The following is a 288,358-nucleotide window of genomic DNA, read 5'->3' on the forward strand; positions in this document are numbered from 1 at the left end:
GTGGTTCAGTGGCAGTTCCGATCGGAGCCCCAGCAGTGTAATTGCGGGGCTCCGATCGGTTACCATGGTAGCCAGGCCGCTCATGAAGCCCTGGCTGATATAGTAAGCTCCCTACTGCCGTGTGCACAAAGCCCAGGGCAGCAGGGAGAGTGTGAGGTCCTATTCACCCTATTAGAGCTCTATAAGGGTGAATAGGACAGGGGTTCCAGCCCCTAAGGGGGCTAATAGTAAGTAAAAAACAAAAAACACAAACACTAAAATATTAAGTTCAAATCCCCCCCTTTCCCAATTTTACATTTAAAATATATAAACAATAAATAAATAAACATATTACATAGCGCTGCGTCCGAAAAGTCCAAACTATTAAATTATGAGAAAACATCTATGCGGTGAGCGCTGTAACAGAAATAAATAAAAAACATAATAGGATAGGACTGTTCTATTATGGGCCGAACGTTTCATAAAATGCGGAATGCACGCGGCTTTTTTGGGTGTTTTTTTTCTGCGTGGTATTGAGTATCGCAATACTTTTTTATGGTGTCGAAAGCGAATCAAAATTTTGGTATCGAAACAACCCTACGCCGATCTGATCGGCGTAGCGTTGTCACAATACCAAAATTTTGATTCGGTTTCGATTTGGCGACTAAAATTTTTATTTGGCTCCTAAATTTTTCAGTTCAGGAGCCAATGGCTACTAGGTACTTTTTTTAGTCTGGAGCACTGAGACCCCCCATTAGACCTCCAAACCCCCATATCAAACCTCTAGACCTTAATATTAGACCTTAGACCAGACCCCAATATCAGACCTCAGACCAGACCTCCAGAGCCCCATTACACCTAAGACCCCCATATAAGACTCCCGCTAGACATCCAGACCCCCAATCAGAACCCCATTACACCTTCAGACTCCCAATCAGACCCCTATTAGACCTCTAGTCAGACCTCTATACCCCCCATTAGACCTCTCCAGACTCCCAGTCATACCTCCAGCCCCCCAGCCAGACCTCCAGACCCCCCCATTAGACCTAAGATCAGATGGCAAAATAACTTACCTCTCCTGCTGCCACTCTCCTTGTCCTGGCTCTCTTCTCAGGGCTTGCGCTGCAGTCACCTGACCTCCTGCAGCGTCAGGTCAGAGTGCGCTCTGTAAGTCCCGATGCTGCAGGCAGCCAGGACACAGCAGCGCAGGCCCTGAGAAGAGCAAGCAGGAGGAGGGGTAAGTACAACGCTCACAGTGCTTCACCCCCCCTAGCTTAGGAGCTCGGTCGCAACTGCGACCCCTATAGTTACTCCAGTGAGAGGTTGTATTTGCATTTCTGGGAGTTAGAAAAGTTAAATGTTCTTATAAATAGAGGTTGTATTTGTACTGCCAAGAGTTGGGCCACGTTCACATTTCCATTTTTCACTGACGTGTGCTGTCCGCATTTACCACAGACAGCACTTGTACCCATTTATTTTAATAGGTTTGGTCACACATGTGTATTTTCTTTACTGCCCGTGGGTCAGTGAAAGTCACAGAGGCATACACTACTTTGGTCTGTGATGCGGACCAAACACTCCCATTATAGACTATCCGTGTCAGGTCCGTTTTTCACTGACCTCTGATCGGAGATGTTTTTGAAATTAATTTTCAGCTGAACAGTGGACCAAACAGGCATCCATCACAGACATCTTCAAGGATGAACCACAGACATCAAACGGACATGGAAATGTGAGCAAAGTCTTAGAAAAGTTGAATTCTTATAAAGAGAGGTTGTATCTGTCCACTGTTTCTCAGCAGACTATTTATTTCTTAGAGTCCATTCACACGCACGCAAAATGGGTCCGCATCTGTTTCTCAATTTTTCGTCCGCCATTTATTTTCAATGGGGCCGCAAAAGATGCGGACAGCACACACTTCCGTTCCGCAGCCTCGCAAAAAAAATAGAACATCTCCTATTCTTGTCCGCAGCCACGTTTGCGGACGTGTGAATAGACCCTTAGGCTGAGTTGTCGTCAGGCAATATTTGAGTACTGCAATATTGTTTTTGACATAGAGTACGTCTATTTTCAGTCATACTGGCTTCCGTATGTACTGTATTTTCCAGCATATAAGACTACTTTTTAACACATGAAAATCTTCTCAAAAGTTGGGGGTCGTCTTACGTGTGGTTGCCGCTGGCAACATGATGTTTGTTGGCAGTGTAGCAGCCTGAGCTGGTTGCTAGGCGGCTCGCTGTCAAGGCATGCGGTTGCATCTGCAACGTGTCTTTGTATGTGTTCACTTTCTATGTTTGGTGTGCACGGGATGTAGTTGTGTGTGCATTTCCCCTTTAAGTGACACTTTCCTTGTCTGGTGTTGGAAGGGTTAACTCCTTTCCTAGTATGTATGTGTGGGTGTGGCTGCTTGGGCTATTTAGCTCCTGCTGGAAGCCTGTAGCTGAGGGGTACTCCAGCCATGCTTTATGCTGGAGTCATCCTCCTGGTCTCATATGCCATCTATCCAGTGAGGGCCACCCTTGTGGTCATAAAAATATATGTTCTAATGTTAAGAAGATGTTTTTATGCTCTCTATGTTGTTTGCAGCTATTGGTGTCGTGGGATACCTGTGTGAGTTGTGTGTGTGCTGTGTCCTTAATGTTTGTGTGGACATCAGTACTTGTGCACGGGTTCCAGTCAGCAAGTCTGTGGCAGGTAGGTGTAATACTGGTTTAACTCACCTGCCATATCTATATGCTGTATATGATTCCCCTCTCCTTGCTCCTTGGCCAGTGGAGACTCCTGTTCGTCCGTGTCTAGGAGGAACAGGTCGTCTTACCCTGCTCCTAGTCCAGAGATTTCCTGAGGGCTAGTAGGGACCCTACGTTCCAGAGTATGAGCCCTCCTACCATCTGGGTTGGCTCACACGGTTAGGAGTCAGGGTCAGAATTAGGGACGCGCTAGGAGGTGACCTCCTCCCTGATCCTGTCGTCCTAGCCTAGCAGCTACCCTTATCCTATTGACATCGTTCGGTTGAGAGTTTCCTCCATTCTCAGCCATGACATTTTCCTTCTCCAGCTTTAGGGACAGGCGCCCACTAGCTGAGCCACCGTGCGCTGCATCCCGACCAGCCGCTCCTGAAGCAGCCCCCTCTCCCTGCTCTCATTGGTTTTCTCATGCCGGCAGTATCACATTGCGTACTACCGCTCAGATCGTCTTGAAGACAGGGAGGGCTGGGCAGGCAGGAAGAGCTGACCCACCAAATCCAAGCAGGCTTTGTATATAGTGTGCACAGAAAATACCGGTACATCGCTTGCCGTAATTGGCTGGTTGTTGTATACTGGGTTGGATTGGCAATTCTGAGGGAAGGCAGGGGGAAGCAGGAGCATCTGCACTTCAGACAATTCTAATGTTGGAACAGCGGATCTCTAATGAAGTTTGGTGTGCATCTTATCTGTGGTGAAAAAACAGTCTATCTGGGGAGCAGATACATGTGGTGGTGAATACAGTACAGCACCAGTATCTGTACCGTTTCATACAGCACAGCACAAGTATCTGTACCGGTTCATACAGTACAGCACCAGTATCTGTACATACAGTACAGCACCAGTATCTGTACCGGTTCATACAGTACAGCACCAATATCTGTACCGGTTCATACAGTACAGCCCCAGTATCTGTACCGGTTCATACAGTACAGCAACAGTATCTGTACATACAGTACAGCACCAATATCTGTACCGGTTCATACAGTACAGCACCAGTATCTGTACCGGTTCATACAGTACAGCACCAGTATCTGTACCGGTTCATACAGTACAGCACCAGTATCTGGACCGGTTCATACAGTACAGCACCAGTATCTGTACATACAGTACAGCCCCAGTATCTGTACCGGTTCATACAGTACAGCACCAATATCTGTACCGGTTCATACAGTACAGCACCAGTATCTGTATCGGTTCATACAGTACAGCACCAGTATCTGGACCGGTTCATACAGTACAGCACCAGTATCTGGACCGGTTCATACAGTACAGCACCAGTATCTGGACCGGTTCATACAGTACAGCACCAGTATCTGGACCGGTTCATACAGTACAGCACCAGTATCTGGACCGGTTCATACAGTATAGCACCGGTACATACTGTACAGTATACAAATGGCTAACAGTCAAGACCCCATCATGGCTCTACCAGCAAGAAGAAAGAAATATGAAAGCCAGTTTCAAACTTAAAGGGTTTATACCACCAGAAATACTGTTATGTAGCTGACTAATATTAGCGATGCGCTAATGTCAGCACTACATAACAGTATGTTTTTGACATTTCTCCCTGCAGCCGTTTTGGTTAAATAAGCACATTTATAATATGCTAAAGAGCCCCTAGGTGCTATGTGGGTGTAAAATCAGCACCTAGAGGCTCCGTCTACTCACCCTTTATCCCGCCCAGGTCCCCTGTTGTGCTCGTCCCGCTCCTCTTGATTGATGTGACGGTTCGCAGCATCACTGACAAAATCCCGCGCCTGCGCCGTTCACTTCTGTACTCGGCGCAGTGAGTGAATGATGCGCCTGCGCAGACTACGTCACAGTGAGGAAGCCAGCAACAGGAGAGTGGCCTTCACTCACTTGCACCGAAGACAGAAGTTAACGGCGCAGGTGCAGGATTTCGTCAACGCTACTGCGAACCGTCATATCAATCAAGGGGAGCGGGGCGGGCAGAACAGGGGACCTGGGCGGGATAAAGGGTGAGTAGACGGAGCCTCTAGGTGCTGATTTTACACCCACATAGCACCTAGAGGCTCATTAGCATATTATAAAAGTGATTATTTTACCAAAACGGCTAAGGGAGAAATGTAAAATACATACTGTTATGTAGTGCTGACATTAGCGCATCGCTAACGTCATTCAGCTACATAACAGTATTTCTGGTGGTAGAAACCCTTAAAGTTGTAAACTTTGCCATGGAACATAATAACTGTGCTGCTGCAAGACAATATGGAGTAACAGAAAAGATGGTTCGGGACTGGAAAGCAAATGAAAAAGCATTAAAGAGTATGCCAAGGGGTAAGTGTGCATTAAGAAGAGGCACCCCACATTGGACAGAACTCGAAAAACATGTAGCAGACATGGTGAATGAGCATTACCAAAACGGTGTAGGGACACGAAATAAAATAAGTTTGTTTGCACTCCAGTGGGCCATATCTAACCCAGATCACAGCAGCAGATGGCGAGTATAGCCCAAACCCTATATTTTAACAGAAAAAGTTGGGGGTCGTCTTATATGCCGGAAAATACTAACTGTATATAGTCTCTTAGAAGTTTCACTTATGTAACTTTACCATGAGAGGAGCAGTAATAAATCACATGTAGTGTATGCAGTGCTCTATACCGACAAACAGAACCTAATAGGCATGAGAAAATGAAAGGGCAGACAAAAGAAGTGCTTCAGATCTTATCTCTTCTGTAACACGCTTACATCAGCACACACCAGTCACGCGGCACCGCCATCTACCTGCTTCTACCATGTTTCATACTAAGCAACTACTTCACATAAAGACATAAGTATGATATCTTATATACAGAACATGGGATATTCTGATGTCAATGAAGCTTAAAGGGGTTGTCCATCCTTTTTTAGGTGATTATTATTTATTATTAAAGCATATATGATAAGGACTCATCCACGCGAACGTGTGCCGCCTGTGCCCGCGTTGCGGCCCGCAGTCTGGAAGATACAGTGCGGAGGAATGGAAGCACTATGGAGTCCTTCCCTGTATATCGGTCCGTGCCTCCACACCAGAACATGCTCTATTTTTTTTACGGTGCGGATGGATCGCGGACCCGTTAAGGTTGAATGGATCTGCATCCGTCAGCGCTGGCCACACAGATTGAGGGCTGCAATATACGGTCCCCAATGCCCAGCACGGGCAGCACACGTTGTGTGAATGAGCCCCAGGGGGTATACATACAGGATACAAAACAACTGAACATGAACAAGACTGGTCACAAACTGGTACAGAAGGAGAGAGGACCCTCAGGATTGGCGGGGGTCTGTAGTAGCAAACCGCTGATTGGCGAGGGTGCGGGTGCTTTCCGCATCCATATGTCCGTTACGCCAAATGCAGACCACGGACCCATTGAAGTCAACGTGGATTGTATCTGTATTTTGAGGATCCACGGTTTGCATGGTTGCATGTGGGGGCCTAAACCCCTCCGCCGTCTGCTCCAATACCCCCAAATTTGGTGCAAACTGTAAGTGGCAAGTAGAGATAAGTGAAGTTTTTAATTTGGCTGCTTGACGCCTGAATTTGTCACGAAGTGCATTTCTTTGTAAATATTGGGTGCAATGACAGGGAGCGATGATTGTGTACCCCTTAGATGCCGCGTTCATGGCCTCTGACAGCAATAACACAGTGTAAAATTAAATAAATAAATTACATCATACTAAGGGTACTTTCACACTAGCGTTATTCTTTTCCGGCATAGAGTTCCGTCCTAGGGGCTCAATACCGGAAAAGAACTGATGAGTTTTATCCTAATGCATTCTGAATGGAGACAATCCGTTCAGGATGCATCAGTTCAGTCCCTCTGCAGTTTTCTCTCTGGCCATAAATCCTGAAAACTTGAAATGTATTAATGCTGGATCCGGTACTAAATGTTTCGGAAAATCCCGATCTGCACATAGCTTTATAGGGAACCTGTTACATGGATTTTGTGTATAGAGCTGAGGACATGGACTGCTAGATCGCCGCTAGCACATCCGCAATACCCAGTCCTCATAGCTCTGTGTGCTTTTATTGTGTAAATAAACCGATTTGATACATATGCAAATTAACCTGAGATGAGTCCTGTATGTGAGATGAGTCAGGGACAGGACTCATCTCAGGTTAATTTGCATATGTATCATATCATTTTTTTTACACAATAAAAGCACACAGAGCTATGGGGACTGGGTATTGCGGATGTGCTAGCGGCGATCTAGCAGCCCATGTCCTCAGCTCTATACACAAAATCCCGGTGACAGGTTCCCTTTAATGACTCATGCACACGACCGTTGTTGTGTTCTGCAAAATGGGGTTCCGTGATCAGTTTTTTTTTCCGTGTGTCTTCCTTTATTTTTGGAGGACCACCAGACATGAAGGAAAGTAAAAAAAAGACTAAGTCAAGTTTGCCATGCAAATGATAGGAAAAAAACGGATGCGGATGACAATCTTGTGTGCCTCCGCGTTTTTTCACGGTTTCATTGACTTGAATGGGTCCGCGAACCGTTTTCCGTAAAAAAAATAGGACAGGTTATTTTTTTTGACGGACTGGAACCACGGACGTGGATGACAAACGGTGCATTAGCCGAGTTTTCAACTGACCTATTGAAAGTCAATGGTCCGCAGAAAATCACAAAAAACTGAACAACGGACATAAAATGAAACAACGGCTGTGTGCATGAGGCCTAAAAATGAGAAAAAATTATAATACTGGATCCGTTTTTCCCAATGACAACCAGAAATATGTATTGCAATGCATTTGTCAGACGGATCCGCATCCGGATCCGTCTCACAAATGCATCCGTTTGCGTCCGGATTGCTGGAACTGCCTGCCGGAACCCTCTGTCGCGAGTGTGAAAGTACCCTTACCTCATCCATTTGCTTGCGAAAAGCCGTCTGCTGCCATCTTGATTGAAAAGCTCTTGACCCGTGGTGACGGGATTTTGCGTGTGAGATCTTCAATCAAGAAGGCGGAAGCCTGCCCGTTACAATCAGATCAAATGGATGAGGTAAGTATGATTATTTTTACCCCCATTTATGGCAAATTGATTAACATGGCGAATCAAATTTCCCCTGAAATTCGGAATGAATGGCTCAGTCAGTCCCTTCAGCTGCGGTGTCGGAGAAGTCCCCGGTGAGTGCGACACCCGGGGTGGGCGGGGCCTGCAGAGTGGGCGGGGCCTGCAGTCCAGCCCAGGCAGGGAGGTGAGCGCCGAGCACACTGACACACACCATGGAGCTGACGAGCCGCGCTCACTGCTAGTGACTAGAAGACATGGTGTCTGCTCGCCCCGCCGATTCATTGGGCAGACATTGAGCCTTCCCGTCTCGCTTCCTCGTCTGCCTCGGGCCCTCCTCTCTGGGAGAGATGGCTGCGGACGGAGCGCGATCCAGGTTTGGGAATCTGGGCCACAGTGGAAGGGGAAGCAACAGCAGCAGCCCGTCTTCTAGCCCCAAGCTCGGGGGTGGCAGGAGCAGGACGCCCCCTCAGCAGCAGAAGCAGAGCCCCTCGTCACCTGGCAGCAAGCACCAGCCACTGAGGCAAGCTCCAGCCGCTTCTCCTGGGCACAGCTTCAAGAAAGTCACTCTCACCAAGCCCACCTTCTGCCACCACTGCACGGACTTCATCTGGGGGCTGGGCGGCTATCAGTGTGAAGGTAAGGCCATGCCATGGGCTTAGTGGTTCAGTCAGGGCTGCCAGGTGAGCACTGAGGAGAGAAGGGCATGCTGGCACACACATGGCATCTTCTGTGACTAGCACTGCATTGGGGAGGCCTGTGCCAGATCCAATCACTGCTCTGGCAGAAAACCAGTAAATGGTTGGCACAGAGTGCCCGACTACATAGGTCAATGCTATAGTTGCGGTGTAACAGACTCTGCTTTGCTATGTCCGACCAGTTCAGCACTGCTACATCTGTCAGTGCCATGGCTCGGATAAAGCAGTCCCTTTTATTGTCGCCTGCGCAAAATGTTGCGCCAAATGCTGGTACTCGCTCCAGAACTCAATGGACCTCGTTAACCGGTATTCTGTTCCTGTTCTGGCGCCTGGTGTGTCCCTCTGTCATTCCTCCTAGAAATGTCCAAACAAACTGACAGCTGGATGTCGCCATTCCTGTTGTCAAGGGTGTTGTCCTTCCGGCCTGGCAATGTCAGACACGGCACTTTGACAGGAACCCAATTGTTAACTTAGTCATACGGTTCTAGGAGGAATAACGGAGGAACAACACAGTAGGAAATAGGCTCCAGAATGATTATGTTAGGGGAAATCCAGGTGAGACAGGCATGTTAGATGAGCTCGCCGGTCCCCTGAGCCACATGAAATTAGGGGCGTGGGGGAGGACATAGCTTAAAGGGACACCTCTGTTTTGTTGTCATGGCTGAATTCTGACATAATGTGGTGTTAGGATATTTCCCAGCCACACTGATACCTTTGTGTGGTGACAATCTCTGTGGAACTAGGCTACGAGTGACCCACCTTATCACAGTGTCCTGCCTTGGCTGGCAGGGCACCGGTGTCTGTCCTATGCCCGGAGCCGCTCCAGATGCTTTCTCTGACTAATCACATGTGGCCGGATCTATTCCTGATGTCACAGGGGAAGGGTTCCTGAGCCCCCCATTCTCGCTGCGTGTGGTGGCATCACAGCTCTGTCTACTAATTCAACCCTTAATGAGTTTACGTAGTCAGAAGTGAGGAAGACGGGAGTAGATACCGGCTCGCGTATCCCAGGTTTTAGGATGAGGCCTGGCAGCTGGTCCGTTATGAACTCCACTGAAAGTCAATGGAAGACGGGTCCGATTTCTATTGTGTGTCTATTGCTCCGCATCCCAGGACGGAAAGCAAACCGCAGCATGCAGCGGTTTGCTCTCCGGTATGAGAACAGAATGGAATGCATTTTGGAGAATTCCGTTCTGTTCAGTTACGTTTTGTCCCCATTGACAATGAATGGGGACAAAACAGAAGTGTTTTTTTTTCCGGTATTGAGACCCTATGACGGATCTCAATACCGGAAAATATTAACGCTAGTGTGAAAGTAGCCTTACTTACTGATTAACTTTTATTAACTCATTCCTGGGAGGGACAGCAATACCACCACTGAGTTTGTACGTTATAAATTTTGTGACATTCATTTTTCGGGATAAATAACACAATAACTTTATTCTCTGGGTCACTACGATTATAGCAACTACACTATATATACGGTAGGTTTTTTAATGTTTTTGCATCACCGCATCCCAAGGCCCATAACTTTTTTCTTTTTCTCTTATTGAGCTGGGTGAGGACTTTTTTTTCTAGGACGATTTGTGCGTTTCATTGGTATCATTTTGGGGTATGAAATACTTTTTGATTGCTTTTTTTTTTTGTTGGCAAATAAGCAAAAACAGGCTTTTTTTTTTTTTTATACCCCATTCACTGTATGGGATAATTTACATGATGTAGTGTGGGTTGTTACAGATGCAACAATACCAAATACTTGGAGGGGACTCTAGTTAAACAAATTTTTATTTTTATTTTTCAATAGAAAAGGCTTTATTTTTTAACTTGGATATTTTTAATGCAATAAAACTTTTTTTACTTTAAACTATTTACTTTTCCCTTTGCATTGCTTATACATGCATTGTATTGTCCTTCAGTAGGCCATAGGCTGCTATGCCAAGACATCAGCACCCTGCAGTTTTCATTCATGGGGTGCCAGTGGGAGACAGAAAGTCAGTTTCCTCTGTAGCCATTTATATTCCGCGGTCACTATTGACTGCTCCATCTAAGGAGCTAAATGACTCAGATTGGCGCTTCTGCCAGCAGTTACAGCAGGAGACTGGCTTTCACGTGAGTGCTGAGCCCCCATTTTCCGCTGCACTTAGACTGGGCTGCCGTAAAAAGGTGATGGCCAAGCCTAAGGCCCCATTACACTGGCCGAACCTCAGTAAAATAATCGTTAACAAGCCTTAGTAGGAACTCTCATTAGCGATTACCTGATGAACAAGGGTTTCATGCAGACTCTAAGTCATTGTATGCTGGCAGCAGATCATGCCGTATTAACACACTTTGCTGTCAGCAAACAATAGTTCTGTATGGGGATGGCAGTAGTGATCACTCCTGCCCATACTGTGGAGGAGATCACTGCTTGAATAGCAACAATCTCCTCCACTGAGGAGCAGTGATTCCTGGGAAGGAGCGCTTCCCTCCCGACAATCATCTGCTAAATCTAGCAGTGTAAAAGGGCCTTGATGGCCCGTTAGTGACCGCTGTAGAAAGGCTTATTGGTGATCACTAAGGGGTTAATCAATGGCTAGAGACAATAAAACGCCACCAAACAAACTAAAATGCCAGTAGCAAAAAACGCTTGTGTGTCTTGCATTTCATATTTCCCCATAGGCTTTCAGCTAACTGCCGATAATAATAAGCTCATTATAACGTCACAAAGCGCCACTAATAACCCGTGTGTGAACGCTCCCTTACCTGCGGATACATGGCCTGTGACAGCGCCGATCAGTGATGCAGTTGTTTGCTCCTCCATTATTGTTGGTAGCACATCCCCTGCTGCTGAAGGAACAGCTATCATTTTTATGTCGTCCTAAAAAACGCGGTGAACGACAAGTGGCTGGACGTGTGTACGCTGGGCAATGGTCAGGAACCAACATTTGCTCAATCTCCGCCCCATGTAAGGCCTCGGTCACATCTCTGTCAAGCAGAACAGATATAGTTCACCGGCTGATCCGCTGTAATGAGGTCTGGCGGTGATCCGGCCACTTTCCGGGTTTCGGACAGAAAAAAAAAACATTGCATGCAACGGGTTTTTATCTGGCCAACAGCATTTGTGCTGGATCACGCAGCGGATCTGCTTGATGGACATGACAATGAGGTCCTTGAAGGGGTATTCCGTTAGGTGATAGTTATAGCTATCAGATTAGTGGTGTCCTACTGCTGGGACCCACACCGATCACGAGAAATCTGTACCAAACCACATAAAACTGGCATATAGACCCTCACTACTTATTGCAGTTTTGATGCGCTTTTTCTACAGTTTTATGCTTTTTCTTTGCTGTGGATTTTCTGTTTTAACACCGCCATTGAGGTCTATGGGGAAACCCACCGTACTTAAGGTGTGGAATCGCAGAATTAATTGGCATGCTGCGGATTTCCAAATCGGGCACACAGTGTGGCAGATGTCATCCACCATGCTGGTACTGTGTTACGCCGTGGTTTTTCCATGCGCACTCTGCAGCGTGTGCAGGGGAACATGCAGGAGATCCTTCTGTGGATATTCTTTCAGAAAATTCAGAGCATTTCCGTCCGATCTGCGCCAAGTTCACAAGAAATGGGGCACTGATGCGGGTGATATTTGTGGCTGAGGGTGCCTGGCATTGGCTTAGATTGAGCAGGTTGTGTGCCCTTTATAAATGGAGTGTGACAAATATAGCCACGATAACATGCAAAGTGCTACCTGTGCACCATTCTGTTACACAGGAGCATGCAGAGGCAGGCAGGGTGGTCGCCTCTTCCTGTTGCTAGGCAACCGCCTGAGCTCATTAGTGTGGTGGATGTCCTGATCATTCCCATCTTAGAGAAATGGGACTACACGGTGACTTTGGCTACAGGCAATATCACTCTCTGAATAAAAGTCTCATGTGTATGTCAATGCATAGGAGCGCTGTGTTCTGTTTTGTCCCTTCTGCCTGGATGCACATTAGGCTCTGGATGCACATAAATGTATTTTTCTTCCGTTTTCATTCTTTTTTACAGGTCCATATGCGGAACCATTCATTTCAATGGGGCTTGAAAAAAAAACAAAAAAAAAAAAAAACAGAAAAGCATTCTGTTTCTATAGGTCTGTTCCGCAAAAAAAATAGAACATGCACTATTATTATGCGTTTTGCAGTTGCGAACAAGGACAGGAAATGTTACAACGGATCCGGCAAAAAAATGGATGCAACACGGACGTCACACTAATATCATCTGCAAAATATATACAATAGTGTGCATGAACCCTTAGGGCTTGTTCACACGACCGTTGTGGTTCCGTGGCCGTATTGCAGCCCGCATACAGCTGGTCTGCAATACAAGGGCACTGGCCCGTGTGCACGCCGCATTATGGTTGCGGACCCATTCACTTGACTGGGTCCACAATCGTGGAGATGCGGAATGGAAGCACAGATCGGAACCACGCGGAAGAACTACGGCGCGCTTCCGTGGTGTTTCTGTGCGTGCCTCCACACAGCAAAAAAATAGAACTTGCTCTATTTTTTTTGCGCTGCGGACAGATCACAGACGCATTCAAGTTGAATGGGTCTCGATCCATTCCGGCCGCCGCCTGGACATTGCCCGTGCATTGAGGGCCGCAATTGCGGTCCCCAATGAATGGAACCACAGCGGCCGTGTGAATCAGCCCTCATCCTAATAGACAGCCTGTCAGTGGTACAGTGATGTGCTATAATACATTGGTATATAAGGTATTATAAAATCCTTGCCTCCTAATGAGAGTAAAAAAAAAAAAATGAATAAAGTCAACAAATAAAATTAATAAAGTTTATCAAAATGTTTTCCATAGAAAGGAAAATGGTAAAAAAAAAAAAAAACAAACACATACGCACAGGTTATCGCATGTACTTTATACTGCCCGGTGAACAACATAAAAAAGCAAAAAATCCGCAATTTTCTTTTTTCTATTCTAGTCTCCTTTACCCCCCTCCCCCCAAAAAATAAATAAATAAATGGTACCAATGAAAATTACATCTTGCCCTGCAAAAACCAAGCCTAATACAGCTACAACTATGGAAAAACGAGTTCTGGCTCTTGGAATGCAGCGACACATGGAGACGTACTATTATTCTGCAAAAGTAGTAAAAAACACATAAAGCTGTACATATTTGGTATCCAAATATGAAATGAATGGGTCAGGATTCAGTCCAGATGTGATCTGCTCACTACAGGCATCACATCTGGATGGAAACCTCGCTCATGTGAAATTCGCCCGAGGGGCACTCCCCCTGACACCAGTGTAAGTTATCTCTGCACAGGGACAGTATTTTATAATCCATTTAGATTGCAGATTGGGGTCCCTTTAACGGCGATTGCCAGGTAGCCCTCTTCCCGGTTGCACATTGTAGTAAGAAGTGCTGTATACAAGCACGCTCCCTCCCAGGGAGGAGGATAATCTTTCAGTTACGGGACCTGAGCGATGCTGTTCCCTGCCGTCTGCTGAGGACCGGCTCGGCTAATTGGCAGCCTCATTCAGCTCCACTTGTTGTCTACCACAGGATAAATACTTTCTAATAGGCCGCGTGCTTTAAACATAACCCTGTATGGGCAGGCTGTGTACATGCTCTCTTTGAGCACAATGGTCATGGTTTGGAAGCTCGCCAAGGCTGGATTTGGCCTACAATGGAGGATTGGGGCTTTGTAGTAAAAGCTACTTCCATCAAGGTTTGTTGCAGTAATGCTGCCAGACTGTTCTCCTGTCACTGACCGTGTGTAATGAGCTACTGGTAATGACCACAGTTTGGCGAAATTGTAAATGCGAGTCTGTATTTTATACTAGTGAGCAGAGGCCGCCGGCCAGGTACATAACGATCTGATGCTCTCAGTATTAATTAATGCTAGGAGCATCAGGTACTTAGGCTAGGGCTACACGGCGACATGTGTTGAGCGGCATATAGGGGGCAACTACACTGCAACGTGTAGCGCGGCATATAGGGTACGACTACACTGCAACATGTGTCGTGCGAACATATTTTGTAATGGTAGTGAATGGTGTCACACTGACATGCGACATGCTGCGACACGACAGTCGCAAAAATAATCCATTCTGGATGGATTGTTTGCAACTGTTGTGTCGCAGTTGCAGCATGTCGCAGTGCGACACCATTGACTACTATTATAAAAATTGTTGCGCGACTTTTGTGCAACAAGAAATCGCATGACAACTGTCACCGTGTAGCCCTAGCCTTATTCCCCTGCTTTGCAGCCACAGTTTGCGTCCTCAATAAGCTGATAGCCAGTATATTATGCCGCACTGTGGTATTTGGTGCTGCTTGGGCAGTATTTTGTGCTGCACTGTGGTATTTTGTGCTGCACTATGTTATTTAGTTCTGCTGGGGTGGTATTTTGTGCTGCACTGTGGTATCTAGTTCTGCTGGGCAGTATTTTGTGCTGCACTGTGGTATGTGGGTCTGCTGGGGCAGTATTTTGTGCTGCACTGTGGTATGTAGTTCTGCTGGGGCAGTATTTTGTGCTGCACTGTGGTATGTAGTTCTGCTGGGGCAGTATTTTGTGCTGCACTGTGGTATTTGGGTCTGCTGGGCAGTATTTTGTGCTGCACTGTGGTATGTAGTTCTGCTGGGGCAGTATTTTGTGCTGCACTGTGGTATGTAGTTCTGCTGGGGCAGTATTTTGTGCTGCACTGTGGTATGTAGTTCTGCTGGGGCAGTATTTTGTGCTGCACTGTGGTATTTGGGTCTGCTGGGGCAGTATTTTGTGCTGCACTGTGGTATGTAGTTCTGCTGGGGCAGTATTTTGTGCTGCACTGTGGTATGTAGTTCTGCTGGGGCAGTATTTTGTGCTGCACTGTGGTATCTAGTTCTGCTGGGGCAGTATTTTGTGCTGCACTGTGGTATGTAGTTCTGCTGGGGCAGTATTTTGTGCTGCACTGTGGTATGTAGTTCTGCTGGGGCAGTATTTTGTGCTGCACTGTGGTATGTAGTTCTGCTGGGGCAGTATTTTGTGCTGCACTGTGGTATTTGGGTCTGCTGGGGCAGTATTTTGTGCTGCACTGTGGTATTTGGGTCTGCTGGGGCAGTATTTTGTGCTGCACTGTGGTATGTAGTTCTGCTGGGGCAGTATTTTGTGCTGCACTGTGGTATGTAGTTCTGCTGGGGCAGTATTTTGTGCTGCACTGTGGTATGTAGTTCTGCTGGGGCAGTATTTTGTGCTGCACTGTGGTATGTAGTTCTGCTGGGGCAGTATTTTGTGCTGCACTGTGGTATTTGGGTCTGCTGGGGCAGTATTTTGTGCTGCACTGTGGTATTTGGGTCAGCTGGGGCAGTATTTTGTGCTGCACTGTGGTATGTAGTTCTGCTGGGGCAGTATTTTGTGCTGCACTGTGGTATTTGGGTCTGCTGGGGCAGTATTTTGTGCTGCACTGTGGTATGTAGTTCTGCTGGGGCAGTATTTTGTGCTGCACTGTGGTATGTAGTTCTGCTGGGGCAGTATTTTGTGCTGCACTGTGGTATTTGGGTCTGCTGGGGCAGTATTTTGTGCTGCACTGTGGTATGTGGGTCAGCTGGGGCAGTATTTTGTGCTGCACTGTGGTATTTGGTGCTGCTTGGGCAGTATTTTGTGCTGCACTGTGGTATTTGGTGCTGCTTGGGCAGTATTTTGTGCTGCACTGTGGTATTGCTGGCATTGCCTACTTATGTTGTCCCGTCTTCTGTCAAACTCACCTACAACATGGGGCCACTTGTAGGTGTTTTTCCCCAGGGCCACTTTAGGTTCCCAGCCTGCCCCTGGTAGTGAGACCGGCCATGGAGAGGAATACATCAGCATAGCCATAGAGATAATATCGGTGTGCCCTGTAATCATCTGATAATAATCTACAGCGAATAATGCCCTTCCTTTTTGTCATCCTGGTGCCTAGTGGCATGCTTTTTAGTAGAACCAAGTGGTGCTGGTTTTAAATGTTTTTATGCTTTGTTAGTTTTTTGTCATGCTTTTTATTGACTAACCCACAGACTGGGGCCATGATAGGTCCAAATGGGAAGTTAGTCATGTAGTACCCTTACCAGAATCGAATAGAGAATTGCTTAAACCAGCTATTGCAAAACGATCACTCCCAGCATGCCCTAATAACTGGAGGGCCGCAGATTGGGCATCCCTTGCTTAAACTATTGTCCCACTTGCCATATTTAGCTGTGGGTCGGAGGAATAAAATAAAGAACAGTGGGAATTTGTGACAACCTGTAGTCTGGTTTCAGGCCCTCGGGGTGTATTGTGGTATCAATGACCAGGTTTTATGACCTGAGACTAGGTAGGCTTGAGAACTTCCCCTAAGGCGTCTTTCACACGAACGATAGGGACGGCGTCAGGATCTGTTCAGGAAAAAACTCATTCCGTTTTTTTCAGCAGTTGCGTTCAGTGTTTGCATTTTTTCCATCAGGACTGTATCTGGAAAAACTAAAAAATAACCATCTACATCTCCTAGCCACCATCAGTGAAAAACACATTGCGTCGGATCTCTTCTGTTTTTTCACACAAGCCCCATTCACTTCTACGGAGCCAGAGCTGCATGAAAAACGCACAATATAGAAGACGCTGTGATTCAGTCGATTGATATGCGTTCACAACACGCATCACATCCGGACAGTTAACTCGCTCGTGTGAAAGAAACCTAATGGAACGTGGTGCCCTGGAGGAAAACATCAAACGTGTCAGACCTATGGACATTTTTAAAGAGGTTATCCCATGAGTCATTCTCATACCAAAGGTCCTAGAAGGCTGTTAATAGCCCAGTTTGTCTAGCATAGCAAATACATGTTTCATCATTTCTTTGCTTTTGTGCATATTCTGTGCTGCTAGGGACAAGCTCTGGTCAGTTAGTCTCCTTCCCCCTCTGGCAGCTGACAATATGTTCCTTTCTTACTACCACTTCAGAAGGAGTCTTCTCAGTTACATTGCCATGCTGTTGCAGAGGCAGGGCAGAAAACTATTGCTACTGAAAGGTCTGTCTGGCCATCAGCACTTGGCTTCTTAACCGTTGCTATACATTGCCTTTTTATGTAGGTTAATGTCACACTTCTACACTGGATGACTTTTTTTAAAAAGAGGGCATGCATGGCCCATCTCGAGCATTGATGGCATATCGCTAGGATATGCCGCCAAGGTCTGATAGGTGCTCATCCCACCTCTGACCCAAACATATCTCTAGAATGGAGCCTGCAAAGTGAAGGAGAGCGGACCACGCATGCGCAGCCAGCCTCCATTCATTCCTATGGGAGTGCCGAAAATAGCCAAGCGGTGCGCTCAGCTGTTTTCCAAAGTCCCATAGTAATGAATGGGAAGCACACCATGCATGCGCGGCCACTGCTCTATTCACTTCATCGGGGGAAACAAATAGCCGAGCCAGTGCTTGGCTATTTTCTGCAGTCCCATGAAAACGAATGGAGCGTGGTCCGCTCTCCTTCACTTTGCGGGCTCCATAGATTTGTGGCATATCCTAGCTATATGCCACCAATGCTTGACATAGGCTAACCGCTTCAAATCCAACATGGAGGTAAACTTTCTTACATAAGGTGGAATCTCTGTGTAAAATAAGAATAAACTAGCCCTGTAGGCACTCGCTCAGTGTATTGGTAATTTACATTTGTGCGTTTACGTGAAACGGCAATGTGAACAAGAAATTCATCCAGAATGGGGAAGATAATGCAAACCGCACTGCGTCCCATTCGGCTGTAATTACATCTGCTCACCGCTGTGATGTCAATTGCTAGCAGGGAAGGCGGCGCTCATACTAGTGGGGGCACCACCACCGTGTGTGACCGTTAGGCTGATCGTATGGTGGAATGGGTGCTAGTTTTCTGCCATATGGAAAGGGAACAATATCTCAAAAAAAGTTCCACCTTTGACTCATTGTTACACAGAATATTATGCCTAAAATATTGGGGATTATCTAGATATTTTTGGCAACTGCGAGTCAAACCCATGTTTTCTTTTTGGTCAGCCATGTGCTTTTATTGTGTAAAAAAAACGATTTGATGCATAGTGCAAATTAACCTGAGATGAGTCCTATCCCTGACAATAAAAGCACACAGAGCTATGGGGACTGGGTATTGCAGATGTGCTAGCGGCCATCTAGCAACCCATGTCCTCAGCTCTAAATCCCGGTGACAGGTTCCCTTTAAGTGATTCTAAAAACCTGACTGTAACTAGGGAAATTCAACCTCCATTGTCAATTACATTTGGGTAAGGGCTCATGCACACGACCATTGTTGTTGTTTTGTGGCCCGCAAATTGCGGATCAGCAAAACACGGATACCGCTTGTATGCGCGCGGCATTTTGCATAACGGAATGGCTGGCCCCTAATAGAACAGTCCTTTCCTGGTCCATAATGAGGACAATTATAGGACATATGGACATGGAAAGCACTAACACATGAGCCCTGAGGCTTAGTTCAGATCACCGTTCAGGTTTCTGTTCTTCTGATCTGTCAGAAGAACAGAAAAAATAACATAATGGATCCCTTTTTTTTTTTTTTGAGCATCAATTATGATCAGTTTGTGTCACTTCCATCCGAGAGCAGTTATTTTTGACAGGAAAAAAAGTCCTGCATGCAACTGATCTCTGACGGAACTGATACAAACTGATCAGAACTGATGCTCAAAATAATAGTTTAGTTTTTTTTCTTTATTTTTCTGTTCCTCTGACTGTTCAGTACAGAAAGCTGAAAGAAGAACGGAAAGGATGGGATTCGGCATATAACGGAGCCTATGGACTCGGTGTGCAAAAAATATAGTCTGTGGGGTCTGTAGGCTCCATTTAGCCAAATCCGTCCTTTCCGTTCTACACCTATAACGGAACAGAAAGGCGAACGCTGATGTGGAAGCACTAAAGCCTAATTCACACGTCAGTGTTTGGTCAGTGATTTCCATCAGTGAATGTGAGCCAAAACCAGGATTAGAGCCTCCACAGTCATAAGGTATAAGGGAAAGATCTTCTGTGTTTAGAGCCGCACCTGGTTTTGAGTCAAAATCACTGATGGAAATCACTGACCAAACACTGATGTGTCAATGAGGCTTAAGGCTGAGTAGGCTTCACTACTGTTGTTGGCTCACAATAACTAAAGTGTGAACTAGACCTAAACAGTGGCGTGCACCTGGCCTAATCTGGTTGAGCTAGTACAGGGGTCAGCAACCTTCTGCACTCCAGCTGTTTTTGAAACTACAATTCCCAGCATGCTCCTTTTTTTTTTTCTTCTTTTTTTTTTTTGGGAGTTCTGAGAAGAGCAGAGGAAGTGTGCTAGCTGGGAGTTGTAGTTTCCCAACAGCTGGAGCGCCGGAGGTTGCAGGGGCCAGGTAGGGCTGAACAGCATTTCCTTCAATTAGTGAAATCCTCATTTACTTGGGTTATTGTTGTCTAACATTAATATTGGTTGATGATCTGAAATATTCAAGTTTGACAAATATGCAAAGAAAAAGAGCAATAATAAGGAAAGGACAGATCCTTTTTCACAGCTCCGCACATTATCCAGTGAAGCAGGCCCAGGAAGCTGGAGGCTTACCTAGGCCTATACAGTTGTACAGAGCAGTAATACTGCCATCCCCATGTACAGATGAGGAGCAGGATTGCTGGCCTGTCCCTGGTGAACTGCCACTTCCATCTGTTCTCATTTGTTGATACAATCGCCAAAAGTAGTGTGAACAAAGAGCTGCTGGACAGTGTAGTCCACCGGGGTAACGTACAGCTCTCAAGTGTATTCTGTTACTATGGCTATATCCTAGGGACAGCTGAATCACTTCCAAAGTTTTCAGTGAATAACAACCCACCCGGCAGTCTGTGAGAAAAAAGCCATCTCCTGCCTTGTAGGGGCCCTCTGCATTACTTGTGTACCACCCGGATCCATTATATGGTTGTGAGTGTAGTCCTCGGGCAGACGGCTGTAACATCTGGCTTTAACAGGTCTCACGACCCAAACTAAGAGCATGATACTTTTAGGCTACATTCACCTCTGCGCTTTTGCTGTCCAGTTTTCAGATCTGGCATGGGATCTCTAAACCACAGCAAGACGTATCCGTTCAGAACGGATCTGGTGGTATTATATAGAAAATGAAGAAACCGGTACTAAAACCCTTGCTGGTATGGCCAATCTGACGCCAACGGGATAGAGGTTAAGACCGGCACGTAATACGGCGATTTTCATAAATGTTCCTAAGAGTGACATGAGTTATCCAAGAGGAGCTGTCACCACTCCTGATAATTCTAGAGAATCTATTCTTGGCACTCTATATTGCCCAGTTCCTCTATTATTCCCAGTAAAAGTTCTGAAGGACTTGTCAGCAATCTGCAATAAAGGTCCACCTGGGTGTTACCTGTTGGGGATGTGTCCCTGCAGAGTCAGTGCTGCCAGTGTCAGACAGCGCTCACCCCAACTGGTAACGCCGATTTGTAGCTCCAGCATTGTAACATCGCGGGGAATGCAAGTAGTTACTAAGGGCTCTTTCACACCTGCGTTCTTTTCTTCCGGCATAGAGTTCCGTCGTCGGGGCTCTATGCCGGAAGAATCCTGATCAGTTTTATCCTAATGCATTCTGAATGGAGTGAAATCCGTTCAGGATGCATCAGGATGTCTTCAGTTCCGGACCGGAACGTTTTTTGGCCGGAGAAAATACCACAGCATGCTGCGCTTTTTGCTCCAGCCAAAAATCCTGAAGACTTGCCGCAAGGCCGGATCCGGAATGAATGCCCATTGAAAGGCATTGATCCGGATCCGGCCTTAAGCTAAACGTCGTTTCGGCGCATTGCCGTATCCGACGTTTAGCTTTTTCTGAATGGTTACCATGGCTGCCGGGACGCTAAAGTCCTGGCAGCCATGGTAAAGTGTAGTGGGGAGCGGGGAGCAGCATAATTACCATCCGTGCGGCTCCCGGGGCGTTCCAGAGTGACGTCAGGGCGCCCCACGCGCATGGATGACGTGATCACATGGCACGTCATCCATGCGCATGGGGCGCTCTGACGTCATTCTGGAGCGCCCCGGGAGCCGCACGGACGGTAAGTATACCGCTCCCCACTACTACTATGGCAACCAGGACTTTAATAGCGTCCTGGGTGCCATAGTAACACTGAAAGCATTTTGAAGACGGATCCGTCTTCAAATGCTTTCAGTACACTTGCGTTTTTCCGGATCCGGCGTGTAATTCCGGCAACTGGAGTACACGCCGGATCCGGACAACGCTAGTGTGAAAGAGGCCTACAACGGACATGTCAGGCATGGTGACAAAAAATGTTCTAGATGTTTGTTGTGATGGTGGCAAGGAGATGGTTCCTTTAATTATGAGTAGAACACTAAGAGATGTTTGTGGCTTTCTGCAGACGATACTCTACACGTGTCATTCATTACAAGCTGAGCATTTGTGAGGCCGAATGATTTCATAATGCTGACTGCTGGCTGGTCGTCGGCTTGTGGAGACACCTACCTGAGCAGTAAGCAGCGTGGAACCTGTGTAGTGTGAACCTGGCCCTCCTGTAACATATCTCTTCACTGTTTCTTATGCTCTTATCAAGAGTTTCCGTTTTTTTGTTTCCACCATATGGATGCTATGAAGATGGAACTTAAAGGGGTTGTCTCATCATAGACAATGGGGGCATATCGCTAAGATATGCCCCCATTGTCTTATAGGTGCGGGTCCCACCGCTGGGACCTGCACCTATATCTGGAATGGAGCCCTGCAAGGTGGTGGCTCGAGGACTCTGGTCCAGCCACCACCAAGCCGGGTCCCCAAAGAAGTGAATGGGAGCGCACCACACATGACCGGCCACCACTCACATTCATTTCTTTGGGGCCAACAGTAATAGCCGAGCCAGCGCTAAGCTATTTTTGCCGGCCCCATAGAAAATTAACGGAGGGCCGCTGCGTATGCGCAGTGTGCCCTCCTTCACTTTCGGGGCTCTGTTCTCTATATAGGTGCGGGTCCCAGCTATAGGTCCCACACCTATAAGACAATGGGAGCATATCCTAGCAATATGCCCCCATTGCCCATGATGAGACAATAAAGCATATTTTACTTTATTATACTTACTACAGCCACAGATAATATTGGGTTTTTGGTGCTTTTAGCATTGCGCAGCATTTTCTTTAAAGGGAACCTGTCACCTCAAAAATTCATCTACACCCGCCAGCAGTACCTCATAGAAGCGCGCATCCTGTTAATATTCATATGTTTCATCCTGTTGTCCGATGCTGCATACGTTAAAAAAACTCAGTTTTATTCTCCATCAGCGATATAGTGCCGGCCAGCTTGAAGTCAAGGTAACCACGCCCCCTAACTGTCCCCTCTTGCCTGATAGTGACAGCCTGCAGTGCGGCCGCGATTCTCCAAGTCTCACGCATGCGCATTGCGCCGCTAAAACCCGGCTAACAGCGGCAGCAGGTGATTGAATAGCTCATTATTACAGAGCACGAGACTTGGGGAATCGTGGCCGCTGGGGGATGTAGATGCATTTTTGAGGTGACAGGTTCCCTTTAAATCTTATTGTTGCTTAGTACAAGTCTGTGTAAGGGCTAATGCACAGGGCCATATGTATTTTGGCGTTTGCAAAAAACGGATCAGCAAAAAATACAGATGACATCCGTGTGCATTTCATATTTTGTGGAACGGAACAGCTGGCCCTTCATAGAACTGTACTATCTTTGTCCATAATGCGGACAATAATAGGACATGTTCTATTTATTTGCGGAACTGACATACGGAAACGGAATGCACAAGGAGTAACTTCTGTTTTTTTGTTGTTTTTTTGTGGATCAATTGAAGTGAATGGTTCTGCAAAGGAAAACTGAGCGAAAATTCATTTGTGTGCCTGAGTTCCCACTTCAGTTATTTCAGTCAGTTATTGGGAGCAAGCACGACCACCACTGATGGATTGCAGGGTGGTCATAACCATGGAAACAAGCAGTGTATAATGTGATGGAAAAATGAATCCAGTCAGCAAAGGAGGCAATATGGATAATAACAACACATTAGTAAGTGCCTTATGTTAACATCCTCTACACCATAAATGCCACTTACTGAAGTGAGACAACCCCTTTAAAGGGGACCCGTCATCGCCTTTATACTGCCCATACTAACGGCAGAATAAAGTAGAGACAGGTGAGCTGATTTCAGAGGTCTGTCATTTATAAGTTAGAAATAAGTGGTTGCCGAGAACCAACATCACAATCATTGCAGACTGGGCCTGGAAAAGAGTCCGGCCACCTGAGAAGAGTCCTGGTTATTCATGATCTCCTGCCCACCTGCTGATGACTGACAGGCTTCTACCGAGTTTTCTCCCTTTCTCTCTAGGAGAGAACTGCTAATCATCAGCAGATGGGCAGGGGAGCAGGAGATTATGGATAACCAGGACTCGTCTCAGGTAGATGTGACTCTTTTTCAGGCCTGAGCTGCAATGATTATGTTGCTGGTTCTCGGCAGCCACTTACTTTTAGCTGATGGGTGACACACCGCTGACATCGGCATGTCTGTCACTAATGTATGCTGCCCTCAGTGAGGTCAGCAGAAAGTTGATGACAGGTTCCCTTTTAAAGGAACTATAAATAAAATAAATACATACATTGGCAAACACTAAGCTTTAAAAAAAACTACTCACAAAATGACTGAGCTAGATGCAGACCCACCATTTAGCATTATCTGATGTAAATTTGAGATTTCTCAATATCCAGAAGCCAATAGATCACTTTAAGCCACTTAGTGGTACAGTAGGGTTAAACCAAAGCCACAATATCATTCATGCTTTTCTTTACTTGATTCCACTCCACCAAATCTATTTACTGTGGCCTAAGGGTTATAAATGGAAGTGATTCTGCTTCCCGTCAGAACAGAGAAATTCTAGCTACTAGCAGCTTAAAAACCTTCTCTCATTATGAGAACTTCATTCATTTATGTATCTTCATGTTACAAGAACAATTTGGTGAATCGGATGAAATCCTTCAACACGTTCAAAACCTCAATGGACACAAGATATTCATTGGCTTCTATGGGAGAGTTTTCTAGACATGCACTGTGACTTGTGCAGGGAGGGGAGTAGATAAGCTGTGAGCACTACCTATTGTAAATATTGGATCCTGTTTTATCTATTCACTTCTCTTTCATTGTAATGCTGCCTGTGATGATAAAGAAATAACTGCTGAGAGGAAATTTTTACAGACCAGGGACTGTCAGCCTATTAGACTGCAGTTTTGTTTTAATATAGGTAGAGACAGACCATTAAATCTTAAATAATAAGTGTAACATATAAACTTGAATTAAACAGTAGTTTAAATTGTACTTCCTTTTATAAGTACTCTAAAAGGGTTTTCAAAGATTTCCATATTTCCTTAGGATAGGTATCAGACCAGCAGGGGTCCGACACCCAGGACTCCAGCTGATTAGCCTCCTCACAGCGTACCAGGCACAGTGCTGTCTATTCCATAGCGACTGTGCTCGGCATTGTGGCTCAGGACTGGGCTGCACCTAGGAATGAGACTGATAAATGATAAATGTAACGAAGAGGCTCTAAACGGCTGATCGACTGAGGTCCCGAGTGTCCGATTCCCACTAATCTGATGTTTATGACCTATCCTGAGGATAGGCCATCAGCATCAGAATCTTGGAAAACCCTTTTCAAGGCGACCATGCCTCCCTTTAGTAATAATCCCCGTTTTAGCCCCTGCTGCATGTCGGCAATAACTTGAGGGAAATTGATGAACACAGCCAACACCTTAGCAGAGTCTGAAGTGTTGTTTTTGCTGACAAAATACTGGAACCCCAACAGAACCCTATGAAAGTCAATGGGTAGACTGATGAGGACAGTGATTTGGTTGCAGTGGTAATGTGCTGTATCCCCCGTGGGGGGGATAAGGATCGGATTCTACGTAAAAAAGAGCTTAAATGGATCTTTGAGATGAGAGCACTCCAGCCATTTGGAATGAATGTAGACTTCTCTGTGACAAATGTGTAATTGCTCCGAGTGACCTTTGAACTGGTTCTCTGTATAGTGTTTTTTAATTGTACTTTGTTTTTTATTAATTCACATTTACACAAGTTTCCAACCCACACTGGATCATGGCACACTGATAGACTATGGGGCTCGCTCCTGCCTGCACCCCTGCTGTGAATGTGGGTGTCTCCCGCTGCACGTCACTGATGTGGGCGGTGTTGGATCCTGGATGCGTCTCTGGCAACAAGGGGCTGGCTTGACGATAGAGAGGCGGGGCCATGACGTCACCTAGGCCGGGTTTCGGCTGGAGACATGGAGGTTGGGAGACTCTGCCCGCACCCCTCCGGACGGTCCCCGATTGTGCCAGATGATGTAGTGTGGTTGGCGGTGAGTTGTGACTACCGCACCGCTTGATTTAGGATCCGACCGCTGACGCTGATGACGTGGGGATGTGAGGTGATCCCTCTCATCATGTGGAGGTGGGCGGACCGGCTCATAGGCGTCCCTGGCAACGGCGCACATGATATGGGACGTTTGAGATGACGCGATGATCGTCAGGGTGGAGTCGCTCGCGATCAGGTGATTTTGGGTTAGTCAGGTAGTGACGTAACTCCTCCTTCCCTGACATGCGCGCTGGCGGCCTAGGGACGCCGAGGAACACGTGTTCCCTGAAGGTATGTGGGGCAATGGATCTCATACCTATGGAGGGTGTATACTGAGACACTATGTAGGAGCACTGGAGGGCACATCTTTGATGACATCAGCACCTTATTCACTGTGTTATTGGCCACCCCTGTGTGAGTGGGTGTGTTTTAATGTATTTAAACAGGTACTTTTAGATTTCACATTGTGTTTGATAAAGGCTGTGGATCAGCCGAAACGTCACGACCTGTTGCACGCTTGTTCACTTGGCGGTTCCCATTAAAGGGTTTTTATACCGGACATGCTGTCTCCATCTTCTTTCCTGGGACCTGTATCCAGGCAAGTCAGCGCTGCTGTTTCTTGTACCGGAGCAGTGCCACAGAGAAATCATTGCTTACTGGTATCACCCTGTCTGTAGCATCCAGGTCTATAAATTCATCATATTAGTTATCGTCCATGCAGGTTTTGGTCAGCTCAGCTCCCCAAAAAGGTATTAAAAAGTGATCAAAAAGCCATAATGTTACCAATAATAGTACAGCTCATCCTTCAAAAAACAAAAACAAAAAAAAGCCCTCTCGCAGCAAAATTCATAATCCAAAGCCTGACAGCGCTCCTTCCCTTCTGAACCTGCTGTGTCCCCAAACAGCAACTTATGACAACACATGGGATATTACCGTACTTGAGAGAAATTGCGTAACAATTTGTGTGGTGGTTATTCTCCCATTAAGGGGTCATGCACATGAGTGTATTTTTTTGTCCGCTTCCGATTCCCATTTTTTGCATTTCAGTGGGGCAGCAAAAGATGCGGACAGCACACCTGTGTGCTGTGCGCATCCATATGTCCATTCCACTACCCCCCAAAATAATAGAACATATACTCTTCTTGTCCGTTTTGCGACCAAGGATAGGATAGCTCTATAGAGGGCCGGACGTTCCGTTCTGTAAAATGTGGAGCACACACGGTCAGTATTCGTGTTTTGCGTATCGCAAAAATGGGAACGGCCTAACTCTTATTAAAATAAAACATCTGAACCAAGACTACATATTCTTATCAGAGCCCAATACTAATAAATTCTATGAAACTTCTTTTGGGTCAGAATGGGGTGTAGTTTCCAAAAGGAGGTCTTCTGAGTGTTTTTTTGTTTTTACACCTCAAGGCTTCTACAAACCCGAAATGTTGCCTATAAAAACACTCTAAAAATGGAGGTCCTAAAATCCACAAGGTGCACATTCGGTGACCTCTATTTAAGTAGCCCACTGGGACCACAAAGGGGTTATTTGTAAAAACTGCTGAGCCAGGTTAATCTGCAAAAAAATCTGCCAAACAAATAAAATTCTTACATTTCACCTCCATTTTACATTTACTCCTGTCAAATACCTAAACTTCCTAAATGCCGTTTGAATACTTTCAGGGGTGCAGTTTTTAAAATGGGGGGGATTTATAGAAGGTTTCTAATATATAGACTCTTGAAAGCCACTTCCTTAAAGTGTAGGTTTTGGAATTTATTTTTAACACGTGAGTGTGCATGATTTCATAATTTTCTAATTCTAGTATGTACATATGTGTCGTCTGATCATTAGACATGTAGGCGCGTTATTAAATAGGTGGTAAATAGAACACTGAATTTCGGACGACTTGATAGAGTATATGTGATTGCACATGTCTTTTCTGTTTGGTGGCTTGCAGCTGTCTCATTCGTGGAGATCTCAAACACAAATATCTTCTTGTACCTTCGCTACATTTGTCTTAGGGCCCTTGGGCGAGGGTTGGGACACATGTCAGGGATGTGTCTTCGCAATAACGCTTGTTCTCAATAATTCACCGCTACTGATTACCCAACGTTCATCAGGTGATCACATCTTTTATGCGGCACCTAAAATTGTTGCTTATCGGCAGCACATCGGCCTGCGGAAAAATAGATGTGCTGCCCATAAACAATGAAACTGTATAGGGACAAACAAATGTAGTAGCGATCTTTCATCCCCGTACAGAGGGACAATTGTGACAACTACATCGCCCTAAATCTTGGGTTATGCTAAAAGACCCTTAAGATGGGGCAACACAGCGACTTGTGTCGCACCACTTGGCTGCAACTTGCTGTCTCGCGACTATTGAACTGTAAGGCCCCTTTCACACGGGCGAGTTTTCCGTGCGGGTGCGATGCGTGCGGTGAACGCATTGCACCCGCACTGAATCCTGACCCATTCATTTCTATGGGACTGTGCACACGAGCAGTGATTTTCACGCATCACTTATGCGTTGCGTGAAAATCGCAGCATGCTCCTCTTTGTGCGTTTTTCACGTAACGCAGGCCCTATAGAAATGAATGGGGTTGCGTGAAAATCGCATGCATCCGCAAGCAAGTGCGGATGCGGTGCGATTTTCACGCATGGGTTCTAGGTGACAGGCTATTCACTGTATTATTTTCCCTTATAACATGGTTATAAGGGAAAATAATAGCATTCTGAATACAGAATGCATAGTATAATAGTGCTGGAAGGGTTAAAAATAATAAAAAAGTTAACTCACCTTCTCCTCTTGTTCGCGTAGAGGCCGGTCTGTTCTTTAGCTGTGGGCTGAAGGACCTTTGATGACGTCAGATCACATGCTCCATCACCATGGTGATGGACCATGTGATTGGAGCATGTGATCTGACATCACCTCAGGTCATTCAGTCCACAGCTAAAGAACAGACCGGGATCTACGCTAACAAGAGGAGAAGGTGAGTTAACTTTTTTATTATTTTTAACCCCTCCAGCACTATTATACTAAGCATTCTGTATTCAGAATGCTATTATTTTCCCTTATAACCATGTTATAAGGGAAAATAATACAATCTTCAGAACATCAATCCCAAGCCCGAACTTCTGTGAAGAAGTTCGGGTCTGGGTACCAAACATGCGCGATTTTTCTCACGCCAGTGCAAAACGCATGACAATGTTTTGCACTCGCGCGGAAAAATCGCGCATTTTCCCGCAACGCACCCGCCTCTTATCCGGGCAAAAAACATGACGCCCGTGTGAAAGAGGCCTAAGGGCTGTTTTAATCACTGTGATTTCGTAGTAAAGAGGTCACAGAGAGGCACGGAGCGTTATCAGTCATGTTAATGCTCCGTGCTTCTGCTGTCCGCATCGGGTCTTGGCACTCTTTCACGGAGTGGATGTCACGCACGGCATCCGCTCGTGTGAAACAGCCCTAAGGGTTTATGCGCACGGCCAGGATTCATGTGCGGAGAATTCGCACTGAAATCCGCAGGTGTTCGCAGGCAAATCTGTGCGGTCAAGAAAATGAAGAAAATCCGGTCAGGAAAAATAAACTTTAAAATCCGCACCGCAGGTCAAAATCCGCATGGAAAAAATCTGCATAGTGTGCATTGAGAATTTTCAAATTCTCATAGAATACAGTGTACCTGACCTACGGTGTGGATTTTCCGTGCGGAAAATCTGCACACAATCCTGATCGTGTACATTTAGCCTAATGGTTCTGTCAACTCGCAAACAAGTCGTGTGTCACACATGACTTACATTAAAGTCAGTGGAGTAAAAGTCATTTGTGACTTGCTTCCTTCAACACAAAATCCATTAGGTCTAGATTTTTTGCGGCTGCCATATTTCAGCATCTCGCATGTCACATTGCAACACCATTGACAATCATTCGATTCAGTGTTGTGCTTCACATGCCTAAGGGCTGTTTCACACGAGCGAGTCCATTGCGGGAATCACGCTTCGTGTGTGTGTGTGATCCTCCGCTCTGGACTTGCAGGAGCGCACGCTATTATCATGATGTATAATGCTGTGTGCCGTTGCTTGACCTTATTTCTACAGAATCATACTGACAGCTTTATGTCACTAGGATTCTGTGGAAAAAAGGCCATGCAGAGGCACATAGCATTATACATCATGGAGTGTGATTCCGCAATGGACTCGCTCGTGTGAAACAGCCCTAAGGCTACTTTAGCATTTTTTGCGGATCCGTCATGGATCTGCAAAAGCCCTTACATTACAATAATATAAACGCATGCATCCGTCATGAATGGATCCGGTTGTATTATGTCTTCCATAGCCATGACTGATCTGTCTTGAACACTTATGAAAGTCAATGGGTGACAGATCCGTTTTCTATTGTGTCAGAGAAAACTGATCCGTCCCCATTGACTGACATTGTGTGCCAGGACGGATCCGTTTGGCTAAGTTTCGTCAAGTGGACAGCAAAACGCTGCAGGCAGCGTTTTGGTGTCCTTCAGAGCAAAATGGAGACGGAACGGAGGCAAACTGATGCATTCTGAGCGGATCATTTTCCATTCAGAATGCATTAGGGCAAAACTGATCCGTTTTGTTCCGCTTGTGAGAGCCCTGAACGGATCTCGCAAATGGAAAGCCAAAGCGCTAGTGTGGAAGTAGCCTAAGAGAGTCATATTTGGTGAAAGACTCCCTTTAAATGTCTGAAATGAGTATTACAGACCACTCAGATCAGGTTCTCCATTACTTTCCCCAAATTACTATGGTGCCTTTTCATATTGCAGTCCCTCGCCGATTTGCTCCAAAAAAACCACTTTTATACCATATGGTAATTAGCTTCTGAAGGTGCCCAGGGGCGACGTTCATGCGGCCGTTGCCCAGGCCCCTCTGCGCTTTGCTTTTAAAACCCCTCCTCTTTTACCCCTCTGGACCGCCCTTGTTTAATCTGATTATCTCCTCCTCTCCATCTGAAATCCCGTGCCTCCACTGGCTGGATCGGGTTGCGCAGGCTGGCACATGCGCATTGAAAGTCCCTGTTCCTCTGCCCATAATGGGCAATGCAGTGCGCCCGCGTCGGGATTGTGTGGAGTGGTGAGGGTGCTGGATTTCAAACGGAGAGGAGGAGGTAATCGGATTAAACAAGGGCGGGCCAGAGGGGTAAAAGAGGAGGGGCCTGGGCACTGGCCGCATGAAAGCCGCCCCTGGGCACCTTCAGAAGCTAATTACCATATGGTATAAAAGTGTTTTTTGGAGCTAATCGGCGGTGGACTGCAATATGAAAGGTACCGTAGTAATCTGGGGAAAGTAATGGAGAACCTGATCTGAGTGGTCTGTAATGGTCATATTTCGTGCAAGACTCCCTTTAAAGGGGTTTTCCGGGATTTTTATATTGGAGACCTGTTCTCAGGATAGGTCACCAATATGAAATCTGAGGCCACGGTGCACCTTGAGCACTTAGGCCTCTTCCTAGGCCATATTACGTCACATAGCTCACTTGAATGAGACGAGCACAGCTGCTATGCGCGGTGTTTGGTAAGTTAGGAGGAGGCCGTGGCACCCACTGGGGAGTGTCACGGCTTCCTCAAACTGCTGATTTGCTTGAGGTGTCGGGAGTCGGATCCTTGCCGATCTCATTAATGACCTATACTGGGGATAGGCCATCAATATAGAAAACCCCTTTATCCATTTTGACTGGCACTGTCTTCTATAGAGTAGATATACTACACAATTAAAGCTAAGCTTGTATGAAAAACACGTGAGTAAATAATTATATTCCTAAACCGTGACACACTCGTTGCCATGTATAAATAGTATAGGGCATTTCAACATCCTGAGAGTCACGCATGTTCTTATTTGTAATGAGTCACTCCACGTAAAAATAACTTAACAAATCTTTGCTTGAACTGATTACTTGCACGGATTCTCTCCCCATGAATCATGAGAAATAAATTGCCTGTGTCAGGCTGCTCTGCGTTAGTCAAAATCGTGTGTGCCAGTAATGCTAGCAATGGAAGTGGAAATTACGCTCTACTGCCTGGTGATGAAATTGTACTCTACTGATAAGGCGGATCTGAATACTTTCCCTGCGTAATACAGTAATTAGTGGTTGTCAATAGAGATGTGAATTTCCGCTTATGAAATTCGTTCACACTTTGTTTGGTGGTAAAAGGTGAATTGCGTTTTGGATTCCGTTACCAGGGACTATAACGCAATCCTATCACGGAATGCCTTGTTAGAGGCATTCTGTTATTCGTTCCGTCATAATAGTGAAAGTCTATGGGCTGCAAAACAGATCCGTCCCGTTTCCGTTATACACACAAATTTCCATGCAAAAACGAGATTTTCTTTTTTTCCAAAAATTATGTAAAAGAGGTAAAACAAAAAAAAACGGTATAAAATCTCTGTAATCGTACCGACCAGCAGAATAACGTTGTTTTTCCCTCTCGATGTACGCTGACAAAACCCAAAAATGCAGTAAAAGAATTGCTGCTGTTTCTTTATCCTGCTTCCCAAAAAGCAAAATTACAAAAATAAAAAAAAGAGCCTTAACACAGCCCCGTCTAGAGAAAAAGGTACGGTTCTCAGAAAGTGGTTGTACTGGTACCCCAGAGGCTGTTCAGTACCAACATGGTGCCGTATACCAGTCTTTCAAAATCTCTGCAGCAAAAACCAAAAGGTGGTCTTTCCCTGTTGAACCGTGCAGCATACCCAACAGCAGTTAGCATCCACATTTATGGCAGTTCAGTACCTAGTAGAATCCACCTAATAATTTAACCACTTCCTGACCGCCCATTGACTATAAACGTCCTGGGCGGTCCGGTTTATCTCTGATCGGACGTTTCTGAACGTCCTTTCAGAGATGGCAGCTGCACACTAATCCTGCAGCTGCCAAATTGGGGGCCTACTGTCAGTGACAGTAGGGCACCCCTTAGAGAAGGCAGGGACCATTCCTGTGTGTCCCTGCCTTCTAGATCGCTGTATACACAGTGCTTCCTGTTCCGGTCCGGTGGTCATGTGACCGCCGGGGCCTGGAGAGTGCAGGAGCTGTCGGGTCTTCCACAGACCTCAATTAGGGTTTGACCGATTATTGGTTTTACCGATATTATCGGCCAATATTCAGGATTATCAATCTTATCGGCATCTATTTTGCCGATAACTAATCGGTAACAAGGATCGCGCTGCTGTCAGCGCGATCCGTGTTCCCTCAGCAGCACAGGGGAGTGAATAGGACAAGGGTTCAAGCCCCTAAGGGGGCTAAAAGTTAGTAATAAAAAAAAACGCACAGAATATTGGTATAAATTATTGGTTATCGGCCTGAAAGTTCACAGATTATCGGTATCTGTATTAGCTCTAAAAAATGTATGCTCATTTGCATATGAATTAAACTTAGTTTTTCCTGCTGGTGCAAGACTAAAGAAAAGAACAAGGGTACTGTTACAATCCTGTATAGGTGTGCTACAGAGCCATGTAAGCACTGTATATGGCCGTATGGAGGTGACAGACTCCCTTTAATACTGAGGGGGGCGGGGGAGGGTACACTGCGCCACCAATGTTTTTAATACTGGGGGGGTGGGTGCACTGCGCCACCAATGATTAACCTTTAATACAGATGCAGGAGGCGGGTGCTGGCCTCTGACAGGGCGCTGCGATCAGCGGCAGTAAACCCCTCAGGTGCCGGCTATGTGATTCTGCCTCCGGCACCCGCTTCCTGTATCTGTATTAAGGGTTAATTTTCATTGCTGGCACAGTGGCCAGGCCAGGTACATGCTATGCTGGCTTCTTGACTCTGGGTCTCGGGCTGATGGTGGTGAGGACACAAAACACTCAGGAGGAGGAGGCTGCCGCTGCCGTTCGCCGGCTCACAAGCTCAGTTGGCGCAGCAGTTTATTACCTCCCCCATCCCTCCTCCTGCTTTAATTAGCCGCACATTCATTGGTGGCAGTGGTGCGGGCAGCTTCAGAGCCCGTTCACTTCATTGGGCTCAGCGGCGGCCGCGTCATAGGAAAGAGGGATTCCCTCCCTACCTCCTTCTCCACTGTCTGGCCGGAGAGAACATAGCGCGTGTCGAGCACCATGTTCTCTCATAAGAGGAGATGCTAGACTGCACAGTAGCGCAGCCTAGTATCGAAAAAATTAACATCCCAGTACCGACTCGATACTGCCATAAAAGTATCAATTGGGTATTGACATTTTGATACCCGAAACAACCCTAGACCGACCACCCCCCCCCCCCCCCCCTTCCCTCTCCGGATTTGACGATCCTTTCTAAACAGACTGTAACCTTGTACATTAACTGCCCAGTCATAGCTATCATCCAGCCATGTCTCAGTTATTCCCACTATGTCATAGTTCTCCTCACACATCACTAATTCCAGCTCCCCAGTTTTATTAGTCAGGCTTCTGGCATTAGTATACATACAATTTAAGAGGTTTATGTATATTTTTTACCCTACACCTTTCCTTCTGAACATGTCCTTTCTAGTTAGTTTTCTGGAGGAGGATCCTCAGCAGGATGCTTTTTTCTGTGTAGGTCTTGTTGGCTAATCATTTGCATTGTTCCTAACAAGTGACTATTCTCCTTAGCATATGTAATCTTATTTCTGATCCAAGCCTCTCCTGCTATTTACAGAGTACAGGTAGGAAACAAGTCCGCTCCTGATGTGCAACCCCCACTCTAGTCAAGATCATTCTCTCAGCCACTCTGTCAATTTCCTACAGTGTCTCTGTATATAATGTCATTGTATAACACTGTTGAGGGGGCCCAGATAATCATTTAGTCCTCATCATGGGTAGGCCCCAAAGCAGCCGCTTCCCCTATAGCTACGCCCTTGACCTTTCCTAAAGTGGAACAAGAGGAAATGGGCAATGCAACAGATTTTCTGAATGAGGAGAGCAGAGACTCTGTGAATATGTGATTATTATTTTTTTGGGCCAAGCTGGTATGAGCTCTGCTTCTATCTGTTCTAAACATATTACACAGGACATGACATACATGCCACATACCACAAACTGCCACATTTCTCCTTTCTGTTGGATAACCGTGACCGGCTACAGTGTTCAATGTACTACTCATTATGATGATGATGATGATGATGATATTATAAAAAAAAAAAACATTTTAACCGCCTCCGGACCGCCTAACGCAGATGTGCGGTCCGGAGGCGGCATCGCTGCGCAGACTGACGCATATACGCGTCATCTCGCGAGACGCGAGATGACGCGCTATGCCGGCCCGCGCATGGCGCATTTCGGGCTGGCATTTCGTCGAGGAGTAATTCGTCATCAGCTTGCCAGCCAATGATCGCGGCTGGCAAGCTGATGATTTTTAAAAAAATCTAATCAGAGTGCCAGATAGCAGATCATATTTGTAAGAGTGGGGCTGGTGCTGTCGGATTACGTGGTGAGGCATACACCAGCAGCCCAGCCCTCCCTGGACCTAGTACCAGCACTGCCGTACAACCTGGTGAAGTAGCGAGCACCAGAAGGGCAGTTGAAGCTGGTACGGTGGCACGAGCAGTAGTGACCCCGTCGCAGCCACCGCAAAGACGTGCCCGTAGAGCCCCTAGAATCCCAGAGGTGCTGGCAAACCCTGATTGGCAGTCCCCAACTTCAGCCGCACCTGTAGTTTTCCCTTTCACTGCCCAGTCTGGAGTTCGGGTTGAGACGGCTCAGATCGGTTCGGCCCTGGGATTTTTTGAGCTGTTCTTGACTGCGGAGCTCTTAGACATAGTTGTGGCCGAAACAAACAGGTATGCCACACAATTTATAACCGCCAACCCGGGAGGCTATTATGCCCAGCCTTTCCGGTGGAAACCAGTCCAAGTTTCCGAAATTAAAACTTTTCTGGGCCTCCTCCTCAACATGGGCCTGACAAAAAAGCATGAATTGCGGTCATATTGGTCCACGAACCCGATTCATCACATGCCCATGTTCTCTGCTGCTATGTCCAGGACACGATTTGAGACCATCCTGCGTTTCCTGCACTTTAGTGATAACAGCACCTCCCGTCCCAGGGGCCACCCTGCTTTTGACCGGCTCCACAAAATTCGGCCCCTCATAGACCATTTCAACCTGAAATTTGCAGATTTGTATACCCCAGAGCAAAACATCTGCGTAGACGAGTCCCTGATACATTTTACCGGGCGCCTTGGCTTCAAACAATACATCCCAAGCAGGCGCGCCCGGTATGGGGTCAAATTGTATAAGCTCTGTGAAAGGGCCACAGGCTATACCCACAAATTTCGGATCTATGAGGGAAAAGATCAGACCCTGGAGCAGGTCGGTTGCCCTGACTACCTGGGGAGCAGTGGGAAGACAGTTTGGGACTTGGTGTCACCCTTATTCGGCAAGGGGTACCATCTTTATGTGGACAATTTTTACACAAGTGTGGCCCTCTTTAGGCATTTGTTTCTAGAACGGATTGGCGCCTGTGGTACCACGCGAACTAGTCGCGCGGGCTTCCCCCAACGGCTCGTTAGCACCCGTCTTGCAAGGGGGCAGAGGGCCGCACTGTGTAACGAAGAACTGCTCGCGGTGAAATGGAGAGACAAGCGTGACGTTTACATGCTCTCCTCCATTCACGCAGACACGACAATACAAATTGAGCGAGCAACCCGTGTCATTGAAAAGCCCCTCTCAGTCCACGACTATAACCTTCACATGGGAGGGGTGGACTTCAATGACCAGATGTTGTCTCCGTATTTAGTTTCCCGCAGAACCAGACGCTGGTATAAGAAGGTGTCTGTATATTTAATTCAATTGGCTTTGTATAATAGTTTTGTTCTCTACAGTATGGCTGGGAGAACTGGATCCTTCCTCAAATTTCAGGAAGAGATCATCGAGAACCTCCTGTACCCAGGAGGTTCCGTGGCCCCATCCACCAGTGTAGTTAGCCATCTACACGAGCGACATTTCCCCAATGTCATTCCTGGTACCTCAACCCAACCGTCACCCCGAAAAAGATGTTGTGTCTGTAGCAGGAGTGGAATAAGGCGTGACACCCGCTATTTCTGTCCTGTCTGTCCTGTCTGTCCTGTCTGTCCTGACCACCCTGCCCTATGCTTTGGAGAGTGTTTCCGGAAGTACCACTCACAGGTACACTATTAGCATAGGGATCATCTCACCAGGACAGGCACACAGGGCTATTAGGGCCCATTCACTCAATGCTGCTGCAAACGTCTCCTTTCACATGGGACAAAGTGCATAACGCACTTCGCCACATCTTTGGGCGATTTGCGCTTTGCACATTGACCCATGGGGAAGGAGAGGTTTGTTCTATAAAGGTAAAAAGAAAAAAAAAAAAAAAAAGCACCAGTAAGCAAAAAGGTTAATGTTCAGTTAAAAAAGTTAGTTTATATATTCTGTTCCAAAGTTAATAAAATTATTGCGTTGCGGCCTGGTTTTTTCTTTTTGTCTTTTTACCTTCCAGGTGGACCAACCGATCTACTAGCTGCAGCACTGATGTGCATTCTGACAGAAGCATTGCGCTGCTGTCAGATTACACGCAAGTCGGTGTATGCGGCGCTGCAAGACGGGATTTTCTCCTCTGCAGTGACAGATACGTTTGCCGAGGCATACGAGCTGAGGAGGAGGCGGCGTTCCTATGCTTTGGCAAACACTTTGTATGTAAAAAAAAAAAATCCCGGCAATGATTTATTCATCCACATCGATTGATGCGAATGGAGAAATCTGGTTTGCCAGGGCATACGAGCTAAGTGGGTATGGATGTTGGGCGGAGCTCCTATGTCCTGGCAGACGCCTTTCCCCTCTTTTTTTTTTTTTTTTGGCAGAGATTTTTTCATCCACATTGATCGATGCGAATGAAGAAATCTGTGCCGTTCATTTTTTTTCTTTCAGCCCAGAGGCTGAACGGAAAAAAAAATCTCATTACCTGTATGCTCAATATAAGGAGAATAGCAGAAACTCCTAATGCTGGCCATACATGTAATGATTGCGGAGACCCTCAAATGCCAGGGCAGTACAAACACCCCACAACTGACCCCATTTTGGAAAGAAGACACCCCAAGGTATTTGCTGAGGGGCATATTGAGTCCATGAAAGATTTAAATTTTTGTCCTAAGTTAGCGGAAAGTGAGACTTTGTGAGAAAAACCCCCCAAAAAAATCAATTTCCGCTAACTTATGCCAAAAAAAAAAATTTCTATAAACTCGCCAGGCCCCTCATTGAATACCTTGGGGTGTCTTCTTTCCAAAATGGGGTCACATGTGGGGTATTTATACTGCCCTGGCTTTTTAGGGGCCCTAAAGCGTGAGAAGAAGTCTGGGATCCAAATGTCTAAAAATGCCCTCCTAAAAGGTATTTGGGCACCTTTGCGCATCTAGGCTGCAAAAAAGTGTGACACATCTGGTATCGCAGTACTCAGGAGAAGTTGGGGAATGTGTTTTGGGGTGTCATTTTACATATACCCATGCTGGGTGAGAGAAATATCTTGGTCAAATGCCAACTTTGTATAAAAAAATTGGAAAAGTTGTCTTTTGCCAAGATATTTCTCTCACCCAGCATGGGTATATGTAAAATGACACCCCAAAACACATTCCCCAACTTCTCCTGAGTACGGCGATACCAGATGTGTGACACTTTTTTGATGCCAAGGTGGGCAAAGGGGCACACATTCCAAAGTGCACCTTTCGGATTTCACCGGTCATTTTTTACAGATTTTAATTGCAAACTACTTCTCACACATTTGGGCCCCTAAATTGCCAGGGCAGTATAACTACTCCACAAGTGACCCCATTTTGGAAAGAAGACACCCCAAGGTATTCCGTGAGGGGCATGGCGAGTTCCTAGAATGTTTTATTTTTTGTCGCAAGTTAGTGGAATATGAGACTTTGTAAGGAAAAAAAATATATATGAAAAAATCATCATTTTCCGCTAACTTGTGACAAAAAATAAAAAATTCTAGGAACTCGCCATGCCCCTCACGGAATACCTTGGGGTGTCTTCTTTCCAAAATGGGGTCACTTGTGGCGTAGTTATACTGCCCTGGCAATTTAGGGGCCCAAATGTGTGAGAAGTACCTTGCAATCAAAATGTGTAAAAAATGGCCTGCGAAATCTGAAAGGTGCACTTTGGAATATGGGTCCCTTTGCCCACCTTGGCAGCAAAAAAGTGTCACACATCTGGTATCGCCGTACTCAGGAGAAGTTGGGGAATGTGTTTTGGGGTGTCATTTTACATATACCCATGCTGGGTGAGAGAAATATCTTGGTCAAATGCCAACTTTGTATAAAAAAATTGGAAAAGTTGTCTTTTGCCAAGATATTTCTCTCACCCAGCATGGGTATATGTAAAATGACACCCCAAAACACATTCCCCAACTTCTCCTGAGTACGGCGATACCAGATGTGTGACACTTTTTTGATGCCAAGGTGGGCAAAGGGGCACACATTCCAAAGTGCACCTTTCGGATTTCACCGGTCATTTTTTACAGATTTTAATTGCAAACTACTTCTCACACATTTGGGCCCCTAAATTGCCAGGGCAGTATAACTACTCCACAAGTGACCCCATTTTGGAAAGAAGACACCCCAAGGTATTCCGTGAGGGGCATGGCGAGTTCCTAGAATGTTTTATTTTTTGTCGCAAGTTAGTGGAATATGAGACTTTGTAAGGAAAAAAAATATATATGAAAAAATCATCATTTTCCGCTAACTTGTGACAAAAAATAAAAAATTCTAGGAACTCGCCATGCCCCTCACGGAATACCTTGGGGTGTCTTCTTTCCAAAATGGGGTCACTTGTGGCGTAGTTATACTGCCCTGGCAATTTAGGGGCCCAAATGTGTGAGAAGTACCTTGCAATCAAAATGTGTAAAAAATGGCCTGCGAAATCTGAAAGGTGCACTTTGGAATATGGGTCCCTTTGCCCACCTTGGCAGCAAAAAAGTGTCACACATCTGGTATCGCCGTACTCAGGAGAAGTTGGGGAATGTGTTTTGGGGTGTCATTTTACATATACCCATGCTGGGTGAGAAAAATATCTTGGTCAAATGCCAACTTTGTATAAAAAAATGGGAAAAGTTGTCTTTTGCCAAGATATTTCTCTCACCCAGCATGGGTATATGTAAAATGACACCCCAAAACACATTCCCCAACTTCTCCTGAGTACGGCGATACCAGATGTGTGACACTTTTTTGCAGCCTAGGTGGGCAAAGGGACCCACATTCCAAAGTGCACCTTTCGGATTTCACCGGTCATTTTTTACAGATTTTGATTGCAAAGTACTTCTCACACATATGGGCCCCTCAATTGCCAGGGCAGTATAACTACGCCACAAGTGACCCCATTTTAGAAAGAAGACGCCCCAAGGTATTCTGTGAGGGGCATGGCGAGTTCCTAGTATTTTTTTATTTTTTGTCGCAAGTTAGTGGAATATGAGACTTTGTAAGAAAAAAATAATCATCATTTTCCGCTAACTTGTGACAAAAAATAAGTTCTATGAACTCACTATACCCATCAGCGAATACCTTAGGGTGTCTACTTTCCGAAATGGGGTCATTTGTGGGGGTTTTCTACTGTTTGGGCATTGTAGAACCTCAGGAATCATGACAGGTGCTCAGAAAGTCAGAGCTGCTTCAAAAAGCGGAAATTCACATTTTTGTACCATAGTTTGTAAACGCTATAACTTTTACCCAAACCATTTTTTTTTCCCCAAACATTTTTTTTTTATCAAAGACATGTAGAACTATAAATTTAGCGAAACATTTATATATGGATGTCGTTTTTTTTTTTGCAAAATTTTACAGCTGAAAGTGAAAAATGTAATTTTTTTGCAAAAAAGTTGTTAAATTTCGATTAATAACAAAAAAAGTTAAAATGTCAGCAGCAATGAAATACCACCAAATGAAAGCTCCATTAGTGAGAAGAAAAGGAGGTAAAATTCATTTGGGTGGTAAGTTGCATGACCGAGCGATAAACGGTGAAAGTAGTGTAGTGCAGAAGTGTAAAAAGTGGCCTGGTCATGAAGGGGGTTTTAGCTAGCGGGGTTGAAGTGGTTAATGCCCTTAAAATTAAAATTGAGTCCACCTACTAATATACATTGTTTAGCATAGGTGCTACATGTCGTGCTTTGAGAGCTGCTCCCACCACACTTCTGGTCTGCTTGACAAAGACCCCTGGGTGGTTTGAAACGTTGCATGTGTGCTGTGTCTGTGACTAAGATCCCATGCAAACTACTGTATTTTCGGTCCACATCCAGTCTGCATTTTTTGCAGATTGGATGCGGACCCATTCATTTCAATGAGGCATCAAAAGAAGTGGACAGCATGCTGTGTGCTGTCCGCATACATTTGTCCATTCCGCCTGCCAGTAAAAAAGATGGAGCATGTCCTTTCTTGTCTGTTTTGCGGACGTGGATAGGACATTTCTACAGGAGTTTAAAAAGAATGGCGGCATGCACACGGCAGCGGCAGCACCAGCACCCCGACCCCTCCCCTGTCGTGGTCACCTGACTGTTGACATGCTTGAAGGGGATTGGCTGACTGATTTCAGTAGCTAAGCCTGCACCCTTCTCTGTGTACCTGGCAGTTGTGACAGAGTTGAGGGCTGGCTTAGCACATCACTAGAGTATGCCTAAATGTATTGTCAGTGTAAATGATTTTAATATACGGTATATCACTTTTATTTATTATACTTTTATTATAATTATATATTTTTTTTCTTTACAGTTTGCAATTTTATGTCTCATGAAAAATGCCTAAAGCACGTGAAGACTGTCTGCAGTTGCTTGGCTCCAAGTCTAGTAAGGGTAAGTAGTGATAATAAAATTAAGGATGGCTTTAATGCTGCGTAGAAAATATGCAGCATGAAATATTTCTTCCGGAAAACTGTCTTCCTGCTTGTATATTTTGAGCAGGTACTTACATTGTAGCTCCACGTTTTATTAAAAGCTCCATCAGGTATAGTATGTGAATGAGTACAGGCCTCCAGTGCTGCCTTCTTGATCAGAAGCTAGTTTGATTTTCAAAGGCTGCTTAATCCGTAGCTACAAGGCAATTGCTGTACAAGGTTAAAGTGATGTTAAACTATTCTGGCATATCAGGCAGCCCTGCAGGCTGCAGGGAGTCCTACATGTCTGTCCTGGGCTGCAGTGGACCCGACCTTTTATATCTGCTAATTCATGTGGAAATGAAGGATTTGCAGGACAGCATCACCAAAGAGTAATGGGTCACCTTGAGCTAAGATGATGATAAATCGGCAGTGTCAGGAGTGCCTGGAGACCGCTTTGGACCTCTTTGATGGTTGCTCCTGTCCCTTTGTTTCTCCCACTTTTTTTTGGGAGTGACCTACCATTTCTGTTCAAAGTTATTTTGGTCACGGAAGGTACAGTAAGGTCTCTACTTTTGTTTTTGGATTGCTGTTATATCAGGTCCCCTGTTTGTGTGGTTGATGGGGCAATCAGCCTAGTTTTGTGCACAGATTATTGTGTGTCTTGCACACTCCTATACTCCTACCTTATAGAAAAAAAATGCCCCCTGAGTGTTGCAGTTTGTGTATTTTTATGCAAGATGTGTTATTTCCTCGACTATTTAGTGGGACTATAATGCACACGGTGGCATTGATATCTGCACAATGTAGGCTAAAAGCACACCGTGGTCATTCTTTGCATTTGGCAGGTGTGCCTGAAATGAACCTGCCTATAGAGGTGTGCTTGACCCTCAAAAAGTAAAAAAATAAAAATAAAATATTGGGTTGTATTGCTTGTTAAGAAACCCAATTAAGGCTGCCTGCATACGTTGCAGAATATGCTCAGTTTTTTCTGTGCGGATTCTGACGTGGGAAAAACAGCAGCTTAGAACAATACCAGCAAAACTTATGAGATTACGCAAATCTCATGTACACTTTACAGAGTTTTTTATGTTTGGAAATTGACCTGCCATGTGGATTTCAAAATCTGCAACATGTTAATTATGCTTGTGGTTTTAGCTGCGGATTTCGCCCTTTTCAATGGAAGGTAAGATCTGCTGCAAAACCGCATCTAAAGGTTCATGTACACGGCCATAGCCATTTTTGCAGTCGGCAAAAAACGGACATCGGACGTGTGCGTTACTCGGTTTGCAGAATGGAACGCCCGGCCCGCTATAGAATTGTCCTATCCTTGTCCGTAATACAGACAAGAATAGGATGGACATACGGATGCGGACAGCACACGGAGTGCTGCCTTCATCTTTTGCGGCCCTGATGAAGTGCATGGGTCCTCATCCGATCCGCAAAAAATCAATGATTGTGTGCATGAGCCCTAATCTGCACCGAAATTAGAAATTGTGGATTTTGATGCGGATATGTTACAGAAATGTACATAAATCACAGAAATTCATACAGATCTTATGTGCGTTCACGCGCACTCGTGTGCTGGTGGCCTAAAATCGGTACTTGTCTTGCAGTAAGCGACTATGCCATGGCATAATAGATTTCATGTCACTGTATTTTATTAACTACAGTCATGGCCGTAAATGTTGCCACCCCTGAAATTTTCAAGAAAATGAAGTATTTTTCACAGAAAAGTAGTGCAGTAACAGATGTTTTGCTATACACATGTTTATTGCCTTTGTGTGTATTGGAACAAAACCAAAAAAGGGGGGGGGGGGGGGAAGGAAATTGGACATAATGTGGACAAAATTATTAGTACCCTTTCAAAATTGTGGATAAAGAAGATTGTTTCAAGCATGTGATTCTCCTTTAGACTCACCTGGGGCAAGTTACAGGTGTGGGCAATATAAAAATCACACACAAAAGCAGATAAAAAGGAGAGAAGTTCACTTAGTCTTTGCATTGTGTGTCTGTGTGCGCCACACTAAGCATGGACAACAGAAAGACGAGAAGAGAACTGTCTGAGGACTTGAGAACCAAAATTGTGAAGAAATATCAACAATCTTTAAGGTTGCAAGTCCATCTCCAGAGATCTAGATTTGCCTTTGTCCACAGTGTGCAACATTATCAAGAAGTTTGCAACCCATGGCACTGTAGCTAATCTCCCTGGGCGTGGACGGAAGAGAAAAATGTATGAAAGGTGTCAACGCAGGATAGACCGGATGGTGGATAAGCAGCCCCAAACAAGTTCCAAAGACATTCAAGCTGTCCTGCAGGCTCAGGGAGCATCAGTGTCAGCGCAAACTATCAGTTGACATTTAAATGAAATGAAACGCTATGGCAGGAGACCCAGGAGGAGCCCACTGCTGACACAGAGACATAAAAAAGCAAGACTACATTTTGCAAAAATGAACTTGAGTAAGCCAAAATCCTTCTGGGAAAACATCTTGTGGACAGATGAGACCAAGATAGAGCTTTTCAGCCTCTGGTCAGACTCCCCAAGCTCCTTCAGCCTCTGGTCAGACTCCCCAAGCTCCTTCAGCCTCTGGTCAGACTCCCCAAGCTCCTTCAGCCTCTGGTCAGACTCCCCAAGCTCCTTCAGCCTCTGGTCAGCTCTCCATCGAACCCCCCCCCCCCCCCCCCCATCAGACCTTAATTCAGACATTAATAATTTTGCTTTCTGTGGACGGTTCTGTGTTACCACTTGGAACCGAACCCGAGTTTGTTATAAAGGTTTTTTTACAGTAATAATTAATTCACAAAGTTATTACACAGTCTCACGAGACAAAGTTTTATGCAAATCGACTTCGGATGAAGCATCCGAAGTCGATTCGCTCATCTCTAGCTGTAAAGTATGAAAAAAATCTGGAAAAGTTCAAGGGGTTTGAATACCTTTTCAAGGCACTGTAAATATCCTGTAATAACGAATAGAGCAGTCCTTACCTTGCAGATCCAGTGCCGCCAATCTGGTTCCTGGCTGCGTCAATGACAGTCACTGTCCTCGGCGGTGCACCTAAGAGGCCAGTGATTGGCTGCAGCGAGGATCACATGTTGTTGCTATGACGTCACCTCTGTAGTTGGGTAAACAGAAAAGGTTATGGTTTGAATGCTGTTAAGGAGAACGATAGTGCATTGTCCCTGCTTGATGTCACACAGGTGAAAGGCTCTTTACAGTGCCATTTTCAGTGTTTCAGGGTACCAGTGTGATTATCGCATGACCATGACAGATTGAGTACCATTCAATAACTGTTTTCATAAAGGGTATTGATTTCTTGGTATTCTTGCATCTTACTGCCATACGCAGTGTAGTTCAGAAGAGCTAGTTGTGCCGGATCATTTGTGGAAAATAGAAAACTGACAGCTCAACGTCATCAACCACTTCCCTTTTGTGGCACACTTGTGCTTTTTTTCATGAAGATTGTCTAAATGTTAATCCCTGAGTACTATATGCTAGGGCTAAATGCTTTATAATGTGGTATGGCACAAAAATAGCCACAAGCGGTATCCTATTAAGCAGAATCTATCACCAGTGACCTCCCTATCCAACTTCTTGTGGTTCACTGGACTAAAAACACTGAGGCTCCGTTCCCGAATCATGATACATTTTCTTAATGTGTAAATTAATCCTTTGGTACAGTGAGGGCGTCACCATTGCTCCTGTTGCACCCAGGCTGCGCTCCTTTCTATTAGGGTCCATTCACACGTCCGCAAGTGTTTAACGCTCCACATTTTGCAGACCGCACATGGCTGGCACTTTAAATAGAAATGCCTTTTCTTGTCGCGGACAAGAATAGGACGTGTTATATTTTTTGCGGAACGGAGGTGCGGATGCGGACAGCACACTGTGTGCTGTCCATATCTTTTGTGGCCCCATTGAAAATGAATGGGTCCGGATCCAGTCCGCAACATTGCGGAATGGATGCGGACCCATTTTGCGGACATGTGAATGGACCCTAATTTAATTCTGTTACTTTTTGCTGTATTTTGGCTGCCAACTACTACCTGTGTGGTAGCTTATTGTGTACTCCTAGCTTTTTCAAAATGTAATGGTGGATTTTAACCTAGTCTTGACCCAGTCTTTAATGTTGGCTCAGGCACAGGACAGAGTGCCTGTGCGGCAGGGATTAAATGGGATTGCCATGGGCAATGCATTGGAAAGGTCTTTTGGTTGGATGCTACAGTGGTCACTCACAACAAAGGGGAGGGCTGAGCACGAAGCACTGTAGCCTGTGGGCCTGTCCTCGGTGCAGCTTTGGTGCATCTGCGGGACGGACGGCTGCACAAATCTAAATTCATTTTAACATCGCTCCTTGGATTAAAAGCTGTGCCTTGTCTCCAGTTCCCTGCTCCTACCCATATCTGTGAGAATTTTTGCATAGACAAAACTGCTGACAGACTACCTTTTAAAGGGGTTATCCTGGAAAAGATGATGACCTATCCTCACTCTATTGAGCGCAGCCCGCTCTTGGCAGCTTTCCAAGCACGGCAACATCCATTGTATAACGACTGTGCTTGGTATTGTAGCTCGGCCTCATTCACTATGGGACTGAGCTACTACTGGGCCATGTGTCCGTTGTACAATTATGTCACTGGCCTATGAAGAGGCTGCAGCACTCAAGGCCTCTTCTAACAGATGATCGGCGGTGGGTCCCGGGTGTTGCACCCCCGCAGATCTGATACTGATGACCTATTCTGAGGATAAGTCATCAATATCTTTTTCCAGATAACCCCTTTAAAGGGGTTGTCTCACTTCAGCCAGTGTCGTTTATCATGTAGAGAAAGTTAATACAAGGCACTTACTAATGTATTATGATTCTCCATATTGCCGCCTTTGCTGGCTGGATTCATTTTTCTATTGCATTATACACTGCTCATATCCATGACCACCCTGCAATCCTTCAGTGGACACTATAGGAAAAAGTGTGAGCCTCTCTGGTGGCTGGCACCATAGGCTGGTGCTTTTTCTTATAGTGTACAAGCACAGCCATGCTGATGGATTGCAGGGTGGTCATAACCATGGAAACGAGCAGTGTATAATGTGATGGAAAAATTAAATCGGCCAGCAAAGGAAACAATATGGATAATCACAATACATTAGTAAGTGGCTTGTATTCACTTTCTCCACGTGATACATGCCATCTGCTGCCGTACAGTGTCTCTGTGAGACATTGGGGGACATTCATCCATTCATCAACTCCAGAAAATTGTTGTCAAAAAGTCTCACATTTTGGGACATATCAGGCCTAGCTTTTTTATTATAATCTACGGCAGAAAACGGGCATAGATTGTACCTTACTAGTGTAGATTTCAGGTCTGGCACATGTACCTGCAGAAATGTGGCAAATTTATTAAAGGGGGTCTGTCAGATCATTTACACCAATATAACGTACAGCATTGCCCCACAGAAGACTTATCCCTAACGGGGTACACACGGGTATGTTAGGGATGTGTCTGCAATCTTCTGTGCGGCAATGCTGTAAGTTATATTGGTGAAAATGAGGTGACAGACCCAGGCAGCCCCTCTGAGTGGCGCATCTGAGCATTTCATGCCCCGATGATCTCCTTTCCCCTGCTCTGAATCACGCGCAGGGCAAGGTCTTTTTCTGGAGATCCGGTGACGTACCGGGCTCTCCATGGGTAAAGATAGGCGGAGGCTTCTGCCTAGCAGTGAGCCCGATGACATCACCGGCACTAATGTTTTACAGGCTAGGGCAGCACTAAAGCCCGTCCGTTAGAGCCGGTGACGTCACCAAGAACATGGCTAGGCGGAAGCCTTCACTTAACATTCCCATAGTGAGACCCGGTAAGTCAGTGGATCTGCTAAAAAAGGGTCCTGGTCCGGACAACCCCTTTAATAATTGTGACACAAAGAGGTTTTCTGGGATTTTAATGATGGTTGCTTCGGTGCGGAGCTACACATCTGTCCATTGTGTAGTGGAAAGAACTGGTAATTGCAGCCCTGCGCCCATTAATGTCAGTGGGAACAGTGTGCGGTTACTAACTCTATCCACTCCATAATGGGCAGCTGACCAGCAGGGGTGCGGGGTGTAAGACCACTGTTGATCAGATACTGATGGCCATCAATATTAAAATCTTTGAAACTCCCTTTTAAGACTAGCTTTTAAAACTTGCCTTAAAGGGTTATTCCTATCAGTGTCAGATGGGTGCAGGTCCCACCTCTGTGACCTGCTCCTATGTGTAAAACTGGCCCCCCTGAAGGGAAGGAGAATGCACCGCATAAGCGCGGCCACCCTCAATTCACCGCTATTGGAGTTCCGAAAATAGCCAAACGTACTCGCTAAGCAATTTACAGAACTCCTTAAGAAGATAATGGAGAACTTGCCGCACATTCACGGAGATAGGAGCAGGTCCCACCACCCACTCCTGCCATTTCTTTTCATGACCTATTATCAGTATAGGTCATCAATATCTGATTGGGGAGGGGTATCCCTGCCACCAATCCGCTGTTTGAAGTGGAGGCGGCACTCCCTGTGAGTGCTGCTTCCTGTTCATTATGCTGCCTGTCGTTACAGGAGTGCAGTGTAATGACAAGTACTCACCCCGTTGTAATTACTGCGCCACCACTACAGACGAGACGACGCATAGTGCAATGAGCAGAAAAGCAGCGCTCGCATGGAGCTGATCGGCAGGGGTGCCAAGTGTCGGATCCCCGCCGATCAGATATTGATGACCTATCCTGACGCCATCAATATAAATGGCAGGACAACCCCTTTAATGGCATATCCTAGCAATTTGTCATCAATGTCTGAGATAGGCCAACCCTTTACTAAATCTATTCTCCTATAGAAGCAATCCAATGCCTCTGTAATTCAGCACACAGTGGAATATGCCAAGTTCATTTTCCTAGCCGATTTTGTATGAATCCTGTGCCTTTGTTTGAACAGGGCATACCCCTGTATGGCTGTATTATGGCGCTGTAGCGGTGTATGGGCAGAGCATTACAGTTCTGTAATAAATGATCAGCCGCGGCTTATAATTACAAGGCTTCAGTCATTCTCCTCCATTTGTGTAAATGATCTCTGCGGCTTGCTTCTGTTTCTATTGGAATGGCACAATGTTGGCAGGCGCTCATAGAAGTATATTTGCCTACCTTATATAGTTAACTTCTTACAACAGGTAGACTGAATCTGGTCAACACCTCATGTTCTTTAGCTAGAGATGCACATGTCATATGTTTGTTCTGGATCTTAGCACAAGGCAGATGACCAACCTGAACGTAGTCCAAACCACAGCTTACAGGAGTACGCTGCCAAGGGTAATTCACATATTGCCGAAAAGTCAAAACTTATGGACAGGATGGCATTTATTCCGCCATTAGTGTAGTGCTAGCTCTGACAATATACCGTAATATTTATTCCAGAACTAGATTAATGCAATCTATGTTGAAGATACCTTTTATGATGCTGACCAAGAGAAAAAAAAACCTCTTTCTTTTTCCAGGTTCCAGTTTCACATTGTTTCCGACCTCCAGGACATTACAAAAAGAAGTTCTGCACAGTTTGTCGAAAACTTCTAGATGACAGTCTGGCTTTAAGATGCGAGGGTAAGTCCTGGCTCATTCATTTATTGCCTAAAAGTAAGAAACATGATCTCTATAAAACCGGGCAAAAATCTAAAACTTATGTTTTTACAAGCAAAAAACAGAACTGCACTGCTCTAGGTGTCGCCTCCCTTGGTCCCCACATCCACTTTCTCTTCCAGTCTCCTGAGACAATCATCTGTCTCTCAGCATTTTCATCTTGCTCATTCCACTCCAGCCAATTCCATTTCACCACATTTCCTTATTAAAGGAAATCTGTCAGCTCTGAAACACCCCCAAACTAGAGTAAGCAGTGTATAATATAAGTGGTGCCGAGTCCGGTTCTGTCAAACGGGCAGAAAAATGCATTGAGAAGTCTCCTCCTTGAGTCCTCTTCATTATGTGCATGAGGAGTCCTCTCAATGCATTTTGCCTGCTGGTTTGTCAGAGCACAGCATTGAAATGCAAGTGACTATGAAGATAAAAATGACATTACCGGGCTCAGAGTCACTTACATTATGCACCAGTTTGGGGGGTGTTCTGAAGAGGACAGATTCCCTTTAAGGCAGAGCTCAGCAGTGCAGAGAAGTGGTGAAGGACCTGTAACGACCTATGGGATGCCACAGTGTGGGCAGAGCTCATGTGCTGTTTGTGAGAGGTTAGGGTTTCCCTCAATAAGTTGTAAAATACTAGGAGTAGTAAGTAGTTCTTAAACTCACTCTGATAGCCCATAATAACATCCTAGAAATGCTGACGGTTCTGTCCTCTTATTTTACTTTCCATGTTATGGTCACTGATGCCCTATAATACCAGTCTGGGAACAGTGTGAGTTGTAGTTCTCTCCTCTTATTTCCTTCTCAATGTAATGTAATCAAATCTATTTTGTACTATTACTAACTACTAATAGATCCCTTCAAAAAAATGGTCGTTTTCTCCCCTGCCACCGGTCATTCGCTCCAATTCACCTTTGTCTCGGCACTCATTGTTACTGTGGCGGTCTGTTAGGTTCAAAGCAGGTCTTCAATCTAAGCATACGCCGCTTTTTCACCTGTTTGGCAACCCAGCATTCCCACCGGGACTCCACACTGGGGCTTTTCATTGGTGGATCTCTAATAAGTTTACTTCTCTTCATAGATTCTTGATCAGGGGCAAACTTATATCACTATCTGACTTTAAAGGAAAATATACCCTCCCGGATAATGAGTCTTATAACGCTAATCAAATCTTTTCTTTTCTCCACTCCCTGAAGATTAATAATTTGACCTTGGATTTTACTCCCTTTGAGAGATTCACTACTTTTTCTTTGTATAAATGGGGGTTACTAGACAAAAACACAGAAATATAGTGGCAAATCTGGGGGAGCTGCTCAACCCCTAACACTGTAGCGTGTTTTTCATTGGGGGAGCAGCCCCACCGCATGTGGACCGCAGCAAACGACTATCCCCAGCAAAAAAATTTTTGCATACGGTGGAGGATGTCGGCGCGGTCCACATGCACCACAAAGGCATCCTACACAAAACGGAGCATTGTGCGGATGAAAATATAATCATAAATCACAGAAAAAATGCACCAAACGGATATGCCACTGACTATACTGGCTAGTCATAAATGCAGATATTAAAAGCTGAGACTTTTGCCAATATATTCCTGTCAGGAAGATATCGGAGCCCAACATGCACCACGTTACGGTTCTCAGCATGGCAAGGGGTCCTACCACTACGCTACCTATGGTGTGAACAAGGTCTGAAGGTGATGTAATCCAGCTCACAGCCAAGCTTCCACACAACCGCATAGCAGGACAACTAGTGCAATGTGAATAAAGCCAGACTGTAAGCCACACCCACATCAGACCATGTGATGGAGGTTACCAGGTGCAAAGGAGAGTGTTTGAATGCCAGGTAAAGGTACAAACACTACATATAAAACAAGCTTGGCTGTGAGCTGGATTACATCACCTTCAGACCTGAGAACCGTGACGTGGTGCATGTTGGGCTCCGATATCTTCCTGACAGGAATATATTGGCAAAAGTCTCGGCTTTTAATATCTGCATTTATGACTAGCCAGTATAGTCAGTGGCATATCCGTTTGGTGCATTTCTTCTGTGATTTAAATGGGGGTTACTGTCAAGGATTTATGGGATACTTAACACCACACCAGATGGGGTCAAGCTACCATATATGGCGAAGTGGGAGAGGGACATTCAAGAGGATTTCTCTATAACTAGATGACATCAGTGTTCCCAGACCTTGACTAAGACCTCGTGGCAAATTATCTTGGTGGAGACCTCAATTAAGGTTCTCCACAGGGCATACTTAGTACCCTATAGATTACATCGTATTTACCCAGAAGTCTCTCCCTTATGCTTCAGGGGATGTGGGGTGGACGGTACGGTCTATCACATCTGGTGGTGATGTCCATTGGTACAGCAATTCTGGAGCAGGATTTGTAATCTGATCTCCTCTGTGCTGGACTGTGCCTACCCACTGTCACCTGCCCTGTGTCTTCTTGGAGACAAACCTTTGTGGCTAACATTCTCCAAGTTTAAATTATCCCAGCACATGCTATTAGCTGCCAGGATCCATATTGCCTATAATTGGAGATCGGCAAAGCTAAGCTTTCAGGCAGTGGTTGATAGAATCAACCAAATTTTGCTCTATGAGAGACTTACAGCTATTCGCCAGGACACGTACGAGTCATTTGAAAGGCTCTGGAAACTTTGGATGTCCTCCTCCTACTCGGTGAATCCACAAATCTGTATGACATTGTAGGTGCTGGGGACCTTATGAGACCTTATTTAGATACATGGAGTTGTGGGCTCTCTACTGCACAAGAAGCACTGAAAACACCTAGATTGCTAACCTTGTCTTCTCTATGTGATCTCCTTTTGATAGTTTTCTTTGTATATTTTCCTTTTTTTTTTCTTTGTTTTGTTTTTTGCTTTGTTGCTTTTGAATATGGTGATATCATTGCCAAATGTACAAGCTGCATCATGTAAAGTATGCTGTCTGTATACTCTGTATATGCTGCTTTATATCTACGACTTTTATTCTTTTGAATAAAGAAACCCTTTTGAAACAAAAAAATAGTCATTCTCACTGGTTGGACAAAAGTTATTCTCACTAAACCCAGCCCCCTCATCCAACACTTGGCTTCAGCCTCATTCACACGTCAGTGTTTGGTCAGTGATTTCCATCAGTGATTGTGAGGAAAAACAAGGATTGGAGCCTCCACAGACATAACGTATAAGGGAAAGGTCTGCACCCTTTCTGTGTTTAGAGCTGTCTATGGTTTTGGCTCACAATCACTGCTGGAAATCACTGACCGAACACTGATGTGTGAATGAGGCCTCATGCACACGACAGTATTTTTTCACAGTCCGCAAAACGGGGTTCCGTTGTTCAGTGATCCGCGTCCGTTTTTTCTTCCGTGATTTTTGGAGGATCAGTTAAAAAAAAAAAAAAAAAGTCATTTTGGTGTCCGCCTGGCCGTGCGGAGCCAAACGGATCCGTCCTGACTTACAATGCAAGTCAATGGGGACGGATCCGTTTGACGTTGACACAATATGGTGCAATTGCAAACGGATCCGTCCCCCATTGACTTTCAAGGTAAAGTCAGGAGTCCCTATCGGAGTTTTCTCCAATCCGATTGTATATTTTAACTTGAAGTGTCCCCATCACCATGGGAAGGCCTCTATGTTAAAATATACCATCGGATTTGAGTTACACCGTGAAAACTCAGATCCGACAGTCTATTCTAACACAGAGGCGTTCCCATAGTGATGGGGACACTTTAAGTTAGAATATACTAAAACTGTGTACATGACTGCTGCCTGGCAGCACCCGATCTCTTACAGGGGGCTGTGATCCGCACCATTAACCCCTCAGGTGCCGCACCAGGCAGACCCCCCCCCCTCCCTCCCCAGTTTTAAATTCATTGGTGGCCAGTGCGGCCCCCCTCCCTCCCCAGTTTTAAATTCATTGGTGGCCAGTGCGGCCTCCCCTCCCTCCCCAGTATTAAATTCATTGGTGGCCAGTGCGGCCTCCCCTCTCCCCCTAATTAAAATCATTGGTGGCAGCAGAGAGTTCCGATCGGAGTCCCAGTTTAATCGCTGGTGCTCCGATCGGTTACCATGGAAACCAGGAGCTACTGCAGTCCTGGCTGCCATGGTTACTTAGCAATTTTAGAAGCATTATACTTACCTGCGCTGTCTGTGACCGGCCGGGCGCTCCTCCTACTGGTAAGTGAAAGGTCTGTGCTAAGTAACCATGGCAGCCAGGACTGCAGTAGCGTCCTGGTTGCCGTGGTAACCGATCGGAGCACCGCGATTAAACTGGGACTCCGATCGGAACTCTCCGCTGCCACCAATGATGGGGGGTGATTTTAATTAGGGGGGGGGGGAGAGGGGAGGCCGCACTGGCCACCAATGAATTTAATACAGGGGGAGAGAGGGAGGGAGGGAGGGAGGGATGGGGGGCCGCACTGGCCACCAATGAATTTAATGCAGGGGGAGGGAGGGGGGGCCGCACTGGCCACCAATGAATTTAATGCAGGGGGAGGGAGGGGGGGCCGCACTGGCCACCAATGAATTTAATACAGGGGGAGGGAGGGAGGGGGGGGGGCGCACTGGCCACCAATGAATTTAATACAAGGGAGGGAGGGGGGTCTGCCCCCTGCTGCCCGGCAGCACCCGATCTCTTACAGGGGGCTATGATAAGCACAATTAACCCGTCAGGTGCGGCACCTGAGGGGTTAATTGTGGGGATCACAGCCCCCTGTAAGAGATCGGGTGCTGCCGGGCAGCAGGGTGCAGTTATGTCCACAGTTCTTAGTATATTCTAACTTGAAGCGTCCCCATCACCATGGGAACACCTCTGTGTTAGAATATACTGTCGGACGTGAAAACTCAGATCTGAAAAGCTGTTATGCAGACGGATCTTCCGATCCGTCTGTGCGAAAGTAGCCTACGGATCACGAACGTGGATGAGAATCTTGTGTGCCTCCGTGTTTTTTCACGGACCCATTGACTTGAATGGGTCCGCGAACCGTTGTCCGTCAAAAATAGGACAGGTCATATTTTTTTGACGGACAGGAAACACTGATCACGGACGCGGGTGACAAACGGCATTTTCCGAGTTTTCAACTGACCCATTGAAAGTCAATGGGTCCGCAGAAAATCACAGAAAACGGACACGGATACACACAACGGTCGTATGAGGCCTGAGGCATACATGCACGCATGAGAGGTGAGAAGGAGGGGTAGTAGACATGGCTGCAGCCTGACAGAACAATGCACTGCTTTCCTAGTTTATTTTTCACAGTCTGCAATTGTGATATCTAACAAAATAAGAGCAAATAGAAACTCATTAGGAGATTATATTAGGTTTTGTTTATCAGTTTTTTTTTTTTTGGGATTGTGTATTTAGTTCTGTTATTTAGGGAATACACACAAATTGGAGAATGCAAAATCCATGTAGAATTTAGAACTCAAAAGTCACCACAATTACAAACATAAGCATTTCAGACAAGTCCTTTATCAAACTGAGACAAAGTTGAGGACCGGAACTAGTGGGCATCATAGGGACCTGCACCAACCCAAGACAACACCCCTGATGCAAGAGTGCTGCTGCTGAATAATATCATTTGACCACCTCATCACAGCTGTCCGAGTTCTTTGTATTAACTGAATACTTCAGTATGCCATAGAAACTTCTGACAAAAAGATCCAAAACACTCAACCAGCAAACTATGATAACCAGAATTTGTGTCGGTCTCGAAACCTTTGGCCACGACTGTATATCTGGAAACTGGTTGTTCCCTGCTAAAGTCACTTTTTATTGTCTAGTGGGGTTTTCCCGCATTTGGGAGTTTTTGGCATGCATATTTTTTGCATAAAGAGTATGTATAGCCTGCATTTTTTCTTGTTAATTTGACCTTTTGCTGACGCAGTGATTTTCCGTTTTTGTTTTTCGTTCCCTGTCTTCCCAGAGCCAAAATTTTTTTTTTTTCTGTTCACATAGTCGTATGAGGGTTGTTTTTTTGCGGGACGAGTTTTACTTTCTAATGCCACCATTTAATATTGCATCCAATTTAGTAGGAAGCAGGAAAAAAAAATCCAAATAGGGTGGAATTTTAAGTTTTTTGAATTCTTTTTATTTTTCTATTTTTCAAAACCTTTTTGTTACATCCCCAATTGGACCCCAACTTGCAATTACCAGATTGCAATTTGTATAGAATAATTGAATGAACTTGCTACCTATCAGACATTTATGCATAACCTGTGTGTCCAGGGGGGAAAACCCTTTAAAGCAAAGTACTGACACATCCTTGATCCGTTTTTTTTATTTTCTACTTTTGTTTTTGTAGTTTTTATTTTAATATTTTCTTAACCTAATTACTGGACAGACATCTTGCCTGATCTGTTCCTCTTTTCTCTGAATAGCAGTTAAAAAAAAATTGCTTTACTGCGACCGCTTACACATAGGTGTCTGAAGAGGAACCAGAACACTTGGCTATGACTCTCAAGTAACTGAAAGTGAACTTTTATGTACAGATCAGTTAAAGGGAATGTGTTGTCAGTTTTTATGTTTAACATATTGTTTTACAATTTGTGATTAATTTTTTGTTTTAATTTCCTGTTACTATCTATATTTAAAAAAAACACCTAAAACCATGCAGTTTTCACACTGGCTACTAGGCCTAATAGGACTTCCTCTTCTGTACAGTTAACATATCGGCATTCCTCTCATCATCAAAGACAGGGTTACAGTGACAGATATGACTTCTGTATAGCTAATACAGGATCCACCATTCACAATAGGGGATAGCACAGCTTAGGCTACTTTCACACTCGTGTTTTGGGCGGCTCCGTCATGGATCTGCAAAAAACAGATCCGTTACAATAATACAACTGCATGCATTTGTCGATCCGTTTGTATTATCTGTAACATAGCCAAGATGGCAGTGTTTTGGTGTCCGCCCCCAGAGCGGAATGGCGACTGAACGGAGGCAAACTGATGCATTCTGAGCGGATCCTTTTCCATTCAGAATGCATTAGGGCAAAACTGATCCGTTTTGGACCGCTTGTGAGAGCCCTGAACGGATCTCAGAAACGGAAACCAAAACGCCAGTGTGAAAGTAGCCTTATCTTCTACCTCCTGACCTCTGCACAGATCACAAAGCATGGCTAGAAAACTCTCCCATAATAGTCAACAAGTCAGCTCCTGTTCATTTTATTTACGGCCCATTTGGCTACTGTCAAAGAATAGGAAGTCCTGACATATTTTAGGCCAATCTGAAAACAGCAATATTGTTAAAAAAAAATATGGGGACATAGAAAATGAAAAACAAAAATATTATTGTTGTGAAAGAAACAAGAGGCTTGTTTCTTTCCTATAGGTTTCAAATAAAAATGAAATGGCTGTTCATTGACAGTTTGTAGAATTATAAATATGCAATGGAAAAAAAAAAAAGAGAGCGAGGCTACAAGAAATAAAATAAAAATTCTACAATTCTATGGTAATATATTCGATACTATGTTATTGGGTCTGTTTTTCACCTTTGGCAGATTTATATGCATTAACATCTGCATCTTCCGCTATTGATTTCTTTCTACTAATGACGCTCTGTGTCCTATTTTATCCCAGACCCCGACATGGTAACGATCGCCCAGCCTTGACTAATATTTATGTCTATACTGCTTATGTGACCCTTTGCTACTGCATCAAGAAATGCACTATATCCCGTATACTGATCTAAATGTATATTATGCCATTTCCCTCACAACAGCAATGATCATAAAATAGTGCACCCATGCAAATAGCAATATACTGTATGAATGTAATGCAGGGATCCTCCTACAATTAATTTCCATATAAATGTGTATTATATTCTTGCTATAATATTTTGCTATGGAAATACATTTTGGGGAAATGGCAATGTGTAGTCTTATTTATGATCCTGAAGATTCATGTAAGCGTAATGTTGGGTTACGCACAATACCTTTTGATTACACATTGTAATATGGTACTGTATACAGCAAGATGGCAACTTTTTTAAAACTAGTAAGATGACAATAATTGTCAGCAGTTAGTGCCGCCTTTCATTTTAAATATTGGAGTGGAATCAAGTGAAGGAGTCCTTTAACTCATTGCCAACCGCTGTTTGGCTATATATGTCTGGAAGGTTAACATTTATCTCTGCACAGACGTTTTAAAACATCTGTGCAGAGACCATAGCTGCACACTGTGCTGCTGCAGGAGCAAGGAGCCTGGTGACAGGATGGCTCTCCATAGAGAAGGCAAGGACCGTTTTTCCACTATCTCTGCCTTCCCCATCTACCTATACTCAGCGCTCAATGACCGTTCTGCATGGAGAACAGGAAGCGGCAATGTCACTTCCTGTTCCGGTCCCAGCGGTTGTGAGATTGCCATGGAGCCAGGAGTCTGTGCAAGCTGCTGGGTCTCAGCAGACCCAGATCTGCTCAACACTAAGGTTTTACAGTGAAGTACAACCTCCCTGGTGGCTGTATTCCCTCTATAACTGAGGTTACTACATCAGCCCCAGTTACAGGAGAAATCTGCAATAAAAAATGTAATCTCTTCCAAAAGGCCTCGAATTGCCTAAAAAGTGTAAAATAAAAAAAATTAAACACAACAAGTTAAATTTAGCCGTATGTGACCTTGAATTTTGCAGGAAAAGTTGTAGTTTTCATGTGAACCATTTTTTTTTTGTGGAGGTAAAAAACAAAAATAACCTACGCCTATTTCAGTACTGCTCTAGCCCAGTTTGTTATACTGGTTCATTTTTTAAAGTAATTTAAAACGAGCATTTAATGTGCTAATGAGAGAACATTTCTTTAGTTACTGACTTAATCCTTTTCCATTTGTCTGAAATATATTATATATATTCCGCTCTAGTGATGGTCACTATTACTGCAGCATTTAGCGGGTATTGCTAGAGAAGCATTCAGCACCTTTTACACTAGAGATAGGATATGGAAAGGAGAGGGACAGTGTAAAACGGGAACTTTATTAAAGTTTGTGTGTGTGCGATATACAAATGATTGGTGTGATGCTGTTAAACATCTGGGCCATAGTGTCAATGAACGGCACAGAGGGATGATTAGAACAACTGCTCATCTTTAGACTACTTTTCTGGCAAAAAAAAAGAACCCCCCCCCCCCATATGTTTGTCAGAAAAGAGGTATGCTGATCATTCTCTCTGATTGATGGGGAGAGGGGGATAGATAACAAGTCCATGTTACTGTTTTGCTGATGAGAGCAAGACTTTAGGCTTGGATGCTCTTTAAAGAGAGACTCTACTAAAACTACAGGTACACTTCAAAGAAAAGTTTTATAATATGATTTTATTAAATATAATAAGTACCGTAGTATATACATATAGTGATATAATGTCCTTCTTTTGCACTTATCTATATACGAAGGACAAAGAACATAATACACAATATCAACACTTCAGCTGGAGTCCTGACTACATCCAGAATGAAGGTACTTGCATCATCTGACAGTGACACATCAGCTGGGAAGCCCTTTTCAGCTAAAGCAGTCAGTCTCAATTGGGGGAAACACTGATTAGGTCCCTATGCAAGGCGTCCACCCCATAGGATGAGCTTCTGGCCGCTTATCTGAAGGGGTACAGCTTTTTACTGTTTAAACAAAAAGCTCCATTTCCTAGTAGAATGTAGCAAGTGCATGCTCTCTACAATTGTCAGTGTACAATTGTTCATCTACTATCACCCCGGTCCTTGGAGCGGCCAGTTCCCAGGTCCACAGTGGGTCAGAATCCTGAAACAACCTTGAAAATATATTCACACTAAGTATAGCTCTCTTCCACAAACAATTCTAAAAAATCTTCAGTTCATTCACAGGCCACAGTGGCTCTAACAGAAACAAAATGAAGTTTAATATGAACAGATACAAAATAGATTCCAAGTGTTCAGAAACTACATCTTTCTTCTGTCCTCCTTGCTGAGATTACAGCCAGCTGAAGGGGAGCAGGGCTACTTTAATTCTTCACATCTCGGGCTAGGTTGCTTGGTCTGGTTTGAAAGCCAGTGATCTAAGCTTTAAAACATCACGAAGATCACAGTGCTTGGTGAAATACAGCCTTTAGAAATTAGGTTGAGAGTAAAAGCTATAGGTATATACAGCTCTCACTGGGACCTATTTCTAAGGGCTGTAACTCACGATAAATGGCTGCTAGTGCCACAATGTTGGTCTCGTTTAAAAGATTACATTATCTTCCTTTAAAAGACTAGTCTCAATTACAGTGTAAGAAATAGTCCTCAGACGTCCCCTACCTCAAAACAGTATTGTCCTTTCCTCCTAAATGAGCATTGTTCAGGATGATCAGTGAGGTTTGTTAAAGAGCCTCTGAATGTACAAAAAAAAAAAATACTTGCACTGCTGATCCTGTTACCTTACTGTTCATGTTGAGTTCTATTCTGTCTCATATCTGAGTCAAGAGAAAAAAAAAAACGTGTTTGTGGAGTTCCTGTCCTCATTTTGTCCCCTGTTGAAGTAGAGGGTGAAGGCCTGGTTTCAGCAGCTTGCAGAACATGTTGCAGACCTTTTCCCCTGCATTCCTTCTTGGATTAATTGTGGACCCATTCATTTCTCCGGGCCCCCAATTCCGTTCCCGAAAAAAATAGAACATGTCCTATTCTTGTCCGCAATTGCGGACAAGAACAGGCATATTCTATTAGTGCCGGCGTTGTCCGTGTTTCTGCAAAACATATGCTACGGACGTGTGAATGGACCCCAAGTTGAACATGCATGCTTAAATGTCATGCCCACAACCATGATCTCCTAACGGACAGACACTGTTAGACTGGTAAACATATCTGTAACTGAATCCATAGAAGAACTAAGTGTAGAACTGTGAATAAGTCGCTTTCAGAGTTGTTATATTGGTGTTTCTGATATAACTAACCGTTATACATTTTCCTTGTTTTCTAGTTTGTGAACTCCACGTGCACACAGACTGCGTATTATTTACATGCAGTAACTGCCGGCAGTGTCACCATGATGGCCAACATGACCATGTAAGTTTGCAAAGACATGGGCTTCAGTCTAACCGTATTGCTGTCACTTGGGATGGTGATTCTATTTTAATAGTATTAGTGTTGGTATTGTTATCCGGGTTTTAATATGCACCTGTACAAAAACAGGTAACATGATCGTTTCACATTATGTTTGGGTCATATGCTCAATTTGAATTGGGCAAGTCTGTTGCCGACCATATGCACCAGGGGATTATGTCTGTACAGCTTATGCTACTTTCACACTGGCGTTTCTTGGTCCGCTTGTGAGATCCGTTCAGGGCTCTCGCAAGCGGCCCAGAACGGATCAGTTAAGCCCCAATGCATTCTGAATGGATAAGGATCCGCTCAGAATGCATCAGTTTGGCTGTGTTCGGTCTCTGTTGCGTTTGTTAGACAGTCACTAAAATGCAGCTTGCATCGTTTTGGTGACCGTCTGACTATGCGGCGCCAAACGGATCCGTCTTGACTTACAATGTAAGTCAATGGGAACAGATCCGTTTTTCACTGACACAATATGGTGCAATTAAAAACGGATACAAGCGTTTGCATTATCGGTGCAGATCCATCTTTGCAGATACAAGACGGATCCGCACAAAACGCGAGTGTGAAAGTAGCCTTAGGGTACTTTCACACTAGCGTTTCAGTTTTTCGGTATTAAGTTCCGTCATAGGGGCTCAATACTGGAAAAAAAACGCTTCAGTTTTGTTCCCATTCATTGTCAATGGGGACAAAACTGAACTGAACATTATGGAATGCTCCAAAATGCATTCCGTTCCGTTTAGTTGCGTTCCCATACCGGAGAGCAAACCGCAACATGTTGTAGTTTGCTTTCCATCCTGGGATGTGGAGCAAGATGGATCTGGCATGACCCCCAATGCAAGTCAATGGGGACGGATCCGTTTTCTCTGCCACAATAGAAAACTGATCCGTCCTCCGCTGACTTTCAGTGGAGTTTGACGGATCCGTCTTGGCAATGTTAAAGATAATACAACCGGATCTGTTCATAACGGATGCAGATGGTTGTATTATCAGTAACGGAAGCGTTTTTGCTGAGCCCTGCCGGATCCAGTAAAAATGCTGGTGTGAAAGTAGCCTTAGATATCTGTTTGCTCGTTGCACCAACAGCTATCCCTCCAACCACGGAACGGGGAGAGAGGAGAACACCCCTGTCAGACACCTCTAAGAACAGCGGCCCGGTTCTGCTTTCTCCTGACAGTGCCATTGAGGGAAAGTTGGGACATCCCCATACACATCCACCGCCATGTGCGTGGCCAGCTTTACCCCCACCCCCTCATCACTTGCATAAGTATACATCTTGTGCTTTATGTTCTGTGGTCTCTTTTTGCCTGTGGGTATTATAAAGCACAGTAGAGCTGGTTGTCAGTGTCTCTTTGTGTGCCTGCATGTAGTAGCTTATTCGCTTTCGTCATCAGTGCGTATGAATATGTCTTTTAAGGCTTGGAAATTTTTAGAGAACAGAATGCCAGCAGTTAACCACAGTCATGTGCTATAGGTGGAACCAGCTGCTGCATATTCAATAACACAATGAAACAAGAACAGTCACTATTGTGCTGTTTTACGTGTTTGTACTATCTGATCAGAATAATTAAGGAATCTGCAGCACTCTTCAGCTATAGAAATCCAGTATTTATCAAGCAGGCACTAGGGGCAATGCATACAGAGTGTTTATCTGTGTATAGTGTTACTATCCTGTTTAATCTGTTCCATTAGTAGAGTGTCATCTATCATTCAAATCCCACCCTGTACTGATCTGTTCCAGTCTATACAGCAAAGCTGACAAGTGAGCTATAGAGAAGTGGAAGTGTCAGACTATTATTCATTGGTTTTAGCTAGGAATAAGCGAATCGAATTCGGAGGAAAGATCCAAAGTCGATTCGCATAAAACTTTGTTTCAATACTATACGGAGCGAGCGCTCTGTACAGTATTAGACTGTATTGGCTCTGATGAGACAAAGTTATTACTTTGCAAAGTCTTGCCAGACTTCGCATAATAACTTCAGAAATTGATTTATACTGTAAGAAACAATTTCCCGAACTGTGGTTCGGTTCCAAGGTACCACTTGGAATCGATCCCGAGTTCAGGAAATGAACGAATCTATGATCCGAACGTCGATTCTCAAAGAGACACGTCGATTCGCTCAAGCCTAATTGAATCTATGATCCGAACGTCGATTCTCAAAGAGACACGTCGATTCGCTCAAGCCTAATTGGGACTTTAAAACAATTGTAAAGAAATATATACCCTGTGTGTGTGTATATAGATAGATATAAATTTTAAGTAAAAACACATTTATTTTGCCTTATTCTGTCCTTTTTATTATTGGCAAAAACTGGAAGAATAAAATAAGTCACATATAATTGAATGACCACAAGGGTGACTTTAATTATTCCACACAGTGAATACCGTAAAAGTTTTTTTTATAAACAATGACAAAGTAAAGTTTTTACACAGCTTTTATGGAAAATTGCAATCTACAGTTAAATAATAAAACAAAAAAAACTGTATACATTTTTTGTAATCATATTATCAGAATAAATTTATAATACAATTTTCCGACTCGTCGTGAACCCAATAAAAATAAAAACACTGACAGAATTGCCATTACTTGGCCACTTGCTTACCAGACTGTGGAATAAAAAGTGATCAAAAAGCCATATGTACCCAAAATTGCACCAATACAAACCACTTAGCCTGAAGAGAACAAGTTCCCATACAGCTACCTCAGTGGGAAAATAAGTGATGCAAAATACAACAGATTTTTTTTTTAAAGTCATTTTACGATGGAAGAGTAATAAAACATAACAAAAACAATATAAATTGTATCTACATCATGAATAAAATTGTAATTTATACCACTTTGTGAATCCCAAAAATAAAATAAAATAAACATTAAAAGAACTGCAGTGTTTGAACCCCCCCAAAAGAAAAAGAAAAGAAATGGTACCAATAAAAACAGCCCACCCAAAAATACAAGACCTCACAGCTCAGGCAACGAAAAATAAAAGTTGTTTCCTTCTGAACCCTGCCCCATGTCTTCACTGATATTTCCTGGAGATGTTAAGTTCTCACAGTGTACTCTCTCCTTGTACCAGTCAGTTAATAAATTCATTACGGACAAGGATAGGTCTGTTCTATAATTAGAAGCCAGCTGTTCCGTTCACATGGATGTCATCTGTATTTTCTGCGGACCGCAAACAACATACAGTTGTGTGCATGAGGCCTTAGTCTGCAATGCCTCTTAATAGCCATGCTGTTTCAAAAGCTCCAGTAACGTCTGCTGTCAAATAGAAGTCCTTTTAGTGAGATGGAGCGTCCTGCGGCTCTTTATCAGTTGGGAAACTGAAAGATTCAGCCTACAGCTTTCTTGGCATCGTTGGACATGGAAGTGTTTAAAACATCTGGAGAACCACAGGTTTCCGACTGCACAATATTTGTTGCTGGCAGGACTAAATATGGCTGTTACTTGTTGTAGTGGCGCCTCTCTCACAACTCCCACCTTATGTATATAGTGTTGGTGAGAAGACTCTTGGTTAACATAGTCTTACTTGTTGGCCCCCACAGTAGCAGAAATCTCTCTACTACGTGTAAAAGAAGACCCGGGACTGAGCTACTGGGCATATATGACCTCCAGCACTAGGTGGGTGCTCGGAGCGGGAATCAAAAGAACACCAGGGGGCACTATAACAAATATGTAACAGCAATATTTAGACATAGGAGCATTTCCTTTCGACATTTAGGAACCACAACTGATCATGAGAACTGGAGTCTTACTGTGTGAATGGAGTGATAGTACTGCTCTATTCACTATGGGACAGATTGAGTAAACTGACCAGGTATCTCTAGAAGTGAATGGAGAAGTGGTCACGTGTATGAGCACCTCCGTCTCATTCACAAAGGGCACATTTGGGATCCCTGTTGTCACTTTCGGTGAGGGGTTCCAGCAGTCAGACCTCCAGAGAAAAACAAAGACCCTTGGATTTATCCATTAGTTTTTTTGCACAGTCATCTAACAGGCGACTTGAACACTGAGTATTGTTACTAAAACTGATAAGAAGAAGTCCCAGTAGAACCAGTTTGGATGACCATCTTGTAATTAACATGCCTGAGTGTGGCTATAGTAGCATCCCTGGAGGGGTGACCTCTGATGTAAGAAGTATAGAGAATGTGGATGTATTAGTCTATTAAGTGCATGTGACCAGCCATGCTATTCAATGTGCTAGCAGGTGTATTTAGATAAGGAGTTTGGAATTTATCTGAAATTAAAATGGGGAGGTTCACGTTTAATTTTATGATCTGATCCGTCAAAAGAACGAAAAAAAAAACAATCTTGTAAGTAAAAAAAAAAAAAAAAACGCATGCAGGCCTTTCTTTTTTTTTCTGAAAAAAAAACGGACCTCAGATGGAAATGGCTCAAACGGACGACAAATATAAAATGGGTTCCATTAAAAAAAGGGTTCCTGTGCATAACTTTTTATTTTTTTGTTGGTTCTGACAGATCAGAAGAATGGAAAATAAAATGTAGATCTGAACTCTTCCTTAGTTGGGTTTATATTCTCCGGCTGCCTGATGCTGGTAAAGTCAAGATTTTACCTTCACAGGCAGCCATTTCCGTGTCATTTTTTGCGAACCGTATGCAGAACCATTCATTTCAATGGGTCCGCAAAAAAAAAATGAAGTTACTCCGTGTGCATTCCGTTTCCGTATGTCCATTTTGCAAAAAAAATAGAACATCTTCTATTATTGTCTGCATTACGGACACGGATAGGACTGTTCTATTAGGGGCCAGCTGTTCCGTTCCACAAAATACAGAATGCACAAGGGCATCATCTGTATTTTTTGTGGATCGCTAAATACATACAGTCGTGTGCATGAGCCCTAAAAGACAGCCTGTGACTGTTACAGTGACAGGCTATAATGCATTGGTGTACAAGGTAACAGAAACAATTATTTTTATTTAGTTTTACAAAACCGGGGTAAGCTAGGCTCTGGCAAAGGGCTGCATGGCACAGGAGGTGGCACTGACATAGGTGTAGGGTATTTTTCATGGCTTTCTGGTTATTTGCTTCTACATAACAGCTCATTTTTAGTTACATTTAAAATGTAAAAAATAAATCCCAAAAGATAATGTTGAAATTGCTGTCTTTTCATCTTCGTCCCTAAAATTGCACCCCATAATGATTCCTAAAAAAACCCACAACTCTTTCTGCAAAATTCAATGTCTCATACAGCTAAGCTGAAAAAACAACAACCTTGAACTAGCATATGGCTACAATGATGGACAAATGGATATGTTATGGCTGTTAAAGTGCGCTTCTACATGGGAAAACAATGCAGAATGCAATGATGCTAAAAACACCTGTAAGTCTCAATACTAAAATAGGCTTAGTTGTTAAGGGGGTTAATAGATCTTGATATTGATGGCCTATCCTTAGGATAGGTCATCAATATCTGATCAGTGGGGACCAGCACCCTGCACCCCCACCAATCACCAGTTTGAAGAGGAGCTCCAGTGAGTGATATGGCCTAGTGATGTCATGTTCATTGGTCACATGGCCTGTGCACAGTTCAGTTCTATTCACGGTTTACCGGGGTCTGGCCACCACCAAGCGCTGCTCCCATACAATTGAATGGAAGTGCACTGTGCATGCGTGGCCATAGCTCCCTTTCATTTCTATGGGGCCGACTGAAATAGCCGAGCCAGCGTTCGGCTGCCGCATAGAAATGCATGCGCAGTGCGCATTCCACTACTTTTCCCACCCCATTCTCGCTGTAGGTGTGGGTCCCAGAGGTGGGACCCTCACCTGTCAGACAATGGGGACATATCCTATCGATATGCCCCCATTGTCTGTGATTGCAACCCCCCTTTTAAGACTTCCTATGCCCAATGGCAGTCTCTACAAGGAAAACTACCCCTAAGAAGACCAGAAGACTCCAGTAGAAGATATGCTGTGCAGCAAATGTGTAGACTTGCTGTTCACAGCAGCTAAAGAAGAAAGGTTGCCCCCTGACAGTATGCAAACAATGAGAAGAAAGCTCTGGCAACATGTCTTCGGGCAAATTATGCAATGTTGTTGGGCGCTTCTAAGAGTGCATAGCATACAATGTAAATGACACACATTATTTGCATCCATATTTGGTTGCAGGCATCTCTTGAATTGAGGTTTGTGAACCTGGTTTTCTTTCCTTTTCTAGGACACATATCATCATCACTGGCAAGAGGGAAATTTTTCTTCAAATGCTCGTTGTGAAGTCTGCAAGAAAACCTGTGGTTCCTCTGAAGTACTTTCAGGCATGAGGTGTGAATGGTGTGGCATTCAGGTAGGATTTTTACAGTAGACATTAGCCTGGTTGAGGACTAACGAAGGACAGAATCTTCTGTATTTAATAAAGGATTTTGACCAAGATCTCCTTTTTTTCAAACTGATTTCAATGTAATTATAGTTTATATTTTAATCCCTTCTCAACAGCCTAACATTTAGTGGATATAAAAAGTCTACACACCCCTGTTAAAATGTCAGGTTTCTGTGATGTAAAAAAAGGAGACAAAGATAAATCGTTCAGAACTTTTTCCACCTTTAATGTGACCTATAAGGCCTCTTTCACACGAGCGTCATGTTTTTGGCCCGGATAAGATGCGGGTGCGTTGCGGGAAAATGTGCGATTTTTCGGCGCGAGTGCAAAACATTGTAATGCGTTTTGCACGCGCGTCAGAAAAATCGGCATGTTTGGTACCCAGACCCGAACCCGGACTTCTTCACAGAAGTTTGGGTTAGGTGTTGTGTAGATTTTATTATTTTCCCTTAACATGGTTAATACAGAATGCGTAGTACAATAGGGCTGGAGAGGTTAAAAAATAATAATTTAACTCGCCTTAATCAACTTTTTTGCGCCGCCGGCTTCTCTTCTGTCTTCATCTTTGCTGTGCAGTAGGAATAGGACCTTTTGATGACGTCACTGCGCTCATCACATGGTCCATTACATGATCCATCACCACGGTGATGGATCATGTGACGGACCATGTGATAAGCGCAGTGACGTCACCACAGGTTCTTTTCCTGTGCACAGCGAAGACAGAAGAGAAGCCGGGCTACACGAACAAGTGGATTAAGGTATGTTAAATTATTATTTTTTTTAACCCCTCCAGCCCTATTGTACTATGGATTCTGTATTAAGAATGCTATTGTTTCCCCTTATAACCATGTTATAAGGGAAAATAATGATCGGGTCCCTATCTCGATTGTCTCCTAGCAACCGTGCGTGAAAATCGCACTTGCTTGCGGATGCTTGCGATTTTCACGCAGCCCCATTCACTTCTATGGGGCCTGCGTTGTGTGAAAAAACGCACAAAATAGAGCATGCTGCGATTTTCGCGCAAAGGCACAAGTGATGCGCGAAAATCACGGCTCATGTGCACAGCCCCATAGAAATTAATGGATCCGGATTCGGTGTGGGTGCAATGCGTTCACCTCACGCATTGCACTCGCGCGGAAATCTCTCCTACTTGAAAGGGGCCTAAACTGTACAACTCAATTGAAAAATAAACTGAAATCTTTTAGGTGGAGGGAAGAAAAAAACTAGAATAATGTAGTTGCATAAGTGTGCATACCTTCTTATAACTGGGGATGTAGCTGTGTTCAGAATTAAGCAATCACATTTAAAATCATGTAAAATAGGAGTTGGCGTACACCTGCCATCATTTAAAGTGCCTCTGATTAACCCCAATAAAAGTTCAGCTGCTCTAGTTGGTCTTTCCTGAAATTTTCTTAGTCACATCCCACAGCAAAAGCCATGGTCTACAGAGAGCTTCCAAAGTATCAGCGGGATCTCGTTGTTAGAAGGGTACAATAGAATTTCCAAGGCATTAGATATACCATGGAACACAGTGAAGACAGTCATCATCAAGTGGAGAAAATATGGCACAACAGTGACATTACCAAGAACTGGATGTCCCTGACATTTTACCAGGGGTGTGTAGACTTTTTATATTCATTGTATATATACGTTGGTGGTCTGGTATTTAGAGATGTACTTAAACAGCAGACACCCGGGGCTAATGTATGTGATCGACATTATCACATTTAGATGCCTTGGTCAAATGTGACCACGGCGTCTGGGAGCCCAGTCCTCCAGAATTATCAGAAGCAGGACTCCATAGGAACATAGCTTAATCCTCATAGACACCAATGCTAATGTGTTGATTGCTTGTTCAAGTTCCCTTGGGGAACTATAAAAGAAAATAAAAACGTTTCCATTAAAGAAAGAGAAACCTACTGTGGTCACTGAAATAACTTGAACCTGATAACTAGAGAGGAGCGAATTTCATATTTTGAAATTTGTTCACACTTCGTTTGGTGGTAAAAGCAGAATTGTGTTATGGATTCCATTACCACGGACCATAACGCAATTCTATGACGGAGTGCATAATGGAATGCCTTTAGAGGCATTCCGTTATTCATTCCGTCATAATAGAAGTCTATGGGCTGCAAAACGGATCCGTCCTATTTCTGTTATGCAGGGGAGTCCTCTCCTGCATTCCGTCATAGAATGGCATTATGGTCTGTGGTAACGGAATCAATAACGCAATTCTGCTTTTACCACCAAACGAATCGTAAACTAATTTCATAACATAAAATTCGCTCATCTCTACTGATAACAATAATAAATAGAAATTTACTGAAAGTCAGCTAATGAAAATCATTGCTTTTGAATTGTGGGTCAACAGAATAATTTAAAAAAACAAACTAATGAAACTGGCCTGGACAAAAATGATGGTACTCTTAGGCTGTATTCACACGTCCGCAATGTGTTTTGCGGAGACACAGATCCGCAAAACACGGAAAGCGGCAATGTGCTTTCCGCATTTTGCGGACCGCACATTGCCGACATAATAGAATATGCCTGTTCTTGTCCGCAATTGCGGACAAGAATAGGACATGTTCTATTTTTTTTTTTGCGGAAACGGAAGTACGGATGCGGAAGTGCGGATCCGCAAATGTGGATGCGGACAGCACATTCCGTCCCCATAGAGAATGAATGGGTCCGCACCCTTTCCGCAAAATTGCGGAAAGGATGCAGACCCATTTTGCGGACGTGTGAATGGAGCCTTAACTTAATATTTTGTGTAAGGCCTACTGCACCTGCCCATAGTTTTGAGGCACATCTGATATACATTTTTTGCGGATTGGATGCGTCCCTGTTCATTTCAATGGGGCCGCAAAAGATGCGGACAGCACACCATATGATATCCGTACTTCTATTCTTGTTCCTGTTTGTGGACAGGTTTGGGCATTTCTAAATGAGGGCAGGACTTGGTGAAATCTGGAACTCACACGAGCAGTATCCGCGATTTGCGGAGAAAAAAAACCACCTAGGCTGTGAGCTGTGCGCTGCGATTGGCCAGCGCTACAGCCTGGGAGAAGGAGACGCCCAGGAGAACAAGAGCAGTCTCCTCCTACTATAACCAAGTGACCGAACATACCGGAGGACATAGCAGGAGAACGGAGCGGCGCCCAGGGATAATACTAAGTGCAGTAAGATCCCTGGGCGCCACTGTACAGATCATGACACTTAGTTCACAATGTTTTTCCAGATGAAAGGTCCTCTTTATAGGGGTTATCCAATACTATAATACTGTCCCCTATATGCCGGGCCCCTCACCATCGCTGCTGCTTCTCCCTGTGCGAGGATGAAAACAGCAGCCAATGGCGGACGGGGACGAGCCTCCCTAGCATCGCGGGTGACACTAGGGAGGATCGTCCCCTTCTTCGCCTACCATTGGTACTTCCCCCGACACCGGATGTTTTCATCTGCGCACGGGGAGAAGCTGTAGTGTCAGTGCGGAGACCAGTAGCGGCGCGGGGTAAGTATATTCACTGTGAGGGGCCCGGCATATGGGGGACATTTTTATAGTATTGGATAACCCCTTTAATTTCTGTGGAAGTTATTCTGGTTTCTTTGGTTTCCATTCGTATTATCTGTCTCTTCAATTTTCCCCTCCAGAGAGGTTGGCTACAGTCCCTTGGACCTTAAAGAGGACCTTTCACCAGAATTAAACTTCTAAAGTAACTATACAGGCGTGTAGAGCAGCGCCCAGGGATTGCCTCCGGTATCTTTACAGTTAGGCTCCACCCAGGGAAACCTGCCGTCGGCTCATTCTCCCATGCTGTAGCGCTGGCCAATCACAGCGCTCAGCTCATAGCCTGAGAGAGAAAAAAGCCTCTCAGGCTATGAGCTGAGCGCTGTGATTGGCCAGCGCTACAGCATGGGAGAATGAGCCGACGGCAGGTTCCCCTGGGTGGAGCCTAACTGTAAAGATACCGGAGGCAATAACGGGAGAACGGAGCGGCGCCCAGGTGTAACAGTAAGAGCAGGGGGGTCCCTGGGCGCCGCTCTACATGCCTGTATAGTTACTTTAGAAGTTTAATTCTGGTGAAAGGTCCTCTTTAAACTTCTGAATAATATGTGCAACTGTAGTAAAAGGAACATCAAGCTTATAGCCTTTCCATTTTACATGTTTGTCTATAATTTTCTTTCTAATCTCTTGAGGCAACTCTCTCCTTAGCTTTCTTTGGTCCATGTTCAGTGTGCTGCCCACCGTGATGCCAAACAGCACAGTGACTACATTTCACCCTACTGTATAAATACTGTGGTCAAATTATTTTAAATCTTTTCTAGGGGGTTCCATCATTTTTGTCCAGGCCAGTTTCATTATTTTTTTTTTATTATTCTGTGGAACCACATTCAAAAGCAATGTCTAATTTTCATTAGCTGATTTTTATTTATTATTACTTTTGTTAGTTTCAAGTTTTCTCATTGACCATTGTGGGTTTTTCTTTCTTTAATGGAACAATTCGTCCACGTGTGTATGTTCGAAGAATTTTTTGTGATGTTATATAAAAAAAAATTGTGACAAGATCTAGTTTTAAAAAAACCCGTCTAAATTCCTGCAGTTTTCGTACTGACCACTAGGCACCACTTCTTGGTATGTATAGATCAGTTTAGTGCAGTTATCTACTTATCATTACAGGCAGGATTAGAATGAGATATTGCCTATATATTTAGATGACACTATTAGATCCACCATTCACAGTCCGCCTCGGGCTGGTCCACAGGGGAACTCCTGCACAAGTGGCACATGGCACAGTACACTGACTGCACTACCTACAGATATTCAGTATACAGCATCTCAACCAGAGTGATCATATAAGAAGCTGGGTAAATTATTTAACCAGTGGCGTAACTAGAAATTACTGGGCCCCACAGCATATTTATGAATGGGGCCCCCCTCCCCCAGTAATTTTTTTACAACCCCTTCCTTTCATGCCGCCACCATTCCTGTGGCTAGTACAGATCGCTCTCTCAGACCAGGACTGGCAGCTGTTCCATCTATTTTGTACACTGTCTATACTGTCACTGTATATAATTTCATTGTGTAATACTGTTGAGGGGGCCCTGACAAAATCTTTTAGTCCTCCTCCTCCTGGATGGGCCCCTTCGGGGTCAGGGCCCCAAAGCAACCGCTTCCCCTGCTTCCCCTATAGTTACGCCCCTGTATTTAACAAACTTATTCTTATAGATGCATCGGGTGCTAAGATGGCTTGTGGGCACACAGACAAGGGGGGAAATTTATCAAACTGGTGTAAAGGAAAAGTGGCTAAGTTGCCCATAGCAATTAATCAGATTCCACCTTTCATTTTCCAAAAGAGCTGTCAAAAATGAAAGGTGAAATCTGGTTGCTATGGGCGACTAAACCAGTTTTCATAAACCTACCCCAAGTTCTCCACGATAGAACAATGATGCATAGGCTATGCAGCCGGCTACTACTGAAAAAGCATGTGTGTTGGTGCAGCGTTAGGATTTTGCGAATGGGTTCCCATTATTCATAGAAATATAGAATGTGTTAGCAGATAAGAACCATTTGGCCCATGTAGTCTGCCCAATATATTAAATACTATGAATAGCCCCTGGCCCTATCTTATATGAAGGATGGCCTTATGCCTATCCCATGCATGCTTAAACTCCTCCACTGTATTTGCAGCTACCACTTCTGCAGGAAGGCTATTCCATGCATCCACTACTCTCTCAGTAAAGTAATACTTCCTGATATTACTTTTAAACCTTTGCCCCTCTAATTTAAAACTATGTCCTCTTCATTTTACTGGTGGATCCTAGTCACCCCAGTCATACACTGTTTACAATAGGTGATATCATAGCTTATCTACTCCCTTCACAGGTTACAGAGCATTTCTTTAAAACTCTCCCACAGGAGTCAGTGAGATCTATGGCTGCTGTAACACGTATCTCAAATTCTGTTAAGAACAGCTCAAGGCAGCATGACTGCCCTCATAATCATGTTCTGAAAATAGAATAAAAAACCACTATAGGAAAATAAAAACAGATTAGGAAAAAGGATGTGTGTCACTATCTGGTTTTAACTGGCAGAAAAATATTTTGATGACAGATTCCCTTTTAAACTGCGGGAAGAGACTCTCCACGACAAAATTGTGGGGCTCCGAGCTGTTGCCAGGCAGGCCTTGGGTCTGCTATGTACGTATTCCTACTACCAGCTGCAACAGAAAAGTGTTATAAAGAAGAAATACTGCAGGGTACAGTACCATCAAACACTGGCGGGTTTAACCTCCCTGGCGGCACAATATTTTCTTTAATTTTGTACCCGGAGCGGTACAAACTTCCGGAGCTGCGGCCGGAAGTTCGCGCTGCGCTCCTGAAATGCGGATGCGGTCAGCACACTGTGTGCTGTCCGCATCCATCCCTGCGCCGTTCAAATTAACTCATGGCGGTCCCTGGTGTGGCTCGGGGTTACCGCTGCTTGCAGTTTAATGTGACCCCGAGCCACACTCGGCATTACCGCTAAGGAGGTTAAATGTAAAAATTCATGTATCCTATAAAAGGAAATGAACATAATTGGCGTCACCACATCTGGAAACATGCGAGCTACTAGTTATTTATCCCACAAGGTGAACACTGCAAAGAATTTTTTTTTTTCCAAAGCCAGAATTTCTGGTTTTTTGGGGGGCTAAAATAATAAACAAAAAAAACTATCAGTCATATGCATCCCAAAATGGCACAGAGAAAATATAAGGCTGATATACTGATGACGTGAATATATAGTTACTGTGTTTTTGTTTTATACATGTTAATATATATATATATATTTATTATGTGTAATGTTTTCACTCAAATTCTTTTCAGTATTCCTAATTTTTTCCACTTTATTTTCAGACACATGCTGCTTGTTATGTGATACTGAACCAAGAATGTACATTCGGAAGACTCCGAAATATGGTTCTTCCTCCAAACTGTGTTGTTTTACAGTCCCGCAATTTCAGCAAGATGCAGTGCTTTAGGATATCGGAGAGTCTCCAAGCTGAACATGGTTTGTATTGTCCCATTAGACTTTACGGCTACTTCAATGATATATTTGATATTCATTTTACTTATTCATAATTCAGCCTTTTTTCAACTATCTGAATGTGTATAGCAGCTCACCATTTCATCTGGTGAGAATATGCTCTCAGTGCTCAGGAGCTGAAAAGGGAATTTGAAGAATATATAATGACTTATATATACATGTCTTTCTCAGTGCGGCTGGGGCTTTTAGCTGCCACTCTGCGACCCTCAGCACTGGCTCCCATTGAGATGTATGGGAGGCAGAAAGGAGGTGGCCGCTGGAGGGTTTTCAGCATAATTTAAGCATCATTCACACGTCTGTGTCCGTGCTCAAATCATTGAGCCAGGTGGTCAGTGATGCATCCGTGAAGCTGTCTGTGAAGGATCTGTGTTGGGTCTGTGTGTCCATTTTTTGCTGTCCGTGTTGCATCCGTGTTTCACTGACACTGAACAGCTGAAAAATAATTTTCAAAGCATTTCTTTCTAATGATCCGTAAAACGCGATCGACAAAATAGAGCATGCATCCGTGCTAAAAACACTGACCCATGGACCATGCTAAAACACTGATGTCTGAATACACACATTCGTGGAGAACACGTACAGCAAACGTCCATGAAACCCTGAGGCTTTAGGCTGAGAGGATAAGGTGTTCACATCTGTGTCATTCCTCCTGTTTATATTGGAAGCCACACGGCTATACCAAAACCCAACTGCACTTGATGGACCCCATGTGCTTATATGGAGTCCAGAAGGATTCTATCATGGTTTACATAATTTTGACACAAAGAATAATTCTGTGGGTCTAGCTGTTCATGGGTCGTATATGATGGAACTGCCAACAGAGGTTCCAGTGAACGGGCCCTAAAGTCATCCGAACCCACCAGTCAGCTGAGGAGCACAACTGTCCCCTAACAGAAGATCTCAGTTGGTCGCCTTGTATTTCTTTGCCTGATACTTTGTTTCCCGAGTAGATGCGCCACTGTCAGAAGTGTCTGACAATTTGTTACATATTCATAAGCCCCCATTCACCTGGTGGACACAAAAACAGTGTTCTTGTGACCAACGTGGATCTGTTATGTGGTGTCCCATAGTTGACTATGCAGTACCACTTGCCACTCTTCTCCTCTGCCACTACCAGCACTTCTTGGCTGCTTCTCTGTTTAGTGCTCTCCTTGCCTGGGCTCTCGGTTTAGTGGACGTCCATCCAGTGTTTGGTTGCTATGGGCAACAAAGACAGTTTTTCATAAATATCCTCCTTAGGCTGGGTTTACATGCTGCAGTTAATGGTCACATGGTTTAGTGGGAAAAACATAAATATTACTTAATATACAGTGTGCACATTGGCCACCATGGGTGGGGTCTTGGCAGTGTGCAGCAGCTGCAGTGTGTAAACCTAGCTTTGTGATTGTATCACTAGTCTCTTTCACACCTGCGTTGGGAGCGGATCCGTCTGGTATCTGCACAGACGGGTCTGCACCTATAATGCAAACGCTTTTGTTCATGATAATGCAAACTGATCCGTTTTGACTTGCATTGAAAGTCAATGGGAGGTGGATCCGTTTTCAATTGCACCATATGAAAACGGATCTGTATTTATTGTAAGTCAGGATGGATCCATTTGGCTCCGCATCGTCAAGCAGCGTTTTGGTGTCCGCCTCCAGAGCGGAACGGAGGCAAACTGATGCATTCTGAGCGGATCCTTATCCATTCAGAATGCATTAGGGCAAAACTGATCTGTTTTGGACCGCTTGTGAGAGCCCTGAACGGATCCCACAAACGGACCCAGAAACGCCAGTGTGAAAGTAGCCTTAGATATTAATGTATTCTTGTTTTTAAGCCCCCCTCTTCAAATTCGATTTACCTGCATTGTGCTCTACCTGCCCTACAGCTTCTAAACATTTTCTATAAATAGATGAGACTTGAATAATTCCAATGTATGTTGTCTAGGATTAAATACTAGCAACAATGAATGTGCACTTGAGCTATAGTTTTTTTTCTTCAACTCAATGGTAAAATATAGGTTTTTGGCACATACATTTAAAGTGGTTTCATGAGATTTTTATACTGATAGGTCATGATGATGGAGTCCAACACCCCCGCCGATCAGCAGTTTGAGAAGGCAGTGGTGCTTGCAGTAGCGCCACGGCCTTTCCTCTGCTTTTCCTAGGCCGAGTGATTCACGTGGCTTAGGAGCAGCTCAGCCCATTCAAGTGAAATACCGCGCACAGACGCTATACAATGTATGGCGCTGTGCTTGGTAAGCTGCGAGAAGGCTGCAGCGCTCACGGGTGGCGGACCCCCACCGGTGAAAAGATCATCAGTTAAAAATCCTGGAAAACCCTTTTAAGGCTGCTTTCACATCAGCACTATCTATTTCCGTTCTTCTGCTGTTCCGGATTCGGCACATAACTAACAGGAACAGAGCTTAACAGATCCCATTGGCTATAATGGGGTTCATTAGGTTTCCTTTCGGGAGAACATTCTACTGTCAGAGGAGAGTTGGAAGGCCCTCATACACATTAGATGTTATGCCTATGCACCTGACAAACCTCTAATGTGTATGGCCAACTTATCTCTGTTTTTCTTTATTTTTTATCTTTTATACGCGGTTAGCGAGTGCTTGTATATCGATACTTACATAACTACATTTACTTTAAGCAATAGACAAAAAAAAAAACAGATGTAGAAGACATAGTTGGAAAAAGGTAAATCTTCTAGAAAGCATTAAAATATTTATTCTTATTTTGACAGATGACGACAATGAAACAGATGGAACAACACAAGGATCCACAAAGGAAAGTACTGCATCCACGGATTCAAGTATGTATTAACTGTAAATTGATTTTATTTTTAAAGACGACTTGTGACCTCTCCTGTCTGTTTTAATAGCTACATGCATTCCTCATGCATAATTTCATATTTTTTTTATTATTCATTCATAATTTTTGTATCTTTCACTACTGTTAAATCATGTGACTTTTAGTTTTATGTGGATGATTTGTGCTGTCTGGTGTGATCAGCTAATCTCCCTGAAGGCCTCAGGATTGTCTCTAAGGGTACTTTCACACTAGCGTTGTTCGGATCAGGCAGGCAGTTTTGGCACCAGAACTGCCTGCCGGAACCAGCAAACCGTATGCAAATGTAAATCTGTTAGACAGATATACCAGATCCGTATCATCATGGATCTGGTTTTAAATTTTTTCAAAGATCAAAAGCAAAAATAGCTCCTCCTGTGTGCCTGCGCAGACCCAGAAAACCGGATCCGGCAACGCAGCAATTTCCGGAACACTTGGTACCGGATCCGGCATTAATACATCTCTATGGAAATTTAATGCCGGATCCGGTAAGAGCGGTAGTGTGTCGAGATTTTGTTCGGGAAAAAATACTGCAGTATGCAGTCCGGTCAAATACTGTTCAAGGGACGGAACGGAAGACATCCTGATGCGTACTGAACGGGTTGCTTTCCATTCAGAATGCATTAGGACAAAACTGATGCGTTTTTTTTTTTCCAGTATTGAGACTCTTTACCAGATAAAAGAATAGCACTAAAACAAACTAGGAAAAGCCTATGCTTGACAGGTCAGGCTCCGGTTAAGGGAGTTGTCCCAGTGTTGACATATCACTAGGATATGTCACCTACTGTAATTTATTGGGTGTCCGAAATCTAGGACCCTTACTAATCCTCAGAAAGGGAAGCAGCACTGGTTAAATTATGTGACTCTTTCATATTTAGCAGAGTTCTTTTACAGCTATATGGAAGGAAAATGAGGCTTCTACCCCTTCTTTCTTGATATCTGTGGGGGTCACAGAGATCGGGACCCCAAGTGATCATCTGTGTGGCACATCCTAACATATGCCTTAATAGTAAAAAAGAGCTTTTCCTCCTCAAAGAATTCTAAATGTACAGTCGTGGCCAAAAGTTTTGAGAATTACATAAATATTGAAAATTGGAAAAGTTGCTGCTTAAGTTTTTATAATAGCAATTTGCATATACTCCAGAATGTTATGAAGAGTGATCAGATGAATTGCATAGTCCTTCTTTGCCATGAAAATTAACTTAATCCCAAAAAAACCTTTCCACTGCATTTCATTGCTGTCATTAAAGGACCTGCTGAGATCATTTCAGTAATCGTCTTGTTAACTCGGGTGAGAATGTTGACGAGCACAAGGCTGGAGATCATTATGTCAGGCTGATTGGGTTAAAATGGTAGACTTGACCTGTTAAAAGGAGGGTGATGCTTGAAATCATTGTTCTTCCATTGTTAACCATGGTGACCTGCAAAGAAACGCGTGCAGCCATCATTGCGTTGCATAGAAATGGCTTCACAGGCAAGGATATTGTGGCTACTAAGATTGCACCTCAATCAACAATTTATAGGATCATCAAGAGGTTCAATTCTTGTTAAGAAGGCTTCAGGGCCTCCAAGAAAGTCCAGCAAGCGCCAGGATCGTCTCCTAAAGAGGATTCAGCTGCGGGATCGGAGTGCCACCAGTGCAGAGCTTGCTCAGGGATGGCAGCAGGCAGGTGTGAGCGCATCTGCACGCACAGTGAGGCTGAAGACTTTTGGAAGATGGCCTGGTGTCAAGAAGGGCAGCAAAGAAGCCACTTCTCTCCCAAAAAAACATCAGGGACAGATTGATCTTCTGCAGAAAATATGGTGAATGGACTTCTGAGGACTGGGGCAAAGTCATATTCTCAGATGAAGCCTCTTTCCGATTGTTTGGGGCATCAGGAAAAAGGCTTGTCCGGAGAAGAAAAGGTGAGCGCTACCATCAGTCCTGTGTCATGCCATCAGTAAAGCATCCTGAGATCATTCATGTATGGGGTTGCTTCTCATCCAAGGGAGTGGGCTCACTCACAATTTTGCCCAAAAACACAGCCATGAACAAAGAATGGTACTAAAACACCCTCCAACAGCAACTTCTTCCAACAATCCAACAACAGTTTGGTGAAGAACAATGCATTTTCCAGCACGATGGAGCACCGTTCCGTAAGGCAAAAGTGATAACTAAGTGGCTCGTGGACCAAAACGACATTTTGGGCCCATGGCCTGGAAACTCCCCAGATCTTAATCCCATTGAGAACTTGTGGTCAATCCTCAAGAGGCGGGTGGACAAACAAAAACCCACTAATTCTTACAAACTCCAAGAAGTGATTATGAAAGAATGGGTTGCTATCAGTCAGGAATTGGCCCAGAAGTTGATTGAGAGCATGCTCAGTCGAATTGCAGAGGTCCTGAAAAAGGGCCAACACTGCAAATACTGACTCTTTGCATAAATGTCATGTAATGGTCGATAAAAGCCTTTGAAACGTATGAAGTGCCTGTAATTATATTTCACTACATCACAAACAACTGAAACAAAGATCCAAAAGCAGTTTTAGGCAGCAAACTTTGTGAAAACTAATATTTGTGTCATTCTCAAAACTTTTGGCCACGACTGTACTGTTCTGGCTTAGGCTACTTTCAGACTAGCGTTTTTGCTGGATCCGGCAGGGTTCAGCAAAAACGCCTCCATTACTGATAATACAACAGTCTGCACCCGTTATGAACGGGTCCGGTTGTATTATCTTTAACATAGCAAAAACGGATCAGTCATTAGCTCCATTGAAAGTCAATGGGGGACGGATCTATTTTCTATTGTGGCATCCGCATCCCAGGACGGAGAGCAAAATACATGTTGCGGTTTGCTCTCCGGTCTGGGAACACAACTAAATGGCATTTTGGAGCATTCCATTCTGTTCAGTTCAGTTTTGTCCTGATTGACATTGAATAGGGACAAAACTGAAGCATTTTTATCTGGTATTGAGCCCCTATGACGGAACTCAATACCGGAAAACTTAAACGCTAGTGTGAAAGTACTCTTGTATAGCATGTAAACAGCTCTTCTATCAACACCGGCATGCTGATTAACTAACCAGCTGCTGGAAGATGCAGGGCAGATTGTGCAGTCAGCACAGGACCATTGGTCACATTAATCTGTGTCAATAAAGCAGGAGGACAGAGCATTTGTATATGCATATTACTGATGGTAATTTCTAGAAATATATAGGATCCAGCAGGGAGGGAAAAATAATTAACCCCAGCCATCTTCACAGTCAGTAGTGCTCTGTACTGTCTAAATGAGCGTTGCTAAGCCATGTAACATAGTAACCTAGTACATAAGGCCGAAAAAAGACATTTGTCCATCCAGTTCGTCCTGTCATCCTGGAAGTTGATCCAGAGGAAGGCAAAAAAAAAAAACCTGTGAGGTAGAAGTCAATTTTCCTTACTCTAAGGGAATAAAAAATTCCTTCTCGACTCCAATCAGGCAATCAGAATAAATCCCTGGATCAACGATCCCTCTCTAGTAGCTATATCCTGTAATATTATTACACTCCAGAAATACATCCAGGCCCCTCTTGAATTCCTATATTGTACTCACCATCACCACCTCCTCAGGCAGAGAGTTCCATAGTCTCACTGCTCTTACCGTAAAGAATCCTCTTCTATGTTTGTGTACAAACCTTCTTTCCTCTAGACGCAGAGGATGTCCCCTCGTCACAGTCCTGGGGATAAATAGATGATGGGATAGATCTCTGTACTGTCCCCTGATATATTTATACATAGTAATTAGATCTCTTCTCAGTTGTCTTTTTTTCTAAAGTGAATAACCCTAATTTTGACAATCTTTCAGGGTAGTAGTTGTAGTTGCCCCATTCCAGTTATTACTTTAGTTGCCCTCCTCTGGACCTTCTCCAGCTCTGCTATGTCTGCCTTGTTCACAGGAGCCCAGAACTGTACACGGTACTCCATGTGTGGTCTGACTAGTGATTTGTAAAGTGGTAGGACTATGTTCTTATCTACAGAGCGCTGCTAAGGATTATTTCAGGGCAAGTTTTCTCATATAAATGAACAGGTTCAGGGGTTGTGCTATGATGGACAATGGGGGGCATATCGCTAGGATATGCCCCCATTGCCTTAGTGCGGGTCTCTACAAGTGAAGGAGGGCGCAATGCGCATGTGCAGCCACCCTCCAATTTATTTTCTATGGGGCCAGCGAAAAAAGCCGAGCGCTGGCTCGGCTATTTCCGTCGGCCCTATAGAAATTAATGGGAGCGGGGGCCGCTTGGTACGCTCCCACTCGCTTCTATGGGGAGCCGGCTTAGTGGTGGCCGGACCGGAGTCCTCCAGCCACCACCTTGCGGGGCTCCGTTCTCGATATAGGTGTGGGACCCGCACCTATAAGACATGGAGGAATATCGTAGCGATATGCCCCCATTGTCCATGATGAGACAACCTCTTTAATGGCAGTTACACTTTTTACAAGTTTTATTTGAACATATCGAACTGCGATAACTGGCCTGACTACCAGAGGAGCAAAATGTCCAAACACCTCTGGCAGTGAAAGGGTTAAAGGGGTTGTCCCACAAAATATATTCTACATGTTCCCAATCAGCACCTGGATCTGAATACTTTTGTAATTGCATGCAACTGTATAGCGCCACCTGCTGTTTTTTTTTTTTTCTTTATTTCTCTGGCCACCTCAGTAACATTGCTGGATGACAATGCTCAGTTGCACCCTTCAACTGCCACCAACTGTTAGATGCTTCAAGGCAGAGCTAAAGCAAGAAGTGGGTTGGAAGGGAAAGACTTCAACTTCTCCTTCTTGTTGGATCCACTTTTGGCTTTTGCTCATAAAAGTATCAGAAAAATTGGCACAAAAATTGTGAGAACCCACCCTTACAGGAAGAGAGCTGGTGCAGAAAGGACACTCCCTTTTGAGCTGCCAGTCTGAAATAAGTTTGAATGAGGAGATCTCTGGATCCCTGTCCAGTACATGAGGTTGCCATGTACAATTCAATGTCAGATTTTTTTTTTTTTTTCATTAATCATGGGATAATTAGCTGACTGGTCTTATTGCACAAAGTACGTGACAGGTCTTGTCTAATATAAGAAGGGCAGGATTTCCCACAGTTCCAATAAAACCAAAATGTTAACCCTCAAAAAACAAAACCTAGTTACAATCACAATCGTCCCGTGCCTATAAATGTACATAAGAAGTGGAAGGAAACTCTAATTTGGAAATAGGCACAGGAAAGGCTCTCGCTAAGATGTGTAGTAGACCTTGGATTAGTTTCCTAGAACACTCCACCTTCTTTGTGTGTGCCCGGAAATCCTTTTAAGCATAGTAAATGTTCTTGCAAAGAACAGTTTCCATTTATAGCTGTAAAGAAGATGCCGGTGCTTTAGATATAGCCGATCTATAGATCACTGCCGCTCCAGCATTTCATGCTCTGAAATGGTTTCAGTTCAGAATGCTAATGGTGGCAAAAGCGGGTTCCTGGATAAACTCCACAATTGTGTAGAAAATTGGATTCTAATGGTGTATTCTCCCCTTTCTACCTGATCTACTATGCTTTTCTGTTCATCCGGAGTGTTTTAGTGCATTTGGCTCTGGATCATTTCCCCCACCAGGTTTATTAGTTAGTTTTTATTTTATTTGTGCAGTGGAGATGCCGGGCTTCTTACATCAATTATTAATGGATGCTAAGTGCCGATTTGAAACGCAGAAGCTTCAGCTGGCAAATGTCTGCTGTCTATGTTCTAAATATTAAACACTGAAGATTTGTCCTTATGCGGGCCACATGCCATCTTTGAGGTTAACCGCCAGATTTCCGTTTAATTAGATGGCTGCACAAATCTCTCCATCCAGGCTTTTCAGCTCCGTACCAAATCTGTTAATGGCGTTTCTTTAGCAAGTAATGCAGTGTTATTCATATCATCTAGGACTACTGAATTGTGGCTTATTCAAGCGAGCATTGTAAAACTCGTCCACTAAACATGGATGACATTCCAGCTGCGGGGAACCGGCATTGTCCCCGACAGTGTTCCGTTTCTCCATTTTCCTGTCTGTATGTCATTTGTTTTTCTCGTCTATCCAAAAGCCCTGCTTTCTCTTCTTTCAGCGTCTCAATTTGTGAAAAAAAACACACCACACACAACCTTTGTACGTGTGCTGTCCTTTTTATTTATTTTTATTTTTTACGGACCAGTTGACCCTAGCATGAAAATCAAAGTGAAATAGTGCTGTGATTTTCTCGGCGTGCACTGATGTTCTGTGTGGAAAGAATCACATGGGAATTGGCCCATTGGGGGTCAGTCTTCAGTCCAAGTGCTGTCTGTTCTGTGCTTGGACAGCACATGGACATGAACATTGCTCGTGTGAATAGGCCCTAAGGTTAGCCAAAGATATTACATCTTATGAGGGGCATTTACTAAAGTGTTTATGCCACCGTTGTGGCATAAAAAAAGTCATAAACTTTTGTTGGGTGTCCTCAATTTCATGTATGTGGTGACTGGCAGAACAGTCCCTTACATTTGCCATCAGGGGAAATTGAAGTCCTAATCTTTTCCCCAAGGCTTGCCAAAGGTAGTTAAATTTTTACACAGTTTTCACAGCGCTTTTTTTGCAAGTTGGAGAATTTCAATGTACAATAATTTTTTCTCACTGTCTCAGGATTGTTTCCTCCCATCCTTATCCATAATCAGTTTTGTAGAGAGCTGTTCAAGAAGTCCTTGAACTGAGCTCCTCCACAGTTTTTCCTATGGTCTAGAAAAAGATCTGTGCAAGTGGTGTGGACTTTGTATGAGTAATAGACTAAAGGCCCTTTACAACAGGAATGATGGAGGGATTACTACTCCAGGAACGTTATTTCCTGATAATTGTCCCAGTCATTGGCACCTTTACACTTGCTGACACAACAGGCAATTATCAGGAATGGACCTATTGTTCCCAATAATTGCCTGCTCGTTATAGATGAAAGCTGAATTTCCATGCAGCCATAACTTCTGCTATATGGGGACATTAGATTGATATTGGTTAAACCTTCCCATTTTAGTGGAAATGTCTGACCATCTTTTTTGTGTGGGGGACCTTCCAACCCTCATCTGACGGCAGATGTCAGGAGAGAGAAGGTTCCTGCAGTTTTCAACACGCCTTGTCCATTTATTCTAGGGAAGATAAGCAGCAGGTTGTTCCTGTCTTCAGAACACATGCATGCAGTATGTATGGGAAGTTTGGGAGACATAGGGGTGATTTATTAAGTCCTACACTGGCGGTGGGTCCGCCGAAGTTATGAAGAGGCGCTGGCCCCTACATAACTTCGACAATCTAAATGTAAGACTGCTTCCTTGCTGGCTTACATTTAGACAATTTTCTTCACCTAAAACAGGCGAGGAAAATGATCAATGTGATGAGCCTGCCAGCCGTTCCCCACCCACTTTTTTAGACCTGGCATGACCTAATATATTGGTGTATTTCTGGATAGTAAATGACCCCTATAGTGGCTAGCTTAAAGGGGTATTCCGGTAAGTATAAGTTATCCTGTGAATAGGGGGTAACTATCAGATCGGTAGGGGTCCCACCTTTGGGACCCCCACTGATCATGAGAACAGGGGCCCTGTACCCCCTGCAGGCCCCTTGCTGCTCCCCTAAAATGACTGGAGCGGCTGGTCGCACATGTGTGCGGCCACGCCATTTATTTCTATGGGAGTTTCGGAGATAGCCGAGCGCTGTACTGTTCTCCTGGGGGATAACTTGTACCAACCGGGATACCCCTTTAACTGTATAACGCACAAAGGACAGACCTGGTGCGGGGGGCAAAGACATCTATGGATTTGTATTATCAACCTAGGTTACTGCTGTGTGGTGCCTCCATGAGTCATGTTGTTCTCACCTAGAAGTAAAGCTGGGTACACAGACCCCATATCGTGGCCCATGGAGTCCCTGTGTGTTTGTAATGCAGTCCTGTAGGATATGCGATATTGTCCAATACAGCCCTTATCGTTGTAGACATGCCACAGAATTTCCTCTCTATTATAGGCCAGTTTCATATGAGCGTATTCATAATGTCATCAATACAATTTAGTACAGCGGTGGTCAGACTGGATTTCACAGCCTTATAAATCGGTGTAATGCGGAGAGTTGGTGTGACGGGAGCAGTGTTCAGGCAGGACATGGAGTGTGTGTCAGGGACTGAATACACTTGTGTGAAACCCACCATATAGTTTATGCATCCTTAAAAATAATGGGTACTAGAGGTATAGGAGAAAATGCTTTCTGTGTGTAGCTTTGCCTATATTTCACTGTCTCATATGAGCTGCTTTATGTATCAGAAATGCTACATGGCTTTTGATGTCTTCTTTTTTTAGGCAAACAGTGTTTGAAGATTTATGATGGTCATGATGCAGTAAAGCGGAGTCAGCCCAGGATAATCTCTGTTCCAAGAATTGCAAAAAGTGAAGAAGCAGTGGTAAACGTCATTTTCATTATTAGCCATTTATCCTGCAAGTGCTAAAGAATATCTGTCACCAAACCCTTTGTTTTTGCACATGTTGGCTTGATAAAATAATCTGCAATATTCTATAACTCACACTGTGATCATCCTGAATTTCATCTATGTACATTATTCAGTATAGCGATGTATGGGGGGAAAAGGGAGCACAACCTTTTAGAATGTGAATTTAGTAGCCTTTTTTTATTTGATGTGTCGTGTGACGTCTTTATTCGAAGCCATTGCTGAAGCTCCAGTCTTTAAAGGGGTTTTCTAGGATTATCGTGTTGATGACCCATCCTCAGGATAGGTCATCAATATGAGTTCGGCAGGGGTCTGACACATCACACCCCACTGATTAGTTTTATGAATAGGCTGCGGCGCTCTGAGCACTTTGTGACATCACATTTATTGGTCACATAAACTAGGTGCAGCTCTATCCCATTGAAGTGAATCGGCTGAGCTGTGATACCAAGCACAGCCACTAATAAATGGATGGCGCTGAGCTTGGTAAACTCAGAGGAGGCCTCCTCAAACAGTTGATCAGCAGGGGTCCTAGGAATCCTAAGGATAGGTCATAAACATGATAATCCCAGCTGAACGCTCTGGTGGTGGCGGCTTATATCTTAGTAGAACAAAAGGATTGAACTAAAAAAAATTGTTCATCTGAGTAGGTGAATTGAATATGGGGAGTCAATTTTCCCCATAGACATTGGTGTATTGTTGGCCAGACCTGCCGTTCTCGGTGTGTTTGGCCAACAATGCACTAATGAATATGGGGCTTTAAGCCTGTATTACACAGCCCGATGTCTCAGACCATTGTCGGGAGGGAAGCATTCCCTCCTGGCAATAGCCTGCTCGCTAGTGGAGGACACTGCTGATATTACACGCAGCAATCTCCTTTCGCAGCATGGGGAGGAGGGATCGCTTTGCCATTGCTCGTCCCCATGCTGTATAGTGGTTTGCTGGCGGTAGATTGTTGTTCAACACCACGATCTGCCGCCTGCAAACTATAATTTTTTTAACATGTCAAAAGATCAACAAGCTCGTTCTTCGGGCATTTGGTGACAGTATTACACTGCAAGATGATCGCTAACAAGCGTTCATACAATACAATACAGGCTTTAGTCATTCAAAGATAGAATATCTCCTTACACTCATTCTCTTCTACATCGTGGGCCACAAAAAACAGAAACAGGTTTTCCTTGTGTAGTTTGTATAGGCTAATGCTTATCTGGCCTTATTCATCAAAACTGTCATAGTAAAACTGGCTTTTGTTCCCATAGCAGTCAGAGCTCAGCAAGAATTGATTGAGGCCCAGTCAAGTGGAAATCTCTGTAGAGGGCAGTAGTGTAGTCCAACATTTTGTATATGGTTCAACACATAATTGTGGCTCATTCATAAATTTTCGGACCTTCCCTTTCCAGCAAAAAGCAGTATGTATGGTTGTGTGCGGAAGTATTTGTGGCTGATGGCAAAAAAATAAAAAAATGTGGACAACCACGTTCAGTCACCTGTCATTGTTGTAGACATCCAGGAGAGGGTTTGTGAAGCCCAAAAGTTATGCTAGCAGGCACACACCATGTGTACAATTAATTCACCCACTGTCCAGAATATGGAACGTGTGGTGTGGAAGAAGGTCCTGAACATAATACAGGCACAACCTCCAGCATCTCCTGTCTGTTGTCCTGCACAAACCACACAAGAGAAACAGGCCTCTGGTTTGGTTGCTCACTCAGTATGTTGTAATAGAACATTCATTATTATAACTCAGCTACGAAACTGTGACCGATGCCCTTTACGTACTTTCATTAAACAGCTTGTAAGATTTTAATGGAATCCAAAGCTTATGTTTTTGTCCTCATGTTACAGGAGGCCTCCTTAAGGGTGTATTACATTCCTGATGATCCACAGGATTATGAACTTCAGACATTGACTCAGCAGACATTGGACTCAGATGACATCATTAACAGGAATGGAGCTATGGATGATGGCAAAGGGAGTTCTGTGTTCAAAGAGGCCACACCTGAAGCTTGGATAATCAGGGCAAAGCCAAAGGAGCGAGAAGTCATTAAAGTTTATCTTGGCTGGATGAAGTAAGTTGTGTTACTGACTCTTGTGTTGGCAGTGACTAAGTTTTAGCTAAAGTAGCAGCAAAAAGCTTTGGTTTAACTGAGTAAGATGGTGTCTGAGATACCAAATGTGATTTATTTTAATTTTTTTTCTTAGTACCGTAGCTTTAAGAGGTTGGCCAATAACATACATTGGTGGCATATCGTTAGTAGATGGGACCTCCACCTATCTCTAGAACGGAGCTTGCAAAGGGAAGGAGAGAGGACTGCACATGTGCAGATGCCCTCGCAGATGCCATCCATTAATTTCTTTGGGACTGAGGCCCGGCTAATTCTGTCAGTCCCTTAGAAGCAAATAGAGCAGTGACCATATTTGCGTGGGTTGCTTCCCATTCATTTTTATGGGACTTACAAAAATAGCCGTGGGTGCAGCTTAGCTGTTTTTGTCATTCCCATAGAAATGAACAGCGGGTGGCTGCGCATGTGTCGTCCGCTGGCCTTCAATCTGTGGCCTCCATTCTAGAGACGTTGGTGGCATAACCTAGCGATATGCCACCAATGTGTAAGATGGTTCAAACCTTATCCGAGAGTGTAAACTGCCCCCTTCCTCCCGCCGCTGCAACTTCTCCCCGTCCACGGATGAAAATATCTGGTGTCGGTGGGGGGCAGCCAATGGCAGACAGGGATAAGCCTCCCTAGCGTCACCCGCGATGCTAGGGATGCTCGTCCCTTACCCGCCTGCCATTGGCTGCACCCCCATCCGCGCACGGGGAGAAGCTGCAGCGGCGGTGCGTGGAGCCAGGTTAGTATATTTAGTGTGAGGGGCCCGGCATATTGGGGGGGGCAATTAATACTCTCGGATAACCCCTTTTAAGGCCTCTTTCACACGGGCGTCATGTTTTTTGCCCGGATAAGAGGCGGGTGCGTTGCGGGAAAATGCGCGATTTTTCCGCGCGAGTGCAAAACATTGTCATGCGTTTTGCACTCGCGTGAGAAAAATCGCGCATGTTTGGTACCCAAACCCGAACTTCTTCACAGAAGTTTGGGCTTGGGATTGATGTTCTGAAGATTGTATTATTTTCCCTTATAACATGGTTATAAGGGAAAATAATAGCATTCTGACTACAGAATGCATAGTATAATAGTGCTGGAAGGGTTAAAAAAATAAAAAAGTTAACGCACCTTATCCTCTTGTTCGCGTAGTTCGTTCCCGGTCTGTTCTTTGCTAGCTGTGGGCTTGGGCTGAATGACCTGTGGTGACGTCAGATCACATGCTCCAATCACATGGTCCATCACCATGGTGATGGAGCATGTGATCTGACGTCATCACAGGTCCTTTAGCCCAAGCCCACAGCTAGCAAAGAACAGACCGGGAACGAACTACGCGAACAAGAGGATAAGGTGAGTTAACTTTTTTATTTTTTTAACCCTTCCAGCACTATTATACTATGCATTCTGTAGTCAGAATGCTATTATTTTCCCTTATAACCATGTTATAAGGGAGAATAATACAGTGAATAGACTGTCACCTAGAACCCATGCGTGAAAATCGCACCGCATCCGCACTTGCTTGCGGATGCTTTCGATTTTTCACGCAACCCCATTCACTTCTATGGGGCCTGCGTTGCGTGGATTATCGCACCGCAACGCACAAAGAGGAGCAGGCTGCGATTTTCACGCAACGCATAAGTGATGCGTGAAAATCACCGCTCATGTGAACAGCCCCATAGAAATGAATGGGTCAGGATTCAGTGCGGGTGCAATGCGTTCAACTCACGCATCGCACCCGCGCGGAATACTCGCTCGTGTGAAAGGGGCCTAAGGCTGGTCTTCCCTGTTCAGGTTTTCTGATGCAGTTTTTTAAGCTAAAACCAGGTGGGGATTGTACGTGGCGAGTGAGTATAAAGGACAGATACTAACTACCTTTTTAATCCACTCCTGGTTTTGGCTCCAAAAACGACATCAGAAAGATTGAAAACTTGGAAACCTAGCCGTTAGCTGCTTGGCCATAATTTAAAATGTATATGTACATTATTTCTAGTTCATGTGTCCTCTTATGAAATAAGGAGCCATGGCCCTCATCCGCTTGTATTCTTTATCCTCTCTATAGCTATGCCCTTGACTTTGTATTTTCAAGACTGAAGGCTGTTTTACAGTACATTGATCTACTACTTAACTGTTTGTTCTCTCTGCGGCAGTAACTATTACTTCATTATTTCAGACCTTCTGCTTCTTCTTCCTGTGCCGTTCACCGTTCTAATGTTAATATGTAAGGATATTAGGTATGGTTGAACGTGGTGTTTTTTTTCCCTTCAAAACAGGAAGCAGTATGACATTTGTCATCACATAAATTGACCATCTCAAGGAGGATGTGGTGACTGTGGAAAGCTGTATTTTTGTGGTTTCTGCACTATGTTGTCAATTCTTATGCTCTTGTTATTCCTCTGCATTATTACTGAATGTACTTCATATCTCTGCTCTATTTTGCAGTTACCTAGCTTATGGCACTGAATTATGGTTTGGGCCATTGTTTTTCTTGCCATTGTCCGTCCCATATATATCTTTCAAGTAAACACATAGGCGGAGGTTTATTAACTTTTTTTTATCCCACAATAGTGGCATAAAAAAGAAACAGATTATAGCACAAGGCCATATTTATGGCATAATTAGCGAGCCAGGAGCTGTGCCAAATTTATTAAGAGGCCCCGTCAGTTTTTATCTTCAAGTGAACAAATGCAAAGTTCACTGTGTACAGGTGTGATACTTTTATAGGTTACAGTGTATTATACTGTCAGTACTATACTGACTGGCACTATCAGGCCACGACAGAGAGGCCATTTTAGTTTCCCATCACTGTGTGTGTTGGAACATTTCCTTGAACCTCTTTATGAAACCACAACCATGGTACGTGGAGTGGTTTTGGTGAATATTGCTGCAGCTCTCTACCTTATGAGTATGTCTGTGAATAAGCCCTAAGCTCACCTTCAAAGGTAGGAATATAATGAGAAAGGTGACCTTGAACAGGCTATTCCGAGACTTAGATTTGACCACCTATCCTCCAGAAAAGACATCTGTTGACTAAGCTCATTGTTGGGTGTCACACTGTTGGGACCACCACCATTCAGCTGTGTTCTGTGAGGGAACACAGCAGTTATTTTTTTAGTTTCCACGCAGCACCACCATAGTGGAAATAAAACATTACTGTATACACATTAACATCCATGAGCTGTCTGTGTAATGCAATGTCTAGATGTTCTTCCAGAACCAGAGACACGCTTTGTAATTGCCTGCTGCTCTGGCCAATAGATGATCCTGAATGGAGGAATTGGATTTGTTAAACCATACTGCTCCTCGATGCAGTTCAGTATAATTAGTACAAGTGACCTCTTCACTGATTCATTCTAAGGCCTTTTTACACTTTTTGGAAGCATTCTAGACTGCAGCATGCACGCTCAGTGATCAGTTTTTCTCCCATTGACTGCTACAAATAGTGGTGCATTTCTAGGGCTTTGTGTAAGCTATTCATTGCTTTCTCCATGAAATGCTTCCATATTGCTTGCTTGCCTTCTCTTATGTGTGACATTTTTTTATTCCTAGAGTGGGTGTGGCTTTTATATCCATTCCGGTGAATCGGGAGAACACCGTGCAAAGCATCATTCAAGAAGTTCTGCTACAGCTTGGTCATCTGGTAATCTACTCCTTTTTATCATAGTGCCCATACACAGTGTTTCTCCCTTATCCCTTCAGCTTTGTCATGCTTTAAAACACAAAACGACTTGTCAACTTACCAGAACGAATAAATCATAATCTCTACAAAGCAATCTACAGTCATAGAAATTACTCTCTAATCTGTATAGATAGGATGAAAATGTGAGTCTTATAGTCCAAGAAAATGCTATTTGGTTAGATGTAGCCTCAGTGAACATTTTTTAAAGGGCTTATACCATGAATAATGTACAAAATGAAAATCGTACATAGTCTATTACATGACGACCTCTTTCTAACATTGTTCACCTGCTCGACATCGCAGCGATGAGCAGGTGTAATTACAAGCTGTACCATTCATTTCAGTGGGACGGCTCCTTCCTATTCAAGTGTATAGGAACGAGCCATCCCATAGAAATGAATGGGATGGCTTGTAATTACACCTGCTCGCCATCGACAGCGCAGCAACAAACAAGAGAAAGCCATGCTGGCATGTAGCATGGCCCTCTCTTCAACCAGCTGATCGGCGGGGGTGCCGGGTGTTGGACCCCCTGATCTGATATTGATGACCTATCTTGAGGATAGGTCATCAATATTAAAATCCCGGAAAAGTCATTTAAATAACGCAGTAGCTATAATTTTTTAATTGCATGCAAATACAAAAGTGTTCAGATCCAGATGCTGGTTTGAAAAATGTTTTTTTTTTTTTTTTTTTTTTTTTTTTTTGTGGTACAACCCCTTTAAGGACCATATGAATGGTATATGCCGTAAATTGTTGTTTTTTGGGTTAACCAACAGCTGGACCCCTCTCTGATCCTGAGAACTTGTGTTGTCATGTTCCCCATTTGCACAGACAAGAGGCATTTATTCTGTTTCCAGGATCGTAGTGAGTTCCTGATGTCAAACACCCACTGAACCAATATTTGTGCCTTATCTTGTGGATATGTCTGCCTGTAGCCCCATTTTAAAACAAATTGGCTATTCCAATGGTGATGTAAATGTGTTATATTAACTAATATGCATTCTGGTACAGTATTTTGTGTTTAATAGTTGTATTGCATGGAGATCACTTCATAGAGATATTTACTTAATCTGTACGTGGAGAAATGTCTTAATGGATGCCATTTCTTATTTTCCAGAAGGAAAATCAAGAGAATTTCAGATTAGTGGAAGTACTTATGGGCAGCAAACAAGGTAAGAATCTAAACTCTAGAGGGGTGGTGTGGCAGATCCTCTTTTGGCTCAGAGTGGCATATAAAAACAAAATAAACCCTGATCACCTTTGTCGCTATCTTACCACTACTGTTTCAACACTTAAAAAAAAATATATATATAGCACTGCAAATCACTGTGATGGGCAGCAATACATAACTAAGCTTAAGCAAGTTTTAGGTAAAAAAAAAATCTATATTTTCTCATTTCCCTGGTTCTCTTCTGGCCCTTTGTTTACCTGCAATACCAACAATCTCTGCCCCTCCCCCTGCTCTGCAAAGGGAATGAGTACAGGTGCTGCCCTGAGTGACTTGTCTGCCTGCTGGGAGACTCAGCAGTATGTTGTATTTGTAGGACTACAAGTCCCAGCTGTACAATGACGACAGTGCTGATACACACAGGATCTTCCCCCTACCTGTTCTTGTGTAATGCTCTGCAGAACTCCTCTGTCAGCTCTTGTACCCAGCATTGGTCTCCTCGTTGCCTGCAGCTACTCAGTAAAGCCTTCAGCCCTGAGTCTGTGCAGCTGAAGGGGTTAATGTTTTTCCTCAAGAATCCAGGGAGAGAGCAATAAGCAGCAGCCGGCAGTGCAGGGGGCCGTGGCCAGCACAGTGACATCTCGTGTACAGGCACATATCTGCTCTCTCAGGCTTGTGCAAGAAACCTCATCAGAGCAGGGGGAGAAGCTGACATCACAGGTCATGTGACCCTCAGTGAAATCTGATAAAGGAGCAACTGCAGATAAAGTAAGTGAATTGTAAAGTCCTTTCATTTGCCTAGTTAGAACAAAAAAATAACTCCGACAACCCCTTAAGTTTCCTGCTGGACTCTGCATCTCACTGCTTATCAGTGCACAGAAATGCTCATTTATCCCCCAGCCAGTCACCGGCCGAGTTGGTAACTCTGCTTAGCCAGTGAGGTGGGTTGTGTCCGTTTCAGCCGTGGACCCTGAGGAGAAGACTGAAGTGGTTAATTACTACTTCTGACTTGTCCTTTCCTAGGTGCATAGCGCTCAATGAGTGACAAATAGTGATTATAGGAAACGGCTACGACACTTCCTCTACTAGACCCGGCAATCATGTGCTCGCCAAGTGTCTCGGGCATAGGAGAGCAAGGGTTTTAGCATGGTCTGAAAATATGGCGATACAAAGAAAAGTTTTTTATTTATTTTTTTGTTTGTTTTTTTACAATAGAAGTCTATGGTGAATGATGCCATAAAGTGTGTATGTTAAACGGATGGGAAAAACGTGATGTCAACCCTGCCTAATTTTGTTGTTCAGTGGAATTAAGGCTACTTTCACACTAGCGTTCATAGGTCCTTCAAACGGAGCTCACGAGCGGACCCGAACGCCTCCGTCCAGCCCTGATGCAGTCTGAATAGAGCGGATCCGCTCAGACTGCATCAGTCTGGCGGCGTTCAGCCTCCGCTCCGCTCGCCTCCGCACGGACAGGCGGACAGCTGAACGCTGCTTGCAGCGTTCAGCTGTCCGCCTGGCCGTGCGGAGGCGAGCGGATCCGTTCAGACTTACAATGTAAGTCAATGGGAACGGATCCGCTTGAAGATGTCACCATATGGCTCAATCTTCAAGCGGATCCGTCACCCATTGACTTTACATTGAAAGTCTGAACGGATCCGCTCAGGCTACTTTCACACTTAGAATTTTTTCTAAGTTATTAATGCAGACGGATCCGTACTGAACGGAGCCTCCGTCTGCATTAATATGATCGGATCCGTTCAGAACGGATCCGATCGACCGCTAGTGTGAAAGTAGCCTTAGGCGATGCCAAATTTATATGGTTTTTATTATGTTTGACTAGTTAAAAGAAAAAAAAAAAACTTTGAAAAAAAGTATTTTTTTACCATTGTAAAAAAAAAAGTATCTTTTTTTTTGTTACTGGACTCTGCAGTATTCGAGAACGTGGTGTGCGGCATTTTTGTGTCCTTTTGTATTTTAATGTATATGTCAAACGGAGACACAAAGCGTTAGGTGAACCCACCCTCAGCCTTAGAATTTTTTTTTGTGAAACACATATTGAATTCAGTGGTGCTTTTAAAAGATTCTACCTGTCCCCCAAAAATTAGCCCACATAAGGTTATGTGAATGGAAAAGAATAAACCTTATGGGTCTGGGAATGCTAGGAGGAAAAACAAAAATGAAAATTGTCCGGGTCCTTAAGGGGTTAACACTGTTCTGGAGCCAATCTTACTGCCTTTCTTCTGGCAACACTGTAAATCCAATAAACTAAGCTGTCTGTTGTGTTTTTTTTTAGCAGAGTAACAGTATTTTATCACTTTGTTTCCTTAGTGCAAAGACTGGTTCTGCCAGGTGAAGAGTTAATTCTTGACCGACTTAACGATGTACGGAAGGTTAGTTGTCATTTTCTGATAATGCTGACAGTGGCTACAAAACACCGCAATGGAATACAGCAATACATAATGCAATAGTAGTGAATTACCGTATTTTTCCCCCTATAAGATGCACCTGCTCATAAGCTAAACCTAGGTTTTAGAAGAGGACAATAAGAAAAAAATTATTTTTGATCAGACTTTCTAATGTTAACCAGACCTAAGCTTAGAGCCCCAATCAAACCCCCAATGTTAATCAGATCCCCAGTATTAAAGGGGTTGTCCGGGATCAAAATTATTTTAAAAAACATGTTCTCTCATAATATATAGCAGATTCAAGGCCCCCCATGATGTTTTTATGTATTTTTACCACTTCTCCAGGGCACCGACGTTCCCCCAATGATTGTTTACATGTATGTTAGGTGTGCAGTAACTTCCTGCCGCACTGCCTTGTGGGTCTTAGCGCAGCTCAGCATCGCATTGTTTGAGCTGTTCATCAAATTACTAACAACTCCTCCGTGCATCCGCCCCTCTCATTGACATTCCGCCTCCTGCCGCACATATCCCTCCCCCTTCTTAGTTACGCCCCTAACCCCGCCTGATCTTACGCCTGCATGCTCAGTCCCTCCCTTCTAACATGCACTCAATGTGCTCTACATAATTGGCTTTTGTGCAAGTGACATCACTGGACCAGACTTAGTGCTGTGTGCTGTGTGTTGCCGCCTAGTTACCGCCCTCCGTGCGCTCTGTATAATGAGTGTGGCTGGCGGTGACATCACCGGGCTTCTTACGAAGCAGAAGAAGAGGCTTCGCTCTCCAGACAAAGGGGCCCGGTATGTCACTTACTTTGAAAAAATATTCACTTCCGGCTCCGATTTTTCAGATGTGAAAAAGGGGCATCACAAAATGCATAGAAAGGTAGGACACGCATGTATGGACTGTTTAGGACAACCCTTTTAATAAGACCCCCAATCGGACCTCACCTCAAACCCCCATTGTTAATAAGACCCTCAATTAGAACTGAGATCAGTCCTCCACTGTTAATAAGACCGCAATCAGACCACCAATGTTTATAAGACCCCATTCAGACCTCAGCTCAGACCCCTAATGAGACGTCGGATTAGACCCCCATTCAGACCTTAGATCAGACTCCCATGTTAATCAGACCTCAGAGCAGACAAAAAAAAAAGTCAACTTACCTCTCCGGTTTCGGAAACCACCATTGCACCTGAGACACACCTCTCTTCCTGGTCTTCATGCCGCACTGTGCTGTGACCGACGTTGTTACGGAGCGCGCCCATGTCCTTGCGGTATGCACAGGTTACAGCACAGCATGCGAAGCACTGCAGGAGAAGATGAGGAAATGGTAAGTACAGAGCCTGTACGGGGAGCGCTGCATTCACTGCTCCCTGCTCCTCCTGTACTAATGAGCACGTCCATAATTAAGGTGTTGATTAGTACCCGCCCCATGAGACGCACTGACATTTTCCCTACTATTATTATTATTTTATTTTTTGGGCGTCTTATAGGACGAAAAATACGGTATCTCATTCAGAAGCAACACATTTATGCTACTAACAGTCTGGACAGTTTGTGTGACTCCTCTTTTGTTTTGTATGTTAGACCTCTATCCGGCAAATGAAACAAACCAGATTTTACTTAGAAGAAAACACAAAGCCGGATATTAAAGTGGAACTCTTGCTCAGTGGCTTGCCAGTGTTACTTTCTAATGATGAATATACCAATATCTTAAAGGAAAGCCTGGAAATAAAGGGTGAGCAGAATTGCTTATTGAATGAAACGTAACACTTCCTTAGTCTTCAGTTTGGGTTTAGAGATTATTGATCTCCCTCGAAGGAAGATGTCTCTAAAGAGCTTAGTTTGTGAAATGAAGTCATCGGATATTCTAACATGGTACTTTCTAAGGCCCATTAAAGTAACCGGAGATAAACTGAGATTGTGCAGTGCTGACATAAGACAATTGCTTGGACTGTACAATTAGGAGGAAATCTAGTGTAATTTTTTTTATTTGACTTTTTTATTCAAATTTTGAAGACCATTTAAGACATGATTAATAATATTTAAAGTCTACAATTTTACAGTGCAATTTCTCTTCTTTACAGAAAATGTGGTTACTGTCCTTCCAGTTTATGCGCCCCAAGGTAATATCTAGTTGTTAATGTGGTAATTCCCGGCTGTAAGTTCTACATGATAAAATATTTATTTACTTCTATGCAGATATTTTTGGCGGAATGTGTAATACGCTTGGACATGTTCTTATTTTAGGGTAACAAATGTGGGGTGTTGGCTAAAACGAAAAGTCGGACTCTGGAGGGGTCTGTACAGCGTTTGCAGAAGTGTTGACTCCTATGGTATATTTTTTCTAGGTGCTGTTGTATTGCAGATTTCCTGTTTTTCTGAAGCAGAGCGAATATTTATGCTAGTAAAAGACACTACTGTTAACGATAAGCAGCTTACAGCTACTATAATTCCCCATATCCTGGTAAGTTTCTCGACTTTAGAGAAGCCAAAGGTTGTTTATTGTAAGTTGCGTTATTTCCAAAAATGTGAACAATATAAGGGTGCATTCACACAACCGTATGTATTTAGCAGTCTGCAAAATGTGGATCCGTTGACTTCAATGGGTCCTAGGTCCAAGAATGGAACATGTTCTATGGAAGACGACAATATTCGAATTTTCCGGATCTCCTTTATGTGGCTGCAAAATACATACAGTCTTATGAATGTAACCTTACTGTAGACTAAAGACCTAGCTTGTGCTTACCTTTATGATTTAGGATTTATATAAATCACTTTTATGATGAAACTGTGTAAACCTGGATCTAGCCCTAAATATGTCTTCCACTATAAAATTGCTATGCAGTAGATCTGTAAATATTATGTTTTTGTTAAATGTTGCTTCTGGTGATGGCAGCAGAATAATTACAGTAATGCAGTGATGTTGTGATAAGAAGTGCAGTGGAAAAGAAAATTGTTGAGGCAATGATTGTCGGTGCCATAGTTACTTTGATAAGGAGGCATGCTGTGATGAGTGAGCCACTATTGACTTCATAGGCTAGTTTTAGACGAGCGTGTTCATTCCAGGAAACGCGCTCTGTCCGGCCTGAACGCTGCTCTTGTAAAATGTCGTCACTGCATTATAATGCTGTGGGTTCCTGTCTGACCTCCGCTGTAATGAAGTGTGCCTGTCAGTGTTTCATAATCAATGTGCCCGCTCCTGTACTACGTTTTTTATGTATGTTATGTACAGTATAAAGGTTCAATTTAAAGGGCTTTTCTGGGGAATCAATAAATAAAAAAATACAATTGTATAAAAAAATACCAAGGGAAACATGTTCACCTTCTGTAATGGAACTCACTGACACATCATACTGGAATGGCAGGATCGGTGAGGGTGAGTAATTTTTTTTATTTTTTTTTTTAAACCTTTGTTAACCCACCTCCTCCAGACGATAATTCCCAATTTTTTTTTTTTTTTATCCTGTTGTGCTTCTGAAAGAAACCTGTCAATTATCGTCCAAAGGGGAAGGCGAGCCGCATCAGTGCTGACTGCTAACACAGCAGTGACAGACCATTGAGATCAGCAGGCACTCAGTGAGGGCAGCGCAGTACAGCTGACAGGTTCTCTTTAATAAAAAAAAATCCAAAGAAAAAATTACAGCTATTACCATGTGTGTTTTTTTTTTTTTTTTTTTTTTTTTTTTCCCTGCACGTGAATGTGCTTTTTAATTCCTTTCTCATTCAATGTAAATTACTAACATGGGTGTACTGTATATATTTCAGATTGGATTTCTTATTTACAAAGGGCTTCTGTACTGGGTTTCACATGACCGCTTTCACTTTGTGTTTTTCTAATCCACTCCCTTGCTGTTTTACATTTGACCTTCAAAGACGTTTTATGATATCTTAGTTACTTTAAATAAGATAAAGTTATCACAAAGGGTAAGCAGTAAAGTAAAAAAACAAAGGGCCACTAAATCCTGAACAACAAGAAAAGAGGCATAATCTGCTAATAATTGTCTATAGCTCTATCTGCATGGACATCTACGAGCTCCTACAAAAATCAGTTTTAGCAGATTTCTTGCTTCTTCTCTTCAGCTGGGGACTGGTTCTGTGCACCAGCATGACCTCACAGTCAAAACCAGGCGTTCAGGGAAAGAAGCTGGGCTTAATCCCCATTCACTTCAATGTATGCCCAGAGCACTATGAAAGAGGGGGAAATTACAAAACTTAGCTTCTTACAAAACCTCATCCTTTGTGTTTGGATCTATACTATACAGTAGCAAGACACTGGCACTACAGAAAGTGTTACCCAGCTTCTTCAGGTGCTTCAGTTTCAAATTTGCCTATATAGGCAGGAGATTTCTCACTGTCTGCAAATCTGACATACTTTATGGTGGGGAACGTGTCTTGGGTTACAAGTAACCCATCTTTCCCAGGACCCTAAAAGGCAAATCAGTCTAGCTATGACACTGTTTAGGAATGAGGAGGGGGATTTCTCTTTTGTAGATTTAGTATTCCGCAGTCTCTGTTATAGCTCTTCATGATGGTAACTAGGGATGAGCGAACTCGAACTGTATAGTTCGGGTTCGTACCGAATTTTGGGGTGTCCGTGACACGGACCCGAACCCGGACATTTTCGTAAAAGTTCGGGTTCGGTGTTCGTCGCTTTCTTGGCGCTTTTGTGACGCTTTCTTGGCGCTTTTTGAAAGGCTGCAAAGCAGCCAATCAACAAGCGTCATACTACTTGCCCCAAGAGGCCATCACAGCCATGCCTACTATTGGCATGGCTGTGATTGGCCAGAGCACCATGTGACCCAGCCTCTATTTAAGCTGGAGTCACATAGCGCCGCCCGTCACTCTGCTCTGATTAGCGTAGGGAGAGGTTGCGGCTGCGACAGTAGGGCGAGATTAGGCAGATTAACTCCTCCAAAGGACTTGATTAACTGATCGATCTGCAGCTGTGGATCATTGAGCTGCTGATCCTCAATTGCTCACTGTTTTTAGGCTGCCCAGACCGTTTGTCAGTCACATTTTTCTGGGGTGATCGGCGGCCATTTTGTGTCTTGTGGTGCGCCAGCACAAGCTGCGACCAAGTGCATTTAACCCTCAATGGTGTGGTTGTTTTTTGGCTAAAGCCTACATCAGGGTGAAGCTGTCACACCAAGTGCATTTAACCAGCAATAGTCTGTTCATTTTTTGGCCATATACAAAATCAGGGGCAAGCTGCGCCTGTCACCAAGTGCATTTAACCCTCAATGGTGTGGTTGTTTTTTGGCTAAAGCCTACATCAGGGTGAAGCTGTCACACCAAGTGCATTTAACCAGCAATAGTCTGTTCATTTTTTGGCCATATACAAAATCGGGGGCAAGCTGCGCCTGTCACCAAGTGCATTTAACCCTCAATGGTGTGGTTGTTTTCTGGCTAAAGCCTACATCAGGGTGAAGCTGTCACACCAAGTGCATTTAACCAGCAATAGTCTGTTTATTTTTTGGCCATATACTACATCAGGGGCAAGCTGCGCCCGTCACCAAGTGCATTTAACCCTCAGTAGTGTGGTTGGTCAAGCTGTGACACCAAGTGCATTTAACCAGCAATAGTCTGTTCATTTTTTGGCCATATACTACATCAGGGGCAAGCTGCGCCCGTCACCAAGTGCATTTAACCAGCAATAGTGTGGTTATTTTTTGGCCATATCCCAGTCTAATTCTGTCACTAAATCCATACCGGTCACCCAGCGCCTAAATACTAGGCCTCAAATTTATATCCCGCTAAATCTCTCGTTACCGCTGTCCTGTTGTAGCTGGGAAAGTTATTTAGTGTCCGTCAAAGCACATTTTTTGTTCTGGGTTGAAGTACAATTCCCAATTTAGCAATTTCATAATTTAGTGGTTTCTGCTATATCAGAGCTATTTGAAATCTATCCCTAAAAGGGTATATAATATTCAAGGTGCACATTGGGTCATTCAGAATAACTTCACACACACCCGCTACTGTGTATTTTCAAGTCTAATTCTGTCACTAAACCCATACCTGTCACCCAGCGCCTAAATACTAGGCCTCAAATTTATATCCTGCTAAATCTCTCGTTACCGCTGTCCTGTTGTAGCTGGGAAAGTTATTTAGTGTCCGTCAAAGCACATTTTTTGTTCTGGGTTGAAATACAATTCCCAATTTAGCAATTTCATAATTTAGTGGTTTCTGCTATATCAGAGCTATTTGAAATCTATCCCTAAAAGGGTAGATCATATTGAAGGTGCACATAGGGTCATTCAGAATAACTTCACACACACCCGCTACTGTGTATTTCCAAGTCTAATTCTGTCACTAAACCCATACCTGTCACCCAGCGCCTAAATACTAGGCCTCAAATTTATATCCCGCTAAATCTCTCGTTACCGCTGTCCTGTTGTAGCTGGGAAAGTTATTTAGTGTCCGTCAAAGCACATTTTTTGTTCTGGGTTGAAGTACAATTCCCAATTTAGCAATTTCATAATTTAGTGGTTTCTGCTATATCAGAGCTATTTGAAATCTATCCCTAAAAGGGTATATAATATTCAAGGTGCACATTGGGTCATTCAGAATAACTTCACACACACCCGCTACTGTGTATTTCCAAGTCTAATTCTGTCACTAAACCCATACCTGTCACCCAGCGCCTAAATACTAGGCCTCAAATTTATATCCTGCTAAATCTCTCGTTACCGCTGTACTGTTGTTGCTTGGAAAGATATTTAGTGTCCGTCAAAGCACATTTTTTGTTCTGGGTTGAAGTACAATTCCCAATTTAGCAATTTCATAATTTAGTGGTTTCTGCTATATCAGAGCTATTTGAAATCTATCCCTAAAAGGGTATATAATATTCAAGGTGCACATTGGGTCATTCAGAATAACTTCACACACACCCGCTACTGTGTATTTTCAAGTCTAATTCTGTCACTAAACCCATACCTGTCACCCAGCGCCTAAATACTAGGCCTCAAATTTATATCCTGCTAAATCTCTCGTTACCGCTGTACTGTTGTTGCTGGGCAAGATATTTAGTGTCCGTCAAAGCACATTTTTTGTTCTGGGTTGAAATACAATTCCCAATTTAGCAATTTCATAATTTAGTGGTTTCTGCTATATCAGAGCTATTTGAAATCTATCCCTAAAAGGGTATATAATATTCAAGGTGCACATTGGGTCATTCAGAATAACTTCACACACACCCGCTACTGTGTATTTTCAAGTCTAATTCTGTCACTAAACCCATACCTGTCACCCAGCGCCTAAATACTAGGCCTCAAATTTATATCCTGCTAAATCTCTCGTTACCGCTGTACTGTTGTTGCTGGGCAAGATATTTAGTGTCCGTCAAAGCACATTTTTTGTTCTGGGTTGAAATACAATTCCCAATTTAGCAATTTCATAATTTAGTGGTTCCTGCTATATCAGAGCTATTTGAAATCTATCCCTAAAAGGGTATATAATATTCAAGGTGCACATTGGGTCATTCAGAATAACTTCACACACACACGCTTCTGTGCATTTCCAAGTCTAATTCTGTCACTAAATCCATACCGGTCACCCAGCGCCTAAATACTAGGCCTCAAATTTATATCCCGCTGAATTTGAATACAATACATTGGGCCAAATAATATATTTGTTGTTGTGGTGAACCATAACAATGAGAAAAACATCTAGTAAGGGACGCGGACGTGGACATGGTCGTGGTGGTGTTAGTGGACCCTCTGGTGCTGGGAGAGGACGTGGCCGTTCTGCCACATCCACACGTCCTAGTGTACCAACTACCTCAGGTCCCAGTAGCCGCCAGAATTTACAGCGATATATGGTGGGGCCCAATGCCGTTCTAAGGATGGTAAGGCCTGAGCAGGTACAGGCATTAGTCAATTGGGTGGCCGACAGTGGATCCAGCACGTTCACATTATCTCCCACCCAGTCTTCTGCAGAAAGCGCACAGATGGCGCCTGAAAACCAACCCCATCAGTCTGTCACATCACCCCCATGCATACCAGGGAAACTGTCTCAGCCTCAAGTTATGCAGCAGTCTCTTATGCTGTTTGAAGACTCCGCTGGCAGGGTTTCCCAAGGGCATCCACCTAGCCCTTCCCCAGCGGTGAAAGACATAGAATGCACTGACGCACAACCACTTATGTTTCCTGATGATGAGGACATGGGAATACCACCTCAGCATGTCTCTGATGATGACGAAACACAGGTGCCAACTGCTGCGTCTTTCTGCAGTGTGCAGACTGAACAGGAGGTCAGGGATCAAGACTGGGTGGAAGACGATGCAGGGGACGATGAGGTCCTAGACCCCACATGGAATGAAGGTCGTGCCACTGACTTTCACAGTTCGGAGGAAGAGGCAGTGGTGAGACCGAGCCAACAGCGTAGCAAAAGAGGGAGCAGTGGGCAAAAGCAGAACACCCGCCGCCAAGAGACTCCGCCTGCTACTGACCGCCGCCATCTGGGACCGAGCACCCCAAAGGCAGCTTCAAGGAGTTCCCTGGCATGGCACTTCTTCAAACAATGTGCTGACGACAAGACCCGAGTGGTTTGCACGCTGTGCCATCAGAGCCTGAAGCGAGGCATTAACGTTCTGAACCTGAGCACAACCTGCATGACCAGGCACCTGCATGCAAAGCATGAACTGCAGTGGAGTAAACACCTTAAAACCAAGGAAGTCACTCAGGCTCCCCCTGCTACCTCTTCTGCTGCTGCCGCCTCGGCCTATTCTGCTGCTGCCGCCTCGGCCTCTTCCTCCGCCTCTGGAGGAACGTTGGCACCTGCCGCCCAGCAAACAGGGGATGTACCACCAACACCACCACCACCACCTCCGTCACCAAGCGTCTCAACCATGTCACACGCCAGCGTTCAGCTCTCCATCTCACAAACATTTGATAGAAAGCGTAAATTCCCACCTAGCCACCCTCGATCCCTGGCCCTGGCCCTGAATGCCAGCATTTCTAAACTACTGGCCTATGAAATGCTGTCATTTAGGCTGGTGGACACAGACAGCTTCAAACAGCTCATGTCGCTTGCTGTCCCACAGTATGTTGTTCCCAGCCGGCACTACTTCTCCAAGAGAGCCGTGCCTTCCCTGCACAACCAAGTATCCGATAAAATCAAGTGTGCACTGCGCAACGCCATCTGTAGCAAGGTCCACCTAACCACAGATACGTGGACCAGTAAGCACGGCCAGGGACGCTATATCTCCCTAACTGCACACTGGGTAAATGTAGTGGCAGCTGGGCCCCAGGCGGAGAGCTGTTTGGCGCACGTCCTTCCGCCGCCAAGGATCGCAGGGCAACATTCTTTGCCTCCTGTTGCCACCTCCTCCTTCTCGGCTTCCTCCTCCTCTTCTTCCACCTGCTCATCCAGTCAGCCACACACCTTCACCACCAACTTCAGCACAGCCCGGGGTAAACGTCAGCAGGCCATTCTGAAACTCATATGTTTGGGGGACAGGCCCCACACCGCACAGGAGTTGTGGCGGGGTATTGAACAACAGACCGACGAGTGGTTGCTGCCGGTGAGCCTCAAGCCCGGCCTGGTGGTGTGTGATAATGGGCGAAATCTCGTTGCAGCTCTGGGACTAGCCAATTTGACGCACATCCCTTGCTTGGCGCATGTGCTGAATTTGGTGGTGCAGAAGTTCATTCACAACTACCCCGACATGTCAGAGCTGCTGCATAAAGTGCGGGCCGTCTGTTCGCGCTTCCGGCGTTCACATCCTGCCGCTGCTCGCCTGTCTGCGCTACAGCGTAACTTCGGCCTTCCCGCTCACCGCCTCATATGCGACGTGCCCACCAGGTGGAACTCCACCTTGCACATGCTGGACAGACTGTGCGAGCAGCAGCAGGCCATAGTGGAGTTTCAGCTGCAGCACGCACGGGTCAGTCGCACTACAGAACAGCACCACTTCACCACCAATGACTGGGCCTCCATGCGAGACCTGTGTGCCCTGTTGCGCTGTTTCGAGTACTCCACCAACATGGCCAGTGGCGATGACACCGTTATCAGCGTTACAATACCACTTCTATGTCTCCTTGAGAAAACACTTAGGGCGATGATGGAAGAGGAGGTGGCCCAGGAGGAGGAGGAGGAGGAGGAGGAAGAGGGGTCATTTTTAGCACTTTCAGGCCAGTCTCTTCGAAGTGACTCAGAGGGAGGTTTTTGGCAACAGCAGAGGCCAGGTACAAATGTGGCCAGCCAGGGCCCACTACTGGAGGACGAGGAGGACGAGGAGGAGGTGGAGGTGGAGGAGGATGAGGATGAAGCATGGTCACAGCGGGGTGGCACCCAACGCAGCTCGGGTCCATCACTGGTGCGTGGCTGGGGGGAAAGGCAGGACGATGACGATACGCCTCCCACAGAGGACAGCTTGTCCTTACCCCTGGGCAGCCTGGCACACATGAGCGACTACATGCTGCAGTGCCTGCGCAACGACAGCAGAGTTGCCCACATTTTAACCTGTGCGGACTACTGGGTTGCCACCCCGCTGGATCCACGCTACAAAGACAATGTGCCCACCTTACTTCCTGCACTGGAGCGTGATAGGAAGATGCGCGAGTACAAGCGCACGTTGGTAGACGCGCTACTGAGAGCATTCCCAAATGTCACAGGGGAACAAGTGGAAGCCCAAGGCCAAGGCAGAGGAGGAGCAAGAGGTCGCCAAGGCAGCTGTGTCACGGCCAGCTCCTCTGAGGGCAGGGTTAGCATGGCAGAGATGTGGAAAACTTTTGTCAACACGCCACAGCTAACTGCACCACCACCTGATACGCAACGTGTTAGCAGGAGGCAACATTTCACTAACATGGTGGAACAGTACGTGTGCACACCCCTCCACGTACTGACTGATGGTTCGGCCCCATTCAACTTCTGGGTCTCTAAATTGTCCACGTGGCCAGAGCTAGCCTTTTATGCCTTGGAGGTGCTGGCCTGCCCGGCGGCCAGCGTTTTGTCTGAACGTGTATTCAGGACGGCAGGGGGTGTCATTACAGACAAACGCAGCCGCCTGTCTACAGCCAATGTGGACAAGCTGACGTTCATAAAAATGAACCAGGCATGGATCTCACAGGACCTGTCCGTCCCTTGTCCAGATTAGACCTTAACTACCTCCCCTTAACCATATATTATTGTACTCCAGGGCACTCCCTCATTCAATCCTATTTTTATTTTCATTTTACCATTATATTGCGAGGCTACCCAAATTTGAATGAACCTCTCCTCTGTCTGGGTGCCGGGGCCTAAATATATGCCAATGGACTGTTCCAATGTTGGGTGACATGAAGCCAGATTCTCTGTTACGGGACCTCTCTCCTCTGCCTGGGTGCTGGGCCTAAATATATGCCAATGGACTGTTGCACTGGTGGCTGACGTGAAGCCTGATTGTCTGTTACGGGACCTCTCTCCTCTGCCTGGGTGCTTGGCCTAAATTTATGACAATGGACTGTTGCAGTGGTGGCTGACGTGAAGCCTGATTCTCTGCTATGACATGCAGACTGATTCTCTGCTGACATGAAGCCAGATTGTCTGTTACGGGACCTCTCTCCTCTGCCTGGGTGCCGGGGCCTAAATATCTGAGAATGGACTGTTCCAGTGGTGGGTGACGGGAAGCCAGATTCTCTGCTATGGAACCTCTCTCCAATTGATTTTGGTTAATTTTTATTTATTTAATTTTTATTTTAATTAATTTCCCTATCCACATTTGTTTGCAGGGGATTTACCTACATGTTGCTGCCTTTTGCAGCCCTCTAGCCCTTTCCTGGGCTGTTTTACAGCCGTTTTAGTGCCGAAAAGTTCGGGTCCCCATTGACTTCAATGGGGTTCGGGTTCGGGACGAAGTTCGGATCGGGTTCGGATCCCGAACCCGAACATTTCCGGGATGTTCGGCCGAACTTCTCGAACCCGAACATCCAGGTGTTCGCTCAACTCTAATGGTAACCCATCTTTCTCAGGACCCTGAAAAGCAAGCCTGCCTAGCTATGGCACTATTTAGGAGTGGGGAGGGGGATTTGTTGTGGTAGATTTAGCATTCTGCAGTCTCTTTTAGCCCTGCTATAGCACTATTTGGGAGTTAGGAGAAGGATCTGTTTAGGTATTTAGCAGGCCCTATTACATGTCCTTATAATTTGTTACTCAGCTTTCCTGGGACCCTGAATGACACAAGTGTATGGTAGGCTTTGCATGATTGTGTAAATCTAACCATACACTTGAGTTGCTCCCCACTCTGTGACAAAAAAAGTCACTTGGTTCAGCATGAATATTTGGTGTGGGGAGGGGAATAAGCCAGTTCCAGACCCCCTGGCAGCAGACTATCCCTTAGTCTAAGTTCATACAGCAAAATCCAATGCAGAATAATCTGTAGCAGATACTAGCTTAAAATTCGGATTGTTTTTGGTGGCAGATTTCTACCATGAAGGCCCTTTACACGGGTCAAGAATGGAAAAGATTATCTTTAATAATGCATTCATAGTAACGCTCGTCGGCAATGATCTGGCGGTGTAAATGTACCACCAATTACCCGATGAAGGAGCAAAGCGCTCGTTCATCAGGTAATTGGATCATTAGTGCAGCACACAAATCCTTGTTTTCCGGTGGTAGATTGTGCTGTGTACACATAATCTGCTGCCAGAAAACAATGAGACAGTATGGGGAAGAGCGATGGCATTAGCGATCGCTCCTCCCCATACTCTGGAGGAGATAGCTGCATGTAAATACGATCAGCAGATTATTGGGAGGAAACTCTTCCTTCCTGACAATCTTCTTGTACATTGTCCCATGTGAAGGGACCTATAATTTGATGGTGAATTTAAAGGGGTATCAACTGGCCTGGGCGGGGCTAAGCTCCATTCAAAGGGACGGAGCTTAGCCGTGCCCAGGCCAGTTATACTAGTCGTGACGTCACTGGACCTGCGGTAAACAGCGAGAAGGCCGCGGCGCTGCTGGAGCGCCGCTGCCTTCTCAAACAGCTGATCGGCGGGGGTGTCGGACCACCGCCGATCAGATGCTGATGATCTGTCCAGAGAATAGATCAAAGTGCAGAACCCCTTTAAAGGAATATTTTTTAGCAGAGTAATTGTTCTCTTTTATGTAGTCACTGCTATTTAATAATGTCCATCTATATTAGGTATATTTATGTGAACAAGTTGCTCAAGTTTATTTCTAGTAGAATTCTGTATTTTTATCTGTAGCAGAATGAATATAATGGCAACGTGACTGAAGCATGATTTTATTTAATTTTTTTTTTCAATCTCTCTTTTCATTTCTTTAAATTGAAAAAAAATGTGTGCATAAAAATCTAATATTGACTCAAGCCATGGAACCAAACTTTTGCCGCACCTTGTAAGGAGTTTATCTTAACATCAGCGTATTATTTCATAAAGAGCACGTTACAGTGATATACTCTAGAATGAGCCACAACATAGCCAGTGTTTGGCAAGGTTTGGGACCTTCTAATGGAATATGATTTGGCTTTACCTGGTGACCAAAATTATTACATTCAATCTAAGGTACAAGATTTCTTGATAGTAGATCTAAAGCAAATTGAACCATACAGGTACCATTACATATTGGGTAGTCTGAGTATGGCAATACATCTTGATCCCTGCAATGAGTATTGTTGTGGTGTTTAGTAGTTTGTAGAATTTCTTAACATTTGCTTAGATACAGTTCATGATGCTTGGTGCCCAAACCATACAGCTGACGTGTGCTGCCATACTCATCTCATTCTCCAGTAGCTGCTTATTTCGGGAAAGGAGGGTGCTGTTTGGAAGGCCTTCTGATTTTTTTTTTTCTGTAGTGCACACAGAATTAGTGACCATTAAGATTCTGACACAACGAATGGCTCCGAGCACTACTAAATATTGTAGAGTTCCTCTTTTTACTCATTTCCTTTCAGTTGTGGTTACAGTGCTATAAAATAGTAGGAAATATTTAAGATCTTTTATCAGTTATCATCCATAACATACGCATACTCACATCATTATTAAGTTTTATACAGTAATATTTGTTTTAATTAATTTTAGAATAACCTACCCAGTATGTATGGTAGTATGGTGAAGCCCATTTTATTCCTAATTAATTGCAGTATTGTTAAACAGTCATTGTCAAACCTTATCACGCAATTTAGGAAATCCTGCTTACCTGGTATGGCCATATATATTGATGATCTATCAGGATAGGTCATCAATATCTGATCAGCAGGGGTCTGGCACCCGGCACCCCCTCCGATCAGCTGTTTGAAGAGGAGGTGGCGCTGCATGCGAGCACTTCTTTCTGGTAGTTACACTACGTGTTGTCTCCTCTGTAGCGGTGGCATCGTTTAATTACAAGTACTCGCTCTATTCAAGTGAATGTAGTGAGTACTTGTATTACACTGCACCTCCGAGATGAAATGCAGTGTAATAAATAGAAAGCAGCTCTAGCATGGAGAGCCACTTCTTCAAACAGCTGACCGTGGGGTCCCAGGTGTTGACCCCCAATCTGATATCGATGACCTATCCTGAGGATAGATTATATATATATATATATATATATATATATATATATATATATATATATATATATATAGCTATATAGCTATATATAGCTATAGCCGAACAACCCCTTTACCTGGCTATGTGGTTTCCCTGTAGTTTAGATGTAGTAGAACGCTAGTAAACTAGTTATGTGTCACATATGAACTTTTATATATCTTTCTTTTCTGACATTCAATGGTTTATTGCCTTGTACAGCAGGACTGTGCAGAAGGTAAGATCATTTGGTTGTAATCCATCACTAAACCCATGTCTTCGCGGATAGCTTGTATCTTAATAACTGATCTTTTAGTATGTTTTTTATTTAATTTATTTTTATAATTTTTTTTCCAGCATGAAAAATTACCTCAGAGTACTTGCCCTCTTCTGGTATTTGTCAATCCTAAGAGTGGAGGTCTCAAGGGCCGTGATCTTCTGTACAGTTTTCGGAAACTCTTGAATCCGCACCAAGTTTTTGAGCTAACAAATGGAGGTCCCCTGCCTGGGTACGTTGAGGTTTTAGATTTTATATTCAAGGTAAAATTGACAACAAATGCATAGTACAAATAAATAAAAAGAACCACAAGGCGCTCCATAGTGTAAGACTGTAATGTAAGATATTATAATTAAGATGAGAAGCTGCTTATCAGTTGGTACCCCAGGTCATGTAGTGGTCATCTTGGAAAGATCCAGAATGAACGCTGCCCCCGTCCTCCTGTTCCCACTGGGATCCCCACGTGCAGTGATGTAAGCAAAAGAAAATGCAGGATTGACAGGGCCATTGTTCTTTAAGAGTTAAAAAATTATTATTTATGGGTAAAGGAACTTGTGTGATGCCTTTTGAAGAGGGTCCCCCTTCTTCCTTAGACACCTTATAAATAAATGGCTTTTCACAAATGTTATTATACAGTTATGTCCAGCTAGTCTTGTTGCCAAGTTCACTCTGTAGCTCACTGCATGGCATGTATGTTTCACCATACAGTAATCAGATGCCTAGCGGGTGATGGGATTAATGTCAGTGTGCATACACTCTAATAGCCCTAGGGCAACAAATATCTAATTTTCACACCTGCTACAAATGTAGTAATAAAGCTTAAAAGGGTTTTCCGAAATTCTAATACTGACGACCTATCCTCAGGATCAACACCTGGAAGGCGCCGGCACTCCTTTGTGCGACACTGCCTTCTCGCAGCTTACCAAGCACAGAACTGTCAACACTGGCCTAGCAAAAGCTGCAAGAAGGCCGGGGCGCTCACAGGAGTGCCATTGCCTTCTCAAACAGCAGATCGATGGGGGTCCCGGGAGTAGAACCCCCCACCCATCAGATACTGATGACCTATCCAGAGGGTAGATCATTAGTATTAAAATCTCGGAAAGCCCCTTTAACATAGCTCCATGTACCCCTAAGCATTGTTGGACTGGGATTCCTTGGTTCCACCAGAGGATATAATTCTTAAAGGGGTTGTCCCATTGGGGGCATATTGCCAAGATATGCCCCTAATGTCTGATAGGTGCAGGTCCCACCTCTGGGACCCGCACCTATACTTAGAAGGAAGTATGGAAAGTCACAGGAGGCGCACAGCCGCCCTCCATTTATTCCATTGGGAGCGCCGAAAATAGCAATGTGGCACGCTCAGCTGTTTTTTGAAGTCCCATTAAAATGAATGGGAAGTGCACTGAGCATGCATGGCTCCATTCACTTCTATGACGGAAATAGCCAAGCCAGTGCAAGTGCGGTGGCCACGCATGCATGATGCGCCCTCTGGGAATTTGCGGGCTCCCTTCTAAGTATAGGTGTGGCTTCCAGAATGGGACCCACACCTATCAGACGTTGGGAGTATATCCTATCCTAGCGTCCAACTTTTAAAAGGCAGCTAAATGTTATTTTTTTTTCTCCTGGAACGTTCGTGCCCTTTGTGGTGTCAGAGCCTAAGCTGACCAGAGAATCCTCTGGTACTCTGGTGGCCCTGTCCATAAGGACGTCATGTAGCGATAAAACATGTAGTTGGGGGGGCTTTGCTTTGTTAAATTTTAAAGTACAGTACTATAGCCTGTGTTGAACAATTTCACAGCCATTAGAATAGAATACAGTGTAAAAGATTCAAATAATGTGTAAAACATTCAAGTAATGGCATATACTGCAGTCTGGCTATGGGGCTACAGTTACTAGCTCATTAGATTAGCTATACAAGCACGATAATACTTATTAGCATTGGCTCAAATATTTCAATATTTTAAACATACTGTACATTGTTTAGGTTGGGGTCAGTTGATTTTTACGCTTAGTGAATTAATAAATGTTCTGTTTTATTAAAATATTATATGAATGTATGTTTAGGCCCAGTATAAAAGTTGTTATTCCATTTCATCATGTTACGACTTCTGATGTTCTGTAAATTGGGGTAACCTACAGTAGGGGGAGTTGCTAATTTTTATTTCTAGACGTTGAAAGAGGACCTTTCATGGTTTTGCATTAATGGATATAATACCTTTACTTTACTGATGCTGCCACCCTGCTTGATTATTATTTTTTTTTTTTTTTTAAATATCGCTCCTGCGTCCCGCTGTGCCCCCCCCCCCCACCCCCCCTCCCGCTGTTTTGGTGCTCAGTATGCTAATACTGAGCATTGGTACAGGGAGGAGGAGACGCCAGGGTTTCTTAATGGCCGTCTCCATCTCCCTGGCTGTGATAGGTCCAAACACAGCGGACAGTGTCACAGCCAGGGAGAAGGAGACCCTGGCGTCTATACCGATGCTTAGTATTAGCATACTGAGCGTGAAAAGTGCAGGGGGAGGTGCAGGAGCAATAATTTAAAAAAATCAGGCAGGGTGGCAGCACCCTTTAAGTAAAGGTATTTATCTCCATTAATACAAAACCATGAAAAGTCCTGTTTTTGCCCTACTTCATGCAGTAGTGTCCAAAACCTTGCTGTAAATTTTGTTTAGAAAAGATATTTCAGCAAGTCCCGACACTTTTTACTAGAAAATCTTTTGTTCCAAGTGTCAAGAATTTGTAGTTTCTGTTTTCTCAAAAGCAGGTCAGAGTTTCACACTTGAATAGTGGAAAGAACATGATGCAGGTAGCGTAGATGACAGACACGGCAATGTGTGTTTGTGTTCTTGTAACTATGGGAATAGGCAAGTTGTTAGTCTAGGACAGGATTCTAATTTTCCACTTGTCTCAGATGGGATGAAGGGTGTGAAGAAAAGCTACACACAAGTGCACAGACATTAATTTATTATTTTATACAGATTGTATATACATGGATCCCCAAGGCTTTTAACATAATCAAGTAGCTATAAAAGAGAAAAAGGCTTAGTTATAATGGAACATAGAAATGGTCTGAAGCCGATAATAAACTGAATACCCTTTAAGCTTGGTGAAAGGGACTCTTGGTTTAAAAAAAACACAACATTTTCAGATACCCATTTAGGACATTTGGCATCCTTCTGAAGGACCTGTCACTTTTTTGCATTATAGATGGCTCTTAATGTCAAATGGCAACATGTAATACTAAAGTTCCCCTGTGGAGGCGCTGCAGGGAAATTAAACAATTGCTGTCAAGTTCTCCTGCAAGTTATAGCTGATCTTTTGGGTCTCCATAGTAGAACAGTTTGTGAACAGCTTATTCTCAGGAGACCTCTTTAAAGGGGTTCTCCGGGAATGAAGAAAATTAAAATGCTTTAAGGGTTTCTGTCATGAGAATAATCATTATGTAGCTGACGCACATCGCTAATGTCAGCAATACATAACAGTATGATTTACAACTCCCTGCCTGCTGCTGTTCTCTCAAAATAAAGACTTTTATAATATGCTAATAAGCCTCTAGGTGCTAGTGGGGTCGTTGCTGCAGCACCTAGAGGCTCTGTCTTCTCACCCTTTGGCGCGCCCATGTACAGTTGATTGACGTCTGAGTTCTCCTCAGTGTCCCGTAAATCCCGCGCCGTCCCGTTTAGTATTCAGCGCAGTGAGTGAAGGACACACTCCCGCTGCCGGCTTCCTCACTGCGCCGTCCCGTTTACTTTTTCGGATTTACGGGACACGGAGGAGAACTCGGACGTCAATCAACTGTACATGGGGCGTGCCAAAGGGTGAGAAGACAGAGCCTCTAGGTGCTGCGGCAACACCCCACTAGCACCTAGAGGCTCATTAGCATATTATAAAAGTCTTTATTTTGAGAGAACGGCGGCAGGTAGTGAGTTATAAATCGTACTACTGACATTAGCACATCGCTAATGTCAGTCAGCTACATAACGATTTTTCTCATGGCAGAATCCCTTTAAATATTACTTCATTATAAATATATTACCAAATATCTTACATTAGTTATAATGGCTCTTTAGTCTGTGGAGCAATCATCAGGAAAAACAAAATGGCCACTGTCCTATTAGTACACACAAAACCTGTCCTAATCACCCATCAGGACAAGTTACTTCTCAAAGCAGAGCTAAAGAGCTGCCTCATCTCTGCTCTGCTTGTCGGGAATTATGATCATGAAGACAGTTCAACATGGTCATCAGCTGAATCTCTGTAGGAATGGAGTTCATGAGCTGATGTGGCTAATGATCAGCAGCACTTGTATCCTGTCTCCATTACCACAGTCTGTCCTGTCCCTCCTCTCTGTACTTCATGTCTCCTCATGAACTCCATTCCTACAGAGATTCAGCTGATGACCATATTAACCCCTTAGTGACCACCCATACGTGTTTTAACGGCGGTCACTAAGGGACCTTAGTGCAGCGGGGAGCACGGACTCGGCTCTCGCATGAGAGTCGGGGCCCTGCTCTAACAGCCCTGACCGGCAGAAGTGCCGATCCGGGCTGTTTAGCCCTTTACATGCCGGGTGCAATGGTGCCCGCTGCATGTAAAGTGGACTCCCTCTGTCTCCCATCAGCACCCCGAAAATGCGATCGCTGGGTGCTGATGTGTTCGGAAGCTTACCTCGCTTCTGATCAGGGCCTCGAGCCTGTCTTCAGTTCTCTCTAGCAGGCTGTGCCTCTCTGGTGCAGCCTGCTGGTCAATCTTTGAATAGCATTGCTATTGAAATGCATTTTAGAGAGAATGCATTACATTTTAAAAGCAATCAAAATACTGTATTTTATAGTCCCCTTGTGGGACTTTTAAGTAGTAAAAAAAAAATACACATTTATTAAATAAAAAAATTCCATAAAATAAAAAAAGTTTTTTTTTTCCATTGAAAATACGCTTTTCAATGAAAAAAATTGCAAAAAGAAAATATCCCCCATATGTTTGGTATTGCTGTGTCCTTAACGACCCGGACTACATAAATATTACATAAATTATCCCCTATGGTAACGCCGTAAAAAATAAATAATAAAAAAAAAGACAGCATTTCTAATTTATTCTTAGTTTCCACCGAAAAAAACATAATAACAAGCCATCAAAAAGCGGCATTTACTCCAAAATGATACCAATGAAAAATACAAGTTGTCCCTCAAAAATCAAGCCCTCACTCAACTCCATATAAAAAGAAAAAAAAAAGTTATAGGTCTTGTGAAGTGGCAATGCAAAATCATTTTTTTTGTTAATAAAAGGGGCTTTATTGGAAAAAAAAAGTAGTAAAACTTAAAAAAATTATAAGTATTTAGTATCACTGTAATCATACTGACCCAGAGAATAAACATACTATGTTATTTTTACCGAAAAATGAACGCCGTAAAATTGCAGTGGCAGTATTGCTATTTTTCCCCATCTCCCTCCCGGAAAGAGTTAATAAAAGTTAATCAGAAAGTTGTGTGTACCCCCAAAATGGTGCCATTGAAAACTACAACTTGTCCCGTAAAAAACAAGCTCTCATAAAGCTATATAGACGAAAAAATAAAAAAGTTATAGCTCTTGGAACGAGACCATGAAAAAAGGAAGAAAAACGCTTGGTCATAAAGGCCCAAACAGGCTTGGTCACTAAGGGGTTAAACATTATTCATGATCACAATCCCTGACAAGCAGAGCAGAGAGGAGGATGAGGCAGTTCTTTATCCCAGTGTTGTGAAGTCACTTGTTTTGCTGTATGATTAGGACAGGTTTTGTGTGCACTAAAAGGACGGTGGCCATTTTGTTTCTCCTAATCATTGCTCCCTAGACAAAACGAGCCATTATAAATAATGAAAGGTATTTGGGAATATATATTTAATAAAGTAATATTTATGTAATTTCATTTTCTTAATTCCTGGATAACCCCTTTTAATGCAATTTCACATACATGTATGTCGCTGTGTGCTGGTACTTGGCACACAGCGCTGCAAGTATACCACATGAGTGTGGCACAGGCTGAGGAGATGAGCCCTTTCAATCAGGCTTCTACTGCAACAGCAGAGATCAGAGCTATCTCCGATCCTGGTAATTTAACCTTGTAGATGCTGCCATCAATACAGACAGAATGCGATATGTGATCACAGGGTCTCAATGATAGCAATGGCATCCAGCGGCCTAACAACGGCCTTCAGGGTTGCCATGTATGGAAGTCGATTAGACCAGGGCCAGGGTATAATAGGAGGACTGTCGGTGTAATACTGATGGGGAAAATACATTACCATTCAAAAATGTTTACCAGTGTCAGCAGAAACATAAATATATGGCAACACAATACACATAATTTTTTTTTAAAGTGATTTTATAGTGTAAAAGTAATAAAACTTAAAAAAAGATATAACTTTGGTATTGTCATAATATACACTGCCTGTCCGAAAAAAAAAACTATGCAAAGTAGGAATCACAGCAGCATATCCAGTGCGTCTTTTATTGGAAGCCTTGAGTGCAAACACAGACAAAATACGACGTTTTTCACCAAGGCTACTGCGTAGCCGAAACTTCGTATTTTGTCTGTGTGTGCACTCAAGGCTTCCAATAAAAGACGCACTGGATATGCTGCTGTAATTCCTACTTTGCATGGTTGTTCCTGGACTACTAGGATCTGTGGTCCCTCCGCGGCTGTTGCATTCCGGTTTTGGTCTAAAGGTCCGTTTGTGCTGCTCTTTCACCTTTTGTTTTGCTGTCCCAAAAAAAAGCCATCACCTGGATTTAACAAAGCAAATAGTTATGAGCCTCCTATTGGATAATTACTACATGGGTGATTATCTCTCAGCTGGCAATAAGTTATTTAACCCCAACTGGTGCAATGAGTTGCTTCTCATTTCTTTAACAACTATGTCGAAAGACGCCTCTCGTGGTCGTGGAAAAGATGTTTGAGAAGGGTCAAATCATTGGCTTGCATCAAGCAGAGAAAACATCTAAGGAGATTGCATAAACTACTAAAATTGGGTTAAGAACTGTCCAACGCATTATTAAAAACTGGAAGGATAGTGGGGACCCATCGTATTTGAGGAAGAAATGTGGCAGGAAAAAAATCCTGAATGATTTTGATCGTCAATCACTTAAACGGTCTGAGTCCAGATTTACCCTGTTCCAGAGTGATGGCCACATCAGGGTAAGAAGAGAGGCAGATGAAGGGATGCACCCATCATGCCTAGTGCCTACTGTACAAGTCTGTGGGGGCAGTGCTATGATCTGGGGTTGCTGAAGTTGGTCAGGTCTAGGTTCAGCAAAAGTATGTGTTCCAAGAATGAGGTCAGCTGACTACCTGAACATACTGAATGACCAGGTTATTCCATCAATGGATTTTTTCTTCCCTGATGGCATGGGCATATTCCAAGATGACAATGACAGAATTCATCGGGCTCAAATTGTGTAGGAGTGGTTCAGGGAGCATGAGACATCATTTTCACACATGGATTGGCCACCACAGAGTCCAGACCTTAACCCCATTGAGAATCTTTGGGATGTGCTGGAGAAGGCTTTGCGGAGCAGTCAGACTCTACCATCATCAATGCAAGATCTTGGTGAAGAATTAATGCAACACTGGATGGAAATAAATCTTGTGACATTGCAGAAGCTTATCGAAACAATGCCACAGCGAATGCCTGCTGTAATTAAAGCGAAGGGCTTTTTTTGGGTGGCAACTTTTTGAACAGGCAGTGTATATAAATCAGATTGTTATTTACGCCACATGGTGAACCCCCATTAAAAAAAAATAATAATACTGACAGAATTGCTATTATCTGGCCACTTTGTCCTCCTGTAACACTTAAATGCCGCGGTTGCTACTGACAGCAGGATCTAAGGGCTTAAATGGCCATGATAGGCATTATCTCTGGGCAGTTGGAGCAGGAGCCTGGCTGTGTGTAATAGATGGCTTCCATTGCAGATGGCATGGGAACAGTGACTTTGCCCGCTCCATTCCGGTGATATAACTGCACTTCCATTTGTGGAAATATATCAGAATAATGATTGGAGCAAGAGGTTAGGCTGGGCTCACAGGGAGCCACTAAAATGTTGATATTTCCAACCCTGTAAATAATGAGCCCTGTGATTTATTTTTTTATTTATTTTTGTTACTATTTGTAATGTATTAATATTAACCGCCTCCGGACCGCCTAACGCAGATGTGCGGTCCGGAGGCGGCAGCCCTGCGCACAACGACGCATATACGCGTCATCTCGCGAGGGCCGGGATTTCCTGTGAACGCGCACACACAGGCGCGCGCGCTCACAGGAAAAGAAGGTAAGCGAGTGGATCTCCAGCCTGCCAGCTGCGATCGTTCGCTGGCAGGCTGGAGTTCAGAATTTTTTAACCCCTAACAGGTATATTAGACGCTGTTTTGATAACAGCGTCTAATATACCTGCTACCTGGTCCTCTGGTGGTCCCTTTTGTTAGGATCGACCACCAGAGGACACAGGTAGGTCAGTAAAGTCGCACACTACACTACACCCCCCCCCCCCCGTCACTTATTAACCCCTTATAAACCCATGATCACCCCCATATAAACTCCTGATCACCCCCCTGTCATTGATCACCTCCCTGTCATTGATCACCCCCCTGTCAGGCTCCGTTCAGACGTCCGTATGATTTTTACGGATCCACGGATACATGGATCGGATCCGCAAAACACATGCGGGAGTCTGAATGGAGCCTTACAGGGGGGTGATCAATGACAGGCGGGTGATCACCCATATACACTCCCTGATCACCCCCCTGTCATTGATCACCCCCCTGTAAGGCTCCATTCAGACGTCCGCATGTGTTTTGCGGATCCGATCCATGGATCCGTAAAAATCATACGGATGTCTGAATGGAGCCTTACAGGGGGGGGTGATCAATGACAGGGGGGTGATCAGGGAGTCTATATGGGTGATCACCCCCCCTGTCATTGATCACCCCCCTGTCATTGATCACCCCCCCCCCCCTGTAAGGCTATATTCAGACATTTTTTTGGCCCAAGTTAGCGGAAATATATATATTTTTTTGTTTATTTTTTCTTACAAAGTCTCATATTCCACTAACTTGTGTCAAAAAATAAAATCTCACATGAACTCACCATACCCCTCACGGAATCCAAATGCGTAAACATTTTTAGACATTTATATCCCAGACTTCTTCTCACGCTTTAGTATAAATACCCCACATGTGACCCCATTTCGGAAAGAAGACACCCCAAGGTATTCCGTGAGGGGCATATTGAGTCCATGAAAGATTGAAATTTTTGTCCTAAGTTAGCGGAAAGTGAGACTTTGTGAGAAAAAAACAAAAAAAAAAAATCAATTTCCGCTAACTTATGCAAAAAAAAAAAAATTTCTATGAACTCGCCATGCCCCTCATTGAATACCTTGGGGTGTCTTCTTTCCAAAGTAGGGTCACATGTGGGGTATTTATACTGCCCTGGCTTTTTAGGGGCCCGAAAGTGTGAGAAGAAGTCTGGGATCCAAATGTCTAAAAATGCCCTCCTAGAAGGAATTTGGGCACCTTTGCGCATCTAGGCTGCAAAAAAGTGTCACACATCTGGTATCGCCGTACTCAGGAGAAGTTGGGGAATGTGTTTTGGGGTGTCATTTTACATATACCCATGCTGGGTGAGAAAAAAATCTTGGTCAAATGCCAACTTTGTATAAAAAAATGGGAAAAGTTGTCTTTTGCCAAGATATTTCTCTCACCCAGCATGGGTATATGTAAAATAACACCCCAAAACACATTCCCCAACTTCTCCTGAGTACGGCGATACCAGATGTGTGACACTTTTTTGCAGCCAATGTGGGCAAAGGGGCACATATTCCAAAGTGCACCTTTCGGATTTCGCAGGCCATTTTTTACACATTTTGAAAGTTCTTCTCACACATTTGGGCCCCTAAATTGCCAGGGCAGTATAACTACCCCACAAGTGACCCCATTTTGGAAAGAAGACACCCCAAGGTATTCCGTGAGGGGCCTGGCGAGTTCCTAGAATTTTTTATTTTTTGTCGCAAGTTAGTGGAACTTTGTGACAAAAAATAAAAAGTTCTATGAACTCACTATGCCCATCAGCGAATACCTTAGGGTGTCTACTTTCCGAAATGGGGTCATTTGTGGGGGTTTTCTACTGTTTGGGCATTGTAGAACCTCAGGAATCATGACAGGTGCTCAGAAAGTCAGAGCTGCTTCAAAATGCGGAAATTCACATTTTTGTACCATAGTTTGTAAACGCTATAACTTTTACCCAAACCATTTTTTTTTTGCCCAAACATTTTTTTTTTATCAAAGACATGTAGAACATTAAATTTAGCGAAAAATTTATATATGGATGTCGTTTTTTTTTGCAAAATTTTACAGCTGAAAGTGAAAAATGTCATTTTTTTGCAAAAAAATCGTTACATTTCGATTAATAACAAAAAAAGTAAAAATGTCAGCAGCAATAAAATACCACCAAATGAAAGCTCCATTAGTGAGAAGAAAAGGAGGTAAAATTCAATTTGGGTGGTAAGTTGCATGACCGAGCGATAAACGGTGAAAGTAGTGTAGTGCAGAAGTGTAAAAAGTGGCCTGGTCATGAAGGGGGTTTTAGCTAGCGGGGCTGAAGTGGTTAAACGGCAGGGATAGAATCTGTGATATAACATTCCTCTGTAGGCAGATCATGCATAAAACTGTTTAAGTGGATATAAGCTATTAGATTACTATAGGTCTGACCTGTAGGCATATAAATAAAAGAAACGTGATTGTAGTAGAGACCTAAAACTGTCTTTAGACCCGGTTGTGATAATTTGCACAGCATTGCTCAGGTTCCTAAAAACAATCCTCGGATAAATCACTTTAACAATGTATTTAATTCCATGACTGAACAGCGTTATTGTAAAAGGTATACTGGTACATCCTTCCCATGTGAATTACTGATTTCACTTAATAAATCACTAACTGTAAGCAACAGTGCCACCTATTGTTCTTCAGGTGAAATGCTACCCAGGCTTTTATGACTTGCGTTTCCGTTTTAAAGATTGCAGCATTTGAATTCCTTGGATTTAGTATCAGATGTTCATGAATTGATCCACACTTACTAAGATCCTTGTACCAGAATTCTGCTGTAATTTCGCCTTCTCTTTGGCACAGATGTGCATGTATACTAACACTGGAGTTACAAATGTCAGTCCTAGTACAAATTCTGTTGGTAGAGAATGCCCAAAAAGTTTTAAGAGTTATTTGGCGCATTTCCAGGCAGTAAAGTAATGCCATACCAATAGGTTAGCCATCACTTTCAGTCCTTTAATCCAGATCAGTAAGGGTCCTGGCAGTCAGGTTCCCACCGACCAGATCACCACGAGTTAGAATGTGATATGACATTCATGTCTGTAATCAGATTAACCCTTTAAGTTGGTAATAGCTTTAAAGTTACTATAGTTGGTGACTGCAATGGACGCTACATCCATTGGGAATTGTGCAGACACATTGCAATACTCTTTGTAGAAAAGAAGTGATGCCATAGGACAGCACTACTATGATTCAAGGCATTGCACATTTGTGTAACTATAAAATATTCAAGATTAATCTCAATACACAGCATCATTCTTTTGTATGTACTAATGCTATACCTGTGCCTTCCTTTGTAGATTTCATGCATTCTCTCAAGTTCCCTATTTCCGAGTGCTTGTATGTGGTGGTGATGGTACAGTGGGTTGGGTACTTGGCGCCCTTGAGGAGATTCGACACAAGTTGGTTTGTACAGAACCATCTATAGCTGTCCTGCCTCTTGGAACAGGTAGGTTTTTCCCAGACTTTATGTATTGTGTAAATTGGCCTTGATTATAACTGTTAATATTGTCCCATAGTATGATCAAACTTCATGTCTACTCTATGTATGTGTGTAAATTTATTTTACCTCCTCTCATTATTAAAATAAATCATTTTGATTTGTATTCGGAGTTAGTGGGTTTTACTTTACGTGTTTTATTTAACTGTACGTATGCAGACACTGCAAATTTATGGTAAAGTAGGGTTCTTGAAAACCTTAATCCCCAGCATGACTTTTATGTTGGGAAATTGTAGCATTTTTTTTTCTCTTTTTACCATAGTTTCACACCAGTTCCAATGCAGATATTGGTTTGATAAGATCTGCTTGTAAAATACCAGTCATGTTTGAATTCTTTGATTATATTTTCATGCTTGTGCAATGTATCCGGCTGTGCATTGTGGTTTCCATTATAAAAATAAACTATAGAGGAAATGAGAACAAAGCATTGGATTGAAACAGTATGAACAGCTCCTTTATGTATTTGTCGAAAAATTTTAAAGGTGCAATTTTATTATTATCCCAGGAAATGATCTGGGGAGAGTACTTCGATGGGGGGCTGGCTATAGTGGAGAGGATCCATATTCAGTCCTCATATCTGTGGATGAAGCTGAAAATGTCCTAATGGACCGTTGGACCATACTTCTAGATGCACAGGAGGTTGTTGATTCATTGGAAAATGGTATATCCGACCCTGAACCACCAAAGGTATGATTATTGTTCTTTCTATTAAAGGGGTTTTCCAAGAGTAAAATATTGAGCGCCTGTCCTGGGGATAGGTCATTAATATCTTCTTGGTGGGTCACCGACACCCGGCACAACCATTGATCAGCTCTGGTTAGTCCTGCGACCTTTTCACAGCTTACCAAGTACAGCGTTGTAAAGCTTGGTATTGCAGCCCAGGAGCACAGCAACCTCTTCAAGCAGCAGATCAGCGGGGTGCCAGGAGATATTGGTGACCTGTCCTGACGATAAAATATTCTTCTCCCATGGTAATCCTCTTTTAATGGAGATGTTTTGTGCTAGCCATCACGCTAGCCGAGTTATAATGCATTAATGTCCTCTCTGGGATGCTGTGCATTAGGCCAGAATTTGGCTAGTCTCTTCTAACTTTGTTGATGGGATCAACTATTTCATTCCTGCTAGCCCCCCTTCTTTCAGGATATTTAACTCTATCCTGCCTTTATCATAGTTTTTGGGGAGATGTAGAGAACATGCAGATTTAGGTGTTGATGGAGTAGTGACCCTACCAGGCTAAGGGTACTTTCACACTTGCGTTTTTTTTTCCGCCATAGAGTTCCGTCACAGGGTCTCTATACCGGAAAAGAACTGATCAGGCATATCCCCATGCATTCTGAGTGGAGAGTAATCCGTCCAGGATGCATCAGGATGTCTTCAGTTCAGTCGTTTTGACTGATCAGGCAAAAGATAAAACCGCAGCATGCTACAGTTTTCTCTCCGGCGAAAAAAACTGAAGACTTGCCTGAACGCCGGATCCAGCATTTTTTCCCATAGGAATGTATTAGCGCCGGATCCGGCATTCAGAATACCGGAATGCCGGATCCGTCGTTCTGTCATGCGCAGATCGGTAAAAATGAGAAAAATTTACAAGACGGATCCGTCGCGGATCCGTCCTTGCAATGCATTTGTGAGACGGATCCGCATCCGGATCTGTCTCACAAATGCTTTCAGTCAGCGGCAGATCGGCGGATCCGGCGGCCAGTTCCGACGACGGAACTGCCTGCCGGATCACACTGCCGCAAGTGTGAAAGTAGCCTAATATTTGCTTTCAGAATTGATAATCATTGCTTATTAAGAGTACCTCTGCCTTGAATTTGTTTTTAAAAAAGGACATGTCTTAATTTCAGTTTGCCTTTAAATTGTTTTTTCTGCTACCAATATTTTTGTTTTGGCAGATTGTGCAGATGAACAACTATTGTGGGATTGGGATTGATGCAGAATTAAGCTTAGATTTCCATCATGCCCGTGAAATTGAACCTGGTAAATTCAGTAGCAGGTAATTTCTTTACTGTGGATTTGTAGCTGAATATCAGGAAAGATTCTGTGCTTGGCTTTTAACCTGTACATGGTATCTCTCTTCAAGGTTCCACAACAAAGGCGTGTATGTTAAAGCTGGTTTGCAGAAATTAAGTCATAATCGAAATCTGCATAGAGATATAAAACTTAAGGTTGACCAGCAAGAAGTGGAGCTTCCAAATATCGAAGGACTTATCTTTCTAAATATCCCCAGGTAGATAATGTGATAAGCCATTTCCACATATCTGTAAACAGTAGTGTCTTGTGTATGTTTCTCACTTCACCGCTATATTTATATTTTACTGCACATTCGGGAACAGTTCTAACCAAAGTAGTTGAAAATAAAAGTGTGACAACTTTCCATAGCAGTCAGTCTCTTGGGAAGATGTAAGCGGCGTCCTCAGGTCTTCCAGTTTTTCTTTTGCCATAGTTTTGACAAATATTTAAAAGCACAGTATGTAATTCCGGTTTAAACGTTCCACAAAAAATGTTGGTTGAATGCAGTTACAAAAGTCTCTCATGTCCACTTCTTTTATATAATAATTGTGGAAAAGATGTAATCCATTATCATCTACCTCTCCCTTGCTGCTGGTAACAGAAGTGCTGTGGCACATGAATATCACCATTTCTGCACTATAAGAGTTATTTAGTATATTTATAAGTAGCAGACTAAACATTTCCTGGCATCAGGCTATCAAACATTAAGGCATGGAAACGTGCTATGGAGCAAAGAATGGCTGTCATGTCAGGAGTGCGGATGGGTCCTGTCACCAGAAAATGCAATGCAATCAGCATGTCATAGACCAAAAGCAGCTGAGCAGATCGATAGATAGTTTTTGTGGGAAAAGATTCAGTAAAACTCATAATTTATACATTTGCTTTTTCCACTTGCTGTGAAGAGCTATCGGTACAGGCGGAGGGGTTATCAGTGACTGACGGCTATCTCTGTGTGCATACTCATAACACAATGCTATCAATCACTGATAACACCTCCCCCTGTACCAATAGCTGTTCACAGGAAGTGGAAAATGGAAAGGCATATATAAGGGTCCATTCACACGTCCGTTGTTTCTTTCCTGATCTGTTCCGTATTTTGCGGAACAGATCTGGACCCATTCATTTTCAATGGGTCCTGAAAAAAATTGGACAGCACAATGTCAGATTTTTTTTCAGGACCCATTGAAAATGAATGGGTCCAGATCTGTTCCGCAAAAAACGGAACAGATCAGGAAAGAAACAACTGACGTGTGAATGGCCCCTTAATCTGCTCAGCTCTTCCTGCTCTATAACATGCTGCTTTCAGATTGCATAGCATTTTGTGGAGACAGGTCCTCTTTAATACTATCAAATGAATAACTGCCTTATAACTCAATACATTAACTAGCTAAAAGGGACTCGAGCATTTTCCAAGTCCCAGGTTGGTGACATTTTGGCACCCCTATTGATCAGCTGTCTGTGAAGGTTCTCATTTATCCAGGTCATGGTATATCTGTAAGGAATAAATCAAGGCAACTGGACTTACTGTTTATCAGCTGTTTCCTGCAGCCTCTGACGCTGGACCAGAAGCACAGCTCCACTCAAAGGGTAGTGGCTGAGCTAGATTACTGGATCTCAGCTCCCATTCACTGCGATAACCTTTCGTGGCCGGTACACTTTGAACAGAACTGGGCTTACAGCTCAGATTCTGGTGCTAGTTCTGGTGCCAGAGGCTGCAGGAAACCGCTGATCGGTTAGGATGCCGAGTGTCTGACCACCACCGAGCTGATACTGATGACCTATCTTGTATCTGGAGCCTGGAAATCCACTTTAAGTAGAAATATCTGTTCAAGGAAGGCGTTACCCATTTTCTTATTTCATTATATGATCAGCCAAATATAAATTTTCTTATCAAGACCTCAGTGTGCTTGAGTGGCAGCAGGCGGATGTGTTTTAACAAAAAACAAACCTCTCACCTTTTGATACTCTCTCCATTCCAGCACTGCTATGGACCAGAAGTGATGAGGTCCCATGTTGGTCACATGATTGCTGCAGCAGTCTTTGGCATCAGCAGCTGCATTTGCAAGAATGGCATGCCGCTGCTGAGCCTTTCCAGTTTAGGTGTGAACAAAATGAATGCCCTTTTACCCATCTCCAGCCCATACTACCTATGTTCTGTAAATAGCTGAATTCCTCTATCATTCAGAGGAAAATGCAATACAAAAAAAAGCCCCATCATAATCTAGGTTTCAAGTTAGCCCACTCTCCCCCCCCCCCCCCCCCCAAGTGCTAGGATATTTAACCTTAGGAACCCACAAAATTTAATATTTGGGGGGACACTATAAAATCTCATAACAAGAGACACACATGGGCACACACTCAACCAGGATTGTAGTTCTGACCAACTTCATGTTGTGTCTCTACAGCCGGGTCTTTTGCTAATCTAAGAAGTAAAGGCTCTTTCACACCTGCGTTCTTTTCTTCCGGCATAGAGTTCCGTCGTCTGGGCTCTATGCCGGAAGAATCCTGATCAGGATTATCCCAATGCATTCTGAATGGAGAGAAATCCGTTCAGGATGTCTTCAGTTCCGGACCGGAACGCTTTTTGGCCGGAGAAAATACCGCAGCATGCTGCGCTTTTTGCTCCGGCCAAAAATCCTGAAGACTTGCCGCAAGGCCGGATCCGGAATGAATGCCCACTTGAAAGGCATTGATCCGGATCCGTCCTTAAGCTAAATGTCGTTTCGGCGCATTGCCGGATCCGACGTTTAGCTTTTTCTGAATGGTTACCATGGCTGCCGGGGCGCTAAAGTCCTGGCAGACATGGTAAAGTGTAGTGTGGAGCAGCATACTTACCGTCCGTGCGGCTCACGGGGCGCTCCAGAGTGACGTCAGGGCGCCCCAAGCGCATGGATCACGTGATCGCATGGCACGTCATCCATGCGCATGGGGCACTCTGACGTCATTCTGGAGCAACCCGGGAGCCGCACGGACTGTAAGTATACCGCTCCCCACTACTACTATGGCAACCAGGACTTTAAGGCCCCTTTCACATGGGCGAGTTTTCCGTGCGGGTGCGATGCGTGCGGTGAACATATTGCACCCGCACTGAATCCTGACCCATTAATTTCTATGGGGCTGTACACATGAGCGGTGATTTTCACGCATCACTTGTGCGTTGAGTGAAAATCGCAGCATGCTCTATATTGTGCGATTTTCACGCGACGCAGGCCCCATAGAAGGACCTGTGGTGACGTCAAATCACATGCTCCATCACCACGGTGATGGACCATGTGATTGGAGCATGTGATCTGACGTCACCACAGGTCATTTAGCCCACAGCTCATTCAAGAAGTAAAGAGACCGGGAACTGCGCGATCAAGAGGAGAAGGTGAGTTAACTTTTTTTTATTTATTTCTGTTAACCCCTCCAGCCCTATTGTACTATGCATTCTGTATTCAGAATGCTATTATTTTCCCTTATAACCATGTTATAAGGGAAAATAATACAATCTTCAGAACATCAATCCCAAGCCCGAACTTCTGTGAAGAAGTTAGGGTTTGGGTACCAAACATGCGCGATTTTTCTCACGCGAGTGCAAAACGCATTACAATGTTTTGCACTCGCGCGGAAAAAACGCGCATTTTCCTGCAACGCACCCGCCTCTTATCCGGGCAAAAAAACTGACGCCCGTGTGAAAGTGGCCTAATAGCGTCCTGGCTGCCATAGTAACACTGAAAGCATTTTGAAGACGGATCAGTCTTCAAATGCTTTCAGTTCACTTGCGTTTTTCCGGATCCGCCGCGTAATTTCGGCAAGTGGAGTACACGCCGGATCCGGACAACGCAAGTGTAAAAGAGGCCTAAGAGGTCTGTTATTTTTATGTTATCCCTTTTTCATTTCTATAACTGTTGCCTTATGTCTGTGTCATTGTTATTTCAGCATTTTTGTAACTTTTTTTTTTAAGCACTTCACCATTGTATATTAAATCTTTATTAATTAGTTTGTCTCCACTGACCTAACCACCCACCACCTTGTAGAGAAAATGCATTGCTTATTGTTTTAACCTTTTGATTACCAGTGTGCTAGAAGTTAACCCGTCTTAGGCCTCTTTCACACGGGCGTGTGCGCCCCATTGCCGTATTGCAGACACGCGTGCCGTTCCGTGGGCATTCCGCATCACGGATGCAGACCCATTTACTTGAATGGGTCCACAAATCCGGAGATGCGGAATGGTGCAGAACGGAAGCACTACGGAGTGCTTCTGTGGGGTTTCATCCCGTACTTCCGTTCCGCAAAAAGATAGAACATGTCCTATCTTTTTGCGGAACGGCCGGATCGCGGACCCATTCAAGTAAATGGGTCCGCGATCTGCTGCGGCTGCCCCACGGACTGTGCTCTTGCATTGCGGCCCGCATTTTGCTGGCCGCAGCACGACCACGGGGCACCCACGCCCGTGTGAAAGAGGCCTTACACTTAGAGCAGTGTCTGGCGTAGCATACCGCATCTTTTCAGCCATAAACAGATGTAGGCAGCACTATGTGTGATACGTGGATTAGTTTAGCCTAATACAAAAGGTTCATATAAAAGGAGTGTGGAAAGCACATCAACCTTACAGCCACATCTAAGTCAAGTGTGCAGCAAGTGGTGATAGTAACGCACAGTGATTCATATCAAACGCCAATGCAGCTATCTAATTTCTAGCAATTTGATTACTGCAACAGAGTAGATAATTTGCCATAAAATAATAAAAGTTTAAATACCAGTTTTACAGAAGCAATGTCAAATCTGAATGTATTCTGTTAATTTGTTCTTGCGTTGTTTTTTTTTGTCAGTTGGGGTTCCGGAGCTGATTTGTGGGGCTCTGATAATGATAATCGATATGGGAAGCCAAGAATTGATGATGGACTGCTTGAAGTTGTTGGGGTAACTGGAGTGGTTCACATGGTAAGTCTGTCAACATTTATACTTTTTCTATAAAACAGTGTTGTGACAAAGTATTTGCCCATTTCCAATGTCTGTTTTTCATCCAACTACATTTAATATCAGATAATGATAATCCAAGTAAATGTGAATGCTGATTTAAATGATGATTTCATTTATTAAAGGGCTTCTGTCACCCCACTAAAGTAATTTTTTTTATTTTTGGGGCTAGTTAAATTACTTATACTGCGATATATGAAAATGTAATAGTGTTACTTACTTTCCTTCAGCAGTTTCTGATAAAAACGAACTTTTATAATATGTAAATTAGGTCTCTACCAGCAAGTAGGGCGTCTACTTGCTGGTAGCCGCCGCAAAAAAACGCCCCCCTGTTGATTGACAGGGCCAGCCGCGATCTCCTCCTCCGTCCGGCCCTGTCAGCATTTCAAAAATTGCGCGCCTGTGTTCATTCGGCGCAGGCGCTCTGAGATGAGGAGGCTCGCCTCCTCAGCACTCCCTCAGTGCGCCTGCGCCGATGACGTCGTCTTTTTCGGTGATGTAATCGGCGCAGGCGCACTGAGGGAGTTCTGAGGAGGCGAGCCTCCTCATCTCAGAGCGCCTGCGCCGAATGAGCACAGGCGCGCGATTTTTGAAATGCTGACAGGGCCGGTCGGAGGAGGAGATCGCGGCTGGCCCTGTCGATCAACACGACGAGGGGCGTTTTTTTGAGGCGGCTACCAGCTAGTAGACACCCTACTTGCTGGTAGAGACCTAATTTACATATTATAAAAGTTTGTTTATCAGAAACTGCTGAAGGAAAGTAACTAACACTATTATATTTTCATATATCGCAGTATAAGGAATTTAACTGGCCCCCCAAAAAAAAGACTTTAGTGGGGTGACAAAAGCCCTTTAAAGAAAAACTGCTTTTCAGCCCTACTTGTCCTCCCCAGTTAATAGATCAACCAGTTACCCAAATTCAATTGACATTGATGTTCAATTTTTACTAGTCCCAGCCAGACATGCTGACTGCCAGTACTGTGGAATCTAAACATCACTTTAATACATGAGTACCAAATGCATATGATACATCACTTAAAGGCTATGTACACCTTCGGAGAATTTTTTTTTATTATTGCATTGTACTCATTTAGCGCAAAAAAAATTTTTTTTTCAACTGTCTTTATTAAAAATGATGAGCCCCTTTTCCTGTACAGCCTTGAGATTCTCTAGTAGCATGCTCTGTATTTTTACTTCGTTCCTCAGGAAGCCAAGCTGACGGTCCCTGATCTCTGACCTTATAAACACTTGTTATGGTTTAATTCTTATCTTGGTCATAAGAATGTGGCTTAGATAAGTGTTTATGACCTTTTTAGTAGTATAGAGATGAGGGTTATTAGATGACCAGCACACAGTGAAAGTGAACGTATGATTCACACAGCTAGATAGTTAACCCTTTGTGACAGAAGAGCTGAATATTTTTAATAAAGACCAATTGAAAAAATGATTTTTAGCCCAAAATTATGATAAAAAATTGTCTGAAGGTGTAAATAGCCTTTAAATTCATGGTGATGTGAAGAAGATAGAAGGTGTGAAAAAGCAGCACAAGATAATTCAAATATAGATATAAAACAGTCATTGAAATCTACCAGTCTGGAAAGGATTACAAAGCCATTACTAAAGGTTCCTTTACAGTGCTCGATAGCTATTATCTGCAGGTATACAGGTATTGTTAGTTACCCGATTAACAAGCGAAATGGGTAATAGGATCGTTGGTGCGGTCACCTAAGTCATTGTTTGCCGGCAGCAGATCGTGCCGTCTAAACAGCACTGTGCTGCAGGCAAACAATGATTCTGTATGGAGACTAGTGATAGCATTGATGATCACTCCTCCCCATACTGTGTCCACTGATGAGCAGACCTTTGTCAGGAAGGAACGCTTCCTTGGGGCCAATCGTCTGCTCCATTAAGCAGTGTAAAGGGGCCCTTAAAGGAGTTATCACTTCAGCAAATATCATTTATCATGTAGAGAAAGTTTATATAAGCCACTTACTAATGTATTGTTATTGTCCATTGTAAAAGGGGATATTAATTATTGATATTTTGTGTTAATCTCAATAATTAATATTCATAAATGGGCATAAGTCGTCTAGTGATGACTCCGCCTATTTATACTTTAAATGAAACAAACTCTCTAATTAGCTAATTGTCGAACTAACTAGCTACCTCTGTTGCCTTTACACTACACTGAACTACGTGCGTTTTTCTACTACTACTACGGTGGCGACCATAAAAGACTATACACTCTACTATGAACAATAAAGTATATTTATTAACACAATAGCAAGTATAAAGTCTAATAATACGATATAATATATATATATATATATATATATATATATATATATATTATATTTATAAAAAAAAAAATATATATATATATATATATATATATATATATATATATACACACACCACAGCACAGTAATAGCACTACACTACACACAGTACAATATTCCACCCAAAAATCTTCCTAAGCATTAGTCCGAATGCACATGGATGTGGAACACGGACGTGAGCGGTCCGTGGTATCCCGCAGTAATACACTTGTATAGATAATACGAGTGTATTACTGTAGTGCAGCGGCAGCATGAAGCGAACGGCGTTATAGCAACCAATGACGCCGTGCGCTCCTGCTGTCAGCAGGATGCCAGGCCGGGATACCACGGACCGCTCATGTCCATGTTCCACGGCCGTGTGCATTCGGGCTTACACTCACTTACATATACAGTCAGGTCCATAAATATTGGGACATCGACAGAATTCTAACATTTTTGGCTCTATGCACCACCACAATGGATTTGAAATGAAAATAACAAGATGTGCTTTAACTGCAGACAGTTTGCATATGTGCCTCCCACTTGTTAAGGGGACAAAAGTAATGGGACAATTATCAGAGAGCAAAAACATTAGGCGTGGCCAAAACAACAGTTTGGAACATTTTTAAAAAGAAGGAACGCAGCTGTAAGCTCAGCAACACAGGAAGACCACGGAAAACAACTGTGGTGGATGACCGAAGAATTCTTTCCCTGGGTAAGAAAACACCCTTCACAACAGTTGGCCAGATCAAGAACACTCTCCAGGAGGTAGGTGTATGTGTTTCAAAGTCAACAATCAAGAGAAGACTTCACCAAAGTGAATACAGAGGGTTCACCACAAAATGTAAACCATTGGCGAGCCTCAAAAACAGGAAGGCCAGATTAGAGTTTGCCAAACGACATCTAAAAAAGCCTTCACAGTTCTGGAATAACATCCTATGGACAGACGAGATCAAGATCAACTTGTACCAGAGTGATGAGAAGAGTATGGAGAAGGAAAGGAACTGCTCATGATCCTAAGCATACCACCTCATTAGTGAAGCATGGTGGTGGTAGTGTCATGGCGTGGACATGTATGGCTGCCAATGGAACTGGTTCTCTTGTATTTATTGATGATGTGACTGCTGACAAAAGCAGCAGGATGAATTCTGAAGTGTTTCGGGCAATATTATCTGCTCCTATTCAGCCAAATGCTTCAGAACTCATTGGACGGCGCTTCACAGTGCAGATGGACAATGACCCAAAGCATATTGCATAAGCAACCAAAGAGTTTAAGGGAAAAAAGTGGAATGTTATGCAATCGCTAAGTCAATCACCTGACCTGAATCCGATTGAGCATGCATTTCACTTGCTGAAGACAAAACTGAAGGGAAAATGCCCCAAGAACAAGCAGGAACTTAAGACTGTTTCAGTAGAGACCTGGCAGAGCATCACTAGGGATGAAACCCAGCGGGGGTATTTGCAGGGCTTGAGGTACAGAGATGAGAGGGTTCAGGGAAGGGGTAACTGATTGGTTGGTTTAGAGGGGTAAAGGGTTACTCAGCCATCTCCAGGGTCAACCTCCTTCCATGGAGCTGCATCTCTCTCTTGAGCTCCGCCTGCGCTCTCCTTCAGTTTCCCACTCTTTTCCCCCCAGCGCAGTGCTGCCTTCGCTTATGGGGGGATGTCTTTGGGGCAGGTCGGGTCCTTATTTTGTTCTGAGTGCTGCCTGCACTGTCCTGGGAGCTGTGGGCCGCTCTCCTCCCTTGAGCGCTGCCTGCGCTCTCTTCCTCTGAGCTGGCCGCGCTCTCCTACTGGGGCTGTATGGGGATAACTCCCGAGCGCAGTGCCGCCGGACTATTTAAATCCGCCGGCGCTCTATTCTGAGCAGCCCGCAGGCAAGGACATGTGGGCTGGCGTGGCAATATGACATCACCGCACCAGCCCGCGCGTCCCTGCCGTGCGCATCTTCTGTGACCGCGCATCTCCAGAGGCTAAGTGCACATACCTCTGGAGATGTTATCAAAAGGCAGGGAATCCTTATTAATCCCCTGTCTTTTGAAGTAGCCGCACCATAATTGTCCAGCTATCTTGGCGGCATCGCCCTTCTGCAGGCGCACTGGTATGCGCCTGCAGGGGGATGAGGCTGGGGAGGGGGCACCCGTGACTGGGGTCATGATTTGGCTATATTATAAATATATATATCTATATAGATGCTTGGGGCACATCCATATACATATATATACCCAATATAAACCTGAGGCATATTATATAATACAAATATATCCCCACATATACTGGCCAAACGGGGCCAACATATATATGTATATATTAAAGGACATATATTTGCATACTACTCCTTCCCTCTACATCCATATTGCTTCCTTTGCTGGCTGGATTAATTTTTCCATCACATTATACACTGCTTGTTTCCGTGGTTATGACCACCCTGTAATCAATCAGTTGTTGTCGTGCTTGCACACTATAGAAAAAAGCACCAGAGATGCCGGTGCTTTTTCCTATAGTGTGCTAGCAAAACCACCACTGGTGATTTGCAAGGTGGTCGTATCCATGGAAATTAGCAATTTATAATGCAATGGAAAAATTAATCCACCCAGCAAAGAAATTAATATTGATAATAACAATACATTAGTAAATGGCTTGTATTAGTTTTCTCTACATGATAAATGCTGTTTGTTGAAGTGACCCAACCCCTTTAAGGCTGTAGGACTCCAGTGAACCACAGTGAAAGCCATTATGTGGACAATCCAAGAACACACAGATAGACCTGGAGTTCAGTAAACTGAAATTATGGAAGAAGTTTATTGCTACACAGGAGTCCTGTGAAAAATTCCAGTTTCCTTTCAGTGTATTAAAAAGGCCATGAGCAGAATACACAGTATAAAAGGTTATACGTTTCGAAAGAATACCTGTAACAAAGTAGAACTAATTTGTAGCTTATCTGTACAGAATCTGCAGCAATAATAAGCTTGCTGTAGATTCATTAAAGGGATTTTTCACCTTTTTTTTTAATAAATCCTCAGGATAGGTCAGACGCATCACCTCCACCGATAACCTGTTTGTAGCATCCATCCTTGCTGGAGCCATAAGTGGTCAGAGCTAAAAGCAAAAGGTTCCATCAACTATGTCAGGGGTGGTCAACATCCGGCACTCCAGCTGTTGTAAAGCTACAACTCCCAGAATGCATACTCAGAACTCTTGTAGAAATGAATAGGTAGTAGTTTTACAACAGCTGGAGTGCGAAAGGTTGCTGAACCCTGCACTATGTAGTGTCCTGACTTACGTGCTGCAGTTCGGCTCCAGTTCAGTTCACTAGGACCCTAACGATCTGGTATTGATGACATATCTGAAGTATAGCGAGTTTCTTCCACAGATCTGCGTTTGGCTGCTTCTCAGTCTTCAATGGCATTGTGTACATGGATTCTAGACCTAGGTTCTACAGACTAGCAGTACATTATTAGTCTGAGTTGAGTGGTGGGGTCAGAAGACAGAGGTGAGAAAGGTGAGAGGACAGTTCAGAATGGACATGTTTCTCAAGTAACTTTGAGGCAAATGGAAGAAGTAATATGGGGCGATAACTGGACAAAGCAGATGGGTCAAGTGAAGGCTTTTGGAGGATGGGTATAATGGTAGCATGTTTAAAACCAGAGGGGAAGACACCAGAGGTTAGTGATAAGTTGAAGAGATGAGTTAGGGCTGGGATAAACACTGTGGTGAGATTAGGGATGAGGTGGGATGGGATTGGGTCAAGTGCACAGGTGGTGAGATATGTGATCTGGAGAGTAGAGTGGACAGTTTTTCTTCTGTAATAGTGGAGAAGCAGGTTTTGTGAGAAGAGGACTGAGCAGTTGTGTAGAGGGTCTGTGTGGACTGTGCACTGAAGCGTTCTCTAATGTTGTCTATCTTTTGTTTGAAGTATGTGTCAAAGTCCTCAGCGGAGGGTAGAGGCGCTGGGGGACGGAGAAGGGAGTTAAGTGTTAAAAAGTTGTTTAGGGCTGTGGGACAGGGAAGATATGAGAGATCAGAAGTAGGCTTGTTTTGTATCAGCGAGTGAGGATTTTAAAATTAAAAGGAATTACTTGTATGCGGTAAGTGATCCTTACATGGGATTTTATTCCATTGCCGTTCTGCAGCCCTGGAAGCTTGTCTGAGTTTTTGGGTCAGGTTGGTGTGCCAGGGTTGTCTGTTGATTTTTCGGGTTTTATTGTGTGTGTGACGGGAAACTGAGTCTAGAGCTGTACTTATTGTGGTGTTATGCAGGATGGTGGCAGTATCTGGGTCTTGGAGGGAACAAATGGTAGAGAGTGGGAGAAGAGAGTCAGAAAGCAAGTGAAAGTTGAGATGTTTAAGGTTCCTGCGGGGGTGTGTTAGTGTGTGGACTTGGGGAGCAGCAGAAGAGAAGGTGAGTAGGTTGTGGTCGGATAGGGGTAGAGGCAAATTAGAAAGGTTAGATTGGGAAAAGATAAGATCGAGTGTGACCATCTCTGTGGGTGGTAGCGGAAGACCACTGCGAGAGGCTGAAGGAGGAAGAGAGTGATAGGAGTTTAGAGGCGGCTGAGTGACAGGTGTCAGTAGGGATGTTGAAGTCACCCATGATGATAGTGGGGATGTCGGCAGAAAGAAAGCGTAGGAGCTAGGTGTTAAAGTGGTCAAGAAAGATGGTGGCTGGGCCTGGGGGGGGGGGGGCGGTAAATGACAGCTACTTGGAGGTTGGAGGGAGAGTAGATGCGAACAGTGTGTACTTCAAATTAAGTGAACGTAATGGAGGGTGGCAGTGGAGTTGGGCTGTAGGAGCAGGTGTCTGATAGGAGAAGACCAACTCCTCCACCATGTTTGCAGTCGGGGCAGTGCGTGTTAGTGAAATGAAATCCACTATAAAAGAGTGTAGCAGGGGAGGAGGTGTCAGCCATCGTGAAGTAGTATACTTTACATTATAAAGGGAAGTGACTTACATAATATTAGCAATATATTTTTTTCTTTGTGGGCCAGGGCCAAGTTCAAGGAGGACTTCGTTCAGGTATTCGAATTGCTCAGGGCTCCTACTTCCGAGTGACACTTTTAAGACCTATTCCAGTCCAAGTAGATGGTGAGCCCTGGATCCAGCCACCAGGACAAATAATTATTTCTGCTGCTGGACCAAAGGTAAGACCAAAAAAATAAAAAATCAGTCACCTAGTTGTGATACTTTTCCAGTGAACTAATTGTTTTATAACTGGGAGGCACGTTATTTTGTCCAAAATCACATTGTCCAGTTATATTCATTGAAGGGGCTTCAGTAAAATACTGGGACATTTTATAACGAAATACGCTAGGAAAACAGTGTAATGTTCATCCCCAAAATGGGTTGGTTACTTTCAAGTCACTCTCTGAAGTACTGATTTATTTGTCACTGCTCCTGAAAAAAGCCTTATGGAGGATTGCAGGATCTATATTTGTGGATTACACAGGTCAGATTAAATATTTTTTTGCCTTTTAAAAAAAAAAAGCAAGTCTGCCATAGTTTTGGGGGATGTGTTTACTCTGTTTACCATGTGGTATAAATATAAATTACATGTTAACTTTTATTCTGTGGGTCTTTATAATCCCAGTGATATCATATTCCTATACCTTTTTTTTTTTGACTATTAGATGAACTTTTTAGCAAGAAAAATTTTGCTAAAAAGTGCCTTCAGCTTGTAGGCTGCAGCCATGGTGGTCCAGCAGTGCCAGACGTTCTTGACTGCTTCCTTAACTCCTTCCTTACATCCGCCGTATATGTACGGCAGATGTCTGGTCTTTAAAGATGGATCTGAGCGCCATAGCCGCCGGGTGCCTGCTGTTTCATACAGCAGACACCCACTGTTAATTTCCACAATTGGCGGTATAAAAAATAAAAACTTAGACCATACAGTAAATGACGCCATGGAAAAAAAAAAAAAACGGCTAATTCACAGTTTTTTTTCATCGGTTATTAAAAAGTCATACACACCCCAAAATGGTGGTATCAAATATTACAGATTGTTCCGCAAAAAATGAGCCCTCATACATCTCCAAAGACTTAAAGGGAACCTGTCAAGTTTTATGGTGTCCTAACTATGGGCAACATAAATAAGTGACTGATTCGCTTACCAAAATGCTGGGTCACTTTCTTTAATTGACCCAGTCAATCTGCCAACATCTTGTATTGAAAAGCTCTCCCCGCCTACCTGCTGCTGAGTGACAGTTTTTTTCCATATGAATCAGCAGCAGGTGGGCAGGGGAGTGGTTACAGCTCTGAATTATATATACGCCGGACTCAATGACCTCACGCCGGACTCCAATCAGCTCATTAGCATGTGGCATCTTTGTGTGTATATTATGAGGTAACCATCTGTCACACCAGTAAGTGAATACATCTAAGGTACTTTTTAGTAGTTAATGATTGTGTATAATTTGTTAGATTATAATCAAATATCCACATGACAGGTTCCCTTTAACTATAAAAAAAAAGTTATGGGGGTCAGATTATTATTTTTTAAGTTTATTTTTACTTTCAGTATTAAAACGCAAGACAAACTATGCATATTGGTATCGCCGTAATAGTTCTGGCCTGGAGAATGCAGTGCATAAGTCGGTTTTACCGCATAATGAATGCCCATAAAACTGTGGCAGAATAGTTTATATTTTTTTATACAAATTTCACCTATTTGGAATTTTTTTCCCCCCGCTTCCCACCACATTGTATGCAATATTAAATGGTGGTATTTACCACTCTACAACTTAAAACCAAACTCGTTTTTTTTGTTCCAAGGTACCAGTCAGAACTGAAGCCAAATTTGGTTTCACGTTTTAAAGTGGTTTTTCACTTTAAAAATCAACTACCGAAGTTATTTAACAAAGCCATGTGTGACTTCACGAATAACTAATTGAGGCTCAACCGAGCCTATACATTTTAATGCTGTATGGAGACTGATCTACATACAGTATTAATCTGAAGTTTTGAACAAAGAGACTTTGGATGTAACATCCAAAGCTCGCTTTGCTTATCACTACTCGTATGCATTATGTAAGAAGTATTACCATTGCTGAAGACCTTTATCTATGTTGTAATTGATTTGGACTTCCTGCAAACATCAGTTATGGAACAGAAGAGACTTGCTTAAAATCTCTCATGACCAATATATAACTGGGACTCGTCTCAGAAACCTGTTTACACCAACGCCTTAAATTTTACCCCATGCCGTATCAAAAGTGAACAAAAATTAGAAATGACTTAACCCTGTTCTGAATAAGTAGGACTGTCTAGTATGCATCCCGATCTGCACTGATTGGACAACATCAGAGTAGTGAAGAAGACTCCTACTTGGTGGCCACCCCCTTGGCTAATGACAGGCACATTTACATAATGCATGCTGGATTTATTGAGTACCATATCTCTGGTATGGGAGAGGTCTGCAACAAAAAAATAAAAATAACTGCAATCTTCAAGGCAGCAGAGCCAAATCGGGCAGGTACTGCTTTTTACATATTGGACCACTCCTCTTTGTAGATACGTTATATGAATTAAGGTACCTAAGAGTTCAGCTTATGACCTTTTTGTATGTCTATTGTGTTTTTAGGTTCATATGCTAAAGAAATCAAAGCAGAAGCAAAAGAAAACCTCACCAAGTTCCAAAGAATCTAAAGGAGACCCTGTTACAGTCTCTAACGACAACGGCAGCTAAGAATACGAGTCCACACTGGAACTTCTCAGTAAAACACTGTAATGCACACTTGAGGCAGAAGAGGACTGAAGTCCCGTAAATGCCTTCTGCGGGATCGTGACACAGAATTCTTCTTCCATAGTATACGTTCCACCATGTAATACAGCCGCTGCAGCTCCCAGTGACCATTTTAGTAAATCAGGGTTGTAGGCTTGTATACCTATTGTAGATATTATTCCACCTTTTATAATGACTTAACAAGTAGCTTCTGCATGCTACAACATGGCTGTCAGGGTGATTATTTGTGGCTTAGACACTGTGCACCGGGTGATTATTTACCACTGTGGTTATGCCTGATTGTATCAAGGATAAATTCTTGTAGGTTCTCTGTGATTTCAGTGTCCAAACACTTAAAGCAAGAACTAACTAGGAAGACCTCTAAACAGACCATTGTACTAGTAACTCACCTTAGTAAAAGGCTTGCGGACAAACAGGAAAATCCCATACGTGTTCTGTACTGTATTTAAGGCACTATTTTTAGAAGATGTATTTTTATTCAGTAGTAATATTAATATAATGAGCAGATTTTTTCGAGAGATTTCAGTTTCATTCCTCCCCATAAAAAGGTGTTCATTTAGGTGAAATTACGCTATGCAAGGGAAACATGACAGTATATATTGCCATGGACTATACTTTAAAGGAAAGCGGCGGAGGTTTACGTTCCCGTGATATTTATGTGGCATGAGATTGACAGAAGTATTAATATTCCTTGTGATTTACACCTAGTATACGAGCACCAGATAACTGTTCAGCTCTATAGCATTCTAACCATGGACCGTTAAGTAAATTATACTTAACAGATTGTTTTCTATTCCTTGTCATTTAAACCCAGTCGGTCTGTTTGTTGTGGCCGTGTGTCATGTAATTGTGCTGGTAACAATTTAATGCATAGTGTATGCAACATGCGTACTAACATCCAAGTGCTGTCATACTAAATCCCCAATAAGTGGGAGTTCTCTATTCGTTTGTGGTAATTTGGCAGTGAATATTTTACTAGCTATTGTGCGTTTACTACATTTGCAGAGGTGAAGAGTATGGATGTTTTAGATGGTTTTCTATATGTGTATATATGTGTAAAAATGCATGGAAAAATGTTTTCAGTTTGTGTAGACATTTGCTGCTACAGTACTTTGTACAGAAAATGCTGCAGCAACATCATTTAGTTTTATCCCTTTACCACCAGGAGGGGAATAGGGCCAAAGTTCCTACGTGGGCCTTTTAACCACATCTCCACTGTTGGGGGCCGTAAACCGGAAGTCGGCACTGTGCAATCGGAAACATTGCTTTGGAAAAAGCATATTAAAAATGTATGTTAATTGACTTTTCTATCTGTGTATTGGCAAGTAAGACGAAGGATAGTCCTATATTGTAACTGTGCAACACAGTGAAATGAGTCCAGTGTTTGAAGCCTGTAGCGGTGCAGTAGTGATCTTTTTTGTGTGTTCTCATCCCAACAGGCATTGCTTAACAGCGGACACAATGACCAATCTCTTTTTGAGTATATGCTCATCAAACATAACTGACAGAAAACATCATAAAATGACAATTTATTGTGGCATGCTCATATGTGGGATTCATTAATATATTACTTCTCTAACTTTATAAACTGATCGTGCCACATTTTCTGCCACAGTTGGCTGCCTTATTAAAAAGTGTTTCAAATTCCTTTTCATGTACCTTTAGTAAATAGCCCAAGTATGGGTTATTACTAAATCAGAATGATGGCTTATAAAATTCTGCTTAAAGGGGGTTTCCACTCATTTACCACCGAACAGCTTTTTAGCAGTAGCTCTGGAAGTTGGCAGGAGAACTACACAGCTCTGTCCGTTGTGCAGTGGATGGTACAGGTTACTGCAATGCTGCTCCCATTCACTTCAATGGCTGGAGCTACTGCAGAACAGCTGATTGATAGCGGGTAGGCTGTCACACCCCACTGATCAGCACAGGCCATCCCTATCTGAAGTCTAATGTTCTAGCAAATTTATCTAAATATTAAGAGGCTAAGATGAATAATACCAATGCAGGACTTCTGTAGTTATCTGGTCTCGAGTCCCTCTGCACAGCTGGAAGATGCACCATAGTTATGTAGAGGTGCAGGCCGTGCGACAGACTTATATCTATACCAGCTCCCTTGCTGGTGTAGATTTAAGCCATTTTGTACTCCAAAAACTGGTCCACAGCACGCCCCATTTTTACGCCTCTTTGGAAAAGTAGCGCGAGCAGAGAAATGTCGCAGATTTTGCTGCAAAATGCCAATGCGAGAAAATCTGTGACTTATATACGCCACAATAATATGTATATGATGGTCCACCAATGTGTGTAAAATTCTCGTTCTAACTCTTGTGTTAACTAATTTTATTACAAAGTGGCCAGAGAAATTCTAATGTAAATATGGGAAATGTAAGTATTTAATATTGCCAAGTCTAGGAAAATATAGTTTTTATTAAGAGAAAATATGTATCCCATTTACACTGTGGAATAACTAATCTGAGGTTTTTTGTTGTACATTTTAAGAACCTTTAATTGACATTAGCAGTCATTTGAAATGACTTGCCTTTGATGCAAGGTTTGTACTAAATATAATACAACATTAAGGGCATCTGTCTGCCCAGTCTTCAGTAGATTATCCCAAAGTAAAAATATGGTTATGTTTGCCAAATAACATACTCTCACCAAAGATAACCAGGTAACCTGATGGTAACGGAGATGCTAGTGCCTGGTATACATTTACAGAGTAACCAGTAACTGATGTGTTACAATACAAGATAGAGGTACGTGATGTAACAAAAGTTGTGTTTTATTTCCTCACAAAGTACAAACCTTTTCTAGGGGCCTGAACTGTTGGCAGCAAAAGTGCCAGTCAGCAGCTGCCTGTTCACACAGCCTTGCCTCCGTGTGTAGCTGATTATGCTGGTGTTCAACTGCCACATACAATAATGCCACCAGGACTTTCACTACTAGGAGCACTGAAATAATACACCAGACACCCAGTTTGTGTCCAGCGTATTCATGAGGCGAGGGCTCTCTTGTCCCTCTGGGCAATGCTTGACAGGCTGCTGGTGTATGCACATATATACAGCTGCCTGTCAGTCACTGTCATGCCAGTTTTGCTCATTGACGTTAATGGGGGCAAGTGTAGAAAGGATGGACTTAAGGCTGTCAGGTGCCCTGAGGAAATTTATTAAGCCAAGTCTTGTAGAATTCTGCAGCAGAATATGCGGTGTGCAAAGTCTAAGTGCTGAGGCTATGGGGTACAGGAATTTTTTATTTCGCTATACCATACACTCTTCCCCTGTATATTCAGTGCTGTTAAACAGTAAAACATGTTAAGTCCTAGGAGGTTATTTTTTTTTTTTTACATTAAAATTTATTTATTTTTTTATTATACCAGGAGATTGTTTATCCCTTATTGGTTACAATTATAGATGAGCGAATTTTCGCTTCTGAAATTCGTTCACACTTCGTTTGGTGGTAAAAGGTGAATTGCGTTATGGATTCCGTTACCACGGACCATAATGCAATTTCATGACAGAATGCATAACGGAATGCCTTTAGAGGCATTCTGTTATTCATTCCGTCATAACATGAAGTCTATGGGCTGCAAAACGGATCTGTCCCCTTTCCGTTATGCAGGAGAGGACTGCCCTGCATAACGGAAAACGGGACGGATCCGTTATGCAGCCCATAGACTTCTATTACGACGGAAGGAATAACGGAATGCCTCTACAGGCGTTCCGTCATGGAATTGCGTTATGGTCCGTGGTAACGGAATCCTTAAATGCAATTCACCTTTTGCCACCAAACGAAGTGTTAACGAATTTCTAAATATAACATGTTAAAATTTTTCTACCTGCAAAATCTAGAGATTTTTATTTTTGAGGAATATTTGAAGTGATCATTGTAATATCTGAATAGGATAAAATTATCTTTACGGCAAAAACAAGCAAGCGGTAGAGACGTTGTGCTGAGAATATAGGATATCGTGAGTGTGATTTAAATTTTGTGTTGTATGATAAACTCTATAGAAAAAAAACTATACTATAGTCATAGAAAATCCATTTTTTTTGGTTTTAATCTTTTAATGTTGGCATAGCCTAAGGTCACAGTTAATATTCTCGGCTGCCGAATTATCATTTCCCATTTTAAAAAGCCTGAAAATTAAAACAAAACCTGTATTAATTTTACACTATATTTTGACTACTCTCACTATTCCATTGTGCCTTTCCATACCAAATTGCAGATCAGAACAGTTGTAGACTGATATTGCTTTAAAGACCAATAACTGTTTAATTTTTCTTAATCTTTATATTGTTGTAATTCACACAGAGTTTTCCACAGCTACTTGCAGGGACTGCAGCTAGAATTAAATATTTCTCACATCTGGAATGACTTTGTGACTTTTTACATCGTGATCTTCCTGAAATATTTCTGTATCAAAATGATTAGCATTAGGTGGATCTAACCTCATTCCAGCACAGTTATGTGACCTCAGCTTCACTGCTGAGCAACCACAAACATGACTGTCCATGCCACCAATTAACAGGTGTAAAAATCCCTCCCTATAGACCCAATCTGAGATATATAAATAAAAAATGAATCTGCCCCAAAGTACAATCTATATAATAGTGAAATCGTATTGATTGTAAATCAAGAAACCTTTCTTTAAAATCCTCCATGACCACATCATGTAAATTAAAGGGCTGATGAATCGCTTGGTGTCCTCTTCAAAAATAGATATGGTGCTATTAATCCCATCCTCAATATCATTAATTAATAAATAAATTTAATAATAGAGGACCCAGCACTGAACCTTGGGGTACACCACTTATAACCCAGGACCATTCTGAATAGGAATTATTGACCACAACTCTCTGGACACGGTCCTTCAGCCAGTTTTCAATCCAATTACAAACTACCGTATTTTTAGCTCTATAAGACACACCGGCCCATAAAACACACTTATGTTTTACAGGAGGACAATAAAAAAAAAATATTTTTATAATTTAGCCAATTGAGTATATTACTGGATGTACTAACAGCCCCAGCACCACAGATATCCGCTCCTTTCTCTTCTTTTGTATATACAGAGCTAAAAAAAACATTTAGTAACTCTATTTAGTAACCCCCCCCCCCCCCTTTACCATTATCTAGTAGACCTACCTGCTCAGAACCCTTTTTTTTTTGGATTCATAGATTTAAATATTTTTTGGGATTTGTTTTGCTCTCTTTTGCTACCTGCTGTTCATTTTGCAGTTTTACCAATTTTATCTCCTATTTACAGATTTTATTAAGCCTTTTGTAAACTTCAAAGGCTACAGCTGACCCCTCAGATCTGTATTTTTTAAATGCCCTTGTTTGTCATTTATTGCCCTTTTCACAGTAGCTGTAAGACATGGGTTTAATTTTAGCATTTTATACCTGTTACCTACAGGAATACTTTTGTTGTGTAATTAATCAATCTGGATTTAAAGCTCTTCCATTTTTTTTCTCCGTATTATTATGTGATAGTATCTGCTCCCAGTCTATGCCATGAAATGCTGCATTCAACCTGGGGAAATTGGCCTTTTGTAAAATTCAGTGTTTTTGCTTTCCCTGACAGTTTGCGTTTTATAGTTCAGGAGGATTAGAATTATATTGTGACAGGCAGTCTACTGAGCTTGTCTGTGGCCTTGTCTAACAGTTATACAGTCATGGCAGGCATTTGTTAGGCCCTCAGTTGCCATGGCAATGCACCAACACCATGCAATTGTATTTACAAGGGGCCAATGTTGAGAGGGAATCCTTCCCTGTCCCTATTGATTATGACATCTAAGGACTTAAATGGCTGGGATCGGAGATGTCTCCAAGCCAGCCTTACAGTCAGTGCTGGGTTCCTGTTGTGATCCTGGAGCACTTTATCAGCGCATCCTGTGTGAGGTCTCCTAACTCCCCTCTGCCTGCACCCAGATTAATGGGACTGACAGCAGGGACCGAACATACTACACACCTTGCATAGAGCTCAGTACAAATAAATTTGATCATGCAGTTTAAAAAACGGGCGAATTAATAAAAAAATCTGATTAATTGTCCTTGTGCCTACAGCCCTTTACTTTACATGATGAGTTTGATGCCTCTACACGGTCCGGAAGTAATCAGTTCCCTGGCACAGAAAACCTGTAAACGCAGCTCTTTTATGGAGTGCTTGTGTTTATGAATGTAGAAGCCATGGTTCCACATTTGGGCAATTTCTAGCAAACCCTGTGACGCCAGTGATGATGTCTCAGGCATTGCTTGTGCAAAGGGGCCTTGGAAGCATACATAGAAGATGTGATTGCGTCTTCTCTGCATGTATATATACAGATCACTGGTAACAGTCATTTATGGGTTGTTACCTTTAGATAACTTATCAGTAATCTGTATGTGGGGACGGCAGGGAACATATAGTTATTGCATTCCCTGCTAATCTGTGCCTCCATCAGTCATCACCAAATTTGACCAGTTCTACTTTTATGTCTTTACTGAAAAATGTCTGCACTTGGCTGATTTAGTCCACATCCGATACTCCTTTTTTTGCTGATCGCACATGGGCCTATTTATTTTTATGGGTCCACTCCCCCCCTAAAAAAAAATGGACTGCACACTGTATTACAATGGATCCGCAAAAAAGAATGGATGTAATACAGACGTCATTGTGTTTTGTGAACCTCAAAATACATGCGGTCATATGAAAACACCCTAAAACTAAGGGAGCGAGATCCAAGTACAACTAAAGTATATAAACATCATATGTTACACAATGTACATAGATGAATCATTTTTAGGGCAAACATTGAACAAACTACATTAAAATAGAACAGGAAAGGAAAAACTTCAGGAGGAATTTAGGAAAGTTCTACCTAAATTTCCATGTGTAGAAAAGTCTCAAATGTTTGCACCAATGTTTGTCTCCATCTCCACAAAAAAAATTAGGCAGGCCACAGGCAGACCTTCGTTGCCAAACACAACCAGCAATAATTGCGCCAGAAGATCCTTTCTGGTGTAATTTCATTTTCTGCCGTACTTCCCAAAGATGGGTGCAAAATGATTATGCATGCTCCGGTTAATAACTTTCTAAATCCCCTTCTTTATGTTATTCCTTTTTCTATTTGTCCCCTAAGTGAGTCATTTATTTCCAGGCAGGATGGAAGTGCACAACTAACTGCACCCTTGTCCATCCATATCTGGTTAGGAATTGAGGGACATGGACATCTAGTAACTACAAGAGATCAGGTGGGTTAACAAGAGGTGTAAACAGCACAGTTCCCATATATGTAGTCAGAAATATTCAGAAAAATGTCTGCTGTCATTCCTGTATGTGACACATCTCCAGTGCTAAGAATGAATCTTGGTGATTGTTTTATTAGTAGCTGACATTGACTGCAGTGGCCCTTTGGTTGTGTTGCACTTAGTTTGCCAACTGAATTGCCAGACAAAAAACACTGCAGACACTCTAGTTTTTATAATAGTGATTTTCATTTAGTTTTCATTGGCTCACTTGATTCTGTCTATATATCCTGTATCTGTTTAGGGTGTTGCATTTGTGGCTGCTCAGTAAGACACTTAAAGCAATATTGTTTATGACCAACACTGACTGCTGTAGAAGCTGGCGTAAGTTCTGTACTATAAAGCTGCCCTTTCCAACCCACTGTGCCATTTTATTACATTTAAGACATTTAAGAATAATGCTGCCTTTATTTTTCTTTATATCTTTTATTTTTATGTGTAGCAAATGTGCACATTACATGTTTACCTGTGGTTTAAGCTTGAAGATCTGTTTCTCTTGGTGTTCCCAGTGTCTGTTTTGTCTCATCTTATTTGTTGGTGAACTATAGAATTTTTGATTGTTTCTGAAATGTAAAGTTTTGTATTTAAAAAGCATTAAGCTTTAGTAGGATTCTAACATAAAGACTGTATTTTTGCAAGACTGTTTATATCTGTGTATGTTTTCTTGTTTTAATTTGCACTGATTTCAGTCTTGTATTGAGTTGTATATGAGGATATCAGAGATCTATAATAAATTTATGTGATAAATACAATTAGTTGACTGTGTTTAAATGCTGTTTTGTTGAAAAAATATATGTATATGACTGTTTTAAATCCAGTTGACTAATTATTGAAAAAATCAAAATCTTGCATATTTTGCTGCAAAAATAATATAAAATGTGTTACAGTACATTCTGTCTTATCCGTTTTATTGTATATTTTTTTAAATAAAAAAAGCTTTGTGTTGCCCAATTCTGACACTTATGTCTTCAATTTTATTTTTTGCCTGCTAAGTCTGTCGCCGCCACAAATCACTTTAAGAGGACGAATATATTAGAGTTAATTCGGCTTTCCATGGAAGTCAGGGTTGAAAAAGATCCTAAAACTTTCATTTTGGGATATGTATCCGATTTAGGCCTCATGCACACGGCCGTGTTTCGCGGCCGAGAGCGGACCGTGGAAACCCGGCCGAGATTCCTCCTGACAGCATAAGCGCACGGCGTCATTGGTTGCTATGACGCCGTGCGCTCCCCGCTGCCGCCACAGTACAGTAATACACTGGTATAGATCAAACCAGTGTATTACTGTATTGCGGCGACAGCAGGGAGCGCACGGCGTCATAGCAACCAATGACGCCGTGCGCTCCTGCTCTCAGAAGGAATCCAGCCCGTGGTTCCACAGACCGCTCACGGCCGTGAAACATGGCCGTGTGCATTTGGCCTTAATGACAGATAAATACAGGAAGATAGCGGTGGGAAGGTTACTGTATGCGGCCAGGAAGCTTATTGCCTTACATTGGATGCAGTTGATCCCTCCATCCAGGGAAGAATTTATAGCCGAGAGTACGTGATATGCTGATATGTGAAAAAACTGTTTTTCTCAAAAGAGGCTGTCCCCAGAAATTTGATAAATTGTGGAGTCATTGGCTTCGGTCTCATTGCCAACTTTATAATTGACTTAAAAGATGGCTGTCACTTCAGAGGAGGGTGGGAGGTCGGGAGGGTTATTAAGGTTTGTTGCTTTTTCCTGTATAACTAAAAGTGGTACTTCTTGTAACAAACATACCAAAATGACATATTGGTTGTAAAGCCTTTTTGTCTTATTTCTGCAATAAAAACAATCTGATTAATAAAACAAAATAGCTTTCAGAGTAAGCATACCACCATGTAGGATAGGTGCCTCAACACATAATCATACCATTCATGTGAAAAATATGGTCCTTTAATCTTGAGAAATGTTTATTTTTATTTTCATGCAAATAAGGTTTTTGTGCACCATGGGCATGTTCGGTGCAGTTGGCTTTCCCTGTGTCATCACTACATGTAAGGTCCCTTTCACACCAGCGTTTTTGCTGGATCCGTCATGGATCAGCAAAAATGCTTCCGTCATGATAATACAACAGTCTGCATCCGTTATGAACGGATCCGATTGTATTATCTTTAACATAGCAAGGACGGATCAGTCATGAACTCCACTGAAAGTCAATGGGGTACGGATCGGTTTCTATTGTGTCCGAGAAAACGGATCTGTCCCTATTGACTTACATTGTGAGTCATGACGGATCCGCCTTGCGCCGTATCACGTCGCGGACAGAAAACCGCTGCTTGCAGCGTTATTTTGTCCGCAATGGGAACGCAACCGAACGGAATGCATTCTGGTGCACTCCGTTTCGTCCAGTTTTGTCCCCATGGACAAAGAATGAGGACAAAACAGAAGCGTTTCCCCCTATGACGGATCTCAGTAGCGGAGAGGGAAATCGCAAATGTGAAAGTATCCTAATATGTTCATTCAGCACTCAAAAATATAAAACCATATTACCTTTATTTCACGTGGATTACAATTACACCTCTTGTCATGTCGCAAGAGAAAGTCAATGCGTTTCGGTCAGAGCAAGACCTTATATCATGTAATGAGTAAAGTCTTGTTCTGACCAAAACACAATTAACTTTCTGGGATCACGTCCCAGAGGGATTCCAATAGAATTTGTGCCCACTTTTCTCCACGTATGGTTAAACATGAGACCCATGTTCCATCTACAGATGAGTTCTTTCTGAATCTTGTTGCCTCCTGACAAAACTGCTGACTCAGCAAAATGTGTGTTGAGGTAACAGCCGTTGGTCCATATAACAGCCAGCATGTCCAAGCATGAGAAGATCTGATAAGCATTGAATCGAATATATATAGAGATATTGTAGTCATATGTTTGACAGTTTGTTTGCTCTGCAGTACTGTGCTAACACTAGAACTTTATATTTGTCTAACTGCTTAGTACTCCTCTGACACTATAATTGATGCATTTGGATTGCTGTGTAAACAGCTAGAGAGATTAAGAGATATATACTGTTTCCCATACATTAGGGTTTAAGTGTAACTGTTATTTTAGGTAAGTGTTCAGAATCAAATGCCATGTAGGTATACAGGAACATGAATAATTACACTATTCCTGATCATTATATGATTTGTATCAGACATTTTTAGCAGGTTTTCCTGGTTTTCTGCAATTCTATTTTTTCTTAGCTAGTGGACAGTGACTAGCTGAAATCAGCCCATCTGTAGCACTACCCCATAAGCAGCAGCACTAATGCAGGACATTATACATCAATACTCAGCAGTTTAGATGTGAAACCAGCAGTTACGTTTTTTTTTAAGTTTTTTTTTAATTTGCAAAACACAAGAAAAAAAATATACATACATAAGAACTATATAGACCACATAACATATCTCATAATTCATCAAGTTACTAATAGAATAAACCCATCAACACATTTTCCTATTACCTTAATACAAAATCATATTACTATTTTCTTTTTCTCCCTCCCTTCCCTCCCTTTGCGATGTGTCTCGGATGAAAGAAGGATCTTGGGGAATAATTCCTTAAAACCTCCAGCTGGACCAAACCTCACTCCATTTTTCCACACTACTCCTTTGCCTATAGATGATACTTTCCTATCTTTTCACCTTATTAACTAAGTTTAACCATAAATTAAACTTTTATGTTATTTCGTGAAAACCACTCTCGTGTAATCAGCAGTCTAGCCAGGAACAATATTTGCGTCGGGAGTATTTTTTTATTCTTAGGACATTTCACTTTGGAAAAATCACTTAAAATCCAACTCTGTGGCATGAAACTCCCAGGGATCCACAAAGCCAGAATCCTGACAGAATTGCGCCAAAGTGGACCCCTGATTAGATACGGGGGTATAAGTGTCTCCCTCCCTAGAGATCCTATCAACGTTTATGTTCATGACAATTATAGTCCCCATTCACCACCGTAAGACATTCTGGCCACTTCTCCTTAAAGGTCAACTAACTACTAACTAAGTACATAGAAAGAACAAGGAGGAGGGATGTAAATAAAGGCCAAGATGCATCTTCTTCCAAAAAGTTTCCTATAAAGAAAAACATATCTCCCCTGGTTATCAATAGTGAATGCCTCAAAGACAAAATCAATCCTTTTATGGATAAGAACCGTAACTAATATGGAGTAACTAGTAAATGTTAAAATTAAATGTCTGCGAGGTCCATCCTCTACAGAATAGAGAGGCGGCCTCTTTAGTAAAGTGGGTCTCCACTAGATAAACAACTGCTGGTAGATGTCTCTGAACTAAATCAAAAACAGCTTTTCTTTTCAGTTTGTCCCCATACATTCCAGGTTAATACTCTTACTGACAGTAAATCAACTAAAGAGATCTGAGAATAAAGAGACCCTCATAACCCCTGCCTCCTCTCATCATCCTTTGAGACACATCCCCACCCACCCCCTCACCCTCTTCATTGATCCGCAGCTAACCCGCAACAGACCTCTACTCCTAGACCACCCCTCCCCCTCTCTACTGCTTCCGCCACCACCATAGCAAAATACATATAAACTGCCTAATTAAAATATTATTTCGGTCCAATCAGCAACTAGGGCAGGAGTATCAAAAAAGTACGCTGCATCATTAAATATGTTTCGCAGTTTGGCTCGGTACAAAAAGGAATATTTAATCTTTTCCCTGTAAACGTTTTTTAACTGCCAAGAAGTTGGATCTCTGTGGAAAAATCGGGAAAAAAGGACAGTTTATTTCCATTGTATAGAATGGGAGGACACTCCCTGGCCCTTTTTAAAATCATATTCCTATCGCTTGAAGCCAGTATCTTAGCCAGGAGTGCCCGCGGCTGCCTCCCAGGCGTTTACCCCCTGGAACCCGATGGGCCCTCTCCACTAGGAACAGTGTAGAGAATTGTTCCTTTCCAAACTTATTGAGAATCAAAGAATGTATCATTCCAGCAGGATTCTTTTCCTCTGCACCCTCAGGTAGCCCCAGGATCCTGATGTTGCATCGTCTCGACCTATCCTCGAGGTCGACCAATTTATTATGTAGCGTATTATAATCCTTCCTCATGGTAAGGATTTCAGTCCACAGACCTTTCTAGATCATTGACTCTATCTCGTATTTGAGTCCTATTTCCCTCCTATTTTGTATTTGGTTTATTTATTTTTTTCTCATTTCCTTTCTTTTTCCCCCCTTTTTTCTTTTTCCCTTTCTCCTTTTTTTTTATTTTCTTTCTTTTTTTTTTCCCTTTTCTTTCTTTTTTTTTCCCTTTTCTTTCTTTTTTTTCCCTTTTTCTTTTTCCCTATTATTTAAAGAAAATAAAAATCAATAACAAAGACTCAGTCCCAGTTGTGTTCAGTCTTTTTTTCTTTTTTACTCAGTCCTTTCCTTTTTCCTTAGAGACTGATTCCACTGCCAATAGTGTCACTGAGCTCATTGGGCCAGATTTATCATTACTCTAACAGCTCACTCCACTTTCACATATGTCTAAAGTTCATTTTAGCCAAGTCAGATTTATGATCGGCCCTTTAAGACTGTAATAAATGTGGTTTGACGGTAGCAGTTTATCCGTCAGTAAGCAGCTTTACGAAAAGTCGCACATCTTTACGAAAAAGTCGCATGTTCTATTAAAAAGTCTCATAAGATACGCATGGTCCTCACTGGAGTGAAATTGTGCATTTTTTTGCGACTTTTTAAATGGTCCCAATAGTAAATCTGTCTAGAGATTCATTTACATAAGAAAACGCGCCCACTTTCAGAAAACTGGCGAGCATAGTGCAGAGCAGAAAAAGTCGCAAATTTGTCCGCAGTTTTAGCGTTTGCGCATTTTTTTGCGACTTTTTCACGCCATTATTCTGACTTGAGCTAATGATAAATCTGGCCCATTGCCTTTAGTATCACCAGTCTCCTTAAATATAAATCCCTCAAATCAATCCATGTATCAGGCAGATACCAGGCAAGAACAAAACAGACAGCTGGCCCAAAGAGGGCAGATCTCACCACTACGGAGTCGTCCCTGGGGGAGTCCCTCAGCGGCAGAGGATGGAGGATTCATCCTCAGGGGGAATATTTTCCCAGAGGATGTCGATGGAAGGGTACAACAATCAGATGTTTCTTTGGTAGGGGGTTGATCCAGCGAGGTGAGATCCACAACAGCCAGACATCCAGAGTCCCGAAATCCATGAGAAGAAAAGGGCCAAATCCAGAAGGCAGGAGAACAGAAGCCAGCAAATCTAGTGTAAAGTGACATATGTCTGCCACTTCTCCTACGCTATCCGCCACACGTGGTCTCACAGCTTTCGGGGGTCAGCACGGATCGAGGTAGAGGCAGGGTGAGAGAGAGGAAAGTGGGGCGTGACGCAAATCACATCATCACCAAAACCAGCAGTTAATTCAAACGGTAAATCACTTACAAACCAGCAGCAGTCTCTATGTCTGTCTCCCCCTCTTCTCTCCTCTCCCCTCCTCTTGGGTCTCCAGACTTCTATGTAACCTAATACTTCAGTGAGCAACATCCCATCTTGACTCATTTGAGCAGTGACTATTCATTAAAAATGAAACTACTCTTTAACACATGAAATATTGAACCGATTACATATATATTTGATATTAGCTCAGGCGGTACTATTTTAGCAATTGAACATTTTCATATGATGTGATTTGGTGCTTTCTTAGCTGTGTAAATGTAACCATATAACTGCATGGTATATTTAAACTGTCTAATAGTACTTTGTTAACAGTGAGTCTTTATACATGCTGTATTAAACATTAATATGTTAAGAGGGTTCAAGTCTTTCAGAATCGGATGGATAATTTTCAAATATATCCCTGTATAAAAATTCCCATTTACACCATTTAATAAAACACTAGAATAGACATCTATAAACTACCTCTAATTTGATTTAGAGGCAATCATTTTTTAAATGGAACCCATTACACAAATCTCAGACTTGGCCAGATCAATCACAGATTTCTTTTCCAAAGAAACTGCAACCTGCCAAAAAGTCCATTATATAACGGGGTTTGAGGTCGAAGTCCACATTCAAACTCTGTGGATGTAAGGTTCCCATGGAATAAATCCAGAATACCTGCGTTTGGTTGAGCTGTGCCTCCTTTGCCACTTTCTTTTTACAAGTTCTACCCTTTGGAATTTCAGACCTTCCAGCAAACAGCCATGATTATGTTTAAAGTGCAAGGCTCCACTGAATTTCCAGTCCAGTAGTGATATTATAAATATATTTTTTTGATTCGTGTTTTTAATTTTCACAGGGTGTATCAAATGTACTGAAAGCCAGATGTGTTTCCATTCACGCAGAATTTTTTATTTAGAATTTTAGATTTAATCTTTTCTGCTCCCACTATAGTAATCATGAGTATCTGATTGGTGGGGGTCCAACACCCCAGACTCCACTGATCAGCTGTTTGAGAAGGCTGAGTAACAACACATTTATGTGTCACGTGGCCTAGGAGCAGTTCAGCCCCATTGAGTGCAATATAAAGCACAGCCGCTATACAATGCATGGCGCTGTGCTTGGTAAGCAGCAAGAAGACCGCAGCGCTCACAAGAGTGCTAGTGCTTTCTCAAACAGCTGATCCTGGATGTTGGACCCCCACCGATCAGATACTCATGACCTATCCAGACAGAGGATAGCTCATCAGTATAAAAATCCTGGAAAACGGCTTTAACCCCCTTAACGCAGAATGCTGTTCATGTATGGCGGGGGATGCATTGCCAGAATGCATTCCGCCGTACATGCATGGCGGGATGATTGAGCGGGCACCGGAGCGATGCGCGCCCGATCACTGCAGTCCCTGATAACCCCTTCTATGCCGCGGTCCGCGTTGACTGCAACACAGAAGTGGTTTGCGGCGGGTGAAGCAACGCATCGAGTCCCTGCGCTGTGGCGGGGACCCGATGCGTGACAAGGAAGCCCAATGCCGTGCAGAGGCTGCCAAATGCCCTACACGGCATCGGGACCTGCCTTCTACGGGTGCTGAGGAGATCCAGCCTCAGGCTGGATCTCCTAGGCAACCGGTTTGTGTACTACTCACTGTAGTACATTAACAGGCAATGCATTACCATACAGATGTATTGTAATGCATTGCAGAGAGGATCAGACCCCCAACAGTTGAAGTCCCAGAGTGGGACAGAAATAAAGTTTAAAAAAAAAAAGTGTTATGAATAAAAAAAAAAAAAAGTTTCAAGTAAAAGAAAAACGCCTGATTTTATAATAAAAAAAAAGAAAATACGCACATATTAGGTATCGTCACGTCCGTAATGACCGGCTCTATAAATATATTACATGATCCATCCCGTCTAATAGACACCATAAAAAATATAACCTGTGTAAAACAAAAAAACTAATAAAAATCACCTTACATCACTAAAAGTGCAATACCAAAAATAGTAGCAATCTAACCGTCACCTCATCCCGCAAAAAATAAGGACAAAGGACAATCGCCCAAAAAAATAACAAAAAAAAAACAAAACTATGGCTCTCAGACTATGGAGACACTAAAATTGTTTCAAAAATGCTTTTATTGTGTTAAATGTAAAAAAAAAAAAAAAAGTATACAAATTAGATATCACCTCGTCCGTAAAAACCTGCTCTATAAAAATATCACATGATTTATAGTCATATGCACCCCAAAATTGTACCAATCAAACCGTCATCTCATCCCGCAAAAAAATGATACCCTACCAATGAGGAAACTAGGAAAACTTCTGGGCAGAAGCCACTGCCTAGTAGTGTGTTATTGTAAACAAAAAAGCCCTTGCCCTGCGCGATACAGCACAGGGCAAGGGAGAGCATCTTTTCTGAAGTGACAAGAAGAAGGGTGGGGCTTCCCGATAGATTTACAAAAACGTGTGCCAGAAACTGGCGTCAGCTATGACAAGTCTACGCCAGCTCCTGGATGGTGTAGACCTGATCCTCTGGTGCAGAGTGTGTCAGAGATGCAACTAATTTATTAAGAAGCATTCGAGGAATCAAGCCTGGTGTAAGGGAATATTAGTCTTGATAAATGTCCTCCAATGGGTCATGTTTACTGCACAGTGAATGCCGTAAAAACGAAACCTGTAAAACAATTGCTTATTTCCAGTTCCACCCCATTAATACGTTTTTTTTCAAGCTTCTCAATAAATTGTATGAAATATTAAATGGTGCCAAAAGAAAGTACAACTTGTCCCAAAAAAAAGGCCTCATACAGCTATGTATGTGATCAAAAAAGTAATAAAGTTACAGCCCTTGGAAGGGAGGGAGGGAAAAAATAGTTTACAATGCCAAGGGGTTAAAGTAGCAAACCCCTATAAAGGGGTTGTCCCAAGAAAAAGTACTGTTTCTAGCTAAATCAGGCTCATTATTATAAAAAATCTTTTTAACAGTAATTTTTTCATTATATTTCATAAGTAAAAAATTTAAACCTACATTTCTGAGATAATACAAATGTGAAATAATGTAATAAAGGTTTACGTCAGTTTAAAGACTTATTCTGTGTGCAATTTGTGTTAATGTACTCCTGTAAATATAAATGGAGGGTAAAGTGGTTCTGGGGATACCGAAGGGGAGTTGGGTGATTCATTTCTTCCAGAAAGAATATAAATTAGAATAAATGGAGCATTTGTAGTCCAAATGCACTATTCTTAAAGAGGATCTGTCACCAAAAAATGCAATACACTAATATAACATGAGAAGCTGAGCAGATTGATATATATTTTTTGTGGGAAAGAATTTAGTAAAACTTATTTTATGGCAGACGGGAGGCTCGTATCATTGCATTAACCTTCTTTAATGCTCAAATAGCAATAAATAACATACATATATAATTGGATACTTTTAGAAGAATTTTTTTTATGTATATATCATATTCTGCATAGCAACAGATATTCAAATGAGGAGCTGAGGTATTCAATCTCATCTTGATCCTTAGTCTATATAAACTGCTGCGCGGTGTAGCTCCTCCTCTTTCTTTATTGCTCATCAGAAGACCGATAAGTACAATACTGTGTCCTCTCATATATGTATAATTATACTCTCTCTATATATATATATATATATATATATATATATATATATTTCTTCTCGTTCCTACTTATCTCTGTATTTCCAGCGCTCTCCGGTCACTGCTCAGCTTCACAAGGCATACCGGCAGCGCATTTTTCTACGTCTTGGGTCCCCCCCAAAATCTTGCGACATTTTGACTGCAACGCAGTTATAATACTGCGATTCGCGGGCGTTCTCTCCTGTCAGACTCCAAGCATATTGACAGGACAAACATTACTATCTAACCCTATCCTATCCTGCCACCTAGAGCACCCAAATAGTAATACTACTACTATAACTACTATTTAGTGTTAATTACAACATAAGGGTTGAATTTTAACTCTTATTAGATTAGGGTCTTAATTATTTACCTCATAAAAAATATTCATATATACTTATAGATATAATTCACCTCATTAATATATATAAATAACACTATATATACCTCTTCAGAACATGTCTGATGAGGGTGTGGAAACAAGGATGGAGCAGGAAATACATACACCTGCCTTTGGAATTTCAGCTTTTACTATTAGAGTTAGTTGACAAGTCTATAAAACAGGCCCTTGGATCGGCTATATCATCGCTTAACGATAATATCAATAAATCCGTGGCCATGGCGATGTCAAAAGCTAAACAGGTCTCTGAACCCAACATCCATCCTTTGATGCCTTCCGACCATTTTTGGTCAGCAGACGATCCGACCACACACAGACCCGGGAAGTCCACCCGGAAGCGTCAAATTACAGACAATGATGACTCTCCTACTAAATATATGGCAGGAGAAAGTATAAATATTTCTAAGACCCCGTCTCACCACGGTGGTCCAAACAAACAATCTCTCCCCTCACGTTCTAGACTCTCGGCTCCAGAGGAAGAATGTCTTAAGCCGGCACATACATCTTCTAGACGCAATAAGCCGGATTCATATGTTGATTACTCTAGCCAGGAATCATCCACAGCGTCTAATTCCTCAGATACGGAATATGCTTATGATAGCGAGGAGGCTAATTATGTTTGGATGATGAATCCCCTATACCAGAAAATTCTTGTTCAGTTATATTAGATACTCAGGGTTTACCCTTTTGTACACCAAGCCAAATAAAACACCCCAGATCAGGGGATTGGGCTCTGCTACCCCAAGTAGCAAAGTATGTTGCATGCCTAGTAAATAAACCTCTGGATAAGGTTGATCGCAACAAACTTAGGGAGGAGTGCCCTCGTCCGACTTTACCTTCTAAAGCAGCCGTTATGCCAGATATTGATCCGGCCCTCTCTAAGTATTTATTGAAAACAGGAAAACGCCCAAAAAAAGGGGATAGATAGATCTTTCAAATCTATCCAAGATAAATTATTGGATTTATTAGGTCCACTGACCAAAATAATGAATATGGCAGAACAATCTACATCTACTGGTGAACTAAATAACACAGAAGTGTTACGTGGCTGGGCACAGAGAGCTATGTGTATTCTAGGGAATACCAATGCAGCAATATGCTCTGAAAGGCGTATGTCTGTATTGATGCACCAAGATCCACAGCTAGTCCACCTGGCACATAATGACCTTCAAGTGACAGATCCTTCAAGTTTTATTTGGAGATTCTTTTTTTTAAAGATCTCAAATATGTAGGGCTTTTTAATTCCCTTGACAAGGCCTCGTGTTTTTAGAAAGGCCGGCAGAGGAAAGGCCCGCTTTTCCGGCCGGATTCAAGTCCCCCATTCATACAATAAAGGCCCCAACGTGCCTCGAGAGGGTTCAATACCAACCAACACCCTACCAGCCTCCCCCATTCTTCCCGCCCAGAGGAAGACCTTGGAGAGCACGTGGTAACAGAGGATTTCTCAGATCTCGCCCTCCCACATGTAAGCCTCAAGGTTTCTCATCTATCTATGATACCACTAGGGGGCAGGATCCAATATTTTTACCACGTCTGGTCCAAGATAACATCCAACCAGTGGGTACTCAATACTGTAATGGGATATCAACTGTATTTCATTACAAATCCAATTCAGATACATCTGCCTCACCAGATACATTTTTCCAAAATAGACGAACAACTGGTTCAAACAGAAATAGAGGAATTATTTCAAAAACAAGCAATAATTCCTGTCCCATACCGAACACCAGGTTTTATAAGCAACATATTCCTGGTCAAGAAAAAAACATAAGGGTCACAGACCGGTGATAAATTTACAAAATCTCAACAATTTCCTTACATTTCAACACTTCAAGATGGAAGGTATCCATCTTCTACGGGACCTTCTACTTCACAACGACTGGTCAGTGAAGATAGACTTAAAAGAGGCATATCTTACTGTCCCCATTCACCCTTCTTTTCCAGTTTCTATGGAAGGACCAAAAATGGCAATTTACTTGCCTCCCTTTCGACCTTTCTTCGGCCCCATGGTGCTTCACCAAATTGATGAAGCCTGTGGTGGCACTTCTCAGAAGTCGAGGGGTTAGACTGATCATATATCTGGACGATATATTGATCATAGCCTCTTCCCTCTAACTCATTCACCGACACCTACATTGGACCATAACTCTGCTTACAGATTTGGGTCTCCTTATAAACCACAAGAAATCTGCTCTGATTCCTTCAAAAGAACTGGAATTCTTAGGATTCCTTATAAATACTGTTAGACCTATTAAGCCTTCCAGCTCGGAAGTTGCATACGATTCGCAAAGAAATTCATGCTATACTGTCCAAAGAACTAATATCTTTAAGAAAGCTTGCTCGCATTGTAGGGTTACTTTCTGCCTCAATCCAAGCAATTTTCCCTGCACCTCTCCACTAAAGAGCTCTCCAGAGACTAAAATCTCAACATCTCAGAGAAGGCCTGAATTATTTAGATCAGATTCCCTTCTCTGCAGATGCCAAGGAAGAATTAACTTGGTAGCTCCATCATGTTCAAGAATAGAACGGGAAAGCAATTTTCGCTTCCAATCTAGACTTAGTCTTCTCGGCTGGGGCGCTCGTTGCGGCCCATTATCCACAGGAGGGAGATGGTCAGAAACCGAATCTTCACTCCATATCAATTGTCTAGAGCTTTTAGTCAGCTCTCTCGGCTCTTTCGCCAACTGTTGTGTTTTTCTCAGATTGGACAACATATTGGCAGTTCAATACATCAACCGTCTGGGGAGTCCCAAATCCAAAATGTTAGCGGATATTGCCAGAGACTTTTGGCATTTCTGTTTGGACAAGAACATTGTCCTGAGAGCGAAATATATTCAAGGAATTTCCAATTCAGTGGCGTATTGGAATTCCCGTTATCTATCCAACTCCAGCGATTGGAGATTAAATCCACTGATTTTCAAAGAGATAGATGCTCTTCAGGGTCCTCTCCAAATAGATCTATTTGCGTCCCGACTCCAGATCCTGCATTTCTTCAGTTGGCATCCGGATCCGGACACTCTGTGGGTGGATGATTTCGTCAATCATCGCCTCAAGGAATTCTATATGCTTTCCCTCCTTTTTTTCTCATACCGAGAGTTCTTCTTCAGGTCCTACACCAGGAGGCTACAGTGGCTCTCATTACCCCATGGTGGACCACTCAATTATGGTTTCTTCAATTACTGGGAATGACAATAGACATTCCGAAGATCCTTCTATCTCACCAATCCACTCTTACAGACCCATTGGGGAATTATCACCCTCTCCTTCTGTCGGGTCTTTTTCCTCTAGTGGTTTGGTTGATATCCGGCCAACATCTAATTCAGAACTTTCACAATCTGCTAAAGATCTCCTCACAGAAGCTTGGGCTCCAGATCTGCCTGGAAAATGTGGGTTTATTGGTGCTCACAACGGCATCTGGATCCCATATCTGCCGCTTTATCACACATTTTAAATTTCCTTTCTGAGTCTTTTGAATCCGGCAAGGCTCATCGAACGATAAACGTTTATCGTTCAGCCATCTCTTCTACCCACTTATCCATTGATTTTATCCCTGTGGGTAAACACCCATTAATATGCCGTCTCATGAAGGGTATTCGTCTCAAAAGACCTCCTTTACCCAGATATCCGACTACATGGGATGTGTCTGTTTTACTTAACTTTATTTAATCTTGGCATGATAATAACTATCTTTCTTTTAAACTGACTGTCCTTTTATGTCTTGTATCGTTTAAACGAATGTCCGACATTCGGGCATTAGATATATCACATAGACAATACTCACCGCAAGGAGTTTTTTTTTTTTCAATTTCTCGCAGTACCAAAACTGGTCTTCACTCAATTTTTTAACCAGATTTCCCCTTCAACCAAAATTATGTGTAGTCAGATGTCTGAAGGCTTACGAACTAATGACTAAACCTTACCTTATTCTTCTTGTCAACTACTGATTTCCTTTTGCTACCCGTATTTGCCAGTATCCTCAGCCACTGTGGCCAGATGAGTTAAACAAACCATGTCACTAGCTGGCATTGACATTTCTATATTTAGCGCCCACACTATTCGGAGCGCAATGACAACTAAAGCAGCCCAATCAGGAGGTTCTTTAACCAAAATACTTAAGACAGAAGACTAGTCGTATGACACTACTTTTCAATCTTTTCTATTATAGACCTCAACCTCACATTTCTGTCGGTGATATAATAATATTTAACTTGTCTTATATATTGTCTTGTAGCTTTAAAATTGCAATGATACAAGCCTCCCGTCTGCCATAAAATTTGTGATTTTCCTTATGACGGAAAATATTGATTTTATAAAGACGGGAGGCGAGTATCATCCCTCCCAATTACCCCACCCTACACTTATTTTTTATATCATTACAGGATACTAAAGATTTACATTTCAAAGGAGATTCCTGTTTATTTCCTATGGTCGACCAATCATCTTCTCTCATTTCATGGTTTCCAGTTCCCAAAGTTCCCCTCAATTGGATTATTATCTCCAAGTTTTTTTGTGTTCTTTCTGATTCGCTTGTCGAAAGAGGAGGAGCTACACCGCGCAGCAGTTCATATAGACTAAGGATCAAGATGTGATTGGATACCTCAGCTCCTCATTTGAATATCTGTTGCTATGCAGAATATGATATATACACAATTTTTATTCTCCTAAAGTATCTTATTATATATGTACTGTATATATTGTTATTTGAGGATTAAAGAAGTTTAATGCAATGATACTCGCCTCCCGTCTTTATAAAATCAATATTTTCCGTCATAACAGACTAGGAAAATCACTAATTTTTACATTTACAGTTGCAAGAAAAAGTATGTGAACCCTTTGGAATAATATGGATTTCTGCACAAATTGGTCATAAAATGTGATCTGATCTTCATCCAAGTCACAACAATAGACCATCACAGTCTGCTTAAACTAATAACACACAAAGAATTAAATGTTACCATGTTTTTATTGACCACACCATGTAAACATTCACAGTGCAGGTGGAAAAAGTATGTGAACCCTTGGATTTAATAACTGGTTGAACCTCCTTTGCCAGCAATAACTTTAACCAAACATTTCCTTTAGTTGCAGATCAGACATGCACAACGGTCAGGAGTAATTCTTGACCATTCCTCTTTACAGAACTGTTTCAGTTCAGCAATATTCTTGGGATGTCTGGTGTGAATCGCTTTCTTGAGGTCATGCCACAGCATCTCAATTGGGTTGAGGTCAGGACTCTGACTAAGCCACTCAAGAAGGTGTATTTTCTTCTGTTTAGGCCATTCTGTTGTTGATTTACTTCTATGCTTTGGGTCGTTTTCCTGTTGCAACACCCATCTTATGTTGAGCTTCAGCTGGTGGACAGATGGCCTTAAGTTCTCCTGCAAAATGTCTTGGGAATTCATTTTTCCTTTGGTGATAGCAATCCGTCCAGGCCCTGACACAGCGAAGCAGCCCCAAACGATGATGCCCCCACCACACTTCACAGTTGGGATGAGGATTTGATGTTGGTGTGCTGTGCCTTTTTTTCACCACACATAGTGTTGTGTGTTTCTTCCAAACAACTCAACTTTGGTTTCATCTGTCCACAGAATATTTTGCCAGTACTGCTGTGGAACATCCAGGTGCTCTTGTGCAAACTGTAAATGTGCAGCAATTTTTTTTTTTGGGAGAGCAGTGGCTTCCTCTGTGGTATCCTCCCATGAAATTCATTCTTGTTTAGTGTTTTACGAATCGTAGATTCGCTCACAGGGATGTTAGCATATGCCAGAGACTTTTGTAAGTCTTTAGCTGACACTCTAGGATTCTTCTTCACCTCATTGAGCAGTCTGAGCTGTGCTCTTGCAGTCATCTTTACAGGACGGCCACTCCTAGGGAGAGTAGCAGCAGTGCTGAACTTTCTCCATTTATAGACAATTTGTCTTACCGTGAACTGATGAACAGCAAGGCTTTTGGAGATACTTTTATAACCCTTTCCAGCTTTATGCAAGTCAACAATTCTTAATCGTAGGTCTTCTGAGAGCTCTTTTCTGCGAGGCATCATTCGCATCAGGCAATGCTTCTTGTGAAAAGCAAATCCAGAACTGCTGTGTTTTCTATAGGACAGGGCAGCTGTAACCAACACCTCCAATCTCATCTCATTGATTGGACTCCAGTTGGCTGACACCTCACTCCAATTAGCTCTTGGAGATGTCATTAGTCTAGGGCAGGGATCAGCAACCTTCGGCACTCCAGCTGTGGTGAAACTACGACTCCCAGCATGCACACTTGCTTAGCTATTTTCAGAACTCCCATAAAAGTGAATGGAGTATGCTGGGAGTCGTAGTTTCAACACATCTGGAGTGCCGAAGGTTGCTGACTGCTGGTCTAGGGGTTCACATACTTTTTCCACCTGCACTGTGAATGTTTGCATCGTGTGTTCAATAAAAACATGGTAATATTAAATTATTTGTGTGTTATTAGTTTAAGCAGACTGTAATGGTCTATTCCCTTACGTCCTCAACAGCAGCACAGATGGGGTTAACTGCCCCTGTGGACTGGTAGGACCGGCGGAATTTTAATGAGCCCAAGAACCAATAAACGATCTTCAGCTCCCTGAAAGGGAGGAGATCACCCCCCAGCCCACCGTGTTTTTTTCTGTCCTCTGGACAGGTGGACTGGCGTGTCGCTCCCTCTCTGGGAGCTGAAGATTGCTTAAGGGTTCCTTTTTCCCTCCTTAAAGCTTAGCTCGCTTTCTATGGATCTCAGTGCCTTTATTTTAGGCCTGATCATGGCGATTTCGGTCTGGGGTACCGTTGGGGAGGGGGGCGTCCCCTCCCCTCTTCTTTCATCATCTGTAGACGGTCCTCCGTTCCTCCGATACCGCATGTGTGCGGCGCTATGGGCGCCGCCATTTTCCGGAAGTGACGCGCCCTAGGTGCGCTACGTCACTTCCGGTTTTCCGAAGCGATGCGGTGATGTATAAAACTCACCTTTCTTTAAACTGGCTCCCTAGAATGACATCCTGGACTTAGGAATTAGTCTGGGGAGACAATTTTTCGTTTAGGTAGAGCCAGTATAGGCTCTGGTTTTTCTGAGTGCTTGCTTTGGCAGCACATATACAAAAAAAAAAAAAAGGGAGTGGTGCTGATCTCGTTTCAGGAACCCGCCCATTGGGCGGGGTTTCCTCCTTTTAAGCGCCCAGAGCCCATCAGTCAGTGCTCTGGTTGCGTTGCTTTCACAAGTTAGCTCCAGAGCTCTCCTGTGCTTTGTGATATTCCTGCAGTATTGCTTTGCTTGGGTTTTGTACTTCCTCTTCTTTCAGCTCTATTTCTTCTAGTGCTGGTGGGCCCCCTTAAGGTCTGGTTTTCTCCACCTCCTGATGTTGTAGGTGTTATGACCTGTTTTGTTTCTTCCATTACAGACTATGGCTTCCCCTAAGGAGGATCAGCGGAAGGCTGGGGCCAAGAGGAAGCATTAGTGGCATGTTACGAATGTAACACACCCCTAGTTGACAGCTGTCCTTACTCCAGATGTGAGAGTTGTCGCACGGCATCCACGGAACCCACGATGCAGGAGATGTTCCAATGGACCAAGACATACGTGGATGATTCCATCAAGGGAGTAGTTCAGCTACTTAATGAGAGGCTACCAGGTCCCTCTCAGACTCCCATGGAGGTGGTTGCACCGGTCGAAAGACCTACCCCCTGTTCAGTGGGGTCTTCTTCTTCTGAGGAAGAAGAATCTACTTCTTGCTTTTTTCCTCCAGAAAAGACGCAGAAGTTACTCAAGTCCATCAGGTCGGGTGACCAGGATGTTGACATGGGGGAGTCCTCCGATCCCGCCGGTCGGACACAGCGTGTCTTTAGAGCGGATGAGACCCTCCTCTCTGTGATGCGCACAGAGTGGAAAAAGCCTGAGAAGGGTCCAGTGCTTACCAGAAAATTCAAACTCATGTACCCGATGGCTAAACCCTTGGTGGAATCGTGGGGTTCCGTTCCCAAGGTGGACATGGCTATAGCCAAGTTGTCCCGGCGCACTCTAGTCCCTGCAGACGATGGGTCTAGCCTGCAGGACCCTCTAGACCGGAGGGCAGAGTGCACCCTTAGGAGGGGTTACGCGGCGGCCGCTGCCTCCGCATCTACTTCCATTGCGGCCACTGAGGTAGCCACCTATCTACGCTCTAGGCTTAATCAAATCCAGACGGATGTGGACCAGAGCGTATCAAGAGACGACATCCTGGCAGCCTTCAAGTCAGCCAACCTGGCTATGGACTTTTTAGTTGATTCCTCCCAGATGCAGCTAAAGCTGGCCGCCAAAACTATGGCCCTAGTTTCAGCTGCCCGCAGACCACTCTGGCTGAAACCGTGGATCGCGGATAACGCATCCAAGTTTAACCTTTGTGGGCTCCCCTTCGAACCAGATAGGTTATTCGGGTCCGAATTGGACAAAATAATGGAGGGGCTCTCTGATAAAAAAGGGAAGAGCCTCCCCCAGCAGCCCTTTCGGGGACGCCCCAGACAGGAAAATAAGGGCGGAGGTCGTTCTGGGCAGCAGTCTAGGCGCAGAGATTGGGGGGGGGGCCGTCTCGTAAATATCCGAGACGCCCCCGCAAACCCACCAGGGAGGCAAAACCCTCCTGACTATGGGCCTCCTCGAGGCTCTTGGATAAGCCCTGCTGCCCCTGCAGTGTCTCCTCTAGATTTTCCCGTACCCCTCCCCCAGATTCCCGTGGGGGGCCGTCTTACCCACTTCAAAGACTCTTGGAGCCGGTTGATTGCAGACCCCTGGGTCCAGGACATAGTTTCCGCCGGGTACCGGGTAGATCTTATCTCTCTCCCCCCAGAGAGATTCATCGCCACACGAAGCTTTGGGTCTGCCAAACAGGTGGTCCTAGAATCTTACATTCAGGACTATATTTCCAAGGGAGCCCTGGAGGAGGTACCGGCAGGGGAGAGGGGCCTAGGGATTTATTAACCAGTGTTCCTGGTTCCCAAGAAGACAGGAGATCTCCGGATGATCATCGATTTGAGATTCCTCAATCGATTTATAAGGAAAACAAGGTTTTGCATGGAAACCATAAGGTCAGTCAGCCATATCCTCAATCTTGGGGACGTCATGGCTACTCTGGACCTCAAGGATGCGTACCTTCACATTCCGATCCATTCCGCTTCCCGGAAACTCCTCGGGATCGCGGTCCAGATCTCAGGGGTTTGCAGGCACTTTCAGTTCACCGTGCTTCCCTTCGGAATCTCTTCTGCCCCCCTCATCTTCACCAAGGTGGTGGTTTCGGTGGTGGCAGCTTTGAGACTCCAAGGTCTGACTATTATTCCTTATCTGGACGATTGGCTTTTCATAGCCTCTTCAGTTCCGATCCTTACCCACCATCTTCAGGTCGCAGTCTCCTTTCTCTTCCGCCTAGGCTGGATTATCAACTGGCAGAAGTCGAATGTGAGCCCATCGACTTCAATCCATTACTTAGGATTCGTGGTCGACTCTGTGGAGATGTCCCTCCGGTTGACTTCAGAAAGGAGAGCGCGGATTCAGGACCTGGCAAAGGTCCTTTATGTCCCTCGTCGAGTCTCTATCCGGACTCTCATGAAGATGCTGGGGCTCATGTCAGCGGCTGCGGTCCCTTGGGCGTTATGGCACCTACGTCCTCTTCAGTCGGAGGTCTTACACCTATGGAACGGCAGCCCTGCGGGGCTAGATTCCCTGTGCTCCCTGTCCGGTCAAACCCGAAATTCCCTCAGATGGTGGTTTCAGCTACCAGCAGGGAAATCTATGACCCAACCAGCTTGGGTCATATTGACTACAGACGCATCCCTTGTAGGCTGGGGCGCTCACCTGGACGGATCCCCAATTCAGGGATCTTGGTCTCCTCTGGAGCGGCATCTTTCCTCCAATCTTCGCGAGATGCGAGCTATCCGGCTAGCCCTCCTTCACTTTGCGCCTCAGATCCGGGGCAAAGCAGTGAAAGTCCAGTCAGACAATATGACTGCAGTCCTCTATATAAACAAACAGGGGGCACAAGATCATTGCCCCTTCTGTCAGAGATCGGGGTAATTCTTCGGTGGGCAGAGCGATTAAGTCGAGGATTACCGACCATGGAGTGGTCTCTGCATCCGGAGATCTTCAGGCAGCTAGTTCACAGATGGGGTATGCCAGAAGTGGATCTCATGGCAACCAGGTTCAACGCCAAGGTGATGAGGTTCTGTTCCCTCTACAGGGAAGACAACCCCCTGGCGATAGATGCTCTGTCAATACCGTGGAGGTTCAGGCTGGCTTACATCTTCCCTCCCTTTTCCATGATACCGAGGGTATTGATGAAAATCCATCAGGATCAGGCCTCGGTAATAGCCATCATACCGTTTTGGCCCAGAAGATCCTGGTTTACCCAGCTCATTCAGATGAGTCGGGGACAATACTGGAGACTCCCCCCGGAGCAGACCCTGGTGTCGTGGGACACTCACCTCTGCCCAGATCTGCACAGGTTCAACCTGACAGCCTGGAGGTTGATCAGTCCCTTCCCAATATAGAAGGGCTTTCCGAGTCGGTCCTGAGGACTTTGTCGCATTCCCGAGCAGAGTCTACAAAGAAGGCCTACTCCAGGATCATGAGAATCTTCGAGGCATGGTGTGATTCCAGACAGGTGGCGTCTGCAGATCCGCCCCTTCCTGCGATACTTCAATTTCTTCAGGATGGATTAGATAGAGGCCTATCTCCAGCTACCTTGAAGGTACAGGTTTATGCCATCTCGGCCTGTCTCAACAGGCCACATTCTCGGGACCCACTCATCAAACGCTTCCTGAAGGGAGCTGAAAGACTAAAGCCTACTATACTGAAACCTATCCCCCAGTGGGATCTTTCAGTAGTGCTCAGGGGGCTAGCATCTCCCCCCCTTCGAGCCCTTGGAGGAGGTAAATTTTAAATTTTTGACTTTAAAGATGGTCTTTCTTCTGGCTATAGCTTCAGCCAAAAGAGTTTCTGAATTGCAGGCTTTCTCCGCAAATCACCCGTACATTATTTTTCTACAGGATAGAGTACTCCTGAAGTTTTTACCTTACTTCAGGCCTAAGGTGCCTACTTTCGAGAACATCAATCAGGTAATATCTTTACCAGTTTTGTTTACAGCCTCCTCCTCTGATACTCCAGCTAGAGACCCGCTGGACATTTCAAGATGCCTCCAGATCTATGTGGATAGATCTAGTGAGTTCAGGATAGATGAGAATCTTCTTATCCTGTTTGCCGGTAAGTCTAAAGGCCGTAAAGCGTCTAAAGCCACCATTAGTCGCTGGATCAAGGAGGCCATTATGGAAGCTTTCGTCTCCCAATCCTTAGATCCTCCCGAGTTTGTGAGGGCCCATTCTACTAGGGCGGTCTCCACCTCATTTGCGGAGAGAAGACTCCTCCCCTTAGAGTTGATCTGTAGGGCGGCCTCCTGGAGCTCTGAGTCAACCTTCATCTCCCATTATAGGATAGATGCTAGGATGGCAGAGTTTTCGGCTTTTGGGCAGACTGTTCTTAGTTCTGCCAGGCATGAGGACCATCCCTAGGGGATTCTTCTTGCTATCTCCCCATTTGTGCTGCTGTTGAGGACGTAAGGGAATCGTTAATTTCTAACGATAATTTGTTTTCCCTTAGTCCTAACAGCAGCACACAAATATCCCACCCTAAATACATTATGCTTGTTAAAAACACGGTGGGCTGGGGGGTGATCTCCTCCCTTTCAGGGAGCTGAAGATCGTTTATTGGTTCTTGGGCTCATTAAAATTCCGCCGGTCCTACCAGTCCACAGGGGCAGTTAACCCCATCTGTGCTGCTGTTAGGACTAAGGGAAAACAAATTATCGTTAGAAATTAACGATTGTTGTGACTTAGCTGAAGATCAGATCATATTTTATGACCAATTTGTGCAGAAATCCATCATTCCAAAGGGTTCACATACTTTTTCTTGCAACTGTATATCTGCAGCCCTGTGAACACCCATTGGTACAGGAGGGAGGAGTTACCAGTGACTGACAGCTATCTCTACGCACAGATACACATAATGCTATCAATTACTAAGACTGCTGTCAGATTGCATTGCATTCTTGGTGACAGATCCACTTTAATGCAATGAGGATAGATATCTTTGCGGAAGAACATAGGACTGAAGTGGATTAAGGTAAAGGAAAAATGATGATAAAAGAAAAACTAAAAAGGGAATTGCTGGACATGCCGACTTACAAAACAGTTGTTGTTTTTTTTAAGCAATATGCAATGTATTAGTGTATATAATCATGTTATTTACAGTCATGGCCGTAAATGTTGGCACCCCTGAAATTTTTCAAGAAAATGAAATATTTCTCACAGAAAAGTATTGCAGTAACATATGTTTTGCTATATACATGTTTATTCCCTTTGTGTGTATTAGAACAAAACCAAAAAAGGGAGGAAAAAAAATAATTCACACCAAATTCCAAAAATAGGCTGGACAAAATTATTGGCACCCTTTCAAAATTGTGGATAAATAAGATTGTTTCAAGCATGTGATGCTCCTTTAATCCCTTAAGGACCGGGCTCATTTTCACCTTAAGGACCCTGCCATTTTTCACCTTAACCCCTTAGGGACACAGCCTTTTTACACCTTAGGACCAGGCCATTTTTTGAAAATCTGACCAGTGTCACTTTAAGTGATGATAACTTTAAAACGCTTTGACTTATCCAGGCCATTCTGAGATTGTTTTTTCGTCACATATTGTACTTCATGACACTGGTAAAATAAAGTTAAAAAAAATATTTTTTTTTGCATAAAAAATGTCAAATTTACCAAAAATTGGGAAAAATTAGCAAATTTCAAAGTTTCAGTTTCTCTACTTCTGTAATACATAGTAATACCCTTAAAAATTGTGATGACTTTACATTCCCCATATGTCTACTTCATGTTTGAATTATTTTGGGAATGATATTTTATTTTTTGGGGATGTTACAAGGCTTAGAAGTTTAGAAGCAAATCTTGAAATTTTTCAGAAATTTACAAAAACCCAATTTTTAGGGACCACTACAGCTCTGAAGTCACTTTGCGAGGCTTACATAATAGAAACCACCCAAAAATGACCCCATTCTATAAACTACACCCCTCAAGGTATTCAAAACTGATTTTACAAACTTTGTTAACCCTTTAGGTGTTGCACAAGAGTTATTGGCAAATGGGGATGAAATTTGAGAATTTCATTTTATTGCCTAATTTTCCATTTTAACCAATTTTTTCCACTAACAAAGCAAGGGTTAACAGCCAAACAAGACTGTATCTTTATTGCCCTGACTCTGCCGTTTACAGAAACACCCCATATGTGGCCGTAAACTACTGTACGGCCACACAGCGGGGCGTAGAGTGAAAGGTGCGCCGTTTGGTTTTTGGAAGGCAGGTTTTGCTGGACTGGTTTTTTTGACACCATGTCCCATTTGAAGCCCCCTGATGCACCCCTAGAGTAGAAACTCCATAAAAGTGACCCCATCTAAGAAACTACACCCCTCAAGGTATTCAAAACTGATTTTACAAACTTTGTTAACCCTTTAGGTGTTGCACAAGAGTTATTGGCAAATGGGGATGAAATTTGAGAATTTCATTTTTTTGCCTAATTTTCCATTTTAACCCATTTTTTCCACTAACAAAGCAAGGGTTAACAGCCAAACAAGACTGTATCTTTATTGCCCTGACTCTGCCGTTTACAGAAACACGCCATATGTGGCCGTAAACTACTGTACGGCCACACAGCGGGGCGTAGAGTGAAAGGTGCGCCGTTTGGTTTTTGGAAGGCATGTTTTGCTGGACAGTTTTTTTGACACCATGTCCCATTTGAAGCCCCCTGATGCACCCCTAGAGTAGAAACTCCATAAAAGTGACCCCATCTAAGAAACTACACCCCTCAAGGTATACAAAACTGATTTTACAAACTTTGTTAACCCTTTAGGTGTTGCACAAGATTTAATGGAAAATAGAGATACAATTTCAAAATTTCACTTTTTTGGCAGATTTTCCTTTTTAATATTTTTTTTCCAGTTACAAAGCAAGGGTTAACAGCCAAACAAAACTCGTTATTTATGGCCCTGATTCTGTAGTTTACAGAAACACCCCATATGTGGTCGTAAACCGCTGTACGGTCACACGGCAGGGCGCAGAAGGAAAGGAATGCCATACGGTTTTTGGAAGGCAGATTTTGCTGGACTGGTTTTTTTGACACCATGTCCCATTTGAAGCCCCCTGATGCACCCCTAGAGTAGAAACTCCAAAAAAGTGACCCCATTTTAGAAACTACGGGATAGGGTGGCAGTTTTGTTGGTACAAGTTTAGGGTACATATGATTTTTGGTTGCTCTATATTACACTTTTTGTGCGGCAAGGTAACAAGAAATTGCTTTTTTGGCACCGTTTTTTTTTTTGTTATTTACACCATTCATCTGACAGGTTAGATCATGACGTAATTTTAAAGAGCAGGTTGTCACGGACGCGGTGATACCCAATATGTATACAATTTTTTTTATTTATGTACGTTTTACACAATAATTTCATTTTTAAAACAAAAAAAATGTTTTAGTGTCTCCATAGTCTAAGAGCCATAGTTTTTTAAATTTTTGGGCGATTATCTTACGTAGGGTCTCATTTTTTGTGGGATGAGATGACGGTTTGATTGGCACTATTTTGGGGTGCACATGACTTTTTGATTGCTTGCTATTACACTTTTTGTGACGGAAGATGACAAAAAATGGCTTTTTTTACACCGTTTTTATTTTAATTTTTTTACGGTGGTCATCTGAGGGGTTAGTTCATGTGATATTTTTATAGAGCCGGTCAATACGGACGCGGCGATACCTAATATGTATACTTTTTTCTTTATTTATGTAAGTTTTACACAATGATTTCATTTTTGAAACAAAAGAAATCATGTTTTAGTGTTTCCATAGTCTAAGAGCCATAATTTTTTCAGTTTTTGGGCGATTATCTTGGGTAGGGTATGATTTTTGCGGGATGAGATAACGGTTTGATTGTTACAATTTTGGCGTAGATGCGACTTTTTTGATCACTTTTATTACCTTTTTTGGGAAGTAAGGTGGGCAAAATTCCAATTTCATCATAGTTTTTAATTTTTTATTTTTATGGCGTTCACCGTTCGGGTAAAGTAACATTACCGTTTTATAGATCAGGTCGTTACGGACGCGGCGATACCAAACATGTGTAGGGAATTTTATTTTTTTCATTTTTAATCAGTGATAAATGTGTTTTTTGATTTTTACTTTATTTTTCACTTTTTTCACTTTTTTTTTTGACCCAGACCCACTTGGTTCTTGAAGATCCAGTGGGTCTGATGTCTGCATAATACAGTACAGTATATATTGTACTGTACTGTATTTTACTTACACTTTGTCTGAACAGATCTATGCTTTCAGCACAGATCTGTTCAGCACCATGGACAGCAGGACGCCTGAGAATGCGTCCTGTTGCCATGGGAACCTTCCCCGTCTGCTCAGTAGTGGCCAGAACTGCGCAGACGGGGAAGGGTAAGGACGGGGCTTGGGGGGCTGCCTGGAAGCTCTCTCCCTCTCCATTCGGGGGACTGCAAAGGCACAGCAGCCCCCCGATCGGAGAGGGAGGGAGCTCCCTCTTACTGTTAACCTTTTCCATACAGCGGTCCGTACGGACCGCTGTATGGAAAGGGTTAAACGGCTGACATCGCATCACCGATGTCAGCCGTTTATACCAGGGTGCCAGCAATGTGCTGGCACCCTGGTATAACCCACTAGACGCCAACGATTACGCAATGGGAGGCGGGCGGGGGATCGCAATCCCGCCTACCGCACCGCCCGCCTCCCGCACCGCCCGCAACCCTCCCCCTGCACCTCCCACCGTGCTCGAATAACTCAGGGGTGCAGGGGGGAGGGATACATTTATATTTTACGAATGCAAACGTTTCTGATCCCCGCGGTCAGGGACCGCGGGGATCAGAAACTGCAGAAATCGCAGCAAACCGCAGGTCTGAATTGACCTGCGGTTTGCCGCGATCGCCGACATGGGGGGGTCACGGGACCCCCCCGCGCATTTAGCCTAGGTGCCTGCTCAATGATTTGAGCAGGCACCGGGTTCCGATCACTGCCAGCCGCACGGCAGTGATCGAAAATGCACAGGGCGTACATGTACGCCCTGTGTCCTTAAGTACCAGGGCACAAGGGCGTACCTGTACGCCCTGTGTCCTTAAGGGGTTAAGGGGCTTCTGTCACCCCACTAAACTGTTTTTTTTTTTTTTTTTTTTTTTTTTTTGTGTGTAGTTATAATCCTTATACTGCGATTTATCCATACATAATGTGATTAATCAATTTGGTTCAGTAGATTTTGCTAAAAACATACTTTTATAATATGTAAATTACCTGTCTACCAGCAAGTAGGGCGGCTACTTGCTGGTAGCAGCCGCATCCTCCTATCATAATGACGCCCCCTCTGCATGTCTTCAATTGGCGCAGGCACACTGAGAAGCGGACGCTCGTTCGGCCGCTCCATCCTCAATGCGCCTGCGCCGGGTGTAGATGTGACGTTATCGGCGCATTGAGGATGGAGCGTCAGCCTCTCAGTAAGCCTACGCCGATTGAAGACAGGTACGGCGCAGGCGCCAGATTTTTAATGCAAACAGGGCCAGCAGAGAACAATCCCGTTACCTGGCCCTGTCAATCAACATGCGGAGGGGGCGTCATTATGATACTATATAGCAGGTTATTACGGACGCAGCGATACCGAATATGTGTAGTGCATTTTTTTTTACATTTTTTTCCTTTTTTTTTGACCCAGACCCACTTGGTTCTTGAAGATCCAGTGGGTCTGATGTCTGTATAGTACAATACAGTACACTATATAGTGTACTGTACTGTATTTTCACTTTACACTTAGTCTGATCAGACTTCTGCCTTTAGCAGGTCTGATTAGACTTCTGCATTTAGCAGAAGTCTGATCAGACTTAGCCTTACCATGGCAGGCCGGAAGTCTGTGAAGGAGTCTGGTTGCCATGGTAACCATCGCTCGCTGCCACAACTGTGATCCCGTTAAGAATCGGGGCCTGAAACGGCACAGCAGCCCCCGATGGGATAGGGAGGGAGCTGCCTCCCTGTTAACCCCTTCCATACTGCGGTCCCTATGGACCGCGGCATGAAAAGGGTTAAGCGGCTGACATCTGTGAGCACAGATGTCAGCCGTTTTAAGCAATGTGCTGACACTCTGCTAACCGCTCGGCAGATAACAATGAGGGCTGCGGGGGGGGTTAAAATGAAAAGTTAGCTCATTTTAAAATTTCCGAAAGCACTGCAAACTGCAGGTCTGAATTGACCTGCGGTTTGCAGTGATCGCCGATACGGGAGGGGGGTCACAGGACCCCCTCAGCATTATCACAGAATGCCAGCTGAATGATTTCAGCAGGCACTCTGTTCCGATCACCGCCCGCCACACGGCGGTGATCGGAAATACACAGGGCGCACCTGTACGCCCTGTGTCCTTAAGGACTCGGACATCAGAGCGTACAGGTATGCCCTGTGTCCGCAAGAGGTTAAACTCACCTGGGGCAAGTAACAGGTGTGGGCAATATAAAAATCACACATGAAAGCAGATAAAAAGGAGAGAACTTCACTTAGTCTTTGCATTGTGTGTCTGTGTGCGCCACACTAAGCATGGACAACAGAAAGAGGAGAAGAGAACTGTCTGAGGACTTGAGAACCAAAATTGAAAAAATATCAACAATTTCAAGGTTACAAGTCCATCTCCAAAGATCTATACTTGCCTTTGTCCACAGTGCGCAACATTATCAAGAAGTTACCCATGGCACTGTAGCTAATCTCCCTGGGCGTGGACGGAAGACAAAAATTGATGAAAGGTGTCAACGCAGGATAGACCGGATGGTGAATAAGCAGCCCCAACCAAGTTCCAAAGATATTCAAGCTGTCCTGCAGGGTCAGGGAGCATCATTGTCAGCGCAAACTATCCGTCGACATTTAAAGGGAACCTGTCATCAACTTTATGCTGACCTCACTGAGGGCAGCATAAAATAGTGACAGAACTGCTGATCTCAGTGGTGTGTCACTCATTAGCTAAAAGTAAGTGGTTGCCAAGAACCAGCATCATAATCATTGCAGCCCAGGCCTTGAAAAGAGTCAAATCTACTTGAGAAGAGTCATGGTTATTCATAATTTTCTGCACTCTCACCCATCTGCTGATGATTGGAAGTTCTCTCCTAGAGAGAAAGAGGTGGGCAGGGAGAGCAGGAATTCATGAATAACCATGACTCTTCTCAGGTGGCAGTGACTCTTTTCCAGGCCCAATCTGCGATGATTGTGATGTTGGTTCTCGGCAACCACTTACTTTTAACTTTTAAATGACAGACCGCTGAAATAAACTCACCGGTATCTACTTCATGCTGCTGTTAGTATAGCAAGCATAAAGTTGATGACAGGTTCCCTTTAAATGAAATGAAACGCTATGGCAGGAGACCAAGGAGGACCCCACTGCTGACACAGAGACATAAAAAAGCAAGACTACATTTTGCAAAAATGAACTTGAGTAAGCCAAAATCCTTCAGGGAAAATGTCTCCTTGACCGATGAGACCAAGATAGAGCTATTTGGTAAAGCACATCATTTTACTGTTTACCGAAAACGGAATGAGGCCTACAAAGAAAAGAACACAGTACCTACAGTGAAATATGGTGGAGGTTCATTGATGTTTTGCTGCCTCTGGCACTGGGTGCCTTAAATGTGTGCAAGGCATCATGAAATGTGAGGATTACCAACAGAGCCCAGTGTCAGAAAGCTGGGTTTGCGTCAGAGATGTTGGGTCTTCCAGCCGAACAATGACCCCAAACATACATCAAAAAGCACCCAGAAATGGATGGCAACAAAGAGCTGGAGAGTTCTGAAGTGGCCAGCAATGAGTCCAGATCTAAATCCCATTGAACACCTGTGGAGAGATCTTAAAATTGCTGTTGGGTAAAGGCGCCCTTCCAATAAGAGAAACCTGGAAGAGTGGTCCAAAATTCCGGTTGAGAGGTGTCAGAAACTTATTGATGGTTAGTTTTTTTCCAAAGGGTGTGCAACCAAATATTAAGTTAAGGGTGCCAATAATTTTGGCCAGCCCATTCTTGGAGTTTGGTGTGACATTATGTCCAATTAGCTTTTTTTCCTCCCTTTTTTGGTTTTGTTCCAATACACACAAAGGGAATAAACATGTGTATAGCAAAACATGTGTTACTGCAATACTTTTCTGTGAGAAATACTTCATTGTCTTGAATTTTTTTTAGGGGTGCCAACATTTACGGCCATGACTGTATATTCAGCACTTATAGCCCAAATTTTAGAATAGCATCACCTGCTGTTTCTATTGAACAGCCTTTCTGTGTCCACCTGAGTACAGTAGCAGCCAGCATCTCCCACCAGGGATCCCGCCACATACCGGAAGGAGCAAAACTGAACGTGTGTGTCCACTTTAGCACATTTACTGAGTGGACACAAAAAGGCATTTCAGTAGGTCGGACTACACGAACATGCATTTTTTTTAATGAGTGTAAACAAATATGTTTATAATAATGGTCTGGATTTTCAGAAAATGACCTGTCAAAATCACATTTTTATGTTTAACGTATTTTTAAAGAATTTCTGGTGGTTCTTTTTAATTTTCCATGTCACTATCTATATTTAAGGAAAAACCATAAAATCCTGCAGTTTGCGCACTGGCCACCAAGCCTAATGATAGGCACCACTTCTTGATCTACTTTACTGTAGTCACCTGCTTATCTATACACAGAGGTGATATAATTACAGAGCTGGTCTATTCTTTCTGGGTACAATGACCTCTGCACAGGTCACAGAGCATGCCTAGAAAACACTCCCATAAAAGTCAATTAAGGTCCCCTCCTGACGATTGTGTCTGTGGTCCATGTGGTACCATAAAGTAATTTTCTTAAGGCCTCTTTAACATGGGCGTCCTGGATTTGCTCCAGATGCGTTGCGTGTGTATTGCGGGAGAATCGCACGAGTAGGCACGCAATTGCGTTCCGTTGTTCAGTTTTTTCCGTGCGAGTGCAAAAAACTGAATGTTGTACCCAGACCCGAACCCGGACTTTTTCACTGAAGTTCGGGTTTGAATTAGGTGTTCTGTTAATTTTCCCTTATAACATGGTTATAAAAAAAATGCTAATGCAAAGGACCTTTGATGAGCGTGGTGACGTCAGCGCAGGTCCTGCTGAATGAAGATAGAAGATTACGTCATCAAAGGTCCTTTTGCAGGTCTTGAAAGATGAAGCAAGAAGACGATGCCAGCTGGGCAAAAAACAGGATGAGGTGACTTATTTTTCTTTATTTTTTAACCCCTCAATCCACATTTTAGTAAGCATTCTGTATTAAGAATGCTATTATTTTCCTTTATAACCATGTTATATGAGACAACAATACAGTAAATTGACTTTTATCAATTTACTAACATCATCTCCTAGCAACCATGCGTGAAAATCGTATTGCATCCGCACTTGCTTGCAAATGCTATGCGATTTTCACGCATCCCCATTCATTTCTATGGGGCCTGCGTTGCGTGAAAAACGCAGAATATAGAACATGCCGCGATTTCACGCAACGCACAAGTTATGTGTGAAAATCACTGCTCATCTGAACAGCCCCATTGAAGAGAATGGGTCCGGATTCAGTGCGGGTGCAAGGCGTTCACCTCACGCATTGCACCCACACGGAATTCTCGCCCGTGTGAAAGGGGCCTAATGCTTTCTAAATGCTGTTAAAGGGGTTTTAATATTGATGACCTATACTCAGGATAGGTCATCAATATCAGATCAGCACCCCCGCCGATCAGCTGTATGAAAAGAAGACACGCTTTGTGTGCATGTGCCGTCTCCTGTCTTTCTTCCTACTTGCCGTTGCTATGTTGACAGTGAGCAGGATGAGAGACAGAAGACGGCACGCGCCTTCTCTTTATACAGCTGATAGTCAGGCCGCCTCTGACCTATCCTTTTTTGGAGGAAGATGATCAAAAGAATACAGTAATTTTTACTTTTTATTTTTTATATGTTTACAGCATTCACTGTGTAGGATAATTGTAAGGTCATTTTATAGTGTGGGTCATTACAAATGCAGTGATACCAGTAAGGGTGCAGTCACAACTGCTTTGGAAGCTACATTTGGGGCTTCCTTCAGTTCGCCAAAAATCTCCAGCATGCATTTTTTTTTTGGGGTCCCTAAAAGTTTTTGCAAAGAATGTGCATTTAAAAAAAAAATTATGTTTTCCATTACACTTTATTGACATTTTTATTTCAACATTTATTAGTTCCACAAGAGAACTTGCTTGCTTATATAATACACTGATCTACTTATGCTGTGCATTATACCCTTCATTAGTATACCGGCAACTTATTAGGGTCTCCCTTAGGAGCACCAGTTACACCATCAAAGAATGTGTGCCAGGTTTCTAAAGCAATGCTGTAAAAAAGTTGCATTAGCAGGTTTAAGCCCCCTTAGTGACAACTGTAAAATGGGGTACAGCACAATTTGGTTTTAATATTGTTTTGTCCACAGGATGTACCGTAATTTGCAATGGAAAAAGGGCCCATTCGAATAATGAATTTTGCCCTTGCAAAATCTACCACGCAAACTGATGCGATTTTTGACTCTGAATTCTGTAGACCTGCTCTCAGTTTAGCCCCATTGAATGGAGCTAAACTGCAAGCGGACAAAGGGAGTGGCTTCAGGCAGAGTCTGACATAACGTCTAGGGATGAGCGAATTGTGCTTTAGATCCAAGATTCGAAGTCGATTTGTTCCCCAGCTTCGTTGTAATGCCATATGGAGAGCTGTTTACATATAGCATTAAAATGTATGCACTGCACGGAGGTAAAATTTGTTAAAGTGTAACTGTCATGTTTTCATAAAAAAAAAATCTATTTAAGCATATGTTACTGCTACTGTGGCATTATACATAAATAAATCTTTAGTTTCTTCACTTACCACTGTTTTCCTTGAGTTTTTACCTTAGTTACCGCTGTTTTAACCCCTGCAATATGAGGATCTTCTCAAGATGGCTCCTCTGCCAGTTCTCTGAGGCCAAAACTGCCTTCCCTCACTTCACATACACACCTGCTGTAGCCAGCAGCTTCCTGCCAGCCAATCAGATTGGATTACTGAGAGACACGCCTTCTCATTCTGAAGCCTAATGCAGGCATGCAGTGTGAAGGACCGCCCCTCTGTCTTCTGTTTACACTGAGCTGGAGACAGACAAGCCCTAGCAACAGTCTTTTAAGGGACCAGTGGAAAGGGACAGGTTACATTAAAGGGGTTGTCTCACTTCAGCAAGTGGCATTCATCATGTAGAGAACTTTAATACAAGGCACTTACTAATGTATTGTTGTTCTCCATATTGCTTCCTCTGCTGGCTGGATTCATTTTTCTATCACATTATACACTACTTGTTTCCATGGTTTTTATTAACTTCCTCTACATAATAAATGCCACTTGCTAAAGTGAGACAACCCCTTTAATGAAAGCTGTTATTATACGGTAATTACAGATCTTAACAGACTAACGCAGGCATACATTCCTAGCTGTAATAAACTAGCAAATAAAAAAAATATGACAATTACACTTTAACCACTTCAGCCCCGCTAGCTGAAACCCCCTTCATGACCAGAGCACTTTTTACACTTCGGCACTACACTACTTTCACCGTTTATCGCTCGGTCATGCAACTTACCACCCAAAATGAATTTTACCTCCTTTTCTTCTCACTAATAGAGCTTTCATTTGGTGGTATTTTATTGCTGCTGACATTTTTACTTTTTTTGTTATTAATCGAAATGTAACGATTTTTTTGCAAAAAAATGACATTTTTCACTTTCAGCTGTAAAATTTTGCAAAAAAAACGACATCCATATATAAATTTTTCGCTAAATTTATAGTTCTACATGTCTTTGATAAAAAAAAATGTTTGGGCAAAAAAAAAATGGTTTGGGTAAAAGTTATAGCGTTTACAAACTATGGTACAAAAATGTGAATTTCCGCTTTTTGAAGCAGCTCTGACTTTCTGAGCACCTGTCATGTTTCCTGAGGTTCTACAATGCCCAGACAGTAGAAAAACCCCACAAATGACCCCATTTCGGAAAGTAGACACCCTAAGGTATTCGCTGATGGGCATAGTGAGTTCATAGAACTTTTTATTTTTTGTCACAAGTTAGCGGAAAATGATGATTTTTTTTCTTTTATTTTTTTCTTACAAAGTCTCATATTCCACTAACTTGCGACAAAAAATAAAAAATTCTAGGAACTCGCCATGCCCCTCACGGAATACCTTGGGGTGTCTTCTTTCCAAAATGGGGTCACTTGTGGGGTAGTTATACTGCCCTGGCAATTTAGGAGCCCAAATGTGTGAGAAGAACTTTGCAATCAAAATGTGTAAAAAATGACCGGTGAAATCCGAAAGGTGCACTTTGGAATATGTGCCCCTTTGCCCACCTTGGCTGCAAAAAAGTGTGACACATCTGGTATCGCCGTACTCAGGAGAAGTTGGGGAATGTGTTTTGGGGTGTCATTTTACATATACCCATGCTGGGTGAGAGAAATATCTTGGCAAAAGACAACTTTTCCAATCTTTTTATACAAAGTTGGCATTTGACCAAGATATTTTTCTCACCCAGCATGGGTATATGTAAAATGACACCCCAAAACACATTCCCCAACTTCTCCTGAGTACGGCGATACCAGATGTGTGACACTTTTTTGCAGCCAAGGTGGGCAAAGGGGCACATATTCCAAAGTGCACCTTTTCGGATTTCGCAGGCCATTTTTTACACATTTTGATTGCAAGGTACTTCTCACACATTTGGGCCCCTAAATTGCCAGGGCAGTATAACTACGCCACAAGTGACCCCATTTTGGAAAGAAGACACCCCAAGGTATTCCGTGAGGGGCACAGCGAGTTCCTAGAATTTTTTATTTTTTGTCGCAAGTTAGTGGAATATGAGACTTTGTAAGGAAAAAAGAAAAAAAAAGAAAAATCATCATTTTCCGCTAACTTGTGACAAAAAATAAAAAATTCTAGGAACTCGCCGTGCCCCTCACGGAATACCTTGGGGTGTCTTCTTTCCAAAATGGGGTCACTTGTGGCGTAGTTATACTGCCCTGGCAATTTAGGGGCCCAAATGTGTGAGAAGTACCTTGCAATCAAAATCTGTAAAAAATGGCCGGTGAAATCCTAAAGGTGCTCTTTGGAATGTGTGCCCCTTTGCCCACCTTGGCTGCAAAAAAGTGTCACACATCTGGTATCGCCGTACTCCGGAGAAGTTGGGGAATGTGTTTTGGGGTGTCATTTTACATATAACCATGCTGGGTGAGAGAAATATCTTGGCAAAAGACAACTTTTCCCATTTTTTTATACAAAGTTGGCATTTGACCAAGATATTTTTCTCACCCAGCATGGGTATATGTAAAATGACACCCCAAAACACATTCCCCAACTTCTCCTGAGTACGGCGATACCAGATGTGTGACACTTTTTTGCAGCCTAGATGCGCAAAGGTGCCCAAATTCCTTTTAGGAGGGCATTTTTAGACATTTGGATCACAGACTTCTTGTCACACTTTCGGGCCCCTAAAAAGCCAGGGCAGTATAAATACCCCACATGTGACCCCACTTTGGAAAGAAGACACCCCGAGGTATTCAATGAGGGGCCTGGCGAGTTCATAGAAATTATTATTTTTTTGCATAAGTTAGTGGATATTGATTTTTTTTGTTTTTTTCTAACAAAGTCTCACTTTCCGCTAACTTAGGACAAAAATTTCAATCTTTCATGGACTCAATATGCCCCTCACAGAATACCTTGGGGTGTCTTCTTTCCGAAATGGGGTCACATGTGGGGTAATTATACTGCCCTGGCTTTTTAGGGGCCCTAAAGCGTGAGAAGAAGTCTGGAATATAAATGTCTAAAAATGTTTACACATTTGGATTCCGTGAGGGGTATGGTGAGTTCATGTGAGATTTTATTTTTTGACACAAGTTAGTGGAATATGAGACTTAGTAAGAAAAAACAAAAACAAAAACAAACAAAAAATTTCCGCTAACTTGGGCCAAAAAAATGTCTGAATGGAGCCTTACAGGGGGGGTGATCAATGACAGGGGGGTGATCACCCATATAGACTCCCGGATCACCCCCCTGTCATTGATCACCCCCCTGGTAAGGCTCCATTCAGACGTCCGTATGATTTTTACGGATCCATGGATCGGATCCGCAAAACACATGCTGACGTCTGAATGGAGCCTTACAGGGGGGTGATCAATGACAGGGGGGTGATCACCCATATAGACTCCCTGATCACCCCCCTGTCATTGATCACCCCCCTGTAAGGCTCCATTCAGACGTCCGTATGATTTTTACGGATACATGGATCGGATCCGCAAAACACATGCGGACGTCTGAATGGAGCCTTACAGGGGGGTTATCAATGACAGGGGGTGATCAGGGTGATCACCCCCCTGTTACTGATCACCCCCCCTGTAAGGCTCCATTCAGACGTCCGTATGATTTTTACGGATCCATGGATACATGGATCGGATCCGCAAAACACATGCGGACGTCTGAATGGAGCCTTACAGGGGGGTGATCAATGACAGGCGGGTGATCACCCATATACACTCCCTGATCACCCCCTGTCATTGATCACCCCCCTGTAAGGCTCCATTCAGACGTCCGCATGTGTTTTGCGGATCCGATCCATGTATCCATGGATCCGTAAAAATCATACGGACGTCTGAATGGAGCCTTACAGGGGGGTGATCAATGACAGGGGGTGATCAGGGAGTGTATATGGGTGATCACCCGCCTGTCATTGATCACCCCCCTGTAAGGCTCCATTCAGACGTCCGCATGTGTTTTTGCGGATCCGATCCATGTATCCGTGGATCCGTAAAAATCATACGGACGTCTGAACGGAGCCTGACAGGGGGGTGATCAATGACAGGGGGGTGATCAGGGAGTTTACATGGGGTGATCATGGGTTTATAAGGGGTTAATAAGTGACGGGGGGGGGGGGGGTGTAGTGTAGTGTAGTGTAGTGTAGTGTTTGGTGCGACTGTACTGAGCTACCTGTGTCCTTTGGTGGTCGATCCTAACAAAAGGGACCACCAGAGGACCAGGTAGCAGGTATATTAGACGCTGTTATCAAAACAGCGTCTAATATACCTGTTAGGGGTTAAAAAAATCAGATCTCCAGCCTGCCAGCGAGCGATCGCCGCTGGCAGGCTGGAGATCCACTCGCTTACCTTCCGTTCCTGTGAGCGCGCGCGCGCGTTCACAGGAAATCCCGGCCCTCGCGAGATGACGCGTATATGCGTCGTCGTGCGCAGGGCTGCCGCCTCCGGACCGCACATCTGCGTTAGGCGGTCCGGAGGCGGTTAAAGGGAACCTGTCACCAGTTTTATGGTGTCCTAACTAAGGGCAACATAAATAAGTGACTGATTCGCTTAGCAAAATGCTGGGTCACTTTCTTTAATTGACCCAGTCAATCGGCCAACATCTTGTATTGAAAAGCTCCAGCTGATAATGATGAGTCATGAATATTCATGAGCTCCTGACTCTCCCCGCCCACCTGCTGCTGAATGACAGTTTGTTTCCATAGGAATCAGCAGCAGGTGGGCAGGGGAGTGGCTATAGTCTCAGGAGACTTCAGTGAAGAATTTTCGGCATTGGATTCTACACCTTTAAAAACATTTTAAAACAACTGAAGCAGACTTTGGATTGGTGTTTTAAAATGCGTCCGCGCAGCCCATACATTTTAATGGTCTCCGTACAGCATTAAAACAATTCATTAAGCACAATTCACTCACCCCTAATCACATCAATAAGGGACATGTCTCTTCTTGGTTCAGTCATGGCTTTACCCCCAATGGAATCTAGGGTTGCACCGGGTATCGAACTTTCAATACCCAATCAATACTTTTGTACCCGGATCGATCAGAAACCGGGATTTAATTTTTTTCCGATACTAGGCTGCGCTACTGAAATATTTTAATCATTGGTGGCGGAGTGACCTCCCCCCACCCCAGTATTATAGTCATTGTTGATGAAGTGGACTCCCCCCCCCCCCCCCCCCAGTATTATCTTCATTGGTGGTGCAGTGGCCACAGGGTCCCATCCAACTGCCTCCCCCCCTCAATATTCTCATTGGTGGCAGTGGCAGCCCCAGCTGTGAAATGGCGGGGTTCCGATCGGTTACCATGGCATCCATGGCTGCTATAGTAAGCTCCCTGCTACTGTGTGCACAGGGAAGCAGGGATAGTGTAAAATCCTATTCACCCTAATAGAGCTCTATTAGGGTGAATAGGACTAGGAGTCTAGCCCCCTAATGGGGCTAATAGTTATTAAAAAGTAAAAAATGACCCCCTTTCCCAATTTTACATATAAAATATATAAACTAAAAAAAAAAACATATTAGGTATCCTCACATCCCAAAAAAGTTTGAACTATTTAAATATAAAAAAATATCTCCTTTGCGGTGAACGCCGTAACAGAAAAAATAAATAAAAAACATGCAATTCGCCCTTTTTTTTTGTCACCTTGTCCCCCCAAAAAATAGGATAGGGCTGTTCTGTTATGGGCCGGATGTTCCATAAAGGCTTTTTTGTTGTTTAATCTTTTTCTCCTAGAATTGACTATCCTAATACTTTTTTATGGTAACAAAATTGAATCAAAAATTTGGTATCGTGACAACCCTACTGGAAAAGATGCTGTGTGAGTGGGCCCTAAAACTGTAACTGAACAATCTGGCAGCATAGGACATACAAATAAATAATAGAGGCAAGACGATATTGACGCCATCTCCTTCTGATCCTAGTTTTTATTAAGACATCATTACATCTGAATATTTTCATGTGTCAGTCCTCTTTCCTTTTTTTATTACTAATTCATCCAGTAAGCTGTTTTCAATGTTTAACTCTTCACCATTTTTTCAGTGTCAAGTTCAACTGTTAGCAATTGTGTTCTCAAAATGTTGGTTTTGATAGGAACAGTTCACACATTGAAGGTTTGTTGCCGGTTGTTAAAGGGGTTGTCTCACTTCAGCAAATAGCATGTATTATGTAGAGAAAGTTAATACAAGCCACTTACTAATGTGTTGTTATTATCCATATTGCCTCCTTTGCTGGCTGGATTCATTTTTCCATCACCTTACACATTGCTCGTTTCCATGGTTACAGACCACCCTGCAATCCAGAAGAGGTGGCGATTCTTGCACAGCATAGGAAAAGGGCCTCTCTGGTGGCCAGGAACCTGTGTAGGGCGGTGCCTTTCCCTACAGTGTGCAAGCACGGCCACCACTGCTGGATGGCAGGGTGGTTATAATCCCTGGAAACGAGCAATGTGTGAAAAAATGAATCCAGCCAGCAAAGGAGGCAAGTAAGTAAGTGTCTTGTATTAACTTTCTCCACATGATGAATGCCATTTGCTGAAGTGAGACAACTCCTTTAATGCAGTATGTGCATGGAATTCTACAAACCCTATTCAAATAAGGGGAACAGATACACAGATTGCTGCAGCAAGTTGCCACATGTGAACATAATATTACCCTATGTACATTGCAAAATCGTTCAAATATTCCTAATACAGTTCCAGTTGATGCTGGAAAAACAGGTCACACAACATGATGCAGACATTATAACCAACTGAAATCTGGGGAGTGGAGGGGACAAATGATCACCTGAATTAAAACCCACATGTTCTAAACATCAGACACTGACTGGCATTATTTTCCAGTTGGGGTACATAAAACTTGTGTCTGATGCCAATTGCACACAGTGGGGGAGATTTATTACCCCTCTATGCCAGGGATGCTCAACCTGCGGCCCTCCAGCTGTTGTAAAACTACAACTCCCACCATGCCTTGCTGTAAGTTAATAAATGCAACCTGTTCAGGCATGCTGGGAGTTGTAGTTTTGTAACAGCTGGAGGGCCGCAGGTTGAGCATGCCTGCTCTATGCCATGGATTTGGATTTAAAAAGTCACTTTTTAAATGCTATGTTTAGTTGCAACTAGCATTTTTACACTGCCCTCGCCAGTTTCTGGAAAGCGTGCGTGGTGAGGGTACTGTGTGGGCGGGGCAATCAGCTCAGGCACAATTATAATTTATGCCAGAAACTGGTGTAAATGATGACTGAACTATATGCTAAATCAATGCAAAAAATCCGCAGCACTCGCCAATGTAGAAAATCCAATGGTGGTTTTATTAAAAAAAACAGCAAGGTGATGCAACGTTTCAACCTTCCTTGGTCTTTTTCAAGCAATACAATGAATTAACCAACATGTGCCTTATATAGTGTCCAATGGGTGGGATTAACCCTCCCCCAAGTGAGGTGATGCATCCTTATTTTTATATATATATATATATATATACACACACACACACACACACACACACACACACACACACACACACACACACACACACACACACACACACACACACACACACACACACACACACACACACAAATCACTTCCGATCCAGCTCAATATATAATCAAAGTTTCCAGTGAATTATACAATCTTATAAATTTATATTACCTCTTATGTTGTGATGGCGTCCCCGGGGTATTCTACCATGGCCGCAAAGTTTCTAGAGTGCGCCGAACTCGGCGTCCCCATCCGTCATCCGCCAATGAGGAAAATTCCTCAAGTGACGTCAGCTGTTGTCTATGCCATGGAGGCAGACTACGCTCCACGGCACTACAGCACACAGATCACATTGCTTATCGATGATGCAAGGGTTACCACGGAGACGCAGACGTCCACAAAACAAAGTCATGGATCATCCACGCTGCATGGCTCCCTGCTTCATCAACTCTATAGTGGCTCCAGGATAGGTCCCAGTAGGTGGCGGTCCAATCGACTAGGTCATCGCACCTCCGATATTTTAAGTGGGGTAGTTTTCAGTACCCTCTCATAGGTTGCGGGTTCAAATCCCCATGTGCCCTAAATATTGTATATGGTTCCTCCAGGGTGATCACTGTTTTTCTTCAGTCATACACCCCTATGAGGATACCACATACCCAAGCATGCTGTCCCCTCAAATGGTGGCTCCGTCACCTCTGTGCCATCAGATGGGACAGATATCCCAAATAGGGGTTCACGGTCGTTAAGGGCGTCACACGGACTGATCATTAAACAATGACAGCAGCCCCTGTGACACACCACGTCCATTCACACACTAACATTTCTTTTTAGAGGTAAAAGACCAAAGAATGGGGCTCAACCCCTACTAGCCATACCTGGACACCACGGTTATTAGACGCTAGGCTATATGATCATGGAAGCATCAAAGAGCAAGTTGCGGATCATGGAGAGCCCCGGTGAAGTCATCCCTACAAAGAGACAATTCAATATGATAAGGATTAGTGTTTAGTGAACACCTATAAAATTTAAATCATCACAACAATCACTTTGTTGGGCACAAAACTTAGTTACACAAAATAATAAATGACTCGTCTATACTGAAGAGGAAGAGACTTTATTTGGACCCCTTATAGAAAGACCCCCAAATTGAAGTCCCTATTGAGTCCCCTAGGTTCACGTGTATCAAGCCGTTTTTATGATCCGTATTTATGAATGTATAAGATGACGACATATATATGAATAAGGATGCATCACCTCACTTGGGGGAGGGTTAATCCCACCCATTGGACACTATATAAGGCACATGTTGGTTAATTCATTGTATTGCTTTAAAAAGACCAAGCAAGGTCGAAACGTTGCATCACCTTGCTGTTTTTTGAATAAAACCACCATTGGATTTTCTACATTGGCGAGTGCTGCAGATTTTTTGCATTGATTTGACGTTGGGACCATTAGCCAAGATCCTCATCTGCTTGCACCACCATTACCTGTAAGGTATTTTTTATGGCTTTCCCTATTTTTGGGCTCAGTAGTGCTGCCAAACCTCTGCATATATTGAACTATATGCTAGCTATGAGATGGAGTAGTTTTCAGTCTGGCACATGGACTTTCCGACATGCTGTTGCACACGTTGATCTTGATAAATCAGAGCTAATATTCTTTTCCCCCTACAAGAACTATTTCCTAAAATGTAGTTGCCTAAAATAAGTAGCTGACCCACGTAAAGGTACTTTCAGTTTTTTACTGGCATTTTATTTTTTATTTTATTTTTGCAATTTTATTTTTTAGGTAAAAACGTCAGCTCCAGATGTTAGCTGAAGGTCTATAGGAAACCTTCTCTATAGGTAAAACTGCCATGAAGAAAATGTTAGTGGTAAGACACAAAAATGTGACACAAAACACAAGTGGCAAGAATACCACTTACACTTATTTTGGCATATTTTATTTTATTTATTTCTTTGCTGTAAAAGACATCAATTACAAATTTATGTGCAAAAGGACCCTTAACGCGTACCTGAGTTTGCCTTAGGGCTGTGCTTCTTTGTACAATCATAACTGAGAAAGAACAGTTAGATTTGGGCTTCCCTAATGTTTTTGTCAGCCATATTATTTCCTGTTTCAGCTGCACAGCTAGATCCATTTCACTCAGATGCAGGGGGTGTATCCCTTATCTTGAAGACTGCAAGCACTGTACTGCTATGATGTCCTTTCCATTACTTCCCACTGTGTTTGTTTTCTTCTAGGGAGCTCAGAAAACTGAAAAGGAGGGTTAAATCACACTTACAGAAAAGCGGGATGTTCCTGTGATGTTCAGAAGCAGTTGTTTATCAGGCTCACGATCTCAGCTAGTTTTTACACTCCCCTACTTCCTTTCAGCCGTTTTCTGAGTCTGTTACCAGGGATGAATCTTGCCTAAAAACAGGCAGTGGACTGCACCTTAGGTGATTGTGATACCCCTAGTAGCCATACTGTAACTTTACAGAATTTTTTTACGTGGATGCAGGCATGTACTTTAAAATAATAAATTTTGAAATTTGCTACTTACAGCATTATGAAATGAAATTGTGTAGAAGTACATTGACTCTAAAACCCAATAAACTCAGTACCAAGATCCACTAAAGTGTCAACAGTCAGGACCTAACCAATCTCTCGGTTTGCACGCATTAGCTTTGCAGTCTATATAAAAACATCTAGCAGGTTATGCTTGGTCAAGTTAACCTTCGTGTTTTTCTTTTTCAGCCGCTACTTCTGCTTTCAATCTTTTATAATCCGTATGAAAAAAGATGATAAATATACAGGCTCCAATGCTGCAAATCCCGGCCATCACCAAAGTTGCAACTGTTAAAAAAAAAAAAAAAAAAAACACGCCATTAATAACCAAGCCAATGTTTGATGGAAATAAAATATATGTGGCTGTTAATGTTATGGGGGTGATGTGGATGTCACTTTAGGGGGGCGCTGTGGAGGTCACTGTTATGGGGGGTGATGTGAATGTCACAGTTATCGGGATCAGTATGAGTTAGGCCTCTTTCACACGGGCGTTGCGTATGAGGGCCGGATAGGATGTGGGTGCGTTGCGCCAAAATCATGCGATTTTGCCTGTGAGTAGGGTAAGTTTTGTATGCGGTTGCGTTATTCCTTTTTTTCAGCGCGAGTGCAATGTATTTCGCACGTGCGGCAGAAAAAACTGAATGTGGTACCCAGACCCAAACCCGGACTTCTTCACAGAAGTTCGGGTTTGGGTTAGATATTCGGTAGATTTTAATATTTTCCCTTATAACATGACATCACCAAAGGTCCTTTTCCTCCTAGGTCATCAAAAAAGAAGAAAGAAGACAAGCCGGGCTGCGCGAACAAGTGGATGAGGTGAGTTAAAAAAATTTTAACCCCTCCATCCCTAATTTACTTAGTATTCTGTATTAAGAATGCTATTATTTTCCCTTATAACCATGTTATAAGGGAAAATAATAATGACCGGGTCCCCATCCCAATGTTCACCTAAAAAACCATGTGTGAAAATCGCACCACATCCGCACTTGCTTGCGGATGCTTGCGATTTTCAAGCAGCCCCATTCACTTCTATGGGGCCTGCGTTGTGTGAAAAACGCACAATATAGAGCATGCTGCGATTTTCACGCAACGCACAAGTGATCCGTGAAAAATCACGGCTCATCTGCACAGCCCTATAGAAATGAATGGGTCCCGATTCAGTGCAGGTGCAATGTGTTCACCTCACGCATTGCACCCGCGCGGAAAACTCGCCCGTGTGAAAGGGGCCTTATAGGGCTTATGCAAATGATGATCGGCCCAGGAATCACAGTCCATATGTCGGCCACATTTTCTAGGCCGACCGAGGCTTCCCTGACCTGCACTGACTGTATGACAGTAATGCATGATACTGATACAACCATGTGTATCTAACTGGGGGGAAGCACGTTACTGTACTCACCTCATCATGTGTACATACCCCCCGATCAGATAGAGACTGCTATATTATAAATTACTGTGATGCAGTCAGTTCGGGTCAGGAAAGTGTGGTCGGCCTGGGAGATGCGGCCTGCACACGGACAATGTTTTCCCGGATGATCATGGTTATATCACACGTGATAGGCCAAGATAAACACTGCAGCACGTAGGACTAAAAAATATAGGATTAGGCCTCAAGCACACGACCGTATTCGTTTGGCAGTCTACTGGTTGCACATCTACTAAATTAGGATACTGTCTATGTGCGACACGCATTTTCTTGCTGAGCCATTAACTTCTATGTGTTTGAGGCCTGCATTTTGAGGACCAGAATAGGACATGTTCTATGTTTTTCATAACTGACATACAGATGTGGAAAGTACACGGATAACATCCATGTGTTTTCCACATCATCTGTATGCCACTTCTACAAGAGATCATGTCCTATTCTGGTCCTCAAAATGCAGACCTGGAACCCATAAAAGTCAATGGGTCTGAAAAAAAAATCTGCAAAACGGATTTGGTTCTGTGTACAAGGTCAGCAGGCAGTAATATACAAGATTGGATTAGATGCACAGCTCAGCAGGCAGTATCGCACACAGCAGGCTGTGTATCAGGATTGGGGTCCATTCAGACGGCCATAGTGCTTTGTGGATCCGCAAAACACGGATACCGGCCATGTGCGGACCGCACATGGCCACAACCATAATAGAAAATGCCTATTCTTGTCCGGCAATTGCGGAACGGGTGAGGATCAATTCATACGGCCGTGTGAATGAGCCCTTAGATGCACATGATTTGATGTGTTTGCCGATTCAAGCTGTCTGGAGATGGTGAGGGAAGAGCCTTTGGACTGTCAGTAATGTAATTCAGCCCCTGAATGAGAAATAGACTAGCAGGATTCATGTAAGGATGTAGCGGGAGTAACTCCTGCAGACTGAACAGTGGGGGCGGGGTCAGCCTGTGACTCCTCACTCTGCCGTGCAGCCAGGCTTTATCAATAAAGTTACCTATTCAAGAAAACAGGAAACTAGGAAAGTAAACAGATCTGCCAGGATACTCTGAAACCCAGACAGGGGAAAGGAAGCACAGTACATAAAAAACTGGTATTGGGGGCATATGTATGCATGGTGAGGGGTGTTAGGAGCACATAGAATTTGGATTTTGGAAACGTACAACCTCTTAAGTTTGAGGTATGCTCCTCATGTCAGGTCCGGGTAGCACTAACATACATAACATGGCTGCAGATGGAGATGTATGTGATCAACCCGTCATCGTGGATCTTCTATTGATAAACAGTGTGCCCGAGCACTGACCAGGCCATTATTAGCTAATTTATACTGGTTTGTACTGTTTATGTGAAAAACATGGGCATCGGCCATGTGCATCCCGCATTGCGGTGCAGACCCACTGACTAATGTTTACGGCATACAGGCAAGGACCCGGAAGCCCTTATGAAATTTTAAATATTCTTTGGCCAATTCACTCTGTCCTGCAGGAATAGTATTAATATCATTGGGGATTGTGTCTCTACTAGGGCTGCAACGATTAATCAAAGTTATCTATAACGGGATTCATTGTCGACGAATCCAGTTATCGAATAATCGGCCGATTCGTTGCTATGCGGGCAGGGGCGGGAGCGGGCAGTCAGGTGCTATGCCTGCGAGTCCTTAACCGGCAGTAACTTTTACTTGAACTTTAAATCAGCGGATCTTTATTACCTTACAATGAAGCTCCGGTAACAGGCAGAGCCGGCGGTGGCGTAACGTCATTCACTCACGTGACGCGCCTGCGTCATTCATAAAGTGGGCGGAGCAGGCCCGTCACGTGAGTAAGTGACGTTACGCTGCTGCCCGCTCTGCCTGTTACTGGCACTTCATTGTATTTGCAAGGTAATAAAGATCATAGCGCTGATTTAAAGTTCAAGTAAAGTTACTGCCAGATAGTAGCACATACAGACTAAGGCCGAATGCACACGGCCGTGAGCGGTCCATGGAACCGCGGCCTGGATTCCTGCTGAGAGCAGGAGCGCACGGCGTCATAGGTTGCTATGACGCCGTGCGCTCCCTGCTGCCGCCACAGTACAGTAATACACTTAAAACAGCAAACAGCTACTCTGACAGGTACCTAGCGGAACAACTGAAGGGAAATTTAGGTCAACCGTTAGTATCTAAGGGGCAATGCATATGAAGCCCTGGAGGATTAGAGGGCCACTGGGAATAACTGAATACTTACTCTGCCCATATTTAGTGAATTCTATATTCTATGTAAACAATCTTGCTTTCTTAACCAATGTCTACTGGATTTTGATAGTATGCCAATATTTATGCCATATAGTAAGCCTTGAATATTAGCCTTCCACCGATTTGTTCTGTCCTATGTTTTGTTATTCTTGTATGTGCTTTTTGCTGACGGTCTGCATAGCCAACTCATATGTTATTGTAAAAAATAAAATAAAATCAATTAACAGTAGATATGTACTTTTTTCTATGTGACATAGAAAGCAGGAAGCTACATACCTGACCAGTCGTATATTTCAATCTGGTTCATACCACATGAGGATAGTGAAGAAGCAGCATAAGGTTTGGTAAGTGACTGGAATAACACCATGAATATTAATCCTTGGATCTGACTAGAGATTAAAAAAAAGAACATTTACATGTAAAAGGGGTTGGATTATTCATAAAACACACTTTTCAACAGCTTCTAATCTATTTTAGTGTGAACTTACCCCATCACACCACAGAAGGCCCCTAGGTCGACATTGGTGGGCTATATAAATTCCTACAATTCTGTCACTGAGTACCCTACGGTGCGGTGGTAACAAGAGTCACATATGTCCCTGGACAGACCCTCTGAACATTTACTGTTTAGCACAAGTGCAGAATCGGATCTGTCCATGGACAGCAGCAACAGCTGTGACGTGAATTGTAGGAGTTTATGCAGCCCACAGCTGGGGACCCAGTGACCTTCTGCTATGCTGTGTGGGTAAATTATGATGTGACATACAGATGTATGTTACAAAAATAAAAGATTAGGACTATTGGGGAAAAAAAAAAATTCATTTTCTTTAATATGTCACATATTTCAATTGATGCATGTTTAAATGGCCTGTTTGTTTTAGACAATCCCTACTTGACTTTTCCGTTGACAATTAGCAGACCACAAATTGTCTTCTTGCTGGGACCCCCAGCGTCAGCTGTTATATGTAGGGAAACCTGGCAGTAAGGCCCCTTTCAGACAAGTGAGTGTCACGCTCTTGACTCGCAATGCAGCTCCTGTCCTGAACTCCCAGCACTGCAAGGGTCACATAGCAGTATACAGATTTATGATGCTATGTAAGGCCGAATGCACACGGCCGTGTTCCGTGGTATGCTGCGCTAGATTCCCGTTTAGAGCAGGAGCGCACGGGTCATTGGTTGCTATGACGCCGTGCGCTTCATGTCACCGCTGCACTACAGTAATACACTATATGACGCTGTGCACTCCTGCTCTGAACAGGAATCCAACTCGACATACCACGGACCGCTCTTGGCCGCGGAACACGGCCGTGTGCATTCGGCCTAACCCTTACAGTTCTGGAATGTATTGGATAACACTGACAGCATTATGTCAGTGTTATCCAATACATTCCAGACCACTAAGGGATATATAGCATCATAAACTAATATAATGCTATGCGACCCCGGCAGTGCTGGATGTTCAGTACAGATGCTGCGCTGCGAGTTCAGAGCTTGACACTCGCTCTTCTGAAAGGGGACAAAGTGTTCAATTTCACTCTTGTGCTGGGACAGGAGAAATGAGGCATTACATGTGTTCATTCAAATCAATAGATTGTCAGTTTAATGCAGGAAAGGTCCTCCAAAACATGATAAACATGAATTTTGCTATTTGAACTTAACCCCTTCAGTACCGAGCCACTTTTCACCTTAACCACTTCACATCCGGGCCATTTCCCCCTTCCTGACAGAGCCTAATTTTGCAAATCTAACATGTGTCACACGTTATGTGGTAATAACTTTGGAACGTCTTTACTTATCCAAGCCATTGTGAGATTGTTTTCTCGTGACACATTGTACTTCATGACAGTGGTAAATTTGAGTCGATATATTTCAACTTTATTTATAAAATAATCCCAAATTTACCAAAAGATTTGAAAAATTAGCAATTTTCAAAATTTTTATTACTCTGCTTTCAAAACAGAAAGTGATACCTCATAAATTTTTTTTTTTTTTTTTTAGGACGTTAGAAGGCTTAGAATTGTAGAAGCAATTCTTAAAATGTTTAAGACAATTTCCAAAACCCACTTTTTAAGGACCAGTTCAGGTCTGAAGTCACGTTGTGGAGCTTACATAGTGGAAACCCCCCATAAATGACCCCATTGGAGAAACTACACCCCTTAAGTTACTCAAAACTGATTTTACAAACATTGTTAACCCTTTAGGTGTTCCACAAGAATTAAAGGAAAATGGAAATAACATTTCTAAATTTCACATTTTTGGCAGATTTTCCATTTTAATCCATTTTTTCTTTAACACATCGAGGGTTAACAGCCAAACAAAACTCAATATTTATTACCCTGATTCTGTGGTTTACAGAAACACCCCGAATGTGGTCATAAAACTGATGTAAGGACATACAGCAGGGCGCAGAAGAAAATAAGCGCCGTATGGTTTTTGGAAGGCAGATTTACCTGAACTGGTTTTTAGATGCCATGTCCCATTTGAAGCCACCCTTATGCAGCCTTACAGTAGAAACTCCCAAAAAGTGAACCCATTTTGGAAACTATGGGATAAGGTGCCAGTTTTATTGGAAATATTTTGGGGTACATATAATTTTTTAATTGCTCTATATTACGTATTTTGTGAGGCAAGGTAACCAAAAAAATGGCTGTTTTGGCACTGTTTTTATTTTTTACAACATTTATCTGACAGAGTAGATCATATGCTATTTTTATAGACCAAGTAGTTACGGACGCAAGGATATCAAATATGTCTACTTTCTTTGTTTGCTTGTTTCAGTTTTACAAAATAAAGCATTTTTGAAAAAAAATGTTTTTGTGTCTCCATTTTCTGAACGCCATTTCTTATTTTTTTTTCTTCTGCCAATCGTCTGGTGCAGGGACTTTTTTTTGCAGGAAGAGTTTATGTTTTTATTGGTACCATTTTTGGGTACATATGATTTTTTGATCATTCATTATTTCACTTTATGGGGCAAGGTGACCAAAAAATTGGTTGTTTTAGCACAGTTTTTATTTATTTATTTTTAAAGCATTCAGCTGAGGGGTTAGGTCATGTGGTATTTTTATAGAGCAGATCGTTACGGACGTGGAAATACCTAATATGTATACTTTTTCTTATTTATTTAAGTTTTACAGAATAATAGCATTTTTGAAACCAAAAAATCATGTTTTAGTGTCTCTGTAGTCTGAGAGCCATAGCTTTTTTATTTTTTGACCAATTGTCTTAGTTAAGCCTTTTTGACTGCTTGGTGTTGCAATTTATGTGATGTTAGGTGACAAAAAAATAGCATTTTTTTTTACGGTGTTCACCTGAGGGGTTAGGGCATGTGATATTTTTATAGAGCTGGTTGTTACAGACGTGGCGATACCTAATATGTATATATTTTTTTATTTATTTCACTTTAACACAACAATAGCATTGAAACAAAAAAATGATGTTTTAATGTCTCCATGTTCTGAGAGCTATATTTTTTTATTTTTTGAGCAATTGTATTATGTAGGGGATCATTTTTTTTTGGGATAAGGTGACTGTTTTATTGGTACCATTTTGTGGGACATATGCCTTTTTCATCATTCGGAGTTGCCCTTTTTGTGATGTAAGGTGACAAAAATATTTTTTTTTTTACATTTTTTTTATGGTGTTTATCGGACACGGTGGATCATGTGATATATTTATAGAGCTGGTCATAACGGACGCGGCAATACCAAATATATCTATTTATTTATTTTTTTCTTCTATTTATCCATTGGATCTGACAATAACCGGCGAAATTGAAATTATAAAAGCTCGATACTATCTGCTGTATAAAGAAAGCGCTTTCAAGGAAAAGGAACCGCAGCTCCTCTGGACACAGCCCGGCAATATACGGGTAATACTAGGGAGCCTGTGAAATCCAACCATCTGTGCTGTGAGAGACACGTGGAACACCTACTACAATTAAATAAATCTACTGTGAACCTGCGGCAAGACAGAGACAGATTTCTCACTTGCAGCCGGACCTGTACAACTGCCAGACCGGACCGCACAATATCTCTATTCAGCAGTAAGGCACCATTGAAATCTGCTGCCAAGAGGTAAGCTTACCCTGAACGCACGCCACGTGGGACGCCACGGAGTGAACACCAGGACTGAGCGTGAGTAACAAACTAATACAGCTGAACTTGTGATATTTACTGCTGCTAAAAACTCTACCGCATGTGTACCGCATTGATGGTGTTGAACTAAATATCTTGTGGATTGTAACATTCAAACAAGGTCTACTTCGAGAAACCATGTGGATTGTAACATTCAAATACAAAGTCTACTTCCAGGATATCTGCAACATTCTAACAAAAAGTTTAATCTCTAGGAAAACGGCAATTAGTGAGACTCAGGTCCTATTATTACTGCTGAGCCCCTTGAGATCAAGGGGCAGTATATGATTGACTACTGTGACTGTATACCTTAATAATTTGAGCACCGTACCATTTTATATTTAACACGATTTATTTGCACATATATCTCAGCATTAGAATCAGCTAGATTGTTCTATTATATAATATTTTTCTATCACTGTTTGTACTAGCACCGTTATATCAACACTCTGCATTGGGTCTGTTTTAGGTCTCATGCACACGACCGTTGTGTGCATCCGTGGCCGTTGTGCCGTTTTCCGTTTTTTTTTTTTGCGGACCCATTGACTTTCAATGGGTCAGTGGAAAAATCGGAAAATGCACCGTTTTGCAGCCGAGGCCGTGATCCGTGTATCCTGTCCGTCAAAAAAATATGACCTGTCCTATTTTTTTGACGGACAACGGTTCACGGACCCATTCAAGTCAATGGGTCCGTGAAAGAACACGGATGCACACAAGATTGGCATCCGTGTCCATGATCCGTGGCCGTAGGTTGCTTTCATACAGACGGATCCGAAGATCCGTCTGCATAAAAGCTTTTTCTGATCTAAGTTTTCACTTCGTGAAAACTCATATCCGACAGTATATTCTAACACAGAAGCGTTCCCATGGTGATGGGGACGCTTCTAGTTAGAATACACTACAAACTTTGTACAAGACTGCCCCCTGCTGTCTGGCAGCACCCGATCTCTTACAGGGGGATATGATAGCACAATTAACCCCTTCAGGTGCGGCACCTAAAGGGGTTAATTGTACTATCATATTCCCCTGTAAGAGATCAGGGCTGCCAGGCAGCAGGGGGCAGACCCCCCCCCCCTCCCCAGTTTGAATATCGTTGGTGGCACAGTGTGCGCCTCCCATCGGGCCCCCCCTTCCTCCCTCTAATGTTAGAAATCGTTGGTGGCACAGTGTGCGCCCACCATCGCCCCCCCTCCCTCCCTCTATTGTAATAAATCGTTGGTGGGACAGTGTGCGCCCACAATCGGCCCCCCCTCCCTCTATAGCAGTAACAACATTGGTGGCAGTGTGCGGCCTCCCATTCCCCCCCCCATCATTGGTGGCAGCGGAGTTCCGATCGGAGTCCCAGTTTAATCGCTGGGGCTCCGATCGGTAACCATGGCAACCAGGAAGCTACTGCAGCCCTGGTTGCCATGGTTACTTAGCAATAGTACAACAGTAGAAGATTCATACTTACCTGCTTGCTGCTGCGATGTCTGTGAATGGCCGGGAGCTCCTCCTACTGGTAAGTGACAGTTCTTTAGCAATGCGCCGCACAGACCTTTCACTTACCAGTAGGTGGAGCTCCCGGCCGGACACAGACATCGCAGCAGCAAGCAGGTAACTATGAGTCTTCTACTATTGTACTATTGCTAAGTAACCATGGCAACCAGGACTGCAGTAGCGTCCTGGTTGCCATGGTTACCAATCGGAGCCCCAGCGATTAAACTGGGACTCCGATCGGAACTCCGCTGCCACCAATGATGGGGGGGGGGGGAAATGGGAGGCCGCACACTGCCACCAATGTTGTTACTGCTATAGAGGGAGGGGGGGGCCGATGGTGGGCGCACACTGTGCCGCCAACGATTTATTACAATAGAGGGAGGGAGGGGGGGTGATGGTGGGCGCACACTGTGCCACCAACGATTTATTACAATAGAGGGAGGGAGGGGGGGGCGATGGTGGGCGCACACTGTGCCACCAACGATTTATTACAATAGAGGGAGGGGGGGGGGGGGCGATGGTGGGCGCACACTGTGCCACCAACGATTTATTACAATAGAGGGAGGGAGGGGGGATGGTGGGCGCACACTGTGCCACCAACGATTTCTAACATTAGAGGGAGGAAGGGGGGGCCCGATGGGGGGCGCACACTGTGCCACCAACGATATTCAAACTGGGGAGGGGGGGGGGGTCTGCCCCCTGCTGCCTGGCAGCCCTGAACTCTTACAGGGGAATATGATAGTACAATTAACCCCTTTAGGTGCCGCACCTGAAGGGGTTAATTGTGCTATCATATCCCCCTGTAAGAGATCGGGTGCTGCCAGGCAGCAGGGGGCAGTCTTGTACAAAGTTTGTAGTGTATTCTAACTAGAAGCGTCCCCATCACCATGGGAACGCCTCTGTGTTAGAATATACTGTCGGATCTGAGTTTCACGAAGTAGCTCATATCCGACAGTATATTCTAACATAGAGGCGTTCCCATGGTGATGGGGACGCGTCAAGTTAAAATATACCATCGGATTGGAGAAAACTCCAATCCGATGGTATAAAAGAACTCCAGACTTTACATTGAAAGTCAATGGGGACGGATCCGTTTGAAATGGCACCATATTATGTCAACATCAAACGGATCCGTCCCCATTGACTTGCATTGTAATTCAGGACGGATCCGTTTGGCTCCGCACGGCCAGGCGGACACCAAAACGACTTTTTTTTTCATGTCCGTGGATCCTCCAAAAATCAAGGAAGACCCAAGGACGAAAAAACGGTCACGGATCACGGACCCCGTTTTTGCGGACCGTGAAAATAAACTGTCGTGTGCATGAGGCCTTATAGGGATTCACTTAGTACCAGTCACTGTTGTAACCATTGGAGTGCAGTAAGTTTGCCAGTCTATCTGGAGCCTGGACAGACTCAGCTCATATATAATATCAATTATCTGGCCGGGACACCAGGCCTTTGCAGCCTATTCAATTTAGTCAATACATCACCAACAATTGTGTTTTCAGCTACATCAGTGGACTGATATTAGATTTAATTGTTTTTACTACTTATTTTATAGTATTTTTACAGGCCTGTATATATATTTTTAGGGTTTAGTATTTTTATTTTGTGCACACTTACATGGATATTGATTTGGAATTGTGACTCGGATTTTTATGCTATTTTATTCATTGTTTATCAATTCATATTTACATTAAAAATAGTGTCACTATACTAGATCTGTGGTCCAGGTTTAAGAGTGCCCATTCACTTCTCTGTTACAATTTTCTCTTGGTGATTGGGGTGCGACATCAGTTTGGTGCACCTTGCCATCCTCAATCAGTGGCAGAGCCGTCCTATACTCTCTTTGTGCCAATATTGACTGGTATTCGGAACTGTTTATAATACCCTCTAGCTTAACTAAGGCCCCAGTTCCAGCTGAAGAAAAACAGCCCCAAAGCATGATGCTGCCACCACCATGCTTCACTGTGGGTTTGGTGTTCTTTTGGTGATGTGCAGTGTGGTTTTTGCGCCAAACATATCTTTTGGAATTATGGCCAAAAAGTTCAACCTTGGTTTCATCAGACCATAACACCTTTTCCCACATGCTTTTGGGAGACTTCAGACGTTTTTCTTCGTAAGAAAAGGCTTTCGTCTTGCCACTCTACCCCATAGCCCAGACATATGAAGAATACGGCAGATTGTTGTCACATGTACCACACAGCCAATACTTGCCAGATATTCCTGCAGCTCCTTTAGGCCCCTTTCACACGGGCGAGATTTCCGCGTGGGTGCAATGCGTGAGGTGAACGCATTGCACCCGCACTGAATCCGGACCCATTCATTTCTATCGGGCTGTGCACACGAGTGTCGATTTTCACGCATCACTTGTGCGTTGTGTGAAAATCGCAGCATGCTCTATTTTGTGCGTTTTTCACGCAACGCAGGCCCCATAGAAGTGAATGGGGCTGCGTGAAAATCGCAAGCATGTGTGGATGCAGTGCGATTTTCACACACGGTTGCTAGGAGACGATCGGGATGGGGACCCGATCATTATTATTTTCCCTTATAACATGGTTATAAGGGAAAATAGTAGCGTTCTTAATACAGAATGCATAGTACAAGTAAATAATTTAACTCACCTTAATCCACTTGCTTGCGCAGCCCGGCTGATGGATCATGTGACGGACCATGTGATGAGCGCAGTGACGTCACCACAGGTCCTTTTCCTGTGCACAGCAAAGATGAAGACATAAGAGAAGCCGGGCTGCGCGAGCAAGTGGATTAAGGTGAGTTAAAAAAAAATAATAATAATTTTAACCCCTCCAGCCCTATTGTACTATGCATTCTGTATTAAGAATGCTATTATTTCCCCTTATAACCATGTTATAAGGGAAAATAAAATCTACACAACACCTAACCCAAACCCGAACTTCTTGCGCGGAAAAATCGTGCATTTTCCCGCAACGCACCCGCATCTTATCCAGGCCAAAAACATGACGCCCGTGTAAAAGGGGCGTTAATGTTGCTGTAGGCTTCTTGGTAGCCTCCCAGACCAGTTTTCTCCTCGTCTTTTCATCAATTTTGGAGAGACATCCAGTTCTTGGTAATGTCACTGTTGTGCCATATTTTCTCCACTGTGTTCCATGGTATAGCTAATGCCTTGGAAATTATTTTGTACCCTTCTCCTGACTGATACCTTTTAACAATGAGATCCCTCTGATGCTTTGGAAGCTCTCTGTGGACCATGGCTTTTGCTGTGGGATGCGACTAAGAAAATTTCAGGAAAGACAAACTAGAGCAGCTGAACTTTATTTGGGGTTAATCAGAGGCACTTTAAATGATGGCAGGTGTATGCTGACTCCTGATTAACATGATTTTGAATGTGATTGCTTAATTCTGAACACAGCTACATCCCCAGTTATAAGAGGGTGTGCACACTTATGCAACCACTTTATTTTTTTTGTTGTTGTTGTCTTCCCTCCACCTAAAAGATTTCAATTTGTTTTTTTAAATGAGTTGTACAGTTTATAGGTCACATTAAAGGTGGCAAAAGTTCTGAAATGATTTATCTTTGTCTCATTTTTTTACATCACACAAACCTGACATTTTAACAGGGGTGTGTAGACTTTTTATATCCGCTGTATGGTTTGTTGGTTGTTTGTTACCATGAAGGCTAGATACAAGGGCTATAATTTTTGTTGCCAGAATCTTAGCTTTCAGATGATACCAGGATCAAAGCTGTAAGGAGCAATATTGAGGATAAAAACTTTTATTTCCTATCTAGGAGAGCTTAAAAAAAGAAGGAGTAGCCTGTCACTATCACCTTGTCCCATGTACAGAACTCAGTGACCCCAGAGGTGTGATACATAAACATTTATTTATGTTATCACCCCATTACCCATCAGTGAGGATATCTACTCTTTGATTGTCACATACAGGAAGTGTCACTGTGGGGAGTGGGGGGAAACTTTTTCGTATAGAGAAGGAAAACAGGGAAGCAGCTAGGCCGAACACCAGAAAAAGGGAGCAGGTCACCTCCTAGAGCAGCCCTATTCATGGCCCTGACTCCTAACCGTATGAGCATACCCAGATGGTAGGTGGGCTCATACACAGGAACCTGAGATCCTGAGTAGCCCCGAGGATCCCTGAAATAAGGTTAGGAGCAGGAAACGACCTGTTCATCCCAGACACGGATGAACAGGAGTCTCCACCGGCCTAGCTGCAAGGATAAGGACAGCCAGTGAACAGCCACTGAAACGGCAGGTAAGAGCCCAAAAACAACACGCACTTACCTGCCGTGGCCACAACGACAACCGGACCCCCATGCAGACAGAAAGCACGGCGGCCACAGGCAGAGCTGCACACCGACTTGTGATTCCCTCTCCAGGGAGCCCTGACACCCCCTTCTGGAGGTTATGCGACTCACAGGGGAAAATGTCTAGCAAACATGCTGGAAGACAGACAACATATGCCAGACATGTAACGACAACTAGACATGCAACAGACCCCGCACATAACCCACACCAAACATAGATACAAGGGAAGGTAAAGACAAAGGGAACATAGGGGAGACATCAAAAAGACATTGATGTCTACCTAGGAGGCCCTCCCACTGGACAGATGGTATATCCAGGATAGGAGCAGCACTCCAACTTACACAAAAGGCTGGATGGCAACTGACCTCAAGCTCTCAACACAACATATAAAGAGCCAAGAGTCCACACCCAAGACACACCTAAATCCACACCAGCCAGATAATTAACCCCTCAGGCACCAGACAGGGAAGGACCCAGGGGAAAGGAGGAGCCACCTACATGCTGCAACAACTACAAGTTGCCGCAGGCAACAGCACGCATGGCAACTGTGTCACGGCTCACACAACAGAGGCCGTGACAGGAAGCCTTTTTGTCTACTATAGGGATAAAACAATCAGATGCTGATGCTAATCAGCCCCTGCACCTAACCAGGCCATTTGTTGACTCCAGAACTTACTTTTAATAAATAGTTAGCAATATTGGTATCGTTAATGTTTTGAATTGATGATCAGACCAGTAGCATCACCAGCTTATACTGCCATAATAATCCTTCTGCTACTGTATAGGGTTGCACATAGATCTAGCATGAACACTTCTACTTACCCAGATATAAAAGCCAAGCCTGTTGAGCTTCCTTCACCAACTGGGTATGAACATTCCACGGCTAGTTCCATAGCAATTGGATAAATTGCAAACCCAAAAAACCCCAGCACAGAACAAATCACCACCAACAGAGGGGCGACTTTCTTCAAATGAGATGCCTAATTGTTAAAGAAATACACTGTTAAGATATGTATCCATCAGGAATCTAAGATAGAACATAGAAAAATTATGGCTATGGCATATTTGAACACTGTTGAGACAGTTTATTGTCTGGATGAATCCTAATTTCATACATATCTCGGTAACCAAATTAGACTATAGCTGGCCATACAGACTCGACGTATATCTAATGTGTATGGCGGTCTCCCAACTCTCCACCGACCACTGATGTTGGATTCCATTGCCCAATCCTTTTGTTAGGAGAGATATAAGCTGCCGCAGAAGAGATGTTTTGTGCACTAGCTCCTCAGTGCATCCAAATTCGGTCCCTCTTTAACATAAGCTCCTATTTTCACTTATTGATTGATGGCCAGGGGTCTGTATACTGCTCTCATCTGCCCCTATAAACTCATGCCTACGCCTTGCACCAGAATTTCGGTGCATGCTCAGTACAGCATCTTGTTTATGCCTTGGGGAGAAGAACTGTACTGAATGCACTGAAATTTTGGCACACTGCGCAGGCACAAGACAAGAGAGCCAGGCAGTTCACAGGCACCTCGTCAAGCCAATAAACAAGAGAAAGGGGTAACTTACTGTGAAGAGGTACAGAAGTTGGGATGCAGTGTAGGGCTAGTGCCTATCCTTGGTGCATTGGACATCTCATTTGTATATTTGAACACAGTGCTTTTTCTGCTAAATGCTGCAACGTGTTACTAAAGGAAAGTTAATGATTTCATTGCAAGCCTTACATGCCACTCTGCTTAGTTTAATAGGCAAAAACAAGCTGAGCAGCCTGACATTAAAGATCACCTATGTAGTGTATATGCAGGTGCCAGACAGCAGTATTGCGGCTCCACCGCCTGGGCAACTCTGCACGTGGATGCAACCGGTCATAGTCACATTTTAGGATGAGTCGCTTTTAGCCATTTCAAATAACATCCTTAGACCCCCTTTAAGTCCCTTTTCTCCATATATATTATTACTTACTTACCACAGCGAAGGCTGTAATAGTTAAAGCTGTCAAAGCAAAACATATTTTCACAATCTCTGTAAACTTCTTTGTCCGGTCAACATACAGCCCAAATAGTAAGGCCCCAATAGCCCCAAATACAATGAAAAGTGCTCCACATAAACCTGAAATAAACTGGAAAAATAAAGACCAAATTAACCTTTTTAAGATAAATAAAAAATATTGTACAGAAGAACAAACATAAGAAACCTCAGTACTGTGTAATACACTCTTATATATAAGGGGTCTGCTGATCAGTGTGGTACCACCTTGACCAGCCACTTCTAAGCAGATGGTGTGCCGTCTAAACAATAAGGAGGATGCTGATTAGCTGAGAACGGTACCTCCGCTGATCAGGAACTGCAGCTCCGGTAGGAGCCTCTGCCGCAGAATTCCCGGAAAATAAAGAGATGAAATGTTGGTATTCATGGACCCCATCATTGTGTCGGGTGCCGGTAGTTCATATGCCAAAGAGGCTTGAATACAGAATGCCTAAATCATAGCTCTGATGTTCACCGGTCCTAGCCTATGAATACTGTCCGCATCAGTATGTCCGTTCCGTAGCCCCGCAAAAAAAAAAAAAAAAAAAAGAGAACATGTCCTATTCTTGTCCATTTTAGGAATTGTTACAATAGATCCACAAAAAAAAAAAAAAAACGGATGGCATCCGTTTTTTTATTTGCGAACCGCAAAACACGTACGGTCTTGTGCATGTTGCCTCATAAGGCATCATAAGAAAATGTGTGAACAGACCCTGAAAGTTGGTTTTCAACATACTCTCTTGACTCCCTTCCCAATCTGACATCAGGCATGGAGAGAATGTAACTGTACAGCGCTCAGCAAGTATCCTATTCTTATTAACAAGACCCATGCACAATACTTGCCAGGGGTTGGACAGTTGTCTCAGCATGTGTCCTGCCCAATATGCCGTTGCGGGTTTCCATGCCCATGACTGATACTTGCTGGTCTCAGCAGCTGTTCTCCCCAGCATGCAGTTGACTCTCTCCACACATGATGTCAGATTTGTGGGAGGCTATGCCTGTACAACCCATTTAATAAAATGCATGATACTCTACTAGAGTTCTGATCCCTCTTAGCCAGGTGGCAACTCTGAAAAGGCTCCTGTGATGCAGTCTATAACTCCTTTTCCTTAGAAGAGTGTAAACCTTTAAAAAAGCCGGTGTCTAACCGAGAGGGCTCATGTTGTACACTTTGTGACCTGACAGAACGTGGTGTTACAGTGAAGAACCACTGCTCAATGCTAAGACTTAGACTCCCTTTCTAACACCTCACGGTCCTCAGCTGGTGTGTACTTCCTGGTCCCCCTCGACAGGCAGGAAATGACTGCTCAGACAATTACATTTTTTGCGGATTGCACTTGTATCCATTCATTTCTATAGGTCTGCAAAAAATGTGGACAGCACACGGATATAATCTGTGGTCCTAGTGATGAAGGGGAGAAATTTGCAGCATGTACTCAGATGGTTTCCGTATTTTGCAGATCCATGGTTTGGGGACCGCAGAATGTATACAGTTGTGTGCATTTAGCCAAAGGGATATATAATATAAGTTTGGGCTGAGAAAGACAAGTTATGATGGGTGTTAGGGCCCTTTAGCATGAGCAGATTGGTGCGGATTTCTCCCTTTTCAATAGATGGTTGAGATATGTGGCAAAACCACATCAAAGCTGCACCCAAAAAATGCAAGTAACACAAGTGGTTTTTGGTGCAGATCTGGTGCGGAAATGCATAGAAATCCGCATGAAAAGCCCTGGAGATTTTCTGTTTTGAAATCTTCACTAGTGTGCAGGTACCCTCAGAGTGTCTTTACACAGCCATGGGCGGATTGGCCATAGACCCTACAGGGAAATTTCCCAGGGGGCCACTTAATCCCTCCTCTTGGCCGCCAGTTGTGTACATAAAGTTATGGTACTCTCAGCATTAATTAATATAGAAGCATCAGGCACTTATGCATCTGGCCAGTGGCCGCAGGTGCCCTCCTGAATTTTATTATATTGCCATCTTAGGGTGGTATATTGTGCTGCACTGTGGTATCTGGTTCTGATAGGGTGGTATATTGTGCTGCACTGTGGTATCTGGTTCTGCTAGGGTGGTATATTGTGCTGCACTGTGGTATCTGCTTCTGCCAAGGCAGTATTTTATTCTGCACTGTGGTATTTGGTTCTCCTGGGGCGGTATTTCGTCCTGCATTACGGTATTGCTTGCATCACCTACTTCTGTTGGTCCGCCTTCTGTCAATTTGGACTCGCCTACAATATGAGGACACGTTTATTTGTTTTTCCAGGGCCACTATGTTCCCAGTCCGCCCCTGCACATAGCAGATTTTGTTGTGACTGAAAATCAGTTTCATTCACCCTCATCGGGCTTGAATAGATCCATGCCGCCAAACAAATGAACAGAATAGGAGTACGGGAAGGTTTACAACCAGAGTCAGGACTTGGCTATTCATTTGCATGTGGTTTTTACTAAAACTTTCTTTTCTCTTCATGCCTTGCAGTATGATCATGACATAAGTAGCATTAAATTTGACTGGCGTAAAAATCAAAAAGAACAGGATAAATGACAGGTGACATTTTGAAGGGCGTAAAAACTCTCATAGTACTATGAGGTGAGATTTAATATGAAGAAAAGGAGTGATATGCTTACATTGGAATAGTCATTGAAGCATAATATTTGTTCCAGAAAGGTAGAAAAAGCGGTGAAAATGCCAAGACCACTTCCAAAGCAAATCATTAGTATAATATAAGATTTATTTTTCATAAGCTGTAAGAGATAAGAAGACAGTTAACAAAGTGTATAGCATTTACAGTACAATGCGCCCTACACAACTGTATATCATATGCACTCATTTTAATTTCACCTTTATTTTACAGGTTTGTGCAATTTATTATAAAATCTAGCACCACTGGAAAACAAATGCTGTCACCTAATCAATCGGCATAACTCAAATCAGTTTAAATCCATCAGTGATTGTGAGCCAAAACCAGGAGTGGAACCTCCACAGACATGAGGTAGAAGGGAAAGATCTGCTCCTGTTCTGTGTGTAGAGCTGCACCTGGTTTTGGCTCACAATCACTGACCGAACACTGACTGTGTGAATAAGGCCTCATGCACATGACCGTTATGTGTTTTGCAGTGCGCAAACCGCGGATCCGCAAAACACGGATGGCAATTTGCGGAAACAGCACAGACCGCCATTAATATAACTGCCTATTCTTGTGCGTAAAACGTGGACAAGAATAGGACAGGTTATATATTTTTTTGCGGACCACGGAACAGAACGACGGAGGCAGACAGCACACGGAGTGCTGTCCGAGTCTTTTGTGGCCCCATTGAAGTGAATGGGTCTGCATCCGAGCCTCCAAAACTGTGGCTCGGATGCGGACCAAAACAACAGCCGTGTGCATGAGGCCTAAGACATAAAGGGCATCTGTCAGCAGGTTTGTACCTATAAAAATGGCTGCATTGTTCATTCATAGGTGCCCACATTGCTGAGAAGGGGCGTTGCAGTTACTCCTAGGGGCTCTCCTCTCTCTGCAACTGCTGTGCCTTCTCTACTTAAGGGCAGTGAAAACATCATCACACTTGGCCCTTTCAATCAAAGTGCAGAGGGCGTGGCAGTTGCAGAGAGAGGAAAGCTCCTAGGAGTAACTGCAACGCCCCTGTTGCTCCTAGAGACTCATTTGCAACAGGTCGGCCAGTTTCAAAGGTACAAATCTGCTGACAGATTCCCTTTAATGGCCAGACAAAATGTTTTTGTCTCTGTATTTTAGCAGCCATATTGTTCTTAATTTTTTACTAATGAGGCTGTCTGACACACTTTATGCAGAGAAATTATATTTTTTTTGTCACAGTTTGCAGAAAAACTATGGGGTAAATTTATATATATATATTTATATATACACACATACACACACTGTATATATATTGTGCAAATGAAAAGCAAATTTAGCAGTTTTTTTTTTTATACCGTTCACCTTTCACACTTAATAATAACCTGATAAACTGTTCATGCTATTAGGGTTGTATGGATACGTGCATTTGATGTGGGCACAATAAAATATATTTTTTATGCCCACAGAGTAAGAAGCTCTAGGAGTGGGTGGGTGGCCCAGATGTTCAGAAAGAGGTGCGGGGAGAAGGTTGATTTAATTCCCCAACTCTTTCTCTTTCACTTTGGGGAGAGGTCTCGTCCCTCCCCATCTGTTCCACTCAGTCTGCATGGTGACTAAAAGATGTATTCTACAGAGGTGGTTGTATTTTACTGTGGAAGAACTGAAAAAGCTCTTGCATATCAAACGTTTGGAAACGGAAAGATTAACAGATAAGCGTACAAAAAGGTTTTTTCATAAATGGGAAAGCTTTATTATTACCGGCATGAATGATTTAGACATATAACAACTCATGCAACCTTTTTCTTTGACGGAGTGGTACCTCGTGGAGCGGGCAAAGGGGAGATTGGGTAGACTGATTTTTCAAGAAACCCGTATAAGAACTGATCTGGGGTACACCTGAAGGAGTGGAAACTGTTATGTTTAATGAAACCGAGCAGAGTGATGTGCAGAAGGGTATTTATGATTGATATGGTGAAACTGGGAGATTTATTGTACTCCTATGATATGGTATTGTTTATCGCAACTGTACGAGATATTGTCTAGGGTCTGAGTACCCTGCTGTTGTTTTGTTGTGATTTATAATAAACTATTAATAAAAAAAAATGTAAATGTATTTATACTACATAGTGGGTGGACATTTATCAATGACCAGCATTTTCTCCGCTGGTTTTAATATCCCCTGTGCTGCAGGAGGATGCACTTAATTCACAAAGAGGTGCTCGTCATAAATCACTGTGCCCAAACCAAGCCCCTGCCATGCCGCCTTTTCGGAAAGTGGACAGAGTGGCGAAGAAGCGTCACTAGTGCCTATACTGAGTTTGTGACATTTTTTTTTTTACTAGTTTCTTTTTTTCAATCCCATTATGGGATTACTGTTTTAAAGCTTTATTTTATACTCAGAATGTATTAACATACTCATGTACCAATACAATATACTCTGTGTCTGACTATGGATGAGGGAATCAACTTCGGATGAAACATCCGAGGTCAATTCACATAAAAATTAGAATGTACAGTATTAGAATGTATTGGATCGGATAAGACTTCGCATAATAACTTCAGAAATTGATTTATACTGTAATTATGCGAAGTCTCATCGGAGCCAATACATTCTAATACTGTACAGAGCGCTCACTCCGTAAAGTATTGAAACAAAGTCTTATGCGAACCGACTTCGGATGTTTCATCGCTCATCCCCATCTATGACACAAGCCTCTTGTTAAAATTACAGGACAGACAGTTCTGGGGTCTTTTGTTGGTCCCGAGGGCTGACTGCAGACGGTTCCCCCAGGTTCACTAATTTATGAACAGTTTAGAGTGTAGGACACGTGTCATGTAGAAACCTAACATGTCCTTGAGGTCTCAGTTCACCTCAAACAGCTTACATTACTATAAAATAAATAAAGAAGTAATACTTCCCTTGCTAGCCTGGTGATCCGGGAAGTGACATCACACGAGCAGCAAGGTAGGTGAATATTCCTTTTTTTGTTATTTTACAGTATTGTAAGAAAATTAATATGACTGGACAACTGCTTTAGATATGTTTCCACGTTGTATATCAAAAAATTTAGTATGTTTGATACTCGGCACTATGTAACACTAGACAGTATAGTTTGTGTCTATCTGTCTTCACCATTTTAAAGATATTTGCTTGCTGTCAGTGAAAGAAAACATTTTGGCTTACAGAGACAACACAGCTATTCCTGCTCTGAGCTGAAAAGCAGATATAACCGTATGCAAAGTTTTATCAGCCGGCATCAAAGTGCACTGCCACACATTCAGGCATTTTGAGGCCGTTTTTGAAGCCAAAACCCAGAGTGGATCATAAAAGTAGAGAAAGTATTAAAGGAAGTACTCCAGAATTTTACTATTGACGGCCCTTCCTCTGGATAGTCCATCAATATCTGGTAAAGTGGGATCTAACACTTGCACTTCCCACCATCGGCTGTTTTGGCAGTAGCTCTGGCAGTGGACGGAACTACCCTAAATCAGCTGATTAGTGAGGGTGCAGGGTGTTGAACTCCCACCGATCAGATATTGATGACTGATCCTGATGATAGGCCATCAGTAGTAAAATCCTCCACAACCCCTTTAAAGACAGATACCGCTGCTCCTCTTTTTTAAAGGCACTCATGGTTCCAAAAGTGGATTTAAAAAGTGAAAGTTTTTTACCTAAAGCATCCTTTAGACAGAAGAAAGGAAATTATGGAGCTTACCTGTTTTAAACCAGCAAAGAAGGGCTCGGAAGTGGAATGAATTGCACTGACTGAAGGCGGTGTCAATGGGGCTTTTTCATTAACCCCTGCAGTTGCTAATATGCAAGCTAGTACGGCAGGAACGCCATAGACGACATGCTGTAAAGCAGAATCATACAAAGGTTGATTTTCAGGTAGATGTTCTCCTCGTGTTTGTAGCACGGTGACTGAGCAGACGCATACTTACTAATATTGGAAAGTACTTGTCTTCAGATGCAATCGCTGGAGATAATATGTTTGCTAGTAATATGCCAAATGGATTTGCTGAATATAGTAAAACAAAACGGTAAAGACAACCTTTTAGTGAAATACAAGAACACGAGAAAACATCTACAGTAGACAAAGTGTCTACTGTATGTGACAATGAACCCGTAGGACAGACATTACTTACACATTGATGCAATCATATTTGCGGTGGCACGTTGGTGTTCTGGGAACCACACGGCAGCCAGTTTAGCGGGAACAAAGAGCACGAGAGGCTGCGCTACAGCACAAATACTCTGCCCCACAAAGAGGTAAACCAAGGTACTTTTGCCAGTATTCAACATTGAGACATCACTGACAGAACGCACTATGCTGCCAATCATGTTCAGCCAGGAACTGATGATTATCTGCAAGAACAAGAATGACACGTTCCGTTACAGGTTGGATATTGCAGGCTCCATTACCATCCTCAGACACAAGCTGGTAGGTGTTGTCATGTTACCAGCAATACAGAAATAACTGCCTGTAGGACACCAGTGATTATCAGGCTTGAAAAACAGATAACGAGACAGAAAAAAAAAAACATTATTATTTTCCACTTGACAACATGGGTAGGGAAAAATATTCAACACGACAATAGAGGAGACTGGCTGGCAGCAGCGTGTACACCAGACTGACTGTGCACTGATCAGCTGTAGTCATTACACCAGTCAAAAACTAGATGCGCCAGTTTGTGCCACATTATGGCACAGTTTATGATAGTGTGTAGGTACACTGACTTTAGTAACTTTTGGCCAACGTGCTCTATGTTCTGGCTACCTGCAGCCACCACTAGAGGGAGTGTACAGCATACTTCCCGCAAACTATTATACAATATGCAGTAAGCTCCCATGCTCCCTCTAGTGGCAGATGCAGGCAGACAGAATATTAAAGGGAACCTGTCACCGGGATTTTGTGTCATAGAGCCGAGGACATGGGTTGTTAGATGGCCGCTAGCACATCCGCAATACCCAGTCCCCATAGCTCTCTGTGCTTTTATTGTGTAAAAAAAACCGATTTGATACATATGCAAATTAACCTGAGATGAGTCCTGTCCCTGACTAATCTCACATACAGGACTCATCTCAGGCAATTTGCATATGTATCAAGTCGTTATTTTTACACAATAAAAGCACAGAGAGCTATGGGGACTGGATATTGCGGATGTGCTAGCGGCGATCTAGCAGCCCATGTCCTCAGCTCTATGGCCAAAATCCCGGTGACAGGTTCCCTTTAAGTTCTCAGCCTACACAATGTCGGTCATTTATCAGATATACGCCAATTTTTGCCGTATATCTGTTGCAGATTTGGTCACAAAAATAATTTGTGGCTGAACATGCCATTTTTCCCTGATAAATCCAGATCTAAAAAAGGGGGATTGGTGTTGGTGGGGAAGGGGGCGGGGAAGTCAGCCCGTCTCATTTATCATTTTCAACACCTGTTTTAGGCGTAGATAAATGGTCTTATTCTACGCCAGCACGGGAGCTGGCGTAAATTTAAATAGGTAGTGGATGCCGGCGCCTCTATATAACTTCAGCGGATCCACCGCCAGCTCAGGGGTTATTAAGACCGGCATCTAAAATGCTGGTCTTCATAAATGACCCCACATATGGCCAAATGTATGTAGACACCTGACCATCACCCTCAGGAGCCTTTTAGACATCCAATTCCAAGATCATGGATGTTCTTATAAAGTTCGGCCTAGTATTTCAAATGATAGCAACCTCCGCTCTTCTGGGAAGGCTTTTGACAAGATTTTTGGAGTGTGTGGTAATTTGTTCTCTTTAAGGGTACTTTCCCACTAGCGTTTTTATTTTCCAGTATAGCATTCCGTCACAGGAGCTCAATACCGGAAAAGATCTGATCAGTTTTATCCTAATGCATTCTGAATGGGGAGCAATCCGTTCAGTATGAATCAGGATGCATCAGTTCAGTCACTCTTAGGCCTAGTTCACACAAACGTATGGCTTTTATAGTTTTTGGCAGTCCGTTTTTCACGGATCCGTTGTTACGTTTTTGAGTTCCGTTGTGTTTCTGTTTCCGTTCTGTTTTTTGAGAGCAGGAGCACACGGCGTCATTGGTTGCTATAAACGCCGTGCGCTTCATGCCGCCGCTGCACTACAATAATACACTCGTATAGTGTATTATTGTAGTGCAGCGGCGGCATGAAGCGCTAGGGCTGCAACGATTAATCGATGTAATCGATTATATTCGATAACTGGATTCGTTGTCGACTAATCCAGTTATCAAATAATCGCCGATTCGTTGCTATGCGGGCGGGCGGTCGCTGCATCTTTATTTTACCTTTTTACAATGACGCTCCTGTAACAGCCAGGCAGAGCGGACGGCGGCGTAACGTCACTCACTCACGTGACACGCCTGCTCCGCCTCCTTCATTCATGAGGTGGGCGGAACAGGTGCGTCACGTGAGTGAGTGACGTTACGCCGCCGTCCGCTCTGCCTGGCTGTTACAGGAGCGTCATTGTAAAAAGGTAAAATAAAGATGCAGACGTGATTAGTCCGACTTATAAGCATCGGGGCCGGGGCTGTTATGGGGAGGGGGGAGGATCTGTCTATGGCACTGCTATGGGGAGGGGGGTCTGTGTATAGCACTTCTATGGGGAGGGGGGAGGATCTGTCTATGGCACTGCTATGGGGAGGGGGGTCTGTGTATAGCACTGCTATGGGGAGGAGGGGGGGGTCTGTGTATGGCACTGCTATGGGCAGGGGGATTTGTGCACTGTTATGAGGAAAGGGATCTGTGCACTGTTATGCCCATAACAGTGCACATATCCCCCTCTCCATAACAGCGCCACCCACAGATCCCCCTCTCCATAACTGCGCCACCCACAGATCCCCCTCTCCATAACTGCGCCGCCCACAGATCCCCCTCTCCATAACTGCGCCACCCACAGATCCCTCTCCATAACAGCGCCGTCCACAGATCCCCCTCTCCATAACAGCGCCGTCCACAGATCCCCCTCTCCATAACTGCGCCGCCCACAGATCCCCCTCTCCATAACTGCGCCGCCCACAGATCCCCCTCTCCATAACTGCGCCGCCCACAGATCCCCCTCTCCATAACTGCGCCGCCCACAGATCCCCCTCTCCATAACTGCGCCGCCCACAGATCCCCCTCTCCATAACTGCGCCGCCCACAGATCCCCCTCTCCATAACTGCGCCACCCACAGATCCCCCTCTCCATAACAGCGCCATCCACAGATCCCCCTCTCCATAACTGCGCCGCCCACAGATCCCCCTCTCCATAACTGCGCCGCCCACAGATCCCCCTCTCCATAACTGCGCCGCCCACAGATCCCCTTCTCCATAACAGCGCCATCCACAGATCCCCCTCTCCATAACTGCGCCGCCCACAGATCCCCCTCTCCATAACTGCGCCGCCCACAGATCCCCCTCTCCATAACTGCGCCGCCCACAGATCCCCCTCTCCATAACTGCGCCGCCCACAGATCCCCCTCTCCATAACTGCGCCGCCCACAGATCCCCCTCTCCATAACTGCGCCGCCCACAGATCCCCCTCTCCATAACTGCGCCACCCACAGATCCCCCTCTCCATAACTACGCCGTCCACAGATCCCCCTCTCCATAACTACGCCGTCCACAGATCCCCCTCTCCATAACTGCGCCGCCCACAGATCCCCCTCTCCATAACTACGCCACCCACAGATCCCCCTCTCCATAACTGCGCCGCCCACAGATCCCCCTCTCCATAACTGCGCCGCCCACAGATCCCCCTCTCCATAACTGCGCCGCCCACAGATCCCCCTCTCCATAACTGCGCCACCCACAGATCCCCCTCTCCATAACTACGCCGTCCACAGATCCCCCTCTCCATAACTACGCCGTCCACAGATCCCCCTCTCCATAACTGCGCCGCCCACAGATCCCCCTCTCCATAACTACGCCACCCACAGATCCCCCTCTCCATAACTACGCCGTCCACAGATCCCCCTCTCCATAACTGCGCCGCCCACAGATCCCCCTCTCCATAACTACGCCGCCCACAGATCCCCCTCTCCATAACTACGCCGCCCACAGATCCCCCTCTCCATAACTGCGCCACCCACAGGTCCCCCTCTCCATAACTACGCCATCCACAGATCCCCCTCTCCATAACTGCGTCCTCCACAGATCCCCCATAATAGTGTCGTCCACAGATCCCCCATATTAGTGTCGTCCACAGATCCCCCATATTAGTGTCGTCCACAGATCCCCCATATTAGTGTCGTCCACAGATCCCCCATAATAGTGTCGTCCACAATTTGTTTTAATATGGCCTTTGAACATATTTTTTCAAGTAAGATCATATAAACCTCTCTGTTTTGTAATTTTGTCGTTTTTGCCGATTAATTGATTAATCGTAGAAATTAATCGGCAACTAATCGATTATTCAAATAATCGTTAGCTGCAGCCCTATGAAGCGCACAGCGTTTATAGCAACCAATGATGCCGTGCGTTCCTGCTCTCAACAGGAATCCAGCCCGGCATACCACGGACCGCTCTCGGCCGTGTGCATTCGGCCTTAGGAAGAACTATATCATAGTTTATTATAGTTCACTACCACGCATGCACAGCTTTCTTTCATTATTAAGGGATATATGGGCATAAATAATCATCATGTGATTAGTAGATCACCTTTCAAACAGCTGGTTGGCAGGGGTGCCAAGAGTTGGACCACCACCAACCTGAACTTGATGAACTGTCCTGAGGATAGGTCATCAATATCATGAAACCAGAATAGGGTGCCCATACCTCTGTTCAACAGCTGTTGGCCTTCAGCTATCTCTCCCCCATTCCCCCATAAACATGCATGTCAAGTGTGCGTTTTCTGGAGCGAGAGAGGAGAAAACTGCTGCCACACACCTCTGGCGGTGGGTTATCTCCCATGAGGCAAAAACGATGTGGCACAAACTCAAAGCACCTGACATCATTTCTCTGGGAAGAATCGACAGCTCCCCACAAATGTTAGATTGTGGACCAGTTCCACATAAAATGACTAATGAGTATGGAGGCTCTCAGAGGTAGCGTCATACAGTGACAAGATATAGAGGGAAGGTATCAAGTTTTAGAAACAGTGCAAATTGAGGTGTAAGTGACCTTTTGCCCCAAAATTTGCACCTTTTTGCTATTTTACACCACCTTTGCCACTTTGGTATTTGATTCTTAAAGTGGAAAACCACTTTAAACCTTGGATCTGTACTTGGCTTTGGTGCCCAGGTACCAGTCGGAACCAAAGCCGAGTCCATATCCAAGTTTTCAAGTGGTTTTCCACTTAAACCCCTTAAAGACCGGGCCTACTTCCATTTTTACATTTTGGATTTTTCCTATCCACGTTCCAATAGCCATAACTTTTTAATTTTTCTGTTCACATAGCTATATAAGAGCTTATTATTTTTTTTGCAGAACAAGATAATTTTTGGGTGCCACCATTTAGTTTACCATGTCTTGTATTAGAAAACGGGAAAAAATGTCTGTGTGGCAAAAAAAAAAAAAAAAAAAGAAATCCACCAAGTTTTGGGGGGTTTTGACATTACAGCGTTCATAATGTACTAAACTGACCTGACGTCCTTATTCTGTGACTAAATACAAATGCGGCAATACCAAACTTGAATCCTTATTTTTATTTTTTTTTTACTACTTTTTACTCCGCAATTTGCAGACCGCACATGAGTGCAACCATAATAGAAAATGCAAATAGGACATGCTCTATCTTTTTCGCGGAACGGAACCACAGGGGTGCGGACAGCACACAATGTGCTGTCTGCATCTTTTGTGGCCCTATTGAAATTAATGGGTCTGCACCCGTTCCGAAAAATTGCGGAATGGGGTGCGGACCCGTTCATACAGCTCTTAATTTGAAGTTGTGAGCAAAGCGACTTTGGATCTAGGATCCAAAGCTCGCTTCGATCATCACTAGTTGGTATGGGTATCTAAGCCAGTTTTCCTGGGCATTAGTTTTGATAAATTTTCCCCATTGTACTACTTTTGATAAATTTGCCACATCTTCAACAAACTCACATCAAGGCCGACTTTAATAATCTGGATACATTACCCCCATGACAGGTACACTTTAACACTAATCACAAACCACTAAAAAGTTTGTGAGGGATACAATAGTTAAAATGGACTTACTGCATAGTTTAGGCCGAGTGTGTCCAGCAGCCAGGATGCAAGAAAGCCAACTGGTATGGAGACAACCAGGTACACAAGGGACAAGTAGTTGACAGTGTCCAGAGAGGACTTCAGGTGCCTGGCAGTCAGGTCGGCTACAGGAGCAAAGCTGATCCACAACTGAAACATAAAAGGTTTACAGAGGTTTAGCTAGATAACTCTTCCTAAGATAAGAGGTCTCCATAATCAGCAAAACAATAGAAGAAAACCTCTAGAAACATATTTCTACAACAGACAGATATAAATGACAAAGCGTTGAGAGCCCTTTACATGGGCCGAGAATTTATTATGCCCTATTCAAGTGTTTAGGAAGTGAATGGGACAGCTTCTTGTCGTTATTACTCCGCTTGCTGTCAACATCGCAGTGGTGAGCAAGTGTAATTACAGAAAGTGCAGCCCCCTCTTCATACAACTGATCGGCGGGGGTCCCCCACCGATCTGATATTGATGACCCATCCTGATGATAGGTCATCAATAAAAATATTTGGGAAAACCCATTTAAGTTTCACCAGGTAGTATGCCTGGTTTAATAGGGTTGATCCTGATGACCGATGCTCTTTAAAATAAACTATGTAGAATCAGATTTCTAAGGTATAACATATAAAAGTCCAATGTGCATTTTGTGCTGCAGAATTCAGCGGATGACCCTTCGATTTCTGCTGATCCACACACCGATTAAACCTATTGTCAATCCGACCGTTTCCTGCCCCAAACAGGCGGCACGCCACTTATTCCCAGTGTGCTCTCACTTTTTAAACGTTTTTTTGGCGGACCCACTAAAATGAACGGTTCCGCATACGGTCTGCAAAAAAAATGGAACGGGCACGGAAAGAAAACACGTTTGTGTTCATGAGCCTTAAGGGGAGATTTATCATTCCCCCTATGCCATGGATTTGGTTTTAAAGACTCACAGAACTGGGTTTTGCGGCCTTTTAGATGCCACTGTGACTACTTTTAGTTGCAACAGACATTTTACACTAGTTTCCAAAAAAGGGGTGTAGTGATTGCCAGCTAGGAGCTGCAGGAGAAGACCTACACCCGTCCTGATAAATCAGGTTAGGTTTGGGCATATCCGAGCACGGCAGCAGGTTGACTCATCTGTTGAGCACGCTTGGGGACAAGTTTTCACTTGCACAGGCACACCATGCTCTTTCACTTTCATTTACACGGAAGACAGATTTTCGTTTTTCCTTGTTTTGTTCTACAGCCGACAGCGACAGGAAGAGTTGCAGAACCAGGACACTTCAGGACACTTCCCTTGTACAGAACATAGATGTAGCAGATCTAAACTTGCGCGTGATATCATGACACAAAAGCCACTGAAAAAGTCAATCCATTTTTTTATTTATTATAGGGCGAGGAAAACCCATTATACACATGTAACGATCCTCATCTTGACTCAACGTATTAAAGGGGTTTTCCAAGTTTTATACCGACGGCTAGGGGTGGGCGATATGGCCTAAAATCTATATTGCAATATAATTTTAAGCATGTGCGATATGAAATATATATCACAATATATTGTTTTCTATATTGGGGGGGGGGGGTTTAAATTTTATTTTATTTTTTAACTTTTTATTTAATAACTATTAGCCCCCTTAAGGGCTAAGAACCCTTGTCCTATTCACCCTGATATTGCTCTATCAGGGTGAATAGGACTTTACACTCTCCCTGCTGCCCTGTGCTTTGTGCACACAACAGCATGGAGCTGACCATGGCAGCCAGCCTCTCATGTGCCCCCCCAGCCTCTGATTCGCCCTCCAGCCTCTCATGTGCCCCCCAGCCTCTCCCTCTTATCAGCCCCCTCTGGTAACTCAAACCCACGCTTCCTCCCTACCCAGTATTAATCATTGGTGGCAGTGGCCACAGGGTCCCCCTCCATCATTGGTGGCAGTGGGCAGTGTTCCCCCCCTCCCTCCCCAGTATTGATCATTGGTGGCAGGGGCTCCCCCCCCCACATCATTGGTGGCAGCAGCAGTGTAATGCTTGGGCTCCGATCGGTTACCATGGCAGCGAGGACGCTACTGAAGTCCTGGCTGCCATGGTATGTCAGTAAGCAGCATTATGCTCACGTGCGCCGTGGCCGCCGGGCGCTTCTTCTGTCTGTGCGGCGCATTGCTAATGCTTATAGCATTAGCAATGCGCCGCACAGACCTATGAGAAGGAGCGCCCGGCGGCCACGGCGCACGTGAGTATAATGCTGCTCACTGACATACCATGGCAGCCAGGACTTCAGTAGCGTCCTCGCTGCCATGGTAACCGATCGGAGCCCCAGCATTACACTGCTGGGACTCCGATCGGAACTGCCGCTCCATGGTCATATCGCAGTCCGGCAATATAGGCGATATGCACAAAATCCATATCGTGGCACAAATTTATATCACATATCGCCTATACCGCCCACCCCTACCAACGGCCTATACTATCAGCTGTATGAAGAGACCTTGATGGGTGTTACCAGTTGGGGGGGTGTACCTGCACAGACTGACACTGGCCGCACTGATTGGCTAGTGTCACACTGGACAGGAGGGAACACCCATCTGAACCTTCAATGCAGACTTATTGCAATTCATTCATAAGGCCTCTGTCGCGCGGGCGTCCCGGATTTGCTCCGGATGCGTCGCGTGTGCAGTTTTTATTGCGATTGCGTTCCGATATTCAGTTTTTATCGCGCGGGTTCAATGCATTTTGCACGCGCATGATAAAAAAACTGACTGTGGTACCCAGACCCGAACCCGGACTTCTTCACTGAAATTTGGGGTTGGGTTAGGTGTTCTGTAATTTTATTATTTTCCCTTATAACATATAACAGGAAAATAATAGCATTCTTAATACAGACTGCTTACTAAAATGTGGATTGAGTTTTAAAAAAAAAATATATATACAGGTCCTTCTAAAAAAATTTGCATATTGTGATAGAGTTCATTATTTTCTGTAATGTACTGATAAACATTAGACTTTCATATATTTTAGATTCATTACACACCAACTGAAGTAGTTCAAGCCTTTTATTGTTTTAATATTGATGATTTTGGCATACAGCTCATGAAAACCCAAAATTCCTATCTCAAAAAATTAGCATATCATGAAAAGGTTCTCTAAACGAGCTATTAACCTAATCATCTGAATCAACTAATTAACTCTAAACACCTGCAAAAGATTCCTGAGGCTTTTAAAAACTCCCAGCCTGGTTCATTACTCAAAACCGCAATCATGGGTAAGACTGCCGACCTGACTGCTGTCCAGAAGGCCATCATTGACACCCTCAAGCAAGAGGGTAAGACACAGAAAGAAATTTCTGAACGAATAGGCTGTTCCCAGAGTGCTGTATCAAGGCACCTCAGTGGGAAGTCTGTGGGAAGGAAAAAGTGTGGCAGAAAACGCTGCACAACGAGAAGAGGTGACCGGACCCTGAGGAAGATTGTGGAGAAGGACCGATTCCAGACCTTGGGGGACCTGCGGAAGCAGTGGACTGAGTCTGGAGTAGAAACACCCAGAGCCACCGTGTACAGGCGTGTGCAGGAAATGGGCTACAGGTGCCGCATTCCCCAGGTCAAGACACTTTTGAACCAGAAACAGCGGCAGAAGCGCCTGACCTGGGCTACAGAGAAGCAGCACTGGACTGTTGCATGTCATTCGGAAATCAAGGTGCCAGAGTCTGGAGGAAGACTGGGGAGAGGGAAATGCCAAAATGCCTGAAGTCCAGTGTCAAGTACCCACAGTCAGTGATGGTCTGGGGTGCCATGTCAGCTGCTGGTGTTGGTCCACTGTGTTTTATCAAGGGCAGGGTCAATGCAGCTAGCTATCAGGAGATTTTGGAGCACTTCATACTTCCATCTGCTGAAAAGCTTTATGGAGATGAAGATTTCATTTTTCAGCACGACCTGGCACCTGCTCACAGTGCCAAAACCACTGGTAAATGGTTTACTGACCATGGTATTACTGTGCTCAATTGGCCTGCCAACTCTCCTGACCTGAACCCCATAGAGAATCTGTGGGATATTGGGAAGAGAAAGTTGAGAGACGCAAGACCCAACACTCTGGATGAGCTTTAGGGAGCATTCACACGACCGTGTTGGTTTTGCGGTCCGTAAATCACGGATCCGTGTGTTCCGTATGTCTTCAGTTATCTTTCCTTTTCCGTTCCGCAAGTCCGTATAATACGGACGTGGTGCTTCCGTGTGTCATCCGTTATTCACGGTCCGCAAAAAAAACGGATGGGTAATGAAATGGGGTTTCCTAGAATGTTTTCAGTCCAAGGGTCCGTTAAAAACGGATGACACACGGATGCATTTCCGTGTGCTATCCGTTTTTCACGGACCCAATGACTTTCTATGGGGCCACGGACCGCGATTTGCGGCCAAGTATAGGACATGTTCTAAAACACACGGAACGGACACACGGAACGGACAGCACACGGATGAGAATAAAAGGCATACCGCAATTTTCACGGACCCATAGAAATGAATGGGTCCGTGCATTGTCCGTCAAAATTGCGGAACGGACGCGGAACGGACACGGAAGAAAAACACGTTCGTGTGAATGCTCCCTAAGGCCGCTATCGAAGCATCCTGGGCCTCCATAACACCTCAGCAGTGCCACAAGCTGATTGCCTCCATGCCACGCCGCATTGAAGCAGTGAGTTCTGCAAAAGGGTTCCCGACCAAGTATTGAGTGCATAACTGAACATAATTATTTGAAGGTTGACTTTTTTTGTATTAAAAACACTTTTATTTTATTGGTCGGATGAAATATGCTAATTTTTTGGGTTTTCATGAGCTATATGCCAAAATCATCAATATTAAAACAATAAAAGGCTTGAACTACTTCAGTTGGTGTGTAATGAATCTAAAATATATGAAAGTCTAATGTTTATCAGTACATTACAGAAAATAATGAACTTTATCACAATATGCTAATTTTTTGAGAATGACCTGTATATATAACTTACCTGTCCCAATTGATTGCGCAGTCGGCATCATCTTCTTTCTTCATCTTTCAGGACGTCAGCGCAGGTCCTGCTGAATGAAGATAGAAATCTTCTATCTTCATTCAGCAGGAGCTGCGCTGACGTCACCACGCGGTGAGCGCGATAACGTCAAAGGTAATTTTGCAGGTCCTGAAAGATGAAGAAAGAAGACTATGCCGGTTGCGGGGTCCGGGTTGCTTTCATCTCTATCATCTCCTAGCAGCCATGCGTGAAAATCGCACCGCATCCGCACTTGCTTGCGTTTCACGCTTCCTTCTTAATTTCTATGGGGCCTGCCGTGAAAAACGCTGAATATAGAACATGCTGCGATTTTCACACAACGCACAAGTGATGTGTGAAAATCACCGCTCATCTGCACAGCCCCATTGAAGTGAATGGGTCCAGATTCAGTGCAGGTGCAATGCGTTCACCTCACGGAAAACTCGCCCGTGTGAAAGGGGCCTAACTTATATGACCAGGGTGCTGGGTGCCTATGCGAGTGCCAACACGCAGGACAAAGACAGCAAACAGAATCTTTGCTAGAACAATAGCTAGGCTTTATAGCCAGTATTTGCAGTTTTCGCAATTCTAAAATCACAGCAAAAACAAAAAACCACAAGGGTGTATTCACACAGCGGAATTTTCACATGGATTACAAAATCTGTCACCCATTATTTTCACTGTGCTGCTGTTCATATGCTGTGCTGCTGTTCACTGTGCTGCTGTTACTACGTTCTCCGTAGTAATTTCTTCCTCTTCGACGGCCGTACCTACCACCAGCTCAGGGGCACCGCGATGGGCAGTTCATGCGCGCCATCTTACGCGAATTTGCTCCTGGGCTGGTGGGAGGAGACTGTGGTCTTCGGTGATACACCAAGACGACACTCGGAGCACGTCGCCCTCTGGTCCCGCTACATAGATGACATTTTCATCTTGTGGAGCGGGCCAGAGGACGCCTTCATGGAATTTGTCAACGAACTCAACCATAACAGTCTTAACCTTAGATTTACTTCCATCATCGTGCGGGACCACCTCCCGTTTTTGGATATCTCCATATCCAGGGGCGACAGTGGCGGCCTACAGACCACCATTTACCGAAAGTCCACATCCACGAATTCCCTCCTTAGGTGGGATAGCTGCCATCCCACCCCATTGAAGCTGGGTATACCGGTTGGGCAATATCTGCGGCTTAAACGTAACTGTTCGGAAAAAGGGGAGTTCAAGCGTCAGGCGGACGACCTGAGAAGACGATTTCAGGAACGGGGCTACCCCGATAGGGCACTTAAAAAGGCCTATCAAAGAGCATGTGCCGAGACGCGCACTACCCTCTTACACCCCACCAAAAACTCTAGTACAGATCCTCAGAAATTGATACGGGTTGTAGGGACTTTCGACTCAGCAGCCACGAGAATAAGGGAAATCTTAAGTCGGAACTGGGGCACTCTCCTCATGGACCCAGATTTAGCTGCAGTCCTAAGCCCCCAACCCTCTGTTACTTTCAGGAGAGGAACCAACTTAAGAGATAGGTTGGTCAATAGCCACTATAGCCCACCAGAGAAACAACGTACATGGCTAGATAGCCCGGTTAAGGGCTGCCATAAATGCGGACATTGTAGCTTTTGCTCCTATCTCACCCAAGGTAAATCCTTTGCTCCGGACCCTGCGGTTCAGTCTTACCACATACGTGACTTCATCAATTGCCGCACCACGGGTGTTATCTATCTCCTCACCTGTGAATGCGGCAAGAGGTATGTAGGTAAGACCAGTAGGGAACTGCGCAAGCGGATGGGGGAGCACATTGGAGATATCCGCAATGATAGAGATACCCCGGTGGCCAGACATGTCCACACTGACCACGGTGGACGCACCTCAGCCGTGACCTTTATGGGCATTGAACATGTCCAGAAACCTCAACGTGGGGGTGATTGGGACAAACGCATATTGCAACGCGAGTGCTGGTGGATTTTTAAACTAAAAACCACCAATCCCCATGGCCTCAATGACCAACTACAGTTCGGATGTTTTCTCTGACAGGGCCCTTAGTCTTGTATCTGCCCTATGATACAATATCTCTAAAGGTTTCCCTCTACCAGTCATACATGCAGTCAGCAAATCTCCTCAAATGAGGTCTGGGAGTCTGCAATGTAATTTATCCCACTCCCATTGGTGTCCCACTCTCGGTCACTGTGGTTTTCCCTGCCCCTTAATGTCCACTGTGTTGTCCTTATTGTAGGATTTGTGATTATGACCCTCCACACACATCCTATATTAAAGTGGTCTGTAGCAGCCGGACAGCGTATCTCTGCCTAGCTCCACCCACTTATCCTTTTGAGCGAATCGCTGCATCTGCCCACCACGTGCCTACCCGATGTGTCCGCCCACGGATCTCCATTGTAATCCGATTGGGTGCCTCCGTTGGTGGACACAGGCATTGAGTGGGGCAGCCTCAGTGCTCAAACAACTAATGACACGCACTCACGTGACGCGCGACGCAACATGTGATGCCTCTTCATCACAATGCGACCGCGTCCCGTGCGCGCATGCGCGGACTAAATCTCCGCCCCCCTTCACTTTAAAACAGCATCAGCGCCTCACATAGCGCTGCCAGACGCCACAGACCCGGCCTCACATAAACTGTTTGATGCGGGCCCAGCCAGAAGGTTGCCATACGCACCCCAGGCTGCATGTAAGTAACGGCACTCTCAGTTATTTGTATATCTAGATGCATATTAGTGTACTGCCTGCCGGCCCTTACCTGTGTTAGGGGATCGGCAAGTTTTTCCATCATTAGAGACGTGTCTAGCGGGCGTTCCCTTGTTTGTTTCTGTGTTACAGGTACACCTGGACCCTTTTTTTGCCATACGCATTCTGGGTATATAGTTACCTCACCGCACATCAATTAGTGGTTAGAGCTAGTCTGCGCTTTTTTCACCCCAACTGCCTATCATTATCCTTTATACTAGATGCAGTTGAGGCTAACCCTAGTGTTAATACACCATGTACCACGAGTGGTTTAATTTAGTTTGCCCTTTCCATCACGCTCAGCAATAACCTTGCCACCGTGCTATTAAGGACAACTACCACTTGCACTAACCCCCGTCCCCTGATGATTCGAGGGGTTCATTATAATTACTTTACAGTATGTTCTACCGAAGAAACGCGTAGGGACAGGTGAACATACCCAACTCTTGGTACCCACGTTTTTCATTTTTTCACTTTACTAGGTGTCCTCCTCATCACCCCGGCAGGGTCTTACAGGGACCTTAGACCAGGGCGAGGTTCCGGACGGGACCACCCCTTGCGGGGCACGGATCCCGTGTTAGGGCATCAGGGTCATATTAGGCCAAGTAGGGTGCAACAGGGATAGACCTACTCCCTGCGGTACTCCACAAACACATGACCCTGTTCAAGACAACCTAGTTCCGAAGGACACCGCTTAAGGCGCTGAGAAAGGACCATCATTTCCGGTGACCTCTTGAGCTTGTTGAATAAACGCGCCTATCAACTTGGTTCCGGTAAGATCCACCCTTGTCTTCTTACCAATATTAGGCATTGTCCTGGTGTCCTTATCTTGGAACTCAGGACATTTTTGTTTATTCTCACCACCAAGTGTGATTCCCCTTGACCCTTGGGGCTCACTCTACGTCAATAAGGGTCAGCCCGAGGGGCCTCATCTACCGCAATCCGCCTATTTGGCGGCTCACGCGTAAGTGGGGTCCCACGCGTGTCTGTCTGTTTTTGTTTGTAAGGGGTTTACATGTGTCTTTTATTTGTACCATTAAAATTTGTATATTTTAGAACGTTACTGCCCCTTTAATTTTCAAATAATACGTTTCTTAGCAGTATCCTGGTGAGAGGTGCGGATGCACCATTCTCCCTTGAAGGGACAACCCTTCCCCTTTTTTGTATTTTCATATGGGGAAGGAATTTTCCAATGCAGATTTCAAACCTACATGGCAGAAATACATAAGTGACTGATGACACTTCACACTGCGTTTTTTGGCTCTGATTTTGGAGCGTTTCCGCCTCAGAATCAGCTCCAAAAACGCCTCAAAACAGCCTCCCTTTCATTTTAATAGGAAGCAGTGTGTCCTGGGGCAGAATCAGCGCTCAATCTCACATTGAAATGAATAGGACACCGAAAAAAACTGCTCCATGAAAGTCTGTGGGTCTTTTTGTGCGTTTTCAGCGCATTTTTTGCGCAAATGTCCTTTAAAGACCTCACGCTGAAAATTAAGCTTTGGATTGAAGTGAACACTATTTTTCACGCTATAACAAGACACATGTATTCCGCATTAATTTTTTAAGCGTGTTTTTTATTTATTTCAAAATCAGCCGTGTGATCTGGCCCTTAGGTGAATCGTGGACGTGTGCTGTCCATGGTCTTTACCAGGGATCAGCCACCTTCGGCACTACAACTCCCACATGCAAACTTATTTGCTTGTTCTTGTAACTCCCACAGAAGTGACAGGAGGATTCTGGGAGTTGTAGCTTCAGAACAGCTGGAGTGCTGGAGGTTGCTGACCCCTGGTCTACACGGATAACACATGTATCCATTGACTTTAATGTGTGTACGGACACATCAGTGGTTTTCTATGGACTGTGGAGGAATCTGTGATGGATAACCTCCAGCTGTGGTAAAACTACGACTCCCAAGATGCCCCCTTGCTTGGCAGTTCTCAGAACTCCAAAGAAATGAATGGAGCATGCTGGGAGTCGTAGTTTCACCACAGCTGGAGTGCTGAAGGTTAGCCATCACTTTACGGAACCCTGACAAACTTTATAGACTGTGGGTCTGTGAAAACCGCAGACACAACACGGATGTCATACAGGATTTGTCCTGGTAGTTCTGCTGGAAACTCATTTTCAGCCTCGCAATAGGTGGAATATGAGTGACACACGGACCAAACACGGATTCTTAATGGGTGTCATCACAGATGTTTGAAGGACACCACCTCGGATTATTCTCCCTTTAAACGTGGTTATTCCTTGGGCAAATCTCTGTCACGTGGAGGCGTAAGCGGCAGATTCTTTTGCAACGCCCATCAGGAGTGAAAAGGTAATGGTGGACATTTATCAAACTAATATAAAGTAGAACCGGCTTAGTTGCTCCTAGCAGCCAACCAGATTCCACCTTTCATTTTGGACAGCTCCTTTGGAAAACGAAAGGTGGAATCTAAATGGTTGTTATAAGCAACTCAGCCAGTTCTACTTTACACCAGTTTAAGAACTCTCCCCTATTGTCTGAACAGAGGAGATAATGTCTGGTGTAGACACACAGTAAAATACCAGAATCTGCTTACTGATGGTTTCCAGGTAGTAGCAGAGAATTCTAAGTCCCTAGCTGCTGCAGAGCTACGAAGGAGTGTACGACAAGTGGGCAATGACTGCGCCCTCAGCACTTACCATGGCGTTGGAGGAGTTGAGTAAAGCCACCACCATCAGGATGAACCACCTCTTCTTGTACAGCCTGACCTGGCTGAGCTTTCTCAGGGTCTGGCATCTCTCCGAGTTCGGGTCCACTTCATCCTCCTCCTGGACATTGTGCTCGGGGTCCGGGGAGATGTCGGGCTCAGCCATGTCTCCTGCGGTAGCGCAGCTCCCAAGTATCACCAAGTCTTTTCACCCAAGTGACCGGCACATGACATGCCGCATGGATTAGTGTGTGCACAGGAGCCTCAGACACCGGGTGTCCCCCTGACTGCACAGGCCCCGCCCCCTGCGCCCGGTCTGACGAGGAACAGGAACTCCACACTTTTATACAAACACGGAAACTAGTCGGACTTTCCCTAGTGCCCGCAGCTCAGTACAAGCACAGCTCTGTGACGATAATAAGGCTTTGTTCATACTTGCGGTCGGGTCTGGTCATGTGACAGCTTTGTCACCTGACAGCTGTGCCAGTCGTCACTGGAGTATGCAGTACACCAGGGATCAGCAACCTCTGGCCAGTGAAACTACAACTCCCAGCATGCATGCTTGCTCAGCTGTTCTTAGAAGTCTCATGTAAGTCAGTGGAGCATGCTGGGAGTGGTAGTTTCGTGCCAGAGATTACTGACCCCTGTACTCCAGTCATTTACATACCTCCCAACTTTTTGGACGGTCAAAGAGGGACATTTAGGTCCCTTTCACACGTCCGGATGCGTTCAGTGAAACTCGCACCATTTCGCAAGTAAGTTCAGTCAGTTTTGTCTGCAATTGCGTTCAGTTTTTTTCCACGCGGGTGCAATGCGTTTTGATACGTTTTTCACACGTGTGCTAAAAAACTGAAGGTTTACAAACGACATCTAACAACCATCGGTGAAAAACGCATCGCACCTGCACTTGCTTGCGGATGCAATTTGTTTTTCGCTGAAACCCCATTCACTTCTGGCTCCAGGGCTGTGTGAAATATGCAGAATATAGAACATGCAGCGTTTTTCACTGTACACAGCCCCATTGAAATGAATGTGTCAGGATGCAGTGCGTTCACGTCACGCATTGTACCCGCGCTGAAAACTCGCTCGTGTGAAAGGGGTCTTAGGGTTCATTGTGTGAAAGATCCATTTTTCCAGCATATCTGTACACTTCAATTATTTTCTCCTACGAAATAGTGCAAAAATAATCTGAATATAGAAATGTCTAAAATCCCAACTGCATCAAAAAATGAAATAATATATGAGACAAGCTCAAATATACAGAGAGGAACCAGACAATATTGTAAATGTAATAATGCAAATATCTTTACCCCACATCAAAAAGAGGGACATTTATGGAGCAGCAAAGAGGGACTTGGGTCAAAAAGAGGGACGGTCCCTCCAAAAGAGCAGCACTTGGGAGGTCTCCATGTACTGGGTGCCTGACTTTGGTTTAATTGGTCACACCCTCACTACATGTTTAAAGGGGTATTCCTGTCTGGGACGTTTATCTACAAAATATACTATAAATGTCTGATAGGTGCAGGTCCCACTTCTAGGTATGTGTGGCTCTCTCCATTCACCGCCCTGGAAACGGCCGACCCCACGTATGGGCATGGCTTACATTAGACCCACCTATTTTCAGCCCAGGACACCACCAATTTGCTGGGACTGGCTCTGAAAATGAGACTGTGGTCTGGTCTATCTTCAGTCCCTCATTTTCAGAAGTGCTGTTGATGTGCGCGGCCACATCCCATTCCTGGCCTCCGTTCTGGAGATAGGACCAGGTCTAAGAGGTGAAACCCGCCCTTATGGAATACCCCTTTAACCACCTCCTGACCGCCTAACGCAGGGATGCGTCCTGCGGGTGGCCGGGTTATTTCTCCTTCACGCATCTACGCGACATTTCAGGAGACGTGAGATTACGCGCATATTTGGCCCACACATGCGCAGTGCGGGTCGGCAAAAGGCACAGAAGGAGTTGGTCACCAGCCTGCCAGCCAATGATCAACGCTGGCAGGTTGGTGACTTTTCAAATAACGAACCACCAGCCATATAACACACTATATTTATAAATATAAGGTGTTAAATGGCTTCTGTGCTCTCTGCTGGTCCTTTTCGTCGGTTGGTCCCAGCAGAGGAGCACAGTATTGACTGTTAGGTTTTAGGTTAGTTTAGGCCCCATTTGTAGGTAATTAGCGATCAGTTAGCGCCCAGCCCACCGCACCGCAGTCACTGATTCGCTGATTAGCGTATCGCTTATCAGCATTTGTACTTTTATAGTATCTGTAAGGGCTGTTTCACACGAGCGGATTCCGTGCTTGGCATCCGCTCCGTGAAAGACAGCCAAAACCCGATGCGGACTGCAGAGGCACGGAGCATTATCAATCATGTTAATGCTCCGTGCCTCTGCAGTCTGCATCAGGTTTTGGCACTCTTTCACGGAGCGGATGTCACACTCGGCATCCGCTCGTGTGAAACAGCCCTAAGTGATCAGAACTGATCACAGTCAGATCTATAAAATAGTATTAGTGTCACCTTAGCTCGCCCTCCACCCAAAACGCAGAGTTTGCCCGATCAGGCCTGATCGGTCGTCCACACGTGCGTTCACCCACGCCCGCCCCGCCGCAGTGACATTTTTTTTTTTTTATCACTGCACAATCACTTCACAAGCGCTGCGGCGATAAAAAATCAGTGGGAAGGTGGAGCTTGAGAAGGCTGCACTATCATTCCCAGGCTGGTTATTAATACGTTTACTATAGACAATTTAGTAACAGAGTTAAGGGGAGGGGGGGGGGGAGTTGGGGTGGGTCATGTTTGATGCTGTCAGGTTCTTATATCAAATGCTATGCTTCCACATTTCTTAGAGCGATAGTAGAAAAGTACCGTAGAGCCAAAGATAAATATAATCGCAGGATAACAATATGCGGATAATAACGTGGAACTTGAAAGGGCTGAAATCCCCTCAGAAGAGAATGAAAGTCCTGCGACACTTAAAACGACTTAAAGTAGATATTGCCTTATTGCAGGAAACACATCTGAATATAGCAGAGTGCAATAGATTGCGTAAGTTATGGGTGGGAGAAGTATTTAGCTCTCCGGCTGTTCACTCTAAATCAGGGGTCATAACATTGAGTCGTAAAAATTTGCCTTACACAGCCCGGGAAGGCTATAAAGATGGCGAGGGGAGGATACTACAGGTGTGTCTGGATTCCCCTTCTGATGCTCTTAGTATTTACAATATTGCAATATATATGGACCAAATGAGGCCAATGTACCTTTTTATACAGATCTGGGGAGTAGGTTACAACTAGACAGCCTTTAATCTAATATACAAATAAAATAACAAACTCCCACAAACAAATATAGAAAAGGAACAAAAAAGAAAGAAAGAAGAAAAATTGTCACCATGACAACATAAGGGATAATGCTGTAATGCTCAATGGCACGAGTCAATAATGAACAGGGTGGACAGTCGTGGATAATAGTCTGTCCCTGAGTCTAGCCCTAGACTCAGTACCCCTGCCTATTTACGGGACTACCGTCCTGACAAGGACGATCCCGTGCTCTGGAACCTCCTATTGGGTCCTGGATTGACCCTAAAGTGTTGGTGAGTCCCTGATGGGGGCCTACACTAGGTTACAGAACAAAAGAAAAAGGTTTTACGTGTTACAGTCTAGAGAGCATTGAACCGTCCTTGCTGGTGGATGCTGCGTCTACGGGCGGATAAATGCTCAAAGAATTACGTCATGGAAGATACTGAGATAACCACAGGTGTGATCATCAATAATCATATATATCATCATAGAAAAAATTAATGTGTAATGTTCACACACAAGAAAACTGCCATACACATTTGTACATACGGGTGTATTTTATATATACAAAGTTGGCACCAGAGAACTGCCTCCTAGATTGGTGGCGTATAGTCAGGTGCCATAGTCCCAACGCGTTTCACCCTAATTGATTGTCAGGTTCATCAGGGGACATATTCTAGTATAGTGCTATTTTTAGGCATCAGTAATCATTGAGAAGTGGCAACGCAATAGGCCGAGCCCTCAATTGTGATGACATAGTGCAACTGGTTTTGATAACCTAGTAAATTCAATCATTCAAGCTTTGGCAAGTATAGATGCAAAGCCCGCAGAATAAGGACCATCCCATAGCATATCATGCCCAGATTATTCTGGAAATACGTGAAAAAGTGGCCCTATAGGGTTTACACTCCCAGTGTGGATAGTAGGAGTGGCAACCTCCAGGGACAACAATACAGGAGTAATGACACGTCAGATAATGAACAAGTAATCAGATGCTACTTGCGTGTCTGGACGCTGTCAGGCCGGCTCCGGACTGTCCGTGGGATTAACAGTGTACCCACTGCCGCTTAAGCCGTAGCCCGTGTGCATACTGTTGGGAGCAAACAAGAGATACACAGGGTTAGCCAGATGAAAACCGCAATGACCAACCTGTTATAGATGAAAAAGGGTTTTCAGGTTGATGGAGGACTCACAGATGATGGAGCCTCACTGGTCCTGTGTGTGAGGTCAATGTGCAGGGTCAGTTGTCAGGTTTAAATAACCTGTTCTCCCTCCCCAGTGGGTGGGGCCGGCTCCATTGGGCCTATCTCTGTAACAAGCGCAGTATGGGCGTGGATTCACAAAGTAGGGCGTTTGGTACCGCCCATAATGGGCGTGATTCTGATACAGCGCTGTGTGACAGCTGCCCTGCTTGATCCCTGTCAGTATGGGCGTGGGTTTACACCTTCGGGCGCTTGGTAACGCCCATAATGGGCGTGATTCTCATGCGCTGTTTAAACAGATGCCTTCATAGATCCCTACCTTATGCCGTCCTCTCATGCCCTTAATGGGCGTGCTCAGAAGCTGATGACGCATCATCCGCCTCGATCGGGGCCGTCCATGATGACGTTATCTGTGGCGGTTTGATGACATGGCCTCGCAGTTGTTGCATCGCGTCATCAGCCGGCGTCAAGGCCGTACCTGATGACGCTGTCAATGACCTACAGTCACGTGGATAGACCGGCTCAGGTGAACAGTGACTGGATGTATACGGCACACCCCTTACTGACGTGATCGCCATCCAGTCTAGTAGAATAAGAATAACCTCATCATAACACTCCGTATAGATGCGCCGGTCATCTGCTCCCCATGAAGATACATTATAGATAATTGATTGCGCCAATGTACCTACCACTCGAGTCCACTACTAGATACAGTGTAACCGAAATGGGGGACACATCAAGGGCAGACTGTATTTCTTTAACCATAGTGCAACCAAAATGCATAGTTATGGGAGGAAATGATAACAATAAAGAAAAAATTCTGCAGGCATGTTAAAGCTATATATTCACTCCAATATAATGTCATTGTGAATAGAGTGGATTATTTTTTTTTTTGTATAATTGTCTTTTTATTAGAATAAGTACAATAATAAAAGTATACAAATACAGTTTCTCATATGATCAATAGACTTTCAAAAATCCAAGTGAGAGAAACAGCAAAATTTACAACACAATTACAGCACCACTGTGCTGCTCCAGCCATTCTCCATCAAATAACCGTTTATCTTGAAAAATCCCGAAAACCGGGATAATGGATCACTTACTCTATTATAAAAATTTGAATAGTTTGAAAAAACAAATGAGAGACAAGACGAGACACAAGAGGGGAGACAAAAGAAAAATGGGGGGAAAAAAAACTTTTAGTTGTTCATATCAAAGAAAGTATCCCAGGGTTGCCAAATCTTTTTAAATGTGTCTACTGTATTATTAATGCATGCTGTCAAATATTCCATCCTTCTGACTTCCGCTATACTATTGAGTAGCTCCAGTTTAGTAGGTATATCTCGTCTCTTCCAGAACTTAGCAATAAGGCGTCTCGCAGCTGTTAAAATATAAAGAACCATGTAGAGCACTGGCTTCTTCAGTATCATTGGAGGCATGTTCAATAAAAACATATATGGATCCAATGGGAAGGTAATGTTAAAAATCTGTACTAAAAGGCGTTGAACCTCCTTCCATAGTGGAAAAATAACTGGGCAGTCCCAAAAGATATGGAACAACGTCCCTTGGTTAGAATCACACCTCCAACAATTACCAGAAACAGTGGGGTTCAAATGCCTAAGCATCTGAGGTGTATGATACCAAAACATTAATATCTTATATGAATTTTCCCTAAAGGTCACACAAGTAGATGATAATGCTGCTCTACGCCAAATAAGTTGCCATTCACTTGGCGAGATGTCTTTTTCAAGGTATCTCTCCCATTTAGACATATATGTATGTCGTAAGACCTGCGGTGGTTCAGGAGTTGATAAAAGGACATAAATATCCGATATAAGACCCTTAGTAGAAGTCGAAAGCTTACATAGTCTTTCAAACTGTGTTGGGATAGATACCTTTGTGTCTCGAAACATAGAACTAAGCAAATGTTTTATTTGTAAGTGCTGCCATCTAGATGACTCAGGTAGATCATATCTCTCCCTAAGCAAGTCAAAAGACATGATCTCCAGAGACCTGTAATCCACAATATCAGCAAATCTAAAAAGCTTGTTAGAGAACCATGGCTTAAAGGACAGATCCTGCAATCCCACTGGAAACACAGGATTGAACAAGAATTAAGTCAAGGAGGGCTTGTCAGAGGCTAACGAAAACTTCCGCTTACAACATTTCCAAATGTTAAATATGTGTAGCATAGGGCCCAACAGTTGTACTGAGTAATCACCTGGTAAGGACGACCACAAGAGGGCATTGGGATGAATAGGGGCTAGCCATAGCTTCTCAATCTCCATCCATCTAGAGAATGCTGGAAGTGAGGACAATGCCGGGATACGACGCAGATGTGTCGCCCAGTAGTATTTTGTAATGTCAGGAAGCCCCAACCCACCCTGTGTTTTAAGGGCAGTGAGAATACTACATGCAATCCTATGCCTCTTCCCATTCCAGACAAACCTAAGGATGGAAGACTGTAGCGCTCTCAGCTCTTTTATGGGTATCGGGACGGGGATAGTCTCCATCACATATAATAACTTATTAAGGTAATATGGTCATTTTGACCACCGCAATACGCCCTAACAGGGAGATAGGCAAAGGCATCCACTTAGCCATAAGTGCATTAAGTTCTTGAAATAGAGGGACAAAATTGTGAGTATATAAAGTACCATACGTTTTCGTTAAATTTACTCCTAAATACTTAAGGGTGGTATCATTCCATCTAAAATGATAATTACTTTTTAAATTATTCAATATATCCGGAGGGAGATTGATAGGCAGTGCCTCCGTCTTGGACTTATTGATCTTGTACCCAGACAACCTACCATATTCCTCCATGACCTGGAATAAATTTGGCAATGAGATATGCAAATGTGTAAGTGTCATAAGAATGTCATCAGCAAAGAGTGACACTTTAAAGGCAACTCTATTTACTTCTACCCCTTGAATATCCGGATGAGCCCGAATTAGCGCTGCCAACGGCTCAATGCACAATACAAATAACAATGGAGACAGCGGGCAGCCTTGCCGTGTACCATTGCGGATGGGTATCAGTTTTGACTGGGCATGCGTCGTTCTCACAAAAGCTGAGGGGCAAGTGTAAAGGGCTCGTATAGCGTTCAGAAAGGGCCCCCCGATACCAAAACATCTCAGCGCAGAAAACATAAAAGGCCAACTCAGGCGGTCGAAGGCCTTTTCAGCATGAAGGCCTAACACCAATGCTTGTTGTTTTTTCCTATTAAGAACATCTATCAGATCTATAGTTCTCCTTGTATTATCTCCCCCTTGACGATGTAACACAAAACCAACCTGATCTTTGTGAATCAGACTCGGAAGCAAGCTGACAAGTCTGTTCGCCAAGGTCTTTGTAAATATCTTCAAATCTGAATTAAGGAGAGCTATAGGACGATAATTTGCACATTCCATAGGATCTTTTCCTGGTTTGGGAATAAGGGTAATAAAAGACTGCAGCATCGTGTCAGGTACAGGGGAGCCCCCCATGAAGGAGTTAAAAACCCTAACCAAGTGTGGAAGCAGAATGTCTAAGTATGTCTTATAATAAAGGTACGTCAGACCGTCCGGACCTGGTGACTTACGATTCGGTAGACTATTAATTACTCCAGCTATCTCCTCTGCAGTAATTTGGGAGTTAAGTGTAGCTGCTAAATCGTTGGTCAGTTTAGGTAACCCGCATTTTTTAAGGAAAACAGAGAGCTGCTCATGTTGTTGTATGGGATCCCTCGCTATCTGTTGAGGAAGGGAATATACATTTTCATAATATTTCTGAAAGATGGATATAATTTTATTCGGATCATAGGTGATGGAACCATCAGCCTGTCTCAAAGCCGTTGGCGTATTTACCAAAGTGGAATCCCGTAATTGTTTTGCTAAAAGCGTGTGTGACTTATTCCCCCAGGCATAGTAACGCTGTCTGGAATACAAGAGTAGCCTATCTGTCTTTACCAATGCCAAATCCTTCAACTTAGCTCTCAGCAAATCTATACACCTCAAAAGGTGCCGAGAACTACGGGAGCCCAATTGACTTTCTAGATGGTCCAGATCTTTCTTAGTAGAGCAATATTGCCTACTCCTGTCTTTTTTTCATTTGGAGCCTATAGCTATGCAGTTGCCCCTAAAAACAGCTTTATGCGCCTCCCATAGAGTGGTCACCGAGGAAACTGACTGCTGGTTTATATTAAAGTATTCCGATAGACTCTCCTGCAATTCCTGCCTAGATACTGGGTTTGATATCAGGTTTTCATTCAACCGCCAGTGACAGATCTTAGTCACCGGGTGTCCAGTACTTAGTTTTAAGAAAATTGGCGCATGGTCTGACCATGAGATGGTTCCTATATCTGCATCTACCATTAAACGCATAATAGGGACATTACCGAAGAAATAGTCAATTCTAGAGTGCGTACTATGCGGGTGGGAATAGAACGTATATGATTTGGACGTGGGATAGTTCACCCTCCATAGGTCAAACAACCCAAATCGTCTCACTAGGCGTCTAAAAAGACGCGAAAGCTTAACCTGCTCTCTGGGAGGGGGCTTCCCTGTCAGTTTCTGCCTGTCACACGTTTCAGAAAAAGAGACATTAAAGTCACCCCCCACAATGAGTGCTGCTGGTAGCATATGAGATACTCTAGAGAGCACCCTGGCAATAAAAGGGATCTGCTTAGTATTCGGAGCATAAAGGTTACATAAAACAAAGCCATGTAGCCTGTATAATAATATAGCGCCCGTGAGGGTCAGAAATCTGGTTAGTCACCTGAAGTGGACAATTAGCAGATAAAAGGATCGCCACTCCTGCTTTTTTCTGCCCACTAGAAGCTGAATAAGCCCTTGGGAATAGACCTCTAGCAAACTTGAATGACCCTGTGCTATCGAAATGTGTCTCCTGGAGGAAGACTACATCTGCCCCTTGGGTACGACATTCCGTCAAGGCCAGTCTCCTTTTAACATTGGAGTTCAGGTCTTTGACGTTCAAGGACATATACTTGACCATGGAATAAAAAATAACTGCACCATATACTTGCTATTTTGGCAATAGGCATCATTCCTCCAGGAGATCTCCTCCCAATTTTCCCATGAGGGCATCTGAAAAAAGTCATCGTCAGTATCATCAAATACAATAGACAGGTAACAGGATACACGACACAGAAGGGTGCAAGGAAACACAAAGGACAAATACATAAAAAAAAAAATGAACAGGAAATATCCAAACATTGGACTGTGACATCCAGATGGGGGCATTCAGAAAAGGCAAAGGACACAATAAATGGCCCAATCTCTTCTCCTCATCACCATATAGAACTGAGGAAAGGAAGAGGGCAACTAGGATCACTCCCCCCTGTGTTGACATGGTAGAACACATCCGACATAGATAACTAAACATTGTGTGAACAATATGCATAATAGGTGAGCCCTTTAAAACGCCTTATAATACGTTTCTTCTAAAACAATCAGGCACTAAAAACATATAAGGGACATCTGCCGCCCGTCATAATAACATAAATTGCAAGAAGTGAGCCTCAATATACAGCTCCAGTCCCAGTAGTTCAGGACGAATCATCTCTTAATCTTTCTCCTGGAATCTTCTCACGTTTGGGACCTACGATTCTTGCTCTTCACCTGACTCCAAATTGGGGAGGGAGCCGGCACCGGGTCGAGGACCTCCCAGTCATCAATGGGAGGCTCCGAGACCCCCAAGGTTGCACAAAAAGAGGATAAGTCCGCATGAGCCCTTCCATTTTTATTAGCTATGAGTGTAAATGGGTATCCCCAGCGGTAAGGAATTTTCTTCTGCCTCATGGATAGCAATAATGGCTGGAGGTGGCGTCTTTTTTGCAGGGTGAGCCACGAAAGGTCCTGATATAGTTGTACTTGCGCCCCCTTAAAGTCAATAGCCCGCAATACCCGGGCCTTGGCCATTATGTTCTCTTTCACCTGGTAATCTGTGATCCGGCAGATGACATCCCGGGGCTGCGTTGTCGCATTTTTGGGTCGCAGAGCCCTATGAGCACGGTCCATTTTGATGACATGGTGGGATGGGGCCTCTAAAATAGAATTAAATAGCTCATTCAAAACCACATGTAGGTCTTCTTCAGATTCTGGTTCAGGCAGACCCCGCACCCTGATATTATGTCTGCGGCCCCTGTTATCCAGGTCTTCCAGGTGCCTGGAGTGATCTCGGATCACTTGGGTGCACTGTACAACGGTAGATTGAAGATGAGCAATGTATTTGCGGGTAGTATCATGCTCTATTTCCAGAGAATCCACCCTTGCTGTAACTTGTTGAAAATCCTGGCGCAGGGATGATATTTCAGCTTTGAACGTGTCCCTAACTTCTGATATTAATTTTTGCGGGAGATGTTGCAAAGATTGCCTCATGGAGGCTGAGGCCTGTGACAATTGCAGAGCGCCATCTTCCACCTCATCATTTATGTCAGACTGCGAATCCCAAGGCATATCATTACCCCCACTTTTCTCCTTACCCTGGCTGTGATCAGGGTCTTCAGAGCAGTCCGCCCAGTCCTTCCTGCGCTGTGCTGGAGTGGCTAAGGGGTTAATGCGCTTCGGCGCCATTTTAGGCGGCATGGCAGGACTGCAGGCCGTCTCCTTCAGCTGCTTCACCTCCTCCACTGGCCCCCTTTGCTCCCTTGGCTTATAGGAGAACTCCTCTGCTAATGGGGACAGAGGAGAGCGGCCCCCAGGTACGGAGGCGCTGTTAGAAGCGCGCTGCAGCAGGGGTGAGTCACTTCCCTCTTCTGCTGTGATGGCTCCCGATTCGCGCCTCAGGCGTCCCAGCGACGCGGGAACAACAGCGCGGCGGTCCAGGTAGATCGCTATGTCCTGGGACTTCACGTGGGGTGCCGGGCTGCCTCTAGCTTTCCTGGAGTACAGCGATTTCCCCATGGGAGCCAGGCACCGGGCTAATGTGGCTCGTTTTCAGTGTCTGGGCAGCGGAGCTCCTCGCTTACACGTCCATCTTGCCGGACGGTCAGGCCACGCCCCCAGAGTGGATTATTTTATAATGTAATTTAATAATATGGGATAGATCAGAGCCAACAGTGGTAGGGATGGGCCACTCGTCTCCCTTAGATTAACACTGTGCTCATATGTATATTTCGCTCCCATATTAGATAAGGGTATCTGGTTGGCTATAAAAAGCAGGAGTAATCAATGTTTTCGTTTAATCCTGCTGGTGACATGGTGTTTAGCATATGTATCCATTTTGACTCTTTTTGTCTCAGGATAATATCAATATCTCCTCCTCTGATGGAGTGTTTTATTGTTTCTATCATGGAGAAGCTTATTGTTTTTAAGTCTCCTCCATGGTTGAAAACCACATGCCTGGACAGAGGCTTATCACGCTTGTGACGAATGTCTCCAATGTGTTCCAGGATTATCTTCTTAAAGGCCCTGCGTGTTTTACCAATATACCTGAGACCGCATATACACTTGGCCATATAGACCAGGCCAACTGTATTACAGTTGGCAAAGCCACGAGTCACGTATACACGGTCCTGTTTAGTATTTGTAAAGGACTGTCCTACTGCTATGAAGGAACAGGCTTTACATTTCCCACATCTGTGTGTTCCATTTCTCCTATCACTCAGCCAGGTACATGGAGACGGGGTCGGTTCAAAGTGTACCAGCTGATCGCCTATGCTGCGGCCCCGTCTGAAGGTGATGGAAGGATGCTCCGGAAGAAGGTCAGTTAGGTCAGGGTCAGATTTAATCAATGACCAGTAGCGCCCTATTATCTGACGAACTTGGTTCGACTCGGTATCAAATGTACCAATAATTCTAATGGTGTCATCTGATTCTTTTCTTTGACCTACAGAATGGATAAGTGCTGATCTATCAGTGGATTCAGCATGGCTCCAAGCCTCATAAAGACAGCCGTCCGAATATCCCCTCTGTTTGTACTGGCTTGTTTGCTAAATTCAGTTGGATCAGAACAGTTTCTGCGTATCCGCAGAAACTGTCCTTTAGGGATACCTTTTTTAAGCGGTTTGGGGTGAAAACTCTCCCACCTCAGTAAGCTATTTGTTGAAGTTTGTTTGCGGAACAATGTGGTAGTTAGGGTGTTGTTCATGTTTTTACTGATCTGTAAGTCATGAAAATTTATCAAACTGGATTGTAGTTCGTAGGTAAAGAACAAACCTATGTGGTTCGTGTTCAAGTCCTTCATGAATTCATCAAATTCTACCGGGGTGCCTGACCAAAATAACAAAATATCATCAATGAACCTCGACCAGGAGATAATATGGCGGGTCCATCCCGTATATAGGCAGGGGTACTGAGTCTAGGGTTAGACTCAGGGACAGACTATTATCCACGACTGTCCACCCTGTTCATCATTGACTCATGCCATTGAGCATTACAGCATTATCCCTTATGTCGTCATGGTGAAAATTTTTCTTCTTTCTTTCTTTTTTGTTCCTTTTTTATATTTGTTTGTGGGAGTTTGTTATTTTATTTGTATATTAGATTAAAGGCTACGTTTTATAACAGGTTGTTCTCCTGTGATTACATTAATATACACTGATACCACCTGTGGTTATCACTCCCTCTGACGGGATATTGTCTTAGCTGTGAACCCCCTTTGTCGATTATAACATTCATGATACTATTTGTGAGTTTACCTCACACATTGATATGGCTGGCTTTCTTAGCACACAATTAGACACTAAAAAATGGCTCTTAGAAGCTAATGAAATATTCTCTGAAAAAGAGCTCACAGGTACCAATATTGTTACTCCATCGATCAAAACCACCTTCAAGGACCTATATGAGATCCACAAGGAATATCATGAATCCTGGTGGGAGGTCCAATCCCTGGATAATTACATTAGGAATTCCATTATACCCAGAGGCCTACGTATTTATCTTAAACCAGCACAGCGGATCTGTACCCGGAACTATTGACCAGGTGGGAGGGTGAGATAGTAGAGAGTTACCTACGTCTTATGCGATTGCTGTTGGATCAGGAGCAGGTTAATCTGGAGACTGTGGAGAGATCACTGAATGCTCAGGTGGAGATAGCCCTGGGGTTCAAGGACCATCCAGAGTTCTCCAAAAAAGAAACCGAATTACAAACTTATATAGAGAGGTTTAAATCCAATCTCGTAGAATGGAAACACCGACAATTTATCAAAGATTTAATCAGACTTTAGAAACAAAACAGCGTATATAATAACACAGTCCACCGAAAAAGTCTCAGCCAGTGAGGGTTCGGCCTCTGAGGCTGACAGCTCGGATTTGGACTATCATCAATCCCAACAACAGCAATACTCCAGACGTCGAGGTAATTGGAGGGGCAGGGGCCGAGGTAGGGGGAGAGGACAATATAACTACAATCAGAGATCTCAGACTAGAGGCTACATACCTACCGGCCAAAAACCTGGGGCATCATGGGGCACACAGGCCCCCTCCCTACAAATTACAAGGACAGAAAGTCCTGCCGGCCCAGAACCGGTAAACAGGTTAACAGCGGCCCCAATTGGAGCAACCCTGTCCGATACTGCCTCTTCATCTACTACCTCACCTGCTGTAAACAACTCTTTTTTAGGCCCTCCTCCGCCCAACACTTATATCCTGAGGGATCGTACTCAAATACAGTCCCAACCGGTGAAAAAGCATTGATCAGACCAGAGGGTCAACCTGTGATTTTGAATCTGTCTGGAATAGCTGTATCGGTAGACAAACAGAAACTATTAAGTAAGGGATTATCATTTGTGCTAACTACCCGCTTTTGTCTCTTTGACTGGGTCAAGGGCCTCCACTTGTTTGTGAGAAAATTAAGGTGGCGCAAGCTATTTTGCACCTCCGACAAAAAGAGGAGCCTTGAACTTGGACTCGAACCTGGTGACCTTTTGGGCTATGATGCCCTAATGGGTCTATTGGGCGACAATGATCGCCCCCCGGGTCAAGGTCCCTTTACAAATCTGAGGAATAAGAGTACCTTGATGCCTCCCAAAACACTGGGTGAGGCCCACATCGACCTATTTCTTAGGTCAGTCACAAGGGACTTAGGGAACATCACACCCTTACATGGAGCATCCCTCCATCACCTTCAGACGGGGCCGCAGCATAGGCGATCAGCTGGTACACAGCCACTTTGAACCGACCCTGTCTCCATGTACCTGGCTGAGTGATAGGAGAAATGGAACACACAGATGTGGGAAATGTAAAGCCTGTTCCTTCATAGCAGTAGGACAGTCCTTTACAAATACTAAACAGGACCGTGTATACATGACTCGTGGCTTTGCCAACTGTAATACAGTTGGCCTGGTCTATATGGCCAAGTGTATATGCGGTCTCAGGTATATTGGTAAAACACGCAGGGCCTTTAAGAAGAGAATCCTAGAACACATTGGAGACATTCGTCACAAGCGTGATAAGCTTCTGTCCAGGCATGTGGTTTTCAAACATGGAGGAGACTTAAAAACAATAAGCTTCTCCATGATAGAAACAATAAAACACTCCATCAGAGGAGGAGATATTGATATTATCCTGAGACAAAAAGAGTCAAAATGGATACATATGCTAAACACCATGTCACCAGCAGGATTAAACAAAAACATTGATTACTCCTGCTTTTTATAGCCAACCAGATACCCTTATCTAATATGGGAGCGAAATATACATATGAGCACAGTGTTAATCTAAGGGAGACGAGTGGCCCATCCCTACCACTGTTGGCTCTGATCTATCCCATATTATTAAATTACATTATAAAATAATCCACTCTATTCACAATGACATGATATTGGAGTGAATATATAGCTTTAACATGCCTGCAGAATTTTTTCTTTATTTTTTCTTTATTGTTATCATTTCCTCCCATAACTATGCATTTTGGTTGCACTATGGTTAAAGAAATACAGTCTGCCCTTGATGTGTCCCCCATTTCGGTTACACTGTATCTAGTAGTGGACTCGAGTGGTAGGTACATTGGCGCAATCAATTATCTATAATGTATCTTCATGGGGAGCAGATGACCGGCGCATCTATACGGAGTGTTATGATGAGGTTATTCTTATTCTACTAGACTGGATGGCGATCACGTCAGTAAGGGGTGTGCCGTATACATCCAGTCACTGTTCACCTGAGCCGGTCTATCCACGTGACTGTAGGTCATTGACAGCGTCATCAGGTACGGCCTTGACGCCGGCTGATGACGCGATGCAACAACTGCGAGGCCATGTCATCAAACCGCCACAGATAACGTCATCATGGACGGCCCCGATCGAGGCGGATGATGCGTCATCAGCTTCTGAGCACGCCCATTAAGGGCATGAGAGGACGGCATAAGGTAGGGATCTATGAAGGCATCTGTTTAAACAGCGCATGAGAATCACGCCCATTATGGGCGTTACCAAGCGCCCGAAGGTGTAAACCCACGCCCATACTGACAGGGATCAAGCAGGGCAGCTGTCACACAGCGCTGTATCAGAATCACGCCCATTATGGGCGGTACCAAACGCCCTACTTTGTGAATCCACGCCCATACTGCGCTTGTTACAGAGATAGGCCCAATGGAGCCGGCCCCACCCACTGGGGAGGGAGAACAGGTTATTTAAACCTGACAACTGACCCTGCACATTGACCTCACACACAGGACCAGTGAGGCTCCATCATCTGTGAGTCCTCCATCAACCTGAAAACCCTTTTTCATCTATAACAGGTTGGTCATTGCGGTTTTCATCTGGCTAACCCTGTGTATCTCTTGTTTGCTCCCAACAGTATGCACACGGGCTACGGCTTAAGCGGCAGTGGGTACACTGTTAATCCCACGGACAGTCCGGAGCCGGCCTGACAGCGTCCAGACACGCAAGTAGCATCTGATTACTTGTTCATTATCTGACGTGTCATTACTCCTGTATTGTTGTCCCTGGAGGTTGCCACTCCTACTATCCACACTGGGAGTGTAAACCCTATAGGGCCACTTTTTCACGTATTTCCAGAATAATCTGGGCATGATATGCTATGGGATGGTCCTTATTCTGCGGGCTTTGCATCTATACTTGCCAAAGCTTGAATGATTGAATTTACTAGGTTATCAAAACCAGTTGCACTATGTCATCACAATTGAGGGCTCGGCCTATTGCGTTGCCACTTCTCAATGATTACTGATGCCTAAAAATAGCACTATACTAGAATATGTCCCCTGATGAACCTGACAATCAATTAGGGTGAAACGCGTTGGGACTATGGCACCTGACTATACGCCACCAATCTAGGAGGCAGTTCTCTGGTGCCAACTTTGTATATATAAAATACACCCGTATGTACAAATGTGTATGGCAGTTTTCTTGTGTGTGAACATTACACATTAATTTTTTCTATGATGATATATATGATTATTGATGATCACACCTGTGGTTATCTCAGTATCTTCCATGACGTAATTCTTTGAGCATTTATCCGCCCGTAGACGCAGCATCCACCAGCAAGGACGGTTCAATGCTCTCTAGACTGTAACACGTAAAACCTTTTTCTTTTGTTCTGTAACCTAGTGTAGGCCCCCATCAGGGACTCACCAACACTTTAGGGTCAATCCAGGACCCAATAGGAGGTTCCAGAGCACGGGATCGTCCTTGTCAGGACGGTAGTCCCGTAAATAGGCAGGGGTACTGAGTCTAGGGCTAGACTCAGGGACAGACTATTATCCACGACTGTCCACCCTGTTCATCATTGACTCGTGCCATTGAGCATTACAGCATTATCCCTTATGTTGTCATGGTGACAATTTTTCTTCTTTCTTTTTTGTTCCTTTTCTATATTTGTTTGTGGGAGTTTGTTATTTTATTTGTATATTAGATTAAAGGCTACGTTTTATAACAGGTTGTTCTCCTGTGATTACATTAATATACACTGATACCACCTGTGGTTATCACTCCCTCTGACGGGATATTGCCTTAGCTGTGAACCCCCTACAACTAGACAGTCATGCTCATCAAATAGTAGCTGGAGATATGAATGAGGTCTGTAATCTTCTTGAGGATAGGCACAGGACACAAGGTAGAATAACTACCCAGAGGAATAAGGAAACGGCACTGATGCGATTGTGTAAAACACATTCGTTATGTGACATTTGGAGGGCAAAGAATCCAGAAGGGAGAGAATTCACCCTCTATTCCCATGCCCATGAGTCCTGGTCCAAATTAGATTACATCTTACTATCTCCCACACTACACATTAGGGCAAAAAGAATGCCCTATAGAACAGTGTTCCTCACTCCACTCCTCAGGGCCCACCTACGGGTCATGTTTTTAGGATTTCCTTAGTATTGAGCAGGTGATATAATTAGTGTCAATGCCTTAGGACTTACCACAGGTGTCCATTCTGTGGGCTATTCTCAAATCCTGACTGGTAGGTGGGCCCTGAGGACTGGAGTTGGGCAACTCTGCCATAGAAGACCTATTGATCTCGGATCACTCACCGGTTCTCCTTACATTGTCCGACACGATCCCCAGGGGAACGGATTATATTTGGAGCTTTCTCTCAGCTTTAATAGGTAATGAGGAATTTGAATCCGCCTTGTTTAACTGGTGGGAGGAATATATGCGCTTTAATGCTTCAACTGAAGGGATGCAGGCAAAGCAGTATTGAGAGGGAAAATAATAGCCTTTGCAGCATCTCTCAAAAAAAGGACATTAGAGAAGTTAAATAACTGTAGCCACAAATTGAAAGAGACATTTACCTTATTCCAGGCACTCCCTAACATGACCCATAAAAAGGCCTGAAAACAGGCGAAAATAGAATATGAGGAGTGGATGAACAAAAAAGAGGCAATGTTTCAGACGAAATTTGAGGCCCAATTATTTAAATATGGGAATAAAGCAGGGAAATTACTGGCACGTTTAGCAAAATAACCAAATTTTAGCCCTAAAAGACAGCAAGGGAATTACACACACAAAGCCTTCTGAAATTAGTGGGGTTCTAAAAGATTACTATACAGAGCTATACTCGAATTGCCCAAGGAGTGGGATATTGACTGAGAAGTGGACACAGAACTTATCATTACCCAAAATTAAGCAGGAAGATATGGAAATATTAAATAAACCAATTACGCAGGAGGAAGTTACAGAGGCTATAAACCAATTATCAAATAATAAAGCCCCAGGTCCTGATGGTTTTATAGCTGAGTTCTATAAAATAATGAAAGAGAGGATAACACCAGTACTAGTGAATTTGTCAAATGAGTATATGTCAGGAAAACAGATGTCAGATTCAGCCAAAACTGCCTATATTAAAGTACTCCCTAAACCTGGAAAGGATGTACTATTACCTGCTTCATATAGACCGATCTCCTTAATAAACGTAGATATAAAGTTAATATCCAAAATACTAGCTAGTAGACTGGCGAGATTGATGCCAGACCTTTTATCCACCGCCCAATCAGGATTTACACAAAATAGAGCCGCGGTCACAAATATCAGGAATGTATTGGCGGTGTTGGATGACCTGAAGATGAAGCCTAGGTTTGGCCAGTCCCCGGCCATAGTGACAATAGATGCGGAAAAAGCGTTTGGCAACGTGGCCTGGGACTGGCTGAATAGGGTTTTAGATGAGGAGAGATTACAGGGACCCTTCAGACAATACCTCTCAGCGCTATATAATTCACCCTTCGCGCAAGACTATACACCAGGATATTGTCATGGAACCATGAACCAGACGTACAACAAGAGATAAGTGGAAATAAGAAGGCTTTATTGAAAATCAAGCTGTAAGCAAAAGTCCAAACGGATGGCTGAACCGAAGCAGGGTCTTGCGTAGCCAGAGGTCAGGAACCAGAAGGGTAGTCAGACGAAGCCTGGATCAGGAACCAGCAGGGTAGTCAGACGAAGCCAGGATCAGGAACCAGCGGGGTAGTCAGACGAGGCCAGGATCAGGAACCAGAAGCAGCAGCAGTCTTAGAAGCATGTGAACACAGGAGGACCAAGCAAGGAACTGAAGCCACAGACCTCCTATATATATGAGCTAGGCATCCAGCTCCTCCCAGTGGGAAGGAGAAGCCGCAGGGTGGGAGGCTACAAGAAACCCAGAAACCAAGATGGCCGCCAGCACATGTCAAACGAAGGAGAACAGCAAGAAGGTAAGACCATGACAGATATCTGTCAACTAGATTTGCTCTACAAAAAGGAACGCGCCAGGGATGCCCATTGTCCCCCTTATTATTCAATTTAGCCATAGAACCCCTATCTAGAGCTATAGCCGACAACACAAGTATTAGAGGGATTACCGTAGGAAATGAAGTAGTCAAACATGCCCTATTTGCAGACGATTTATTGGTCTTTTTAACACGCCCCCACCACAATCTACCCAAACTATTCAGCCTTCTAGATAGCTTTGGATCAGTGTCAGGTTTTAAAGTAAATGTATCTAAATGTGAATTGTTATACCTCACTAATAATAGATGCTCTAAATTAAGGAAGGATATCCCAGTAATAATAGTGAACACTTCAATCAAATATTTGGGTATACACATTGGGAAGACGCCGGAATATTTATACCTATTAAACTACCCAAAATTAATTACCCAAATAAAAGCAGATTTAGAAAGATGGGCGCATCTTCCACACTCTTTGATAGGTAGATGTCACCTAATAAAAATGATAAGTTTCCTGCAACTTTTAGACCAACTACAAACAATTCCGGTCTTATTGAAACACTCGGACATTAATGTCTTGCAGAGTGCCTTTCGTAGATTTGTTTGGGCCGGTAAAAAGCAGAGAGTGGCTCTAAGATCTCTTATGTTCACAAAGGTTGAAGGGGGCTTGGGTTTCCCTGATATCCGACACTATAATATAGCAAGCCTGATGCGATATGGCATAGACTGGATTAGAGGCTCTTCCATATTCTCTAATTTCTCATTGGAAACACAGTTAGTGAGACCTTGGAGCCTCAATGCTCTATTACATACTCGATACTCAGCGTTTCCATCTGCCATTAAAAAGAGTGTACTAGTTAAGGACACCGTAGCGGCTTGGAAAACAGTCAGGAAGCTATATAAGCTCCCTTTTCTGCTCTCTAAGTATTTGTCTCCATGGCATCACCCAGAATTCCAACCAGGATCTGTAAACAAACACTTCCTGGAATGGGAGAGTAAAGGGATAATCACAGTGGAAGACTTGTGGGATAAACAGAAGTCACAACATTACCTCTTTGCTGAGCTACAAACACTGTATGGTTTAGACTCAAAATATTATCTGGCTTATCACCAGATCAAGGTTTTTTTAAAAGATAGACTACTGAATACCTTGCCAGAATTTACTCAAAATTACGTTGATGACATGTTATCCCCTAGACATGGTAAACCCTCCATTGCCTTCCTTTATAGAGAGGTGAGGAAAACACTCTTCTCTAACACAGGAGATACTCTCTTTAAAAAATGGACAGGAGATGCTACAATAAAGTTAACTACTGACGATGTGTTGAGGGGTTGGAGTAATGTGCAGAGAGCAGTATCAAGTGAAATATGGAGAGAGACCCATTTTAAGCTCATTCATAGGGCAATATACGGCTTTGATGTCAAAGGCACAAATGAAATGACTAAAGGTGAAAGGTTGACGGCTTGCCCTAAATGTTTGCTTCCAAAAGCAAGACTATATCACAGCATGTGGGAATGTAAAGAGATCGGTAATTTTGGGGAAAATATAGCAAGAGAACTAAATGATAAATTAAAAAACAAACCTAGCCGTAGCACAGAGAGAGTTGCTATTTCAAGCAACTAGTCCTCGGGTCCCCTTAGCGGCCTATGTAGCTCTATTAGCAGCAAAAAGATGTATTTTAACACATTGGCTTGTACCAGTGTTACCGTCATTGACTGAAGTGATTAATCTTACAAAAAAATGTATACTTGCTGATAAATGGATGGCAGACAGAAAGTGAAAAAAAGCTACAAAAAGATACCACGCAAAGTGGCTTACATTTATACTTTCCTTTTCCCCTGGGGACTCAGCTAGTGAATTGATCTGAACACCAAAATAGGTATCAAGGGATGTAAATGAATATATGTGCTTACTACTATCTATACAGGAAAAGAAAATAGGAAAACACACGGTGGACATAGAGATTGTACGCATAAATCAAAAAGTTATATTGTGTAATTTGTGTCACAGCATCTAGGGAAGGGGGGAGCAATAGGAATTGGGGAAATAAATGATTGTATATGATTATTGTACTCTTTATGTTAATCAAACAATATGTATCATATACATCTTATGTACTTAATACATTTACATGAAAACTGAATAAAAACAGGTTTAAAAAAACAAACAATAAATAAATACTTCTCAACATACCAGCAGGCCAATTCCGACGTATAAAACGTAACTGTACGGCCACTGCACAATTTGAACACGAGGCGGAAACAATGAAAAAACTATTTACAACTAAAAATACCCTACATCAGAAATAGAATAATCTTTAACAAAACTCAGAAATCTAGATAGACAATCCTTTTTCAATACGGAGAATGGTAAAGCCCAAACAGACATAGGGAAAGAAAATGATATCCGGATCATCCTACCGTTCAATGCACAACATAATTTTTTTTTAAAGAATCATAAAAAGACATTGGCATCATATCTTAAAAGATAAATTATTAAATCAACTAATTTCCACTAATCCCCACATCATATACACAAAAGCACCAAATTTGGGACTCAACATTGCACCCTCTGTCAAACCTTATAAAAAACAGGAACACTCCATGAGTGGATGGCTCAAATTACAGGGGTTCTATAGGTGCGACAGATGTTGCAATTGCAAGACAGCCATTTTCCCAAAGAATACCGAAAAAATCTGTTCAACAACCAACTCTTACATGAAATAAAAGATTTTCTTACCTGCAATAGCACTAATGTCATCTATATGATACAGTGCCCTTGCAGAAAGCAATATGTAGGAAGAACAAAACGGACATGAATGAAAAGGATAGCAGAACATATTAATAACATTAGGAATTGGTACAAAAAACACTCACTATGGAAACACTTCAAAATACACCATAACCAAGATCCGAAAGGACTGATCTTCACAGAGAAAGTTGAGGAACAATGGGGGGGGGGATCATATTATGAGAATTTCCCGCCTAGAGTTGAGATACATATTCAAGCTCAATACGACATGACCTGAAGGCCTTAACGCAGAATTTGAACTCTTTGGTTTCCTGTAGAGCCCAAGGCTGGTGCCTCCTTCCAATGGCAGATCGGGGTCAGGCTGTTCTACCAGCACAATGATCCCCCCTTGGAGGGAGGCCCCCGTCCTTACCTACTACCAATCATCCTCCATGCTAGAACACATCTGCAAACACCTGGAAGAAGGAACCCTGCATAAACATAAAAACAACTATGAATAACTATAAATAACAAAAAATGAAAAATACTCAAAATATTTATGCTGACACCCTACTGTATATGTCATTCCAAACTATTAAATCAATTTCTCACTAAAATTAGATGCTCTCATGGATATAACTCCTCTACAAAAGACCTTTTACATCTATATAAAAAAAAATTATTCTAAAAAAGTTTGTATACGTTTCGTTGTTTCACACACTATCTATGTATATACCTCTCATACTCTTGGCCTCCACAATATACACTATGAGATAGCCTAATGAGATATAGGGAGACATCTGACTAATGAATTTTTTTTTTATTATCGCTCAAAAAATGTTTTTATTACCGCACAAATACTGCAAATGATTTAATCTTAAAAATGTTATACAACATAGAACTTTGAATGCTGGTTGCCCCTAAAGAGAGGAACAATATTTATCACAGGTCCTGGACCAGGCCTACCAATGGAATAACGCTTCATGACCGCACTAATGCCGCACTTTATCTAACTTTAAAAAATCTCGCACAGCATGGAACTGGGAATGCTAATGAATGGTCCCAAAGATAGGGTTAATGCCCACTCCGGGTTTTATGTCCAGCCTGATAAGGGTATAAAAAGAACACATTGGGGACATGCAGATAACCACTGATGAAGAGGTCAGAGTCGGACCTCGAAATGCGTCTGGTGTATCAAAGTACCTGCATACCCCATCTTGAGAAGAACCAGTTCTGCAGAACTAAGTGGAAGCGCTTCCATTAAATCAAATACCTGCCCGCCCGAAGTCCGTGCAAGCATCACCACAGACTTACTACACGACACGTGGGACGCCGAGTCTTTAAAGCTCCTCACTGTACGTACACAGAGAAGCAGCTACATACCAGCGGCAACAGCCCGCGAAGACACCGGGTCAGGTAATAGCAGCCAACACATCCGTGCATAGTGGGACGCCACTGCAAGCGCTGGGAAGTGTTGGTCCGCCACTATTTTTTATGAATGGGACATATATATAAACTATTGTGCTGAAACCCTTTCATCAGCGGCCTCAGTACCCCAAGTGATTACATCTACAGTCATGGCCAAAAGTTTTGAGAATTACATAAATATTGGAAATTGGAAAAGTTGCTGCTTAAGTTTTTATAATAGCAATTTGCATATACTCCAGAATGTTATGAAGAGTGATCAGATGAATTGCATAGTCCTTCTTTGCCATGAAAATTTACTTAATCCTCAAAAAAACTTTCCACTGCATTTCAGTGCTGTCATGAAAGGAGCTGCTGAGATCATTTCAGTAATCGTCTTGTTAACTCGGGTGAGAATGTTGACGAGCACAAGGCTGGAGATCATTATGTCAGGCTAATTGGGTTAAAATGGCAGACTTGACCTGTTAAAAGGAGGGTGATGCTCGAAATCATTCTTCTTCCATTGTTAACTATGGTGACCTGCAAAGAAACGTGTGCAGCCATCATTGCGTTGCATAAAAATGGCTTCACAGGCAAGGATATTGTGGCTACTAAGATTGCACCTCAATCAACAATTTATAGGATCATCAAGAACTTCAAGGAAAAAGGTTCAATTCTTGTTAAGAAGGCTTCAGGGCGTCCATGAAAGTCAGGCAAGCGCCAACATCATCTCCTAAAGAGGATTCAGCTGCGGGATCGGAGTGCCACCAGTGCAGAGCTTGCTCAGGAATGGCAGCAGGCAGGTGTGAGTGCATCTGCACGCACATTGAGGCAAAGACTTTTGGAAGATGGCCTGGTGTCAAGAAGGGCAGCAAAGAAGCCACTTCTCTCCAAAAAAACCATCAGGGACAGATTGATCTTCTACAGAAAATATGGTGAATGGACTGCTGAGGACTGGGGCAAAGTCATATTCTCTGATGAAGCCGCTTTCCGATTGTTTGGGGCATCAGGAAAAAGGCTTGTCCGGAGAAGAAAAGTTGAGCGCTACCATCAGTCCTGTGTCATGCCAACAGTAAAGCATCCTGAGACCATTCATGTGTGGGGTTGCTTCTCATCCAAGGGAGTGGGCTCACTCACAATTTGCCCAAAAACACAGCCATGAATAAAGAATGGTACCAAAACACCCTCCAACAGCAACTTCTTCCAACAGTCCAACAACAGTTTGGTGAAGAACAATGCATTTTCCAGCACGATTGAGCACCGTGCCATAAGGCAAAAGTGATAACTAAGTGGCTCGGGGACCAAAACGTTTACATTTTGGGTCCATGGCCTGGAAACTCCCCAGATCTTAATCCCATTGAGAACTTGTGGTCAATCCTCAAGAGGCGGGTGGACAAACAAAAACCCACTAATTCTTACAAACTCCAAGAAGTGATTATGAAAGAATGGGTTGCTATCAGTCAGGAATTGGCCCAGAAGTTGATTGAGAGCATGCTCAGTCGAATTGCAGAGGTCCTGAAAAAGAAGGGCCAACACCGCAAATACAGACTCTTTGCATAAATGTCATGTAATTGTCGATAAAAGCCTTTGAAACAAATGAAGTGCCTGTAATTATATTTCACTACATCACAGAAACAACTGAAACAAATCTAAAAGCAGTTTAGCAGCAAACTTTGTGAAAACTAATATTTGTGTCATTCTCCAAACTTTTAGCCACGACTGTACTATTGTACAATATAAAGCGATCCACTATGCTGCAATATTAAAAAGACCTTCATTACTTGTTGTCCAAAAATTGGATATAGACTATACTTTTATATATTGGATCTAGGCCCAATCTCATGCGATAGGGCGCATCCATGAGATACGGCCACGTGCACCAATAACTGATCATACCTTCTATACTAGATTCAGTAAACTATTTTTCTTTTAGTCCCATTATCTGGGGTGAATTTTATCTGTTATGTATTGTGTTTTACATTTTATGTTTGATTGACTATTTTAATTAATTAATTGCAATTATTACCTCTGCACGACTCCAGATATAGAGTGCCTGTCTAAAACAATACTTATTCTATATCAATCAATAAATAAATACTTACCTCTCTTCCTTACTCCGTCACCGCTTCTGGCCTGTCTTTAAGCGTCCCGGCGCAGGCTGTCACAAACACATCTCACGAGACCCAGCTCAGGAGGTAATCGTGAACTCCTGCACCGCTCTACTGCCTCATAGGCTTCAGGTCACTAGCCTGAAGCCTATGAGGCTGAACGGAGGGGACGGGAGCTCCCATGGCCCACATTGAAAATTGTGCTGCCTGGCACCCACTGCAATTTTGTGCCTGTCGCAACGCCTCCCCTCCACACACACACAAACACTACGCCACTGCCTCCGGCACCCCAGCTGTGGTACGACTATGACTCCCAGCATGCTCCATTCATTTCTATGGAGTTCTGAGAACAGCCAAGCAAGTGTGCATCTTGGGAGTCATAGTTTACCACTTGAGTGAGGGAGGTTAGCCATCGCAGTAACTAAAAGCTGATCAGATGCTGTCACAGACAGAAAACACAACTGTTAGAGGACCTGTCACCTCTCCTGATATGGCTGCTTAAGGGCTCATGCACATAAGAGATTTTCACTCACAAGTCCCATCCATGTTTAAAGCTGCAAACACCCAAACTAAAAACTGACCATTAAAGTCAATGGGTTTATGCAAAAGTGTTTCTTTCTCACACAAGATCGCTCCACATGAAAAAGAAATTCAGCATGTTCTATAATTTGCATTTTTCACACAGGACTTCCCCGTTCAAGACAATGGGTCTGTGAAAAAAAAACTGACGCACATTGGGACAGTCCATTTCGAACTGATGGTTGCTCGGGAATGCTGTTTGTCCAGTTTTCAAGGTTTTTTGACACATGTGAAAAACTTTCAGTAAAAAATAAAAAAAATCCACACATTCACAGAAAACACTGAAGCAAACTGAGGGAAAACTGAGAGAAAAATTGAGACTGACATACAATAAACTGCTAGTGGTGCTTGGTCAACGATCACTCAAAACCAAGATGGTGCACCCTTTATTTTGGGTGTATTTTGAGGTAGGGTCGCATTAACCCCTTAAGGACCCATGACGTACATGTACGTCATATCTGGACGGGACTTAAAGACCCAAGACGTACATGTACTTCATGAGGTCTGCGGGGCTCTGGGGGAAGATCGGGGTGGAATCGCGGCACCATGGCTGCTCTTACCGGCAGGCAGACATGTACAGATCCGCCCCCCTGCAGCTCCAAGTGCTGCGATTGGCTGATCAATGAGACTGGCACATCGCAGCGCAGGAAGTTGTCAGAGCTGCGGGGCGGGGCGGGAGGAGGTCAGGGGACGGTGGCCGTCAGCACCAGTCACATCCGAGGTGAGGCAGGGGACACCAGTATTTTGGGTCCCCTACCAGCGCTGCGATTGGCTGGAACAATGCTGGAACAGGAAGAGGCTGAACTTCCCTGCATGCAGCCAATCTAGCTCGTGAGTGCATGCAGAGAGGTTCTGTGCCTTTCTGTGCTGCTGTGGCTTGCTGGGACCACCAGTGCACCACTGCGAATGTAACCCCTTTGCTGCTGAAAAGAAGAGAGAAGTAGAACATCTGGAATAGCTGCACAGATTATTTTTTTTCATTTGCTTCTGTTCCAGATCCCTTTGTCCCTGTCCAAACCCCCCCCCCCCCCCCCACCACCACACCACCTCAGAGAGGCCTCCCTAGATCCCTGGTAGTGCAACCACTGAGAATGGGCGAAAGTAGGGCTCTCCGCAATGAGAATATGCTGGTGGTTAAGTACAAGGACAAGAGTGACCACCATTCACACTAACGCCAGCTCCCCTGCCGCTGTACGAGGTACCACTACCACTGTCCCCAAACTAGACTGCATCCTAGATTACAACAGGCACATGGGAGGAGTGGATCTTGTAGATCAACTTATGAAGCCCTACAGTGCCACACAAAAACAAAAGTGTGGTACAAAAAGCTGGCCATACACATTGTACAGATGGCAATGCGTACATCCCATTTTAATCTTCAAGCCACAGAGGAACTTTCCTTCAGTTCCAAGAGGTGGTTATCAAGGCCCTAATTTATCAAACCCAGAAAGGGGAGGATCCCAGTACTTCTGGAAGTCATGGTGCCATGTCGTACCAGGGCAACATTTTCCAGGTCAAGTACCCCAGACAGCAAGGAATGGAAGGACCCAAAAAAGATGCAGGGTGTATCACAAAACCTGGCCTATGCATGCAGGACTGCTTCAGAATCTACCATTCTTCCATGGAATATTAAATTAATTTAATCCTTTATGCTCCCTGTAATATTTACACTTTATGTCTGATTTAGTCCACCTCGCTTGCATATCCAATCTCCAACAACTACTACATATTCTTTTCTGTGAGACACCTATTTGCTAAAAAGTACCCTTTCCACCACTTAAAATTTTCATACGGGGTGCGCTCTTTGCAAAATAGGGTCACTTCTTGGGGTTTTTCATTTCTGGGGACCTCAGGAAATTTTTTAAATGCGACATGGCAGCTAAAATCCATGTCTGCCCATTAAGGCCTGCAAAAACCATATTTTGCACTTTGCCTCTAGAGGCCTGCTGTGCGCCAATACAGCAGGCTACGAGCACATATGGGGTGTTCGCAAAATGTGGAGAAAATGGGGAACTTATACTGGGGTGCATTTTCTCCTTTAACCCCTTGGGAAAGTGAAAACTTGGGGTCTGCTAGTAATTTTTCATTTTTAGAAATGTGTGCTTTGAAATGCTTCTCTCAAATATTTCTGCCTTCTGTGAGACACCTGTTTGCTAAAAAAGTACCCTTTCCACCACTTACAATGTTCGTACGGGGGTTCTCTTTCCGAAATGGGGTCACTTCTTGGGGTTTTTCATTTCTGGAATTTATTTAATGCGACGTGGCACATAAAATCCATGTCTGCCAATTCAGGTCAGCAAAATCCATATTTAGCTGTTTGACTCTAGAGCCCTGAGATGTGCCTATACATAATTTTTTGAGCACATATGGGATTTTGGCATATTCGGGGGGAAATGGGAAACAAAATGTGGGTTGCATTTTGACCTGTTACCCTTTGTGAAAGTGAAAAATGTTTGTGTAAAGCCAATCGTGTCCTAATTCTGTGAAACGCTGATGGGTCAAAGTGCTCACTACACACCTTGAAATATTCCTTGAAGGATGTAGTTTCCGGAATGGGGTCACTTTTTGGGGATTTCCACTGTAGGGCCACCTCAGGGTGTCTTCATATGCGACATAGCTCACAATTACCATTCCAGCTAAATCCTCTCTCCTAACCACCATATGGTGCTCCTTCCACTCTGTTACCCCTTGTGAAAGTGAAAAATGTGGATGTAAATCAATTTTTTATTTTCACAGCCAAGCGTTTCCTAATTATGTGAAACGCCTGATGCGTCAAAGTGCTCACTACATACCTTGAAATATTCCTTGAGGGGTGTGTCACGACCTTTGGTCATGGTCGTGACTTCTTGTGACCGCATGCAGTTGCCTGCGGTCTAGGTGTGGTTGCCGCTGGCAACATTGGATATGTGGCAGCAGCGCTGCCTGAGCGGTGTTAGGCAGCTTGCTGCGGTAGGCATGCGGTTGCACCTGGCAACCTCTCCTTTAGGTGTGCCTTTTATTGGTGGGCACAGTGTGTTTGTTGTGTGTGGACACTGTTCCTTTTAGTTGCTGTCTTCCCTTCCCTTCTGTGGTGTTGGAAGGGTTAATTCCCTTCCCAGTGTGTCTGTGAGTCACTGGGTGTGTCTGACCGGTGGGTGGGGCCACTTGGCCTATAAAGCCTCAGTTCCTGGCTTGGTTCAGTAGGTTGCTCTCAGCCATGCTGGCTGGAGCAGCCTCCTGTTTCCACCATCTACCAGTGGGAACCATCCTTCTGGTCATAAAACCTCTGTCGGGAATTTCTATGTTTCACGGTGTTATTTAGGTGTGTGTGGGGTTTTATGTTAGTGCAGCTTGTGGTCCTGGGTTCCTGTGGGATGTCTGGTGTGTGCTGTGTTTGTTGGTGTCTGAACTGCAGCACCTGCACATGGGATTCAGGGTTTGTTGTCTGTGGCAGGTGAGTGATGTGTGGGTCCCATTTGCCTGTCACTGCCATAAGTCTGTTGTTGTATTCCCCTGTGTTGCTTGGCCGTTGAGACTCCTGCTCCCCCGTGCCTAGGAGGAGCAGGTCGTCTCACTCTGTCCCCTAGTACAGGGCCGACTTGAGGGCTCGTAGGGACTTTAAGGTTCCGGCGTATGAGTCCTCCTACCACCAAGGTCGGCTCATACAGATAGGAGACAGGGTCAGCGTTAGGGACGCAATAGGAGGTGACCTGCTCCCTAACTCTGTGGTCCCGGCCAAGGGGTAACCCTACCATCTCCTGGCACCGCACGGCTGGGGGTTTTCCCCACCGCCAGCCGTGACAGGGTGTAGTTTCCGGAATGTTGTGACCTTTTGGGGATTTCCACTCTAGAGCCACCTCAGGGTGTGTTCAATTGCAAGATGGCGCCTGTCAATTATTCCGGAGAAATCTACCTTCCAGAAGCCATTTTGTGTTCCTTTCCTTCTGACCCCTGTAGTACGCCCATATAGCAGTATACAAGCATATATTCGGTATTGCTGTAATCATGAGAAAATGGTTAATAAATTAGGGGCTGCAATTTCTCCAGTTCCCCCTTGTGAAAGTGAAAGATTTGGGCCTAAAATCAATTTTTCATTTTCACAGCCAGTTCCATGAATCACCTTTGAGGACAAAGTCTTGAAATGTTCCTTGAGGGGTGTAGTTTCCAGAATAAGGTCACTTTTCGGGGATTTCCACTCTAGGGGTACCTCAGGGTGTCTTCATGTGCGACATAGCTCCTAAAAGCCAATCCTGCAAAATCTGTCCTCAAAAGCCCTATGGCGCTACTTCTCTTTTGAACCTGCCATGCGCCCATACATCATTTTTTGAGCACATATGGGGTGTTGGCATATTCGGGCTAAATCCTCTCTCCTAACCGCCATATGGTGCTCCTTCCATTCTGAAGCCTGTTGTGCGGCCATACATCATTTTTTGAGCACATATTAGGTGTTGGCGTATTCGGGGGGAAATTGGGAACAAAATGTGGGGTGCATTTTGTCCTGTTTTTCCTTGAGAAAGTGTAAAATGTGGGTGTAAAGCAACTTTTTCTGCAATTTTTTTTTTTTATTTTCACAGCCAAGCATTTCCTGATTCTGTGAAACACCTGATGGGTCAAAGTGCTCACTAGACACCTTGAAATATTCCTTGAGGGGTGTAGTTTCCGGTCACTTTTTTGGTGGTTTCCACTCTAGGGTCACCTCAGGGTATCTTCATATGCGACATGGCTCTCAATTACCATTCCAGCTAAATCTGCTCTCCAAAAGCCATATGGTGCTCCTTCCACTCTGAAGCCTGGTGTGCGGCCATACATCAGTTTTTGAGCACAAATGGGGTGTTTCTGTAAACTCCAGATTCAGGGTAATAGATTTTAAGTTTTGTTTGGCTGTTAACACTTGATGTGTTGCAGAAAAATTGATAAAAATTTAAAATCTGCTAAAAAAGTTACATTTTGAAATTTTATTCTCATTTTCATTTAATTCTCGTGGGGCACCTAAAATCTGTTTTGAATAGCTTGAGGGGTGTAGTTTCTAAAATGGGGTGATTTATGGGTGGTTTCTAATATGTAAGCCCCAGAAACTGGCTTCATAACTGAACTGGTCATGAAAAAATTGGGGTTTGGAAATGTTCTTAAAAAATTTAAGATTTACTTCTAAACTTCTAAGCCTTATAACATCCCTAAAAAATCAAATGTAATTTTCAAAATGACCCAAACAATGAAGTATGGGGAATGTAAAGTACTAACTATTTTTGGAGGTATTGCTATCCATTATAAAAGTAGAGAAATTGAAATTTGTTAATTTGCGAATTTTTCCATTTTTGGGGGGTAAATTTGGTATTTTTTATAAATAAAAATTTCATTTTTTTACTCCATTTTACCACTGTATTGAAGTACAATAAGTGATGAGAAAACAATCTCAGAATGGCCTGGGTATGTTTTTAGCGTTTTAAAGTTATTACCACATAAATGATGCCCCACAAAATTCACCAACCAGTCTTACTGCCTGCTCTGCACAGCATGCTCTTCAAGGTATCCAGCAGCTCCCTTGGATATCTTGATCACCAGATTTCTCCCTCATTCAGAATGTCTGTGACTGGATGGAGTGAAGGATCTTGCACAGCAGACAACAACCACCTTGGCTGAACTATGGGTCTAAGCTGATAGAGCTTATAATGACACACCACAGGAGGATATCCATCATCTGTATAAACGATACAATGCAAGAGTGGTAGCCTGTATCGCATCAAGGAGAGATGCCACTAAGTATTAATATGACCCAGCCTCAACATATACCCTGCCGCACAACCCTAAATAAAGGATGTTGTGTAATCATTGACCATGCACTACTAGCAGGTTAATACTGTGGTGCTTCAAAGTTTGTGAACCGTTCTGAATTTTCTATATAGTATGTGTGCATAAATTTGACCTAAATCTACATTCAATTTTCACAGAATTCCTAATTGCAGGAGTTCTTCATGCAAAACAGCTTCAACACTGTTATGTTGGTGGGTTTCCTCCCATGAACTACTCGCTTCAGGTTTTTACACAACATTTCTATTGGATTAAGGTCAGGACTTTGACTTGGCCATTCCAAAACTTAAACTTTATTCTTTTTTTAACTATTCTTTGGTAGAACGACTTGTGTGCTTAGGGTCATTGTCTTGCTGTATTACTCACATTCTCTTGAGGTTCAGCTCACGGACAGATTTAGTTATGAACTAGGGAGTAGGGAAGAGGAAGTGCACCCACTAGCTGCCACCCATACCTCTGTCCCTGCCTACTTACACTACCCGTCCTAAGCGATGGGGCATAACTGGGCAACGGTCCCTAACCTCTATAAGTGCAGAGAGGCAGAGCGGACAGAGACAGAATATAGCCAGGCAGAGGCAGTAGGAGGGAACCCTGCAAATGGATCCGAAGTCACATAAAGTGTCAGGAGAAATACTGAAATGGCAGAGATAAACACTAACGTAGGCGAACAGGGGTAACAAGGACGTTAACCAACACGCCAAGGGTCAAACCAGGATGTCACGTAAGTACACAAGGAATAGCAAGGACGGGTCAGAGTACAAGCTGAGGGTCAAACCTGGAGGTCACGTCAGTACACAAACCAAAATCGCAGGTTGCCTGTATAAATAGTGAAAGGCTAAGGTCATGTGACGTGGCCAGCGTCACATGACCCGCTTAGACACAGAAGCCGAGCACCGAGTGGCCAGCTCGGTGGTCAGCCTGATACTGTTGCCAGGGGAATGGAGAACGCCGACTGCACAGACAGCAGGAGCACGGTAGGGTCTGCTCCGCCCCCTCTTACCTGGGAGACGGGGACGCCGGCGGTGCAGCACAGGAAGATCGCGTCGCTGGCACCCTATGACAGATTTCCTAACATTTTCCTTTAGAATTAGCTAGTATAATTCACAATTTATTGTTCCATTAATGATGGCAAGCTGTCCTGTCCCAGATGCAGCAAAACAGGCCCAAACCATGATTCTACCACCACTGTGTTTCACATATGGGATGAGGTTTTTATGCTGGAATGCAGTGTTTTCCTTTCTCCAAATATAACACTTCCCATTTAAACCAAAAAGTTATATTTTAGTCTCATCTATCCATAAAACAGTGTTCCGATAGCCTTCAAGCTTGCCCACGTGATCGTTAGCATGGTACAAATGGACAGCAATGTTCTTTTTAAAGAGCACCAACTTTCTCCTTGCAATCATGCCGTACATACCATTGTTGTTCAGTGTTCTCCTGATGGTCGACTCATTGGAACAGCGACTGCTGTGCGCCGCTGTTCTCCTGCTTACTGCCGCGGTTCCGGGCGCTGTGTTCAGTGGTGATCTGCGACCAGTGCTTCCCATTCACCGCTGCAGTCCAGTGCCCTGTCTGTGTAGGTACTGTTGTTCTGAGTTTCCTCTCAGCCCTGGCCACAGTAAACTTGCTGCTTGTTTTCTGCAGCACTTCCTTAAGGGACGGCGAGCGTCTCTTACTGGGCTTTATGGGTTAGGTCATGTGACCTCGCTCACCAATCCTAGCCCTCCTGCACATATCTTAGTGGCTCAGCCCCCTTTCCAGATGCCTCAGTGTCAAGGTCCTTGTGTCCTGCTAAGGTTCCTGATATCCGCTTGTGTTCCTGTGTTGATTCTGCTACCAGTTTGATTACTGCTTGTTTGCCTTGACTCTCCTGTTGCCCACCCAGATTGCCTGACCTGTACCTGTCCCGCCTGCCCTGACCTATTGCCTGTATGACTTCCCCTCTGCCTCATCCTTCGGTTCTGCACTGTTGCTCCTGGTAATGATTCAGCCTGCTGACAATGCCTGTACCTCTGGTACCTTTGTCAGGTACCTCCGCCTGGACCAGCTGCCTCATGTGCCTATCTTCCTCAAGAGGTAGGGACCTGGTGTTCCCCTCGGGAAAGTCTATTTGCACCATCAGGGGTACTGTGAAGATCGAGGGGTTCACTTAGACAATGACTTTAGAGGAAGTAGGACATGTGGCACAGTGGGTTCACAGCGGCTGTTTCATGACACTTATGAACATTAACATTAGCTAATGCAAGAATGCTTAGAGGTTAATTTCTTAGAGGTTACCTTGGATTCCATTGTAACCTTACAGACTATTACATACCTTGGTCTTGGCTTGATCTTTGTTGTCAACCACTACCGGGTTGGCTAATAATAGTCTTAAATTTCCTCCATTTGTACACAGTCTGTCTGACTGTGGATTGGTCCAAATTAGAAAATCTCTTTAGAGATGGTCTTGTACAGCCCGATGAGCATAAATAACTCTGAGGTCTTCATAAATCTCCTTTGTGCATGTTACGCTTTCACAAAGTGAAGATCCGACTTTGTTAGATCCCTGTTCTTTAAATTAAACAGGTTGCTAGTATCTCCTGTGATTGAAAACTCTAATTGCACCTTATCTGCTAAGCCTAAAGGTTCACATACCTTTGCCACCCACAGACATGATATTGGATCATTTTCCTCAATAAATAAATGACCAACTAATATTTTTAACTCTCTTGGTAGATTTGGTTATAGTTATCTACTTTTAGGACTTGTGTGAAAATCTGTTATAGATTTAGGTCAAATATATGCAGAAATATAGACAAATCTGAATGGTTTACAACCTTTCAAGCACCATTATACTTTGTCAAGCTCGGCTTGACAGCCAAGTGTTTTTTTCACATTTTCAGGTGGTGTACTTGTATTCCCCATGAAATAACAATTCTGGAGTAGCTTTTCTTAGAACTCTGCATTGTGCCAAACTCTCTTACCATTTTCCTTGTGAAAGTAATTTGTCTTTACTCAGTCTGTCCATGTAGGCTAGAGCTTCATGATGACTTCTCCCAGTAGCCGCAGAGTTTTCTGCTAAGGCATCTTTAGACAGATCAGACTCACGCCTCTTCAGCTGGGTCCTAACATCAGCAGATCGGCACGTTGGACAGCATCAGGACCTAGGATGCCAACTCTCTGAGCTGAAGTCTGAGAGACTTAAAGGGGTTGTCCGGACATATCTCCATTTTCACCCAGGCAGCCTCCCTGATGTCTGCATCGGAGCATCTCATACTCTGATGCTCTCCTTTGCCCTGCGCTAAATCGCGCAGGGCAAAGGCATTTTCTGGAGTTCCGGTGATGAACCGGGCTCTCCATAGGGCTGGCAGGCGGAGGCTTATGCCCAGTAGTGAGCCCGGTGATGCCTGGCAGTGTGTTATTGTAAATAACAGAGCCCTTGCCCTTGGAGTGCTTTGGAGCATGAAATGGGGGGCCTGCCTAGGTTAAATTATGGGTATATCCGGGTTTAGCTCTGAACCCGGACAACCCCTTTAAAGAGAGGAATGTAAACATCACCATTTATTATCTAGTTGATAAATCCAAAACATAACAACCAATTAAGAATGACCCCCCCCCCCCACCCCCAAAAAAATAAAATTCTCTGAAGATCTATCTACCTGGCATCTATCTAGCTATCTAATATATATATATATATATATATATATATATATATATATATATATATCTATATATACAGGTCCTTCTCAAAAAATTAGCATATTGTGATAAAGTTCATTATTTTCTGTAATGTACTGATAAACATTAGACTTTCATATATTTTAGATTCATTACACACCAACTGAAGTAGTTCAAGCCTTTTATTGTTTTAATATTGATGATTTTGGCATACAGCTCATGAAAACCCAAAATTCCTATCTAAAAAAATTAGCATATCATGAAAAAGGTTCTCTAAACGAGCTATTAACCTAATCATCTGAATCAACTAATTAACTCTAAACACCTGCAAAAGATTCCTGAGGCTTTTAAAAACTCCCAGCCTGGTTCATTACTCAAAACCGCAATCATGGGTAAGACTGCCGACCTGACTGCTGTCCAGAAGGCCATCATTGACACCCTCAAGCAAGAGGGTAAGACACAGAAAGAAATTTCTGAACGAATAGGCTGTTCCCAGAGTGCTGTATCAAGGCACCTCAGTGGGAAGTCTGTGGGAAGGAAAAAGTGTGGCAGAAAACGCTGCACAACGAGAAGAGGTGACCGGACCCTGAGGAAGATTGTGGAGAAGGACCGATTCCAGACCTTGGGGAACCTGCGGAATCAGTGGACTGAGTCTGGAGTAGAAACATCCAGAGCCACCGTGTACAGGCGTGTGCAGGAAATGGGCTACAGGTGCCGCATTCCCCAGGTCAAGCCACTTTTGAACCAGAAACAGCGGCAGAAGCGCCTGACCTGGGCTACAGAGAAGCAGCACTGGACTGTTGCATGTCATTCGGAAATCAAGGTGCCAGAGTCTGGAGGAAGACTGGGGAGAGGGAAATGCCAAAATGCCTGAAGTCCAGTGTCAAGTACCCACAGTCAGTGATGGTCTGGGGTGCCATGTCAGCTGCTGGTGTTGGTCCACTGTGTTTTATCAAGGGCAGGGTCAATGCAGCTAGCTATCAGGAGATTTTGGAGCACTTCATGCTTCCATCTGCTGAAAAGCTTTATGGAGATGAAGATTTCATTTTTCAGCACGACCTGGCACCTGCTCACAGTGCCAAAACCACTGGTAAATGGTTTACTGACCATGGTATTACTGTGCTCAATTGGCCTTCCAACTCTCCTGACCTGAACCCCATAGAGAATCTGTGGGATATTGGGAAGAGAAAGTTGAGAGACGCAAGACCCAACACTCTGGATGATCTTAAGGCCGCTATCGAAGCATCCTGGGCCTCCATAACACCTCAGCAGTGCCACAGGCTGATTGCCTCCATGCCACGCCGCATTGAAGCAGTAATTTCTGCAAAAGGATTGCCGACCAAGTATTGAGTGCATAACTGAACATAATTATTTGAAGGTTGACTTTTTTTTGTATTAAAAACACTTTTCTTTTATTGGTCGGATGAAATATGCTAATTTTTTGAGATAGGAAATTTGGGTTTTCATGAGCTGTATGCCAAAATCATCAATATTAAAACAATAAAAGGCTTGAACTACTTCAGTTGGTGTGTAATGAATCTAAAATATATGAAAGTCTAATGTTTATCAGTACATTACAGAAAATAATGAACTTTATCACAATATGCTAATTTTTTTAGAAGGACCTGTAGATATATATTTATAGATAAATATATAGATATATATATCTACATCTATCTATCTCGTATCTATCTATCTATCCATCCAGCGCTGCAGTGCCAATTAGGCGAAGTGAGGCGATTACCTCAGGCGGTGGGGCGGCAGGGCGAAGGGAAATGAAGCGCTCGTCTCTCTATATTCAGCTGCATCGCTGTCCCCACGGAGGCAATACAGTTGGATGCTGCGGCAGGGGAGCACCGTTGACCTTTCCCATTTCCTCTGTTAGGCTGGCTCATCATCATAAAAAACAAGTGATACTCCCCTGTTTCTCCAGTAATTAGCTGCAGTGGTGACCTGCTGAATCCAGGCACTGTGCATGTCACTGTGATGGACTACCAAGTCAGGTGCCATATCCCAGCACGTCACCGACACAGTGACCTGTACAGTGACGTTCGTGAATTCAGCTGCAGACAGCTGAAGACAGTGGGTAGCTGCAGCAACACTGCTGTGGGTAAACAAGCCAAACGAGAAGGACCAGACCAGCGCCCCAGAGAACTGTACTAGAGAAGCAAGTGTGTATCAGTTGTTCATTTTCTGCTATTCTAGAAGTTATCTGAGTTTTTGAATTATCTCAGACAATCCTGTAAAGAGAAGCAAAGAAAACCTGGGGGGGCTTAGAAGCCATTTTGTGATTCAGGGGGGCTGCAATGGATGTCATACCATGAATTCCTTTCTTATTCAATAAGATTGTGTGAAAACCTTTTTGGTAAGTCAAAGGTAACATATATACCACATAATATATATCTGTTACCTTTATATGGCAACAAATAATTAGAAAAACTATACAAGATTATTTCTCTTATCAGATGCCTCCTTTTGCTCATTACGAAGACACTCATATTCAATATACGTTAAATAAATTCTATTGCGCCTTTTAAAAGCCGGAGGAACACTACTTGCATATAAAACAAAAACAATAGCAATAATTGACTTGAGAAATAAAGCCAAATTTGTCCTTAGGATAGCAAATAGAGATAAGCAAAGAATTTCTAAAAGAATTAAATTAGTTTAGAATTTCAAAAATATTTGGCTTTCCACCAAAACCAAAGTTTTTGAGATTCAGTTTGCGGAAATCACTTAAAATGACATTCATCATTTTACATATCAGTATAGTAGTCAACCTATAATGGCTTGCAGACAGCCTCAGCCATTCAGGAGGGAGGATATAGATGTGTCATAGGCACTATGTAAGGTCCTAAGCAGAGACACAATGGGCCAGATTTATCATGACTCTGACAGCTCACTCCACTTTAACATATGGCTAAAGTCAGTTTTAGCCAAGTCAGATTTATGATCGGCCCTTTAAGACTGTAATAAATGTGGTTTGACGGTAGCAGTTTATACGTCAGTAAGCAGCTTTACAAAAGTCGCAAATCTTTACGAAAAAGTTGCATGTTCTATTAAAAAGTCTCATAAGATAAGCATGGTCCTCACTGGAGTGAAATTGCGACTTTTTTGCGACTTTTTAAATAGTCCCAATAGTAAATCTGTCTAGAGATTCATTTACATAAGAAAACACGCCCACTTTCAGAAAACTGGCGAGCATAGTGCATAGCAGAAAAAAGTCGCAAATTTGTGCGCAGTTTTAGCGTTTGGGACTTTTTCACTCCATTATTCTGACCTGAGCTAATGATAAATCTGGCCCCCATGTGTATTCTCAGCTTTTACATTGATGTGGCAGGACATCTCTGCCACTGACCAAGTAAAGAAAGACAATTATATTTAGATACACAAACAATACAGTGAGTTCAGGGTCTTATAGAGACAGACATAGGTAGTTTGATTGATTGAATTAATTAATTGATAGATAAGTTTTAGCTAAGCCTAAGGATAGAACAAGGGTCAATTTAGTAAGTGTACTGTGTGTAACTATTCACATCCATTGGGGCTGCTTGCATTGCATACCAATATTTAAAGCTACAGTACTTATTTTTTTCTTCTAATGTGCAGGAGCAACTGGCAGCCATATTTACATTTACAAAACATCATAAGTACTGACTGATGATTTTGTAAGCATCACAGTTGCAATGGACTATCCATATGCCCCCAATAAGGGATAGTTTTTTATTACAATTTTAAAATGCATAAAACATTTCAACAGTACAGTGTGTTTTTGTTTGTTTCCACTAGCTATAATGCATTTACCTATAGCCTTAGGCTACTTTCACACTAGCGTTTTTCTTTTCCGGCATAGAGTTCCGTCACAGGGGCTCTACACCGGAAAATAACTGATCAGGCATATCCCCATGTATTCTGAATGCAAAGTAATCAGCTCAGGATGCACCAGGAAGTCTTCAGTTCAGTCATTTTGACTGATCAGGCAAAAGAGAAAACCGTAGCATCCGGTAAAAAACTGAAGACTTGCCGGAATGCCGGATCCCCATAGGAAAATACAGGAATGCCGGATCCGTCTTTCTGGTCTGCGCATGCACAGACCGGTAAAAATGTGAAAAAAAAGATACAAGACGGATCCGTCTGTCCACATGACAAGCGAAGAGATGGATCCGTTCTTGCAATGCATTTGTGAGACGGATTCATATCCGGATGCGTCTCACAAATGCTTTCAGTCACATCCAGATCGGCGGATCCGGCAGGCAGTTCCGATGACGGAACTGCTTGCCGGAGCACATTGCCGGAAGTGTGAAAGTAGCCTTATATGTCACTTTGATATTGCTAATGCTATCTTGATAGGGGTTGATACACTACTAAGAGACCTCATATACAACTTTACAGAGCAATCTGAGAACTTTTGATTCAAGTTGTATTTATTCAAATCTGGCAGCTAGCTGAATCATTAGAATCAGACCAATTATTATCATTAGAATCAATGAATTTCAAGAAATTAGTTTGGATTTAATAGAAAATCAATTACTGTTTATATAGAAACGAAAAAGATAGCAATAAAATAAAGTAGTATAACAACCCTCAATATCAATCGCCCTACTTCACACACAGTAAGCCGGCACCCATGGGCTCAAGGCAGCGGGGGCCATAAACCTCCACTGTAACAATATACAAGCCAATATCACACCTCCTGATACTGTTTGCAAGACATTATTGATAAGCCCACTGGCCAGGGTCCTGTGCAGGGTCATGTGTTCCTCCATCATCATCTGTCCTGTGTTCCTCACTAGTGCAATGAATTTGATATGTAAAATGGTGGGAGCCATTTTGAACGATTTTTCTGAGTTGAATCGGCAAAACATCGTAACAAGTTTGATTAATTTAGAAGATTCCTGATTAGATAACTGTTCATTGCATTGCTCAAAGATGTCCATGTAGACGGTTATGTTCATATTTTCATCAAAACATATTGAACCCACAGTATGAATCTAGGCAACAAAGACAGCATTGCTGTTTGACTTTTTTGATGAATGCGTCTCAATAAGCATTACCCTTTACAAAGCACACAAGGTAATCAGGTTACAGGTTGACATGGACAGGTTGGCCTCAGATCAGCATTATTTACATAGCCCATGGTCAGGCCTTGTGACCTGAGGCCTTGAGTCACTGAGCTGAGTTTAAGAGCATTTAGAAACTATTGTTAAGAAGTAGCCAACCCCTTTAAACATATGTGGCTTCAATAATTACACAGAATTTAAACATTCTTGATTTTTTCACTTGTTTTATCAAGCTACACTTGACATTCCCACAAGTCACCATCCTATGCTTTTAAAAACAAGTTTCTGGCCTCTCCAACTCATTAAATAGGTATTCTGAGAGTAAGAAGAAAAATATGGCAACTCTAAACATACAGTTGCAAGAAAAAGTATGTGAAACCTTTGGAATAATATGGATTTCTGCACAAATTGTCTCATAAAATGTGATCTGATCTTCATCTAAGTCACAACAATAGACAATCACAGTCTGCTTAAACTAATAACACACAAAGAATTAAATGTTACCATGTTTTTATTGAACACACCATGTAAACATTCGCAGTGCAGGTGGAAAAAGTATGTGAACCCTTGGATTTAATAACTGGTTCAACCTCCTTTGGCAGCAATATCTTTAACCAAATGTTTCCTGTAGTTGCAGATCAGACGTACACAACAGTCAGGAATAATGTCACGGCCATGGCTATGACCGTGACTCTTCAACCGCATGTGATTGTCAGCGGTTTGGTTTTGTTGTCAATCACAGGTGAGGGCAGTGGTATTTGCCTCACCTGTGGTTGCCGCTGACAACTTATGTTTGTGGCAGCTTTCCTGCGGTGCATGCGGTTGCACCTAGCAACCTCTGTTAGGTGTCTGTGTGTATGTGTGCACTTGTGTTTATGTATTGTGTGCACTTCCCCTTTAAGTTATGAGTTTCCCTTCTGTGGTGCTGGAAGGGTTAACTCCCTTCCCAGTGTGTGTGTGATGTCACTGGGTGTGTCTGACTGTGGGTGTGGCTTCTTGGCCTATAAAGCCTGAGTGTTTTGCATGGTACAGTAGGTTGCTTCAGCCCTGCTAGCTGGAGCAGCCTCCTGTGTATTTGACCTGCCTGTGAGAGCCACCCCTGTGGTCATAATATTATTGTTCTTGTTGATGTCTTTATGTTGGTGAGGTTGTATGTTCTTCTGTTGGGAGCTTTCTATGTTTTGGTGCAGCTAATGGTTCTGGATTCCTGTCTCTTGAGGGATCCAGTCAGCAAGGCTGTGGCAGGTTGGTAGAACTACCTAGTTCGCCTGCCATTTCCATTAGTCTGTTAGTGTTCCCCTTTTTCCCAACAGCTTGGCCATTGAGACTTCTGCTCCTCCGAGCCAAGGAGGAGTAGGTCGTCTTACCCAGCTCCTAGCGCAGGGATCTGCGGAGGGTAAGATAGGGCTCCGAGGTTCCTGCGCATGGGTCCTCCTACCTTAAAGGTCGGCCCATGCAGGTTAGGAGTTAGGGTCAGGGTAGGGATGCGTGAGGAGGTGACCTGCTCCCTATCCTGTTCTCATGGCCGAGTAGCCACTACACCACCTGGCATCGCACGGCTGAGGGTTTCCCCCATCCTCAGCCGTGACAAGTAATTCTTGACCATTCCTCTTTACAAAATTGTTTCAGTTCAGCAATATTCTTGGGATGTCTTGTGTGAATCGCTTTCTTGAGGTCAGGCCACAGCATCTCAATCGGGTTGAGGTCAGGACTCTGACTGGGCCACTCTAGAAGGCGTATTTTCTTCTGTTTAAGCCATTCTGTTGTTGATTTACTTCTATGCTTTGGATCGTTGTCCTGTTACAACATCCATCTTCTGTTCAGCTTCAGCTGGTGGACAGATGGCCTTAAGTTCTCCTGCAAAATGTCTTGATAAACTTGGGAATTCATTTTTCCTTTGATGATAGCAATCCATCCAGGCCCTGATGCAGCAAAGCAGCCCCAAACCATGATGCCCCCACCACCATATGTCACAGTTGGGATGAGGTTTTTATGTTGGTGTGCTGGGCCTCTTTTTCTCCACACATAGTGTTGTGTATTTCTTCCAAACAACTCAATTTTTCTTTCGTCTGTCCACAGAATATTTTGCCAGTACTGCTGTGGAACATCCAGGTGCTCTTGCGCAAACTGTAAACGTGCAGCAATGTTTTATTTGGACAGCAGTGGCTTCCTCTGTGGTATCCTCCCATGAAATCCATTCTTGTTTAGTGTTTTATGTATCGTAGATTCGCTAACAGGGATGTTAGCATATGCCAGAGACTTTTGTAAGTCTTTAGCTGACACTCTAGGATTCTTCTTCACCTCATTGAGCAGTCTGCGCTGTGCTCCTGCAGTCATCTTTACAGGACAGCAACTCCTAGGGAGAGTAGCAGCAGTGGTGAACTTTCTCCATTTATAGACAATTTGTCTTACAGTGGACTGATGAACAGCAAGGCTTTTGGAGATATATAACCCTTATAACCCTTTCCAGCTTTATGCAAGTCAACAATTCTTAATCGTAGGGCTTCTGAGAGCTCTTTTGTGCAAGGCATCATTCACATCTGGCAATGCTTCTTGTGAAAAGCAAACCCAGAACTGGTGTGTGTTTTTTATAGGGCAGGGCAGCTGTAACCAACACCTCCAATCTCATCTCATTGATTGGACTCCAGTTGGCTGACACCTCACTCCAATTAGCTCTTGGAGATGTCATTAGTCTAGGGGTTCACATACTTTTTCCACCTGCACTGTGAATGTTTACATGGTGTGTTCAATAAAAATAGGGTAACATTTAATTATTTGTGTGTTATTAGTTTAAGCAGACTGTGATTGTATATTGTTGTGAATTAGATAAAGATCAGATCACATTTTAGGACCAATTTGTGCAGAAATCCATATCATTCCAAAGGGATCACATACTTTTTTTTGCAAATGTATATAAAAAAATAAAATTAAAAACTGTGCTCTTGCTTTGATTTCCTTCTACTTGTGATGATGTGCCAGTTAAGCCAGTGATTGGCTTCAGCAGTCACACATGCCCCTAGAAAGTAACAAAAAAACGCTGGAGCATTGGAATTGCAGCGACAGGTGAATTAGCAGGCGAGTACCATTTATTTACTTTTTCTTTTAAAGAATACTTGTCTTTTAGCCCCTCCCAGCAAAAGCCAGTTTGGATTAAATGTCAAAGCCCAATTTTTCAAATCTGACATTTGTCACTTTATGTGGTAAGAACAGCTTTTACCTATCCAAGCCATTCTGAGAATGTTTTTCCGTAACACATGGTACTGCATGTTAGTGGTGAATTTGAGTCAATATGATTTTCCTTTTTGTATAAAAAGAATCCAATATTTATGAAAATTTTGGGACAATTTGCAATTTACCAAGTTTGAATTCCTCTACTCTATAGTGATGCCTCATAAAATAGTCTACTTTATGTCAGCATCATTTTGCAAATGTCATTTATTTTTTCTGACGTTCGAAAGTTTTGGATTTTGGAAGCTATTTTTTAAATTTTTAAGGACAAATTCAGTTGTGAAGTCACGATGAGAGGCATACATAATAGAAACCACCCATAAATCACAAATTTTAGAAAGTACACACCTCAAATTATTTAAAACTGATTTTTGAAACTTTGTTAACCTTGTGATTAACCACAGGAATGAGAGCAATATGGAGGTGAAATTTAAAAATGTCATTTTTTCAGCAGATTTTCCACTTTAATAAATTTTTACTGTAACACAGAAAGGCTTAACAGTAAAAAAATAAAAAAATAAATCAATATTTAATAACCTGATTCGGAAAATGCTGTGCGAGCACACTTTCAGAAGGAAAGTAGCACAATATTGTTTTTGGAGGACACATTTTGCAGGGATGGTTTTCAGGAACCATGTCACATTTGAATATACCCTGAGGAACTTCTAGAAAGGACCCCCCAAAAATGAACCCCATTTTGGAAACTACACCCCTCAATGAATAGATCAAGAGGTGCACGGAGTGCTTTGGCCCAAAAAGTGTTTTATAGAATTTAGAAACACTTGGCTGTGAAAATTAAAAAGTTCATTTTATTTCCAATAAAATGTTGCTTTAGCCCCAACTTTTTCATTTTCTGAGGGAACAAGCAGTATTTTTATATTTTTTTTACATTTTGGAGTACATATGACTTTTTGATTGCTTTTTATACCATTTTTAGGAGGTGAGGTGGGCAAAAATTGTAATTCTGAAAAACGTTTTTTTTTTTTCTTTTTTCAGGGGTTCTCTACAGGGGCGGGCTGGGCCGGGGGACAATTGCCCCCCAGGCCGCCCTAAAAAAATGGTGGCGGCAGGCAGTAGGAGATGAGTTCTTCCATTGTGGAAGCGCTCATCTCCATATTCATCTGTATCGCCGTCCTCAGGACAGCGATACAGATGCCTGTGGGGGAGGGAGAGGCGTGTCCCTCCCCTGTTCTTCTGATAGGCTGCAGGCATTAGTGCCTACGGCCTATCAGAGGCCACCTCAGGCAGCGCAATGACGTCATTATAATCGTGCCGCCTGAGCCAGGCAGCGCACAGAAGGGACACAGGCCGGAAGAGGCCTGCATCGCTGCTGATGGAGGTAAGTAGTGTTTTTTTTTTGGGGGGGGGGGCAGCTGTCACTATGGCTATGGGGGAGCTGGCACTATGGGGGGGCTTGTACTATAGGGGGAGCTGGCACTATAGAGGGGCTGGCACTATGGGGAAGCTAGCACTATGGGAAGGCTGGCACTATGGGGGGGGGCTGGCACTATGGGAGGGAGCTGGCACTATGGGGGGGAGCTGTCACTGAGGGGAGCTGGCACTATGGGGGTATTTCTTACTGGCACATTATGGGGGGGCACCATGGGGGAGAGGAGCACTATGGGGGTATCTGGGGGTCTAAAGGGGCTTTTTTAATTATTGGCACATTATGGGGGCACTATAGGGGAGAGTGGCACTATGGGGCATCTGGTGTCACTATAGGGGCATTATTTGGGGGCACTATGGGGAAGTGGGGGCTCTAAAGGGGCCTTTTTTATTGGCACATTATGGGGCCACTATGGCATTTGGTGGCACTAAGGGGGCATTTTTTACTGGCACATTATTAGAGGCACTATAGGGGAGAGCGGCACTATGGGGCATTATTTGGGGGCACTATGGGGGAGTGGAGCACTATTGGGGCATATGGTGGCACTAAGAAGGGGCATTTTTTACTGGCACATTGTTGGGGACACTATGGGGACGGGGGAGAGGAGTACTATGAGGGCATTTACTGGGGCACTATATAGGGGTATTTTATACTGGCAATCATCATGGGTGCATTAGCTCAACTGCGAGCACTAAGCGGGGGTATTTCATGTACTGTCATATTATAGGGAGAATTATTACTACTAGGTGGTATTATGCAGAGCTTTAATACTACTGGGGGCTATGAGGAACATGATTACTAGTATGGGCACTATAGGGGCATTATTACTACTAAGTGTGCTCTGGCAGAGAATTATTTCTATTGGTGGGATTTTGGGGAGCACTGTTACTTTGGGGGCACCCTGGCATAGTATCAGCTTAGCACAATTATTTTTGAGGGACATTATCGTTATACTATTAGTGTCTGGGCACAGTTATTTTTTAGAGCACTGTGTGCCAATAATTGTTTAAGGGGGCACTATCTGTGTGGTAGTAGTATTTCCAGGGGGACTGTTTCTGCAGTATAGTATTGGGGGTGGCAGGAAAGGGTGTTCAGAAGATGTGAAGATGATGGAGATGTGGGAAACTAATGTCTGTTTCTCAATCTCTGCAGAGATGGGAGATGGCAGAAAAATCATCATGGCGGTCTGGTCTGAATGGAGAAGATAAAGAAAGAGAATGTCTACAACAAAGGTGACATCACTGGATGTAAAAGGTATGTGGCGCTATGTCGGAGAAGAGATGCTTCGGCTCCTCCCCCTGCAGAAGGAGGATTCAGAGCTGGGTGAGGACGGCGAAAGGGGGCAGCAGACCATGTGCGGGTGGCAGATGGTGGGGGGAACCACAAGCCCTGAGCAGGATCTGGGAAGGGAGGAGAGCGGAGGAGCTTCCTAGCTGTAGCCTGCTGTTTATTGTATAATGTGAAGCAGGTAGTGCAACCAGGACAGGCCCTCCCCTCTCCTTATGATGTGTAGAGACAGGCCTCAACAATAGAATTTCGGCTGTACAGTGTTTGTTGGGAGTGGCCGATTATATGTAGGAGGGGCTTTTAATAATGGGCGGGGCTAAAATGGGTCACTTGATGTCACGGCAGACAAGCACTCAGACACACAGAAAAACCAACAACCAGGCTCTGAGTGAGAAGCAGGGGAAGGGTCACCTCCTAACTAATCCCTGACCTCTCTCCCTGCACTGCTTAGCCCACAGGCAGACCTTGGTGGTAGGAATGCTGTGTCCTCGTGCCTTGGCTAATACACCCTAAATTCCCTGAGATGGTGAAAAGGGGAAATAGGAGCAGCCTGCTCGCACAGAACCTGGATGGGAGAGCAAACAACAAAAACAGAAACCACACTTATCTTATCAGAGCTGGGACAGAAAACCTTCCTTCCTTCCTTGCTTGCTTCCTAGGCCAGACTGATTTCTATAACCAGCTCAGAGCACTGGAATTGAGAGCCATTTAAACTAATGACCCCACCCAGTGCACCTGATGGGAGGCGGATCCAGCACGACTCCAAAACAAACACTAAACACGTGCTGCTATTCTGGCCGACTTCCGCACATAGTCAGAGCCGGGCATGACACTTGAATGGATTTGCCCCCAAGGACTAAGGCTGCCAGCCCTCCCCTGGTTCTCTATATGGTATATATTGTATAATAATTTTATTCTGTGGGTCGATACGATTATGGTGATACCAAATTCATATAGTTTTTTCATGTTTTACTACTTTTGCATCATAAAATTACTTTTTATTAAAAATCTGTTACATTTAGCATTGACATACTGTATACTAACATACATAACATTTTTATTTTTTCACCAATGTAACTGTGTGAGGGCTTGTTTTCTATAGCACGAGCTGTAGTTTATATTGGTACCATTTTGGGGTACACATGACTTTTTGATCACTTTTTATACAATTTTTTGGGAGGCTAAAAACTGTCAGTGGTTTTTTATTTTTATTTTCTAGAGGGTTCTCCATGCAGTGTATATGATATGGATTTTGCCTGAATCCTTGGAGGTTCATACCGATGTCTCTGACCCCTGTGAGTCAGCAGCCAAGGTCCAGAACCCTGTATAGGGGTCAAAGGGTGAATACCAGGGAACTGCCAGGACAACACCCTTAGGTTTAGCCAGCTCTTTAGCTCAGTGTTGTGAAGTAACTTGTCCTCCTATGTGGTTAGGACAGGTTTGGTGTGGACTAATATGAAGGCGGCCTTTTTATTCTCCCTAACGATTGCTCCCTAGATAAAACAAGCCATTCTATCTAATGAAAGGTATGGGGGATATATTTTTAATAAAATTATATTTAAGTATTTTAATTTTCCTAATTCCCGGAGAACTCCTTTAAGGGTTATAACTACTGTGAGGGGGCACTTAAGGGGAGCCAACCCATTGTTGAAGGGGCAGTAAGGAGGCATACCTACTTTGAAGGGGCACTAAGGAGGCATATCTACTGTGAGAGAGCACTAAAGTGGCATACTCGCAGTTGAGGGGGTACTAAGGGAGCATAACTACTGTGTGGTGGCACTAAGGGAGCATAATACAATGTGATGACACTAAGAGGGAATACTATTGCGTGGGGGCATTAAGGGGGCAATAAGTACGGTGTGAAAGCACTAAGGGGGGGGGCACTCTTGAAATCTCTGTAGTAGACCTACCAATATTTTAAAAACAGTTCTGTCTTTACATGGGGTCATCTACTGAGGGCCCTATATACTGGTACACATTATGGGGGGCACTATGGAGAAGTGGGGGGGCGCACTATGGGGGCATCTACTGGAGGGCATTATATATTGGCACAAATGATGGGGGCACTATGGAGAAGTTGGGGGAAAGAAGCACTATGGGGGCATTATATAGGAGTATTTTATACTGCACAAATTATAGGGGCACTTTGGGCACCTAAGCTCAACTGGGGCACAAAGAAAGTTTTTTTTGTACTGGCACACATTAGGTGGCATTGGCACACATGAAGGCACTATGGGGACATTAGCTCTACTGGGGGTACTAAGAGGAGGTATTTTTTTTTACTGCCACACAAAGGGGTACTTTGTGTACTAGCGCACATTATAAGGGATATTATTTGCACTGGCACAAATTATAAGTGGCCATTTTTTGCAATGGAGCACATCATAAGGGGTATTTTGTGCACTGGCACACATTATAAGTGAGCACTTTTTGTACTGGAGCACATTATAAGGGGGCATTTTTCTACTGTCACACATAAAGAGAATTATTACTACCGGGGCATTATGGTGAGCTTTATTACTACTGAGGGACTATTGGGAACATGAATACTAGTATGGGCACTATGGGAGCATTATTACTTCCAGGACACAGTGGGATAGTATTACTGTTGGGGACACTATAGGTGCACTATTACTACTTAGTGCATTCTGGCTGAGAATTATTACTATTTTTAGGACTTTGGGAGCACTATTACTGTGGGGGGGCACCCTGGCACAGTATCAGATTAGCACAATTCTTTTTGGGGGATATTATATTTACTTTCACTTACCCTTGCAGCCCCAGAGAAGGCTTTCAGTGGCGTCCGCTCTGTCTTCACTGCCCCTTCCTATTGGGGCACCTTCATTTTTGCTAAGAAGTGGCAAGAAAACCCCACAACGTCATCCTGCTGTGACTAAGAGTAGGAGTGAGCCATCTAGTCCACAATCTCATCCTCTTTCTCCTCAATGATAATGTTGCGCCTACTAATACTACTGCTACTTCTGTCCAGATAGCTAGTGCTGCTACTACCCACATTCTGACTCTGAATCTTTCATTTAGAACCCTTTCATATTCCTGACATTTTTGGGTCTAACTGTAAACAGTCACACAAAGTATGGAACGGTTTGCAAAACTGCTTTCTGGAACTTAAACACAGAGGCATAATACAATGTCCTCCTGTTTCCACAAACACCCTGAAGACACTGCTACTGACAATTGATGTTAGAAATAATGCAGTATCAGCACCACTAACAGATTTGGGCCTAATGTCTTTTGTATGTTAAAATATGCAGATTCAGAAAAAAGTTTTCTGTAATGTAAAACACTAGTTGTCAACCTACTATGCAATTATTCCTCCCCCCTCCACCACACCAAAACTTCAACGGTCTGGAAGTGCACCTACTCAGATTTTTGCCTAGTATTTCATATTATCACTCAGAGAAATAAAAACACTACCCTTTGTATTGTAAGACACACTTATATGCAATTTTCCCAAACTTAAAAACTAAAACTAAAAATTTGAACTGTCTAAAGATACAACTACACGGATTTCAGCCTAGTATTTTAGGTTATTGCTCAGACTGGTATAAACTGCTAGCCTTTGTATTGTAAGACATAAAGTGGATATAACAAGTCTACACACCCCTGTTAAAATGTCAGGTTTCTGTGATGAGAAAAAAAAAAGTAGACACAGATAAATCATTTCAAAACTTTTTCCACCATTTCCCCTCTAGCTTAACTAAGGCCCCAGTTCCAGCTGAAGAGAAACAGCCCTAAAGCATAATGCTGCCACCACCATGCTTCACTGTGGGTATGGTATTCTTTTGGTGATGTGCAGTGTTGTTTTTGCGCCAAACATATCTTTTGGAATTATGGCCAAAAAGTTCAACCTTGGTTTCATCAGATCATAACACCTTTTCCCACATGCTTTTGGGAGACCTCAGATGTGTTTTTGCAAAATGTAGCCTGGCTTGGATGTTTTTCTTCGTAAGAAAAGGCTTTCGTCTTGCCACTCTACCCCATAGCCCAGACATATGAAGAATACTGGAGATTGTTGTCACATGTACCACACAGCCAGTACTTGCCAGATATTCCTGCAGCTCTTTTAATGTTGCTGTAGTCCTCTTGGTAGCCTCCCAGACCAGTTTTCTTCTCGTGTTTTCATAAATTTTGAAGGGATGTCCAGTTCTTGGTAATGTCACTGTTGTGCCATATTTTCTCCACTTGATGATGACTGTCTTCACTGTGTTCCATGGTATATCTAATGCCTTGGAAGTTCTTTTGTAACCTTCTCCTGACTGATACCTTTTAACAATGAGATCCCTTTGATGCTTTGGACCATCTCTGTGGACCATGGCTTTTACTGTGAGATGCGACTAAGAACATTTCAGGAAAGACCAACTAGTGCAGCTGAACTTTATTTGGGGTTAATCAGAGGCAATTTAAATGAAGGCAGGTGTATGCTGACTGCTATTTAACATGATTTTGAATGTGATTTCTTAATGTAGACTTTTTATATCCACTGTATGTATATGCTATTTTCCCAGAATGAAACAAAAAAATTAAAATTTAAAGTGCCTACAGAAACACCAACATGGATTTCGGACTAGTATTTAACGTTATCTCTCAGAGTTATAAACCACTACTCCCTTTGTATTGTAAGGCACAAGTATATACAGTTTTCCCAAACTTAAAGGGGTTGTCCGGGTTCAGAGCTGAACCCGAACATATTCCCATTTTCACCCAGGCAGCCAAAATGACATGAGCATCGGAGCAGTTCATGCTCTGATGCTCTCCTTTGCCCTGCACTAAATCGCACAGGAGGCGTTTTCTGGAGTTCCGGTGATGAACCGGGCTCTCCATAAGGCTGGCAGGCAGAGGCTTCCGCCCAGCAGTGAGCTCGGTGATATCACCAGCACTGATGAGCAGGCTTTAGCGCTGCCCTAGCCTGTAAAATGGCTGACTGCTTTCTCTGCATTTCCATATCCTACACCATTCTTCTTCTTTCTAGCTTTTCCCCATCACTCTCCCTGACACTAAAATAGAAGCTCGATTGTGACTCTAAACTGTCTCTAAGATCTTTTTCTGTTAGACATTGCATAGACCCATCCACCCTCATTCACAGCCCAACAAAGAATGATGTTCTGCTCATTCTGCAAGGGCACCTCCTTGCCTACTACAACATGCACTGATTGGCTTCCAGGCCAACAGACAGCCTGGATGAGCCAATGAGGGCAAGCCCACCACCCCACTTCTTCTTAGGGTCTCGTGAACTTTCTTCTTCCTCCCTAGTGCTCCCCCCCCCCCCCCCCCCCATCCCCGACATGCAGTAAATGGCGTTGTGCACCATTTAAGAGGATTTGTCCAAAACAAACTTGAAAAGCTTTGGGCTTGGATGCCGGATGAAATTGTGGAAAGTTAGTAATGAGCCTGGTTTGCTACGAAATGGTGTGCTCATCTCTAAGCTGGATCAACAAAAAGAGTTTCTTAAAATCCAGCATCAGACAAAATACGAATGCCTTCATTCACACACTATTGTTTGTGCAAAACAGCAGGATTTAACACAATAATAAATAATAATCATTCATTTTCAGCTTGTGTATTGCTGCACGTTCTTGTCAAATTATCCTTTTTGGTTCTAAAAATGGTATCCTGATTTATGATTCTAAAGTCAGAAGTTACTAACGATTGGAAGGTGTCCAAATGGCTAACCTTAAAGGGGTTATCCCACTTAGCGTTTCTATACTTACCTGCTGCCACCGCGCGTTCACTTCCTGGATTCTGGCTGGGGGCGGGCTTCATCTTGATTGAAGTCTTCTCCCGGCCGTGCCGCGCGCTGGAATGAATGCGCACGCCGCCGCGCATGCGCAATGGTGACTTATTCCTACAGAGCCGGCGTGCGCGTTCGCAGCTCTGTACTATTCTGGCCGGGAAGAAGTCACTGTCGCGCATGCGCGGCAGCGTGCGCGTTCAGAACAGCAAGCGGACCGGCCGGGAGAAAAGGAGTCGTCTTCTGGGCAAGCGCGACCTTCCGGCTTTTCAAGAAGAACAGTGGTCGTAACCAGGGGAGACCGAGTCACAACAATCAGGTAAGTGGGTATGAATTTTATCCTAATCGGTGGGGATTTGTTAATAAAGTATATTTACAAAAATGATCACTGTCAAATCATTAACAGATTTAACAGTGATCATTATGATGGGATAACCCCTTTAAGTTCTAATGGGAAATAACTGGATTTAGGTATTTCAGATTTTTATCTTCCCACATGGCAAAAACAGGTCTGCATTCTGAAATGCTAATGAAATTGCACATCAAATTCCAAGCCTAGGGCTGTGAACAGTGTCTACACAAACCATCAGAAGGTGTTTGCACAACACTGGGCTATGAGCCAAACATTCATCTACAAGTGTTCCATTGACTTCATGCCAGTGCTGTCAAAGGCTATTGTGGTGCACACCAAGACGGCAATGGAGGTCTCTTTTCTTTATCGATGGATCGCGGTTTTGTCTCAGATGCAATGACAGCCGGAGTTTACTTTTGAGACCATGTGGGCAAGGGAACATGTCCAAAGTATCCCAGGGATCGTTTTTCTACACTACAAGTACAACGCCAGGTCACATATTGCTTGTACTACTATAAGCAGTCTGCAAGGCCTAAACATGATACCATGGCCTGCAGCGTCTCCAGACTTACTTTCCATCGAGCACTTCTACGACATCATTGAATGGCAATTGCAAAGTAGCTGCCAGAAGTAGGACATGATAATTTGCATGCCCAGGTACTTTCAGTGTGGCAGAACATTCCTCAGACAACCATTAATAACATCCTTGATATCAAGCCAATACACAGGAGTGGGTGTATTTCTTTGTATGGTGCTCATTAGTGTTGATCGAGTGCCATAGTGCTCAGGTGCTCGGGCTGAACACATCGGGATGTTCGGGTGCTCTACCGAGCACCCGAGTATAATGGAAGTCAATGGGAGAACCCGAGCATTGAACTAGGCACCCCCTGCTCTGAAGAGAGGAGGGTGCCTGGTTCATAGGGAAAGGTCAGAAATTGATGGAAACGCCATCAAAATGGTTCGGGAACAGCATGGGGAGGATGTCTGGATGCATCTTGGACTCCCAGGTTGCTGCTGGGAACAATGTTGTCCGAGTAGTACGCCACTTTTACAGACTGACATTAATACGCACAAAACTAAAGATAAAATCGATTTTAGAGGAAACATTGTTAGGAAACATTCTTTCCTGTATATTTACTTGTATACAAAGTTCAAGTGCTGCCAAAAATTACAAGTAACCGGCACTCTGCGGCCGATTGCATGTCCCTGTGAGGGCGACGATCCGTTTGGATGTCTGCCCTATCAACTTTCGATGTTATTTTCAGCGCCAAACACGGTGACCATGGGTAAGGGGGAATCAGTGTTCGATTCCGGAGAGGGAGCCTGAGAAACGGCTACGGCTACCACATTCAAGCAAGGCAGCATGCGCGCAAATTACCTATTAGGTATAATTAAGTGAGGGCCTGCAGGTGAGCTGACCCTTGTAGGAGAGTCCCCGGAATAATAATGGACGGACGATACGTGCCACCAGAGGTCCTGGCCTCGGTGGAGTAAGAACCGGATCATTGCGGTTACAGCGGCGAATGCTGCTGGCGCAGCGTGTCCGGGCCGGTTCTTACTGGGAACAGGTAAAGAGTGGGGGGGGTGCCTGTTCCCCACGGCCAGCCCAGGTTTTTGGTGGAGCTGGGCCTTTAAGAACCCAGCCTGCTGATGATGGGGGTGGGGTGTGTCTTGCTGAGCTGGAGATTTCCACAGACAGAGTGAGTGCTGATGAAGGAGAGTCTGGGCGCAGCACACATTGAAGGATAGCCCTGGGACCTGTGGTGCTACAAGCCGTAAGGGGCTCTGGCCTGAGGGAGACAAAGGCAGATAGCCTAGAAGCCTGCAGAACTGCTGTGGTCTGTCCAAAACAAGGTGACTCAAACCTGCTGTTTATTTTCTATGGAAGGACTTTTGTTCTATGCACTATGTGGATATGCACCTGTGTGGTCTGCACATTGCCTGTTATGCCGTTGGTGTGAATAAAGTCACAGTGTATCACAAAGACTGTCTATGATTGCCTCAATACTGCCGCCGCTACCGTAGCCTACCACGAGCACATCCCCACAATTGGTGGCTTGGAGCGGGCATTCCTGCAGTGAGGCAGGCCTGAGGCAAAAGTTGTGTTGGACTGCATGTCATATATCAGGCCTGCAAGTTTTATGGTTCCTGACAAGATGGAGGAGGCCATTAAGCACCTGATTCAGAGTAATGTACAGCAGCAACAGGCATTGCAGGCTCAGAGGGAAAGTAATGAGCTACAGCAAAAAAGACATGAGGAGGCTATGTGTGCACAGCAGCAAACAAACACTCTCCTAATGCAGCAGCTGGTAGCCATGCAAGAGTCGGTGCGAACATCCCTGCAAGGAGTTTTAACTGCGACAACCCCGACTGTGTCTACCGCCAGGGACAAAGTCCGATCCGCCCTGAGGAAAATGGGTCCGGGAGATGATATAGAGGCATTCCTGATGGTATTCGAAAGAACCGCGGAGCAAGAGAGGCTGCCGTTGGAGCAGTGGGCCGAGGTGGTGGCGCCTTTTCTGGTGGGGGACGCACAAAAGGCCTATTTTGACCTCAGCTGCGATGAGGCCAAGGACTATGAGAGGCTAAAAGCTGAGGTGTTGGCCAGGTTGGGGGTAAACACCTATGTGCGAGCGCACAGGGTGTATCAGTGGGTGTTTGCCGAGTCCCGACCCGCCCGGTCACAAGCCTATGACTTACTTCACCTAGTAAAAAAATGGCTTCAGCCTGAGATATTGAGCCCTTCTCAGATGGTTGAAAGGGTCGTGGTCGACAGGTTCGTGCGTACCCTCCCGAGAGCCATACAGCGCTGGGTGGGACAAGGCGATCCAGGCAACCTGGAACAACTGGTTAGCCTGGTGGAGAGGTATATAGCCACTCAGGATTTGGGGCGGGACTCAGCGGTACTACCGAAGCCACGTCAGCCCCCGCTGCCAACCCGGGATCCTGAAAAAGGGATCCCACCACATAAGGAGGGGAGTGGATCTCCAGTCCGTGGGAGGAATACCCTGGGGAGGAGGGAGGCTGCGAGGATCAGATGTTGGCATTGTCAGGACTGGGGACATGTGGCATCCAACTGCCCTAGGGCATCCGAACCCATGGACTGCGGGTTCGCTCGCCGGTCCTCTTTTTATGCCCAACCGGTGTATATAGCTGACCCCCTGCTGGCGGCGGACAACCCTCCGGTGTGTGATGTCGTTGTTAATGGACACTCCGTGCAGGCCCTGCTGGACTCTGGGAGCCTGGTAACTCTGGTCCATGAGTCGCTGGTAACGGAAAAACTCCCAGAAAGGCGAACCCTTACCATTGTCTGTATACATGGGGATCGCAGGGAGTATCCCACCACTAAGGTTACCCTGGCAGTGTGTGGAAAGGAGGTACCACATGTCGTCGGGGTGGGGAGACGGCTCCCTTATGCCGCAATATTGGGGAGGGACTTTCCCCTGTTCTGGACTTTGTGGAGGAACGGGTTGCCTACCTATGGGGAAGGAAAATGTCCAGGTCCCGAGCCCGAGGACCCCGAGGCAGGGACCCCAGCTGTAGGGGTCACTGTAGAGGAGGTAGAGTGTAACCCTGACTGGTTTCCCCTAGAAGTATTGGCGGGTGAGACAGTAGAAAGTTCGTCCATCCTGGATCTGGAGGTACCCCGAGAAACCTTCGGGACCGCACAGCTCCAGGATTCGACGTTATTGCGGGCTAGAGAAGGTGTGTCGGTGGTTAATGGTGTTGCCCAGCGTCCCGGCGCCGATACCGTATTTCCTCACCTGGCCTATAACCAGGACCTGTTATATAGGGTAGACAAGGTGAGGCAGGAGGTGGTGGAACAACTGGTGGTGCCCCAGCCTTACCGGCGAATGGTCTTGGATTTAGCGCATGCGCATGTGTTGGGTGGTCATCTGGGGGTTAAGAAAACGCTGGAGCGAATTCTACAACGGTTCTATTGGCCTGGGATATATGAGGAAGTCCGGAGGTTCTGTCAGTCCTGTCCAGTGTGTCAGCTGACTAGCCCCCAACCTCACTATCGCAGTCCACTGGTACCTATGCCCATTATAGAGGTGCCCTTCGAAATTATCGCCATGGATCTGGTAGGCCCCATTATTAAGTCAGCCCGAGGTCACCAACACATCCTGGTAGTGTTAGACTATGCCACTCGCTATCCGGAGGCGGTCCCATTGCGCCATACGTCGGCCAAGGTAATAGCTAAAGAGCTCATGAGTATGTTTGCCCGGGTGGGGATACCAAAGGAGATTCTGACGGACCAGGGGACACCCTTTATGTCCAAAATAACAAAGGAATTGTGTAAGCTATTAAATATTAAACACCTGCACACGTCCGTCTACCATCCCCAAACCGATGGGTTAGTAGAACGGTTTAATAAGACCCTGAAGTCCATGCTAAAAAGAGTCGTGGCTAAGGACGGGAGGGATTGGGACTTACTGTTGCCCTATGTTTTGTTTGCGGTACGGGAGGTGCCCCAGGCGTCCACGGGGTTCTCGCCCTTTGAGTTGTTATATGGGCGACATCCCCGTGGGCTACTGGATATCGCTAAGGAAGCATGGGAGCAACAGCCTACGCCTCATAAAAGTGTGATAGAGCACATAGGAAAAATGCAGGACCGAATAGGGGTTGTGTTGCCGATCGTCCGTGAGCACATGGAAGCGGCACAACTGGCCCAGAGTCGGGTATATAACCGAACCGCCCGGGTAAGGACATTTCACCCGGGGGACCGAGTTCTTGTACTCGTGCCCACGGTCGAGAGTAAATTCTTGGCCCGGTGGCAAGGACCCTATGAAGTTAAGGAGAAGGTGGGCCCAGTTGATTACAGGATATACCAGCCAGGGAGGCGGAAGCCCGAACAGGTATATCATGTGAATCTACTAAAACCTTGGAGAGACAGAGAGAATTTGTTTGCAGACAGCCCGCCCTCTGTCGGGACGTCAGGGAGTGACCCGGGGTCACCAGGTGTTCCGGAGAACGCCGCTGGGGTGACGATAGGGGACGGACTGTCGACCAAACAAGCACAAGAGGTGAAAGAATTTGTTAGTCGGAATAGGGACGTATTCTCTGACCTTCCTGGACGTACCACCTTCATCGAGCATGACATTGTCACCGAGCCCCGGGTGAAAGTCCGCCTAAGACCATACCGAGTATCGGAGGCTCGGCGACAGGCCATTTCGCAGGAGGTAAGATCGATGCTACGTCTAGGGGTCATAGAAGAGTCAAAGAGCGAGTGGGCTAGCCCGATTGTCCTTATTCCCAAACCGGATGGTTCATTACGGTTCTGTAATGATTTTAGGAAATTGAATGAGGTATCAAAATTTGACGCCTATCCCATGCCTCGGGTAGATGAGTTGATAGAGCGGCTGGGAAAAGCCCGGTATTTTTCGATCCTAGATCTCACGAAGGGCTACTGGCAGGTACCTCTGACGGAGGCGGCAAAGGAGAAGACGGCCTTTGTCACCCCGGAGGGGCTTTTTCAGTATAGGGTGTTGCCTTTTGGGTTGCATGGCGCTCCGGCTACGTTCCAGCGTCTGATGGATGTCGTCCTCAAGCCCCATCATCAGTATACCTCCGCGTATCTGGATGATATAGTCGTGTTTAGCCCAGACTGGGAGGGTCATTTGTCAAAACTTCAGGCAGTGATAGATTCTCTAAGGAAGGCGGGGTTAACTGCCAACCCCAAAAAATGCTCGGTGGGACTAGAGGAAGCTCGCTATTTGGGGTATGTGATTGGACGCGGAGTCATTAGGCCCCAAGTAAATAAAGTTGAAGCAATCCGGAATTGGCCCAGGCCTCGTACGTCCAAACAAGTACGGTCATTTTTGGGCCTGATTGGGTACTACATGAGGTTCATTCCCCATTTTGCCACCTTGGCAGCCCCGTTAACCGGCCTCTTGAAGGGTAGAAAGTCGGTGATGGTTCGCTGGGGGGAGAAGGAGGAGGAGGCGTTCTCCCGTTTGAAGTCGGCCCTATGTGAGTCCCCAGTTCTGGTGACGCCCGACTTCAAGCGGGAGTTTGTAGTTCAAACAGATGCCTCGGGAGTAGGACTAGGGGCTGTGCTTTCCCAAGAGCTCAACAGGGGAAGAGCACCCCGTGGTTTTTCTAAGCCGCAAGCTTACCCCAGCAGAAACCCGGTATAGCATTGTGGAGAGAGAGTGCCTCGCCATCAAGTGGGCACTCGAGTCTCTCAGATATTACCTTCTGGGGAGAAGGTTCCGTCTGGTGACCGACCACTCCCCTCTCCAGTGGATGAGTCGGGCTAAGGAGGGGAGCGCTCGGGTTACCAGGTGGTTCTTGTCCCTCCAGAACTTTAAGTTCACTGTTGAGCACAGGGCCGGCCGCTTACAGGGGAACGCAGATGCCCTATCCCGGGTACACTGCTGTGCGTGTGTTCACCCCCTCAGGCTTGAACAGTATGTTCAAGCCCTCAGGGGTGAACAAAGGGGGGGATATGTAGGAGAGTCCCCGGAATAATAATGGACGGACGATACGTGCCACCAGAGGTCCTGGCCTCGGTGGAGTAAGAACCGGATCATTGCGGTTACAGCGGCGAATGCTGCTGGCGCAGCGTGTCCGGGCCGGTTCTTACTGGGAACAGGTAAAGAGTGGGGGGGGTGCCTGTTCCCCACGGCCAGCCCAGGTTTTTGGTGGAGCTGGGCCTTTAAGAACCCAGCCTGCTGATGATGGGGGTGGGGTGTGTCTTGCTGAGCTGGAGATTTCCACAGACAGAGTGAGTGCTGATGAAGGAGAGTCTGGGCGCAGCACACATTGAAGGATAGCCCTGGGACCTGTGGTGCTACAAGCCGTAGGGGCTCTGGCCTGAGGGAGACAAAGGCAGATAGCCTAGAAGCCTGCAGAACGGCTGTGGTCTGTCCAAAACAAGGTGACTCAAACCTGCTGTTTATTTTCTATGGAAGGACTTTTGTTCTATGCACTATGTGGATATGCACCTGTGTGGTCTGCACATTGCCTGTTATGCCGTTGGTGTGAATAAAGTCACAGTGTATCACAAAGACTGTCTATGATTGCCTCAATACTGCCGCCGCTACCGTAGCCTACCACGAGCACATCCCCACACCCTGTAAAATATTGTAGGTGAAGGCCTGCTGGTGAGCTGACTCTGTAAAAAATTCTATGCGAGGACCTGCAAGTGAGCTGAACCTGTGAGGCTTAGTGTCTTTTCCCTTCCTTCTTGTTGTCTTTTGGTGTTCTCCCCTACTACATCCGTGACAGTTTCATTCCTTTCAATTCTCGTTGAGGAATATTCAACTGTTTAGTGAAGAGGACAATTTTAAGTGCATATATTGCCTATGCCATCCACCTTGCTTGATGCAGAGCCTCTGGGGTCCTGAAACTGAAGTCGTTTTTAGACCAACCTCCTAGGAACAGGAGTGAGAGTAGTAATAAAAATGATCAATGTGTGCAACCCCTAAATATTATAAAATCTTCTTGAAATTTGGCATATATATCTTTTACATCACTGAGACTCAGGGCATAAGCAAAGTCATATGAAAATCACATCTTTGGAAAAATGAAACACCCTAATGTATACAGTGTACTTCCTCTAGTGGTGGATGTATACAGTGTTCTCCCTCTAGTGGTGGATGTATACAGTGTTCTTCCTCTAGTGGTGAATGCATACAGTGTGCTTTCTCTAGTGGTGGATGTATACAGTGTTCTCCCTCTAGTGGTGGATGTACACAGTGTTCTCCCTCTAGTGGTGGATGCATACAGTGTTCTGCCTCTAGTGGTGGATGCATACAGTGTTCTCCCTCTAGTGGTGGATGCATACAGTGTGCTTTCTCTAGTGGTGGATATATACAGTGTTCTCCCTAGTGGTGGATGTATACAGTGTTCCTTCTCTAGTGGTGGATGTATACAGTGTTCTCCCTCTAGTGGTGGATGTATACAGTGTGCTTCCTCTAGTGGTGGATGTATACAGTGTTCTCCCTAGTGGTGGATATATACAGTGTGCTTCCTCTAGTGGTGGATGTATACAGTGTTCTCCCTCTAGTGGTGGATGTATACAGTGTTCTTCCTCTAGTGGTGGATGTGTACAGTATCCTTCCTCTAGTAGCGAATGTATACAGTGTGCTCCCTCTAGTCGTGGCTATTTACAGTATGCTCCTATCAGAGGCGGACACAGACAGCAGAGGGTCCCTGTACAAGGAATGTACAGGGACCCTCCCCCAAATCACACATACAAATATAAACATATACGTGCAAATAAAAAACATCTTGTTAATATGGGTCAATATGTTTACAATATGTATATAGATTTTTTTCATACTAGGTCATGCCTCTAACTCTGCCCAAAGCATAACTATACACAACCAGTCCCCTTAATGCCCCCACATAGTAATTAGTCCCCCTTTGTACCTGCACATAGGAGTAATGCCCACATTGTGTCCCCTTCACATTAGCAGTGTGATATCTGATACTACATTGTGCTGCTGCTGTGGAGCCAGGGCAATATTTAGATTTGATTCTGCCCTAGGCACTTTAGTGCCGGCTTCCTCCAATCACTGAGGTCCATATTTTTTAGCTGAAGATAAAATGCTCCCTAGGCCTTCAGCTATCGCTCAGGACTCCCTTATACGCTTGCACAATTAAAGGGCTGACCTGTTACATGTGCGCTTGGCAGCTGAAGACATCAGTGTTGGTCCCATATTCATATGTGCCCGCATTGCTGAGAAAAATTATGTTTTATTATATACAAACAGGGGTGTTACCATTAGACCTATAGGTTCCGCTCTCTCTGTAACTGCCATGCACTTTGACGTGGCCAGTTGTGATGACATTTTCACTGCCAGGCCCTGTCAAAGTAGACAGGGAGCGGAAGTTGCAAAGAAACAGGAGCCTTTAGGTGTAATGGCAACACCCCAGTTGCTCCTAGGGGCTCATTTCCATCAATTAAAACATAATTTTTCTCAGCAATGTAGGC

At 43.9% G+C, this 288,358-nt stretch overlaps 2 protein-coding genes across 2 annotated transcripts; one reads left to right on the forward strand and one right to left on the reverse strand.

The window, feature by feature from the left end:
- Positions 1-7,938: 7,938 nt before the first annotated feature.
- On the forward strand, positions 7,939-140,134 carry DGKQ (diacylglycerol kinase theta). The gene is made up of 23 exons (XM_044270756.1): positions 7,939-8,379; positions 41,466-41,545; positions 49,069-49,171; positions 60,125-60,210; positions 66,425-66,550; positions 73,475-73,628; positions 76,395-76,463; positions 84,836-84,936; positions 86,830-87,053; positions 90,627-90,717; positions 91,874-91,928; positions 94,253-94,314; positions 95,917-96,067; positions 96,417-96,455; positions 96,681-96,796; positions 109,194-109,345; positions 120,766-120,914; positions 121,471-121,652; positions 122,861-122,961; positions 123,049-123,195; positions 127,793-127,904; positions 135,248-135,400; positions 137,836-140,134. The coding sequence occupies exons 1-23, from the start codon at positions 8,091-8,093 to the stop codon at positions 137,938-137,940; spliced, it is 2,847 nt and encodes a 948-aa protein (XP_044126691.1). The 5' UTR covers positions 7,939-8,090; the 3' UTR covers positions 137,941-140,134.
- Positions 140,135-187,077: 46,943 nt separating this feature from the next.
- On the reverse strand, positions 187,078-226,928 carry SLC49A3 (solute carrier family 49 member 3). The gene is made up of 10 exons (XM_044285724.1): positions 226,465-226,928; positions 216,051-216,209; positions 210,045-210,264; positions 209,841-209,917; positions 209,615-209,752; positions 205,930-206,046; positions 203,246-203,398; positions 202,096-202,253; positions 191,637-191,749; positions 187,078-187,989 (listed from the first exon to the last, which is right to left on the reverse strand). The coding sequence occupies exons 1-10, from the start codon at positions 226,636-226,638 to the stop codon at positions 187,865-187,867; spliced, it is 1,434 nt and encodes a 477-aa protein (XP_044141659.1). The 5' UTR covers positions 226,639-226,928; the 3' UTR covers positions 187,078-187,864.
- Positions 226,929-288,358: the final 61,430 nt, after the last annotated feature.

This window comes from Bufo gargarizans, chromosome 1 (assembly GCF_014858855.1).
Source record: "Bufo gargarizans isolate SCDJY-AF-19 chromosome 1, ASM1485885v1, whole genome shotgun sequence".
Lineage (NCBI taxonomy): Eukaryota > Metazoa > Chordata > Amphibia > Anura > Bufonidae > Bufo > Bufo gargarizans.

Bases quoted from the DNA above. Each gene is read 5' to 3' on its own strand.
- SLC49A3 (XM_044285724.1), bottom strand. From the start codon at position 226,638: ATGGCTGAGCCCGACATCTCCCCGGACCCCGAGCACAATGTCCAGGAG. The intron at 216,210-226,464 runs GTAAGTGCTGAG...TTTATGTTTCAG, and splicing joins TCAACTCCTCCAACGCCATG to TTGTGGATCAGCTTTGCTCC. The intron at 187,990-191,636 runs GTATGTAGCTTC...TTTTTTTAACAG, and splicing joins TGAAATATACGACTGGTCAG to TTGCAACTTTGGTGATGGCC.
- DGKQ (XM_044270756.1), top strand. From the start codon at position 8,091: ATGGCTGCGGACGGAGCGCGATCCAGGTTTGGGAATCTGGGCCACAGT. The intron at 76,464-84,835 runs GTATGTATTAAC...TTCTTTTTTTAG, and splicing joins TACTGCATCCACGGATTCAA to GCAAACAGTGTTTGAAGATT. The intron at 91,929-94,252 runs GTAAGAATCTAA...TTGTTTCCTTAG, and splicing joins ACTTATGGGCAGCAAACAAG to TGCAAAGACTGGTTCTGCCA.